Below are 249,279 nucleotides of genomic sequence, written 5' to 3'. Positions count from 1 at the left end.
ATATGTTCAGACATTGTAAATTAAATTCATTCGTTTATATCTGTAAAAAACACATTTCCTTAGCATATAAGAAAACGATTTATTGTCGAGATATTGCTGCTCCTTACAGTTTATTGTGCTGTACTTGTTGTCAGTTTTATGTTCACACTTGCAGTTTCATTTTGGTTATAATTTCCCTTTCCATGTTAGAGTACAAACATGATTTATATTGTAGGCTATTCCTTCAGCTTGTGCGGCACAGCATAATCGTATAAAACATATTTGTCCACTAATTGAATGCTGTCATGCATTTATCTTAAATTCTTCAACCTTCCAAAATGTGTATGGTGATTCGGTGTTTAAGCATCAAAGTTTAATTTTAGTATTTAATAAAAATAAAAAATACATAAAAAATCATGCTGCCTTAGTACTACCCAAACCACTTAGATACTGGTTGCGTGCCGATGCCAGTCCTAAAAAAAAGAAAAAGAAAAAAAAAAGTTATAGCCTAAGCCTATGTTTATATGAAGGAAGAGCCTGTTTCCTGGACCTAACAAAACCCAGGTCTGAGCACCATGACAGTGAGGCGGTCAGAAGAGGGAGGGAGAGGGCAATAGATCATCTTCATCTGGGCACTGACTGAGGTTAGATGCAGAGGTACCAGAAGTGGGTCAAGGGCCTGCGTCTTTTTGGACCATCAACTGCTCATTGACATCACTGTGCAAACTCAAATCCAGTGAATGCTGTGAACAGCAGGAGAGTGTTTAGGCTCACATCCAAAGTCTGTGAGAATAAAATGTGAATTCATGTTTATGAGTTCCGACTCGAGTGAGAATATGTTTTGATGAATATCTGCTTTGTAGGCTAAATATGAGCCGATCTCATGAAAGTGCGTATCAATACAACGAATGTTATTTCTCGTGCCATTTATACACCTAAAAGAGTTTTTGCGTGTATATGATACGCAGTTTGCGCGTGCATATGATACGCACTTTATGGCGTGTAAAAAATTCATCACTATTTTAGGTTTTGTCAAATTGGTGGGTAATTCGTATGAACATGTAGGCTAGTACTAGCACACAATCTCATTTGGACAAGCTGATGTTCATGCCATGTTGTAATTACCATATTCTGAACTGTAAAAAGCCGATCACGTGCTTGTAGAACTTGTAATTACAACGTGTAGTCTCAATTTTCTGAGAGCTACGACTTGTACTGAGCACTGTAGATTTAAAGTGTGTTTGACTTGAAGCGGCGCTGTGCAGACCGATCGGTGTATGACATCAAATACCGCGAGAGCGATTCGAAAGCATTCAGAGCTTTATTTATGGTAATTATGAACGCAGCATTACGCATCGAATGTTTAGAGCTGGGGTTAGGATGGACCTTCATGCTCACATTTTTTTCTAATAATTGTAATTTTTTTACGAAATCGCCAACTCGTATATGTTTTCCCATTAGATCAAGTTGAATTTACTGTAGGCTATAGACAATAAAAAAGGCAGCTGTGGTTGCCAGACATTTACCGTAAAAAGCAGGCTATGGCAGCAACATTTTAAATTTACGGATTACAGTAACATTAACAGTAAAGAAAACTGTATATTTCGTTAACCGATAGAATGTTAATAAACCAACTTACTGAAGTAGCTACTAAAATCTGTTTTGTGATACAGTGGCGACTGACAAAACAAATATGGTAATGAGAACACTAATGTAAAAAAAAATCAAAGCTCAACTTTTCCACAAGCTGGTTCACGGTGTCATCATGGTAACACACATCACATGACACTAAAATAAGGCATTGAACATTTAACAACATAAGAAGATAAAGCACTAATGTAGCCTATAGGCCTATAGGCTAACTGACAATAAAAAAACGAATGCCAAAGTACGTTTTTTCCACTGTAAATTATTTGATATGTTCTTTTTCACTTGCAAAACGGTAAATTGAGCTGTATTTTATGTTTTTATGTGATGCATTTTATTTGAATTGTCCCGTTTTACTAAAGTGTTCCACTATACCGTCAACCAATTATCAGGTTTTTCTTTAACCATTAATTATGATCATGTTTTTAGAGCGTACCCAGGTAAAGACTCGTTCGCAGTGGCCAACAGGAAGAAATTTCCTCACACGGCTCTCAGCAGGCCCAGAAAACCTTCCATATAAACACAACACGTATCTGAGGAGGTGCAGATCCTGTTGGGTCCCGGAAGGTGAGTCTTATCAGCTCCTGGTTGCAGTGCCGTGTGCTGCGCCAGGCCTTGAGACCTCGCCTGGAACCATTGTGCATCTGACCCAGCCGTATGACTGATAGCCTTCCCCGTTTCTGCCTCAGACGGGGGGAGGAAAGAAGGGAGGCGAGGCACTGCAGCACCAGACATTCCCTGTCACACCACAGCTCTGAGTTAGGGAGGTCTGGTCTGGAAGCCCGCTGACGGAAGTCAGGCCAGGAGAAATCCACAGAGCCCCTCTTGGGACTAATAAATTAGACAGCTGCATTTTCCCTCATGGCCTTAACCCCGCAGGTGTGTGTTTGTATACATGTGCGCAAATTACCGAGCGTTTAGCCCGTAATGTGTGTGACCTACGCCGGTAATGTGGTGAGAGAGGAAGGCCATAACCTAAATATTCGATTACGACAGACAGCGGTGATTAAGACGCAGCAAAGCCACCGTCTTCTGGTGGGATGTGAACGGCTAGATTTCCTCTTTTTTTTGTCTAAACATTCCCTGGGCCGTGCCAGAGAGGCTAAAATAAAAGGAAAGGTTGCTTCGAGTTCATCTGACCGCTGGTATGCGCACAGTTTACAAAGATTGTCATTCAAACAATAATACAATTAATTTTATTCAGATTTATATGTTGTTCATTTGGGGATGCACACCACATGACCTTCCACTGGATAAACATGTTGCGAGCGGGGAGCCTGTGTTACTCAGAGCAGCCAGTGTGGCGTCTCCCATCAAACTGACAATTTGTTTCTATTCGAGCATGAGATCCCATTCATTCGCCGTCGCAGCTGTAAATAAAAACCAAGCTCGTTTCTGCTCCTACATTTTCCATGGGTTTTTGGAAGGGCTCGTTTCTGTTGAGAAATATACAGTTTGTGACCAGGGGAGCGTTTCCCAGAAGCATCGTTGGCCAACTATGTTCGCAATTTCCATTTAACTCTATTGGTAACGACGAAACTTGCGACCAGTTGGCTTTGGGAAACGCACCCCAGCCTCTAAAATCGCAGTCCTGGGAATCCCTTGGTTTGTGTAAGCAGGCCTCCAAAAGGGAACGTTCTCAGAACAAGGTTTTCTCAAAGTTAGGCCTATGGGGAAAAAAAGCTATTCCAGTAACATTAACAGAACATTTTTATCAAAGTTATCTGCTCTTTAATAACGGTTTAGACCGGGTTTGGTTGTAACACTTTTTGTTTCAGCATCTGTAACTCACAACATTTTTGTGCAAGAGTACTCAAACTTTTATACAATGTGCCCACATTTTTTTTTTACTACTAAAGGCCCTGATTCAAACCTCTGTAAGAATATCACAGCCCTTATGAGTTGATTTAAAATACATGTTGTGGCTTTGTTACAATGTAACATGGAACACATGCTGGGGTAACTTGTAACAATTAGACAAAAGGAGCAAAAACAGAAGCTACAATATGCTTCAAAATCCAAAAGAACAATACAAAACACTGTCTCTGTTTCTGTGACTAAGCATATCTCAAATCCATACACTCTTAGCTTATCCCTGATTGGTGGAATTGGTTGTTACAACTCTCCCCATGTTACAACCATACCCCATCACTCATTGAACATTTTAAGAAACATTTTTAGTTGGACGTTACTCTAATGTTTTTTAACCTTTTTAGATGACATTCAAAAGTAAATAATAAATGATAAAATAGAGAAAACATTCTCTTAATGTTTCCCTTTTCCAAGAAAACATTTTCAGATATAGAATGTTTGCATATTAATGTCTCAACATATTAAAGTCGAAAAGACTTGTTGAGATCACATTTACCTCGAATGTCTATTGTTTGGCTGCTGAAAGAAATGGCATTATGACAGTGTGAAGGATGAAAAGAGAAGAAGGCATGTGGGAGGACGCCTCTTCCCAGTGTTCAGATTTGGTTGATTCTTCAATTGATGGTAATTTCTTCCAGGTTTATGTTTCAACTTCTTTTTATTTAATGAAGATCAATTACTCAACATGTTAAAGTCCAAAAGTATATATCAGATTTATTCCCTTGAACGTCTATATTTGCTTGGCTTCTTAAGGAAAAAAATGACAGCGTGAAGGACGACAATAGGAGATCTCAGAAGTATTCATAGCAGACATGTAGGAACTTGCAATCTTCCATGTTGTCAGGCGCTATGATTGCGATGGATCTCTTTCACTGCCGTGACTTTACTATTTATTGCTGAATAATCAGAAGTATTAGGGTGCTACATTTATAATCTCCGAGACCATAATAGATGTGGTTTCTTGTCAGATTTGCTTTGCAAATATTTGTGATTAAACATTTGTCTAATTCAAACCAGCATAATTGTGTGATTTCACAACCTCTAAGAATCATGGCAAAAGGACACAGTTTGATGGCGTTCTCTAAATCTGGTGACTGAAGTAAAGGAGAATTGTGGACAGCTGCATGTATCCGCTGGGTTTCTGCTGACATTATGACATGTTTGTGGTGGAGTATGAATTAAGACAATGTTTGTACGGTCCTTTCGTGTATGTTTATTTGTTCTTTTCAATAAGACGTAAACCAATTGGTGGCAGCAGACTTGTAGACATGAGGTTGCACTTCCTCCCATTGTTTAAAACGGTCAGATCGAAAAGTAGTCGAGGTCACAATTGGAAGAAAAGGAACATCTGTTCAGTGTGTGTGGACAAGCGTACACATATCTATGTTTTGCTACAATGAAAGTCATACAAGTAAATGTGTTCGGCCTTCAATAAATAGGGTGTGACTTGGTCTGTTTGTACAGAACTGTAATGGATTAGCCTTTCAATGAGTAATGCCACTCTAATCGCACTTAACAGCACTTATGCATCATACTTTTATTCATATTGACATACAGGGCCGTGACCAACATTGACACTGAGGAGGACACCTTTTCTCAGGGTTCAGATTAGTTCTGATTTGGTTGATTCTTCAGTTGATGGTTATGTCTTCCATATTTATGTCCCGAGGGTTGATTGTAGATTTTAACAACTTCTTTTTGTTTAATGAAGATCACATTTACCATGTCTAGATAATGATTTTCAAGTGGCTAGTATTTTTTACTCTTGTCCCAAACCAGAGTTTCAATGTAAACTGTAAAAACATTATAAAAGTATTAATTCAATTACATGTAAAGCTATGATGAGCTAAAGTGGGGGTAAAGCTAAATTAACTAAAACAAACAAATAATTTGTAATGTTATTTATTTTATATTTAATATTTACACAAATGTCCCACAGTTGTATTGTCGTTTCCACCGCATACAACAAATTTGCCCCAAGTAACAGTTTTTATATACTTTTTTATATATTTTGTATGAGTTAGTATATACTTGGTTACCAAATAGAGTGAGCAAGATATCTGAGCATATGAAAAGAAGAAAAATCAAGGTGAATATCACTTATAAACAGAATATGATATTATGCATAGTTTCGAATTGAGATTCAAAATATGCATAAGAAAAAGAAAATTGTATTTAATTGTGTGTATTTAGGAGACATGATCGTTAGGAAATTACCCTTAGAAAGAGTCTTTCTTTCTGTGTGTGTGTGTGTGCGCGCCCTAAAATAGCCATAGGGCCAAACATCCTATTACATTTGTTGCCTTGAATATGCATTTACATTGAGATAAAGAGTTTCAGTGCTGTCAGATGAAATATGTGTCGTTGGACATTTTAGTCCATTTCTCCAACACCGTATCTCTTACCAGCATGTATTTCGCAACATGCCCACTCTGGATCTCCTGCAACATTTTTTCTACCCCTCTTTCTTTCTTCTTTTCGCTCTCTCTTTTTAAAGAATGACTCATGATATTTAACCTGGCCTACTTACTGAGCTCCACCTATAGCTGCTCTCTTTCGCTCTTTTTTAATAGGAACGTCTCGGGTCCGCAAGCTCAGAATGCAGTGAAGGAAAAACATGGTGGTCTTTCCGTCAAGTCCATCAAACAGAATTGACGAAACCGGCAACAGAAAACAAAATAACCGACATGGAGTCTCGAAAAGGCCCTCACTCAGCGAGGTGCGCTGACCCTTAGCAGGGAGGCTAATGTAACACGTGAACAACACGAGAAGGTCCTGCACTGGAATGTCGCTCTGTGTACATGTTTGGTATGAGTTGCTGACTTCCCGTCATGGTCCATGCATGGTTTTGAAGTCAGGAAGACTTCTCAAATTCTACCTTTGAACGCTGTGTCGTGTATGTTTGGTGCTTCTTTTTTCCCCTCATCAGAATGAAGCTGATAGTGTGTTAATTCAGTATTTCAGATGTTTGATGTTATTCCAAACTTCTAATGTTGTAATGTTTTCATATTTGTCTGGTCTCTAATGCATGTTCTTTGATATGGTATTAGCTGACTGAAGCTGCAAACGATTGCCCAGAAGGCACTTGTGTCATTGCTTCTGTGCTCTCTCTCTCTCTCTCTCTCTTTCTCTGTCTGTCCCCAGGCCAGCAAACCTTGTGCTGGAAGCTTCAAATCCCATAATTACAAAGCTGACAGTTAACACACAGGTAAGATACTCTTACTGACCGGCAAAGAATGCAAACATTCTGCATGGGGTTGAGAGAGACAGTGAGATGGATGGAGGGCATTCTGCAGGTGTAGAAGTTACTCCTCCATATCTCCTAAGGGTTGTGGGGGCTTATAGGTCCATGACAGGTTGGTTTGCCCAACAGAAAACTGAGAGATATTGGTATCTTATCCTAAATCATTATTACCTCATATCTACAGTATTTGCCATGAGCATTATGCATGAATATTATATAATGCAGAAGCCCCTTTAAAATCGGATACTTCACTACTAGTCAGCAAAAAACAGTACGCCAAAAGAATGGTATGTCTGAATATATGCGGTGCGTCCGAAATCACGTAGCCTACTGTCTGAGTAGGTAGGCTACTACATTTGAATTTGAATTTATTCACGACCGTTAAAAAGTATGTTCTAGATGTATAGGTCATCTGGGTGCTTTTTGCCTACTCTTTTATAAGTAGCCTACTGTGAATTCGGACACTTCTTTTGTCACATAGGCTACTGGTTTCAGTGTTTTTTTATTTTTGTTTTACTGTTTAACACATAGTTCTGACTATCTATTCGGACTTTGCGTATACTTTTTTTTTTTAAATAGCTTAGCCTACAGTAGGGATTTTGGACGCAGCGATAGTAGGCTAGGCCTACTCGAAAAACACGAATGTGGTAGTAAAGTGTCCATCGAATAATACACACTTCAGAATCTCGGCGGAAGTAGGTCACCCGGGGAATTGTTTTTCGAATAGGCTACTATCGCTGCGTCCGAAATCGACTACTTCCCTATACTGTAGTATTCTTGATAGAACCATGCCAATACAGAACCTTTGGTGATAGTGGAATTTTTTTCCCCACTTTCCACATTTACAATAATGATTAATAAAATTCCTGTGATTTGGCAGGGTATTTAAATAATTCGCTAATTTCTCCCATGAAACAGTCTTGAAATACAGGTTTGGCTTGTGCAGATTATTTGAGGTTGATAAGTTATCTGATGGTGCTGCCAACTCTCTCTGAGAGGGAGATTGCAGTTTCAAATCTTGTTCAGGTTCATGTCTTTTGCTAATAACAGGTCAGGAAAATACAAGCACAATCTCTTAAGCTGACAAAAATGTAGATTTTTAAGATAGCCTATAGCCTACTAGCCTGTCTGGAGTGGCTTTCCAACATCTGAACACTGAATTTATTTTAAAAGCACATAATCAAAAACAAAAAGATAAACCTCCTTTAACATTTTAACTATTTTTTAACTCTTTTAACCCTAATGTTTAGCTAAATAAAAAAAAAACTATTATTATGATGGGCAATTAAAGAAAGGAATAATGAAAAAGTTGTAAGATAATGGACAATACACTATGTGTTGTCTGAACATACTTAAAGACCTTCATAATATAAATACCATGGCAGAGCAGCTCATGTTTCCCTTTCCCCTCTTTGGCCTTGAATTATGATTCCATTAGAGACCAACAGCTCATGTGTTTACTTAGGGAACAGTAGCAAAAGCTTAGACCACCACCTTGTGGTCTTTTAAAGACATGACATTTTTTTTCTTCCTCTAAAATATCTAACTTTATTTGTATTTGCACAAGTACAAAACAATAAATAAAAAACACGTATTGAATAAATACATAATATAAAGAGGTAATAAAATAAAATAATGCATTTGCAAAAATTTGAAAGCTTTAAACGTTTAAGGTTTAGATATGCATTTCTGGAAAAGTTTCAATGTAAATCTTTATTCAATATAAATAAATCTTGGCGCCAGTATATATATATATATATATATATATATATATATATATATATATATATATATATATATATATATATATATATATATATATATATATATAGGCCTATATTATTTTTTTCTAATGAACATTTCAGAAGCTCATCCAAACCGAACCAAGCCATAACAATTAACAAGCCTCTTGCAGAAGCTCAAATGTGCTGAGTAACACAAGAGAATGAACCTCATTGGTTCTTGCTGAAGCTCAAACCTGCTGTGTAACACGAGAATGAATGGAATGCAAAGAATGATTTAGTAGCTACACATAAAAATGTAAAATATAAACTAAAAATGCTAAAACTTTACCAAAAATATTTTATAATGTCTACATGCGTATCATACTGAAGAGAAACTGTCTTTAGGACCCAGGGGAAACAGCTAATTTGCTCCAAATAGTGCTATATGGGACATAGTGGCAAGATTAATGACAGAATTTTCATTTTTGGGTGAACTATCCAAAATGATCATGTTGTAATTTTATAGCATTTTTAATTCAATAATGTTTTTTGATTGGAAAACTACAGAGTACTAGGCTATCATCATTGAACTAAGCAGGAAGTTATGAAATCTTATATATATATATATATATATATATATATATATATATATATATATATATATATATATATAATCAGATAAAGTCATAAATTACGCAATTTAAAATATGATGAAGATAACTAAATGGAACTGATAGGCTAACTGTGTGGGTGTGAATGAAAAGAACGATGCCTATTGAAACTAACGTGTTCCGCCTTCTCTGCTTTACTATTGGTCGGAAGGCACGTCACTCCAGCATGCTTGAGTTCTCATTGGTCCCCGCAGTGTCATCGAGCGCGTTCTTTGATGACGTAAAGGCTTGACCTTCTTGTACTAGAAGTTGATTGGGTAATCTTCGAGTCAAACATGCGCTTCTGATTTCTATTGGTTAGTTTAGACACGCCTGGCCTCCATTGCCCAAATCCCACATCTGAAGGTTAAAGTCAGTCATTCTCCATCACTCCGCACTTCAATCCAGCGGTACTTTCGTATTACTCTCCCCCCTCTCGCTCTTAATTTACAGAAATATTAACACAATATCATGTCGATATTTGGTGAAGTCCCGCAGGCTGCTCCTGTCGCAGTGTTTAAACTGTCAGCAGATTTCCGAGAAGATCAAAACCCCAACAAGGTGAATCTGGGAGTCGGAGGTGAGAGATGCGCTTTTTTAATAAACACACACTTACATATCAGAGTTTACATGAATGTCAATGTGTGTATATTTTTGCATGCTCCGATTTCTGTGACAGCAATTGGCCTAATAAAAAAAAAAAAAGACCTGAACACATCTGTGCATGTACATCTGTCTCGTTCTGAATTAAAGATTAAATAATGCCTGTATATATATTTTTTGTCCTTTTGAATGATTATGATGGTGGTAGGTAGACGCAGCACGTGATCACAGATCAGCTGTTTTCTGGAGGCATCAGTAACGTGAGATTTTTCATGGACGATGATATGACATTAAAGGGATAACGTTAGTTCACCCAAAAATGAAAATTCTGTCATTAATTACTCACCCTCATGTTGTTCCAAACCGTAAGACTTTTGTTTCAGTCCAAATGAATTGAGCGGTTTAGTCCAAAATGTTCTCAAGAGACACAATCGCTTTATATGATGAACAGATTGAATTTAGGCTTTTATTCACATAAACATTCATCAGTTGTTATAAGGAAGCTCAAGCATGTTCGCTTGATGTGCGAGAACCAATGAGGTTCATTCTTGTGTGTTATGCATCACTTTTGAGCTTCTGCAAGAACCAATGAGGTTCATTCTTGAAGGTTTGAACTTGAGCAAGAGTTTTGTTCTCGCGCGTCAAGAAGGTTCGGTTGAGCTTCTGTTTATGTTCACTAAACAATGTTTATATGTGAATAAAAGCCTAAATTCAATCTGTTCATCATAAAGCGATCGAGTCCAAATTTTCTAAAGAGACTAAACCGCCCAATTCATATGGATTAGTTTTACTATGTCTTTATGAATGGTTTGAACCGTCAAAGTTGTAGTTGCATATCTGTCAATGGAGGGACAGAAATCTCTCAGATTTTTATCAAAAAGATCTTCATTTGTGTTTCGAAGATGAACGAAAGTCTTACTGGTTTAGAACAACATGAGGGTGTGTAGCCTAATTAATAACAGAATTTTCATTTTTGGTTGAATTACAAGAATATCATGTTATAGCTAAGATCTGATATCAAATTATATTAGCTAATTATGTATATTTTGAATTTTGAAATAGTTTTTTAATATTGAAATAGTCTTTTGTAGACTAGTATAAATGATTGAACATTTATGATCTAAAATATTGAAAAATGTCATTAAAAGTTTTGACGCATTAAACTAAAGGCATATCATGACATGTACAGTGATCTATCATTAAACCAAAATCTTTGCATGCAGGTCCAGAGGCATCTAGGATTTCTAAATATATTAAGGGATAAAGTTACTCTTCCGGCATTGGTCGTTTTCATTGGAGATCAGTCACATGGTCAGTGCTGTTAACTGGGGGTGAAAAAGATTGTGTTGTGTCAACAGTATTATTGTGTAGAAGCAGTCGTCATGTGTCATCTGCTGTGTGGTTATTCCTGATCCCGGTTAGAGAGCTTGACCTCGGAGGATTCTGGGAGGATTATCTTTATCTTCTGCTTTTCCTGACGCCCTGCCGACACCACGACTCCTGAGGTTCTGGGACAGATTAGAGACGAGCATAGGATGAAAAGTCACCTTTTCATCCCTAAAAATCCCTGAGTCATGATTGTGTGGACTGTTTTTGTACAGCTTCCCCTGTCCAAGTCCTTGCTCAGACTGAAATGATTATCCCTCTTGAGCAACCCAGAACACTGATTTACAGTGTGTGACTACATCTTGTTATACTTCTGCAGACGGTGGAAAAAAGAAATGCAGTATCTTTCATCTTTTTTTAAGACTGCTACTAAACCTTGATATGTGGCACAAATTGCTCATTGATCTAATGTGTGCTACATCAGATATGCTACTTAAGTGAAATGAATGCTCTGCTTCACAGTCTTTTCATTCAAAAACGTACCCAGTATATGTACAGAACAGAATTTATTTGGATAAGTTTTGTTCTATATTTGTCAATCATGAATTGCATCAGGACATGAGCAGTACACGTTTATGTTGAATAAGCTCATTTTGCTCTTGGGTAAAAGTTCACAGATAAATCCTGATCAGGCACCCTGATAAAAAGGAACAATTACGCATGACAAATATTGATTAGAAAGCAATTCAGTGTAACTTAGGGTGCTGTAATGTACACTCTCGTTCAATTTGCCTTGGTAAGATTTTTAAAACTTTTTTTTTTTTTTTTTTGCATTTAGGTTTTATTTAAGGTTGCATTTAAAAAATCAAAGTAAAAACAGTAATATTGAGAAATAATATTACAACTTGAAATACCCATTCTATTTTAACATATTTTAAAATGTAGGCTAAATACATTTATGAATTTTACCATCATTATAAGTGTCTTTACTGTCACTTTTGATCAATTTAATGCATCATCGCTGAATAGAAGAACTAATTTCTTCCAAAAAAATGAAAACTTGCTGAGCTTTTTGAACCGTTGTGTACAAATCATAAGTTTGCCTCTGTGTTTGGAAGTGGTCTGGTTGAAATCGTCCTCTGCTTCTTCTTTAGCCTACAGGACCGATGAATGTCAGCCCTGGGTTCTCCCCGTGGTGAGAAAAGTGGAGAAGATGATCGCTGATGACCATAGTTTGAACCACGAGTACCTGCCCATTTTAGGCCTGCCAGAGTTTCGTTCCAGTGCGTCTAAGATCGCTCTGGGTGAAGACAGTCCTGCCATCAAGGACAACCGGGTCAGATGACATGCTAAAAATCCTGTATTAATAACTGTCAGCAGCCATTTTTCAGCATCATTACTCCAGTCTTCAGTGTCACACGATCCTTCAGAAGTCATTCTAATATGCTGATTTGCTGCTCAAGAAATATTTCTTATTAGCAATGTTGAAAACAGTCGTGCTGCTTAATATTTTTGTGGAAACCATGATACATTTTTTTCAGGACTCTCTGAAATGTAGAATGTTAAAAAGAACAGAATGTAGTTGAAATACAACATTACAAATTACGCTTCTGTAAATGTTCTGATCAATTTAGTGCAACCTTGCTAAAAAAATAAAAAATCAGTTCATAAAAAAAAAAAGTACAGTAGTGTTGTTGAGTAAATTGACATCTTCACCCTTTATTAAACTTATAAAAAATGTGTTAAAGATTTTGTAAGCATGTTGCGTAGTTGTGCTTGGAGGCAATTATGTTTTTTGCATAGTAAAATAAAACATGTAGCTGTAATTTACCCTTACCCATGTATGTGTAAAAAAAAAACTAAAGACATTTTTTCACCTATCTTTTTCAAGTTTGGCAAAAAGTGACACATTTCTCTTCTTGTTTGCACTAGCATCATTCTAATGTAGAGCTTCCTGTTGTTTTTGTGTTGCAGGTAGGAGCTGTGCAATGTTTGGGTGGTACTGGCGCTCTAAAGATCGGAGCAGAGTTTCTCCGCCGCTGGTACAATGGAACTGACAACACAAAAACTCCCATTTATGTGTCTGCACCCACATGGGGTGAGCACGAGACCTAATCACACGGAAAATACCATGATAAATGTCATTCTGATATTAAATTGGCTACAATGATGTACAAAATATATGTAAAAGTTTCGCCTCAAAAGAGCATAACTAATTTCTTTCTGGCCTTGAGTTCAATATTTAACTTTGTGTTTATATGTTGTTGTCTCAAATGCCAAAAATGTTTAACCGGCTTCCATGTTCAGTTCAGTTTGTGCTCTTCCGTTCTAGAGAACCACAATGCCGTTTTCTCTAACGCTGGATTTGAGGACATCCGTCCATACAAATATTGGGATGCAGGGAAGCGTGGACTTGATCTGACAGGTTTTCTGGGTGACCTGGAGGTGAGTAGTGATTTTGAAAACAAGCACTTTATAGTTACTTATTTATCAGTTATTGATAAGATATCTAAAAACCTTAGATTATGTACAAAAATAAGTGCCTTTTGTCATTTACCACTGTCATCACACTTGAGCGTGACAGATTTTTATTTTCTGCTGGGCTTATGAGACAGTAGTTCAGATATATATATATATATATAATTGCTGAGTAAAAATATAAATTTATTTATATATATATAAAGAAATTAATATTTTTATCCAGGATATGTTAAATTGATCAAAAGTGACAGTAAAGACTCTTACATTGTTACCAAATTCAGTTTGAAATGAATGGGGGTACTTGGAACTTTTTAATCATCAAAGAATCCTTTTATTAAAATATTTCCCAGCACAAAATATTGTTTTCAACTTTGCTAATAATAAGAAATCAGAATCAGAAAGAGCTTTATTGCCAAGTGTGCTTGCACACACAAGGAATTTGTTTTGGTGCTGAGGCTTCCAGTGGACATATAGAAATACAACAAGAAACATGAAACATAATACTACAAATTATAAGAATAAAGAATAAAAATATAAATATATGAGAATAAAACTATCACAGTTGGGTTTAGTCAGAATAGATATTTCCAGGTTTACAGATTATGAACATATTTACAGTGTTTTGAATATTATAAATAAATAAATCTACATATAAGTATCACCTGAGTTGTAGGATATTGCACTAAATAGTGGGAGTATTGCACTTAAAGGCATATGCCTTGGGAGGAGTGTTAACTGTTCAGGAGGGAAATGGCCTGTGGGAAGAAACTGTTGCTGTGCCGAGATGTTCTAGTGGCCAGTGATCTGAGTCGCCTTCTTGACGTTAACAGTTCAAACAGGTGGTGTCCAGGGTGAGTGGAGTCTGTGATGATTTTACCTGCTCTCTTCCTCACTCTGGAAGAGTACAGGTCCTGGAGGTTTGGCAGGGGGGCAGCACCAATGATCCTCTCCGCAGTCCGGACTGTCCGTTGTAGTCTCCTGATGTCTGATTTGGTAGCTGAACCAAACCAGACAGTGATGGATGTGCATAAGACAGACTCGATGACGGCTGAGTAGAACTGAATCAGCAGCTCCTGTGGCAAGTTGAACTTCCTCAGCTGGCGAAGGAAGTACAGTCTCTGCTGGGCTTTTTTACAATGGAGTCAATGTGATTGTCCCACTTCAGATCCTGAGAGATGGTAGTGCCCAGGAACCTGAATGACTCCACTGCTTCCACAGTGCTGTTCATGATGGTGAGTGGGGGGAGTGCTGAGCTGTTCCTCCTGTAGTCCACGATCATCTCCACTGTTTTGAGCGTGTTCAGCTCAAGGTTGTTATAACTGCACCAGGCAGCCAGCTGTTCAACCTCCAGTCTGTAAGCAGACTCGTCACCGTTCCGGATGAGACCGATGACAGTGGTGTCGTCGGCAAATTTCAGGAGCTTGACAGTGGGGTCTTTAGAAGTGCAGTCATTAGTGTACAGGGAGAAGAGCAGTGGGGAGAGAACGCACCCTTGAGGGGCGCCAGTGCTGGTGGTGAGAGTCCTGGATGTGTGTTTCCCCAGTCTCACTCGCTGCTGCCGGTCCGTCAGGAAGCTGGAGATCCACTGACAGATCGAGGATGGTATGGAGAGCTGGGTCAGTTTGGCTGTGAGAAGATCAGGCATGATGGTATTGAAGGCCGAACTGAAGTCCACAAAGAGGATCCTTGCATAAGTCCCAGGTCTGTCGAGATGTTGCAGGATATAATGCAGTCCCATGTTGACTGCATCATCCACAGACCTGTTTGCTCTGTAAGCAAACTGAAAGGGATCCAGCAGGGGTCCGGTGATGTCCTTCAGGTGGGCCAACACCAGTCTTTCAAACGACTTCATGACCACAGACGTGAGAGCGACAGGTCTGTAGTCATTAAGTCCAGTGATTTTGGGTTTTTTGGGGACAGGAATGATAGTGGAGCGTTTGAAGCAGCAGGGAACTTCACACTGCTCCAATGATCTATTGAAGATCTGTGTGAAGACCGGGGCCAGTTGGTCAGCACAGGCTTTTAAACAAGCAGAATGAATGCCGTCTGGGCCTGAGGCTTTCCTAGTCTTCTGTTTTTTGAAGACTCGGCTCACGTCCTCCACACAGACCTTAAGCTCAGGTTGGATGGCAGGAGGGGGGAGTAATGGGAGTGCAGAAGGTGATGGTGAATTTGTGAAGTGCAGGTCAGAGCCGGTGTGTGGTGTGAATGAGGGCTTTTCAAACCTGCAGTAAAATGAATTTAAATCGTCAGCCAGGTGTTGACACACATTCTGTGAGCTCATCCAGATCGGTGGTAGCAGCTTCAAAAACAGTCCAATCAGTGCAATCAAAGCAGGCCTGTAGATTCTGCTATGCTTCATTAGTCCATCTTTTAACAGTCCTTAACACGGGTTTAGCTGATTTCAGTTTCTGCCTGTAGGTCGGTATGAGATGAACCAAACAGTGATCAGAGAGCCCTAAAGCTGCCCGTGAGACGGAGTGATACGCATTCCTTATTGTGGTGTAACAGTGGTCCAGTATATTACTGTCTCTGGTGGGACATGTAACGTGCTGTCTGTATTTTGGTAGTTCACGTGAAAGATTTGCTTTGTTAAAATCCCCAATAATTATTAGAAGAGAGTCCGGGTGCCTTTGTTCCGTTTCAGATATTTGTTCAGCCAGCTGTTGTAGCGCCGCGCTCACGCACGCGTCTGGAGGGATGTAAACATTCACGAGAATGAAAGAGGAAAACTCCCGTGGCGAGTAGAAAGGTTTGCAATTAATGAAACGGGTCTCTAAGTTAGGAGAGCATATCTTGTTCAGTGTTGTTATATCTGAACACCAATTTTCGTTAATGTAGAAACACAATCCACCACCTCTCGTTTTCCCCGTTAGCTCCGCGATGCGATCCGCTCGGAACAGCTGGAAGCCCGGCAGATGTATTGCGTTGTCCGTTATGGCTTCACTCAGCCAGGTTTCAGTGAAGCACAGAGCAGCAGAGTTAGAAAAATCCTTGTTAATCCTTGTGAGGAGAAGTAGTTCGTCCATTTTGTTAGGAAGGGATCTGAGGTTCGCAAGATGAATGCTCGGGAGTGCAGTGCGCAGGCCGCGTTCGCGGAGTTTAACCAGCGCGCCGGCTCACTTCCCGCGTTTGCGTCTGACCGCGCGTTTGAACAACACCGCTGCCCCTCCGACAATGTCCAGCAAAACATTTTAATGATAAATGTATCTTAAATAAATGTTCTTGAGCAGAAAATTAGAATGATTTCTGAAGGATCATGTGACACTGAAGTCCAGTAAAATTCAGCTTTGCCATCACAGGAATAAATTACATTTTAAAATATATTCAAATAGAAAACAGTTATTTTAAATTGTATTAATATGTCACAGTTTTACTGTTTTTACTGTATATTTGATCAAATAAATGCATTCTTGATAAAAAAGTAATGTTCAAAAACATTACAAAAATCGTACAGAGCTCAAACTGTAGTGTATTATGATTTCTTTACAAGGAAAACAGTGATCAGTTTGAAAATAAATATTTGCTACAGTATATAACGTGTAAAATGAAAACATGTGTGTCCTGCCAGAGCGCTCCTGATCACTCCATCTTTGTGCTGCATGCCTGCGCTCACAACCCCACCGGTACAGACCCGACCCAGGACCAATGGAAGCAGATCGCTGATGTCATGAAGGTGAGACCATCACAATAACCCCACATCATCAGACTGTGACACCAGTGGCCAGTTGCATAAACTGCTTATACTAGTCTTAAAAGTTAGTCATCTAATTTTTTCTTCAAGACTGGTCCTACATTTTTAAAGTCAGTTACATAAAAAGGTAGAACGATCTAATTTGTGTTGGAAAAGTAAGATTGACTATGTAACTGTTAGTTGGTCAAACTAGTTCTTAAAGGGATATTTCACGGTAAAAAAAATTATTATATTTTATTATATTTTTTATTATATTATATATACACATTTTACCCAGAAGAAAAAAAACACACTAGTTGTGAGAAATCAGGATTAACAAAAATGTGACTTGAAATGCAATCCTTGTACCACCTTCTCTGAGGTGAATATTTCCGTTGTGTTCGTCGCAACAAGAAATAAATAAAGACAGTCAACTGTAAATTTGACTGTCATCAGACAAACAGAGTTCCGGTCCGATGATTTTGGACTCAGTGAAGAAAGTACACAGATTTTCATTAAATCATACACTAAAGTTCCATTTTTACAACAGAAGCTCATGCTCTATTACTTGCCTTGGTACATATTGAAAATGCAAGAGAATTGAATTTCATATTGTTTACTGATTCAAAATCCTGTCTACAAACTCTGGAGTCTTTGAAGACAAACCATTCAATAATCATTGATAAATTCATCAAAGCCAATCAGTTACGGAGACTCAAGTACAACATTGTTTTCTGCTGGATTCCAGGACATAATGGCATTAATGGAAATGAGCAAGCAGACTGGGTTGCAAAAAAATCAGTAAATGTCAAGTCCCACCCTTGGACATAAATCCCTTAATCAACCAATATATATTAAAGGGGTGGTAAAACGCATTTTTTCTAAGGCTTGATTGTGTTTGTGGGGTGCACTGTAACATGTTCATGCTTTGTTTTTTAAAATTTGCATTATTTTTCATATATTTTACCCTTATTACACTGCTCTGTCCATCCTTGTAAAAACAGTCTGATGGTTTCCTGGTTCTATGAAGCCAGTCCCTCAAAACTATGCAATGGGCTCAGATTGGTTAGCTGGCCCAGTGTGTTGTGATTCGCTAACCGTCTAGTGCACGTTTTCCGGAAACGTCACGCCCGTACCTTTACTGGTAGTTTTTTTTTACTGTCTATGTAAGTTTGTGCTTTGGTGTATTGTAAACGATGGTGTCAATAAAACCATACCAATTTGAGCCCGAATCAGACCCAGAGAATGTTAGTGAATATGATCGAGCAGAACCTGTTCAAGAACGGCTGTTAAACGACGTTTCAGAAAGGTTTGTTTTTTGTTGTCTCATTACCTTTTAGATACGCTGTTATTTAATTGTACTAATTATTATAGTATTACAAAAAATAAGCTTCATAAACAAGAATTTCATATAATCGGTCTAACAAATTATACTACAGTCCTCAAACCTCAAAGGATTTCTTTTAGTAAAGACTGCGGATCTATAGTGATCGTTACTGACTGTATGGCACGGTTACTTTTGTGTTTTTAGAACGATTGTAGACAAATGTCTGTCGACAGAACTATTAACCCAAAACGAACACTAAACATCGGCTGCCAAATCAAACACAGAACCATGTTTAGCATGCCTGTAGATAAACAAGCATGTAGATAAACATAAAAGCTCTAATCAAAGAATAATTTACACTAATTCCAAGTTCGCTGTTGAGATTTAAAAAAAAGTTTGTAATGTTAGGTGTTTGTCGGATAACGTTAAGTATGAATGAGCATTTAACAAACTAGCAGAGCCAAACAGCGTTGTCATTTGTTTACTTCCTTGTTACAACGTACAATTAACAATACAAACTATTACAGGAAAACACATTGACGAAAAATAAATCATACTTACAGGTTGTGGACCGAAAACAAAAGCTTCTGTTTTTTTAAGTTGGAACTGCTCCATCTTTCAGGACAAGCCGATGTGCGAATCATGCACTGAGCTTGCAAAGATTGTGGAAGCTTTCCTCCGTAACATGTGCAGCAGAGAGCGAGATTTGGGTAATAATTAACCATTGATCCCTAGGAAGGCTGAACAAAGTGGACCTGCAATCCGGATGAAAATAAGAGCAGCGTTTTGACGGCATTGCGACAACTCATCTCCGAAACAGCAATATAAAATGGCCTCGCCTCGCTTATTAAGTATTCTCGGAGGAGGGGTTTATGTAAATAATGGGATTTGCTGACGTCAGCAACTCCGGAGGAATGTCGTGTAGTCCAAAACCGGCCGTTTGCTGTAGTCCTTAGAAATAATTTTTAAAAAAAAGCAAATATCTCCCTTTGCTTTGAACTTTGAGCGCTGTAACTTTGCAGATGTTGTTTATGCTCAAATAGCAACATTACACACTAGCTATAGTTAGAAAAGTGAAATCATGTTTTACCACCCCTTTAAAGAAATGGTAAAATTATTATTATTATTATTGCATAATTTTGCATGTCAAAATAACAAATTATTTGAAATAAATTCTGTGGTATTTTCATGTGGCATTTATTAAAAGGTGAAGAAGCACCAAAATGTCAATACTGTAGTACCAACGAACTTGTCTATAAAACATACTTTTGGACTGCCCCATTTCTTTTTGTTATGAGACAGCGCTTTTTATCTGGATCCAGAAAAACTTCAGCAAAAAGCACATTTAAAGAATCTTTCATCGAATTGTACTCATTTTTGTTTGAATCGTTTTTCATTATATTGTATTTATGATATTATGTTGTTAAATGTTTAATATGTACTGTATCTGCAGTGTAATAGCCGGTGATACTAAACTCAAATATTACTACAACTACTACTCATTAAAGAAAACATTAAATGCCATATCGTAAACCCCCAGAACACTTGGAATATGCGACACGTTGCATAGGATCGTTCTGTGATACTTTTACATCTTTTTTTAAAAAGCTTGATGTTAGTTGCCATTCACTTCTATTACGAGCGCAATCTTTTTATTTTATTTAATTCCCCGTTTGTGGTCCATAAAAGAAAGAAAAGCATACTACATTAAAACAACACCAGGGTGAGTAAACTATGATTTAATTTAGGGTGAACTATCTCTTTAAGACACAGTCTTAACATAGAGGCTAAGTTTATGCAACAGGTTTAGAACATTGAAGCACATGATACAGAAATGGAACTTAATCGCATTTAATAAGCCATTTAGGCATAACCTGCAATTACAACCTACTGTTGTCCAAATTTAAACTCTTGATAGTTTGATAAATACTGAGTTAACTATCGCATAATTACCTAAACCCAAAATATCATATTGTAGAGTCAGACAGGATGAAGAATGTGAAACGTTGCATCATTGGAGCTGTAATTCCTGTTTGTTTTCTAACTTTTTTTCTTCTCTCTCCTCTCTCTTCAGCGAAAGAATCTGTTTGCCTTCTTTGATTCAGCCTATCAGGGTTTTGCGTCAGGAAATTTAGAGAAAGATGCCTGGGCTATCCGCTACTTTGTGTCACAGGGTTTTGAATTGTTCTGTGCCCAGTCGTTCTCAAAGAACTTCGGTCTGTACAGTAAGTGATTCCAACAGGTTGTGCATTCATCGCTACAGATTGCATTTTAATGCCAGAACCATTTGATTTAAAAGAATGACCTGCGTCCACAGATGAGAGAGTGGGAAACCTGACTGTTGTAGCTAAAGACCAAGACAATTTGAATCGTGTTCTGTCTCAAATGGAGAAGATCGTTCGGATAACCTGGTCCAATCCTCCGTCCCAGGGAGCTCGTCTGGTTGCCATCACCCTCAACACCCCTGAGCTTTTTGCTGAATGGTAAATGCAATTAAAATGAATCTAGTGTTGATATTTTAAAGAATGTATGTACAGTCCTAGTCAGTTTATCTGCCCCCTTGGTAAATATGATCAAAGATGGCTGTAAAAAATAAATCTGTATTTTTTATCCTTTTGATATTTTAAACAACATGCAAAAATCTAACCTTTTATTGAAGTAAAAGAATTGAAAATTTGGGGGACAATCACATTATGAAATAATTGTTTTTCTCCAAAACATGTTGGGAACAATTATTTGCCCCCTTTTATTAAATATTTTTTTGCAACCTCCTTTTTCCAAGATAACAGCTCTGAGTTTTCTCCTATAATGTCTGATGAGTTTGGAGAACACCTGACAAGAGATCAGAGACCATTCCTCCATACAGGATCTCTCCAGATCCTGTAGATTCCCAGATCCATGTTGGCGCTTCTTCTCTTCAGTTCACTCCACTCATCTTCTATAGGGTTCAGGTCTGGGACTGGGATGGCCATTGCAGATGCTTGGTTCTGTTGGTATTTTATTGAATACATGATGCCATGTATCTGAACAACATGTCCAGGACCTCTGGCAGAAAATTAGGCCCACAGCATTAAAGATCCAGCAGAGTATTTCATTTTACACATGGGGTACTTTTTAATCCCTGTATAAACCAATTTGATTTGAGATTTGATTCATCTGACCAACTGCAATGGCCATCCCAGTCCCAGACCTGAACCCTATAGAAGATGAGTGGGCTGAACTGAAGAGAAGAAGCATTGTAGGAGAAAACTCAGAGCGGTTATATTGGAAAAAGGAGGTTGCAAAAAATATTTAATAAAAGGGGGCAAATAATTGTTCCCAATATGTTTTGGAGAAAAACATTTATTTCATAATGTGATTTTTTTTCCCCCACTTTCAATTCTTTTACTTCAATGAAAGGTTAGATTTTTTAGAAAGGTTAGGCTAGAGGATTAACAATGCAGATTTAATTTTTACAGCCATCTTTGATCATATTTACCAAGGGGGCAAATAATTCTGGCCAGCACTGTATGTAAGACATGTATACAATACCGTTCAAAAGTTTGTTCTAAGATTTTATTGCTTTTGAAAGAAATTAATAATTGTAGTCTACAAGGATGCATTAAAATGATCAAAAGTCATATATATATATATATATATATGAGAGAGAGAGAGAGAGAGAGAGAGAATCTGAACTACTGTCTCATAAGCCCAGCAGAAAATAAAAATCTGTCATGCTCAAGTGTGATGACAGAGGTAAATATCAAGTCTAAAGACATTTATAATTTTACAAACGATTTTTATTTCAAATAAATACGTTCATTTTAATTTTTTTTCAATTAATCAAAGAATCCTGACGAGGCATCCTCAAGTTTCCACAAAAATATCAAGCAGCACAATTGTTTTCAACATTGATAATAATAAGAAATGTTTCTTGAGCGGACAAATCAGCATATTAGAATGATTTCTGAAGAAACTGTCATTTCTGTGACACTGAATCATGTGACACTGAAGACTGGAGTAATGATGCTGAAAATTCAGCTTTGCCATCACAGGAATAAATTTCATTTTAAAATAGAAAACAGTTCTGTTAAATTGTAATAATATTTTACAGTTTAACTCTTTTTACTGTATTTTTGATCAAATTAATGCAATCTTGGTGAGCATAAGACACTTTTTAAAAACATACCGACCCTAATCTTTTGAGTGGTAGTGTTTGTGAATTATGCATGTCACATTTAAAAGGATAGTTCACCCAAAAATGAAAATTACCCCATGATTTCCTCACCCAGAAGCCACCCTAGGTGTATACGACATTCTTCTTTCAGACGAATACAATCAGAGTTATATTAAAACATGTCCTGGCTCTTCCAGTTTTTATAATGGCAGTGAATGGCCGTTTCTGTTTTGAAGTCCATAAAAGTGCATCCATCCATCATAAAAGGGCTCCACACGGCTCCGGGGGGTTGATAAAGGCCTTCTGAAGCGAAGTGATGTGCTTGTGTAAGAAAAATATCCATATTTAAAACTTTATCAACTGAAATAAATAGTCTTAAAACGAGAATTTTTCAAAAGAAATGTCGGAAGAGCTTGAGTTTGTTCCCCAGCCCTGTTTGTTTGAACCGCGAGAGGCGTCAAAGCTTACGGAGTTATATTAATTTATTGATATGAATTTAAGGGTGTTGTATGATGTGATTATTCTTTTGGCATTTTCTATCTTCCAACAGGAAGGACAATGTAAAGACTATGGCAGACAGGGTCCTGTTGATGCGTGCTCAGCTGAAAGAAAAACTAAAAGCACTAGGAACTCCAGGAACCTGGGAGCACATCACTGAACAGATCGGCATGTTCAGCTTCACAGGACTCAATCGTAAGCACCTCCTTTACCTAAGATTTCTGTATTTGAATTTCATATAAAATTTTCATTCATTGGGATTACGCAGTTATTTTTAAAAAACATTTTTAACTGTCACTACTGAGAAAAGCCATCATTTGTTTGCATTTGCCACTTGATATTTTATCTAATTCATTGTATGCTTTTCAAATTCACATAGAGCGTCACTAAGCCATTTCAAAATTAATGTTCTGTTTTACAGCTAAGCAGGTGGAGTACATGATAAAAGAGAAGCACATTTATCTGATGGCGAGCGGTCGCATCAACATGTGTGGCCTCACCTCCAAGAACATCGACTATGTGGCCGAGTCCATTCATGAGGCCGTCACTACGGTCCAATAAGCACCGTTACCACACATCCTGTTTGTGTGTGTGTGTGTGTGTCCACATGAACATAGACGCACACAGACACACACACACACACATACTGATAAACACCTCAGCTTTTCCTGGTCTAATTTACTCATCAGCATTTCAAAATCCTGTTATAAGGTATTGAATCAGTCCCAGAAGATATATATTTCCTTCTCCTAAATATTCTCTGTCGTGAATATTTCAAATAATCTTGCTTGTATGAATAAGCACTTTGTGGTAGAGTTACTGTCAACTAAACGACTTTGGGTTTCATTGACCTGAAGTTCCATCTTGAATGATTTTGTGATCTTTCATGGTCCTTATTAAATTCACACAGTGTATTGCCACTGAATCAGTTATATAAAGTTGAAGGGGAAATATCTTAAGAACTAGCCCTATCTTAACCTGTTGAATTTTATTATCACATTTCTGAACGTTTCACGATATTGAGTGCTCAACTAAGGACAATGTGCATGTTTTAAGTTGTATATGTCTGTATACATTGAGAAACTTGCACAGTGATATTACTCTAGAACTTGAATGACTGGGGGCATTAGAGTGTTTCAATGTTAATCCCAGTGTGATTTGTTTGTCATCTGATGCTCTTACTTCAATTGAAATGGTTTGAAGCAACATTTTACCTTGAAATCAACTTTTTGTGATTCACTTTTAAATGTATTGTAACTGAATGGAGGGACAAACCTGGTATTGTGTTCTGTGTGAATAAGTGCATTCTGGCATATTGAGTCTCTGACAGCTGAGGGGGAGCGAATTAATACAGAAAAGGGATGTGGGGGTTGAATATTCTTTTAAGCTTTTTGTCTTTGATGATGCTTTTTCAGGAAATTCTGGGTTGTGAAGACTCCAGACATTGTTTTGCACTTTATTTTCTGATGTTTTTTAAATCTGCTGACTCTGATCCATCACTTTCACTGCTGTGTTTCAGGGTCATTTGTGCAAGGCAGTGCTGTTTATTGAATGAATGTGTCATTAGTCCAAGTACTCCCACCCAGCTTAGTCTTGTAAGATCAAACCTCTATGAGTATAAAAGCTCTCGAGCACAAATAGACTAATCAAAGTGCATTGAAATAAATGAAGATGATGAATGAACATGTTGTCTTGCATTCTTTATTAGCACAAGTGTGTGTGTGTGTGTATATATATATATATATATATATATATATATATATATATATACAGTTGTATTAGAAATTATTCAACTCCCATTGCAAATCGGGTTTATTGTCTGAATTTATAGACTTTCAGCAGTTTGCAATGAACAAATCAGACAAAAGTAACTGAAATAGTGGTTTCCCCAAATTCACCTGAAAATGCAACTTTTAATGACTTCTGTAGTCAAAAAAATTATCCATCCCCCGAGTAGAATTCCTCACAACAGCACAAATCTGCAAAAAAATTGTTGTCTCCAGCACACCAAACCTAAAACTTCATGTCGTCAGTGAGGAAGCTGAAACTTGGGTGCCATTGGACCTTCAAACAGGACAATGCATATATCAGGATTTTTGTGGATTATTTCGGATTTGTACGCACAGTAGAACTTCTCACAAAAAATCTCAGCCTATTTCACACTAGGTTCGTGAGCACTTAAACTTGTTCTTAACATCGTTCTGATGTTAGTGAATTTGGAGTATTATAAATGAATATATTTTATAATTATTAGCCATTTGCATAAAACATGCCCAAACTATCTCCATATAATGGCTTTCTGCACACACTTTCTTTACAGCCTTTGTCATTGTCGTCATGCTCGTTGTTTGCAGACGTGCCTCAGTCCGATCCTCGAGCAATTCCAAGGGTTCCATTCTCCCCAGTTCTCACAATAAAGACCTTTTATACAGACCCAGATTACAGACCTCTCATTAGCCAGTTGTACATAGGCTACACTATCTGCATTATTCGAGAAACCTCGCAGCTGAAGCAATAATGAGCTTTCCTTACTCTTTAACTGTAGTATATGATGGAATATTAAGATGAAATCAAATTGTATTATTTAATAATTGTACTATATAATTTTATATACGGATTGTATAGCTAAAATATAACTTCTTAACACGATTATAAGGCCATATACAAAGTGATTTTTGCGTACGTGTGGTTTCCCAAGAATATTACTGAACTGGAGGACATTGCTCATGCAAGGAATGAGCTGAGATTCCTCAGAAACGCTGCCAGAAGCTGGTGTCGGTTATACATGTTGTTTGCAGCAGGTCATAACAGCAAAAGGGAGTTCTACTAAGTACTAAAGATGCTTGCCATGAAGGGGTTGAATAATTTTGAGACTGCAGAAGTCGAAAAAGTTGCATTTTCAGTTGAATTTGGTGAAACCACTTAAAACGTTTGGTGTGTTTAGCTATTTCAATTGCTTTTGTGTGATTTGTTCATTGGAAACAACTGAAAGTGAATAATAAACCTGATTTGAAATGGGGGTTGACATTTCAATTACAACTGTATATATATAAGATTTAAGTATTTCTTTCAATCTTTTTCAGTATTTTAGTATACTTATTGGTCTTGTGTACTTTTTTATGATATTTGCTAAGGCTATTTTTGCACCTTCAGGGCTTTATAAACCCTGTAATGCTCAAACTTGTTAAGTTTTTAATATAACAGGGTTGTAAAATGTGTGATTTATAAACTGCACACAGACTAGTATTTATATATTATATAAGCAAGCCCACTTTAAACTTGCTGTGACAGGGTTGACTTAAGGAACTACAAGTTTTGGTCCTTTGCAAATCTGTAACCATATAAGTTTGGGGATCAAAAGTTTAGGAATCTGCCATTTCACAGGCACAAATCGCACTTCTGACAGTTGGGCCTTATGTAGTAGATTCTGAATGATCAAGTGGCATTAGCTCCATGATAAGCATATTCAAAGAATGTGTTCTGCCTCAAAATAACAACCAGCAAAGGTTATCCTGAAATAGCCCTGCAGTCAAACCCATAGAATGTCAAACCTCAACAAAGTTTCTTTACACTCACGTACAGTGTTTGGGGAAATGCATTACAATTAACACGAGTTATGTAATCAAATTTCCTTTTTTCAAGCAATCAGTAATGCATTACATTTAAATTTACAACAATTAAATCTGAGCTACTTTTTTCAAACAAGCAACGCACGTTACTTTGTTTTCCCATTTACTGACTGACACCTCTCCTGTCCCAATATTGAGAGAAATTGGAAATACAGAGGCGCTGTGTAAAGATGATGGTTATTGTAGTTCTATAGAAATGTGATAATGCATTTCTCAACATTTACTCAACAGATTCAGTATTCCTCAAAATGAATAAAAACAGTGAAATGAAAACTCAGACTATTACGAAAACCTGCAATATGTTAAACAACACAAGTATACGTTATGTATTTAATCTCACTTTATTAAAAAATGTCTTTGCTGCTGACCTTTGATGATCCTTTTCAACCATACTAATAAGCAACAATGACTTCAGCTAAAAATTACCTTTGTGTTTCATTAGGGCCGAGCACCAATGATGTAAGGACCCTCTTGGAATTGCTCTGTTTATTTTATTTTATTCATTTATTTTTATTGCTAAACTAAAAGTGTTAAACTTTCTTTCCCTGCGTCTTATTCTTCTGAAATCCAGAATGGCAGCACAGCTGAAAGGTTTATTTGAGCCCTCTACTGTACAGACGTGAATTTACATTTCCTTCAACCTGAGGCTTATTCATTTCACTTTTGGTGTGAAAGAGCCTTTACGTTTGCCAACAAAAAACAAGAAAACCCAGCCCATGTGAAAAAAAGTAACACAAAAGTAATGTAACACATTACTTTCCATAAAAAGTAACTAACACAATTAGTTACTTTTTTAGAGAGTAACACAATACACAGTGTGTACTGTGTATAATTATATATATATATATATATATATATATATATATATATATATACACACACACATGCATGTATTTAAGAAAAATGTTATTTACATATAAAATATTTATATTTCTATATAATATGAATTATATATGAATATATATACATTATATACAAGCAAATATTTCTTAAATATATACATCCATGTGTGTACTTATTTATACAAAGTAATTTTGCACAGTACACACACTTATATTATGTAAACACAAACTTTTATTTTGGAAGCGATTTATCGCGATTAATGGTTGCACAGCCCCATGTAGCAAGAAAAAAATGTATGATTTTAATCTTAAATGTTCTCATGAATGAAAAATGGATCTTCTGTGTATAAATACCATAAAATCCCTTTTGTAGTATTTGTTAAAATCAGCATGAAACGGAGGTTGCGATAGTCTCTTCTTCACTAGTGACGTACCCGAGTGAAACAGCCTTTCGAACAAGATATATTTTAGGGGGGTCTTGATTTTGTCCATCAGGAATTTATTAGAGGGATGTGGTTTGCTATTGGTCAATCTAATATGAGTGACAGGTTGTCCCGCCCTCACGCCAGTAAACACATCATCACAGGAGAGATGTCACTGTAGGAGGGAAGGGGTTCATTTTGATTAAAGATTACGAGGGCACGTGAATTTCAACAAAATTGTGTGCACGGATAATTAATTTATATCAAATACTGCAATAAAAATGTCAATCTCGATTTCATGGTGACTTTAACAGCGCTCACTGTACTGAATTTGAACAAAAATGTTGTTTCCCAAGACAAATTTGATTCAAATTTTAATTTATTGGGAAGCTAGTGGTACTTTTCATACTAAAAATACCACATCACGACTTAATAGAACATTTGATATTCTCTTTATATATATATATATATATATGTCCTTTTTTAATAAATTCATTCACAATTCATCAGGTGCTTTCAAATAGAAGTCTTTGTAAACTCTGTAGAAACATATATCTATCCTTCAGCCAACCCCACTGTACAGAGAGCGAGAGCTGGAGAGGACTTTCTCCACGTCTTTAGCAAATACCTACAGTTTAAGGCTTAAATATACACGTCATCTAATGTGTTCTTTCAGTGGATTTTGTGCACGTCTAGTCTTGTCAGTCAGTTGTGTTTGTTTGGATGGGATGATTCAGACATCAGCATGCGTCACTCAGTCCACCCTGCAATGCAGCACTGTGACGTAAAAAGGGCTGTTCCTCTTTCTTTCTCTCTCTCTCTCTCTCTATCAGCATGTGCTCTCCATACAGTGGCTTTAGCTCACAGTATTGCACAACACAAAGTGTCCATGTGGCCTGAAAGCGAGCAGGCACATTCAGTTCACTCCAGCTCAACAAGATGCAAAGCAACTTTATAAAAGGGGCTAGCCTGGTTATTGCTATTAGAAGTTACTAGGGATAAATATCATGGGAGAAGAAACAGACATTCAGTGTTTTCCAGTTTGAGTCTTTGTGCTTTCTTTGTTCGACTCCCTGGTGGTGCCATATAGGTCACTGTTAGCAAAGAGGTAAAAAGAGTCTCGCTTGTCGCTCAACAGTATATATCACCAGTGTCTGCTGCATGCATGCAGGAGAAAGGTATTAACTTAACATACTCGGTAAAGAACAGCCTTTCATGCAAAACACATCCAAGTCCCTATAATCCTATGGCATAATGTAATCATGTGAGCTGTTGTTGGCAGGGATGAGCTGATTGGTTAGTTTGTCATGATCATGGCATGCTGGGAAAAGTCATGGCAGTGAAGCAGTAATGGGTGCTCAGTTATTTTTATGATGTTTGGGTGATTGAACACTACCGTTTGAGGTCAGGATTTTTATTTATATATGATAGAAGGATGCTATTTTTTGTATTTGATCAAAAATACAGTAAAAACAGTACGATTGTGAAATATTATTACAATTTAAAATCACTATTTTCTATGTTAATATATTTTAGAGTTGAATTCATTCCTGTGATTGCAAAGCTGACTTTTCAGCGTAATCACTCCAGTCTTCAGAAATCATTCTAAAATGTTGATTTGATGCGCAAGAAACATTTCTTATTATTAATAATGTTGAAAACAGTTGTGATGCTTTTTCAAGATTCTTTGGTGAATAGAAAGGTTTTTTTTTTAAACAGCATTTATTATAGAAATAGAAATGATGTTACATTATAAATATCTTTACTGTCACTTTTGCTCAATTTATGCTTTATGAATAAAAGTATTAATGTAAATGTAATTTTTTTCAAAAAACACAAAATCTTACTGACCCCAAACTTTTGAACGGTGGTATAAATATGAATGCCACATAAAAAGGCTCTTAAAATGTACAGAAAATATGAAGTTTAGAGGTGAAATTCGCATAGAAGTATGTTAATGAAATGAAACGTGGGTGAGATTTTCAGCATGTTGCAGCAAATCACTAAGTTATAATTCTATAGTTTTCAGTTTTAAAAGGGTTGAAAAGCAAAAAAATAGGCATCTTGCATTATTTGGATATTGCTTATTATTTTATATATATGTATATATATAATTCTTATGTCAATGCTTCAAGTTTGTTCAAGTTATGGCTTGCGCATATTCTAACTATCTATATTTCATACGTTAAACACAATGCTAATCTAATAATAATTATACTGCTGTTTGAGAAAAGCATGCCAATATAATAAATGTTAATTTTAGACAAATAAATCTATTGTCAAATATATGTGATTGGATCATTAGCACTGGCATCTTGGACTATTTTTAAAAATATATTCAAATATGGCCTGAAATAGCTCAAAAAGAAAAAGAAAAGCCATATCACTTTGTACCCTGTGCTCTCGGCCGAACGGAAGTGCAGAAATAAAAGCAAAATGATAAGAAACCAACATTAAATATTCATTCTTTTGAAAACAGAAAATAGAAAAAAAAAAATTCTTACAGCACTTACCTAATATAGGTATTTTCCCTCTGTCAACCATTTAGCTATTCAACAGCTATTCAACAATATGAAATAAATGGGTCTGATCTATCTCAGAGTGCTTTGATATTAATAAATTCATCTTAATTGATTTCCAGGCACAGCCTGACAAATACTTCTGACTTAATATGATATAAAATCACACAATAAACACTTTGTTTCAAGATAATTCTACTGACAGATGACCACGTTACGAGACGTACTAAAGGTCCTGCCGTCTCATTGGTCAGATGGTTGGCTTCATGTATCCAGGCTTGTGCTTGCTGGCTTTGCCCGGGTCAGAGGTCAGACTGTCATAACCACAGTGACTGGAGATGACATCATCATAAACCGGCATCACAACTGTAGTATATCAATGGTTATGTAGCATTCCTTCAATTTAAAAAAAGCATGTCTTGCTGCATGTTGGAAATTTCGGGTTTGTTGAAACCAGTTTCGAGAGAGTCGTCCAGAGTCGTCCTGTTTCAATACTGAAGGAAAGGCTTTACGATGCTACATCCGGTTGTGGTGGTCTGTGTACACCGGGTTCTGCTTTCTCTCTCTCTCTCTCTCTCTCTCTCTCTCTCTCTCTCTCTCTCTCTCTCTCTCTTTCTCTCTCAAGATCCAGAGGAAGGCTGGAGAGGATTTCACATTTGTCGGAGAAGCAGGAGAGTGCGAGAGAGAGGCAAACCCATAAAATGAATGCTAGGTCTTCACCTGTGAATGTTCAGGATTGTCCTCCAAAGGTTTATCTCCATCACGAGACTTCTGTCTTTTTTTGTTGCCTGGAGAGTAGAAAGTGACATGTAAAATGCCTAGTTGTGAACTGACATGAAAATCTTAAATGAAAAGCTGGCAGTCGATGGATCATTTTATAGACTCTTTTTTTTATGCGCCTATAGACTGAGCCTGTAATACGCATGCGCATGACATCACGGTTTTCACGGAAATTCACATTTATAGCAAATACAGTACAAATGGATTTCTCATGGTTAGTTCATGTTAGTTAATACATTAACTAATGTTAACTAATGAACCTTATTGTTAAGTGTTACCATGAACGACTTGTCGGCTAGTCAAGAAATTTTGCTGAAGCACCAGCCTCCCACACAATCTTTTTTGCAGGGATCATTCTTGATAAAAAAAAAAAAAAGTTTTTTTCCAGGAGCAACAAAGGCTTCTGGCCCAGAAATATGCCCTACTTGCGCAAATAACATTGTTCTGAGTGACTTGTATTTTTTTATTAATCAGATATGTGGGCTGCAGTTTGTCTGGCTAGTTGCTAGGAAACAGATGGAGTTTGAAAATGCAGACTAATGCAGGTGTGTGTGTGTGTGTGTGTGTATGTGTGTTCAGCTGCAAACTCAGGTGTCGTGTCATTACGGAGCGGATTCCCAAATATAGAAACATTTTGCAGCAGAGTATAGGGACGGTTGTGTGTTTGATTCAGTCGAGTGATTGGCAGCTGATACACACTCAGTTTCCGGAGCAGTTTTTTCCCCAGGTTCTCATCCGAGCCGCCCGGAGAGTAAGAGCTGATGAGCTGGGATGTAGACAGGTCTGTCTCCATGGGTTTGGCCGAAGCTTCTGAAACAGACAGCAGGCCATGATCACATGACAAACTGAGCTGGCGAGTGATTGATTCAGTGACTGTTCTGTGATTCATTGATTCCTGATTCAGTAATTCCTGTTAACCTCCAGTCATAACAAGCGGAGCTGAAATGGACAGTTCTATAGCCTGATGTCAACATTCCTCTGCAGGTCATATAAACAGAGACTAGAGCGTATGCATTTCCTCTCCCTGCAGTCTGTCAAACATCCTTCTCGCTGTCAAACAGCTACTCCAATGTTTGAAAGTTTGGGTGCATTTACTCAGAGAGCAGACCACCACCCTTCTTAAAAAGACATTTCCCCCCAAAATGAATATTGTGTCATTATTTACAAACCCAGTCTCAAGTCATTTTCTAACCTGTATAAAGTTAAACGCAAGCAGGCAAAAGTGTTATGACAGTAGTCCATTCTAGCATCATTGTACAATGTACCAACTATGCATTATTAAAAACTATAGTCAAAATTCCTCTGAAATCATATAGTATTGTTTGTGAAACAGTTGTGAACCCCCCCCCCCCCCCCCCCCCCAGGAATATTCTTCGAAAATTCTAATTTTTTGTGTCTGTGGACAGCGTACAGTTAGAAATAAATAATGACATTTTGGGTGAACTATTCGTTTAGAATTTGACAATTATTTATGAAATAATGACAATGATTTATTTTCACCTGACCAGCAGTTTGTTCCAAATGCACTCATTTTTTAGTAGCTTTTATATTAATTTTTGGATTTAATGAGGTAATCACTGTATACTGGTGCATAATAATATTGTCATGGTTTTGCTTCAGAACTCATCCTTCTATTCACCCACCAGTAGTTCCTTCTTTTCTCTCCACACGATTCTCTCTAATATATGGGATGTCATCCATACGGAGGAACACAGAGTCACTGGGGCTCTTCTGTCCATCTGACTTACTTCCTACAGGGGGAGACAGAGAGACACAGTCAGCTGATCACACAGGAAATAAACAAGACATCACTAGGAAGTATGTACTATGTACTATAAGTGTATGAATAAAAAAAAAAGTATGAACAATCAAAGCTTTAAAGTCAATTTTAAGAACTGTCTTTTCACATGAAAATGAAATGGTTTTCCGGTGTTGACTGGAATAGCTTAGGTTACAATTTATGCAACATATGCAATGTTATCCAGCTAGCTAGCAAGCAATTCTGAGTTGAGTCACATTTCCTATTGAAACAGGAAGTTTCAAATTGTTTGCTGATAATGATTTATGATTACTGTTGTATAATTCGATTAGTGGCATGTGGTATGTATCATTCCGACTGAGGAGATATTTTCATTATAGAAAGCATTTATTGGACAAAAATATATATTCATCAATATTTTTGTTAAATTTTTTGATCCAGAGAAAGATTGTCCATTTTAAATGCATATAGGCCCATATCTGTATATTTTGTCTAGTTTGTTATGACAGATATTATGAATACACAACCTCGGACAACCTCAAGCCTTCAAACTTGGACGAAAAGCCAAACAATTTTGATTTCAATTAGGATTTTAAGTAAAACTCTGCAATGAATTTCGGCTGTGATGGTGGAACAACGTTGTAAAGTTTGCTATCCGTACTACATGCACAGTACATTAAATATTTACAGTGGCCTTTGATATAAAAGCAAACATTGATGTGATCTTGTTTAACAGTGTAATTTCATTACCCTGCATTTGATCCTGTGAACTCTTTAAGACAGATTTAATTTATAAGTGGAAACTGAACTTCGTCTCTGTTTTGACATTATAACTGATTTCTATCTTAAGAATCGGAGTTAAAATTTCTCACACAAAGTCTGATTAGTTTTACTGCAAAGAGGATTAGAGTTCGGCCTCGGCCATCTGTCTTGTTTTGCGCTTGGAAGCTGTAAGAAACGTCTTAATTCTATTACATGTATTATCATCAACATGTATTACCTGCATCCTCAGTTTCCACAAAAATTAAAGTGCCCCTATTATGCTTTTTCGAATATTAATATGTGTAATATAGCTGTTTGTGAGCGTCTACTTTGCCTCGACCTCGAACACTGTAGTTGTAGCTGAGACTGGAAGAATCCACTTTGCAAGCACTTCAAAAGGATGAGGACTCGTGCAGGAATTGATACGGAAAAACCAACAGCATCTTTCCTGTTCATATCACTATGTATCAAGTGCTGAGGAAGATCCAGAGCTGAAATCCAGATGTGGTAATAGGCGTTTTGTTTCCCTCATGCGTTGTAAACAGTAGACCAATCACAACAGACTGGGCTGAACATCTGGCCAATCAGAGCAGAGTAGGCTCGCGGAAAGGAGGGGTTTGAGAGACTGAGTCTTCAAACAAACCCGTTTCAGACTCTTTGAGAAATTAGGTGATGTGCAATGTATATTATGAGAAAATATAAGTGTTTTTTAACCTTTGATGCATATTGTAGGAGACCTCCAAACTGTATAAAACAACTTTCTTAGTGTTCCTCAAACAGTGGCTTTACACTGCGGTTGTTCAATCGCAGCCAACTTCATAAAAGATCAGAGCCTTTATAGATGAGCTCATATAATCCGTCTTATAAAGCTTTCGCTGACTGTTATCTAGCTCCGGACTAAAAATATATTTCAGTGTCAAATTGTTTCAATATTTATTTGCTGCCTGACAAACAACCAAACAGACGTGAGAAAGTCGGACTCTATGAACGAAAAGCGAATGCACTCACGGACTATGCGGTTTCTCTCATTGAGGGTGGTGGTGCTGTCCGGCTGTCTGTGCTGGTGGAATCGGGTCAGACAGGGCCGCGGGTCGGTCAGAGGAAGGGCGATGCTGTTGGAACGTGTCTCGGGGATTGTCATTCTCGCCCCAGGAGCTTGACTGTCTGCATCGGGTGTTTGCGGAGAGATGTCCATGCGTGTAGCTGTCAGGGCGTTCTGATAATGGTTACGAGTGATCTGGAAAAATGACAGAAAACATTGAGACAATTATATTAACCACGTTTCTATCGTAGTATTAGAATATTTACATAAGCATTATTTATTATTATTAAAGAGTATTTGTTTTTTAGAGCAAAGAGGACACTGAAATAAAAGTTTGATGCAAGTCCTTGGTTCATTCTTAACAAAGAAAGCTGGGTCTGGGTCATATTGCGCCTCAAAATAAATTATATTTTTAATAAAGAAATTTGTTTTCTTTTTCATTCAGCCTAAATTCCCATTATTGTAATTTCATCTAATACACCAATACAGTAAAAAACGTAATATTGTGAAATATTAAAATATAAAAAAAAAATATAAAAAAAAAATAAAAAAAATATTTCTATTGTAATATATTTTAAAAGGTAATTTATTGCTGTGATGGCAAAGCAGAATTTTCAGCATACTCCAGTCTTCAGTGTCACATGATCCTTCAGAAATCTTTCTAATAATATTAATATTTATATTAATAATAGTTCTTATTATTATCAATGTTAAAAAACAGTTTTAGCTGCTTAATATTTTTGTGGAAAATGTTTTATTTTTCAGTATTGTCCAATGAATAGAAAGTTCAAAAGAGCAGCATTTATTTGAAATAGGAATATTTTGGAGATGGTCCTCACTGCAGAACACGAAATCCAGGGGGAGGAGTTGGATCTTACATATACCTTAGATATACCTAAACCTACCCATCTCCGCCCCCTGATCCCTAAACCCACCCCTAATCCTACCCATCTCCGCCCCCTGATCCCTAAACCCACCCCTAATCCTACCCATCTCCACCCCCTGGTTCCTAAACCCGCCCCTAATCCTACCCATCTCCGCCCCCTGATCCCTAAACCCACCCCTAATCCTACCAATCTCCACCCCCTGGTTCCTAAACCCGCCCCTAATCCTACCCACCTCCACCCCATGATCCCTAAACCCGCCCCTAATCCTACCCATCTCCACCCCCTGGTCCCTAAACCCGCCCCTAATCCTACCCATCTCCACCCCTTAGATCTGGATCCAACTACGCCCCCTGGATCTCGTGTACTGCAATGAGGTGCTACTGATATTTTGTAACACTATAAATGTATTTAGTCACTTTGTATCAATTAAATGCGTCCTTGCTGAAGTCGGAAAAATATAAAATTGATTTATATTATTTAAATGGAAAGTACAATTGTAAGTATACATTATGATCATATTTTATGTACTGAAATTAATGCTAGTAAATATTTGTTTAAAAATTACAGTTTAATTAAAAAAAATTATTTATCATTTCATTTATGAAAATATTTTTTAGAAAGTTTAATTTAAAAATAAAATGTATAAGTGAATTATACAACAACGGACACATAACAGTAGTTAATATGACTAGCCTTTGGCTTGACTATCAAACGGCTAATAATGTGTTGCTAATGTTACACAAGCCATGTTCCCGTTCGCTACCTCAGAGTCTCAGCTGCCTCCTAAAAATCAGCATCATTAGAGATGTTCTGAACATCTTAGAAAGTCAGTGGAGAAAATCCCCATCCCGCAAGTTGACGTGATTTTATACATGTTTGTGACGGTATGAAACAGGGGCTGTTCTAAACCACATTTTTGAAACTGTCTTTGGTTCACTGCAGTTTTAAGGAAAAAATACTTTTGATTGGATGAATTTGCACATGGTTTGTCTTAAAGCATATTAAAAACACCACATAGCCACATAAACAACGATTAAACCTTGATTTTTCACCATAGGGGTTCTTTAAATTCTCTCAGCATGAAAATGTACCTTAATGATCTGTAGGTCTGTGAGCTGACGAACTGAATAGTCTGGTAAATACGGTCCTGCACTGATGCTCAGTTGACCCAGGCTGCCTCCATGGATCGTAGTGTCCGAATGATTGAGACCGCTGCTCCGCGATGGTGACCTGTGGACTGGATCACAGAGATTCAGTTGATTATTGCTTAAATTATTGCCACAGATTTAGACACTCCTTTCCTCTGCATATCGAGAGTCTATAATTACACAGTCTAGAAATTAGACAGCACAGTATACTGTATGTATTGTATATTTTTGGACACTTAGCTGTGGTGGAATCATTCAAAGGTAATAGTTTGACTTATTGATACTATTAATAGACATTATTTTAGATGCATTTTTCAAAGGTAATATTAGTTTTTAGAGGTATTTCAATAAAGATAAACACACCAAACTGTTGTTTTATAATGAATTAAACACTTTTGAGTGAAATATATGTTCATATTAATAGGCTATTTTAATTTGTTTTTGCATACAACAATTAAAACACTCTGCTTAAGACAAAATGTACTTCTAGTAAAGATACATTCTCTTGAAATAAGTCTTATATTACATATTCTAGTTTGAACACAAAAAAGTTGCTGCCTTCAATTCGGATGTCATTACACTGATTTAAAAATTGAGTTGAATCTTGTATAGCATTGAGTTAAAGCAATGTAAAAACGTTGTCATTTTGATCACATAATTTTTTACAGTGTATACAGTACTGCTTGTTTCAAGGATTTTTAGACAATTTAACTAACAATTTGGAGTGTGGATTTGGACTTGAAAATTTGGACTTGCAGTGTTGAAAAAATGGAAAAACTTTTTAGTGTTGACAGATTGTAAAAAAAAAAAAAAAAAAAAACCTTGTCCTGCACCACACACAGGATCTCTCGGGCTTCATTTTAGATGCCCATTTATATCTCATAAGCAAAGAATGAGGTCCTGGACGGAGAGTGTTGGAAAGTGTTTCTGCATCTGTGGTGTGGCTTTGTGTGTCTACATCACTGAGAGAGATGCAGAGAGACAGACTTTGACACAGACACTTAGTTTAACTTAGATTTAACGCACATTTGTTCTGAATTAACCTCTTCAACAAGCGCTAAAGGCTCCATCCTTGGAGTTATTTTTGCATTTTCGTGACGCTAAGCTTATGAGATTTTCATCCTTATATAATAACGTGCCAATTTTTGCCTGAGTGGGCAGACGAGAGTTTCTCTCCCGCTGTAATTACCCGACTCTACTCTCCAAAGATTTACATAGCCACTCTGTTTAGATTTTCTGCTTTAATTATCTCTGGAGAGCATTGCTAGAGGGGTCACGTATGCTCCGCGCGCTCAACGCCATCACAGTTTTTAATTGCTCATTAATATTTTTAATGCAGGAAAATCTTCTTCAAGATATTCTGGAAAATCAAGTTGATTTATCAAATGAGACTCTGTTCAGCTCCAGTGATGAATTCTGCTAGTTTGACAATGCTCCTATTATGCTTTTTCAGATTTTACCTTTCATCTAGTGTGTAATATAGCGTTTTGTGAATGTAAACGGGCTGCAAAGTTTAAAAGATCAAACTGCATGATAAATGTCTCAGACGACAAAGAACCGATTCTGACCTCTCTGAAATGAGTCAATCCGGCAATACTTCCTGCTCAAACCTAACACATTTGCATAATGCCATCCAAAGTTCTTCAGTGGATGTCCACGAACAATGACGCCATCATTACTGTTTGTATCACTATGTATAAAAGTGCTGAGGAAGCATCCGGAGCTGAAATTCAGAAATGGCAATGGCCGTTTCGTTTCCAACACGCGCTGTAAGCCGTAGACCAATCACAACAGACTGGGCCATCTGGCCAATCAGAGCAGAGTAGGCTTTCGGAAAGGAGGGATTTATAGAGACCAATCCTGTATCGCGCCGTTTCAGACACTGTGAGAAAACTGGTGACGCTGCATTGTATATTAGGAGAAAATTCAAGTGTTTTTTTGACCTTGGATGCATGTAAACCTGTTATAGGAGAGCTTTAAAATAGCACAATAGGAGCATTTTATATCAGTAAACAAACCTGAGGTTAGCATGGCCATGATAGCAGGTAAGCTGTAGTATGTGAACGGCCCATTTTCAAACTTTAGTCCCTCTTTACCGATCTCTACCTCGACTCGACCCTGCAGCCAGAGAGAGAGATGAATCACACATTTACACTGCTGAGACCATCTGAAATCAAGTTTGCATGAATGAAAACTGAGCAAAGTAAAACTTTTACTCCACTTACAGTGGGGTGCGAAAATGTTTTATTTTGCATACGTCTTTCAGTATAAAAAGACATTTCGGAATGTATTTAAAAGATTGTAGTGCTGCACCTGCAATATTAGGATGAAATAATCCACGGGTTTGTTGCGCAGGAAGAGGAAGTGCTTTGGTGATCGCTTGTTTTTCTCATCAAACTTGAGCTCCTGCAAAACGCTCGGGTGCTTGATCAGTCGCAGAAGGATCTTTTCTGAGAGATGCGTTGGCTTAAAAGGCTCTAATTCTACCGACAGGAAGGGAACAGAGAGAATCATTGACTGAAACACAACATTGTGAACTTTCACAATTCATTGATGATTTTCAATGCTGTGCCAAATGAGAATACTATTGTCAAATAATTGTGTGCACATACTTTTGGCTATGCATTGTATGTGCTTTAAACTTAAAACAACATTTTAAATTTCATAAAACTTGAAATCCTATTAAACTTAAATTGATTATTGGCAAAGTTGACACACACTTGACTCTCTCCCACATCTGTGAATTGAGATTACCTGTGGCTAGAAAGCGATGTGTTGCGAGCAGAAGCTGTGGTGAAACTTTGACCTTCATTTCACTCTCTGAGAGTTTAAATATGGAGAAATCTTGCTGTTTCCTCTCATGGTGAGACACTCTCCTCTTCGAACGGTTATCAGCTGCCAAGACACAACAGCAATGGATTATGCAGGCTTTACCGCAAACCAATAAGCAGTAAACGAGAGCATTGAGAATATGTTTAAGATGTATAGAAAATAAAGGGTTAAAAGAAAACTGTTCAATTGTTCTCCAGGTCATTTATACAATATTTAACTCCATATAATTGAATTAAATATAATGGAAGAACATTTTCAGGCCATTTGTGTATCAAACCTTGCCATACTTTGTTATTTTTATTTATTGATTAAATTTACTGTAAATGTTGTGCCAAAAAGATTTAGATGAACTTGATTGGAATTAACATGCTCAACAATTTTGTTAGGATTAAGGATTTTTTTTTAAAATATCTTCAAGAATAAGATATCAAATCTGGCATGGAGTATTTCAGTTTATTTTGTACTGAAGTTTTATTTGCCAACTTTTATTGCCATTTTAAATAACCGATATTAAATAATTTAAATTATTAATTATTTAATTTTAATAAAACATTTTTTAATGTAAATAAATTAATGTGGTGAGGGGGGCGTGGTTCTCGCGGCGTCTGTAGTGAGAGACGAGTCAATGAGCTGTGCGGTGAGTAAGTAGGTCAAGTGCAGATGATGAACACCTGTGTCTGATTGCAGTGATTGGCGTGGGGAGACCAATAAAAGCCACACAGTGGGAGAATGCTGGAGAGAGAGAAGGGACTGGAACTCGTGCGAGAGAGATGCACCTGAGAAGCTGAGACCTGACGGATATCGACGTGGAGAGAGTTTGTTTTGTGGACTGTGTTGTGCTGTAGCCACGCTACGGTGAATGCGCTGTGTGCGCGCCTTTTGTTTTGTATTATTATAAATACCGTAGTACCAGTAATAAATAGTAATAAAAGCCGTACGAGTTCCAGTTTCGCCGAGCCCGTCTTCTTCTTCCCACCACACTACTTTGAACCTTGTTACACTGGTGCCGAAACCCGGGAAGAAGGAGACTGCCGCCGCCATGCAGAACCCGTCAGCATCGCCATTTGCGGAGATCATCCAATCACTCGCGGCTCTTCAAAGGGAACAACATCAAGCCCTGCTGAGCGTTAAGGACGAGCATGAGCAGCGCTTCCGGATGCTGCTCCAAGGCCAGCAGGAAGACCACGAGTTGTTCCGGAGCTGTTTAGACCGGGAGATTCCAGCCACCCCCTCTCAAGAGTCGGCCTCGGCCCCGCCGCTCACCCTGGGGAAGATGGGTCCACAAGACGAACCGGAGGCGTTCCTGGACCTGTTTGAAAGATCGGCCGAGGCCCGGGGGTGGCCCAAAGGAGACTGGCCCCTGCGTCTCATCCCGCTGCTATCCGGTGAGTCGCAGATTGCAGCCCACCAACTGCCAGTCTCGAATCACCTGGTCTATCAAGATCTACGACGCGCCATTCTTCAGCGGGTCGGCCGGACCCCTGAACAGCACCGGCAACGCTTCCGGTCCTTGACCCTAGAGGAGTCCGGCCGGCCCTTCGTGATGGCACAACAGCTCCGGGACTCCTGCCGCAGATGGCTGATGGCCATGGGAAGCGACGTCGAGAAGATTATCGACCAGGTGGTACTGGAGCAGTTTATTGGAAAGCTGCCCAAGAAGACTGCACAATGGGTCCAGTGCCACCGCCCGACGTCGCTGGACCAGGCCATCCAACTGGCGGAAGATCACATGGTGGCGTGCTCTGGGGTCGAAGAGCCCCTACCGACTGTCTCTCTCTCTCCCTCTCTGTCTCCATCCTCTCTCTCTTCCCCCTCTGCCAAACCTGTTCCCCTTCCCAGGTCTCGAGGAGGTCTGGCGCCCAGACCAGCGCCAAGGTGGAGGTACGGATGGTCAGGGGATACCAGTTCCCCCGGGAGGTCCGCTCCGAGGGGGATGCCTGCTGATGATTTTTCCACCCTGGCTCCGGTGGCGCCGCTCTCCCCACATCAATCCCTTGGCCCACTTCCCGCCGCTGGGACAGCGGTAAAGCCTGGGCCGGCCTGTTGGCGCTGTGGGGACCCGGGACACTTTATTGACCGGTGTCCAGTGATGGAGGTGGGGACGCTGGTTCGGGTCCCCGACGCGCCACGGGCCGCCCCCGATCAAGCTGGCCTGTACCAGATACCTGTGAGTGTCAAGGGGGGTACTTATCAGGCTTTGGTGGATTCAGGGTGTAACCAAACCTCCATTCATCAAAGCCTGATTCAGTCTGGGGTATTGGATAAAAGCCGCATGGTTAAGGTTCGGTGTGTTCACGGGGTGGTGGTGAGTTATCCTTTAATGTCTGTGGCGATTCTATTTAGGGGACAAAAACATAGTGTAGAGGTGGCAGTTAACCCACACCTCCGGCATCCGATAATTCTGGGAACGGATTGGCCAGGCTTTGGGAAGTTATTGGGGGTTTTATGCGCGGATGCCTCTTGGGGAAAGAAGCAGAAGGGGAAGACAGCGGTGGTTCAGGTGGGAGATGCTGTACCGGGGCCTCTGGGTATTGGTGTAGGGGAAGAGAGCTCTCTAGAGAGATTTGTTCTCTCTGAGCGCGATGATTTTCCCCTAGAGCAGTCCCAGGATGAGACGCTAAAACATGCATTTGATAAGGTCCGCTCTATCGACGGTCAGGTACTCCAGCCGAATCAACCGCTCTCTTACCCCTATTTTTGCGTGATTAAAGACAGGTTGTATCGGGTGGCCCAAGACGCCCAGTCAAAAGAAGATACAACACAGTTGTTAGTTCCGAAGAGCCGCCGGGAAATGCTTTTTCAGGCGGCTCATTGTAATCCAATGTCCGGACATTTAGGGCAAACGGCGACACTAAACCGTCTCATGGCCCGATTCTTTTGGCCGGGCATTCACGAGAATGTGCGCAGGTGGTGTGCGTCTTGTCGTGAATGTCAGTTGGTTAATCCACCGGCCAACCCAAAAGCACCTTTGTGCCCCCTTCCTCTGATGCAGGTCCCCTTCGAACGAATTGGCATGGACCTCATCGGGCCATTAGAACGGTCGGCACGAGGGCATCGTTTTGCGTTAGTCTTAGTGGATTACGCAACACGATACCCGGAAGCAGTCCCGCTTCGCAATATCTCGGCTAAGAGTGTGGCGAGCGCGCTGTTTTCATTAATCTCCCGGGTGGGGATCCCTAAGGAGATCCTCACCGATCAAGGCACAGCGTTTATGTCACGAACGGTTCGCGTACTTTATGAGTTACTGAGCATTAAATCGATTCGCACCAGCGTCTATCACCCACAAACGGACGGGCTGGTGGAACGCTTTAATCGTACTTTAAAAGCCATGATTCGTAAGTTCGTTCACGAAGACGCCAAAAATTGGGATAAATGGCTAGAACCCCTGTTGTTTGCTGTACGCGAGGTCCCCCAAGCCTCCACGGGGTTTTCCCCTTCCGAGCTTCTCTTCGGTCGTCAGCCCCGCGGGGTGTTAGACGTTCTGAGGGAGACTTGGGAGGACGGACCGTCCGCTAGTAAAAATTAAATTCAGTATGTCCTGGACCTGAGAACAAAACTCCACACATTGGGGCGGCTATCCTTGGAGAATTTGTTACAGGCCCAGGACAGACAGAGACAGCAGTATAATAGGGGGGCTAGACTCCGTCAATTCTCACCGGGAGATAAGGTACTTGTATTACTCCCCACGTCCAGGTCGAAATTACTCGCAAAGTGGCAAGGGCCCTTTGAGGTCACACGGCGGGTTGGTGATCTCAACTATGAGGTAATTCGAACAGATAGGGCGGGGGACGTCAGATTTATCACCTCAACCTTCTTAAAAAATGGGTTGAGGCTGAAGCAGTGATGCTGGCGATGGTCGTGAGCGGAGAGGAGGATCTCGGGCCAGAAGCGAATATAAAACCTCAATCACTCGCTCTGGCTCCTGCTGGAGACCACCTCTCACCCTCCCAGCTCACTGACATTAAAAAGTTACAAGCAGAATTTGCAGATGTGTTCTCGCCCCTGCCTGGTCGAACGAATCTCATTCAGCACCACGTTGAGACAGATCCGGGGGTCGTTGTGCGTTGCCGCCCGTATCGTTTACCTGAACACAAAAAGAAAACGGTTCAGACCGAATTAGAGACAATGCTCGACATGGGGGTAATAGAAGAGTCCAACAGTGACTGGGCGAGCCCGATAGTTTTAGTTCCTAAACCTGACGGCTCGATTCGTTTCTGTGTGGACTATAGAAAGGTGAACGCGGTGTCTAAATTCGATGCTTATCCAATGCCGAGGATTGACGAATTGCTTGATCGGCTGGGTTCTGCTCGCTTTTACTCGACACTGGACTTAACGAAGGGGTATTGGCAGATCCCCTTATCTCCAATGTCCAAAGAAAAAACAGCTTTCACCACGCCGTTTGGATTACACCAGTTCGTCACGCTTCCTTTCGGTTTGTTCGGGGCACCTGCGACTTTTCAGCGTCTGATGGACAGAATTCTCCGACCGCATGCTGCATATGCGGCTGCCTATCTAGATGACATTATCATCTATAGCAATGATTGGCAGCGGCATATGCAGTATTTGTGTGCTGTCCTAAAAACGCTGAGAAGGGCAGGGCTCACGGCCAACCCGAAGAAGTGCGCAATTGGGCGGGTGGAGGTAAAGTATCTGGGCTTCCACTTAGGTCACGGACAGGTGCGTCCCCAAATTGATAAGATAGCAGCCGTTGCAACCTGTCCGAGTCCTAAGACCAAGAAGGGGGTTAGACAGTTCCTGGGGCTAGCGGGATATTATAGGAGGTTTGTGCCTAATTATTCGGACCTCGCTAGCCCGCTGACTGATCTAACTAAAAAGGGGGCTCCAGATACGGTCCAGTGGACAGAACAGTGCCAGCAGGCTTTTACCCAAATAAAGGCTGCTCTGTGCGGTGGACCGCTTTTACATGCTCCTGACTTTTCTCTCCCTTTCATCCTACAGACGGACGCTTCGGACAGAGGTTTGGGCGCGGTACTGTCCCAGGAGGTGGGGGGAGAGGAACGGCCGGTGCTGTACATCAGTCGGAAGCTTTCTAAGAGAGAGACGATGTACAGCACCATTGAAAAGGAGTGTTTGGCCATCCGATGGGCTGTCCTCACCCTTCGCTACTACCTCCTGGGCCGGGAGTTCACCCTGTGTTCGGACCACGCTCCCCTTCAATGGCTCCACCGCATGAAAGATACCAACGCGCGGATCACCCGTTGGTATCTCGCTTTACAACCTTTTAAGTTTCAGGTGGTCCACAGGCCAGGGGCGCAGATGGCGGTGGCCGACTTCCTCTCCGGGGGGGGGGGGGGATGGGGGGGGGGCTGCCCGGCCTGAGTCGGGCGGTGGGGGTATGTGGTGAGGGGGGCGTGGTTCTCGCGGCGTCTGTAGTGAGAGACGAGTCAATGAGCTGTGCGGTGAGTAAGTAGGTCAAGTGCAGATGATGAACACCTGTGTCTGATTGCAGTGATTGGCGTGGGGAGACCAATAAAAGCCACACAGTGGGAGAATGCTGGAGAGAGAGAAGGGACTGGAACTCGTGCGAGAGAGATGCACCTGAGAAGCTGAGACCTGACGGATATCGACGTGGAGAGAGTTTGTTTTGTGGACTGTGTTGTGCTGTAGCCACGCTACGGTGAATGCGCTGTGTGCTCGCCTTTTGTTTTGTATTATTATTCTGAGTAATAAAAGCCGTACGAGTTCCAGTTTCGCCGACCCCGTCTTCTTCTTCCCACCACACTACTTTGAACCTTGTTACAATTAAATACATATTTTTTTAAATAACTTAAACACAATAGTATTGTTTTACGTAGTAATATTCAGCATGTTAATGGTATTGTCCCAGTAGTAGGACACTTGACGTGCTTCTTTCCTGATCACGTATTTTAGAAATCATGGAAAAATACTTTTATGAAATCAACTTCAACTTTGGACACAACTTGGTTGGACAAATGGCTTTGATCAGTTTTAGAATCCAAATTATTTTATAAACTAAAACATGTGCTAAATACATGGTTACTGCAGCAGATATTAATAATATTTATAATGTTGTTATAACACAGAAGGATGCAACACAGATATTTATATTTTGTCAAATATTTATATTATATCAAACCAAATACATATATTTTGAAGGTTTGGCAGACAATCAAAGTAAGCAGGTGAGTAACTGAGAAATGGGTAGTTGTAGAAGGAATGGCAGTGGATAAGTCTTATCTGTTGCAGTGATTGGAGATACATGGCTGAAGCTGAAGGCAAACAACTGAAGACTGAATCGTACAGCTGAGTGAATCATACAGGTGAGTGATTCGTACAGGTGCATTAATCGTACAGGTGAGTGAATCGTACAGGTACGTGAATCGTGCAGGTGAGTGAACGTACAGGTGAGTGAATCGTATAACTGAGTGAATCGTACAGGTGAGTGAATTGTACAGGTGAGTGTATTGTACAGGTGCGTGAATCGTACAGGTGAGTGAATCGTACAGGTGCATAAATCGTACAGGTGAGTGAATCGTACAGCTGAGTGAATCGTACAGGTGAGTGAATCGTACATGTGCGTGAATCTTACAGGTGAGTGAATCGTACAGGTGAGTGAATCGTAAAGCTGAGTGGATCGTACAGGTGAGTGAATTGTACATGTGCGTGAATCATACAGGTGAGTGAATCGTACAGGTGAGTGAATCGTACATGAGTGAATCATACAGGTGCGTGAATCGTACAAGTGAGTGGTCAGGTAAGTGTGTACGTGGAGTGTCCTTATATCTGGTGCAGAGTTCATTAGGTGAATAGTGACTGAGCTGGTGATAATTGTGGAATGTGTGCAGGTAGTGGACTAGAAAGGATTCTGGGAGATGTAGTGCTGAAGGTGACATGGCTGGTGATTTATGATTGTGACAAATGTATAATCTGTTATGATGCACATAATTATGTGTTGGGAATGGCAGGTTCCCATTGTGACAACCTAACTCACTTTCTGGCTATTAGGATGCATTGTCACAAAAGTTCAAGATGGTATTAACAACTATAACATATTTCCTTGGCACTGGCTGTAACTGTAAAAATGTTCAAAATACTCAAAATACAAGTTTTAGACATTGCTTTGAGTAGCATAAGCTATTAAAGGAAAAAGAAAGGATATAATTTTTTTTTTTGATGAGGTTAAGTGCTCACAGAAGAGATGCGTTTTCAGCTGTCTTTTGAATGTTGTCAGGGATTCTGCATGCTGGATGAAGGTGAGGTGATCATTCCACCAGCAAGGAACTGTGAATGAAAATGTTCTGGAGAATGATTTTGTGCCTCTCTGTAATGGTACATCGAGCTATAATAGTCAAGACTTTAAGGTAAATTACCTTTCCAAACTAGCTTAAGAAATATTCACAGTAAAACATTTAACAACCAGTGCTGAGGGTAACGCATTACAAGTAACGTGAGTTACGTAATCAGATTACGTAATGTGAGTTATGTAATCAGATTACTTTTTTTCAAGTAACTAGTAAAGTAACACATTACTTTTAAATTTACAACAAAATATGTTAGTTACTTTTACAAATACGTAACACACGTTACTTTGTTTTCCTATTTATTGACCGACAGCTCTTCTATCAACATGTGAGAAATCACAAGTAGGCCTAAGTGCAGAGACGTTGTGGGCGTTGGATCATCGATGGATCATTTCACTTATGGTGTGAAGGGGACTTTACATTAGCCAAAAATAGCCCAGCCCAAGTGAAATAAAAGTAATGCTGTCAGGGTTTGGGTAGGTGAAAGGAGATAGGACTCAAGTGCAGGAAAATGGGTATTTATTAAGTAAAAAATTAAATCAAAAACAAACAAAACTAAACAAACAAGACAGGCAGCATGACTTTCCAACTGGACTTGGCAGGAACAAGAAACATGAGAGCCAGCACAGGACTGAAAACACAAGGAGAATACATAGGGAAGCAAACAAAAGAGGGTAACAAGGGAGGACAGGTGGGGCAAATAAATAAATCAGGTAACAAGATGGGAGGGGCTAGCCAATGAGAGGAGAGCACTAGGCCAGTAAAACAAAAATCACAAGCCATGTGCTAACTCAAAACGAGACATGAACTCGCAGCCACTGAGAACATGTCCCGGAATGCACACGAGAGAAGGTAAGATCCAAGTGCAGTTTTATTATAGGGTAATCCGTATTCTTAGTCAGCCAGGCAAGGGTCCAAATCCATACAAACAGTCCAATAAACAAGAAACCAAACAAACTGGAACAGGGAAGTGCAACACGACAGAAAACAAGGAATCCACAATAAACACAGAAACAGACAGGTTATTTATACACACAGAACTAACAGGATGATGGGATACAGCTGAGTGCAATGATCAGATGATGAGTGCAGACATAGGATTATGGGAATTGCAGTTCGTGATGAGTGGGTGACGATTTGGGGAAGAGACCTCTAGTGGACACCCAGAGAAACACACACCAGACACTGAGACCCCCCCCCCCCCCCCAGGGGGAGGGATGGGGGGCCAGGTCCATGGAGGGGAACAAGAGCAAGGGGTGACGGCTTAGCCGGCGGCCAGGGCAAAACAGACGACCCATCGGGCGGCCAAGGCGCAGCGGACAGTTCATCAGGTGGCCCGGACGAAACAGATGACCCATCGGGCGGCCAGGGCGAAGCAGATGACCCATCGGGCGGCCAGGACGAAGCAGACGAGCCATCGGGCGACCAGGGCGGTGAAGACCCTTCGAGCTGCCAGGGCGGTGAAGACCTTTCGGGCGGCCAGGGCGGTGAAGACCTTTCGGGCGGCCAGGGCGATGAAGATCCTTCGGGGCAGTGGAACAGGAACAGACCCTGGCTAGGAACAGGCACAGACACCGGTTCAGGCTCAAGAACAGACACCGGCTTAGGCTCAGGAACAGACACCGGCACAGGCTCAGGAACAGACACCGGCTCAGGCTCAGGAACAGACACCGGCTCAGGCTCAGGCTCAGGCTCAGGAACAGACACCGGCTCAGGCTCCGGAACAGACACCAACTCGTCTGCGGCCATCTTGTCCGGAGACACTGGCTCAGCAGGCGTGATGTGAAGGGTCTCTGGATTGACAAACGTGACGTGAGCGGTTTCTGGATCAGTAGACGTGAGGTGAACAGTCTCTGCATTGGCAGAAACCTTGTGCTTCCTCCATGTATCCATGACAGCCAATGCGTAAAAAGTGAAAACAGCCCTCTTGGCCATGGCGGGACTGAAGGTGGAAATGGTTGGCTTAGGAGAGGATGGAGCTGAGGTAGCCAACAGGGAGGCATGTGCGGCCCAGACACACATCACAGCGGCCACGTCACCAGCGGTGAGGGCTCTGGGCTGGACGGGACCAGCGGTGAAGGCTCTGGGCTGGACGGGACCAGCGGTGAAGGCTCTGGGCTGGACAGGACCAGTGGTGAAGGCTCTGGGCTGGACGGGACCAGCGGTGAAGGCTCTGGGCTGGACGGGACCAGCCCAGGGTCGAGGAGGGACCGAAACGGAGAGTGGTATCGGCGCTCACCTCTAGCACCTCCTCTCCTGCGCCCTCCACGGGTCCCAGAAAACCTAGCCAGACAGGTTCCCTCAAACGACGGTCCGTGTCCGATGGAAGGGGGCTCGGGAGAATTAACCGCCACAGTCTCCTCAGTCAGACGGGCCCACAACTCAAAACACTGAAAAATTTTCATACCGGGCCCCGCCTCTCTGGCTCGAGAACTCCCACTCAGTGGTACTCCTCTCCTTCCATTAATGGGGGAAGGATACGGAACCCCGTACTGCTGGATCTTGACATGGTGGATTCCTTCTGTCATGGAATGCACACGAGAGAAGGTAAGATCCAAATGCAGTTTTATTATAGGGTAATCCGTATTTGTAGTCAGCCAGGCAAGGGTCAAAATCCATACAAACAAGATACCAAACAAAGTGGAACAGGGAAGTGCAACACGACAGAAAACAAGGAATCCACAATGAACACAGAAACAGACAGGGTATTTATACACACAGAACTAACTGGATGATGGGAAACAGCTGAGTGCAATGATCAGATGATGAGTGCAGACAAAGGATTATGAGAATTGCAGTTCATGATGAGTGGGTGACGATATGGGGAAGAGACCTCTAGTGGACACCCAGGGAAACACACACCAGACACTGTGACAGAACACTCATAAGCCACGTGTTCACACAAAACATGACAACATGAAAGCATGCAGCCAGTGAAAAACACAAGCTGCATGCAACACAGCACAAGACAGAACAAGACATGGAAGCACATGATAACAAGGCACACAGACAAGACAAAATAGGAGTGTCAGGGCTCTGTCACAAACCAAGAAAAAGACTAGACAGAAGTGACAGAACCCTGACAAATGCAAAAGTAATGTAACTCTGCATTACTTTCTATCAAAAGTAACTAAGTAACGCAATTAGTTACTTATTACTTAGGGAGTAACGCAATAGTGTAACGCATTCCTTAACTTTCTCCAACACAGTAACCCCAGTCCCCCCCTATTTTTAGCAGTGTTAATATAATTAAAAGCAATCTGTTTATTGCAGAAAACAGGATTTGCCAGAAGACAAATAACACAGAGTTATGGAATCCAATAAGTGTGGTAATTATTTGTAGCAGGGTCACAGTATTATTGACTATCCATGAGGAAGCAGGTTTTCACTCAGTCAAATGCTCTGTAATGGTTGCATATAGAGGAATATTTGCATGAGAGCGCTGGAGAAAATTTAAAGAACAGAAATATTAAAAACACCTACTATAAAGGTCCGTTTCGTCCACAATCTCAGATTTGATGATTTCCTCAATGACGTCTTCCAGAGTGACGATGCCCATGACTTCATAGAAAGGATCTCCTTCTCCTTCATTATTGACCCTCTGCACGATAGCCAAATGAGATTTCCCTTTACAGTGCCAGAGAAAGAAATAGGAGCATCATGGCAGGTTATGCGATTGGCATTTCATTTTATGCTCATAATCCCCATCCTCGTTTAAAACACGCTAAAGCTAATTTCAAAAAAATTCCAGTGCTATTTCATCAATCCATTACATATTACATTCAGTCCAATAAATCCATAGTCACGTAACTTTAGTTAATGAAGCCCTGTCCTTTTGTTTTACCCTTTTGTACGTATGTGTGGTTTCAGGTGCATCTTTTGCATTGTTGCAGGAGTTGAACTTTGTCACATGCCATAAAGAGTGCTTGATATGAAGGTTCATGACAGTTCCGAAGATCCAGACCTGATCTTATGTAAACAGTTCTGAAGGATTATGCAATAGGGTTTGGGAATCCCTGCGGCTGTGATGATAAAGCTGACCAATCTAAAAACCTGGAATCTGCAATTTGCTATTTTAAGCTGCTCAGGCATTATTGGGCTTTCATTAGTTCATATTCCCCAATTTCATTAAATAATTATGATGCCTATCTATGTTTCATATTATGAAGAATCACGTTTCCTGTGTTAATATATTTTTTAATATGCCATTAAAAAAATTCCTTTTTATTCAGCAAGGATTCATTCAAGTCACAGTAAAGACATTTATAATGTTACAAAAACATTCTATTATTAAATAAATGCTGTTCTTTTGAACTTAATCAAGGTATCCTGAAAAAAAGTATATTGGATTCTACAAAAATATCAAGCATCAGACTTGTTTTCAATATTGATAATAGTAAGAAATATTTCTTGAGCAGCATAAGAATGATTTCTGAAGGATCATGTGACACTGAAGACTGGAGTAATGATGCTGAAAATTCAACTTTGTCATGACAGGAATAAATTACATTTTAAAATATATATTAAAATAGAAAACATTTTTATTATCACAATATTAGCTATTGTTTTTACTGTATTGGGCCAATTTAACAGAATTTACTTGTTCTGTACTTCCACAACATTGTGATGTCCAATGACTTCATTTGAATGCAATAACATTTTAACAATGGCTAATCAATGTTGACCAGATCCGTCTGAAGTCCCAACATTAAAAACTATAGTTGAAGTCTGGTCATTTCAGCAGATTGATATATCAATCTCATGTAATGTAAGGTATCTTTGCAAAGAGTCTGTTATTGAAATTTGGTACTGTTAAATCTATATTGGCACCAAGAGCAAACCAGCAGCTGGTTTCTGCAGTTAAGTGCAGTATTTCATTTGACATGCAAAGTGGGCTTTTACATTAGAATCTTAAAGGAACAGCAGCAGCAAAAAAATAAACAAACAAACCAAAAAAAAAAAAGTCACAAAAAGCTAAATTGTGTTTTCATCACAAAGTTCCTTATACAATATTGTTCATTGAATTCCCAGACCGAAGCAATGAAACAAAAAAATACATCCCAGCTAGGATTTCTGTTATTAATTCGATTTTGAATATCATTTCAGGCAAGTTTTTGTAAACGAAAACTGAATTTAAGACTAAAACTAATGGTCAAAAAACATTTTCGTAAAGTGTAAATAAAATAGAAAGTTCAACATGAATGAAAAACGAAAACGAAAAACAGCAACAGTTACTTAAAAAGTAACTGAAATAATAATTAGCAAAAATAAATAATTGTTTTCGTAATTAATAAGCTCTCATCCTGTACCGGTGAACTTTTCAATGTAAACGCGATAGATGGACAAGTTTGACCGTCGCGAACGTGTCTTTTGCAGCGTCTTGCGCATGACACTACGTTCTAAAATGCGGCACTCAAGTTAAAATACTGTAAGTTTAACCTTTCAAAGACGTGGCGGGAGATCTTGCGCTTTTTCCCCATTCCACTGCCCGTGTCTTGTGTTTTTCAAAGCAAAAACGCTTTCCATGTGAACCAGCCTTGAGAAGCCGAAATGGCCATGTAAGTAAGGCCATCATAAACCTTATGTAAATACAGGTAAGATAACCATCTCATTTGAAACTTAATAATAAACAAGATATCACACATATGAGACAGGATACCACACTGAGCAGAAAACGGAAAAAGCAATAAGCATATCTAGCCCACAAATAGTCAAATTATCAACAAATGTCTGGTAAACAAAAGTAAACAAAATGTCTGGTCTGACATTTACTATGAGTATATGAAATTAAAATATACAATAGACATAAAGCATAAATGTATCTGTGACAATCAGCGGCTGGAGTGCCCGCATGAGCCACTGGAGGGCACTCTCTTCCTGCGTTATGTTCCACCATGGACTCATTATGTTTGATTATGGTTTCATCAGTTTCACCTGTGCACCCTCAGCAACCCTTTATCTGGACTGTTCTGTTCTGTGCCCATTTGTGAAGTATTGTTTTACCCAAACTCTGTCTTAGTTTGTACCTCTTGTTTCTCCGTGCTTGGACTTGATCTTTTGTGTTTGAACTTGGACTCTCATATAGTTTTGTAAACCTTTGCTGCCTGCCTCTGACCATTGCGTGTTTGACTACGATTCTGGATTGCTCTTGACATCTTCTTAGTTTTTGTCTGCTTGTTCTCAGTTTATCATCTCCTTTAATAAATATCTGCGAATGGATCCGACCGCCTCAGCCTCTACGTGACAGAATACTTCACCACATCAGGATCCAGCAGATTACCGAACAACTCACCGCAAAATGGAACCAGCAGTTGCTCCAGCAGTCTCTCCCATAGTCGTCAGCAACCGGGCCCTGAGAGAATATCTCTCGGTAATGTTTCAAGTGAACCAGTCCGTCCAAAGCTATGCTAAGGACTTCCTCTCCATTTGCCATCTCGGAACGCTCGATGAAATCCAGCTCATAGGCCTGTTTCGGAACGGGCTGGATTACCGGATTGCTCGATGGATGCCGAGCAACATTACCGATTGGACTCTGGACCGGTACATTGCTGAGGCTTGCTTCGTGGACTGTTCCATAGCCACGTTCCCGTCCTATCCGGCCGAGCCAGCTCCTCACTGCAGTCTTACCAAACCCGCGACTCACGTATGCCCACTCGAGCCCGTATTCCGCACTGGTCCTGTTGGATTTGCCAATCCGGAGACCGCGGAGGTTCCGCCGGCCGAGCCAAGTGAGTCAAGTGCTGCCGAGTCAAGTGAGTCAAGTGCCGCCGAATCAAGTGCCGCCGAGTCAAGTGCCGCCGAGCCAGGTGCCGCCGAGCCAAGTGAGTCAAGTGCCACCGAGTCTACTGTGTCAAGTGAGTCTACCGAGTCTACTGTGTCAAGTGAGTCTACCGAGTCTAATGTGTCAAGTGAGTCTAACGAGTCTACTGTGTCAAGTGAGTCTACCGAGTCTACTGTGTCAAGTGAGTCTACCACGTCTACTGTGTCAAGTGAGTCTACCGAGTCTACTGTGTCAAGTGAGTCTACCGAGTCTACTGTGTCAAGTGAGTCTACCGAGTCTACTGTGTCAAGTGAGTCTACCGAGTCTACTGTGTCAAGTGAGTCTACCGAGTCTAATGAGTCAAGTACGTCCAGTAGTGAATCTAGCCCTGTGAAGCACCGTCGCAGGAGGAAGAGAGGGAGGACTCGTTTGGCTCGCCAGGCTCCGGAGGGCGTTCCCAGACTCCTCGCCCTGCCGGACCCGCCTCTGCGCCTCGCCCTTCCGGCCCCGCCTCTGCGCCTCGCCCTTCCGGCCCCGCCTCTGCGCCTCGCCCTTCCGGCCCCGCCTCTGCGCCTCGCCCTGCCGGCCCCGCCTCTGCGCCTCGCCCTTCCGGGCCCGCCTCTGCGCCTCGACCTGCCGGTCCCGCCTCTGCGCCTCGCCCTGCCGGTCCCGCCTCTGCGCCTCGCCCTGCCGGCCCCGCCTCTGCGCCTCGCCCTGCCGGCCCCGCCTCTGCGCCTCGCCCTGCCGGCTCCGCCTCTGCGCTTTGCCCTGCCGGCGCCCTTCAAGCACCTTCCTCCCGTGGATTTCCCCAAGTATTTTTTTTGGGGGGGGGGGGCAGGAGGTACCCTGTGAGGGCCTTGGGGGCTGCGTCTACATGGACCTTTGCTAGTAGGTACCCTGAGAGGGCCATGGGGGCGGCATCTACATGGACCTTTGCTCTACTGCCTACGTCTGAGTTTCCTGGATTACTGGTTCCGGCTAGCCCAGTTAGGTGTGATCTACTCCGTTCCCGTGTTCAGTGTGCTCCGCCCTGTTCTCCTGTCTGTTGTGCTCCGGCCTGGTTCCCTGCCAAGCTTGCCCCGCCTGGGCTGCCTGCGAATCTTGCTTCTCCGTGGTCCCGGGTCTTGCTCCTGTCTCCAGGTCCCCTGCCCCTCCACGGACCTGGCCCTCCATCCCATCCCCCGTTGACCTCCCCCCAGAGCTCTTAGGAGCGTCTGGAAGCCGCTCCATAGAGGGGGGGTTATGTGACAATCAGCGGCTGGAGTGCCCGCATGAGCCACTGGAGGGCACTCTCTTCCTGCGTTATGTTCCACCATGGACTCATTATGTTTGATTATGGTTTCATCAGTTTCACCTGTGCACCCTCAGCAACCCTTTATCTGGACTGTTCTGTTCTGTGCCCATTTGTGAAGTATTGTTTTACCCAAACTCTGTCTTAGTTTGTACCTCTTGTTTCTCCGTGCTTGGACTTGATCTTTTGTGTTTGAACTTGGACTCTCATATAGTTTTGTAAACCTTTGCTGCCTGCCTCTGACCATTGCGTGTTTGACTACGATTCTGGATTGCCCTTGACATCTTCTTAGTTTTTGTCTGCTTGTTCTCAGTTTGTCATCTCCTTTAATAAATATCTGCGAATGGATCCGACCGCCTCAGCCTCTACGTGACAGTATCAGTACAAGAATAATATTTTCAAATATGAATCATAGAAATAACTATAAAATAATAATCATACGCACATATTTTGTGCTTATACACGATATGTTTAACAATATTTCATCTTTAATATGAATGGGTATGAATTAATATTAATATTTACTTTTATACTTTTAAATTGCATTCGTTTGGTTCTTTGTGAAATCACAAACAATTATTTTATTTTTATTATTAAGAGGTTTGCACAAAAGTTAACTGTAAACTTTGAACATTAAACTTTGCTGGAATTAAATTACCTTACTTGGAAGTGTTTTGTTAACTATTATAATTATAAATGTGTTCACAAAATAAAAATCCAAACTAAAACTGAAACTGAAACTAACAAAACCGTTAACGAAACTAACTAAAACTAAACTGAAATGTATTGGAAGAAAAACTCATTTAAAAATGCAAATAATAACCTTGATTTCAGACAAGAGGATTAAATGATATAATCCTCAACCTTTTGAAAGAAAGAACCTAAAGCCTCTCTCTCTCTCACTGTGGTCTCCATGGTAGCGGTGCACACTGAGTGAAAGTGAAGAACTCTGCAGGAGTCAGGTGGAGAGCAAGGGCAATGCAGCATTCGGCACCATATACTCCTCAAAGCTGATGTGCAGGCAATCGCATTACATCACCACGCTATTATATAACACGCACGCGGAGCCGGGGGGTCTGAGCCCACACGGATGTCCCTGCGATTCCCTCAGCTGCTGTGCCAGCAAATGAACTCATTAAAGCTGGCACTATACTCTACTCATGTGATGCGTGGCAGAGCAGTATGGTGAGAAATGCTAAATAAAGCACAGCGTGTAGCTGAAAATAGAAAGAAAAATACTGGAGAACTGATGAAGGAAATGCCTGACTGTTTTCTAAGAACTGCAAGTAAATGGATTATTTCTGTTAAGCGATATGGAGATAGATATGTGCATGAATGAACACTGACGAGCTAAAACTTTATGACCACTCATAAGCAAATTTTGTTGATTGTCTCCTAACAAGGCCACATGTCAAAGTCTGGGTAGATTAGATGATAAGTGAACAATTATTTCTTGTAGAAAACATGTTGGATGCAGGAGTAAAGATCTGAACGTCTTTGACAAGGGCCAAATTGTTATGGCAAGGCAACTGGGTCAGAGTATCTCTGAAATGACAAGGCTTGTGGATTGCTCCCAGTCAGTAAATGTAAAGTCTGATTATTCGGCCAGAATACAGTAAGAAATAAGAACTATCAACCCAGTAATGTCATTGATTTTTGGGGACCAAGCACTAAAAGATAGGCACCTTTTATATTTGTCAGATTATTATTTTATGTTTTCTCCAATGGGGTCTATGACGCCTATAGTTCTCCAGCACCACCAATAGCTCAAAATTTCGCATATTTTCTGAACTTGTGAATGAAATAGATGCTAAATTCTTCCACTTCATTCCTTGGAGTTGTTTCAGTTTCTGCACAACTAGATATTTCGCCCCTTTGATTTATATAAATAGCCCTAAATAGTTTGCACAATTTTCACCAAACCAGATCCATTTCAGACAAAGCTTCAGCAACCTGAGCAGTAAGTTTTTTTTGGTTTTCAGCACCACTCTCAGCTCAGTGATTTTGCAGACTGACACAAAACTTTGTGGGAATGGTTGTCACAATGCCCTTTTCGAAAAACACCTAAATTTGGTGTCAGCGCCACCTACTGTTCAAACATTAAGTTAGAATTCTATTTTAGAATTTAAATTTTATGTTACATTTGTCCTAACATGACTCAACCTTAAAATGGGCACACCATTAATGTGTTTGGTCCTTTTAAAATACAAAGTTCTGTGCAACTGGCAGCTGATAGGTACTTAAAGTCCCCCTGAGGTGAAAATCAAGCTTTTAATGTTGTTTATATGTCTATGTGGTGTTTTTAATATGCTTTAAGACAAACCATGTGCAAATTCATAAGTCAACACCATTGCTGAGTATTTTCTCTTTAAAACTGCAGTGAACCAAAGATAGTCTCAAAATAGCTGTTTTAAATCGCTGGTGTTTCTGACGTCACCACCTTGTAGAGGTCTACACGGGTCCAGAAATTCGACCGACTCGGACCCGTCTATTATTTCAAAAGCTGGACCTGGACCCGGATCCGGACCCGGACCCGTGCAGATCCGACAAATGCCATAAATGTACTACCCGGACCCGACCTGTACCCGTCTATTTGAAAGCTGGACCCGAACCCGGTGGGAAGGCACAGACCCGACTGGACCCGATTGTCACATATTCCACACTAAATTGCTATTAACCAGTCAATAAACCAGTTGCCAAGCTTAATCCTATCATTATTTCAGCTTCAAAAGTCCATTTGATGTCACGGTGACGGATGACAAATGCGACCTTGCAGATTTGCATTATAACTTTGACTGTTTGCCCTTTTGAACTATAATAACGATTGGAATGGCTGCTGACGTTAGCATTATTCATTTGCTATCATCTCTTTTTTAAACCTTATTTCCCAGCTCACACTTTTCTTATCCTAATTTTACAAGTTGCAAGTTACAAAAAACACACAAGCACTGCTGATGGACTCTGATCACAGCCGGGTGTTCTCCGAGTCCGATCGAATCAGGTATTACACACAATGTTAAACAGACCCGGGACCCGAAGTAATAGATTGGGACCCGACCTGGACCCGGATGACCATTTAAAATATAGACCCGAACCCGTACGGGTCCAGGGGCGGATCCTGGGTCCTCGGTAGACCTCCACTACCTTGTAACCAATCAGGTCAACTTGTGATCGTCAAGGAGAGGATCTCTGAGCTGGTGAGTGGAGGTGGGGCTAATTTGCATATTCATAGAGCCACATATACTGAATTAGGCATGGGTATACAATTACATTTAAGCTATTTTAAGGCATGAATCCATTTTTTTTCCTTAAAAAAGAATTAAATTATTCTGCTAGCAATCACATCATTCTCTAAAGCCCCTTTCACACAGCGCATTGATCCCGGGAAATTGCCAGAACGCCTTCTGTGTGAACGCAAACACGACCTGGGATTGATACCAGGATGCCGGGTTGGGGACCAACATTGCCGGGATCAATCCCGGAACGCGCTCTGTTTGAACAAAAGCCGTAACCAATGCCGTCATAATGATGACGCTGAAGTGAAGTGAAAGCAGGCTAGTGAAACGGTACATAATGCGCTAGTTTATGATCAAATCAGAGAAAAAAATGCACAAGCGTGGTTTCTCGAGAGAGAAATCGCAGCTCAAAAGCAAACTAGACGCTGCTGAGACATTACATGTCACATCGATGTCACGTGTCTTTACGGGATTTTTACGGGTTGTGTGTGAACGCACTCTCTGATTCCGGAAAATCAATGGCAGTGTGAATGAACCAAAATCAAACGAACCCGGGTCAAATCCCGGGTCACTTTATCAGTGTATTTTCCGGAATCTCTGTGTGAAAGGGGCTTAAATGGCCCAGTTGATTAGTTCCTGCTGCTTGCCAAAGAGTCCGCTTCTCAACTTTCAAATACTTGGTCAGCATTTGCTGTAGCAGTTGCAGCGCACTTTCAAAAACCCTCCACCTTCCCCAGCTCCACCTGTATAGATCCCCCACTTGTAAATGAAATTGATACTAAATTCTTCCATTATATTCTTTGGAGTTGTTTCAGTTTCTGCACAACTAGACGTTTTACCACTTTGATATGTTTTTTCTCTTCCTAAATAGTTTGCCCAATTTTCACCAAACCAGATCCTTTTCAGACAAAGCCTCGGCAACCTGAGCCTTTTTTTGTTTTGGTTTTCAGCACCACTCTCAGCTTAAATCCCAATGGAATTGTTAGCAAAATGTCAAACAGAAGTGATTCTGCAGCTTATAGTGATTTATAGTGATTGGACAAGACCAAACATATTCACATCGTCATATCCATTATTATGCCAAATTATCCTAGAGTTGTCATAACAGATATGTGTTTCATGGGCTTTTTGTCTTTATAGAACAGACCAGCAGAGTTAGAACAGGAAACAATAGAGAGAGGATTGTGGAGGCTGACAACCAAGTTATGATCAATCAGATCCTATGTGATTTTTTGTGTCTAAATTAGGCTATGTCTTCATTACATTTCAAGGCGGCGTTTTCGTTTCAAAACGCTCTCAGTCCACACTTGCAGTTTCAAGCTTTTTCAAAAGTTTCTGAAGAGTGTACAAAGTAATCTATTTTATCAACTGTGTTAAGGTGAATAACGCATAACAGGCATAATACCGGTATAAACATGAATATCTACAGTATCAGTACAATATGTTTCACATGACTAAACTTGCTTCATCGTTTTCAAAAACCTCAGTTTTCACAGTCCACACTACAACGTGAAAACTGCGTTTTCAAATGTGTCCACTTTGGAGGGGGTTTTCAAAAAGCTTCGTTTTCATTCATAAAAACGCCATCTCATTGTGGGCAGAAGGCCAAAACAGTGTTAAAAAGATGCGTTTTCAAACGAAAAGGTATTAGTCTGTGCAAGGCCTTAATCACATAGTTTACATGGTGCCTATGTTTGAACATTTTTAATATTGTTTGACGTTTGAGTCAAAAACAATTTCATTTCATTTTGTGTTCCAGAGAACAAACAATGGTTAAGAATGACATGAAGGTGAACAGTTTCTTTTAAGAATCTTTTATATTGGCAAATTACCAATGTGTGTTTTAAGCATTTGTCACATGCTGAAAAGACGCATGGCTTTACTATTTTTAAAGAACAGCTACATTTTGACAGTTTTACCACTTTAGTAACAGTCTTCAGAAAAAGGTCATTATATTCAACTTCACCTTTACCTGCTGTTCAGCATCTGCCTTATTTCACTGAATGGAGAGGGAAAGGTTTAGCCTGCATATTTCATTATCCCTGCTGTAATATGTTCACTGGAGGCAGAGGCTTCAAAGCGTGACGGGCTGTGTGCTCACAGTGTGAGGAAGCAGATCCTCTTCTCTCTCGCTCTGCTCTGTTTGTCCATACGGTCCCAAGCTGAGACACTGATTGGACCAAAAGGTCACAACTGCAGATAATCTGCCCTGATGTTTCTGTACAGACAAGCACTCAGAGGAACTTTCATTTAAAGGGATAGTTCCCCCAAAAAATAACTACTCGATTTACTCATCTTTGTGTCTCTCCAAACCCGAATAATGTCTTTACAAAGCCAAAATGGTCTTGCACTGGCAAATTTGTGGTCATTTTTGAAGCTCATTGCTCATTTTATTTAGACCGCCACAGTGAACTATCATATGTAAAAAAAGAAATCCAAGAAAAAAACACACTATAACAACACACAAACGTGTACTGTGTGTATTTGAGATGACACACACAATGGGTGAGTAATAGAGTGCAAATAGCCAGTCGTGTTGGCAGAGGCTATTTACAACTACCTCCATTGTCTGATTGAGCCAACAAAAAATTACAAAAGAAATCCCGTTGATAACAGGATCAGTGGTGTGGAGAGCAAAGCGGGAGGCGTTCGCTTTTGATCGCCTTTTTCCGAACTCATCTGTCTCCCTTTTCCCATTGCATATCAGCTCTGAGAGGCAAAACATATTCAGAAAGTGGAAATAAAGTGCCTATTGGGAATTGAATAGTGTTAATAAAGTATTTAACAGGTACAGTTAGGAGTAGGTATTAGGGAGGCCTTTAGGGAGAATGTCCCAATAAGGCAGCATCCATTTATGATTTTAATAAATATAATAATATACACTGAATATGTTATTATTGCATTCTGTTTTATAATATACCAGAATACACTGAGGCACAAAATACTATCTAATGCTATGTGCACTAGCCGCTGCCTTTTTTGGGGGTGCACTATTCCTGGATAAGGCTGGATTTGTTTTCTAAAACTGATGTGTTTGTTATATCATTTAACAAACTCTTACAGAAAAGCAAAGAACACAGTCAATTCATTCTGTCATAATTTTTGCCAAATATTTGCTATGTTAGAACTTCTGAAAATAAAAAGCATGTACAATAGTTTGCATGTCTGGATATTTGCAGCAGGGATGGACAGTAATTAATTCATTATTAATTTGTCTGGGGCAGTAGTCTTATTGGGACATTATTCAAAACCAGTACCTTAAAGGGTTAGTTCACCCCAAAAACTATAATTCTGTCATTAATTACTCACCCTCGTGTTTTCTCCTAACCCGTAAGACTTTTGTTCATCTTTGGAACACAGATGAAGATCTTTTTAGTGAAATCTGAGCGATTTCTGTCCCTCCATTGACAGCTATGCAACTACAACATTGATGCTTCAAAAAGTTCATAAAGAGATCGTAAAACTAATCCATATGAATCGAGCGGGTTTTGTCAAAATTTTACGAAGAGACTCGATCGCTTTATATGATGAACAGATTTAATTTAGGCTTTTATTCACATTTAAACATTGATTAGTGAACATAAACAGAAGCTCAATCGAACCTGCTTGATGTGCGAGAAAAAAACTCATTGGTTCTTCTGAAGCTCAAACGTAGAGGTGGGTGATTTATTTTTTTTATAAAAAACTTGATTTACGATTCGATTTGATTTTCCCCCCAGAGAGGGCTGCGCCGCAGGGAGCGTGCTACAGAAACCCTGATGGAAGATTTGGCGAATGCAAAATGTATGTACGCTATACTGAAGAGGGGGAGAAAAAAAAATCAAAAAAATCGTTTGTTTTGAAAATATGAATCGATATGACCTACAAACTCAATTTTTAAATCAAATCGATTTTTTCCCAGCCCTACTCAAACGTAATGCGTAACACGAATCATTGGTTCTCGCACGTCAAGCGAACATGTTTGAACTTCCGTTTACCACAACTAATGTGTGAGTGTATGAATGTTTATATGTGAATAAAATCTTACATTCAATCTGTCCATAATATAAAGCGATTGTAGCCCCATTCGCACGGGATTAGTACTATCTGGGGACCTCGTGTGATTTAGAAATTACCCCCCACATCTGAATTTCATGTGGCGCATTCGCACGGGATAACCGAAACCTGTGATTTTACTCAAATTTATTGACTTATCTCCCAGATATGACTTCAATAGGCTATTGCTTGGAAATGTCTTTTCGTTATAGGTCTAGCTGTATGATTATGACATAAACAGAATAAAGTTCCTTACCGAATGCTGCTATAGGCCTACATGTCATTCATCTCCATCTAATCATGATCTTCAGCTTTCACTTTCTGCACATTGTGTAGTTGTGTATAGCGATATGACCCAGCACCCAAAATACTATGAAAACACTCCAACCCAGCCTCCATTCTCCGCGAAAGATGGATAAAAAGGCGCACATGAAACAAAAACCTTGAAAAAAAATGATATACGATCCGGCCAAATCACAGAGATGCCGATTCGCACGGGACTAATATTATCACAGAACCTCGGTGTTCGGCGAAATATAGTAGGTCATTTGCGGGGGAATTTTTACTTTACAAATTACAGACATGGCCGATTCGCACATGATTTAGATCTCAGACAAACTCCGCAATTATTACAAATGACTAGAGGTCACCAGGTAATACTTATCCCGTGCGAATAGGGCTTATGTCTCTTTTTTATTTTAACTAAACCGCTCAATTCATATGGATTAGTTTTACAATCTCTTTATGAACATTTTGAGGTGCCAAAGTGGTAGTTGTGTAGCTGTCAATGGAGGGACAGAAAGCTGTTATCTTCGAAAATGAACGAAAGTCTTACGGGTTTGGAACGACATGACGGTGAGTAATTAATGACAGAATTTTCATTTTTGGGTGAGAGTATTAAAATTCACCTTTTAGTGGTAAATAAGGTAAGTTGTCCGTTTAAAGGTACTGCCCCAGTGATAAGCTGTTGTACCCCTAAAGATACAAACTGACAGTGAACAACATCAACATCACTAATACTCCATATCCTTTAAAATTTCCCAGGAATGTTTATTTGAATGGAGCGATTACTGAAAAATGAGAGCGATCCACTAGACGAACTTTGACCTCAGTGTTAAATTTAATGAATTCTCTCAGACAGTTCTGCTGTGCGGTAGAAAATAAATTGAAGTCTTGCTCAAAGATTAAACTCAATCCGGGGTTAAAGTGCAGTGCGGTGTCAGTCTGTGATAAAAATCCTATTTTTGTTCTGGGACATTGCTTACACTGCCCTGGATTTTCTACAGCGGTTATGGAACTGACACTGCTGATGATCCCTTTATTATTTTACTGCGTGCGAACATTTGTGCCCCGCGGAGATGGTAAATCTGGTGAATCTTCTACCCATTGAGATTGGTAAATCTGACAGGTTACTGCATTATGCTGAATTCATGCATTCTGCACCCTGCTGCCGCTCTGTAGCATTGACTCCATCAATCTCAATAAGACATCATTACGTAATTGCCACTGTGATGCAGTAACGGACAAACTATGATTTCATACCAGGCGTCAGAACGCATACATCACTGTCTAGGATTTGTGCAAGGCAGGATCAAAAGAAAACTGTATTCATCCCTGCATTCCACAAATGTCAGTGCTTGGCATTAGTAATTTATGCAGTTTTAGAAAGAAAAAAAAAGTGTGTCAAAACATGCTTGTCTGCACGCAAACAATCCCTGCTGTCGTGGCGAACTGTGATGACAGAATTCAAGTAGTTGCCATAGGAACAAATTCAAATTATTCAAGTCCAGCCTCTAGCCATGCAGATGTCAGCTGAAGTTATAAAGATGAGGCTGATGCTAAATCCTTAATGATCAATGCATGTCAAAATAAAATAATGTAAAATATTATATATATATATATATATATATATATATATATATATATATATATATATATATATATATATATTATACACATATATTTATATAGACCACATAGCCAGAGGGCAATGACAAATGGAAGGGCAATGCATCACATTTAACCAGCATATTTTTATCTATTATTTCATGAAGTACAGTATGTTCTCCCATGCACTGACACTGTAATATATTCTTAAAGGGACAGTTCATCATATACTCCTGGACTCATTGTTTTGCAACCCTGGATATCTGAAATGTATGCATATTTATTTGTGTGTGTTTGTGTGTGTGTGTGTGTGTGTGTGTGTGTGTGTGTGTGTGTGTGTGTGTGTGTGTGTGTGTTGTTGTTGTTTTTGTTCATTCAATAAAAGTGGATGGGCTCCAATGTTGTTTAAAATATAATTTTGATCAACAGAAGAAAGAAATATATAAAGGTTTGGAATGAAATAAGGGTAAGTAAATGATGGCAGAGTTTTCATTTTTGTGTGAACTATCCATTTAAGAAAGTACACTGATTTTAAACGTTTTTCTTCTTCTCAGTCTGTCACTTGTTCGAATTTCACATAGCTTAACTATAGTAGGTAACAAACATCTTACCTTTCTTGAACTGTTCCAGCATTGCATCCAGTTTGGTGTCATTAAAGACACAGTGCAGCGGGTGCTTGTAGAACTGAGTGATGGTTTTTAACGGGGTGCAGTCATCTGGATCAACAAAGGCCAGATCTTTAACAAACATAATATCAACAATATTAGACCTTTCGTTCTCAAACACTGGAATGCGAGTGTATCCACTCTGCATCACATCTGACATGGTATAGAAGTCCAGGATGGCATCCGAGGCCAGCATGAAGCAGTCGTTGAGAGGGGTCAGCACATCTTCCACCGTTTTGCTCCTGAGTTCCAGAGCTCCCTGGATGATGTTCAGCTCCTCTTTCACCAGGTCATGATACGGGTCAGTAACTCTCAGCATAGCCAGTAACTTCTCCCGGGTGTAGAAGTTGCTGATTTCCTGGTGCAGCATATTGTCTAGGAGTTTGCTGATGGGATATGTGATGGGGAAAGTCAGCAGCATCAGCATCTTGGTCAGCCACACGGTCTTAGACGCGATAGCCAACCCGTGCCTGGACGCAACCGAGTGCGGAAAGATTTCTCCGATGAAGAAGATGAGAAAAGTGCACGCTGCAGTGGAGAAGGGCGTCCCTCCGAGGATCTGGCACATCCAGACCACCAGGAAAGTGTTGGTAAACACGTTGCAGAGCACTAAGGTGCACAGGACGTAGTTGCCGTGTTTGCGCACCGACTCGATCTTGTGCGCGTACTTTTGCTCCATGTCCGTGCCGCTGTTCTGCAGCACTCTGAGCTCCACCGGGTCCAGCGCGAGCATGCTGATCACCAGCCCGCTGAAGAGCGCGGACAGCGCGAGCAACAGCACCGACAGACCCGCCTGAAGCCACCCGTCCGCATGCGGCAGCCGCTCCACCACCGCCAGCCAGAAGTCGCGCGTCCGGTAATGCACCCACTTGTACCCGTCAAAGGCGCAGATTGAGTAATACTTGATTTTCTCTCCTCTCCGGAGGTCTTTGGCGAGCAGCTCCACCAGGATGGAGTTTTGACTAGAAGCTGACTTGAAAGAGCCGAGAAGCTCTATATCCGAGCTCCTCGTGCTTTCCTCCACGCACAAGTTGCGTTTGGGATGCACCTGCCCCTCTCTGCCCGGCTCCGGTTCCTCTATGAAGGCGATCCACGGCGCGGCTCTTCCACCGGAGCCGCTGACGGTCCGGTTGAGCCTCTGCGGTGATGCTGCATAGTACACGCGTAACATGAACCGCGTCCCTTCGGTGGCCTTCAGCAGCCCGTCCTGCACGGTCAGATCTCCCCCCGTGGCCTCCGGTCGGAAGCCCAACAGCCCGTGGATCGGTGTGAAGAGAGCCGAGGCGATCAGCAGGACCAGGGGAAGAAGGCATGGTCCAAGGATGCGATGCGGGAGGAGAGCATCCGCAGCATCCGCAGCCATGATGCTGAGTGGGTTGTAGAAGGACATTGGCGAGCTGAATCACGTGGCGAAGACACACACCCACGGACACACATATCGACTCTGTTTGCCGAGTCAGTGTTAACAGCTGGAGTCTCGTGTAAATAAAAATGACACCGCAGTGACGTCATGACGCGTCGCAGGGCTGCGCTAAGGAGCAAACATGAAATGTAGGCTATAATCCAGAAGAACTGCACTGGAAACAATTGTAACATTTAAATGAACTGGGTTAAGATGGTGCGAAACGATTTCTGTTTATTTTACCACTACAAACCCAGAAGGTCGGTAGACAGATGTATGGAAATTTCTTAAAAGTGCATAGGCCTAAGATATCTGCCTTTTATATTGTATATTAGCCTACAATATATTGCACTGTTGCATGTCCTGTTTTATATTGATTTGGACAGTGGCCTAAAACTAGCTATTTGAACATAAAATGAATTAATTTCACTGCATCACAAATATTGCATTTGCAAAATAATAAATAAATAAATATATTCTTAGTGAATGTACGCTGTAAAATGACATGATCAACAATAAGTCATGGCAACATATGTGTTTACATTACTTCAACTCATCAAAATAAGTTGAGCCATTTAAAAAAATTTTTTTTTTAAGTTTTACGAGATTCAACTGAATTTTAATCAGGATTAAATTCTTTCTATTTTAAAATGACATATTATCAGAAAGTGTACCACCTGTATTCACTCTATTTTTATGCCGAACATACAATTATTGAAATTATTGTGCAATAAGGGCATTAGATGAAAATTGTATTTGTATCCAACTCAATGCAAAACAAATTCAACTTTTATGTGGAATATAACGAGTCTTCACCACAAGGTGGCACTCTATCACAATTCGCCTGGACTCACAGAACCGAATGCCACTGAATGAGGACAATTCTAGACAAGTGATATTGTTCTATTTGATTAATGGAATAAAATGTAAAATTGTATTTTCGCAAAACAACTTCACAAATAGTGACATAAGAACAATATATTTGTAGGCCTATAGAAATTGTATTTTATAATTTTATAAAAGTTTATTTTTAATCAAATTGCTCTAAATATATTCAAACATGCATACACACACATAGACCTCAGTGTGTGTGTGTGTGTGTGTGTGTGTGTGTGTGTGTGTGTGTGTGTGTGTGTGTGTGTGTGTGTGTGTGTGTGTGTGTGTGATCTTGATAATAATACAATAAAAATAGGGACAAAATATCCGAAATCCTACTACTTTGTGGGGAAATGTTTTGGCCCCGATGAGGAAAACAGCTTATAAATTATAATAAGTGATGTTTTTTGAAAATGTGACACTGCTGAAAGTTTTGTGTGATGGGTAGGTTTAGGGGTTTGGGTTAGAGTAAGGGGATAGAACATACAGTTTGCACAGTATAAAAAACCATTGTGTCTATGGAAAATCCCCATAAAACATGAAAACACGACAAGAATCCAAGATTGTTATAGTGCAATCACATTTTATAACACAATCTTCATTGATTTGCATTCCATTTTTCGTTTCTCGAAGTAAGAAATTCGTTCAGTGGGATGTTTGTTATGTTATTTAAAAATTGAACAACAACAAAACAAAAAAACTCCCTTCGCCGATAGCAGGGTGAAACAATAAGTTGCGGTCTCATAAACACTTATTTTTATTCCCTGGGTGTTTGGAGCCAGGCCTAAAGCAGACAGCCAGTAAGACACCATCCAAACAGTTTATGAGTAAGATAAAACTATAAGAAAAAGAAGAAATTGGAGATGTTTGGCTGTGTGTGTGCTAACCACTTTCGTCTGCTCAGCATCACTCGCTTCCACCTCGTAAATCGGAGAAAATATGTGCAGGGTTTCTTCTTCATCTCCCTCTCTCTCTTATTGCCCATGACTCGTCAATATTCGTATGTAAAGCATTGACCTTGTCAGGAGGTCTGAGGCTCACAGGACAGATAGCAGGCTCAGGAAACTTTTAACTAATACAATATTGATGGTCCATTTAGTGTAAATGTTGCACGTCCTTCAGGAGCCTGTTTGGAAACAGTGGGAGTGCGGTGCTCGGATGGCTTCACTATTTAAGACTCTATATTTTCTATTCATGTTTGTGAAGAGGGAAAATCACAGCACGAATAATATACACACATATATTAAAAAAGAATATCGAAAATGGAAAATAATGCAATCTTTAGTGCATATTATTTAGTTGTTTAACCCAATGCATTTTAATAGCCTATTAGGAGATTACTCATACTATTATTGCGTTGCGTTTCATATAATTCTGTTTTATTTCTCCTGCAAATAAAATGTATATTTTAGATTTGGGCAGGACCATATTGTTCATGAACTTTAAACAAGGTGAATGGACATTTACCTATATTATTATATTAATAACTGAAAATCTCGACGTGTTATTTTTTATTTATTTAGCCTATGAACTGCGACAAATTACCCGACCAAAATAGTGCAAACATAGGCTATTTGTAATGGCATTTTAACGCATGACTCATAACCTTCTGCAAAATCTTATTAGCATACTCTTGCTATTTTAATAATCAATAATGTGCGCAAATATGATCTATTTATATATGAACTAACTTAAATATGAACTTAAACAGAAATTACATGTAAGTGAAGTTGAAACGCCCCCCCCCCCCCCCCCCCCCCACCTATATTTATCCATTCAGAATAAATATAAAGTCTATTTTGTAGCAAGAACTAAACAACTTGAATTCATTTTTAGGATATTTGTTTTAAAAAAGTGGAAGCATATAGGCTAAAGTTTTGTTTATTTTCTTATAGACTTTTCAAAATGTTTTTTTAGAAATGAAGAGGAGCAACAGATGTACAATTATCTGGACTCATTTATAGCTTATACTGTTTTGCTTTACATAAAACTAGAAGAATTCCTTACTGTTGAACGTATTTGATGTATTTAGGCTACACGAACCCAATCGAAAACGGTGAGTTCCAGTTTTATCAAGCTAAAATGCACTTCAAAAGATTTCTAATATAAAACTTGATAAATCTGGTCATAAATCTAAGGTTAAACAGAGGCACCCTGTCTGGTTCTCTGCCAAGAAATATAGCCTGTAAAAAACGCACAGAGTCTTATTTTCTTTCTGTTTTGTTTTATTCTCTGCAGAAAGCGGATGAGTGTCTCAAGACGCGCGGAATGTTAGGCCAAAGTCTCAGTCATACAAGAAAAAAAAATCAATTATTGAACAGCATCATGGGTCAGGTGACAGGGGTTATTATTGTCTATATTGACCTGTGCACAGAGCCCCACCCCTAATCCTAACCAAGGGGTTTTCAGTGCGTAGCATAAACCATTTTTGGCGTATACATGACACGAGAAATAACATTCGTGGTATAGATATACGCACTTTCATGAGATTGTGTTGGTCAGTCACCAGTTGAGATGATGGCATGCCAGGCAAAAATCACCCTACTAATAAAGTCAAAATATAAAGGCTAAACCAAATGTTAAGCATTTTAAATTCACATTCAATAAAAGCAATGTGAAAGGACAAAGATCAGCGTCAGATTTGTGTTGCTCCGGAATTATAGGCTGTTGAAAATCTTAAATATATATCAATAGTTTACTGTATACAATTACTTTATCGAAAAGATGGAAAACTATTTTCGAGTTGGTGACTAATGTAAACGAATATTTAAAAAAAATAAAGCAAGCAAATGTTTCTGACACATGGACCCGAGAACACGAGGTGAATAGCTCAATGTATGGATCACGAAATTATTGGTAGATTATTTTTGTTTCGTGATCTATAATTGCTATATTTTTCCTCCTTGCCCGAGTGAATGTGAATAATATGCCACCCCCCCCCCCCCCCCCGCATATTAAAAATAACCCGCACATTTAAAAAAGAAATAAAAAACTGATTATTAATATTTCATCAAGTGTTTTTTTCCCTCGGAGAAAATACATATCATCCCTATAAATGTGTAACGGTTATTATAGGTATATAATAGGTAGTATTTTATTCTTTAACTTATTTAAATTTCCCTTCCAGTAAGTAATTTAATAAGAAAAATATTATTTGGAAGTGAGTGATACTTATTATCAATACTGGAAACAGATACTTAAAAAAATAAGTTGAATCTTGTATAACTTATAAAAAAAACCCGTTGAAAATTGATTAACTTATTTTGATTAATTAAAGCAATGTAAAAACATGATGTCATAACTTATTTATATAATTTACAGTGTACACGTTGAATAGCTATAAGCTACCAATAACTGTTCGCATTAACATATCTCAGCGAAGACAAAAAAAAATCAAAACAAGATGTTTTGTCAAGTCTGCGCAATGTTCATCAGCCAAACCAGACATAGGCTACTCAACTTTTAATTAATTTTCCGTAAACGTATTACATAGAATACAAGTGGCAGTCATTCACTATTTGCAATCACTCACGCACAAATATATTCCATTGTTCGAAGATAACGCCAACAACAGGACTGGACTTTAAAATAACGTGAACAGTTGACTAGGCTACATGTGGTCATTTGAACCGTCACACTTTTTTAGACGATTAAGGTTCAATTAAATATTGTTTAGTATGCTATTGAAATTGATTTCGATTAAGTCTACATTCTTTAAAAAATTCCCATTAGAACCAGAAAAGGCTTCATTTAGCTTGATTCCATTGGATAACTTATTTATTATTATTATTTTTACATTTTTAATAGTTCTTCAGAAAACAGCCATAAGCTGGAGTTAAAAACAAACATCATGTGAAGAACCTATAATATAACTTTTTAACTCCTTTTTTTTGTGCTGAATCAAAGAACGTTTGCTTCTATTTATTTATTTCTTATTTTTGTGCAGACAGAGATATTATGCTCCAGACACCCCCACCAGAAGACGCTTCTGATAAATAAGAGTCATCTTACCTTTAAGAGCCGTTGCGTTACTACAGAGGGCGGTGCAGGGGCAGCAGTGTGATGGAGGCTGGCCCTCGGGCGTCAGTTTACTCCAAAACAGCTGAAGACAAGGGGGGGGGGGGGGGGGCTGAAAGAGACACCAGCGATCCTCGCTCAAGGAGGGGCATAATACACTTCAGGTGCTTTTCGATCGGGTTTTATAAGGAGATCTCTGCTGGATCTCCCTCACTGCGCTCCGCCCGGTGCTTGAGGACAGAAGATGCCCAGGCAGCTCCTCTGCCCAGTGTTCGGCTCGTCGCTGTGGTTGGCACTGATACTCCAGTCTCTCATTCCCTCCGCCGCTACATACAGGAGACCAGTGTCCGGAGGGAAGAGACAGAGCTTTCTGGAGAGAACCTTGATTTTACTGGACGTCAATACTCGAAGCCCGGTCAAAGTTTTGAATGACAACTTCCTCTCGTTGCAGTTAGACCCATCTATCGTAAAGGATGGCTGGCTGGACTTCTTAAGGTATTACAGTTTTTGCAATCGCATCCTGCGCCTGGTGATGCTGGTGTGTTTGTGTTGATTTGGGAAGATCGGACTTGCCTGCTGGAGTGGTCAGTATGTGTTTTGGAACAAGGTGGTTTATGGCTGGTTGTCGGACTACACTCTTAAAAATAAATGTTCCAAAAGTTTTTTTTCTCGCAACAATGCCATTAAAGAAACATTTTTGGTTACTCAAAGAACTATCCAGTCAACAGTTCTTAAAATAACCATTTTCTTCTTATCTAAAGAACCTTATTCTATTATAAAGAAACTTTTGTGGAATGGAAATGTTCCATGGATGGTAAAGGTGCTTCATGGAACCTTTTTAAGAGTGTAGCAACATACAATCTTTAAGTGTTTAAGCTTGACCGTGATAATGACCAGCTAGAATCCATCTTCGATGTTCCAAACACAACTACCCGGCTTAAACTGGATTTTCCAACAGGAAAACAACTAGACATCAATATTTTTTTTCAATAACTCATATAGGCAACCCAAACACCTAATAGGCTATTGGTATCTAATAGCAGAGGCTACTACTTTTTAATCTATCAACCGTTCCCTTGAGTAGGCTACAAAAACCAGTATTTTCTAAAAGTAGGTTTACCAGTCCCTTTTCCTCTTATGATGTTTAAACGTGTATGTTTGTTTGCACTTAGCTTTTCCGTACAGCTTAGCCTATAACGTTATCGCGTAAAACACCATGCGTTTTCGCACTTATGGACATTTATTTTACGCGTAAAGTAGAATTCATCATGTTTACTAGCAATGCTTAAAACAACATCTGTTTAATCCCAATGAAACCGTGTTGTGGGGTGATGTTAGTCCATGATATATCTCTTAAGAGATTGACTCGACGAACGAATGCCTTTATATTAGAGCGTGAAACCTGAAAATACGCGCAGATCTGAATGATTGTGTTAATTTGCACACCAGGGCTTGACCTGGAAGTGAATATGAGTGTCCCAGCCCCCAGAGGAGAAAACACACAAAACCATACGGAGAACCGAAATGTCTTTTATAGACCCTAACAGTTTTGAGTTTCGATATAGTGTTTACTCCCGATGTATTATCGAATATTTATTATTGTGATTTATCAGGATGAGGTGTTTGAACGAATAGATTCAATAGAATTTAAGAAGAGGCCCACATAAATATGAACCCCAATCTGCTGATGTGGCATTATTGTTCGTTCTCTGTTGTGTGAAGTGCAAGTTACAGCAGATTTACGCGGTAGGCTATAGCCTTTAAAGGGGTTTTACATTGTGCGTAGGCCTACTTCGTTTCATTCTATATATGGAATGAAAAAAGGACCAAATAAAAGCGGGATGTGACTTATCTACTAGGACACTAACCCACAACTTTAAGAATTATATATTTTTCCCCACATCTTATTTGGTTTGAAAATAACCTCGCAAACAGATTTAAAGTAATAGCCTACTAGTGATATTTGTAGCATATGTTTAGCTCATGTATATGTTAATGCAATAGGTAACAATACCATAATCAAATATAAATTATATCAAAATATATTGCCGTTATATCGCAATTATTCTGCAGTAAGTTTCACTAATATTATTTTTCTTTTAAACTTAAATCGTAGATGTAATTTTTCAAAAATAAAATGCTTATTCATGCTTCATGCTCGGTCTGATTAAATGTATTAATTCACATTATTGGACGTGACAGCAGATACTTGCTCCAGTTTTCTGTTTGTCTCCAAAATGTATTTTCTATAATTCAGTTTCGGCCCACCGACCACAACGCAGGCTTCACCGATTATAGTTTGTGGCAATTTAGCTTGTTTTGCTGTTTCACAAAATAATATATAACAATTAACTTAGTAGCTTTAATTTATTTTATTTCAATACAATTTTATTTTATCTGTTTATTTATTTTTTATTCTGGGTTCTCATAGGCGCACTATTTGCGCAATTTATAGGCCTTCTTTTATCTGCACCTTTTACGTCTTTTCTTTTTACGTCTGGTACCTTATTATGTCTCATTATTTAGTAAAGCTCTAAAAAAAGAAGCTGGTATTTATTTATTTCGAAAGAAACGAGCGTGTAGCACCACAGAATAATCTGCTGTTGATTTCAGCACTGCGGCCTGAAACACAATCATGTATTGTGAACTCGCAATCCTGCTGTGAGTTTCCGAAAGAAAGTTAAAGCACCAATCCAATGGCGACAACCAGGTCACTGCTGACAAAATAAATATCATATTTAATAAATAGAATAAAAAGAATTTTATAATTAATTATGAGTTTTAAAATAGGCTATTATTGCTAGGAACATTATCATTTTTCTCGTGCCGGCATTAGACTTTTACATCGTCAAAAGAATTAAGACAGTAGCACATAGCATAAAGTATAGGCTATATATTTGTTAATATGTTGTATAGGCTATATGTGTGTTAATATGTTGTATAATTTTTTTTGTGTGTCTTTATACAATTTAAAGGGATAAAAATCATATATGAACAAGCCTTAAAAAGAAATTAGTGATTTTATTCAGTTTATTCTCCATCTTCCCTCCAGTGGCCTAAAATCATGAAGAAAAGCTATCTTTGTGATTTTATGCACTATTCAATATTTAATCAGGTAATCGAAATAACTTTCTTCCTATGGTAATGACTACTATAGCCTACTTTAGATTGCACATGAAAGTGATTTTTAAGGGTTCTATCAGGCAGAAACAGCTCTTTAAGGTAAGCAATGCTCATTTGGACATTTTACAGTGTAGTTGTCTACACTGTGATTCTGTATAAGCCCTACGGGTTTCTCTGAGAATAGCTGGATCTGTGATCTACATCTTTCTGTATCCACAGCTCCAAGCGGTTAGTCACTCTGGCACGAGGACTCTCTCCAGCTTATTTGAGGTTTGGGGGCAAACGGACTGACTTTCTCCAGTTTCATAACCTGAAGAATCTTGCAAAGTTTAGAGGGCCTGGACCGGACTATTACCTGAAAAACTATGAAGATGGTGAGGTGTAATTTGGTCAAATTTCAATTAGGCAGGTATTTTGCTTATATTGTTGAGATGAAAAAAAAACAACAAAAAAACATTTGTACCTCAGAAAACTTGATGAGGAAACAACACTTAACTTGTTGAAAGTTCCAGAAATACTATTTGCAATCATAATTGCAATCTTAAACCTCTATGTGTCATTCCATATGTGGACAAATTTGCATGCATAAACCTAAAATATATTTGAATAAACATGGATGCTTTCAATTAGTCAGTGCATGCCTTTTGAAAAAGAAATGCCTTTTTAATTCTAAAGACTTTTTTTATCAATAAACACATAACAAAAATAAATATATTTTGAGTTTCTTGAAAACATGTCCACAATGCAAACCACACGCATACATTGCTCTTGTCCTCTTGATGGACAGGGTGGGCGGTATGACCAAAAGCTTATATCACGATTTGAGTACCTTTATTTCACAATTATACTGGTATATATCACACATTATTTTTTGCTTTAAATAATGTTTTTATGATATCAACATTTATGATACTATTGAAATTTCATAATTCTTGTCAGCAATTTCAATATGACAAAAAAAACTAATAGCCTAAGCCTAAGTAAAAAAAAAAAAAACTTTCAAGCTTACTAAAGAAGTAAAGTAAACAGTGATAAAGAAAGAATAAAGAAACTAATTAAAAGCATGTAGGAAAACAAACTAGAACTGAACAAAGACAAAAATTAAATAGACCTACCTAAAAAAAAGCACTAAATAAGAAATAGCTAGGCCTACTACGAAAATTGTATAAATAATCAAATGTATTTCTTCACTGTGTAAAGACTCTGTAACTTATTAAAGTTACAAAAGTTATTCAGTGAAGAGGAGTGAGAGATATTCTCTTTTTATGTTGTCGTTTATGTCGTTCAGCTGTAGCTTACATTTGGATGCTGTCACTTTAAGGGGGATTTCACGTATTCAGTAGGCTACGTGTGCACATTCTTCCTCAGATGTTTACCCTAACTTAAGATATAAATTTCTGTGTTTAGTTGAAAATACAAGGTAACTTTGACACATATGTGCATTTAAGCGTTCAAGTCTAATTATTCGACAAAAAACACTCGGTTCACAACGTGCGCACACCGTTTATCTGACATCACCTGCATTCAGCGAAAATACTTTGTCTTTCGCAGCTTACTGTGCTTCAACGGTTTTAAAATAACTTTTTTTAAATGTATTTTTAAACGCAATACTTAAAAACTTATGCTAACGATAAGCTTTCGTGACTGCGTAGCACACCAACGTCATGAGCGTTACCGTCCTAAATCTCTACAGGTTGACACATTACGGTCGGTTAATCGTGTCTACCGGTATATCGCCCACCCCTATCAAATACTCACAAAAATAACTCCAAAGTCATTATCGTGGTTTCCATGCAGACATAGTGCGCAGTGACTTCGACCTGGACAAACAGAAGGGCTGCAAGCTGGCCAGCCACCCGGAGATGATGCTGGAACTACAGCGGGAGAAAGCGGCTCAGATGCAACAGGTCTTGTTGAAAGAACAGCTCTCCAACATCTACAGCGATGTTACATTAACAGGTAGGAGATTACAGCAACATGCATACTGAGCTAATATAGTCTATATTGGGTTATACTTTGTTTTTTGCCTCAGAATTTCACAAAAGGGCTTTTATATTGAATGGTGCATATTGTTTGTGTTGATCAGTAGGAATCTTTAGTCCTGTATATGGTTTAATGTAGCCTAATATATCAGGTGTGTTCTGTGTTTATGTTGTTTGAGCTCTTCTGAACTATGTTGAGTTGTTTTCTGTCATTGGCGTCCAGAACCATTGGTACAGTGATGTAATTGTTGCTGCCTGTTCCATAAACGCATAGGTTTAAAATGATGAGAAGATCAGCCAAGCATATGGTTTTATTGATCACTTTCAACAGCTGTGCTTTGCCTGTTTGTAAATCCAGTTTCCAATTTCAGATTTCATAGTCACACACGCAGACAGTGTCCCAAATGTTCAGATCATTTTAGGGTGAATAATTGTTTGAAAGGCAGAAATCTCAGAGGAACTGTCAGAGACCTTTGTAGTACCGAAAATGTCAGATCAAGGATAGAATGAAGCTGGATGATGACATATACAAAAGGCCAGTGGAAACAACAGCTGACAATGATTTCAGAAAATGACACTTTGTACAAGCACCCGTAGTTCTGAGAGGAAGAGCAGTTTTTGCATGCGATTTAAGGTCAGTGGTGTCTTTTCTATTCATATTTATGAGGGTGATTCACAACAACAACAAAAAAATTGTTATAAAATAAAAAGCTGTTTTGGTTGGATCAGGTGTGATATTTTGTTTGGGTGCATTAGAACTTTGCGGTGATTTCATACGCTGTTGTTGACGAATTCTGATCCAACACTCCATGAAGGGAATTAAATGACATATTTTGGGGTTTTCCTTGACAGACTCGGTTTTCCCCCCATTGTTTTATTATTATAATCGTTGCAGTAATCTCAATGTAAACTCAAATCACTATCAGGTACAGTCAACCGGAGCGAGATTATTTGTTTAAAGCAGATTTACTGTGGAAAGATTGTACTAAATTTTATGTCAGGCACTGTGTGAGTTCCAGTGCAGGTCATGCTGCACATTTTCTTATTAAAATTGATATACAAGCTCAGATGAGAGTTTCTGAACTGTTCTTGGCGTCAAATAGACCCGAATGTTGTTCATTCATACCTAAACCATTATCGTCTTCATGCCAGGTTCAGCAAAAAAGCACTCTTCTGACTTTCACCTGTATTTTCCAAACATCTTTTTACACACATCTGGATTTGACAGGGTGGCTGTAAGAGGAGGTAGGACTAAACACACTTAGCAAAGGAATCTCTCTCGCTGTGGATCTCAGCATGTGTGCTACAGCAAAAGCCTGTCGTGTCCATGACTGATGGGTGAGAATGAAGACACCTGGGTGCATGGCACAGACGGGTCTGTTAGCAATCAGGACGTCCCATGCGCAGTCACTGGCAGGTGGCAGGGGAATTGCAGAGAGATGTCCTGCCTCATCCATTTCCACTCCGCACGGGTCGGCTTTTCTGACCCTTTCTCATTTAGAGCTATCAGTAATAGCCGAGAAAGCCCCCTGCCAGTTAAAATAAACCATGGTGAGACAAGCCCAAGGTCATTCTAGCTTTCACCTCTACACTCGCTACAGTTTAGTCAGTTAAGTTAAAGCAAACCATCTGAGACAATTCGAGGTCAGGGCGCTTGAGAAACTCTCAAGTTGCTACAGTTGCTGCTTGTTGTTTGAACTCATCTTTCACTGCATTCTCTGAATGAAGTCATTGTTAGTTTCTTACAATTGAATGTAGCTTTATAAATTTTGCATTTCCTGTGTTTATGCTTGTAAGGCAGGGAAAGAACAATGTCTAAGGTGAACTCAGTCATTTTAAATATTTCTAAAGAAATAAAAAATAAAATTAAACCAGTGTCTGTTAAAGCGATTGATTTTTTTTTAACCCTGTAAAGCTCTACTGTATCATATTTGATATGCACATTTCCAAAGCTTTTGATCATGATCAAAACTTTGCTGAAAAACCTGTTGTACACAATCTACTACAAGCCTGTCATCTGATTGATAGTTCATTGTTGTTTTAGCGAGTAAAAGGCATTATGAAAACACACCTTCAGGTTGTGGTACTCTTCTTTGTTTTTTTTGGCCATAAATGTTTACTTATAGGCTGGGCAACGATCGTATCCAAAATAGAAGTTTGTGTTTACATAATATATGTGTGTGTACCTTGTATAATTATTTTGTATACATAAATAGACACATATGCATGCATTAAGAGATATTTGCATGTACATACATACTGTATATATGTATACTTCATTTATATTATATATAAATAACACATATTTCTTAAATATACATACGCATGTGTGTGTATTATTTATATACAAAATAATTATACACAGTACACACACATATATTTTGTAAACACAAACTTTTATTTTGGATGCGATATATCGCGATTAATCATTGCCCATTACTACATAAAGTAAATGTAAAAATAACTTTGGTAGTTATATTTTAAGATGAACAAAGATGTATTTTAAGATGGATTTAACATTGAAACCTCTGATCATATAGATTAGATAATAATATATAAAATGAGGTTTTAATGTTAATAAAAACATTTAGCAAACAACAAAACTGAATTGGACACCCAAGGAAATGACAACACAAGATTGGAATATAGTCTATATGTAAGGGATGAATTGTTCGCAGAAATTGAATACTTAGAGTTGGGGATTTAAAACATCCGCAAACCAGAATGTTTGTGAAACATCAATCAAGTGCATTACTAAATTGACTAGTAATGGCCAGTGTATCATAACTTTCACCTTTAAAGACTTGTTGGACATTTCAACCGTACATTTCATCCGTGTGTTAGTTTGAAGTGCTGATATAGTCATGGATTCGTGAATATGCTTGCATTCATAACCCCATTCCTGGAAACCTCTCTCTTCCACATGCATTGAGTGAAGTGTCAAATGAGATGTTGTTAAATTTATTCAAATTCCATCAGGTCCACAGAGCTCGGCTGTAGAGGGCTCTATAGTTGTCATCGTGTGATTCTCAGCGTGTCTGAGGTCACGGTGCACTTTAGATCCACGTGCAGCACTACAGCCGGTTTCCCAGACTCTCAGGAGAGCGACATTCGTCATAACTGTCTCTTTAAATCACACAAATTTGCTTGCTTTCGCTCTCTTGTGTTCTTCGGCTCGAAACTGTTCTCCTACGTCCACTTAGAGACACGAGGGAGTCTCTCTGTGTGATGCTAGCATGTTGAAATGCAGCATAGCTAAATTCAAAGCTATTTCCTGCCTGTTTGCTCTGAGACAAATGACAGGAAGTTGTCCAGTGAGGGCAGTTTGGGTATTAGCTATAGCTGACGGTTAGCCTTTAGCCTCTCGTTTTCATTGAGTTTTTGGTCCTCAAATAGTCATTAAAAAGTAAGGAAATGTTATGAAAATGAGCTACGGGTGAGGAAACCTCTGTTTTTTTTTTTTTTGCATAAAATAAATGCTTATATCTGAGAAAATGAGGAGTGGTTTTGACCAGATGCTGTCTGGAGTGAGATTGTGCCATTTCACAACACTGCGTCATTTGTTTTCCTTTTACAAGTGTGGGTAACATGCCCATGTTGTTCGGAACAGTTTTTTTGGCTCGTGGAGCCCAAAGTTTTGCGCCAGATTTGGGCGGTTATTTTGTTGAAATGATTGCTGGAGTATTTTGATGAATACCGCATGGCGGAATTTGATTTGCCAGTCATCGAAAAGTCTTCATGTCCTCTTCTCTCTTCTTGTCTGACTGTGCTCAAAGTGACACAAAGAGTTTGGAGTCTTTTTCTCCTCCCCCAGCAGCCGTGAAAACACACATGTGTGTGCACTCAACACAAACACAGTGAGTGCACGTAGAATAGTGTGCTAATGATAGATCTGAGGCTCTGACAGATGTTTCTGCCTGTGAAAGAAAACATGAATTTTTTTTCTATATCTGAGACATTAAGCAGATACTCACACACATGCATAATATTCTCCAGAAGAGTTATAGGGATAGTTCACCCAAAAAATTAGGAAAAGTTATTTCATAATTTACTCTCTCATGTCGTTCCAAGCCCATAAGACCTTTGTTCATCTTCGAAAGAAAAATTAAGATTTTTGCATGAAATGTGAGAGATTTCTGTCCCCAAGCCTATTCACCCAAAACTCAGATGAATGTTCATTAACCCATGGTTTTACAAACAAGGCGTAAGCCCAGTCCTAGACTAGACCTACAGTACAATGTATGTTTGAGCTGTTTTAACTGAACACAACTTGCACTGGCATAATATGATATTATCTTTATGTCAGTGCCATTTTTTTTTGTCTCAAGATGCACACTAGTAATGTTTTTTTTCCCCCTAAGGCACGTTAAAGCTACTTAAATGTCCTAATTAAACTAAGGCCTAATCCTGGCTTAATCTAAGCCCTGTCTGTGAAACCTGGCCAAAGAGATTTGTAAAATAAATCCATATGAATCCAAGTCTTTTGAAGGGACAGGATCACTTCATTTGGTCAACAGATTTAATTTTGGCTACTACTATTCACTAGGGGTGTAACGATATACACAAAACTGACGGTTCGGTTCTTCCAACGGTTTTGACGTCTCGGTTTGGTGGGGTTTATAAAGCTAAAATTGCTTTTTTTGTGTTTTTTTTAAACAGTGGTTTAATGAAAAAAATATGTCTTTGTCTTTAAATTAATTCAATTACAATTAAACGTTTCGCAAGGATAAAAAAAAGAGCTGCTAATGCTGTAAACTATATAGGGAGCCGCACATTACTATAACATTAAAGGTTAACAACAGAGCCTAGACTTTTAGCCTAAATTCAGATGCTATTTTTTTTTAGATATAATCAACACCCAACACATTGTATGAAAACATGTAAACTGAACATAAGGCATTTTGCATTAATGTTTTTACTCTAATTCGTTAATTTACATATAGTAATTTACACAGTTGCTGTCATTTTCATGAAAGATATTTTAAACATACATTAAATAATCAAGATATCATTAACATGTTAAGTAAAATATAATATATAGGCTAATATAGTGCATTTTATTGGTGCAAGAGTTAATTTCTCTAGGAACCAACTAGCTGTGGACACTGTATGACTTGCCTGCTGAGGTAAATATAATGCTATGACAAACTAAGCTGTTTTATTGACGTCTTTCTGATGCTGAAACACTGATTGAGCGATTACACGTTAGTTATGATGCCTTTCAGTAAGTATACTGTATCTTTCAACATACCTGCAGGTGTCCATTCATGTTTATTCTGTAACTGAGGATGATCGCGTTTACTCGCGCTCCGCGCTTGAAATGAGGAGGGATACAGTGATCTGTCACGCCACATCAAAGAGCGCCATAACGGCATTTATTGTTTGAATTTCGTGATCAAATAGACAGAATTTGAAAGATTACACCTTGCTTATTATCGAAAGTAACAAAACACGGAGCTTGCTATTATATGGTGTTATGTTGGTTAGGCTACAAAACTGAATTCGTTGTGTACACATAATAAGACATGAGGTCCGATGAGCCAGGTCAGCAGGGGGCGGGGCGTGTTCGGTAAGCAATTATTAGACCATCGCGATAGTCAAGTCAAATCATCCTCATTTATATAGCGCTTTTAACAATGTAGATTATTTCAAAGCAGCTTTACAGAGATAAACATATAATTTAAGGTAACAGAGATTGGTTTGGTTTTATAGTGGTTCTTGAAAAATGTTTTTTCCAGCTAAAGTTAGTTTTGATTTATTCACTTCCGTCTAAATGATCATTTGTTATTAAATTAGGGGCCGCTAAGACGACACCGTTCCCTCTAAACAGACTTTAAACGTGAACCTGTGATAGACGCTGATGGCGTTCACATGCGCATTTAGAATTGATTCTATAGTTATACGATACGTATCGTGGGTTCTGTATTGCGGTTTTTCGGTTCGGTTTGAATATCGTTACACCCCTATTATTCACATATTAACACTGATCAGCAAACACACATAAAGCATTCAAATAGTGTAAAGAGAAACTCAACTGTAGGCCTAGGCTACTTGAGAATATAACTATGATGAATTAACCTGATTGGTTATCGTTCGTCAATCAAATGTGGTTGAGCTTCTGTTTACCATATTTGAGTGCTCTATGAAGTGCTCTATTGAGTGTTCTTTGATCAATTATGTGAATAAAAGTCTAAATTAAATCTACTTATATAAATATATCTTTTGGTGAAAAGACAGAAATCTCACATTTCATTAAATATCTTCATTCGTCTTACGTAGATTAACATCTTATGGGTTTGGAATGACAAGAGGGTGAGTAAATGATGACAGAACTATCCCTATTTGGGTGAACTATCCCTTTAAGAGCTGAATATTTATAGATCATACAAATAGTAAAGCTAATGAACTTGAACAATATTCTAATAAGCATAAAAATGAACCGCATGCAGCATAATTGCTGACTATTTTTAGAGCACTTTCACGTCTGTTTAATTGCTATAAAATGAAAGGATGTCACTATAATACAAATAAACAATATAAGGCAGAGCTCATTTTATTTTTCACTTATTAGGCATTATTGATATTTTACCACCATAGAGAGAGAGTTAGAGAGATGTTTGCAAACATGGTGTGAACATTTACAATCTCAGTGTGTGGCATGAGTGAACGGAACTGTAAATAAATGAGACACTAATACGTATAACAGACTCTTCAGAATATTTCCACGTTGCCCATTACTCAAGGCCTTGGTCTTCTAAACGACCATAAAACAACAACTGAACTGGAAAAATAAAACGTGCCACAACAGAAGGTTATGAAGACAGAGTGGACTCTAGATACATCTCGTAAATGTAACAAGGAGCTGTCAGACTCAGACTGCGCTATATATTGCAATTTGCCAAATGAAGTGATAAACTAGCCTTTAAATGAATTTGCAAGTAGAAACAGATAATAGCAGCATATTTACAATTTTCAAAATAAGGAAAATAAACTGTGACCAAATGTTAAGAGAAAACAGATGTTTACAATGCTAGGAAAGAGCCGAAATTCCCTGCTGGGTACACAAACGCAATCTAATAATGATGTTAGCGTCAAAATTATCGGATGTGTTTAAAATTGAGTTTCAGATCTTAAATGCCTTGAAAATGAATTACACTTTATGTTCCAGTGTGGATCATTTAATTGCAACCAAAAAGTGTTATTGAAATGAATGAAGATGGTTTTTGTAGGATTTAATAACTGGACTCGGGACTCGCATGCAATGCTAATGATTCTGTTATTGTTTGTCAATCTGTTGTAAGATCTTTGTAATACTGTGGTGATCAAAGTATGATAAAGTTGCTTGCTACGTTGCATTTGGAAACATAAGAATACCCTACTGTGAAATATGAGGTGGACCAGGAGATTTTGTTTCATTTTTGTTTCTGAGATAATATTTCTACAAATTCTGAGCCAGGAGTTTGTGGGATTTGGAAGGGCTACATTTTACACTTTTGCATCAGTTCCCTTTAGTATCAAAATCTAGGAAATGAATGATGACATGATACATTAATCTACATCTCTTTGGTGGTTTTACCAAGTCACACATATTGGAGTTATTTGCCTGGCCTTACCATGCAAAACAAAATACCAAATAATAATCCAAGATAATCCCAGCAAAGGAGTTCCCTTTCTTGTGATTGTTATAAAGCCATAAGCTTTCTGTCTTTGAAGTTTCCTTTTCATTTGATTCATTCATTTGATAGTGGTTTTTAAATGAGTCATTGGGCATGCATGAGAATGGACTGCACTGCAGCAGCTGCAGGTAGTTTAATACCACCCCTTCATAAACAAATATTAAACAGCTACAATTCCCAAAGACATCTGTGTTCTTAGCACATACGTTTCAAGTGCTGACATGACTTAAACCTTTATTAAAAATCAATAAAGAATGTAATTGCATAAAATGCTTTAACGAAATCACCGTAGCAATTGCAAAATCTCAATAGGCTTCGTTCGTGAAACGCGAGCAGAGCATATTTCTGTGCAAATCGTTTGCAAAACCATTGCGACACAAATTTAATTTAATTGGATTCATGAATGTTTTACAAAAAGATTCGTTCTGCTTGTGTTTCATGACCGAGGCCCAAAGGATTTCCCACCACACACTAAAATGCACGTATTTTCATTCTTGCACAGAGATTTATAAAAAAAATTATTATGTCAAGTATCAAATTGCCATATAAGTATAACACATCTTTATTTCAACAGCAAATTATACACATCCGGAACTTATAACTTGAAACGTGAACTAATGTAATCAAATAATATATAAGTCTCTGTGGAAGAACAAAATAAGTGTGCTTTCACTATGTTTTGAACGAGGAATTGAAGACAAATGAAGATTTGTTCATCCTTCTTCAAAACAAACCTCCTTCATTACTCACAGACTTCTAGCACTTCCCTAATTACGCTGTCAGTCGATATTCACAGGCTCGCCCCAGAGCACCATTATATTAAGTGTTTTTAAGGAATTAGAACTGTTGGGCATTTTGTTAATAGCCGACATCACAAAGACCGAAGGGAGTGATTGTTGTGGCAGCTTGGCGTTATGCGAGGTGAAGTCTGGTTATATATTGCCGTAGTGATTTCACCTGGCAGCTTCAGTACTCTCAGCCTGGTTGGACGTTGATTTAACTAGTTTTAATGTTCCAAGGACCATCTGGCTTCACCACAAGTTCACCCTGCACGTTGAACTTTCTCCAGGAGAATTACATATGCATTGAAGTCAGGGTTGTGTGCCATTTAGAATTGAGAATGAGAGTTCTACTTCAGGTACTGAATTTGAATTGAGAAAGAAAACAGAATGAAGAATTGAAGCATACAACAAACCTCCATATTTGCTAAGTGATTACACAACACCATTTGACACTTTTTCATCTGGCCAAACATCTACTGTAATGTTAATAAATATTTAATATAACAATAATTATTAATATTAATAACATTACAGTATGTATTTGTTCAATGCTTTGGCTTTTTTTGGGCTATTTATTGGCGAGCAAAAAGTATACAAACTAACTGACCAGGTATTTCTCTACAGTGCAGGTAAATCAACTTTAATATTTTGACAGTATATATATATATATATATATATATATATATTATATCTATTCTGTTAAGTGAATGTGCAATACAACAGCACTCTTGTTTGTATAATATTCCTAAGTTATAAAGAAATCTGAAAACAAATTGTGACTGTTTCATTGAACAGTATTGTATGTAGTTTTAAGTAGACGACTGCAGTTCATCGTCATAACCGACTTGAGTGGGCAAATGCTCACGCGATCGCGTCTGGCACTTGGGAGAGGTGTTCTCTTCACGGATGAATCCCGGTTTTCACTGTACAGGGCAGATGGCAGACAGCGTGTATGGCATCAGGTGGGTGAGCGGTTTGCTGTTGTCAACGTTGTGGATCGAGTGGCCCATGGTGGCGGTGGTGTTATGGTATGGGCAGGCGTATGTTATGGACAATGAACACAGGTGCATATTATTGAAGGCATTCTGAATGCACAGAGATGCCGTGACGAAATCCTGAGGCCCATTGTTGTGCCATTCATCCACGACCATCACCTCATGTTGCAGCATGATAATGCACGGCCCCATGTTGCGAGGATCTGTACACAATTCCTGGAAGTTGAAAACATCCCAGTTCTGCATGGCCAGCATACTCACCGGACATGTCACCCACTGAGCATGTTTGGGATGCTCTGGATCGGCGTATACAGCAGCGTGTTCCAGATCTTGCCAATATCCAGCAACTTCGCACAGCCATTGAAGAGGAGTGGACCAACATTCCACAGGCCACAAACAACAACCTGATCAATTCTATGCAAAGGAGATGTGTTGCACTGCGTGAGGCAAATGGTGGTCACACCAGATACTGACTGGTTTTCGGACCCCCCCAATACAGTAAAACTGCACATTTTAGAGTGGCCTTTTATTGTGGCCAGCCTAAGGCACACCGGTGTAATAATCATGCTGTCTAATCAGCATCTTGGATACCTGTGAGGTGGATGGATTATCTCGACAAAGGAGAAGTGCTCACTAACACAGATTTGTGAACCATATTTTAGAGAAATAGGCCTTTTGTGTACATCGAAACAAGTCTTAGATCTTTGAGTTCAGCTCATGAAAAATGGGGGCAAAAACAAAAGTGTTGCGTTTATAATTTTGTTCATTGTATAAATGCCTTAGACAAATGGCTAATGAATCTTTTAATTTGAATTTCTTGGAACTGAAATTCAGTAAATTATTCTTATTGTCATTCCAATTCAAATTCCAGTTCAATGTCCTGTGTGACATCAAATTACAACTCATTAATAGAAAGAGACATTTTGTATTCTGCCCAACCCTGATTGAAATTTATTGGTTGTTCAGCTCACTAAAAGGCCTATTTCAATGAGAGTATGTAATTGAATACAATGAAATTTCCCAACCAAGTAAACTTTAATTAGATGGTGCACTTTAGACATTCTACTAACTGTACAGTAAGTAATTTTTGCAACTACATGTAAAGTAACTCTTATTAAAGTATTAGTAGACTGTAGTAGACTGTTAGTTGACTATTAGGTTAGGGTAACAGTAGGTATAAGCAGAATATGTTGACATGTAGTTACTTCTAGTCAGTTGAATTTCTGTTGGGGGGAGCATCAAAATAAAGTGTTGGCAGATTAAGCAGACAGTCTAAGTTTACTGATACTCGAATGACTGCTAGTGGACATTTAGTTGAAATGTTACTTATAGTTAGTAGAATGTCAAAAGTGGCCCTTCGAAATAAAGTGTTACCCACAAGTTGTCAAAAAATGTATTCATTTTGTTGAATTTCATTATTTTGATATTGCATTTCAGAATATAATGTTGTCGATTGTATTCTGCTTGGAGATCTGATCCAATGCAGGTTACAGTAAAGGGGAAAGTAAGTGTATGTCAGTCTGCTATTTTCATATTCTGGCTGATCACAGGCTGCTGGCTCTGTTCTCCACGCTGTCATGCGCAGTTCTGTGATGTTTCAGAAGCAGGATAGATTTGTGGCTCATGAACGTCTCATCTGATTTGTGCTCTCACTCCTAAGTGTATCAGGTTACTCTTTTCTTCTGGAGTATTTTTTTTGATAGCACAGCTGCTGAACTCTTCTCTGGACTGTTCAGACTGAACAGAGACCCCAAGCTCAGTGGGTCTGCTGCAGAAATTTATTAAAACTGCCCAAAGATATGAGAATTATGTGAGGAGAAGTCGAGATCTAGATGTTACCACCTGTGGAGATGGTTTTATTCATTTTTATTTTCTTTGTCAGTAGTTGTTCTGCTCCTGCAGCACCTGTCAGGGATCATTAATCATCCGGATGCTTCCCACTGAGGTCATTTTTGATTATAATTCTCTTGTGTGATCTTTTGTCCCAAGATTAAATACTGAGGCCAGAACCACAACCATGGTTTGGCAGCCGGACATCACACATGAGCAAAATCACTAGCTGGACGCCTGACCAAATACTTGTTAGTGTAATGTAATCGCATTTGTACTGCACCAGACAGCTTCTCTTTAGTTTTCCACATACAGTATTTGAATAATAGTTATGTTTAAGTAATGCCCATTATTATCCGAATTGTTGGCTCAGAGACAAGATTCTAGCATTTAAAGCAATACTGTATGTAATTGAATGAGAACTAACATTTAAACACTAACATTTAAACTCAAATTGACATTAGCTGTTAGTTTTTATATTTTTTTTTACATGCCGTTTAGGGCAGGCTTCTCTAAAATAGGTACAATACCACAGTAATAGATTGTCATGAAAAGAAAAGATAAACAAAAACTATGATAGCTTCCATTAGATAACTTCTATATGATAACTTCCATATTGCAAAGATTGCAATTAGTTGCGTTGCCAGTTTCAGAAATCACAGAATTGTGTAATGAGAATTTCTGTCTGTCCAAAAGTAGTATCTCAATACAAAATAAGGAACGTATGCAGTTGCTTGCAGATATAGTTAACTTGTCATTAATTGCCGTTGACAAATCTCTGAGTAGATCTTATGTCTCCAACTTGGTAACTTTTGCAAAACCAGCGATTAATGTTCCTTTTAAAAAGTAGTACCTTTTAAAAGTAGTGTTTACAAATTGTTCCGCAGAAAAAGTGCAAAATGATGTTGTGCAGCTTCTGAAAGTTGTGTAAAGTCACCTATGCTCTTTCCATAATTTTTGTTTGCAGTATGGATTATTGAGTGGACTGTGGGTGTGGCGTCTGAGATCATGCTTGAACACTAGTGTGCCAAGGCCAAATGAGGTCATTGCACAATTCCTAGATATGACCATTGATAAGAACAACAGGAAGGTGTTCCTCTAAAAAACATTTCCAAAGTTTTGCTCTTTGACACTGTTTATAGTTTCTCAGAGAGTGTGATGCCAAGCGTGTGTTTGGAAATCTATGATGTACTGTGAGGAACAGCCAAAAATGCTTTCATTTCAATTGTTTTTTCGATGATAAGTCTTGTTTGTTAGATGACAAATAATGCTCTATACATTAGAAAAGTGGATTCTATTTTTAGTTAAAAGAACAAGAAATTAAATAAATTTGCTCTCTCCAATTTCTCTCATTCCTGCCCATCTATTTGTTTATTTGTAAATCTAGAGAATTTGCCAGAAGCCTGAATATTGACATGTCTAATGCAGAACTATTGCTGCTCAGACTAACCATACAAACAGAACTGTGCGTCTTGATGTGTGTGTGCTAAGGAGAGAGTTTTTGTGTCAGTATATAGGGTGTTCCCAAAATCACAAAATATTTGGAATGAAAGTTGTTCCTGAACTGTATGTACATTATTTAAATGTCATAATATGACTGAAGCATAAACAAATAAAAAAAACATTCCCCAGTATTGTGCTGTGAAGTTGTTTTGGTAAGGGAGTAATTTTTGAAAAAGAAATGGGGGGGGGGGGGGGGGGGATTCTAGGAAATTCTACTGAATATCTCCTATTGTGTTCCACAAAATAAAGAAAGTCAATATAGGGTTGGAATGACACAAAGGTGAGTAAGTTACAAAACAGAATTTTCACTTTTGGGTGACCTATATCACTTGAATATTGGAGCCAATGAAGCCCCTTCCACTAACCTTTGGGTTAGCAGCCCATATATTTCACCACATTTGTGAATGTTAGTCAGTTATCTGTTTCCTCTCAGGGAGTACTATTAGAAAGCTGAAATCTATCAGGACTTGAACTGAACTGGGTGAAACAAAAATATGTGGATAAATGTCAATACCGCCACAATGGTGCTAAGACCTCCCTGCACCTCAGATTCAGTAAGTTTTGAAAACCGCATGTGAAGAAATCTGTATTCTGCAAGGAATTTTATAAGTCCATAAACATGCAATGAAATTTGCTCTGGTCTAGGGAACATGGGCAGGAAAAGTAAAATTGAGTTTTCTGTGGTAGACTGGAGAGCTTTAAAACAGCCCTGTTAGGAGGGGCTAACCAAAACCCCTCTGCTTAGAGCTGTCAGGTCTTGTCACTCAAGTTTAAAGTGAACAAAGTAAAGCAAAGGCAGATGGATACTGCCATTGACTGGGCATGGCAATATAGCATTGTGATAGTGCCCCATTATGCTAAAGTTATTAGCACAATTAGCAGCAGCTTATAGTGCTAAACATTTTAATATCATTGTCACCAATGTGACCTTATTGCTGTTTGGAGGTATTCATTCGTACATAAAGTGTGATTCTGGCACGTGCAAAAAAAATGCTTGGATAGACACTGTTACATGCAATATTAACATATGGTCCACTTCTAAAATGGAAACGCTTTTGGATATGTTGAACTTCAGAGATATAATATTTGTATATGTAAAATATTTATAAATCATTTCAGGTTTGTAGATTATTGAATGCAGAGGAAGATTTTATTGTATTTATAATAAATGTACAGCTTGGCATTTATTTGGTGTATATTATCGCATAGCACAATCTGAGTATTATACTTGGGCCAACACATTCTCATGTCAATTCGTTACTGTTAAACACTTTTGCAAATTAGTAGCTAATTTTTCTCTCATTTCTACAGTTTTGTACCAACTGCCTATGTCCTACTAATGGTTAGGTTTAGAGATGAGGTTAGGAGAGGACCCTCATGTATACTTTTTTTTTAAATCTCACTTTTTTGTATGAATCACTATGAACAAATTCATACAAAATTGTCACCTTGCAAAACAGTTGTGTTTTCTAATGAGATCGGGTTAGGGGTTTACCTTCATGCATCTTTTTTCTTCTTCTGAAAATCGTATACAGGTAAGAATCACATCTTACAAAATCATCACCTTGTAAAATAGTTACTTTTGTCATAAGATTGGGTTACTTAAAAGAGTCTACTTTAAAGGGTCTGTGTTTTAGACAGTCAAAATATAGATATTGTACATTTCAGTATCTGTCTAAATGTGCAAAATGTATGTGTACACTGAATATGTATACAAATTTGAAGGAGATCACCTTTATATTGCATATTAAATAGAGGTAGATAAATAGAGTTGTTGAGGTCTTTGAGACCAAGTTGTTGTAAAACTGCTTAAGTTGTTTTTCAAGCTTCACAGAAGTTGTAACTGACTCAGGCTAGCTGATGTCTGTTTCAGGTTGCTGACATGTTTGACTAGAGTAAGCGTGATCAGTCCAATTGAGAATTTACAATGGGAATTCAAGACTAACGTTTTGATGTCTTGTATCTTTGAAAAGAACAGAGCATTTTTCCAATCATTTTACCTCAATAAATACCTTCCAGAGAGCATCTGGTGGAAACATGCAATGCAGTACTGAAGTCTATTCCAGTGCTGTCCGACACGGTTCCTACAGTTACTTACTGCTCTTTATGTCTGCACCTCTGATGTGGAACTGAGGCCAGCGACTGAACTATGTACTTATGGGACTTATCTCATGAGATGAGCCATTATGGTAACTCAATCTTTTAATGTGTCCCACATATATGGAGGAATAATCCTGGAAAACAAGTTCCATTGATAACTGGTGCAGGTGATTTGTCTGTTTTGCTCAGAGGTGAATTTGGTGTTTTGACTCATACACTGTGTAAACTTGTCACAATCATGTTTAGTGTTAGTTATAGTCTTTATTGTCTGTTTTGCCCTAGTTCTAATTCATTCATTAGTTGCTATACTCTCCGATTATTGTCACAACTGTTCCCTGTTCTGTTGATTATCTTTCCTCTGTGTATTTAAGCCACCAGTTCTCCTCTGTTCATTGTATTGTGTCAATGTTTCTGGATTGTGTTTGTAGACCTCTCTCTGTTTTTATTGTTCATTCTGCATAACGCCTCATCTTTTGGATTATGTTACAGCCAAATTGTGAAAGCACACAAGACCACAGAAAGGATTATTTTGAGCCAACATTTAAAATAGATCTACCAGCAGTCCGAATGCTCTGTTTGGAGCAGGAGCATCGATCCCTCGAGGACCACACAAGTACATTTTTAGATCTGGGGTGCCTGGCACATTTTCCCTTTGTGTGTTTTTTCTGGCCAGCCTTAAAGAATGAGCCCACAAAGGCACGTCTGCCCAGTGATGGTCCTCGAGGTACACTCGCTGAGTTTGTGGACTGGGTGCTGGTACAAAATGTCTCTCCCTTTACTGTTTCCATTGCGGATGAAGACATTGCTAGCCCCACTCCAGACCCAGAGCCCAGCAGCCATCAGCATGCCTGCCGTGGGATGCCAAAGCCCACCGCTGATTGGGTGCCCGAGCCCACCATAACAGCAGAGCCGGAGCAATTGCCTGAGGCAAATTTCATGACAGAGCCTGAGGCCAGTGTGTGTTCTGGTAACATCATTCGTCATTGAGGGCATATTGGTGAAGTACGTCTGACTGGATTGGATCCCTGCCAACACTTTCTCCACTGAGGTTTTGTGCAGTAAGCTAGGTTCTGAGGAATTGTTATGAGTTGGATGAGGAAGTTATCGCTGGTCTTCAGTCACCGCTTGTCTCCCATTTCCCAAGTCCTCAAAATCATTCCTGGATAAGCCTATTTCCATGTCATCCAATTTGAAGCTGTTCAGCCCAGCTCCAAGTCATCGTTGGTGAAAGCCCAGTACCAAGTCTCCTTCGTTGCAGATGGTCCTGCCCAGCCTCCCTCTCCCTCCTCCACTACCAAAACCATTCAGTTCCTCTGCCTTGTCTCTGCTGTCTCCCTTCAGCCCCTTAGCTCCTCCAGTAGTTCCACTCTGTTGCACAATCCACCATGGGCTTTTCAGTCATCAGCTCCGCCTTGGCTCGTGGATCCCAAAGCTCCACCTCAACCCTCCAAGCCTCGCACTCCACCTTGGCTCTCTGACCCATTGGCTCCACCTTGGCTCAAAGCTCCCTTGGTTCCACCCTGGACTCTTATCCCTCAGGATCTGCCGGGCTCCCTCGTCCCTCTGTCTCCACCTTGGTCCATCGTTGCTCTGTCTCCACTTCGGAATTCTGAGTCAGCTGCTGCTCCTCTGGGCTTCCCCTTCCCTCTGGTTCTGCCATAGTCCTCACTCCGACTGTCTTCGCCCCGGTCTGCCAAGCCAATAAGTTCAATAACAGTGTCGATGTTGCAAAATTCGTCAATTATGAAGCAAATTCAATTCAGCTTTAAAGAAGCTATGCAGAAGACAGCAGAATTCAGTTCAAGTTTTTGTTCTCATCCGATAGTGTCAGTGCAGTCAAATTAATAATGCAGTATTACTGAATAGTAAGTGGCTTTTAAACCCCAACTAAACAAGCAAAATGTGACAGGGACAAGGAGCCTAAACTCCACCAGCTAACCGAAATGGAGAAATGATAGCAAAGCTGAATTTTCTGCATCATTACTCCAGTCTTCAGTGTCACATGATCCTTCAGAATTTATTCTAAAATGCTGATTTGCGGCTCAAGGAACATTTATCATTATAATCACATTTGATAATACGTGTGCTGCTTTAATATTTACTGTATAGTGGTTGTGCTGCTTAATGATATAAAGAACAGCATTTATTTGAAATAGATTTTTTTTAATAAAAGTATCTACGGTCAATTTGATCAATTTAATGCATCCTTGCTGAATAAACTTTTTATTTATTTAAAGAAAAATATGTTTGAACTATAGTACATATTTCAGTATTTAATTGCTCTGAAATGTAATAAAATATAACATTTTAAATGTTTTACATTTCTACCAAACCAAGTAGATTCCAAATGTTAATGCAAGAATGCAGTAAAACAATATTAATAGATTATTTTTATATGCATTACTTTAACAATAGAAAGTGATAAACAGTTTTATTGTCACTGAATTTCTTTAAATGCCACAAATTCTGAATGATGTAAAGTTTTGAACCGATTCACTTGATATGGATTGTTTGATAATTCACAAAAAATAACTGAACACTCGAGCTTTTTTTTTTTAATCAAGATCGTGATTCTAAATAGACAACTTAACAAAATAGGTAATTTGCTCGAGGTTATTTTCACCTTTTTTGGCACTGAAGTTTTGATAGAAATTTCTTGAAAGGCGGCATATTAATCACAAAGAGCATTTTTTCCCCAAGACCAGAGTGCTGTTTGAATTATTTTTAGCCATCTAGGGAATTTTGTATAGTACGTTACGTTCCATTGTTCACGCTTCATGTCTCAGGTTAGCTCCGTCTGCTCGTCTTCTTTAGCCTCAGATAGTTTTATTTCGAGAGGACCAGACAGGCTACTGGACAGATGCCCCCCCAAATCTATACACTTCACATTATTACAAGCACTTACGTTCCCAGACGATGATTTACTGCCAAAAGACGATTCATGAAACATCCTGTCACTGAGAGCTGAAAAACACAAGCAAACATGTCACAGAGGTTCCTTTTGTGTGAGAGTGGCTTGCGTGTAGCCTAAATGAAACCATTCCTGTAGCTCTGACAGAGCTGAAAGACGAAAGCTGATGTGTATTTTGCGATCTGTACGTTTTCTGTGAAGGATGGGCCGCACTGATTCTGTTGTCTGAAGAAGGAAATCCTTTGAAGAGCAGCTGTAAGACAGCTCAAGGGCTTTTCAGTGCCTCACCCTTCTTATCTGTGCTGTCTCTTTAAAGAGATCATAGTGCAATTATGGCATTAGTTGGTAATTAGGATCATTTTGGCAGGTATGTGAAAGGAGCTGTACAGTCCTCTAATGAAATGAGTGTGGCCTGTGGAAATGTGTTTGCACACGATTGGCCAGATAAATATATTGTGCTGCTCCTGTGAACTGGATTAATGAACTATTTTTTTTTCTTTTGGTGTGATTAGTATTAGAGTTGCTACTGTGAAAACTACTAGGCTGTATTTCGTTTTTATCCAAAGAAATCTTTTTTTTTTTTTTTGCTTGGGAGTCAAACACATGACTTTGGTGTTGTTTCTGGTGTTGTTTCTGTTTTGGTGTTGTGCCATTCTGTACTTTTTAAGATGCATGAACTCTATTATGTACGCTTGCCAGCCATAAACATTCTGCAGGTAGGCTGATTACTTTATAAAAAATATAAAAATGTTATTGAGATATATAAAAAAAGTACAAAGCAAAGGGTTAGGTGTTTCCTTTTTAGGGGTAATGACATGGAATTTTTTGTCAATAAAGCTTTTCACACACACACACACACACACACACACACACACACACACACACACACACACACACACACACACACACACACACACACACACACAAACACACACAGACACACACACACACAAACACACACAGACACAGACACGACCATAAACAAATGCATATGTGTGAAAAAAACTATTATTTTTAATCCATTTTTAGGGGGCGGGTCCTTTAAGGCCTGTCAGTATACAGCCACTGTTATGATTGGCTAACTTCATTGCATACGAAACAGTATCAGCGCCCACCCGCTATTGCATGGTGGTAAGTGTTTTGAAAACATTATCCATATAAAACTGTAATTTACAGATAAAATCATTTACTTACAGTTTGTGAAGCAGCTGCTGTCAGATCCAATACAGCTGACTGCGTCATCTCTCAACAAATGTTTCTTTGCCAACTCTCCATCTCACCGTTTACAAGTCAAATTCTCCGCACATAATTATAATCCTACGACGTGATCCATGACGCCATTAAGAAATACACCATCCACTTGTTCTTGAAGCTGATATTCTTCTGAAGTTTCTACAGAAACGGAACAAATGAGCTGTTTGCACTCGACGCGTCAAAGCAAATGTTCTTCCACCTCCATGTGTCCTGTTGTCGACAGACTCAAGTCAAAAACTGAATGCGCATCTGTATACTGTATCCAGTGTAGACAGCACCTGCGATTATAATGGGTACCATTCGCTTTTCACATGACATGACGCTAATATAACATTTATATTAAATTGTAAATATTAATAATTAACTATTAATTAGGCTAAAGTCACTGAGAATGATCAACGTCTTTTAAGTCCTGTATTATGCCGTCCTTCACTGACAGATACTTTTCAGGGATCGCTGTTTGAGAAAAGTACTTTCGGTCAGGAAGAACATATTGGTTATCAAATGCCTGTAGCATGGCTTTGAATGCTGGCTTCTCAACGGTACAGAAATGTCTGAAACCTAAAATAAACATTATGTGGTTAAAAACACTGAATAGTAGTGATGTATACGGTATGGCCAGCGCTGAAAGTACGTCTTTAGCTCAGCGCCAGCCATAGCGCGAAAGCACAGTTTGAATTTGGCAGTGATGTCACGTCACTGTACATCCGCACCAGTGGTCAGCTGCTGCAGATCGCGCCAAAATCGAAATTGCTGATGAGATGTTGGCCCGAATCTTGCAGCAAAAATTGCAAATGTTGAGATCTATAATTGTGAGCTAATAGACACAAATTCCCAGTCATTGTTTCTTAATCCTGTTGAGGAAAATTAGATACTAGACTAGAAAACAATGTGTATCAATAGGAGATCATCAGTCGAGTTGTCAAGAAATTGTGTGTGGCTACCTCAAGGTTCCATTTTGGGTCCAAGATTGTTTAATATGTAGATAAACGATATTTGTAAAACATCATAAATACTGAGATTTATCTTGTTTGCAGACGATACAAATATTTTCGCATCGGGAGATGATATACAACAACTGTGTTAAATTGTTACGTCGGAACTCAAACGTGTTAAGTGGTTTAAACAAAATAAATTATCACTAAATCTGAGTAAAAGTAAAATGATGATATTTGGCAACAGTAACTCCAATGCTCAGGAAGCAATCCAGATAGAGGGTGTTGTTGTAGAGCGGGTGCATGAAATAACATTTCTTGGAGTTATTATAGATGACAGAATAACTTGGAACTCGCATATTAAATATACAATCACTAAAATATCAAGAAACATTTTTGTAATTGCAAATGTAAAGCATATTATAAACATTAAAGCTCTGCATACTCTGATCTTGCCCTATTTATATTATTGTTCTGTGATATGGGGTAGCACTTATAAAAGCACATTAAGACCAATAGTAATTTTGCAAAAAAGAGTTATCTGATTAATTTATAATTTTGGGTTTTTAGACCACACATCCTCATTATTTTTAAAATCAAAGATCATGAAGTTTTATGACATTGTTGAGTTCCAATCAGTACAGATGCAAATATAGTATAAACAGTAAAACAGATGCAAAAACAGTACAGATGCAGATACAAAGCAAGGCACAAAAGGTTACCAAGCCAAATACAAAGAAGGTTCCAAGAACGTACTGGTTGTTATGAATTACGTGATGATTTAAACTTCAGGACGCAGAAACATAGTACAACTTTGAAAAGTTTTAGCCCTACAGTTAATGGGGTACAATTGTGGAATAATTTGGAGATGGAGATGAAACGAAGTCCAAACATCAATCTTTTCAAATATAAACATAAACAAATTTTTTTTGAAAAGTATAGAGAAGAAGAAATGATTTGTCATTAGGGGTATTCTACCATGATCAGATACCTTGTTGTCTCTTGTTGTTGTTTTGTTGCTTTTGCACTATGTTCCCTAGTACTATTGTGAAATGAGAACTTTTTGTATTTTTATGTATTCAATTTTGAGGGTGGGCGCTTATAAGCTCTTTGCTTCGGCCCACACCTTTTGAGCAGAATGGTTACTGCTCAAATAAATAAATAAATAAAGATGTAGAGGAAAATATCTAGTGGAAAATGAGTATGTTATGTCATTATATGAAAGGCACTTAGGAGATTACCTATCAACACTAAATTTTCCCCGGCCTTAATTTAAGACCAGCCTTTATTTGTCTGTGTTGACCCCGCCCCCGGCCACTAGCAGAAGCCCGGCGTTTAATTGACTACCGGTTTTTATTTGAGGAATTACGGTATGTCAAAAGATTCAGATAAGTCATGATTTGATTCTTGTTTGATTTGATTCTTGTTTGATTCTCGTTGTTTTGATTCTGTCTAAAGATTGCAAAAAAATGTGATGCAGTTTTTCAGCAAAAGCAGTTGTTCCCAGTGGATCCTTATTTCTACACAGAGATTAAATGTTAGACAGATCTTCATATGTCTCTGTACTTATCGTGTCTCCCTGACACCTCAAACAACTGCAAATCTTTTCAAACCTTTCAGGTGATGACATATTAGGAATGCTGGGAGATGATGAACATTCTGTCTTTGTTGAAGATCTGTTATTTATTATGCCTATAAGTCATGTCAGGATGACACACACTAACAAATGTTGGGGATCAGTATTTTTATTACACCTGTTTTTGAATAGGATGCATTCACTTCATTAAAAGCGATAGTAAAGACATAATTTATAACGTTACAAAAGATTTGTATTTCAAATAAATACTGTGCTTTTGAACTTTCTATTCATCAAAGAATCTTGAAAAAAAAGCAGCACAACTGTTTTTAACACACTGATAATAATAAGAAATGTTTCTTGAGCACAAAATCAGCATATTAAAATGATTTCTGAAGAATCATGTGACCCTGAAGACTGGAGTAATGATGCTGAAAATTCAGCTTTGCATTACAGGAATAAGTTACATTTTAAAATATATTAAAATAGAAAACAGTTATGTTAAATTATAATAATATTTCATAATGTTACAGTTTTTGGTCAAATAAATGCAACTCAAACAAAAGCATTTTTTTAATTGATATAATTCCAAAATATTACTGTTTTTACTGTATTTTTGATCAAATAAATGCAGCTTTGGCGAGCATATAGACTTCTTTCAATAATATTCTCATAACTCGCAGAGCCAAGCTATGTATACAGGTGCTGGTCATATAATTAGAATATCATTAAAAAGTTTATTTCAGTAATTCCATTCAAAAAGTGAAATTTTGATATTATATTCATTCATTACACACAGACTGATATATTTCAAGTGTTCATTCCTTTTCATTTTGATGGTTATAACTGACAACTAATGAAAACCCCAAAATCCGTATCTCAAAAAATTAGAATATTGTGAAAAGGTTCAATATTGAAGACACCTGGTGCCACACTCTAATCAGATAATTAACTCAAAACACCTCTCAGTCTAGTTCTGTAGGCTACACAATCATGGGGAAGACTGCTGACTTGACAGCTGTCCAAAAGACAACCATTGACATCTTGCACAAGGAAAGCAAGACACAAAAGGTCATTGCTGAAGAGGCTGGCTGTTTACTGAGCTCTGTGTCCAAGCACATTAATAGAGAGGCGAAGGGAAGGAAAAGATATGGTAGAAAAAGTGTACAAGCAATAGGGATAACCGCACACTGGAGAGGATTGTGAAACAAAACCCATTCAAATATGTGGGGGAGATTCACAAAGAGTGGACTGCAGCTGGAGTCAGTGCTTCAAGAACCACCACCAGAGTATGTGAGCGGAGTGGAGTGGGAGCGGAGCGAGGAGTGGAGCGATGTGATTTTAAATGGAGCGCGGAGCGGATTTTTTAAAAGTCGGAGCGTCGTGGTTTTCACTCGCTCCGTGAGCGCTCCACTACCGCTGAATCACGAGTACAATTCATGCCAACGGCTCATTATAGAACTGCATTTTAAGTAAGGATTCAAACGTTAAACACATTACGCTATGATAGGCTACAGATGGATCACTCAAATCAGAAAAAAATTTGAAGGTTATGATTCCGTCGATGGACATAAGTGACTGCGGGAGGTTCTCAAGCCTACTGAAAATGATCGGAAAGTGCGTGTTTCTTATATCAGTGAGCGAGGAGTGGCGCGGGAGCGGTAAATGGTGAACCCGGAGCGGAGCTGGAGCGGAGTGATTATTGAATGCTTGGAGCGCGGAGGGAAAATTGTTGCCGCTCCACTCAGCTCACATACTCTGACCACCACGCACAGACGTATGCAAGACATGGGTTTCAGCTGTCGCATTCCTCGTGTCAAGCCACTCTTGAACAAGACACAGCGCCAGAAACGTCTCGCCTGGGCTAAAGACAAAAAGGACTGGGCTGCTGCTGAGTGGTCCAAAGTTATGTTCTGTGATTAAAGTAAATTTTGCATTTCCTTTGGAAATCAAAGGTCCCAGAGTCTGGAGGAAGAGAGGAGAGACACAGAATCCACGTTGCTTGAAGTCCAGTGTAAAGTTTCCACAGTCAGTGATGGTTTGGGGTGCCTTGTCATCTGCTGGTGTTGGTCCACTGTGTTTTCTGAGGTCCAAGGTCAATGTAGCCGTCTACCAGGAAGTTTTAGAGCACTTCATGCTTCCTGCTGCAGACCAACTTTATGGAGATGCAGATTTCATTTTCCAACAGGAGTTGGCACGTGCACACAGTGCCAAAGCTACCAGTACCTGGTTTAAGGACCATGGTATCCCAGACTGATTAAAAGCGATAGTAAAGACATAATTTATAACGTTACAAAAGATTTGTATTTGTACCATGCCACGCCGCATTGCTGCAGTAATTCAGGCAAAAGGAGCCCATAAGTATCGAGGGCTGTACATGCTCATACTTTTCATGTTCATGCTTTTCAGTTGGCCAACATTTCTAAAAATCTTTTTTTTGTATTGGTTTATATTCTATATATATATTGGTAATATATTTATATTGGTAATATTCTTATTTTCGGAGATACTGAATTTGGGATTTTCATTAGTTGTCAGTTTTAATCATCACAATTAAATGAAATAAACATTTGTAATATATCAGTCTGTGTGTAATGAATGAATATAATATCCAAATTTCACTTTTTGAATGGAATTACTGAAATAAATCAACTTTTTGATGATATTCCAATTATATGACCAGCACCTGTGTGTGTGTGTGTGTGTGTGTGTGTGTGTGTGTGTGTGTGTGTGTATATATATATGTATATATGTATATATATATATATATATATATATATATATATATATATATATATATGTATATATATGTACAAACTTCCTAGCAGGACTTGAAGGCAGTAGAAGTATTTCAGAGAAAAAAAAACTCATTGTGAAAGATTCAAATTGGAAGACAAGATATTTACATTTTTTAGGTTTCAGCTTATGATTCTTATCGCTGGTCTGATTTCACATCACAATAATGCATTTCAGCAGTAATACTTGAAGGACATGTTTAAAAACTCTTGGTTCACTCTCTTGGTCAACTTTGCCCCCACAAGTGGTTTTGGTTTGAATTTGGATCTTATATAAGACATTTTAAAGCGGTTGATGTAATTTGGCACACACGCTCGTCTTTGAATTCATCAAATGCAGCTCCAATCAGTCCTGCGCCCAGGACTGTTGACACTAGCAGGAAATCAAAGTCCAACGCGGCAGTCCTGCGCTGCCCAAACCATGTGCTGGTGCATGAGGCAGCCTCACGGGGAAGATTAATTAGTGTACACAAACGTGTGTGGATGTTTATACACCAGAGTGTGTTCTGAGATGTTAACATATCAGTCAGCTCTTGCTCTCCTTCACTGCCAACACATGGCCAGACACATGTACACATACACGTACAGACATGTATGTACTCACGCATGTACGCTCACAAACAGAGTCGCACAAAATAACGTGGCCTTCTGTGCGCAAGTTACATCGGTGCATACTGCAACTAACCTCCTGAAAATAAAGACATAAAGCACATGAATACACATGCAGTCCAAGTTAGCCATACTGAATTATAAACAGGTGTCTTCATAGTTTGCATTCTTCCCAAACACAAAAGTGGTTTGACCTGAGCGGTTTTGAGTGTGTATCGAGCCCTATCAAACCAGGGTCCCTGTGTAATTTCCTATATTTATAAACACGAGTGCACTTGGGTTTGTGTGACACGTACCGTGTGCTACAGACTACCACAGGCATAGCTGAAATATTGAAACCATATTTTCACCCCTTTTCCTGGCACTTATTTTTGAAGGGAAGCCTGTCGTACATCACGGGAACACTTTGACGGGGGTCTCTGAAATGCCTCAAACTGATCCCTCCTAAAACTGATGTGCGGCGGGATTGAGTTTTGCTCCTAAGTGCTGGAATAGCAGCAAGCTTGTGTGGTTGAAAAATGGAATGGAAAGCGAGTTCAGAAGCCATTCATTACGATTTAACAGGATATTACTTGTTGTTTAACGTTTTAGTTGCTTAGAAGGTCGCTCTTGTAATGGTTTAAAACTACTCGAACTATTGCACGTCAGGATGTGTTGTTTTCTTTTGCTAGAAATGAGTGTTGATGAAGGGTCAGGGATAGTATCCGTCCTCTTCAGAAACAGAGGATTTGTCCGGCATCCGTAGTCATTAGTCATAATTAGACCTGGTTATTTTTCCACTGCAATTGAACGATTAAACTTGAAATTGCTTTAAAGAGAGCTGGGAATTAAAATAGGCTAAATAATAGCATTAACTTCCAATGACTGGAAAGCTTTCTCACACAGTCTGTGCACAGTTTAGCAAGAAATGCCACGTGAAACTAATAATTTTTATTTTTTTAATGAAAAAACGTAAAGTTGTTGCCATGATGCTAGCATATTTTGTGTGGCTGCCAGGCTGTTGCTGTGCAGTTTTTAAGGTGTTCGTAGTGTTTTTTATTACCTTTACTGTAAAAAATTATATGATCAGTAAGTTATGACAACATATGTTTTTATATTGCTTTAAATCTTCAAAATAAGTTAGGCAATTTTAGGACATTTTTGTTGTATTTTTTATAGTTTGCTTTTTTGCGATCTGTAGAAAAAAGTGTATGATGTAAATATGATTTAAATGAGTCTCTATAGATTTAGACATAAATGTTATTAATAGTAAAATGATTAATAGGATGGACTTGCTGCAAGAAGAATGTTTTTATAAGACAAAATAATGCACTCACTTGTTGCCACCTATACTGATGTAACAATGTAATGTACTATGAAGTATAACTGTCTGAACGAATCAGTGAACTAATCTTGAACAAATTTTTGGGGTGGACGGATTCAAAGATTCTGTTCATTTCGATGAATACAAATCGCACTGGAAAGTCCAATTCATTCTTATGAATTCATTCTTATGAATGAACAGATTCAAAAGTGATTGATCAATTTGAGTTCCTGCACTTTTGTTTTATCTTTATTTTTTTCGGTTAAATCCTTAATTTTTTGGTAACACTTTAGTTTAGGTTTCCAGTTCTCACTACTAATTGGTTGCTTATTATCATGCATATTACTACACTGTAAACAAAAAAAAATGATTCAATTAATACGTTATCATGACAACATGTGTTTTTGCATTGCTTTAACTCAGCAATATGTTTATATACAAGATGCAACTAATTTAAGTCAGTTTAATGTAATTTAAGTTTAAATTACTTAACTTTTTAAGTACAATCAACTTTGTACTTGTGTTTAAGGCAGCAACTTTTTTTTAAAGTGTATGTTATTGGCTGTTTATTAGTATTTATAAAACGCATATTAATGCCTTATTCTGCATGACCATATTCTATATCCATAATCCTACCCAATACCTAATTCCTACCCTAATCTAAAGTGTGACCCGTTTTTTTATGCCAGCAAAGTAAGGCTTTCATTTATAATTTTATAATTGTAGTATTATATATATTATGAGTAGTGCTGTTGTTAAAACTCTATACAACTGTATATGTACATTGTCATTTGTTTCCGATTTTAGATTGATGTAACTAACTTTTATAGAAAATATAGGCCCCTACTCACTAAATGAATCTTTTAGTTAAGTTGTGCTGTCATTTGTACGGTTATCTGTATAATCAAAATCCACATTGCTAAATTAGTTTGCATCGCTTTTTTTGGTTCATCGCACTTAAAAACAGCTTCATCATTTGCTCTGAAGCGTTCAGCAGTGTACAAGTGTACATTTCCTTTGTTTAGGTGTAACATGAGCCCACATGACTTCTCCACTGTCCTTTTGATATGAACGCTGAAGAATGCATCCCATGTAATTAATGTAATTGCATCCCATGTAATGGGATTCTGTGAGGGGCTTGCGTGCAATTAGAATTGATTACATGGTGAGGAATGCGAACAGTATGTACATGTGGCGTATGATTATAAAAGCAATTTGGCCTTTTTTAAATTCATTTTAAGAAATAAATAATTTGGCTTTAATCATACAGAGGGGTCCAAGCGTCTTTATATCCAAAATATAATTTCAATAAGTAAAAATCAAAACGGATCTCGCTGTATAGCTTTTTCACACTTAATAAGAAAAAATGCAGTTTACTTTACTCTAAGTTGTTCACTCTTTTTTGAAAACAATGAATCATATAAGAGCCCATAAACATGGATTTAGAGATGTTTTCTTGGTATGGAAGTGCTTTGATCCATTTCTTTTTTTGGAATTTGGGTGTACATGTCCTGATAGTTGCTGTAGGTAATCGCGTGTCATAAATGGAAATAAGCTGGCTCAGAAATGAGCCGTAGCGCTCTGGTGCAGTCCAGCTTGTTATGGGAGTCTTATGTCTGTGATCAGATAGCTACCCTGACAAAATCCAGACCCCTTCTGTTTCCATTACATTGGGAGAGGGGGGATCCGGCACTTTAGTTCTACTCATTGGGTTCAGCGTTTGCTGAACTTGCTACAAAAGTTCAGACAGTCGACTCCAACTAGTTCAAAGGCACCAATTTTTTAAAAATACATCTGTGCGTTCATACAGTACTCATAGTTGTTCCACTACTTTAGCTAAAGTTATTGAAGAGCTTCTTGGCGCCTGTTGCACACTGCACATTAAAGCAGTGTATGTGGTGCATATTTATTTTGGCACCCATATTAACAAACAACAGTATCCACACAGTGCTGCTGCAGACAGGGTAGGTGTGAAGAGATTTTTTTATGCCGATGAAGTGCACTAGTCACTAACTTTCATAGATTTCACTAACATAAATAGCACATGAAATGGACCTTCCTGAAAACTCTCCTCTGGATTCACAACTGATTCATAAACCTCAGATTTGATACTTAAATGTGTTTATGTTAAAGCACCCCATTAAGCTTTTCCGAATATTACCTTTCATACAGTGTGTAGTAAAGCTGTTTGTGGATATAAAAGGTCTGCAAAGTTTTAAAGACCAAAGTGCATGATAAATGGAGTTATTGTCTCCTAAAGGAAGAATTGATTGTGAACTGCCTTAAACGAGTCGTCAAGAGTTTCAGTCTGACTTCCCGTTACACACCTAAGTAACAATGTAACAAATTTGCATAATGCCACCCTATGGTCCTCATTGGATGCCCACGAACAACTTCTACAACTTCTGCCCAGGAGCTACTTTGACCCATAGTAGTAGCTAAGACTGCTGAGTTTGGTTTGTGCTGTCAACATTTTGAGAATATGCTGTTTTCTGTGTTGCAGAAGCAAATTTTGCACTTCTAAAGGATGAGAACACGGGCTCTAATTGTACGGTAATACAGACGCCAATCGTTACTGTTCGTATCACTTTGTATCAAGTGCTGAGGAAGCTTCTGGAGCTGAAATTTAGAAAAGCGTTTCATTTTCCAACACGCGCTATAAGCAGTAGACCAATCACAACAGACTGGGCTGAACTTCTGGCAAATCAGAGCAGAGTAGTCTCGCGGAAAGGAGGGTTTAGAGAGACCGAATCTTTGAACTAACCATTTTCGGACTCTTTGAGAAATTAGTTGATGTGTTGTGCAATGTATATTATGAGAAAATTAAAGTGTTTTTGACCTTAGATGCATGTAAACCTTATAGGAGCTCTCGAAAACAAAATGATAAACCTTTAAAATAGCAAAACAGGGACACTTTAATGAATCATATTCCAATTATTTGTAAATAGGGTTCTCATGCATGCTTATATAAAATTAGCATAATTTTCGTCCATTAATTACAACTCTGTGAAATAACGTGTGTAGACTGCCTGTGTGACAGGTTAACATATTGTTAATTCTAACCAATTCTAATTCAAAAGCTGTCTATCAGATGTGGTCTTGCGTTTGGTATGAGTAAAATCATAAAAAACATGCAAACTTGTTATTCTATATTATTGATTTTTTCTGATTGTAATTTACTGATGAGCTGATAACCTGTGAGAGAAACTTCAATATTGCCCAAACTAAGTCAACATTATTTTCCAGACCTTCTAAGGAGGCCTTTTATTTTTCCTTTGGCTTTTGATATTTATCATTGTTTCATTTTACCACTGATAAGGAGAAAAACAGAGAGGATGAGAGAGCCAGAGAAAGTGAGGCATAAAGAAAGAGCAAAAGAGCTGATGTCTCTGGAAATACTTGAGTTCTCTGTTGTTCTTTGTCCGTCCAGAGCTCTAGGGAGTGTTTGGCTCAGGACGCTGCTTACACACTAATTACCTTATTACTGTTGCTGTGCAATATGGAACTGATCAAACGTGCTGCTTTTAGGAAAACTAGCTGTTCTATCAATGAGATTTACTCCTTACAGGAAAACAAAATGCAAACTACTGCACAGCAGTAACTGTGTGAGAACTGTAACCTGATCTATCTGTCTGTCTGTCTCTCTCTATCTGTCTGTCTGTCTATCTATCGTTCTGTTGATCGATCTATCTATCTATCTATCTATCTATCTATCTATCGTTCTATCTATATATCTATTGATTGTTCTAACGATCGTTCTATCTATATATCTATTGATTGTTCTAACGATCGTTCTATATATCTATTGATTGTTCTATCGGTCTTTATGTATCTATCTATCTATCGTTCTATCTGTCATTCTATCTATCTATCATTCTATCGAATGTTCTGTCGTTCTGTTGGTCTATCTGTCATTCTATTGCTGTCTATTTATCCATGTATCGTTCTAACTATTCATCGTTCTGTCTATTTAATTTACCTTATCTATTTATTGTATAAAGAACTGAATGACACATTATGTTGTGCCTATATTCAGAACAATGAAATTCTTGCTCATGTGATATTGCTTAATAATATTTTAAAAAATCCCAAACTAGGCATGCGTTTACTAATGATCAAAGTAGATTTAGCATGGTTCCTATGCTGTTTCTCTACCTGATCCAGGCTATTGTGGGTTACCTGAGGAACATCTGGATCTGTTTCCTCCTCTGCCCTAACAGCAGTCCTGCATGTTTTCCATCCACCTGTCTTTGATGATATACTGCGTCGTTTTAATAACCTTGCGGTGCTAAAGGCTGCACAACAAGTAGAACCCCCACAATACTCCATAGACATGGCAAGGTGGTCCAACGTAATATATATATATATATATATATATATATATATATATATATATATATATATATATATATATGCTTACTGTATAAAGGCATTTTAATTCTAGTAAACAAGTCCGTATAACTGCATTTGTTTGATGTCTGAACGCCTGCTAAGTAAGAGTGATAAAAGGTCTGTCATTGGTGTTTCACTGCATGTTTGAATTAAACATAATCTTGATCTCATTACGGTAATATTTTAACGAGTCTGTAATTGGAACACTTCCCTGCTGCTTTAAAGTGCTGATTTAAAAGACCGTTTTTTATAGTTTGGTACCCAGGGAAGCTGTGTGTTGGATCTTTTTACGAGACTTTGTACGTCCGTCCATGTGATTAGAATATTTATGTACGCTATTTAGGAAACGACACTTTGCCGTTAGTGGTGATGTTTCAAATTGTGATGAAAGCTATAAAGATAACTACACAATTAAATTGAAGTTCAGCAGTCACGCCAGTGTGCATTTCTTCCATTCCTATCCATGCCGGCTGATTTTCTGCCTGTTGGTTGCGTTCTTGTGATTCTGTTTTGCTTTTCTCTGAGGATTCACATCTACCCAAAAATGCTGATGAGAGGAACATTACTTCTGCCAATGTTGCAGTCAAAGAATTGAATAAATATAATCTCTGAACAGATGTAATAGCAACTGGGTGTTTTTAAGGCCAAGACTACCTCATGATGTTGGCTAGTCCCAGAAAAGAAGAATCTTCTTTGCACTTTCTGTGCTGATTTTGGTGGGAAATCTGTAGAAAGCTTTTAAACACAGTAAAACGTGTTCTTCGAAGCTGTGCTACACTTTTATTGGTAAATGAACGTATAATCAATATTTAATAAACAGACAGAAAGGGTGTGGGAACTTTGCGAATGATGGAATTGTTGTGAAGTCTTCTTAAAAAAAAGTTTATTCAACATTTGAAATTAACCAAAGACGTGGGTACCAACATGAAATAATGGACCCACTTCTTTTAAATGACACTTAGCACAAAATCTTTCATCACTGACAAGATGGGGCTCCCTGTTCGTCTCTCTTGTTTCATCTGCTTCTTTTTAAACGCAGGAAATGAAGTCAAAGGGCACTGAAATATTTGTGCTTATTTTTGCTGCTTTTAACAGATAGAATTTCCAAACATTAGCCAACGGCTGTCCTTTAGCAAAATCAGATTTATTATGTCTGTCTGTCGGGCAGATTTAGAATTTGAATACTTTATTTGATGCAGTCCTGGAATACTAAAAGAATATAATAAAGTATAATATACATAGGCTAATACAATAGACCAGTGGTTCTCAACTGGTTTGACCATGGTATCTGCATTTTCCCATGATCATTAAGCCGCACACAAGTACTGTCCCACTTTACTTCACTTACACATGAATTGTAAGAATCATAACACTGAATAGCCTAAATAGTATAAGGTAAGGCTATTAAATACAAGCCCCCATCTAGTTTTTGTTAATGAGCCGCTACAGTCACAAAAATATAGAAAATACCCCAAAGTGATATTTTGGGTAAAGGTTATGGAAACTACAGTTACCATGGTTAATATACAATACTAACATGAGCTCTTAATAAAACACATGGACACTGCTCCTGATAAATAGAATGAACATCATATCTTTCTGCAAATCCTTCCCTGCTAACACACCAGTTATGTACCAGTTAGCCTACTTAATTTATTGGTACTTTTTGGTAATTTCATGACTTACTAATTGACAACGTAAATATAACATTGCATATCTTTTGCTCTTTTTATGTAGTGAAGTGATATACAGTGCGTGCCTCCGCATTTGCGTCACCGTACACCGTATATCTGACTTGACATGAAATTTAGTTTTTCTGAGGTGAAAGTCTTTTTAATTTCGTCATGAAAATAATGTTAGAATAATGACACAACAGATACTGAAACGGTACAATGCTTTTTTCTGAGGCACTCTTTACTTAAACTGCGTCTGACAGAAGAGTCAACAGCTTTTATGTATGTCTTTCAAAATAAAAGTCTTGCATCAGTAAAACATTAAGAATTACCTTTTTTTTTTTTACTCCACACTCCGCAACACACTCAAAACGGTCTTGAGACCCAACGGGTGACAAACGTTGCAATAGTCTAACTAACTAAAATGTAAAATGGTTATGATAAAAAAAAAAAAAATGCAAGTATCAATGTTACAGCTTTGTTTGGCTTTTTCCCAGCCAGGTCTTTAGACAAACTCTACAACTTTGCCGACTGCGCAGGACTGCACCTGATCTTTGGGCTGAATGCCTTGCACAGAAACCCTGACAACTCATGGAACGCCTCCAGTGCTCTGAGTCTGCTCAAATACAGCGCAGGCAAAAAATACAACATCTCCTGGGAGCTCGGCAATGGTGAGTCCTCTCTGCTGTGACATCATTCATGCATTTTATGTCTATTAAAGAAAAAGAAAGCATCCATCTAGCAGTGATTATTGTGGGAGTGTGTAACTAAAAGGTTGCAGGTTTGAACCATGCAAGGTGGAATTCTTGAACAAGACGTACACTAAAGGAATAGTTCACTTCAAAATGAAAACCCTCAAGTTGTTCCAAACCTGCATGAATTTCTTTCCTCTGTTGAACACAAAGGAACATATTTTGAAGAATCTCGGTAACCAAACAGTTGATGTGCCCCATTGACTTACATAGTATTTTTTTTTCCTACAATGTAGGAAGTCAGTGGGGTCCATCAACTGTTTGGTTACCGACATTCTTCAAAATATGTTCCTTTGTGTTCAACAGAGGAAAGAAATTCATACAGGTTTGAAACAACTTGAGGGTGAATAAATGATGACAACATTTTAATTTTAAAGTGAACTATTCCTTTAAAGTCCCCCTGTGGTGAAAATCAAGTTTTTAATGCTCTTTGAATGTTTATGTTGTGTTTTTAATATGCTTTAAGGCAAACCATGTGCAAATTCATCAGTCAACACCATTGTTGAGTATTTTCTCCTTAAAACTGCAGTCTCAAAAATGTGGTTTAGATCCGCCCCTGTTTCCTACTGTCATTGATGTAACCAATAACCGTTAGTTTGTAGAAAATTATAAAATGGGTGTGTACAACATTTATACATTGCAGTCACAGTAACTGACCAATCATGATAAGCATTTTGCTTAGATAATTATATATGCTGGAAACATTAAACATGTTAGGATTAATAAGAGAAATTAAATCTGAATTTAATTGACTAAAACAAGCAAAAATAAAGTAGTGAGACTTCATTTGTCCTTGCCCTTACTCTCTCTCGAAGATGTCGCACAAAAAACGTGAAAAAAGCCCATCAATCCATACTCAACAAGCATCTTCTCATTTTCCACTGTCTCCTCATTGACCCACATCCACTTGAGACACTTGAAGTGCTTGATGCACAACAGCATAAAGGCTGGAAAAGTGTCAGCTGTATGAGCTGGGAATATTTATAAGCAGTCTTTACCGGTAAAATATTGTGCAGTCTGGAAAAATTACTGGCATGGCCAATTCAAGAAGATCTGGTCATTATTACATTACCCCACCTCTTCATATAAAACTAATCCCATTCCAATAGGGCTTATGTCAAGAGACAAATCACAAAGCAGAATCCAAAAGGACACCTGGTGACTTTGTAATCTGCTCTAAACACTCATACATCTTTTGTCCTGTTCCAGACATGCTGCAAATTGCCCTATTCATGATGCCCTTGTATCAAATGTCTCTCTATAAACATCAAAACAAACTTTTGACAAAAAATTATGATCATATGATGATAATGGGTTCCTATTATAAAATTATATACCATGAGTGTATATATATATATGTAAGTATATATGTATGTGTGTATATATACAGTATATATATATATATATATATATATATATATATATATATATAGCTGTTATTGACAGCATGTGCAGCCCGAGTTGCACACTTAGCATTTTCCATACTACACATTAAACCTATACAAATACCAGAGGCTGCTTATAGAATGTACATAAACCATATATTGTCTTAATCATTTGTTTATTGGCTACATTTTGTGGTTACTAGCTGCCGGCGTGCAGAACATTGCTGCTTTTGGTCTGAGATTGTCATATGAGACAGAAGGACGCTCAAAGTGAGCAATCTGTCTGCTCATACTGCATGTAAAATTCATACAAAAAATAATGATATATTATCATAATTAATATCTGTCATGTAATAGTGGATAAGAGTCTGGATTAGAGTTCAATCCTTCCATTTACCAAATTCTAATAAAGGCATGTTGTTACTGGAACAGCCATATTTGGATGTTTGTCTTTCTGTCTTCAACTGTAACAATAACCATGTCCGAAGAAAAGCTGTTAGGGATAACTTGCTAAATCAGATTTTGCGAAGCTGTTCATTCAAAACAAACTCTTTCAATCGAACGAGGAGGCCAAATGAAACAAAGAGAAAAATTTTCAGCTGTGGGTGGATGTTTATTGAGTGGGTCTTGCCAGCGTGACACAAAGTTTTCAGAGTGATGCACGGGCACTGGGATGATTTATTTCATGACTGTGTTATTTGTACTTTTTCTAAATGATAGGATCTGGATAATATTTTAATCGTTAATAATAATGTCTCATATTTTCCACTGGCCTCAGCCTGGCCCGGTACTGTATTGACACAACAGCTGAGCATTTCTGTGTTTCTCTCCCTACATAAACACACACTCACACAGGCTGTGATGTTTATAAAATTCACCACTTGACTTCTGTAACATCCTCACTGTGATTTCAAGTGTGCACCTCCCACAAGTGTTGCCTTGTTTAAATAGTTTACAAAGTGCTGACCACAATATAGGTCGTAATTCAAAGGCAGTTTGCTTGTTCGCTTGCGATTGGGTGTCAGCTTGCATCAAAAGTCTTAAAGGTATAGTTCACCCAAAAATTATTTTTTTTGCTTGCCACAATTGTCAAGCTCCAAAATAAAAATATATATATTAAACATAATGATTCAACAGTACCGTTCAAAAGTTTGGAATCATTACTATTTTTAATGTTTTTGAAAGAAATCTCTTCTGCTCATCAAGACTGCATTTATTTGATAAAAAAAAAGTAAAATTGTGAAATATTATTACAGTTTAAAATAATGATTTTCTAATTTAATATCCTTTCAAAAATAATTTATTTTTGTGATGCAAAGCTGAATTTTTAGCATTATTACTCCAGTCTTCTGTGTCACACGGTCCTTAAGAAATCATTTGAATTTGCTGATTTATTATCAATGTTGGAAACAGTTGTGCTGCTTAATATAAACTAACCTGTGATCATTTTTTCAGGATTCTTTGATGAATAAAAAGTTAAAATAGAACTCTTTTTAATCACAGGCTTGATAAGCATAAGAGACTTCTAGTAATGTTTCCAAACATTTGACCGGTACTGTGTCTATATAAACAAGGATGCATTAAATTGATAAAAAGGGCCATTTTACACATTTGTTACAAAAAAAATCAAGTAGTAATGATAATAATGAAAAGTAATGATGCTGAAAATTCAGCTTTGCATCACAGGAATAAATTACATTTTAAAATAGATTTAAATAGAAAACAGTTGTTTTAAAGGGGTGGTTCAGGATTTTGGACATCGGACCTCATCTCCAAGTTAGCCTGGGTGTTATTTATCAGTGGAGACAGTTTTCAAAAAATTTCATCCAGTCCGTCCAGTTGCATAGTTCGCCGGTGCTAGGCTAGCGCGAGTCAATGGTATCTGCTAGCCTGCCATTAAAAACAGTTTTTCCCACTCCACAGTACACCAAAAGCAACTAAATTATAACGCCAGGCTATCGATGTAAATGTCTGTTGAGAGAATAATGTTAGAAATCAAACTACTCTTGCATCTCAATGATCGATCGCATTACATTTACAGGAACTAGTTTCTCAGAAGAGGCGAAATTTTACTTTGCTCCGGTTAGTAGTATTGCGCCAAAAAGTAAACACAGAACAGAATCACACTACAGTCGGGACGTCTAGCTAGCTAGTAGTAGTAGTAGTAGTAAATTGTAATAATATTTCATAATATATAACAAAAAAATGCTGTATTTTTGATCCAATAATAAGTCTTGTTGAGCATAAGAGACTTTCAAAACCATAAAAAAAAATCCCAAACCACAAACTTTTGTACAAATTCCCTTTTAAATGAATTCATCCTTAATTAGTAAAGCAGAGTCTCATAATGCATATTTTTCTTTTATTTCCCCGCAGAGCCCAACAGTTACCGCACAATGGCTTCTCGTTCAGTCAACAGCTCTCGTCTGGCTCAGGATTACGCTCTTCTAAGGACGTTACTGCAGTCGGTGCGTTTCTACAGCCGAGCAAACCTTTATGGGCCCAACGTCGGCCATCCTCGTAAAAACGCAATCCTGTTACTAGACGGGTGAGTATCTCTGTCATTTGTTCAGAAATATTACAGTCTCCCTGCATGCACTTATTTGTATGTTTAACATACGTGAAGGTTAGGATTTTTTGGCTGTTTTTATAATGCTTAATGCTTTTCAATTGACACTGAAAACTGGAGTAATGATGCTAGCCATCACAGGAATAAATTACAGTTTAAAATCGAAAACATTTCATTTAGCAAATCATACTGTAACATATTTTTGTAGATGAGCAGCAGATTAACAGTGTGACTACTAATGGGAGTCTTAAATATGTTCTTATTGGATGTGATTGTCACATCATGTGGCGTTTTGCACTTTCAGTGTAGAAAGGCGTTGTGACAGTTCACACATGGTGTTGGCAGAAGGGCTTATCTGATGTGTGACTCGTTTTAATGGCTCGTATAAGAGATCACCAAAGCACATTGTTTAAGAGAGCGCTGTACCGTCCGCCTGCCTGGAGAAGCACATAGCTGAGCCGTGTTTATGTTGCTGCATGTGGATTGTTAGTCCAGGGGCCTGTAGCACCATTGAAACTCACCGTCAGATAAATAAAGTGTCACTCTATTAATGGCGTGACAGAGCAATGTTCCACCTGTGTGTTACTTGTTCCTCCCACTCTCTCCTGCAAGAGCGCAGAGGCTTCAGTACGGCAGCCCTCAATTTTGAGCATGTAGTGCAACATAGTAGCATATTTTAATTCCAGTGAGACATTATAAAAGAAATTGCAGTTCTTGAAGTCAGTAAATAAAGAACCAATCAGGGGCTGCGTTTCCCAAAAGCACAGTAAGCCTAAGTTGATCGTAGAACAATTGCCACCAATTATCTCTACGATCAACGTAGGCTTACGATGCTTTTGGGAAATGCAGCCCAGATTGATTCAGTTAGTGTCAATGGACTGAACCTTTCTGAATGATTTATAAGAGTCCCTTTATTTATTTATTTTTACAGTTCAGAAGAATAAGGCTATTCAAAAACTGTTGACAGAAATGAACATCATGAATATCCTTAGGGTCCAGTGTTTTGTTTTTATTTTTTAAAGGGGTCATATGATGGTTCTATGATGGTTCATTATTTTGTGTATTTGGTTTAATGCAATGTGTTTATGCAGTTTCAGGTTATACTGTACATTATGGTTGCTCCTTTATGCTCCGCCTTTCTGAAACACGTTGATTTTTACAAAGCTCATCGTTCTGAAAAGCGCGGTGTGCTCTCATTGGCCAGCAATCCAGTGCATTGTGATTGGCCCAAAAAACAAACCTTAATTGGAAATGTCACACCCCTTACCATATTTGGAACATCAGCTCCCAAAGCAATAACAGGTGACAATAATGTCGTACTACCTCATAAATTTCGAGCCCGGATCTGAACCGAAAAATGCAGATGACCTAGCTGATCGATCCAGTCCTCTGAAAAATGCGCGGCACACAGTCCGAATATTTTGGTTGCACTGTTCTGGAACAGTGTTGTAAATAAAGCTTAAGCACTGTTTTCTAATTGTGTCCTCTTTTGGAAGGCCAAACAAAGTAGTTTGGCTTTCGCAACGAAAAACACCGCGTCTCCACGACATGGTGGCGCCGGCGGCAACAATAATACAGCGAGAATAAAAGTTCTGCCTTCTTTCTTTGTGTATACGTTTGGGCGGTGTTATGAAGCTCTGCCCCCACACACTGACGTAGATCTGTGGTGGCGTGTTTGAACGAATCGTTTTAAGAAGGTGTGGTTGAGCCTTAACTTTTATAAAGAATATCTCTTTAGATTTGACACTTTGTGCTTTGTAAGTCTGCAGATATTATACTTGAACTAACAGCTACATAACACACTAAAGAAAAAGGAAAACAAGAAATCGCAGCATATGACCCCTTTAATATATTGTTTCTATAAAGGACAAATAACTAATGGAAATCCACATGACTAAATTCCCTTTAAAATGGGAATCATGTCTCAATCGTTCAGCCTGTGGTTTTTAAAGAGGATTTGAGCAATTTGGCCATGGTTCTAAACACATATATTTTTATGACAGAAGCTTATTAAGGCAGTGCCAGTGTTGATGTGCTTAGTATTAAGACCACATTTTCCTAATTCTATTCTTGTAATGACCTCTGAGATAAATACCTCTGGGTTTCATTTGTGAGTATTCATTGAACATTGTTTGTGCATTCGTGCTGTTCATCAAAAACTGGTTTCATAGAATAATGGCTTTTGTGAGTTGATACTAATTGGTTGTAATTCCTGTGTGACAGAGCCAGACATAAATCTATCAATGCCTGACCAGAGCTTCCTCATACTTGCAACCAGTTGGCCCTGTCTACACCTACACACACACACACACACACACACACACACACACACACACACACACACACACACACACACACACACACACACACACACACACACACACAGAGAGACAGAGGGATGAACAATGGGAGAGAACAAACTGTCAAAATTAAAGAAAAAAGAACAGGAATGTATTTATTTACTGCAGAAAGTAATTTTCGTAATCATTTCTAAACTATATAAAAGTCTTTGAAACATGATAAGTAACTTGAGATGCAAAATCTTTCTTTTCTTATCACATTGGCAATCATCTTGGATAATAATGTTTTTTGTTTGTTTGTTTTTCCCCGCAGTAAGAATTGGTAGTAATAGTAGTATATATATATATATATATATATATATATATATATATATATATATATATATATATATATACTTGGTCATCTGCATATATTATTTCTTTACTTTTTAAAGACATTTGAATTGAAAGACAATTTTCTCGTAATTGTGATTTTATTACATAAAATCTGACATTATTGCTTGCAATTAAAATGTATTACTGATTGTGTACTTGTCTTTAAGCTTGAGTTTGTTTTACTTATATTAGTTACAGTAGGCTAGTATTGTGTAGAATGTATGATTGCAAAATTTCTACATCATCTAAAACTATGGCATTGTAACAACAGTCATAAATCAGTCCTGATTTCCAGCAAAAAATGACTAATAAAATAATAAATAATACGTCAATTATCTTTTTGAGGAGGAAAACCTGCCACAAGGAGGCCTTTAATTCTCAGCAATTGAGCGATCTGGCGTAAGTTTTGCCTAAGTTTCTCTGCTCTGTGTGAGTTGTACTGTGCAGTGTAGGTGCGCCCCATTACTTTCTGCCACAAGCCGCCTTGTGTTTTCCTGAGGGGGCTTTTTGAGCAGTCATAACTTTGGCAGTCTGAAATGAAACTTGGTATTACGATCACAAGCGCTTTGTCGAAGCCGAAGGTCTTCCTCAGAACGAGACGCCACCCCTTGCTGCTACCAGTCTCGTTCAGATGGAAATAATAAATGCAGTTTTAACTCCGCAGACAGACAGAGAGAAAGAGAGGGAGATGAGAGGGGAATTATGGGACGGCGTGGAGTTTTGGAAGTGTGGTCGCTATTTTTCTGTTTGGAACTTTGCTTTTGCCGTCACACGAATAACTGTTTAGAAACTTTGCTCCTTATAAGGAGGTTTGCTCCCTCATTTGATTAAGATTACTCAGCTCCCTGGTAAACTATCCTCTCCACAGCATGAGAGATCAGTGTCACCAGTGAAATAAACAGACACCTCCTTATGGGTCTATCAGTTCTTTTTTGTGAGAGTCTTTTATGATGGTGGAGCTAACTAAAACTGCTGAAGAATCATTAGTTTTTCCAATGCAATAATAACCTTCCCTATTGACTTCAACAATACTGAATTTTTCTCTCTTTCACAGGTTTATGAAAAACGGCAGTTCTGTGGTCGACGCAGTAACGTGGCAACAGTAGGTATTTTACCTTTTTTAAATTACAACCTTTTATTATTCTCCATTGTTTATGGAAACTTTGAGATCATCTCTCTAAAGATGCAATGCAGCTTTGCAGTGGTATGAAACCAAAACAGAATGTGAATACAAAAGTTTTAGTTGTTCTCAACTGGTGGGTAAATTAGACGCAGGTCTGTCCCGATAATGCAGAAGAAAAACAGTGCAAAAATTGAAAAAAAGCACATTAAGTTGTGTGTGTGTGTAATTCCCAAAATTTGTATCCCAAATGACTCACTATACACTATGCACTTATACAGTATGTACTTATGCACTATGTACTCAATCGTGTAAGGTATACATTTTATATACTGGTCTTTTGCATCGGAGTCTATATATTTGTGTATAGTTAGAAGTGGACAAATAATAGACAAACTTATAGACCATTCCATCTTTAAAAAAAGGTTTGGTTTTACATAATTAGTCTAATTGTTGAGCAGTAATAGTACTATTCATACATTTGTAATGGTTTATTTTAGGGACCTTTTTATTATTACTTTTTAACAATAAACTATTTTGGTACTACTGATTCTGGGTTCTGAAGCAACCAGGTTAGTACCACTAGGTTCATCATCATTGTTAAAAAGATTGTATAAAGGTAATTTTATAATTTATTTATGCACATAATGCACAATAGTTTTTAGCAGGGATTAGCAGGGATGCACCGATACCACTTTTTCCAGAAATAATTCGTTATCGATAGTTTTATTTTCACTAGGCCTATTTTACCGATACGTGTATTTTCATTGCATATTTGTTTTTTAAAAATATTGGCCAGATAAACCAAAAGAATATGAATCAAATTAGTTGGCTTAGCAAATAGATGCCTAATTATGCCTGTTAAAATGTATTGTAGGAGCTACTGTTACTTTTACTATTTATATTATTGCTCTATCATATTTCTATCATATTACTGTACCGCCTTCCTGTAATAATGTAGGGAACCACTTGTTATACATAAATCATGTAACAGTTCATGTTTTTACTTGCACACACGATTTAGTTTTATTTCAATGTGTGCTGAGTGAAAGATCTGAAATCAAGAGCATGCAACAGAAGTCTCTCTCTCTCTCTCTCTCTCTCTCTCTCTCTCTCTCTCTCTCTTTCTTTCTTTCTCTCTCTTTACCGTCAGTTAACGTATGCAATATGTTCATCATTTTACTTTCTTTGCTTTTGCCAAATCCGACCGGTATATCGGCCAGGCCAATTAACTGATGATATTTGGACATTTTAAGGGTACGGGTTAATGTTACCCACTGGTCAATTAAAAGAGGTACTAGTTATTCAACTGCCATGTTTTCAGATATTCTGTAATGAGCATTTCACACAATATTCATTCAAATCATTCAGTATTCATTTTGAACAGTCATTATGCACATTGTGCATCTCATTTGCTTTTATTGAAATTGTACTGCATGTAATATATCTGCCATTGGCTACCTTGCTCTTTAGGCATCAGCATACAAAAAGTTTGTCCTCCTGCTCTGTTGTTAATCAAACATGAGTGCAGTTCCCCACCTCCGCCTTAATTTCTAACACCTGTGAGGTGGGATAATGTGCTGGAAGGTAAATTTACACTCCTAGCAAACACATGCAGGCCTCTAATTGAGGCTTTTTTCCTAATCTGGTTAAGTACCATTACTGAGAAGCATCATAAAAGACGTCAACGTTGGTGTATGTTCAAGTACTTCTCACTTTGGTTAAAACGAAAACATTCTATTCTGTAACTGTTCTATTCTAAGTCTACAAAGGCTGCATTTATTTGATAAAAAATACAGTAAAAGACAGTTTTCTAATTTAATATATATTTTTATATAGTATCAGCATCATTACTCCAGTCTTCAGTGACATTTTAATATGCTGATTTGCTGCTCAAGAAACATTTTTTTTATTATCAATATTGAAAACAGTTGTGCAAACCACACTGTAAAAAAAGTTGCTGCCTTAAATTTTTAACTACAATCAACTTGGATGATTGGAAGTCATTTCAACTTAAATTACACGAAGCTGACTCAAAATGAGAATCTTGTATGACAAAAAATTGCTTAACTTATTTTGATAAACATATGTTGTCATAACTTATTGATCATATCATTTTTTACAGTGCATGATACATTTTTTCAGGATTCTTCAATGAGTAAAAATGTGAAAGATTTAAATACATAAATAAATAAATAAATATAAATACTTCATACTTGTGCACTGTATATGAGTAATATGGTAGTTTTTAAGTGAGATCAATTGCGCTTCACCTGCGACAGAACAGTAAAGACTCTTTTAGGGATTAGAGCAGCTGTGTTCCTGAGGCTAAAGGATTATCACTTGTAGTGTATTCATCTATAAACAACCGCTTGTCAAACCCCTCTATCCTATTAACTTCTTATGGGGGCGAGGACTGTGTTTTCTACTTTGAGAGTAAATTCAGAGGGTGAAAATTAGAAGTGTTCTGATTGTGGAGCATAAGGGACTGACTTTTATTTTGAACCTCTTGTTTTATGCTGTCATGTCTTTGTTCTCTAATCCTGATTGAATCCAGGTGTGTCCTCATTAGTTGTAGAGTTAATAATGCTGCCGCCTTTAGTCAAATATGGGATTTTACATGATGGCTGCGTCCAAAAGAATAGGTTGCTGACTTGACTCACTGTTCTATCAGGCAATGACTTTGCAGGCAGCATTTGCTCACACTACTGATTTCAGACTTATGAGGCAGTAAAACAGTTTAATGATCTGCAACAAAATAGAACAAGCTTTGGCGATAACTCAGCGAATATTTAATTACTACAATTAGGGGTGGGCGATGTGACCAAAATCTTAATTCACGATATGAGTAATTTTATTTCACAATAACGATATTTATCACAATGTAGTTATTTTTGCATTAAATGAGGTTTTTATTTTGAAACATTTTATACCAATTTTTTTTATACAATCTACCTTCAGAAATCTTGTCACCAATTTCAATATCACAAAAATAAAAAAAACTAGCCTAAGTAAAAGCTTACAGAAGTAATTAGTCAGTGATAAAATAAGAACAAAGAAACTTATCACAAGCATATAGGAAAACAAACTACAACAGAACAAAGACACAAATTAAATCTAGTACTGAAATCTAGTACTGAACATCGAGTACTTCAAATGCTACATACTGTATTTTGAATAAAGTTATCAAATGTATAAAAATAAAACTGCATAGTTTTCACTGTGTAAATTAAAAATACATTTATTCTCATTAAAGTTACAAAAGTGTTTCAGTCAAGAACAGTGAGAGATTTTCTTGTTTTTAAGATCGACTGCACGAATCCAACATACTGTTACACATGCGTTTTCTTTCTCAACTGTTTACGTTCACTTAAGACATAAACGACTGTTTACGATGATACTTGCAAATATGGGAATTTTCACACATAAGTTTGTATATTTAACCGCTAAGCCAAATAAGGCAGCAAAAACAACTCAGTTTAGTACTCACTTTAGTACTTTCATGTGCGGGATTCTCTCAGACATACAGTATATACAGGTCCTTCTCAAAAAATTAGCATATTGTGATCAATTTCATTCTTTTCCATAATTTAATGATAAAAATTAAACTTTCACATATTTTAGATTCATTGCACACCAACTGAAATATTTCAGGTCTTTTATTGTTTTAATACTGATGATTTTGGCATACAGTTCATGAAAACCCAAAATTCCTATCTCAAAAAATTTGCATATTTCATCCGGCCAATAAAATAAGTGTTTTTAATACAAAAAAAGTCAACCTTCAAATAATTTTGTTCGTTATGCACTCAATACTTGGTCGGGAATCCTTTTGCAGAAATGACTGCTTCAATGCGGCGTGGCATGGAGGCAATCAGCCTGTGGCACTGCTGAGGTGTTATGGAGGCCCGGGATGCTTCGATAGCGGCCTTAAGCTCATCCAGAGTGTTGGGTCTTGCGTCTCTCATCTTTCTCTTCACAATATCCCACAGATTCTCTATGGGGTTCAGGTCAGGAGAGTTGGCAGCCCAATTGAGCACAGTAATACCATGGTCAATAAACCATTTACCAGTGGTTTTGGCACTGTGAGCGTGTGCCAGGTCATGCTGAAAAATTAAATCAGATGGAAGCATGAAGTGCTCCAAAATCTCCTGATAGCTAGCTGCATTGAACATGCCCTTGATAAAACACAGTGGACCAACACCAGCAGCTGACATGGCACCCCAGACCATCACTGACTGTGGGTACTTGACACTGGACTTCAGGCATTTTGGCATTTCCTTCTCCCCAGTCTTCCTCCAGACTCTGGCACCTTGATTTCCGAATGACATGCAAAATTTGCTTTCACCCGAAAAAAAGTACTTTGGACCACTGAGCAACAGTCCAGTGCTGCTTCTCTGTAGCCCAGGTCAGGCTCTTCTGCCGCTGTTTCTGGTTCAAAAGTGGCTTGACCTGGGGAATGTGGCACCTGTAGCCCATTTCCTGCACACGCCTGTGCACGGTGGCTCTGGATGTTTCTACTCCAGACTCAGTCCACTGCTTCCGCAGGTCCCCCAAGGTCTGGAATCGGTCCTTCTCCACAATCTTCCTCAGGGTCCGGTCACCTCTTCTCGTTGTGCAGCGTTTTTTGCCACACTTTTTCCTTCCCACAGACTTCCCACTGAGGTGCCTCGATACAGCACTCTGGGAACAGCCTATTTGTTCAGAAATTTCTTTCTGTGTCTTACATCTTGAGGGTGTCAATGATGGCCTTCTGGACAGCAGTCAGATCCGCAGTCTTACCCATGATTGCGGTTTTGAGTAATGAAACAGGTTGGGAGTTTTTAAAAGCCTCAGGAATCTTTTGCAGGTGTTTAGAGTTAATTAGTTGATTCAGATGATTAGGTTAATAGCTCGTTTAGAGACCCTTTTCATGATATGCTAATTTTTTGAGATAGGAATTTTGGGTTTTCATGAGCTGTATGCCAAAATCATTAGTATTAAAACAATAAAAGACCTGAAATATTTCAGTTTGTGTGCAATGAATCTAAAATATATGAAAGTTTAATTTTTATCATTACATTATGGAAAATAATGAACTTTATCACAACATGCTAATTTTTTGAGAAGGACCTGTATAGCGAAATTAGTTCTCTTTCGCTGCTTACTGCACTCCAACGGTTTAAAAATTACTTGTTTTTAAACCGCGATGCTTAAAAAACGTATTCAAATGATAAGCTTTCATGACGGCGCAACACAGCAACGTCACGTGAGCGAAATCTCTACCGGTTGACAAATTTCTACCGGTTAATCGTGTCTAACAGTATAACGCCCACCCCTAACTACCATTCTAATTTCTTGCTAGAAATGACATCAGAAGTGGAAAATGTTGGTCAAAAACTTACATTTACACACAAACTGACCACCAACTGCAACTTGCAGATGCCATCTTTATTTTTTATCTCAACTATCACCGAATGGAACGCACAGGATCGTGGGATATCAAAGGCAGCGAATGATACATCTATGCTGGCTTAAAAATCGATCAGATGAAGGTATTTCAGGAGACACAAAGTGAAGCTACAAAGGATTCAAACGTGGCTTTATGCCTTCCTACCTAGGAATGCATCCTCCAAAGCATTTTTAAGCTTTCAGACGCAGCCGATATCTCTGACTATAAAACCCGCGCAATGCTTGGAAGAGATGTGTAAAGAAACAAAATGGTTAGCTTGGCAGGTGTTCATTGACAACAAAGCGGTCTTCTGGCAACCACACTGAGGACGATAAATTATGTGGTGATGTAATGCTGAGATTTGATTTGTGTGATTATCAGTCACCTTCATGCACCTGTCAGCTTTCGCACCAAACAGGATTTTGAATCATGTGATGTCAGAGCTTTGACTGATTTATGTGTTGCATTTGCGTAAAAACAAATGTTTATCATGAACTATATGTTCCTCTTCCTGGGTTCTGTCAGGTTCGCATGAGGTCCTCTGCATCTTGACAAAATCCGAACAAAAAAAATGTCAATGTTCCAAGAAAATCCAAACAACAAATAAAACAAAGCCAAGAACATGAAAAAGACCTTCAAAATAAAAGCCAACCGGAATAGCAACTAAAAGACGGACAAGAACCAACATAAAAGATTTCCAAATCCTTAAAATAGAGATGTTTTTTTTACGTGGACAAATTGCACTTCTAATCTATCCATAATTTCCAGTTTACGCATTAGACAAGAAAATGATGTAATGCAAGATATCAGGTTATTCATTTTAGGAAAGGAAGTTGTTATCAGTGTTAACAGTGAATGATGTGTGTACTTCTGTGGAACTTCCACTAGTTTTATTTTTGCTGATTATCGCAGACACAGCTCTGGATGTTGTATGAAATTAGTTTTTTATTTTTATTTTTTTAAATGGAATTTGGCTGAAAGTCTGGACATCTGGTTATTTGTCTGCCTCCGATTGCTCGGTAACAGAGTTGATGATACTATTGGTTGCCCATGTTTTTCTGTCAAGTATTGTATTATGAATTCTGTTGATTAATGTTTCCAAAGTAAAGTTATCTAGTTGGCTGAGAAAGATAATGTTTTGTCTGAATTGCGAATGATCTGGTTATCTGGTTGATATCTGGTTATGATCTTCGAAGCATCCAATAGAATGGCTTTAACGGTAAATAAAGCAGTCTGGGCAAAGTGGGTTTTATGAATTTATAGCTGTCATTGACGTGAGATATAGCTTGATATTATTAACTTAAATACTTAATAATTCATTTGTTGTAACTTTTTTTGTAAAAAATCAAATAAAAAATCAAATAAGCTTAAGTTTAAGCAACAAATAAAAAGTATTTTCTTAAGAAAAAATATTTTTCATTAAATGTAAAATTGTATTTACAAAAGTAATGAACAGTGAACAGCTCTTGTAGTAATGAAATTATACATTTTTATTGGTTTACTGTATATTTACACAATATACTCCCGTTTGTTTTGCCCTGCCTTAACTATTTGATTTATTTTCATATTAAGTTTTAAAACTGCCTAAAATAAAGACAATTTACTGTATGTAAAATTAAAAAATATAGAACAAACTGTCTTGTTTGCTGTATATTTACACAATATACTCTAAAGTGTTTTGCCCTGGCTTATTTATTTATGTAACATTTTATTTTATTTTATTTTTAGAAAATTACTTCTGTAATTTTCTTTATAAAACTCCATACAAGAGTAAAGAAAATTTACTGTATTTTAATGAAAAAATATAGAATAAAAGTTAAGATGGCCACAGCTTATTAAAGTATTTAATATTAAAATAGAAACGACTATTGTTAGAAAATAGAACACTTATTTATTTATTTATTTATTTTTATTCATCTTTTTATTCATTTAATTATTTGTTTTCATTTATTGTTTTGGGACCCTAAGCTGAACTGGCCCGATTGGGCCATCAGAAGAAAAGAAAAAAAGAAGAAAACAAAACAAAATCTATTGTTGAACAAGCTTGTCTGGAGAGGAGTGCAGTGTCGAGCTCAAGTCTGACATGAGCAGTCACTGCCGACTGCTGGAGACAGATAAGGCCAGTTCCAGGTCAGCAAGAGTTTTTTTTTTTTCCTGTGTGATATCATGAGGAATCACAGATGCTGTGTTCAGAGAGCTTCAGTGAAATATGAAGGGCAGTTTTTTACATCTCATTCTTGAGTTTTCCTTCAGATGTGCTGTCGCTTTATAAGCTCTCACTCAGAAAGCGTTTGACTTGCTCAACACTGCATTGCAATATGGCACACAAGCTCATTAGCGAATGGCCGCTCTCTTTTATCTCCCAGAACAATGACGGCTGGATGTGCTTTCAATGACTTTAATTAGTTCCATGCTGAGTGTCTTTGAATTATCCAGTAATGAGAAACCCCAAGTGTTTTATCAAGTGCATGCAATAGCTGCGGTCATTAAAAGTTATAAGGGCATAAACAAGTTTGCATTTCTCCCTCAATTAGACAGCCCCCCTGCGTCTGCAGAGAGAGGGTGGGCTAAACAGACTCATTAATCTAGAGGTCAACCCTGATTAAAGGAAACGGAAGTTGGAAAGGGTGTCAGAGAGGAGAATTTTATTTTTTAAAAGCCCCACCTACTTAGTGCCATATGCGCACACACGTTCTGATGCGTAATTATCTTTTTACAGTAAAGGATGATTCCAGGTAGGTGTGGACGATATACTGTACCAGTAGACACAATTAACCGGTAGAAATGTTTCAACCAGTAGAGATTTTGGACTATCGCCTCTATTGCGGTTACGCTCGCATAACGTTGATGTGCTGCGCCATCACAAAACTTGCAAAAACACAAAAAGTGCAACTAGCAGCGAAAGAGAACGCGTTTCACTATATGCACATGCTGTCTGAGAGAATCGCGCACATGAACCCGCTTCTCAAAAAGCATATGAGTACTAAAATTTTATTTTTTTTGCCGCATAATTGGGCTTGAACGCAAGGGCGTAGGTTTAGGGGGGGCGCTAGGTACTAGTCCCAATCAATATTTTGAGATGACAAATTTGTCCCCACCAATATTTAGCAAGCTCCTTTGAACTGCTATTTTGATATTTGCGCTGCATTTGGATCGATTCCAACGGCCAGGACGACGACAGTACAAGATATGCCGTAATTTGATTGGCGGCGGGGTATCTGACAGGCAGGCTACACGCGCGGGCCGGGACTACTTTTTCTGCTTGCACTCACTGGCAACGAGCTGGTCGGGTGGTGTGTGCCTGTGTGTGTGCCTGTGTGTGTGTGTGTGTGTGTGTGTGTGTGTGTGTGTGTGTGTGTGTGTGTGTGTGTGTGCGCGTGACGACGCCGACGGTAAGTTACCAGGGCTGTCTCTCTGCCTACCATATACAAAGGCCAGAGTAAAACATTTTAAAATTCCATTTTTTTGCCCCTTTTTGTACTTTGTAGATCAGCTATGTCACCCAAGAAGAAGAAAGGGGACATACAAAGCTTTTTTCATAAAGCAGAGTGTAAGTAGGCAAAATAACTAGTCACACAAATAACTAGCAGTTAGTAGTAGTGACTGACCAGGCTTTCAAATGCAGATTCTACTGTGGAAAATAGTATTAACTGGTGATCCTGGTTACCCAGGATATTGTTACAGTTAAACCTAGCTTCTGCAATCTTTCAAGGTTAGGAGCATTAATTAGGGGTGTGCAGCACGGATAGACTCATAGAAGTCGCGCTATCATGATAGAATGCTAACTTACGTTAGTAAGTCACTGAATGTTAATTAGCCTACCTTAACTTAGAATCTTGCAGTCATAAACAGTGGATCATCTGAGACATTTTTCGTTTCTACATTCTGTTTATGTAATGTATTTGTGAGTGTAGCCTACTTGCTAGACACATGTGCTGGAAAAATATGTTGGCAATGTTAAAAAGGCAAAAGTTAACACTGTTGGTTATTCAAATATAATGAATCACTATTTGATTGATAATATCCAAATAACCATATCTGTGTAGGAGGGTTAAACTTGCTAGCCATACGATAGACTACAAAATTAATTTACCATTTTGTATGCAGGAAAAGACAGCATCAAACCACAACAGATTTTCATTTATTCATTTAGCAGACACTTTTTATCCAAAGCGACTTACAATTGAGAACAATAGAAGCAGTAAACCTAGGATAACAATATGCAAGTTTTATGACCCTTCCCAGTTTAATCTAATGCACTTTTTTTTTAAGAATAGGAAGGGGGGGAAGGGGGGGGGGGTGGGATGTCCCCACCAAACCTGAGACCAAACCTACGCCCATGCTTGAACGGTTAAATACAAACAAACACAGTCGTTTATGTCTTAAGTGAACGTATACAGTTGAGGAAAAAAATGCATGTGTAACAGTTTATTGGATCCGTGCAGTCAATCTTAAAGTGACGACAGCCTAATATACCAAACTGGAAGCTCCAGTAATAATGAAAACTACTAGCATGTATAAATCTTAATTAAACAATTAAATAATCATTTAAAAAGGAATTTATGATATTACGCTGCACCCACATTGGGCCAGTAGTTTGGAAAATGAATGGATGTATGATTCAGCTGCGGGCACCATCTTCTGGTGAGACACGGGAAGTCATTTAGCGCATTTAGTCACAATGCATTATTGGTATTCTCTACCATTGAGGGTACATCATTTGTACACTCATTGTTGCTGTGCATTATGGGATTAAATGAAGGCACTCAATAATGTTTCAGACACCACTACAAATGGCTTTCCCCTCAAATAGTGCCCTATTTAAGGGTATAGAGTGAGATTTCGGACACAACCCTAATGTCTCACTGCTCTTGACTGAATCACTTTTCTAATTTTGTGCAACACAGTGAAGACTATGCAGTGTTTTCAAACATTTGATTATATCATTTATGTAGTATTTCTAATTCCTAGAGCTTGTTTTTATTAGGTAGGTTTATTTTTCATTTGTGTCTTTGTTCTGTTTGTTTTCCTATGCTTGTAATAAGTTTGTTCTTATTTAGCACGGTTTACTTGTCTTCAGTAAGCGTGAGTGTTTTTTTAGGCTAGTATTATTTTTTTGTGATATTGAAATTGGTGACAAGAATTATGAAATTTCAATAGTATCAACAATTTTGATATTATAAAAATCAATTTAAAGCAAAAATATTGTGTGTATATATATATATATATCACAGCCCTTTTTTATAAAAAAAGCCCTTTATAAAGCCCTTTTTAAAAAAATGAATAAAAATCTTATTTTACATTTAATTTTATGATAACGATATATATCGTTATCATAAAATTAAATGTAAAATAAGATTTTGGTCATATCACCCACCCCTAATTCCCTAATTCCAGGAATAATAAACATCACAAGTTATGTGAACAGCTCTTGTAGCGGTGGAATTATCTTTTTTTAATAGTTTGCTTTATATTTACACAATATATTCCAATTTGTCCAATTAATTTATTTCTATTTTACTTTTTTATTCATTTTATTTATTATTGTTTTTTTGGAGAAACATCCGAAGCAAAGTTGATATGAAAAAAAACCCCATAAGAATTCAATTAAGTGTCCTGAGCTACGAAAGAAAAGCCTCTGAGCAATAAAACGTTCCTCTAATGTATTCTTTATCTGCTACATTAGGAGTTTCTGTTTTCCATTAGACAGATGCATTTTTCTTTAACTCATCTTTTAGACGTCTCCTCTACTTTGAATACTAAATTCAGAAGTCTTTTTGTTTAGAAGCGGCTAATACCTTACAAGTGGAATCTAAAACATCAAATGGAGACACATTCGCTAAATATGATACTAGGGAGGTTGAGAGTTGCTCGTTGCTGTTCGAGATCCAAAGATACTGAAGATTTGTGGCCTCTAGAGTTGTGCGGCTTTAATCCCTAGAGACTATAAATTTTGAAGGTCAGTGTCCACAGAGAACCACTATTCTTTCAGATACGTCAAGATCGTAGGACGTATTGCTTGACAAAGGTGCAGTTCATTGAGACCCTCTTTCCACACCTTTCTCCAGATGGCCGGCGCACAGCTACTTCATCCCGAACACCTCTCTCTCTCTCTCACTCACTCGCTCGCTCGCTGCAGCGGCTCTTTGACCAGAAAGAGCTCTGCATCTTGTTGTCGCTGTCTTTTACATCTTAATATAATTCATGGGCTAAATCTGTTAGCTATTTTGAGTGTAAATTTGAAGATTACTTGGCCTTTAATGCCTTTAATTCATATATGAACTTTGTTCACTGGAGTGGGAAAATGTGGATTGTGTTATTTCATATTGTACTGGAATCATCAAGATTGATAGCATTGCCATTTTGGTGTTTGATTGTTTTTATTTGATGTTATTCAAGTCTAAGGCTTTTTTTTATTTTCAAGGGAAAATATTTTGTTATTATTTTGACATTTAAATAATTGTTAGTTAGAAATGTAGGAATCAGTTGTTGAATCACAATATTGAGTGTGTGTATATACAGTACTGTGCAAAAGTCTTAGGCACGTAGTATTTTCACAAAAAAATGGGTTTAAGCTAATTATTTAGAACTGTGGCAACTGCTGAGCCCCTAAAGGGACATGGTGGTGGAAAAAATATGAGATGGCAGGGAAAAAAAAAGGTTAATGCTTTAAAAAACTTTGTGTTTGGTCGAGAAATCTTTGCGTTCCCCCAAGAAACTGAGTTTATCAGAGGAACGCAAACGTTTTTGCGATGGAATACAAAGTTTCTCAGGGGAACACAAAACATTTGTGAGAGAACGCAAAAGCATTCTTTTTTTCTTTTTTTTTCTTTTCTATTTTTCCTCCAATCTAATATTTTTTTCCACCACCATGTCCCTTTAGGGGCTCCGAAGGCAAGGTCACCAAGACGCTTGAAGAAACCTACCTCCAAAGCTAGCTGAAAATCTATGTGCAAGTGTACCTGGACATATAAGTTTGCATATAAATGTGTCTTTGCAGTGTGTGGACACAACCACTAAACATTGAAAAAAAAAACATTCTCTTGGATTTTGGATTTTCTGAGCAATATGATGTCATTTTGCTCATGTTCCGCCCACGACCACTGACGGACTGTCCCGTATTAGAATATTTCCACCCTCAGCCATTTGTAACCAAGGCAGGTTCCCAAGGCAGTCTTGTGTCGACACCCCCCGTGGAAGGGAGGGGTGGGGTGAGCAGTTGCTCATTATCATTTAAAGAGACATGCACTGAAACGGGTCGCTGTGAACAGAGCTGTTTTTGAGGAGGTAAAAACTGTGTTGTTTTACACAACCATTGAGGAATTATAACCAAAGTATGTTACAGACTTTACATGAAGACCCTAAAGAACCATACCAACTTGTGGAAAATGGGCATCCGATGACCTCTTTTTAAAATTAGGTAAATATACTAGTTAGTTATACATAACTTATTACACTGTGTCATTATTTATTTAACAAAAATACAGCCTAATTAGAGAAGCCATGTGTTTCACAAACTAAATCCAACCTGTACCAACTTGTACCTGGACCAGTCAAGCCCAGCTAAACAAACGCCTTTGATTTACTGATCATCAGCATGAGTGAGCAACTCTGTAGGCCTGTTTACACCTGGTCACTTCATGCATTTTCTGTGATCGGATAGCTATCTGACCGTGAAAAGATCAGGTGTAAATGCCCTCCGAAATGCATTCAAGACAGAATTAAATCCGATCGCTCAAACCACATTAGGAGGGGGTCTGGGCCACATTCCAGACGAAACTGGACATGTGTAAATGAATTTGGTTTCTGAAACCACATATGTAAATTTTACTCCTCCCGACAATGCTAAAAATAAACATGTGTTTTATAGGCTACAATATATGTTATAGACAGATATGCGGCAGGTGAGAGGAGTATCTCTTAATAAAGCCAACGTGCAAACTACCGCAAATAAAACTGAAAGTAAGTCGCAGACGCTTAAAGGGACAATGTGTAGTTTTTTAGGCATTTTAATATCTAAAATCAATATTTTTATTCATAAATATGTCCTCGATGGTGTACAAATACCTCTGCCAATTATCTGACTTATCCTCGTAAACGAAGAATTTATTATCTTTATATACATGTGACGGGTAAGTCCACGGAGGCTTTCATGTCGTTCCGCCATCTTGAAAAACTATAATAGCAGAGAGGGTCAAAAAGTACTAGACCAACGCGTTTCCACAACGCGTTTTCGTTCAGAGCCAGTAACTGAAAGCAGCAGAAAAGGAGGAGCAGAGCAGTGAGAGGCGCTTGTCACGGCCCTGGCAAGTTTAAAAGGCTGCATTGCACTGTTATTTTTAATGGCATACATATGCCGAGCCACAGGAGAAGAAATCCTCGTCGGCAAAAAAGTCCAAAATTTAACGTAAAAGGAAACATGACTGGAGATGTCAATGTCGGGATAGCTTTTTCCAGGTGGAAAGAGCTAATGCAGGAGAAAGATTTCAAAAGAGAAGCTGAAGTCCTGCTTTCTCCTCGACAGGTAGGCTAAGTCAATATTACAGTCTTAATGACATGCTTTTTTTCATAAAAGTTAAACAGGCTCTTTGATGAATAGCAGCTATTGAATAAAGTTGAGAAGGCACTAAAAAAAAGTTTTGTAAGTTTACTTTTTGTAACCTAGACATTCGATACGAATATATTTTAATAGAGCATATGATTGTTCTTGCATTGCTTGTCATAGCTTTTTGGTACATAACAGCTACCGTAGTTGCAACACCTATTTGAGAAAGCGACGCGCTGGAGAGCACAATTCGTTTGAATGCAAAATACAATTTCCCTGCTAGATGGGAGAAATTCCTACACAATGTCCCTTTAATACACAATCATCTTCATTAAAAGTAAAGAAACTAAATGATCTTACCAGTGCTGATGATGCTCTCTCTCCTATTGCGGTCTTTAATTTTTAAATCAATAAAATGCATCTCATATCTGTTGCTCTCTGTGACGTCAACTCCATTAAATCTGCATAAAGCGGGAATTGGAGATAAGATTTATATCCGTTTTGCGAAAACACATTTATGTGACCAAGTGTACATGGAATCGTTTTGATAAATCAGATAGCTATCCGATCAGTAAACAGGCCCTCTAAAAGCAGAAGTTTTGGCAGTTTGCTTGTCTGGAGCATGCAGGTGTGTTAACAATGCAAGGGAGGAAAGACCTCTGCAATGATCTTAGAGAAGCAATTGTTACTGCCTATCAATCTGAGAAGGGTTATACGGCCATTTCCAAACCATTTGAAGTCCATCATTCTACAGTGAGGAAGATTATTCACAAGTGTAAAATATTCAAGACAGTTGCCAGTCTTCCCAGAAGTGGATGTCCCAGCAAATTCAGACTGTGTAATGCTTAGATAAACTGCAAAAAACCTAAGAGCTACATTTCAGACTCTACAGGCCTCAGTTAACATGACAGTACAATTAGAAAAAGACTGAACAAGTATGTCTTGTTTGGAAGGGTTGACAGGAGAAAGCTTCTTCTCTCTAAAAAGAACATGGCAGCACAGCTTAAGTTTGCAAAGTTGAATCTGAACAAACCTCAAGACTTCTGGAACAATGTCCTCTGGATAGACGAGAGCAAAGTGGAGATGTTTGGCCATAATGCACTGCGCTAAGTTAGGTGAAAACCAAACACAGCATATTAGCACAAACACCTCATACCAGCTGTCAAGCGCGCTGATGGAGGGGTGATGATTTGGGCTTGTTTTGCAGCCACAGGATCTGAGCACCTTACAGTCATTGAGTCGACCATAAACTCTTCTGTATAACAAAGTATTCTAGAGTCAAATATGAGGCCACCTGTCCGACAGTTAAAGCTTGGTCGAAACTGTGTCATGCAACAGGACAATGATTCCAAGCACACCAGCAAATTTACAACAGAGTGGCTGAAAAAGGAAAATAATCATGGTGTTCCACTGGCCCAGTCAAAGCCCAGACCTAAACTCCACTGAAATGCTGTGGCAGGACTTCAGGAGAGCTGTGCATAAACAAATGCCCACAAACCTCAATGCACTGAAGCAACATTGCAAAGAAAAGTGGACCAAAATTCCTCCCCAGCGATGTGAGATACTTATAAAGTCATATAGAAAACGATACTTTAAGTTATGTCTGCTAAAGTTGGTTCTACAAGCAATTGAATCATAGGATGTACTTAGTTTGTCACACATGGCATTTCCATTTTAGCTTTATTTTTGTTAAATAAATAATGACACCGTGTAATATGTCATGTTTTGTTGTTCACCTGTTGTCTGATATGTAAAACCATAGAATTCAAAAGGGTGTACTTTCTTTTTCACATGACTGTTGTTGTAAACCTTTTTCTTCTTCTTAAGTGTAGGAGACTTAGAAGCGAAAGACCAGGAGACTTGGTAGTATCTTCAGCAGGATTCTTTATTGAGAACACGAGCTGTCGGTAGCTGCAGTCATCAAGTCTAACTCAATAGCTAAAACACAGTGTTTTATCCTTCCAAAGGGGGAGGGATTTACATAAAAGTGTACAAAGCATGTAAATGTGAAGTAAAGGAATCAACACTTTACCGGAAATTCCACAGCCCTGATCTCATTAGCATAACAGTGTAACTCAGATGTTTGAGATGCTAATCCAATCAGGCAGACTATTCAACGACTGGGACAGTGGCTCCGAGAGCCATTAGAACAAAGGGTGAGAGTTTCAGTAATCTGACTCATTTAACTTACAATAGAGAGAACAGGACTGGCAATGAATCTCTTGCTGATACTTCTGATATCTAAATTCAGTCTACTAAACTTTCTCAGTTTCTTTCTATACTGTTGTATTGGAACCTAAATTAAAACATTTAATAAATTTGTAACACTACACTGTATATATGCATGTATAAACAAAGAAATTATTAGTTTTTTTAAACTGTAGAAAATTTTCACAATATCATTGTTTTACTATTTTTATCAAATTAATGCAGCCTTTTTGAGCATATGAGACTTCTTTCAAAAAATATTAAAAGTCCCAACCTTTTAAACAACAGGATATTAATATATATATATATATATTTTTTTTTTTTTTTTTTTTTTTTTTTTTTTTTTTTGCAGTTACTACATTGACAGGCGGGTGACCAAAGTGGAAGACTTTATGAAGACGAGACTTCTGGACACCCTGTCTGAGCAGATTGCCAAGGTGTTAAAGGTAAAATTTACAGTAGTTTGTTTTAAAGACAGCCAGCCTAGATATCTTTTGTTTTTGAATGTGTAGGTCAGAGATGTACTAAAATACTGTATGTGTTGAGGTTGTTGTTGTTGTAAGTCCCTCCAGTGCTCATTAACTGTGTTTATCTCAAGGGCCCCGGGTTTATCCTCAGCTGCACCACCCAAACAAGCTGTCGTCGGTCTGATAGGTGGCCTAGTGTTAAGGGAGCGTGGGTCAGGGCACAGTAAGGAAGGAAAGCTTTTGATTGAGTTTACAATTTACAAGTTCCCCCTCAGACTCATGATGTCTCAGCTGCTCTGGGAACGGTCCCCTTTTGCTCTAATAAGCAGTACCAGGTTTCACAACATTTAAGACTTCCCTCAGGAGGCCCAATCTATAAATACATAGCTCTCCTGTTTTATGCATCGCAAACTGACACATCTGGTGCAGTGCTGAAAGTGAATGAGGGGAAAACTGACCCTCCTCACAGATATCAAACAAAAGACGCCAAAGTTTTGTTCACTCCCAAACCCAGTGGGACCGTGATTAGTGCCCATTACATGCGTGATGTCAGATGAACAAGTGCTTATTCCACTTTTAAACTTCAGGTCCAGCGGTCTGTTAACATAAAATAAGTAATAAAAGATGGAATTCACATCTTTCTTTAGTGGATCTGCAGGTGTTTGGCGGCATATGTACCCTCCTACTTTTTTTGACAGTTAACGGATTTATTTTGAAATATGATTTATGCTTTAGAGTCGATTCTCTGGCTGTCACTCGCTACAGCAGGTCCTGAGGTTCACAGTGTGTTTGAATCGCAAGTGGGGAGTTTGAGGAGAGCTTTTCTTTGGCTTATTATGGAATATGCCTAATACCCAACATGTGTTCTATTATAACCAGACTCTGACCCTGCAGCTGGACGGCAGTCGGTTGTGTATTATGCTGCAGAGTTGGGATCTGATCTCAAATCATGGCCAAGGACTGTTTATGGACAGTCTCATTCAAATTGAGCACAAAAACTGCAGTCAAGATGTTGGTCAGCTGCAAGGGGGAAAAACGACTTTCACAACATTTATTATTACATTTCAGTAGTGCATATAATTGTGTAAATTAAATAATTAATTTTTTAGCAATTAATACCATAGATTTTATATATATATATATATTTGTATTTTTGATAAATGTCTCTTTATGCACTGTCACTCTCTTATTACTGTAAAAACAGTAATATTGTGAAATATTAGTACTATTTTTATATATTTTATAACAAATTTTCAGCAGCCATTACTCGAGTCTTCAGAAATCATTTTAATATGCTGATTTGGTGCACAATAAACATATCTTATTAATATTGTTGTTGAAAATGTCACGGGTGGTTACAATAGGTAAACAGACGAAGAAGAAGGAGGTTCCAACAAGTTTAATATAAAATATCCACAAGGTTCACAGAAGGTCGCAACTCATAGTAAATGTGAACGTGACCGGACCGAGAATGAACATGAACGGTTGCAACTTTGGGTACGTTTACACAACAACGATATGCTTAAAAATTAAAAAGTTTTTCCTTTGAGTTTTCCGCGTACAAACTACACCATTGTCAAAACCATTCACAAGGATCCACAAAAACGACAAAAAACCCTATATTCGAATGCCAGGCCATTAGATGGCAATGAAACACTATAGACTGAACACGTAATACGCATGTGCAAGACGTCATCGTCTTGAGAGATTCGCGTTTTTGTCGTTTACATGGAGACCTGTTTCAAAAACTTTGAAATCTGTTTTCAAAAGTTTGCGTTTTCAGGCACCCAAAACGCCGTTGTTGTGTAAACAAACAGCCAAAACGCATAGCAAGTTTTACGTTTTTAGTTGAAAACAGTGTCATGTAAACAGCCCCTTAAATAGGAACTCAAACACGATGAATAATAGAACACAGCTGAACCAAACAAACTCATAATGTCGGTACCATGGTAACAAAGGAGTGGCGGGAAAGTCAAACAAAGGAACACATGAGAATGAATAAAAACAAACTAAAAGTCCATGATTACTCAGGGTAAGTTTACACGCAAACGATATGCTTAGAACGGAGAAGTTTTTCCCTTGAGATTTCCACATACAGACGACACTATTGTCAAAACGATCCCCATTCACACAGATACGTGAAAATGACTAAAAAACCCTGTATTCTGCTGCCAGGCCATTATATGACGATGAATCACTATAAATTGAACACATAATATGCATGTGAATGACGTCATCGTCTTCAGGAATTCAAGTTTTTTTTTTTACATGGAGACCGTTTTCAAACTCGCACTTTGAAACCTGTCAAAAGTTAGCGTTTTCAGGAACCCAAAATGCTGTTGTCGTGTAAATGAACAACCAAAACACATACAAACTTTAACGATTTTAGTTGAAAACAATGTCGATGTCGTGTAAACAGACCCTAAGACAAACTGAACATAACTGTCAGTTGCTGCTTAATTTTTTGTGGAAGCAATTCCTTCAGGATTCTTTGATGAATTGACAGTTTGATGAATTCTGCATTTATTTGAAATAGATATCTATTGTAGCATTATAAATGTCTTTACTGTCAAATTGATCAATTTATTGGATCCTTGCTGAATAAAAGTATTAATTAACTAAAAAGAAAACTTACTGACCACAAAATTTCAAACAGTAATGTATTTTGTATTTGGATATTTCGGATGTATTTTGGATTTTGCATTGCACATTTATGTTCTGTGGATGTTTTAATATCTCAGAATACATGTCTAACATTCATATACACACACATATATATATATACATACATATATATATATATATACTTAACTATTGATATTTTGTCTCATCTGATAAAGATTTGTCTATTTCTTTCAGATTGTTCAAACTCATGCTCCTGAGAAGCGTGTTTGGCTGGGTGGAGTTGGTCCAGCTTGGGCAGGGGGCACCAATAATTTGTCCGACACATTTGCTGCTGGTTTTCTGTAAGTACTGTAAAGCACATTGGTTATAGGGCTCTAAAGCCTAAAGTATACTTTGACTGTCTGCGTTCCATGCCGGTCCACACACTGTCCATGTGACACAATTTTCTTCATCAGGAGGGTCCGTGGACGTCCGCGCACAGCCCACTTTTTGTGTCCGTGTGGACAATGCGCTTACAACGGCGCATGTGCGTGAGTGAGTGTGTGAAAAATAAATAGTGCACATGCTCCAAATGCGCCTTTCTGCCCTCACAACCAAAAGAGTATACTTTGAAAGACAGAGCTGAACACGAATAATTAAGTATACCAGGGCCTTAACTTACAGCTATTTTGATTATCATTTAATCAGTTCATTTATTTCTCTGTTTAACCATTGTGATTTCCTTCAATTAATTTCCCAAAAATGTTTCCATATAATAATGTTGTTACTGGCATTACATATAGAATTTAAATTCATTATGATAGAGTTAACCTAAATTTAAGTCCAGAAACAAAGATCCACGATCTGTAACTGTCTGTAAAGTATTAATTGCATAATTGCTGTTAAAATACGCTGTATTTTAAAAATGCTCGTAAATAAGAATATAACAGTGACTTTAAGTTGCGACCAGGTGAAAAACCCCTTTCAACCGCATTTCTATCAAAACACTTATCCAAACCATATGAAACTCAGTCCAAACTGCACAAACTCTATATTATCATGGCCATTTTAAATAGTTTAACATAAAGTTCCCTTGAACAATTTGAATTGTTCACTTGTTTTTCGTTGCAGCTAACGCCATGTGTTTTGTGTCGTGTGACATGTGTTTGTTTGTTTTGTTTGTTTAGTTTGTTTGTTTGTATAGAAATTGGTTTTTAAATTAACTGAAAAGTGACAACTGTTTATGGTTGTTTGTGAAAAATGCACAAATCCAACAAACTGAAAATTCCTATTGGATTCCTAATGTTTAACAAAAAGAGTTGAAATTCAGAGTTTAAGATCCATTGCAAAGTAGTATTTTACTGAAGATTATCATATAAAGTGACAACAGAATACTAAAGTGCTCAAACAAAAAAGTGACTGTGCACAAAAAGAAAATTAGCAAGCGTTTCAGTTCATCTTTGAGTATCTTCAGTGCTAAATCATTATTTCATATTCGGGTCCTTAGCAACCCGGATCTGTATCTAACACGGATGGACTACAATATTATAAAACGTACTCGGTTACATACATAACCGCGGTTCTCTCTAGAAGAGGGAACGAGTATTGCGTTAGTTGCTTGCGCTACGGGTAAAGTCATCTTTTCTCAAGATATTGAAGCCAAAAATTATCCTTAATTTTGCATTTATTGTCAACGCAGTGCAGCAGCTAGCAGACCTAGAGCAGGCCATCTTGCGTGCTCATTGGCTGCCGTGTGGCAACTGCTGCAGCCTACCACTGAGCCTCGCGCGTTACGTCATGCCCTCTACGCATCATCACAGTAGTGAGCTCTTGGTCCAGCTGACCATGAGGCCCAAGCTTTCTAGATGACTGAGAAGCACTGTTCTGTGAGATAACAGTTCTGTCTCTGACTGTGCTAAAATCAGCCAATCACGTACCGAGTACGTTCTCCTACGAGAGGTTCTCTCGAATTGCGTAAGTTTCTTACGCTACGGGAACCCATTGTCAACCCATTGCCGTGTGCGCCCAGCCTCCACTTCATAAGTCCCAGGGATTCCGGGGGAACATAGATAAGTGGGAAACAGGTGGCCAGCAATGCAGGCCAGCACATGTTATAAGCACATACAGGGTATACAGAGTGGTGTTGCTGGTCCATATAAATATTCACCATACAGTGCAGCTCAACCAGGAGAGCTAACGTCACGTGAGAGTAGTCTGCGCATGATAAATCTGGGCAGGGCATACACACCGCTCACACTGACAGAAGTTTAGCCTGCAAGGCGGGAACTTCCAGGTTATAAATGTGGACGGAGAGGCCCAGCCTGCCGCCTCACAAATGTCTTGAATGGAAATTCCGCTGGACCAAGCCCACGACGAGGCCACGCCTCTGGTGGAATGCGCCCTGATGCCCAAGGGGCATTGCAGACCCTTAGACTTATAAGCGGATGCGATAGCTTTCACTATCCATCTGGACAGGCTCTGTTTCGAGGCAGCGAGAACCTTGGTGCGCCCACCAAACGAGACAAAGAGCTGTTCCGAACGCCTGAAAGAGGCGGAGCGCGTAATGTAAGCCCTCAGCGCCCTGACGGGGCAGAGGAGATTAACATCACCCTCACTATCGGATGCTGGCAGGGCTGAAAGAGAAATGACCTGTGCTCTGAAGGGTGTGCCCAACACTTTAGGGACATAACCATGTCTAGGCTTAAGGATGACTTTAGAGTCATTTGGCCCGAACTCAAGACTCACAGCGCTAACAGATAGCGCGTGTAAATCCCCCACACGTTTGACTGACGACAGAGCTGTCAGGAAAACGCTTTTGAGCGAGAGGTACTTTGGGTCCACGGAGTCTATCGGTTCAAAGGGGAAAGCTTTCAGGGCCTCCAAGACCAATGAAAGATCCCACATGGGAAACGACGGGGGTCGCGGGGGTTTCATCCGTCTGGAAGCGGATGACGAGCTTGTTTCTTCCTACTGACTGACCGCACGTCGACTCAGCGAGCGCTGCAACGGCCGCCACATAAACTTTAAGCGTGGACGGGGACCTGCCCTTATCCAACAGCTCTTGAAGGAAGCCAAGCAACCCTGGGACCCCACACGTTCTTGGGTCTAGATCTCTATCAGCACACCATTTGGAGAACACTGACCATTTAGACGTGTAAAGCCACCTCGTAGAGGGAGCTCTGGATTGCGTAGTCATGTTCATCACTCCTTCTGGCAGGACAACGGGTATCCGTTGATTAACCATACATGCAGAGACCAGCGCTCTGGATGGGGATGCCAGATTGAGCCGCGGGCTTGAGAGAGGAGATCTCTCCTCACCGGAATCGGCCAAGGGGCTGTGTGAGACAGCCGCATCAGCTCCGGGAACCAGGTTTGATTCTCCCAGCGCGGGGCTATAAGGAGCACCGAGTGGCGCGTTTCCCTGATCCTTTTGATTACCTGTGGTAACAGAGAGACCGGAGGGAAAGCATAAAGTGGGAGGCTGGGCCAGTTTTGGGCCAGCGCATCCTCGTTCTTTGAAAAGAACCTCAGGCAATTAGCGTTGTCTTTTGACGCAAACAGGTCGACTTTCGCCACAGTAACTGGACTGTCTGGGGGTGCAGGGACCATAGTTCATGGATATTTTGTCTGGACGGTCGTTCAAGTGGCCTGGCAAATGCGCAGCTCTCAGCGAGCGCAGGAGGTACTGAGACCATACAAGAAGGCGTTCTGTCAGATGGCAGAGGCTTCTGGATCTGACACCGCCCTGACGGTTTATGTAGGACACCACAGACATGTTTTCCGAGCGGACTAGCACATGGTGGTCCTTTATGAACGGGAGGAAGCGCTTGAGCGCGTTCTCGACCTCTATCATTTCCAGCGAGTTTATGTGGAAGCGTCTCTCTTGGTCTGACCACAGGCAAAAGACCGGTCTGCCCTCGAAGACGGCGCCCCAACCTAAGTTGGAGGAGTCCGTCGAGATGATCTTTCGGTGTGAGACAGCCCCCATTGTCACTCCCCGCTGGTACCAGTCGGCCGCTAATCAGGGCTGCAGAGCCAAAACGCAGCTCTGAGTCACTCTGATTCGTCTGTAGCCTGAAACACAAGCCTGGTGAGGCACTTGGGCATTCAGCCAGCGTTGTAGCGGGCGCATGCGCAGCACAGCCGCAGCTGATGCCATACAGCCTATCATCCTCTGGAATGTCTTTAGAGAGGTGATGCTGCCCTCCTGGAAAGACGCGGCCAGGTGTCGAACAGACGGGCCGTCATAGCCACAGAGTCCAGTTTTATTCCTAGAAAGGAAACTGACTGACTGGGCAGTAGTGAGCTCTTGGTCCAGTTGACCGTGAGGCCCAAGCTTTCCAGATGACTGAGAAGCACTGTTCTGTGAGATAACAGTTCTGTCTCTGACTGTGCTATAATCAGCCAATCATCCAAATAGTTCAGAATTCAAAGCCCTTTCACTCTCAAGGGGGCGAGAGCCGCATCCATGCACTTCGTAAATGTACGGGGTGACAAAGACAGGCCAAATGGGAGGACGGTGTATTGATATGCCCGGCCGTCGAAGGCAAATCTCAAGAATGACCTGTGACCGGGGACTATCAGAATCTGAAAGTATGCATCTTTAAGATCGAGAGAGATAAACCAGTCCCTCGGGCGAAATTGCGCGCGGATATGTCTGGTCGTGAGCATTTTGAACGTCCGTCTCATGAGAGCTTTGTTCAAATATCTCAGATCTAAGATAGGTCTTAGAGCTCCGTCCTTCTTGGGTACGAGAATCGCTCTCGGATCTAGGGAACTGCGGCTCGCTGACAGCGGTGACTGTCTGTATCACTTGAGATGATCCGATTACTGGGAATGGGGAACATTTTGTGACGATATTTAGTGCGAGCGGAGCCTGGGGCAAAGTGTTTGTCAGTAAGCGTGAGCGCTCGCGTGCGGGCATGTGACTTACATTCATAACTTGGCCGCTGTGAGGCTGTTGCCGTGTAACAGAGCGGGCAGCAAGTAGGTGTGAGCATAGATTTGTGGGCACATTCTCTACATCTAGCACTCAAGCGGCATTTGCCAGCTTTATGAGAGTGGGCTCTGTGAGCGTGTGAGACACATGGGGCATCGTGTTTGTGTAGGGGTGAGCACTGACTTGTGGGCACTTTTTCTACACTTAAAACACCATCGGCGTGAGCTAGATAACCAGAATTTACACTCTTTCTGAGATTTCTCTGGGTCGCCATAAAAACGGTGTTTGTGTGCAGGCGAGCGGGCTGTGTTGGCTGCTAAATGTACGTCTGCAGTAGCCTTCTCTGAGGGGACTGACAGGGCGAGATATTTTGACGGTGGTCCGGCCTCGGTGAGACCCAGCTGTCTTTTCCTCTCTGGTGCTGCTAGGAGGACTTTGCCTGCCCGGGCTTCAACGCAATCCTGGGCCGGGGTCCCCGAGGGGAGGGCGGCCTGCGTCCAGACGAGCGTGATCTAGGGCGGCCGCCCTGTCGACGCTGCGGAGGCTGGGGCTGAGCTGGGTGCTGACTAGCGTGTCGTGCAGGCGGCTCACGTGGGCGGCTTGCAGAGGAGCTAGAGCGTCGAGGCAGGAAAAGGTTTATGGCCTGCGAGGTCTTCTGTACTTCGCAGAAGCGGTCGACGATTCTGTTCACCGCTGGGCCAAAGAGACCAGTAGGGGAAAGCGGCGTGTCGAGAAACGCGAAGCACTCTGACTCCCTCATATCCGCAAGCGTCAGCCAGAGGTGCCTCTCTGTGACGGTGAGCCGTCACCGTCACAGAGAGCATGAGGCCATGAGAGCATGAGGGCAGATGCATGAGGCCATGCATCTGCCCATTGCCTGAGGCGTGGATTTCGTAGCACGAAGGGAGAGATTCGTCGCGCTCCTTAAATCCGTGATGGCGGCTGGGTCTTTGCTTTTCTCGTCCCATTCGTGGAGGAGATCAGCTTGGAGGATCTGCAGCACAGCCATCGAGTGCAGGGCGGAAGCAGCTTGTCTGGCGGCAGAGAACGCGCGGCCGACAAGGGCCATCTCGCAGAGGGCGGGCAAAGGTGTGCTCCGACCGCCTCTTCCACTGGGGGGATATCTCTGTACCCCTTCTCTGCGGCGCCGTCCAATTGGGAGAGCGGCGAGGAGAAATGTGAGTGGAGCCTAGCGGAGAATGGTGCGTTCGACGACTTAGAAAGCTCGGCATGAAGCTCTGGCAGAAATGGCGCAGATCTGGAAACGGGCGGGGGGGGCGGCAGCTGTGAAGGAAACAGCTGTCGAGCCTATCGGGCGCGGGCTCCTTAGGCGGTGACCAATCCAGGCTGAGTTGGTCGACGGCCTTCGAAAGGAGGCGCATGAGATCAGCGTCCACGCCAGCCCGAGTCCTGCTGGATTCCTGGATCGAGGAGGAGGCGGAGTGATGAGAACTCAGCCACTCCTCGCTGTCCGATGCCAGGATGGAACAGCTGTCACCTGGGTACGCTCCTTCAGCTTCGTCCCCTGAGGTGGCGGCAGTGAGGGCCGAAGCCGGCAGCTTCGGGAGGGGCGGAGAAGGAGAGAGTGACGCTGGCGGGATGCAATCCAGCGAGCACTTCACTGTGGCCTCAGGCTTCGGCATCGTCTGCGCACGGCGCTTCTTCTTGCGCGGTCCAGAGTCTGGGCCCAGGCAGAGAGCGCAAATCACATGGTGGTCTCCGGCGCTGAGCGGGGCTCTGCACGAGCCGCAGGAAAGGCGAGGCATTTTTAGAAAAATGCTCGCGCTCTTTCAGTTAGAGAGAATGTCGCGACGGCGAACACTCGCAGAAGGCAAAAGCACTTAAAAGGATACTCGACGCTGGATGGCGTAGCAGGCATGAAGGCTGAAGGTGGCAAAGACGGCCGGCTTCGACAGGCGCTTTCCTCTGCGTGCTGGTCACTAGTTTCGACGACGGATGGCTTCTTTCAGAGTCCAGCGATGCGGAGAGCTTCGCTGAAGATGATGAAATCAGCGATGCAGCTACCAAGCCTGTCTTTTATATGCTAAGCCACCCCCATTCTGGCGGGCTATGACGCGTAGAGGGCGCAACGTCACGCGCGAGGCCTAGTGATAGGCTGCAGCAGTTGCCGCACGGCAGCCAATGAGCACGCAAGATGGCCTGCTCTAGGTCCACTGGCTGCTGCACTGCGTTGACAATAAATTCAAAATTAAGGATAATTTTTGGCTTCAATATCTCGAGAAAAGATGACTTTACCCGTAGCGTAAGCAACTTACGCAGTACGAGAGAACCTCTCGTAAGAGAACTCTCCTTATATTTTAATATCAACTACAAAATAATGAAATAACCTGTTACCTTTTGGAGCTTAGAAGGATTCAGTTTGAGCAGATGTTTTATACCATCATCTCTGTCATCGTCAGAGCTCATTTCCCAGTACATTCAGCATCTGGCTCATATTCACAATCTCAAATATATTCCTTAATATCAATATAAGGAAAATGACATCACTGTTCACTGACCGCTTCTTCACCAGATCCACCAAGGTGGTAAGTGATAGGGACACTAATATTTTATTGTATATATACTTACATATATCGAGAGCGAACATATATGCACAGATTTTTTTTTTTTAAATAAAACAGACATACTTTTTTGTATATATTTTTCTTGTTAAATTACTTAGAATTAATAGATTGAGGAATACTAAGAAGGTTGATGTCTAACTTTAGAAAATTAATGAGGGTGAGGGTAGCGAATAATGTCCCAGGTCGATAAAGACTCGAGGAATGTATTTAAGGGTGAATTAACTAATACTCTGTCAATTGTGTCTCCAGTTAGTGCATTGAAATGTAAAAATGTCATTGACTAATGTTGACTAGTGTCAGTAAAACACTGCTTTTCAGTGGACCTTGACTCTGAATTTGTTTGGTGTGCTGATTCCACCCAAAAAATACCTTTTATGTTTAAAATTTCATGTATTTTGCCAGGTGCATTCCTAATGTTCTGATATTTAAACTGCAATTTTGCTTGAACTCTGTTTTTGCTTTAGATGGCTCAACACTCTTGGCATCGCTGCAACTCATGGGATTGATGTTGTACTCCGACATTCTTTTTTTGATTACGGATACAATCACCTCGTCGACCAGAACTTCAACCCTTTACCTGTAAGTTTTAACACATAAACAGAAACCAAATCAATATCAGGTGTTAGGTGTTACAGAAGGTCATATGTTGTGCTTGCGTACATCACGTATGGCATGTATGTCTCTTCATTTATTATTTGTTAATATAATTATTATCTATTATAAAAGCCCTATTCTTCACGAGTTTATAGCAGTGGCTATTTATAATAATCTGGAATAATAAACTCACTCTTACCTGTCACTGATATTAAAATGAGCAGTCTTCGCAGTTTATGCTATGTGGGTCTATTTATTGATTGTATATGTAATTTTTTTGTCGGATACCGTCCATATTGAAACTAAATAATAGTGTACTGAAGATTGGTGCGTAAACGGTAGCTCAGGTAGGTCAAAAAACATGTGGAGAAGCATTAGGATAATACAATATCAGACATCACAGACATTCGCATTCGGACAGGATTAGATTTCTCAGAGGACCGTTGAGTTTGCCGAAAAACAGTAGATAATTTGCCAATTTGGAATTTTTGCCTTGGAGGTTGTGTGAGAAAAACACTACCTTGGCAGATTCGGATGGGCTTAAAATCACAAAGTACGTCTGTGAAACATGAATTACTCTAACGTTCCCCTGGAAAACTAGTCCCGTCCGAATACGGCTAAAGTTGTTTAACAGTCAGACATAACTTGCAGACTGATTCAATTCATATACCACACGCACTAAAGGTTACTCAAATTAACACCATACGCAGTGATATTTGCGGTATGCTCGTTACCATATTGTAAAACAACCTAAAAAGCATACGTAAAAATGACCTGGGCGTAGTTTTTTCCACATGCAGTGTCGTAAAGTGGTCCTTAGACAGAGTCTGTCTTTAACATGTGGCCAAGGCACCTTACGGCTTTTCCCGTGGGACCTATTAGCCAAGATGAAAGGTGTTTAGTGGTGTTGAATACTAGGCAGCTGAGGTGAACTGCACTGAAATTCAAGCCCGAGACAGTGTCACCTGTCTCCCACCCCCTCTACATGTGTGGAACAGCCAGATGCTGACAGCACTGCAACCCAAGACGAGGGCACTCCTCAGGTACTGGAGCCCCACCCTCCAGACCGTTGCCAACTTCATCCTGAATTATGGAGACCTCACTCTTTCTATGTCCGCAGGTCAGACCCCTGGAGACGGGACGAACAGAATACTTCAGTTCAATTTAAGTTTGATTTGAGAACCTGTATGAAAGGCCATGACTGTAGGAGAGTGTTTAGGAGACATACTTAACATTCAGTTTTTGGTACGAACAGAGTTGGGTGTAATGCATTAGCTACTAAGTAATTAATTACTGTAATTTAAATACTTTTTCCCTTGAAAAAGTAAATGAAGGGATTACTATCAATTTTTCTGTAATTTAATTAAATACTTTATAGACTATAGAACAATTCTATACAATAGTGGGTTTAACAAAAAAATGTAACGTCTTGTTAAAATCTATCTTTTTAATGTAAACTTCTCCCTTTGGTCGGTTCAAGAATAATTTATGCAATTTTATATTTATTTGAATTAATTAAAAGAGCAGTTTCATGTCTATCCTTGTATTGTTAAATTGGTCGAGGTTGATATGAGATTTAGAAAGTAATTAGTACTAAGAAGTGGAATACTTTTTAGACAAGCAATCGAATTACACTGTTAGAGATGTAGCTAGTAATTAATTTCTTTTTTAGAGTAACTTACGCAACACTGGGTACGACTAATATTATGAAATCTGATTCAAAACTAAGTTTTTTTACAATTTTTTCATATTTTATTTTAAATTAACAAAAATATAAATCAACCGTATTTTACTATAACAGATAATGCATTATACAGGGTTAATATCGCTGACTAAAACTAAAGACAAAAAATCATTTTCATTAATTAAAATAAAATTTTACTACAACTTATTTTATTTCAGGCAACATTTCCCATTTGTGTTTAGTTTAAGCTGAAGTACTAAAATAACGAAAGCCAAATCTAAAACTTAATAAAAAACTATGTACACATAAATTTTCATGTACACATAAAAAAAATAATAATAATAAAACTAATAAAAATGACTAAATGAACACAACTAAATGACTTAAAACTCTAACTAAATGAAAACAGAAAATATAAAAATAAAATCTAAGTCAAAATAGGAACAAAAACTATAATAGTATATCAATCATACTAAATAAATAATATAAATTTGTAACAAAAATTAAAGTTAAATATTTTAACGCATTAAACTGGATGAAAAATAATCACATTCATTAACGTTGACAGCTCTGATATAATATATAAAACAACAGAGGTCACATTAACCAAAATCTTTCCATCAATGACAGACAGTCATTCAGCAGTGACAGAAAAATCTGAAAGCCATCCGTCATTTTGACAGATTAGATATTAAACCAATTAATAGGCTTTTATGTTAAAATGTAACATTCATTTTTGTATTCTTAAATAAATAAAATAAAACAATGAATAAATATATGAAAATATGTTTTAAATAAATGTGTTTCTTTTTCAGTATAATAAATCTTCCAGGTTTTGTTTGTGATAAGAATATATAAAAATCATTTAGAGCTAATCTAATAGGTTACTTTTTTACAAAATTGTCAACAAAATTATTATTTTCTTCTGGACACCACACACAAAGAATAATCAATCTCAACAGAACATCAAATGGAAATGTAACACTAATGCCTATGTGACTACAAATTCAATCTAAATAAAGAACCAGTATCCTCCTTTAACGATGTTTTCACATAGATAAAAATAACCAGCTTCAATCTGCTTCCAGGCTTAACGTTGATTTTTGCTTCACATGCAGCTTACCTACAGTTCCTACTGTTCCTGCAGTCCTCACTGACTCGGGCTCCAGATGCTGATAGATACATTATCTGCTCGTGGCCCTCAGTTCTTTTACAGCCCACCAGCGGTGGAGAACCATGACCTGTCGACCTGCTACATAACATATGTTCCCGTGCAAGTAGTAAAACCAAAAGAAGACATAATGAGGACATTTTTTGAAAAAATACAGCAATGGTACAAATACTTGATAATAAAACGCTTCACTGAAGGGCCTGAGGGATTGTGAGATTTCTCGTCCAGAATCTCACCACGAGTATGTTCTTCCAGGACAAGCCAGAATGAGCATCTTTCCATAAAATGCACTTTGAGCTGCGCTTTTGTCAAGCACTCTTCACAGCTTTCGAAACAGTCATCTTTTTTTTCCCGCTTCTAGTTCAATATCTCTAGTTATTCCAAGGACCAATCGCCCCCTGCTGGGATCGCAATGCTTTAAACATAGCTGGATGTCTGTGGGAACTGCCAGATGCCCCACAGCGAGAATTCGCAACAGCCGCAACCTGTCGGCCTGCGTGGAAAATTTACGGTCCAACCTTTTCTCTTTAATCCCTCACTGACTCATATCTCCCGTTTCTTTCCCTTTACACCTCAGCAGAAGATCTCATCCCCTCTTCTAGCTTTGCTGCTTTCCCCCCCTTCCCTCTCACTGTCTCTTGTGTTTCTTCACCCTGGTGAACCCTTTTTGATTGGATTCTAATTAGAACCATTTATCCAGCATTCCAGTGATTTCACAAGAAGAACAATAATGTCTTCAATCATTTATGCCCATATATATTTACTTCTTTTGAATATTAAAGGGATAGTTCACCCTAAAATTCATCATTTGTTTACCCCAGTGGTGTTCTAATGCAGTATGCTTTTCTTTCTTTTTAGGACCAAAAGAAGAAATGTAGAAAAATATCTTGAGGAAAATTTAGAAAAATCGCTCCCGTCTGTATAATGGTAGTGATTAGTGACCACAGAATGATTTATTAATGATCACAGAATATTAATAAAAACGCGACATGGAATACAATGGGTAGAAATCACAAAAAAAGGTTTCTGTCTATTAGTTATTCTATCGTTCTATCTATGGAGTGAAAGCAGGACCTTTCTTCAAAAATCTGCACAGTCATTTTTATTTATTTATTGGTTATGTATTTTTAGTTGTTTTAGTTTAGTTATTATTACTATTTAGTTTTTTCATCTGCTGGGTGAAACCAATAGGACACCTCTCTTCAATACTTTGTACAATAATATTATTAATAATATTCATATCAATATTAACTATGCTTTCAGTATTATTTGAATATCATTAATTATTGAAGAGAGGTTTACTATAGCTTTTTCCGGCAGATACATTTTTTCTATAAATAATAGAATGAAAGCGTAGTTAATACTGATATGGATGTGAATAATAATATTATTGTGCTGAGTATTGAATAAAAGTGTATTGCAACATCAGAACATTATAAATGCATTGGGGTGGGCTTGGCAAACTCCAGCATCCTGGCATAATGTTTTGCAATGGCAAGCACCATTCAGATTTGCTCCAGAAAATGTACCCGTACAGTTATTTTTGCATTTCAGTTCAGTGTCTGTGGTTAGTGGTGCAAAAATTGCATATTTCACCTTTAAGTATTATTGAAAGTGTAGGTTCATATGCTCCCTGTTGTTTATTATGTGGTTAAAATTGCTTAGTTTTTGTTGCACACTCTCACGTTAAGTTAATATGTGTCAGTCTGGCATCACAGAACATGGCATTTGCTTATATCCTCTTGGTATTATAGGCAAGTAGTTGGCATATCCTTTAATCTCTCAGGTCTTTAGTGGTTTGACTTTAATTTATTTATTATTAAAGTGTTTTTTTTATGTTATTCAGTCATTATAGCTGCTGCACTTTCTCAATTTTACTGGATAGGCTGAGAAATGCTGGTATTATCTAACACTCAGTAAGGGAATTGATGTAATGGGTTTGTGAGGTGGCCACTCTTGAGGTTTGCCATTATTATGGTGTTGACTGTAGTTCCCTAGTAGTGCACATGGGTAACCTTTTGATGGCCTAAAAATACTGGACCCTTGATTTAGCTTTTCTGGTTCAATGGGTCAGACGTCCGTGATTGAAAACATGAACACACTGGAGAACTGCTATATATTAGTAAATTAAGTTGTACTTCTGAGGAAATGAGGGACTGACACTGACACATTTTTAATGTGGTAAAGCTGCTTGGCTTTAAGCTATCTATTGTATAAAGTGATGTATAAATAATGGTGACATGACTTTAATCGAGTGCCGTAGAGCTTGTGCAAACCTATCCTCGTTTCTATGATCAGATGCTTTTCTAATGCTATATTAATGCTCTAATGCTTTAATGCTTTAGTTATTAAATTGCTTGCTGTTTTATCAGTTTCGTTGAGATTTTGTAACTGAGAGGAAAGCACACAGTACATACAGTGGTTACATATTTGTCGCTCTCAGCGGTGTGGGCGGAGTCAGATCTTCGTTAAAGGGTAACTAATTCCCTGGTCAGAGCCTGACTCCACCCACTGGCAATATTGGAAAAATGCTGGAAAAGTGGGCAGAGCCCAGAGGAGGGGGGCGTGCACCTGAGACGCAAAATAAATGGAAAATAAATGTCAAAAAATGTACCGGAATCAATGAACAGCATTTATGAAGCTCCATTCTTACAGATCATTAACTAAAAAAAGGTGTTTTAGTGTTTAGTTACCCTTTAACAGTAAATCGCTGCTCACATATTTCGAACTTCATTTTACTCCTATAACTTCGGCGTGAGTATATCTGGGCCTTAAGATGTTGACGTTTGCATTTTAAAGTCAAGTCACCTTTGTTTATACAGTGCTTTATACAATACAGATTGTTTTAAAGCAGTTTTACACTGAGGAACAGGAAACTAATGGTTCAATGACACTAAAAGAGTTTAAGTTTGCTGTAAAGCAGCTCTAAAATGACAATAGTAAACAATCATTATTCAGTTGAAATCAGTTCAGTGTTGATTCAGAGTCAGTGTCCATCAGTGATGGACAGTGGGGAAAAAAAAAACCCTAGGAGAAGCCAGGCTTAGTCGGAGGACCAGTTCTCCTCTGGGCAATGAATGAACACCCTGTGGTTTAATTCCATTCTGCATCACAAGTCAGATTTGGGATTGACATCATTCATTTAAAATCAGTATTTGGAATCGAATTGCATTTAAAAAAAATTTGATCTTTTTAAAAGTTTGACTGTATCATATTCAATTGCATTCATCCTTCTTTAACAGTACTTGAGATTTATGTTTTTAAGTTTCTAAAACCTATTTATTTTTTATTTTTTTAAATTGCAGTGGAAATAGGACCCACCCATCCCTGAGTCCTATTTTTCCCACTGCCTATAGCAGATGCTGCACAATGTACACTGCCGGAGCAAATTAAGTTAAAGTTTCCCTGGAAAAGAAGCCTTTAAATGTTGCCATATGCAGGATTGCATGGGAACTTCCTGATGCACACATGCTGCTTTGAACCAGTTCAATTAGGTGTTGAATCTAGGAACTGATGAGAGGTATTAGGAGAGACCAATTGTAGTCATGCATGTGAAATTCAGGTAGCCGTCACTTTTTTTCCATCCAATAAAAAGGTGTGTAATCACATAGAAAGCAGTTATCTGGTTACAGTTGCCCAGTTAATGTACTTTGTTCAATTTAGACTCTTCTTTGTACATTGTACTTCTTTGTCCGGTTTTAGCGGATAATAGGTTAAATGTGCTAATATTGTGTAAAATACTGGCTTTTAGACCATGATAACAGCATGATAACATTTTACATTAACTGATTTGCTGTTATGAGCACAATCCATGAACACACACACACACACACACACTTTTTTGTGTTTGGTTTGTGGGTAACACATTTAGTAATAATGTCTATAGTTGACAATTTATGAAAGATATAAAGCAGGTGTTCTAGGTTCCCACAGGTGGCTAAACATAAGAATGTAGTGTGTATCTCTCAATTTTATAAGCCATTTTATTCTTTATGATCTAGATTGTTATTTTTTTGCTTTTTGAGTTTTAACAGGAAAGGCTTGCAAAGGAAAACTATGCTTATATTTCTCCATTCGAGCATCCAAGAAAACGTCTCTCTCAATAAAAGACTGAAGCACATGTGCATATTTTTTTTTATCTCTCAAAAAAAAGTCATCGTTCTTGCTAAAGTGAAGGCAGATATGAGAAACTTGCGTTACGCCTAAAATTCCCTTTTTTTCACTTTTCAAATTCAGTTTTCTACAGCTTTCTCTTTAACAATTCTAAAATTAAATCTATTTTGAAAGATGGAAGGATGCTGGAATTCATTGGATGTCTGCTGGCGAAGTAATGCCTCATCTGTCCAGTGTATTTGAACCAGAATCATCTTGCATGAATCGTTTTCTTGTGCCAAGGTGCACCACGCTAACACGACTCTATGGCAGAACGGCTTGACCTAACATGCGTGTTGACATGGCCAAGTTCCAGTAAAAATGCCTCAGTGATGCTTTTTATTTTGTAACATGTGTTTTGTGTGTTGGTATTGTAGGATTACTGGTTATCTCTCCTCTTTAAACGTCTGGTGGGGCCCAGAGTGCTCGGGGTGCACGTCGCAGGACTCCAGAGGAAACCACGACCTGGACGGGTGATCCGAGACAAACTCCGCATCTATGCGCACTGCACCAGCTTTCACAAGTAGGTTCATTCTGTCTGTTGTAAAATCCATATCAATTCTATAACAAAACTTGGTACACTGTAAAAAACGATATGGTCAGTAAGTTATGACAACATGTTTTTACATTGCTTTAACTCATCTTCAAAATAAGTTAAGTTAGTTTTAATTTAAATTTTTAAGTTAGTTTAATGTCATTTAAGTTGAAATGACTTAAACATCCAAGTTGATTGTACTTAAAAATGTAAGGCAGCAATTGTTTACTGTGTAATCTGCCTTGATATCTTTAAAAAAAAGATTACACTAAATTTTAGGGCTGTCAAAATAAGCTGATTATATTATATTAATTTCTGTTGTTTTATTAAAAGTATTTGTATTTATTCACTGCCGTTAAAAAGTTAAGTAAGATTTTTTAATGTTTTTGAAAGAAGTCTCATGCTCACCACGGGTGGATTTATTTGATCAAAAATATGGTAAAAAGAATAATGTTGTGAAAATATTCAATTAAAACAACTGTTTTTCATTTGAATATATTTTTTAAATATAATTTATTCCTGTGATGTCAAAGCTGAATTTTCAGCATCATTACTCCAGTCTTCAGTGTCACGTGATCCTTCAGAAATCATTCTAATATGCTGATTTGATGATTGTGCTGCTTGTTATTTTGGTGGAAACCATGATCTTGCTGACTTTTTGAATGGTACGTGTGTCCTTGAGAACCAACAAAACAAAAAAAATATGACCCAGACCACATTTAATACAGATTCTATTCAATTAGAGATAAACATGGTTTGTGCCAACCGCAGTGTTTTATGTGATGTAATAATGGATGCAGAGAGCATGAAACCACTGTAATTCAATTTTATACAATCAACATTTTTAGCACTGTGATGCCACTAGATTGCCCAATGTAAAATTTGACTCAAGAACCAATGTTTTATAAGTCAGTGTAATGTTAATATTGACTTGGTGTCGGGAACATGCTTATGATGCCTCAGTCTAGTTAGGCTGCTTGATAGATTTTGGAACAGAACTGAAGCATATACAACGAAAGTTGAATACATTAACAAGAGTATGTGCGTAAATTGTCATATTTTTTGACCTGTAGCATTATCTCCACACAGACTCCCGTCATCTGAGTACATAGCCATAGTGAGGATTTTAAGGCTTATACCCGCTCATTCTCAAACACATAAATAACTGAGTCCAGACAGCCACTCTTTCAGAGTGAGAGCCCATAAAATTTAACAAGTATCAATTGTCAAGTGTGCGGAGTCTCTTTCTACAGTGCGAGAGGCGCTGAAAGACACCAGAGGCTCAGGCAGGTGAGGGGAGGAGAAGCGCGGGACAATAGGAAGGTCTGTACCCGGGCCAGATAAAAAGTGCCATCGTTCCCTTTGATGATTATCTATTACCCCAGAATGATGTGAGCGGGACCTGCCAGCTTTTCACCAGCAGTGTAGGTTTACGCTCTACAGATCACTGTGTCTCAGCTCAGTTACAGTGCTAGTACAGGCCCCTGGCTTCAGGATTCCTCCAGGACAGACACTGTTCCTGAAACGGTAGTGCACAGAAAACAGTGTTGGGGAAGCTGCTTTGAAATATTTTACTCATAATTTGAAGTGCAGTCAACAAAAAATTGGAGCTTTTTAATGGTAGTGTACCTTTTTAAATACCGTTCAAACGGGTGGGGGTCGGCAAGATATCTTACTGTTTTGAAAGAAGTCTCATGTGGTCACCAAAGTTGCATTTATTAGATCAAAAATACAATAAAAACTGAAAAGTTAAATTGCAATGATATTTCACAATATTACTATTTCAATATATTTTAAAATGCAGTTGATTTGGTGCACAAGAAGCATTTCTTATTATTATCAATGTTGAAAACAATTGTGATAGTTAATATTTTTTTGGAAACCATGCTACTTTTTTCCAGGACTCTTTGATGAACAGAACGCTCAAAAGAACAGCATTTATTTGAAATAGAAAACTTTTTATCTAACCTAAAAATTTCTTTACTGTAACTTTTGATTAATGTAATTGTTAAATGAATTCTTCATCTCTTTAAAAAGTATGGGTATATATATATATATATATATATATATATATATATATATTTATTTATGTATTTATTTATTATAGATAGATAGATAGATAGATAGATAGATAGATAGATAGATAGATAGATAGATAGATAGATAGATAGATAGATAGATAGATAGATAGATAGATAGATAGATAGATAGATAGATAGATGATTGTCTATGTGACAACATTAAACTGAACAGAAACATTTATGCTAAATGCAATTAATAAAACTAGAAATGTCATAATTTGTATGTCAAAAACATTTAGTGTAGAATCATGCAGCTAAATATTTTGCTACATAAAAAGACAACATTAGAAGCTTGAATTCATTTTTGAATCACTAAAATGAATCATTGAATCCCTGGAATTAATCATTAACTCACTAAAATGATTCATTGAATCACTAAAATGAGTTGAATCACTAAAGTGAGAGAGATTTTATGATCATTGCTTCTTTTTGCTTGGCAGTAAGTTGGCTCGGCTGTAGTAATTCCCCAACACTGCAGTTTAAGATTGATTTGTAATTGCATAATTAAATTAAAGCTCTGATATCAAATACTGTATGTATGTTTGAAATTGCACTTGGATGTTCTTCTCTTAATGTTAAGTTTAGAGGCTTTCAGGCTTTCAAGTCCGCAACCAAGAAATATTTGAAAAGTAGACTGATGTTATCTGGTTCCAAAACTCAGCCAATTCCTGACCCTCGTTGGCATGGAGATGACAGAGTTTTGGGCAACATTCAAAATTTTATCACATCGTGTCTTAGCCATCAAACCGAAACCACCACAAAATCGAACAAGTAATCTCTGTAAATGCCATGAAACCCAAAGCAGCTGGTCAACAGCTAAAACCTATTCGCTAAATGCATTGCGTTTGCTTTGCCTGTCCAGTGGCACGGTGATGTCCTTTGACTTTTTATCCTGATAGACAGGTGTTTTCATTAAATGAAAATGTTTTTTATTAAAATGACACTATTAAATGTCAACAATGTTATTATCTAATTCCGAGAATTTCCAATGGGTTAGTGCAAAAGCAAAAAAACATTCCAAAGTCAGACATTCGGGTCTCATTCCTCCGACCTCTTTCAAGTTTTTCGTTCTATTAGTGGTTAAAATGGCCGGTCAGACAAGTCATGGATATGCTTTCAGTATCTTCACTAATCCATCACAACACCCATATACAAAACAGGCCTGCTTTTCGGTGCTTTGAGTGGTTTCTCCAGTCCACATTTCCCCAGGACCAGTCGCTAACATCAAACAAAGGATTCCATGTTTACGTTCCCCATGCGAATGCTGGAGAGGAACATTGTTTCAAAGTCTTGGACAATGTTTATCATTTTTCGATCTGTTCGTCTGATCTAACGCGCCCTTCTGGAAAATATCTACCCAAGTTACCAAAGTCTATTAAAACTGAGACACCACACATGTATCACATGACATGAGAGATGTTTTCGTTACACTGTCTCGGGTTTGTCTCTTTCCTGAATTTTCCCCCTTGAACTCTATTCACTGTGCGCCAAGGTGTAAAGATGCACATGGCCCGGGTTGCTCGTGATTGGTGAGATTGCTAACAGGCTTGTCTGACTAAAGCCAAGCTGTGACCGGAGCACTCGGCCCTTTACAACATGTGGTATTCATGCACTACAGCTATGTTTTCCTTGCCTTTACGTTAGAATCTTTATTGAATTTTATCATGTTTGCCTAATCATGTTGCCAGATACTTATCTTCAGTTAATATTCCCTAAAGCCTGCTCTTCAGCGGTATTACCCCGAAAACAAGGACAAGTATGCTGGAATCTCTGTAACATAAGCATGACCGTCCAACACATATAAAGCTTTTGTTACCCCTGTGAATTTGGGAGGGGAGCTAATGCTTTTACAGTTGTTATATGAAAACAATCAGCTCTTTTACATGACGTAGCCCTGGCCTCCTTTGCTTATATACAGTACTTTATTATTTGGTTATTGTGTACTGAAATTAAATCACAGAAGGTTTTGGATTCGTATAATATATTACACATTGTCTCTTGTAAATGGAATTCTGGGAACAAGCTCAATGTTTCTGTCAGCATCAACCAGATTATAATGAACCAACAATGTATGTTGAATTACATATGTTAAATTAGGAGAGTCATATACATTTTAGTTACATTATCTGCCCATGTTTTTTTTTTGTGTGTGTGTGTGTGTGCGTGCGTGCGTGTGCGCGCACTATTATCAGTATTGCAGTTTTGTGGCTTTTAGTCTGTTTGTTTGTGCTGCTTAATATTTATTTGTAATAAGTTTTCATCAGGATTATTTGATTTAAAACGTTTAATTGTGGAAAAACATTGTTAGATACTTTATGACACCAATACAAATGGCCAAATACAGTAATAATACTCCAAAATGTTGGCGAAACTGTGTATGTAATGAAACAAACCATTACCATATATTTTGGCAATGTCTACATATTCAAGAATATTGGAAAGAAATACCGGATGCTCTTGAATATATATTTTTAGAGGAGACATACCTCTAGAATGCTAATTACTGTATTTTGGTTGTATATGCCCAGATATAGTAGCAGCAGATAATAAATACCTGATGGGTGTGCTTTTGGCAGCCAGTTAGAAGGCAATCACACACACGGTTAAAACAAGAGAGACCAACATTAGATGACTGGATAGATGTGACCATTGAGATTTATATGATAGAAAAGAAACTTTTTTTGTTAATTTGACGAAAGATGTTTTTCTGGGAAAATGGAGAAAATGGGTTGAATATGTATCAGAAAGAAAGTCAGATTTTGCTGCCATACTTAAATAGATGAAGATTAATATATAATGTATATGTATATATACAATGTATATAGTTGCATTTGTATTGTAATAATAATTCTTATAAGTCACTTGAGATTATAATAATAAGTCATTTGAGGTTGTTAAGGATGGAATCTATTAGGACACATGTTCTCTCCCTGGATGTATATATAGTTACCCCTATTCTATTTTTTTTTCTTTTCTTCCTTTCTGTGAACAAAACTGGAGTACATGTTATACTCAAAACACGTTAGGTAATTGTACATACCTGTGTTTGTAAAGACACTTTGTGCATTGATTAAACTGAAATATACAACAAAAACATAAAAAATAAATTGAAAACAAAAGTTTAATTGCAATATAAATCTTTTGTAACATTGTAAATGCATTTTACTGTCACTTTTGGACATTTTAATGCGTCCTTGCTAAATAAAAGTATTAATTTCTTTCAAATAAACAAATCCTAACTTTTGAACTGTAGTGTATATGCTAGTGTGCATCAGTGCAAGTGCAAGCATAGCTTAAAGTGTTTATTTTATCAATATTGACTTTTTAAAATATATTTGATGAAATGATATAATTTAACTGATCTTATGATCTAAGTTGAGTTGCTGTATCATACATTTTTAATGGATTTCTTCTATTTTCCTGCAGTCACGATTATGTCAGAGGGTCCATAACAATCTACATCATCAACCTGCATCGATCACGGAAGAAAATCAAGCTAGCCGGGACTTTACGAAATAAAACTGTTCACCAATACCTGCTACAGCCCTTCGGCACTGGTGGACTTCACTCCATGTAAGTCAGTTGTCACTGTGAGAGCAATTCACTGACACGCAAAATAACAACACAAAAACATGTTGTATATACTTCATGTAAACATCTCATATATATATATATATATATATTATATATATATATATAAATGTTCTGTTTATATTTTAGTGCTGTCAAATCAATTATTTGTGTGTGTGTGTGTATATATATATATATATATATATATATATATATATATATATATATATATGTATAAATAAAGTATATAAAGTGTGTGTATATATATATATTATATATATATATATATATATACACACACACACACACACATATATATATATATATATGTATAAATGTATGTGTGTTTATATATACATATATACGCACACATATCATGTAAACAAAAACGTATGTTCGATTTGACAGCACTAATATATAGTATATATAATTTTTGATTTGGGGAACTGACAAATAAATTTAGATTTTGTTCAATTATTTTGCCCTTTTGAAAGGTTCTATGTTGTTATATTTTAAATTAAGTATGATAATATAATAAAATATTATAAATACTAAAAAGTTATTTTTTATATTATATTTGTATACTATGGTTTGGTTAGTACCAGGTGAAATGGGATTTTCCATTAGTGAAAGAGTTTTTTTAAGTTATAATGTAAGTATTGTATTAATATTATATTATTACTAGTTATCGCAGATCTCTGATATCAGCTTATTTTAGAATGTGATGTATGTTTCTATTCTCGATTTACTATAATAATCAATATGGTGTTTTGTTTCTTTACTAAACTTATTATGGTTTGGTTAATACCAGTGAAACAGGATTCCCCATAAGCAAAATAGTAATTAATATAATATAATAATAAAGCTGTATCATATTATTTTGTATAATATTGTGTTATAGCCTATTATATATACTCAAGTACTATTTAGCGCAGATCTCTGACCTCAGCTTATTTAAGAATGTGGTGTATGCTTCTGTTCTCGGTTTACTATGATAATCATTGGTGAGTGTTGTTACTTTACTAAACATTAACTGAGATGGAACAGAGATAAATCTGGTGCTCTATAACGGTCCACACACACAGCTGAGACAACTGTTTTCTGACTAAATATTCAACTCTTCCACAAATGGGGATCCCGTTTCGCCGACACTAACCTAATCATATAAAGGGCAAAAGAGAGACCCGGGTCATGAAAACACGGTCTGTTCATCTCCTCAAACTCTTAAATGGGATATGAGGATCATCTTGTTCCCGCTCACTTCCCTGATGAAGCCAACGCACAGCTACATCTACATCTACATCCTATCCTGACCAGTTTTCTTTTGAATTCATCTGCTTGTCTGAATGTGTTTTCAGTTAATGTGTTCCTGTTTAATGTTTTCTGTCACATAAATGCTTCTTATGCAGTGTCGAGTAGATTGGCTCAGCAATTTACTTTTTGTTGGTAATGACATGTTAAATCTGTCTTGCGCAACCAACAAGACATTAGTCATGAGTGAGAAACTTCACAAATGCCCTCTCTGGTCACAAACACATTTCACTCTTATACGCTTCACTGATTTTTTTATTTTATTTTTACTGCTTCGGCTGTTAAGAAACGCATCGTATTTTTCACTCAAGCCGACGAAAACACCAGAGAGTGTTCTGTTCTGTTTTGAGTTTTCCACTAGAAATCATTTGAAGCCAAGAAGAAAACATCAAAACGTCCATTAAACATGGACAATCCAATTGAATTAGTGTAATAACATTGTCTTGGTTTATTGAGGCTCAATTTAAACTGAGAGTACAGTGAAATGCAACTTCCTTCAGGGCAGATGTTGGCAATAGTTTTGTCAGCAGCTTTCAGCTTGAATTTCAACCAGTTTTTCTACTCCTCTAGTTTTTTTTTTCTTTTTTTTCTTGTTTTCTTTTGAGGAATTGTGGGATCCAAAGGGCCAGCTAAACGTCTATTATTGGGAGTTAAGCATGATACTTTGAAAACATGATCATGGTGTTGATCAGTGAAACAGAACCTCTGTGAAATAAGTCTACTCTTAAATCCCTTCATCCCACAACAGGAGGAAAAGTTTAAATAAAGGACAGAAAGGAATATTCGGAAGAAGCAGAAAGTAATTACCAGTTATATCACAGTGAGCAATCTATTATAGACCAGTATAAAAAACAAAAGCCCATAACCATGTTTGTTTTGATTGACCCATTCCCACGGTTAATAATCATAAACCATCCTATTGCCATGTTTGATAATAGTTTTCATAATTTTAAGATTCTTTGGAATCAGAAAGAAGCTTTTTACTAAGGCATTTTTAAATCCACTTTGTTCATATTGCACTTTCTATACATTTTACTAATTTCAGCTGTTGTTGGATGGCAATAGGTTAATTAGTATATTTGTATAAAAAATTGTGTCTGAGCAGTGAGAAGTAGTAAAGCATGCGGAGTATTTGTGTCTTCAGAAATGCCCACAGCTCCATATGGGCTGAATCAGTGTGTTCCTGAGCAAATTCAGTGAGTAACATATACAGGCGGACTATAAAGTTACTCATGACACATTCCAATGCTTAAATCCTCTGTAACGCATATGCAGGGAAATTAACTGCTCATTTTGTGGGGTCACACTTAAACACTCTCAGACAGAGTTGCTCTTTTTCAAGGATAAAATTTTCCCTATGTGTTTGGTGGAACTGTCGTTGTCTGTTTTGCATCATATTCTGTAATTCAAAATGGAAACAAAGAGAGAAAGGGTGTTTGAAGAGCTGGGTAAATAAGAGACGGCAGCTCTCATTTCAAATATAAATGAGTCATTTTAACAATAACATTACTAACAGTACTAAAAACAATTTCAGCTATAATCTCTGTATCACTATATATATATATATATATATATATATATATATAAATTGGGGGGGGGGGGGGTTGATCAATTTGATTATGATTCAGGGGGCTGCGATGCATTTTTTTTCTATACAGGGTTTCATTTTTCTCACTGTGTGACTATAGGGGTAGGAATCTTTAGGCACCTCATGATTCGATTCCAAACAATTGATCTACGTTTTTTTTTTTTGTAATTAAGTTACTTTTCGCTTAAAAAATTAAAGTAAGGGATTTTTTATGTATTTAATAGTCGTATGTAGGCTACTGTAGAATATAAAACAATAATAGATTTAACATCAAAATGTAACATCTAATGTTAAAATGTAATGTAACCTTCTCACCTTGGTCAGTTCAAGCATTTACGCAATTTTATAATATTTATTTGAAAGAATCAAAAGAGCAGTTTCATTTCTATCCTTGAATTCAATTGGTCGAGGTTGATATTGGATTTAGAAAGTAATTAGTAATAAGTAGTGCAATACTTTTTAGTGAGAATAATAGGTAGAGTAATCTAATGAGCCTACACTGTTGAAGATGTAGATGATGAATTCGGCCTACTTTTTTAGAGTAACTTGCCCAACGCTGCATACAAGCAAATAGTAAAGAGGAACAAATGAATATATATTACAAGCAATAAACAAAGAGTGCTTTCAGTATCTGAACGTTTTGCAGTCAAGAGCAGTGAGTGATTTTTCTCTTTCTCAGCTTTGTTTCTTTCTGTTTTTTTGCTTTTCTCAGATCCGCGTTTACACTAATGCACAGCTCTGTTTTGACAAATCAGATGTTTGTCCTGTCTGTCTAATCCCTTAAGACTTAACTGACTGTGCTTACATGAAGTGTAACTATAGGCCTACATTTAATGCTTACACAGGGTCACACACAGAACGCATGTGAAAGTGAGTTTGTGTATTGAATACATTAGACCTACTGTATTCCAAAAGGCAAAAATGATGCATTCGTAGAGCATTTTGAGGGGAAAAAAACACTGAAATACTAAAAGGCTTGCTCTATAATTGTATTATCACAGAAAATCATTAGGAATATTTTGAATAGTAGGCCTAACACTTGCTCTAAATATTTAGAACCGGAGAGCAAGTTTTAATGTTTTAAATTCCTCTCCCAAAACATTTTTAAAGCCTTAAATGCTGTTAGGCTTATCTGAACGTTGATCTTTTGAGTCTGAGATACACCAGTTTTGGGAACTTAGACCTGGAGCTCTTCAAACCCGTAAACCCTACTGTGCAACCATGGCAGATATGTGTGTGTGATCTCTCTGTGCCTTGAAGGCTTTGTCATTTCTCAAACACATACCTACATCTGTAGCCAGAGGCCGTTAAAGCTCCAGAACTATCTGGAGACTTTCATATAATTTGCATCCTCTCCAAAAGGAAATGCGGACCTTCTTCTGCAGAAGCCCTGAGCAAAAACATCACTGAGTGTGTTCTTGCATACTTCTGTCTGCTTTGATCTCCTGAGCATACATTCTTCCCGGGGGAAAGTTGATTGTGAAGATCAACAATCCCTCCTCACCGTCGCGTCTGATGCTTGCCGTCACACTGCGCTTCAGAAGGGTTTCAGAATCAGGCCCAAAGCAAACTCAGCTTCCTGATCAGTTCAGTCTGTGGCGTTGTAAGATGAGGTGAAGGAATGGATCATCCAGATGTCTGCTGGTCAGGATGCCTCTTTTCTTGACTAATAAGTGAAGGGTCTTCCGGGTGTTTCTCCAAACCAACAATGAACGTAGAAAAATGCTTCATAAAAGCATTTAAACATTTTAAGCTTTAAACCTCCACCTGCTAGGAAACAATATTAATGTGATTAGACTCATGTTCAGTTCATAATTATCATGTAACATCTTTCATGCGAGATGTGCTTTTGTGGACCATAGAGACTGAGGACAATTGAATAGCCTATTATGTTTTCTTTCTCAGTTGTTGTATTTAGTTGATGTTAAGAAAGATGACTGAATCACTGGCTATGCTCAAAATAGTACTCTTATTATTTTGTAGTATATAGTGTGCACAGTAGGCTATCCATGTTGCACAGAATATGATATGCCACAATTCAATGCAACCTTTAATTCCCCATAATGAAGACACTGAAACAATGAATAATATAGGCCTAGGTCTAATAGTTAGTTATTTTGCATTAAGTTCAGTATTACATTTTTTTTTATTATTAAATTGTGTACGATTTCTTAACTTCAGTTGGTTTTAAGAAATGAATTGGCTACTTTTATTCAGTACACATTCAATTGCTCAAAAATGACAGTAAAGACATTTATAATCTTACAAAATCTATTTTCTTACAAAAAAACGTTCTATTAATCAAAGATTCTTGAAAAGTTTCGAGGTTTCCACTAAAATATTAAAGGTACACTAACTTTTGGGCCTCTAGCGGTTAAAAAACAAAACTCCATTCGTTTTGTGGAAGAACATTGTTTTGGTTGTGCTTCTTCTCTTCGTGACTGTGTGGATGAATTTGATACTTCACAATAGATAAAACTATACAACAAACTCTATTAGAGACTGTGAGACTATAGAGACTATCAGTATTCTACATTTTATTACGAGCTCTGTCATGTTCTCTTTTTGCCACCAGACTCCTCTGTCTTTTTATGATTCCCCGGAGGTTTGAGATTTATGAGCTCCATGTCTACCTTTCCCGTTTGTTGAAACAACTAACCTCTGCCACACCATACATGCGTTAAAGCACTTTTCTCTATAGTATTTACAGATATGAATAGACACACACGGGCAGAATTTCACGCAAAAACCTTCCCGGCAGGTCTAAAATATAAACAGTTATAATAGGCTTACCATAGTGAATCAGGGTGAGACAAAAAAAAAAACATTTTGGAAGAAGGATTGATGGTTTTGACTCATTATTTACGTTTGGTTGTATAGGCTACCTTTCAGCAACAATTATTTAACAATAATAACTATGATTTGAAGAAATGTGAGAATGATTTCTGAAGCATCATGTGACACTGAAGATTGGAGTAATGGCTGCTGAAAATTCTGTTTTATATCACAGGGATAAATTGCATTTAAAATATTAAAATAAAAACAGTTCAAAATGTAATAATATTTCACAATATTGATGCTGTACTGCATTTTTGTTCAAATAAACGTAATATATTTGGTTAACATTTACAATGCTAAACAACAGAAAAAAAAATGTACCGACCCCAAACTTTTGAACAGTAGTGAAAAGCATCCGGGAGTTCTGAGCACTCTCATACTGCTGATGTTGGTTTTTTACAAGGTTGATAATGCAGCTATAGCGCCCTCTAGTGCACCATCAGAGATATTACCGTTTTCTTAGACATCCTTTACCCTTGATGTAACTGGGTCCTAAAACCAGCTGTTTTGGTCTAAAATTAAACTTGGACTGAAGTTTGATTTAAAATGAATTCATTTATTTATCTGAAAGCCTGTTGCGATTATTTATAACCTCTGAGATTACGACTCCTCATTGAGTGTCTGCCGCTCTCACATTGATATATTGATATAAACAGGTTGTCAATCCTCCCATCTGCAGCATCCTAACACAGTTCCCTTTGCTCCGCAGGTCTGTGCAGCTGAACGGAGAGCACTTGCGTATGGTGGACAATGAGACGTTCCCTGAGCTGAAGCCACGGACGCTCAGGGCGGGAAGAACGATAGCTATGCCACCTGTTTCAATCGGCTTCTACGTCATCAAGAACATTAACGCTTACGCCTGCCGTAGATAACACACACTGACCGACCTCAGACGATCTTCTGCTCAATGCACCAGCTCCTCATGGCCTTCTCTTTTAGTAAGCCAAAAGAGACGTGGAAAAGACCCCTTCGTTCAAGCAAGGGCTGCACTGAATGCTTCCAACATTTTCTCCTCTTTTTTTCACCACAAGAGCAGCTTGACTTGTGGAAAGTGAATGTATATTGGCTGCCCTTTTGTGTTTTTGTTGCATTTGGTTGCAGGAGCATATAATGAAGTTTCTGGCCCTGTTTACACCTGGTGTTAAGATGAGTTTTGGTCGATCGGATCACAAATGCAGGTGTAAACGGGGTCTAAAACGTTTTGAACGTGTCCACTTTCAACCACTTCCAGAGGTATTTGAAAACGCATTCAACTGGATTGCTTTCGTACTGTAAACGCTCATGTGGTTGAATGACCACAAAAGACCGCCTACTCTCCTTCTACTGACCTAATGCGTAAACATGGGAAGCGCACTAGACAGATAGGATTGAAATTTTGTCGGATGAAGACCGAAGTTTGGTTTGAAGCCGAAAAATGTACCAAGCACAATGTTCTCTCACCATTTCTGATTTCTAACACACACTCACTTCGTTCGGCGTGAACTTACAGCTATCAGAGCAGAAACTAAAGCTGCTGCTCTCTTTGTGTTTCCCCATCATCTCTGGTCACGTTCATATGTCAATTGTGCAAGCTTATTTTGTCCATTTAGATAAAAAAATCTGAAAAAACATACATTTACTTGCCCATTGATCCTCCCCTCGAAGAAATCAGGACAGAAGTGGTTGAAAGTGGACAAAAGAGACTGATTAAAACAGCAGGTGTAAACGGGAATGTCTCTCCCTCGTCTACTTGTGATCCGATAGACCAAAACGCATCTTAACACCAGGTGTAAACACAGCCTCTGTCTCGCAGTTCTTCTCACCAGCATAGCAGTGTCACTGAGAGCTTTGTAATCTGATGTTGAAGACCATCATAAACTACAAACCCAGTGCTGATGTGCAGTTCAGATGTGGTAAAATCATTTGAAGTAGGCCCAGGCATAATCAAACTTCCTTTTTTTTTACATTTTCTGTTGTGATTTTGGGAGAAAACTACACTCTTAAAAATAAAGGTTCCATGAAGTGCTCCTATAATGTTAATTTTTTAAAGGTTCCTAATTTTGTTTTGGAGTTCTCCTACAATAGGTGAAACCTCATCCAACAAGGTCAAAAACACTTGAATTTTCTCATAATATACATTGCATCTTCACCTCATCTCTCACAGTGTCTGGTCTCTCTAAACCCCTTCTTTCCGTTAGCCTATTCTGCTCTGATTGTCTGTTGTGATTGGTCTACCGCGTACAGCGCGTGTCGGAAACGAAACGTCCATTACCATAGCTATTACGGCTTCCTCAGTGCTTGATACACAGTGATACGAATAGTAATGATGGCTTCTGTTTTACTGTATTATTCAAGCCTTGATTAGTCCTCATTTTTTAGATCTGCATATAAGTTTAGGAAACAGCGCTTTCTCAACATGTCGACAACATGGGCGGGTCAAAGCAGGCATTGTTTGCTTGCAGCCAATGCAGACCATAGGCAAATTTGTTACTAACCTATGTACTGTAGGTTCATGCAGGAAGTAGACTGGAATTATTGGTGACTCGTTTCAGGCAGTTCAGAATCTCTTTACTTTTTTTATTTATTGTGAACTTTGAACTTTGCAGACCTTTACACACAACTATATAAAACACTAAATGACAGATAATATCCGAAGAAAAAAATAGGGGCACTTTAAATGTGCTCTAAGTGATGTCGGGTGACGTCACTTCTTGTTACAAAACGGAGGCTAGCTAGACCCTCCCTCCTCCTTATCCGCGCACTAACCCCCCACACCCTTCTTGTTGGTTATTGGCTGGAACAGTTTGTTATGTTTTGTGGAGCGGGTAAGCCCAGTTTGTTTTTGTTGCCGTTTTTGGAGCCTGGGGTGTCTGCAGAGACCGCGTTTTTTTACAGTGTGTTCAGGGGACGGGCAGCTAGCGGATAGTGAGGAGATGTTTGCTGTATGTGACAAAAAATGTTTTGGCCTAAAAAACGCGTTACATCGCCTAGAGCACCTTTAACATCCATGGAATTTTTCCATTCCACACTGAAAGTTTCTTTGGGGAGCCAAAAAATGGGTCTCTTATGGCATCGCTGCAAAACCGCCTTTTGGAAACTTTACTTTTTAAGAGTGTGTGGAACGGATTTATACATGGTGAAATTTGTTAAACAGAACCAACAGTACAACGCTCTTATTGGACGCTGGAAATATTATCAGATTAGCCCAAATATTTGAATGATGAAAATGCACAGGGCGAAAGATGTAAATGCCAGCCGTTCCAATTCTCTGGAGTTCTGTGGGAGCAGATTCTGTGTGGGCCTGTCTGTCAGCTTAATGTGATTTAGCCGAGTAGGACGTGTTCCTGGATCAACATCCGTGTTGGTTGTTAAACAACATTCCAGTCTGTCAACCAATCAAATTTTAGGGATAGATTTAAGGGGCCTGAACAATGTTCTTTTCTACAAATCATTTCCCTTGAATGTTAAGAGTAGGGTTGCAAGTGTTAGGACTGTGATCGCTTGCTCGAAATGTTGTCCCAGGACCAACAACAGAGGATAATCCTGCAAAATCACATTGCACAAATATCAGTTTGATCTTACTGTCTTGTATACTCATTGATTCTAGGGTCTAAAGCCAAAAGGGCAAAACTCGATTTGTAATCTTAATTCTTCATCGCAGGACATTAAATATAAACTGTCCTTTACATCATCTTTATAACTTTGCCATAAAACATTGACCCATGGCCTGACTAATATATTTCAGTCTTGCCTTTTTTTTTCTTTTTTTCTTTTTGCTGCTGCTTTATAAGTTCAACCTGTACAACCGTTAAGGTATGATAAGAACATACAGATTTTTACTAAAACATCCTTATAGTTCATTGCTAAATTTAAAAGGAATCACATAATACACAAAGCTATCTTTATTCATTTCAATATTCATTGGTTCTCTGAGAAATACTGCTCTATATTTATAATGTTTACAAGACTTCCCATTGTAGCACAGACTCTTTTGAAGCCTGAAAGGAAAGAGTAAGGAGTTTTTGAAGTTTGCTGAGGAGCTCAGGAAATTGGCTCAATTGTTGTCCTTTATACGTGTATACTATAACAGTGTGAACCTGAGCTTACAGTTCTCCAGTTTTAATTTGCTATATTAAACACTACCTTATTCTGTGTTGATACAGGGGCCGTAAAACTGTTGGACAGTTAAGTCACGCTTAAAAATGTAATAACATTTATAAAATGCCACTTGGCTTGATATGTTGTAAGTTTAATTGTTGCTTAAGTGTCCAAATACTTTTAAGAGCAACTATAACTCCCATGTACAACGATTCCTTTGTGCTGCTAGCTGACTAAATAATAGTTATAAGCATGACGAGTGACAAATGTTTCTGTACAGGTTCAAACCTTTTTATATTAGTATAGTTATATTAGTAAATGTACATATAATTGTTTTTTTGATTTAAACAATGTGCTTCTTCACTCCATACATATTATTTATATTTGTGTGTGTGTGTGTGTGTGTGTGTGTGTGTGTGTGTGTGTGTGTGTGTGTGTGTGTGTGTGTGTGTGTGTGTGTGTGTGTGTGTGTGTGTGTGTGTGTGGTTGTGTGTGTTCATAGCGTTCATAGTTACATATTGTGTTGAGAAAAACATGACTTTATTTAAGTCACAAAATTGTGTCAGATAATATTGTACAATAATGACATACTTTTTTTGTAAAAATACAGCACAGACTGATGTTAATGTTGGACAATAAAAATAGACTTTTATTTTCAATATATTGAGTTGCTCACAGTATGCACACTTGTGTATCAATGTTTTGGATGTTCTTTGGTCATTCAATCACAAAGCCAAAATGGCAATTCTGCTTTCAAACTGATTATATGAATTCTGTGGAAATTGTTGGGAAAGTTTTAGTTGGTTATGATATAGTCAGAATTTTTCAAGGGTCAAAGATTATGATATTTTATTAGATTTCAGAAGATTATTTTGTGATTTAAGGATTTGAATGGTCTTTGATTTGTAAAATGACACTTTTAGAAGCTATTGTTTTTCCTTGGATGTGTTTATTGCAAATTTAGAGTTGTTAATATTTTTTTCTGTTAAAGAGCACTATTTTATTATGGAAATGTTTGTGTCTGAATATTATTTTTGTCAAAATATATAAATAAAATAGTAGATAAAAAAAGTAGAGTTTTGAACTCTTATTTACAACAATTAATGTAATTTCAATGTGTGTGTGTGTGTGTGTGTGTGTGTGTGTGTGTGTGTGTGTGTGTGTGTGTGTGTGTGTGTGTGTGTGTGTGTGTGTGTGTGTGTGTGTGTGTGTGTGTGTGTGTGTGTAAACTATAACCCTTGAAGAGAGGCTGTCCTATGACACAGATAGAGGCTGAATTGAATTCCAGCACATGATCAGGAGTGCAAGATAGGAAGATAAAAACTATGCAGGCTATGAACTCAGTGATTTATAAATGGGCCTGAACACAAAGTACAGAAATAAATTGTGACAGTACGCTGCGATGGGTAACCCAAGACCGAACGCTTTATGTTCCATCAGGTCAGGGGGAGAAGATTAACTCACAAGTCTTCAAAGGCCCGGCAGGGTCCTCAGCCCAGCGCTGGAGGGTTCACAAAGGGAAGGAGCCCGTTTGCAGCTTGCACAGCAGCAGATGTTCCCTTTCCAAGCAGCTGGGACAAGACTTTGTTGAGAAATGAGAGCGAACTGTGGTGTCAGAGCAATCGTGTGCAGTACTAAGGGATGAGAACCATTTGCACCTGAATGAGACTCAGATTTAGATAAAGGGAATTTTGACCTCTTCTCATCTAAATTGCTACAAAATTATAAATGACATGTTTTTTAAATTATCTAGTAAATGCATAATGTATTTGGAGCAAACCAAAATATGTTGCCTTGACATACTGCCTATATTAACTTTACTTAAGTGCATAAAACATTACATTATTTTCTAAAAGGAAACATGTCTGCAGTTCACATATGGTTCTTCTTAGACTTAACGTGGTTCACTCATAAACATAATCCAGGCTCGTTCACACTTGGTCAAGAGTCACAAAGTCTGACATGACCCAGCAGGCCTTTATGCACTTTTTTTTTTTTCGCTGCTTGTTCAAATTGCTTAGTTAAAATGAGCTAAAGCAACACAATTGCTATACATTTTGTCCTAACTTAATTTAATTGTGTTCAATCAACTTAAACATCTGTAAAATTAAAGTTTAATTAATCCGTTTGTGTTTAAAATTAAGTGTTATTTTATGTGTTTTTGAGCAAGATGCGATTAGGTGGAGACTTGATAGTGTGTAATAGTGTTTAAAGGAGCAGTATGTAAGAAATTTATTTCAATTAATCATAAAATGGCCCTGATATGTCACTAGACATTAAGAAATCATGTTCATTTCAAATACTTATATCACTGACAACAGTAGTCCAGCCAGGATATTGTCATTTAAAAAGTGAAGTTGCAGCCCTCAACTGATGTTGATGTTGTCATGTTGTGTTTTGGTCTGATCCGCCACCCTCCACCTATCTACCAATCACGAAGTCAGTAGTGTTGCGGCATCCGGGTTGCCAGCTCTGCTAGTTACCAGAGCTGCAGCTACAAAAGTGTTGGAATCGGATTAAAAAAAATGTCTAACGTTGTGAAACCAAAAAAAACTCGTTATGAATCCGAAATACTTCGTGACAAAGTCCGAAATAAAACAAGGATCTGTGTAGGAGATGCCTTTGAAAGATGGAGACGGCTGAAAACGGAGAAGAATTTGAAGACAGACGCCAACGTTGCTAATTTTCTCCTGGACAGGTAAGATTCATCTATGTTTGGCTAACTTGTACTTGATGTAAATGGACATTTCAAATATTCATGAGAGTCGAACAAAGTTATGCATGTTCGTGCAAAGTAACGTTACCTCATGTGGAGGAGGTGGGTCATCGAATTGAAAAAGTAAGGAATTGTTTGGGTAATAAAAACGGCGAGTCGTCATTACTAACATTAGCAATGCATTATCAGAGCCCGTTTCTCTATCATTATGATGAGACGCTGAAGAAAACAACATTAACACACCCATTATTGTTTATCATGCAAGTTCTACAGCCAAAAATAATAGAATGACATGTAATCTTTCACATCACATATTTTAGCGTTATCGACGTGTACTGCAGGGTAAGTTAAAAAATACAGCTGGTCGCTTTCACTTATAGCGTCAGCTAAATGAATAGCTGTATCTTTGATATCGGTTACACACAGTGACAGAGGCTTGTGCTTGTACTTACGTTAATGACAGATACCTACCGTTACAAGTTAGACTAACAGCTACTGTTCTAACAATGTACTGTCACATACGAGCATACATCTTTATGATTATATTTGGCTAATCACCATTAGTACATTTTTGCGATATATAATAATTTTGCAAAACATCTCTCATTTGAAGCATAAACATAATTAACAGAAAAAGCTTCTTGTAGCAGCCTACGTTCCTGCTGTATCCTGCAGCCTGTCTGGCAACCTCGAGTCAGGGAGGAGAGAGAGGGGATACACCGCTCTACAGTAATTTGAAAGTGATTGCAGTACCAGTTTTGGCCACATTCTTACATACATACTGACTTTAATGTTCAATTATGTTGTAATTTAAGAAGAGGAGAATAGTGGAGCACTGATTTGCTGATGGGGCTGCTTAACATTTAAGATGCTATTGTGTGCTATTGTTATAGCTAAAATTTTGTTAACTAACTAGTACAGTTGTGTGACAATAAATATGAAATTGAATTGGAAATTTCCAATTTCACTCTTCTGGAGTTGTGATAAGCTCGTCGCATTCAATTTTGACTTGAGAGGGCGTTCATGTCCAATTTTTTAACTAGAAAACTGTATTTTATAATAATTCCTATTGTACACGAAGGCAGCATAAATCAAGTAATCCTACACACTTTATTTCAGTGTGGGCATTAGCATTACAAATAACCTGAGTTACATATTCAGATTACTTTTTCAACTATAACGCATTACTTTTAAATTTACATCAAATAAGTAGCAGAAGTTATTTTGTTTTTCCATTGATTGACACCTCTTCTTGTTGAGATAAACCAGAAGTGCGGAGGCGTTGTGTGTGCTGTGTAAACATGATGGTTATAATAATTCTAGACTAAATGTGAGCAGGCATTTACTCATCTCACTTGCACAAAAACATATTCAGTATCCCTCAAAATTAATAAAAACAGTGAAATGCAAAAACGCAAACCTGCCTAATTAAATTGTAGGGAAAATTACATTAATATATTTGATGTAGGCTAGCCTACTTTATCTCACTTTTATTAACCAATGTATTTGCTGCTGACTTTCAATGATCTAATTCAGCCAGAGGCCCACTAATAACCAAAATTGAATGGCTAAACATCCCTATGTCTCAATGTCCATCCATCCTAAACAGTAAGTGAGATTAAAGTGTCCCAAAGCACAGTATGTTGAAAAGAGTAGCATATGCCAGAAGTCCCTGGATGGTCTACTATTTTTCGGTGGATTATGGAAGTGTGAATCCGTGCTCAGTATAACGGCTAATAATGCCCACAACCCATTGGTGGAGGAACTACAAAATACAAAAACGGGGTTAAAAAAACTACAAAACATGGCGGATATGCACGAGCCATGGTGAGATGTTTAGATAAAGGTTTGAGGGACAATCAAAGTTTAAAGGTGCTGTATGTAACTTTTTCACTCTACCCCGCTACTGGCGCATTTCCTTCAGCCAGAGGTTTATTGATGTCACTTTTGGGGTGAAAGGGCCATTACTTTTTCCAAAAATATATTTAATTTAAAAAAAAATTAAAAACAAAAAACTAGCAAGCTCAGTCCAGGTGAGGAAAAGTGATTAATTTCCATAAAAAGTAACACAATTACTTTTTTTCAGGGAGTAACATTGTATTGTAACACATTACTTTTAGAAGTAACTTTCCCCAACAGTGTTTATTATGAGTAACGCTATTTACTGAAATTTAGACTAAGAACCATCAAAGTAGTTACTAACTTACACTGCAAAAACATTTTTGTCTTAAATATCAACCCAAATAAAATATCAAACCAACATTAATTTATTTGAGTCAAAATTGCATAAGATTATTATTTTTAGAGAATTTGAGCAATGACAAGGAGAATTTTGCACTTAAAAATAAATATGTACTTCCAAACTTTGAAGTTTTGTTGTTTTCCAATGCAAAATGTCCTGACTGAACTGTAACCTTGATTTAATTATAAACAGCCTATGCATGATGGTTGTGAAACAAGCAGGTAGGTCTTTGTCATTTGATTGAAGCTGACAATCAACAGCATGTATTCATATACAGACATAATGAAGTGTGACGTTACTTTCTCTGTATATGCTGTGGAGTGGAGTTCTGCGAAGAGTCAAACTACCTCTGCGTGACTTCCCTTGCTTTGCCATGCACACTGTAACCAAACCCAGCGTGAAAATGTTTACCCTATTTGAAAGACTCAGAACCCATCCCCCTTGAGCCAAGATGGTGGATTTCATGATGTTTACACAATATATAAGCCAATTACATAGAGGGTTAAAGTTGGCAATGGTGAATTCTTACATGTGTGTGTCATTTACTGAACAGAGGAAAGGTCAAAGCTCCAAAACATTTATTTAGAATTTCATGCAATTTAAGAAATGTATTAATATCACTGTAAAAAAAATATTTTCATGATTGATCACAACTTTATTTCTTTTGTCAAATAATTTATCTTAGATAATTAATGTGGTTCAGATTTTGAGTTTCTGTTTATTAAACCAAAAAATGAAGGCAAACTTAACTTACTTTTTTAACTTTTTTAAGTTAACCAACCAATTTCATGTGTGTCTGTAGCATAGCAGGGCTACTAGTTTTGGAGTCACTAAAACAAAATTGGAAGATATAATTATAGGGTGGTACATATATATTGTTAAATGTAATTTTATTGATTGCAGCATCATTCAGTCATGAGTCAGTCATGTTTTTAATCACTTTAATTAATTCCAGATTATTTTATTATAACTAATGGTAGTATTTTAACAAAGAAAGAAAGAAAGAAAGAAAGAAAGAAAGAAAGAAAGAAAGAAAGAAAGTATGAATGAGTTCATTAAATGAATGACCAATAAAGAATCACGCGCTGCCTGCAGATCCGACGCACATGATCTGAATTTCAGACGTGACGCGCGCTCGCGCCGGTGATCATCAAATCACGTGACTCGAGCGCGCGCACACGCACACACATCACGGAAGCGCTACTGCAGTTTAGTTTAATCTGTCAAACTGTTTGTTGTGCTGTGATTATTGAACTGGCTCAGGATTTCGGCCGCAATGATACCCTTCTGTTCTAGATGCGAACAACTAAAATTGTAAGTTTACTCTGTTGATACGTAAACTGGTAAGAAGTTTAGTGGAAAAAGTTTTTACTTGAACTTTATATGTTTTTTTGTGTGTGAATTAAGCACCAGCTATCGTCAGTTTCATTCTGGAGGAACTGAGAGGTTTGGGCTTCTACTGCACGAGTATCATCCTATTGTGTAGTCGTTAACTGTGTAGTCGTTAACTTGTTTGTATTATATTGTATTGTATATTGTATTGTATTTACACAATTACTACTACTGAACTGTTTAAGGAAGCTGCATGGTGAGCATTATGCTTTTTTTAAATTATTATTATTTCTTAAAGATTGTCTTTGAGTTATTTTTGGTGTCTTACAGAAGCGTTTATCCCATTAGAAGTCATACTGGCCCTAGAGGAACTGTTTTCTAAAGTATTTGTTTTCTGTTTTGTTGGAATTACAAATGATTAGGACTGTAAATTATGATTTTCTTGACTAACTTCGTTGCATTAAGAGGTTTATGAAAGACTGAGATTTATACAAAGCCATGTTAGAGAGTTATGCACCGTGTGAATAATATGAACTATTCTTATAATAACTGCATTTGTGTTCAGGTAAAATGAAGTGTCTACTGGTGGCCAATGAGAGCGCAGAGGTTTTATTCTACTGGACTGACAACGAGTTCGAGCAGCGGATTCAGGATCAGTATGTTGTTTCCCAGGAGGAAGGAGAAGGAGTGAGAATTAATGCTGTTTGACATTTTATGTTCAAATAAATTTTAATATGCATGCATGAGACATTATTAATATGATTATTGTTTTTTTACGTGTTCTTAGCTGCCCGCTTTTGAAGACAGCATCAACACTCTCTTCGCACCCATCATCATCTCCTGTAGCACCATGGTGGACCGACTCGGGGACAATTACACCTCCTTCAACACCGAAAACAATCATATCTATGTTCTGCATCAGGTAAACCACAGCAGAATGAAGGTATCATCTGATCTAATCTGATCTATTCTTTAAATATGTTTTATATATTTTAATATAGATGTTTTGAGGGATGCACCTATGTATTGGCCAAAAATTAAAAGCCATTATTGTTTAAAAACAGCCGATGATCAGGACTGATTATATCCTGTCAGTCAAAAGGGCACAGAAAAACAAATCAGACTGCAACTCGTATTGTGTGTGATGAAAATCTCTTGTGTTGAATTTAGGTCTGTCAAAGTTAACGCTTTTTAACAGTAAAAAGTAGCGACATTAAAGCAGACTCTATTTGAGTTACTGTTGCCTTCCTATCAGCTCGAACCACTTTGACCATTCTCCTAGGCATTTTCGCCCACCAAACTACCTCTCACTGGATATTTTTTCTTTTTCTGATCATTCTCTGTTAACCCTAGTGATGGTTCTGTGTGAAAACCGGTAGCTCAGGAAGTTTCTGAAATACTCAAACCAGCCACGTTCAAAGTCACTTTAATCACCCTCGTTCAGTATCAGTATGAATTTAACATATAAACCCTCTTTCAAGAAATTCTATGTATTTTTCCAGTTCTCATGTCACATCTGCCACCAACATGACACTTGTGCTTTCTATCGTGCAGTTTGAGGAATGTCTATACATCGCTGTGAATGGAGATGGAGATGAGACCGAAGAGGATTTGAAGAGAAAGATCTATGTGATGAAGAAACTCACAGAAATCATGTTTGGGATGGTGACGCTTAGCGGGGCCCTCTTGAGGAAAGAGTGAGAACTGCACTTTGTTCAACATATGTCATATTGTAGATTAGTATAACTAGTCTCATTGCATTTCACTTCATGTTATTATTTTTTGACTTTGATCTTAAACCCGCACAAACAAAAGCATTTTTAACGGACTCTTTCATATATTCAAATTTATTTGTCAGATTGCGCCCTCAAGAGACTGAGCAAAGGAACCGGTTATGGAAGAAACTACAAAGCCTCCTGGAAACGTACAGCCGCTTACAACAGCACGACCAAAGCTTTTTAGTGGAGGTGTGTGCAAGTGCTGTTTTTATTAGTTGTATGCTAGGTTTAGTTTGTTCACACATGACTAGTTCTCTGCCTCTGTTCAGGCTGTGGAAAGGTTGATCCACCCGACCCTTTGTGAGCAGTGCATCGAGTTTCTGGAGCGTCGGCTGGTGCAGCAGATCAACAGTAACATGGACAGGGCAGGAGAGGAGGTGCTGCACGCCTTCATACTGGTGCACACCAAACTGCTGGCCTTCTACTCCAGGTACAGCAAACGCTGGTGGAGAAGATGATGTTTTGACCACAAAATAAATCAGAAGGAAGCTATAGAGAATTTTGAAACTCTTTGTGCAGTCGAAATGCCAGCAGTCTAAACCCCTCTGATCTCCTGGCTCTGATCATCCTCGTGCAGGATCTCTACCCCAGCAACATCGACCAAGATGACACTCCTGAGGTTTGATATGTCTTGTCTTTGATAGCGCTTGTTGATATCTCACAGTGTTTTATTTAGCATTGTGCCCTGACAGTATTTTCTGTATATTTAGGAGTTCGAGAGCAGTTCAGTTCCTGATGTATTCTACACACCAGAGCCCTCTCCTCCTGAACGGGAATCAGGTGATAGAAATCAGTAGACTTTGTGTGTAATGCGATGACATTCAGACATGTTCACTAAAACTTTGAAATGCAGCAAAAGTGGTAAGTGTTGTATAAATACAAGCTGCGTATTTGTGTTTTTAATGCGTAGTCCGACCGAGAGGTGACAGTCCTCCTGTCTTCCAGTTTGTAGATCCTGATGTTCAGGTGAGCTATTTGTTCCTGTCCATCTCTGCTGTCCTAAAAGTAATATGATCTAATGTAATATAATCTCATTTGTATATTCATGGATCTGCGTATAATAAATGAAGCATGGGTGTAGAGTTACATTCAAGCAATTTTAAGGCATGACTATTTTTTTAACATTTTTTAAATATGTCATTTTGGTGATCAAAGATGAGTTTTAAGGGATAAAAGTATTGACTACAGGGGGACTTTACATTATTTTTTGCACGAATTTGATACTTTAATTAATCAAGGATGCATTAAAATGACTATCAAAAATAAGAGTAAAGGCATTTATAATGTTAGAAAATATTTCTATTTTAAATAAATGCTGTTCTTTAAACGTTACACATTAAGCAGCACAAACCTTTTCAACAACTCCTACTACTACTACTACTAATAATAATAATAAAATGTTTCTTGAGCACCAAATCAGAATATTAGAATATCTAAAGGAAGTTTAAGAGAGAAAATGTTGTCAAAAACATTTTATAAAATATAAATTAAATATAATATAAACGTGTGTGTGTGTGTTCTTCAGCCATATACATTATATAATATTTTTACCCTTAACTTTCTTTTGAACTTTCTATTTATCAAAGAATCCTGAAAAGTTTCAACAAAAAAATTCAAAATATTAAACGATTGTTTTCAACTTTGATAATAATAAGAAATGTTTATTGAGTATCAAATCGGCATATTCAAATGATTTCTGAAGGATTGTATGTCACTGAAGACTGGAGTAATGATGCTGAAAAGTCAGCTTTGCATCACAGGAATAAATTACATTTTAAAATATATTCAATAGAAAACAGTTGTTTTAATTTGTAATATTTGCACACTGTTACTGTTTTTACTGTATTTTTGGTGAAGATAATGATCTTCTTTTAATAACATAAATCTTACTTACTCCAAACTTTTGAACGGTAGTGTATGATGTAAAATGTGTATTTATAGAGAGGTTTTTCACATATTCTTATGATTTTAGATGGCTGAGGACAGTCTGAAAACTCTTGAAGTTCCAACCCCTGACCCCTCAGCCCCATTCAGAGTATTCCTGGAAGCCAAAGAGTGTCCCATGATGCCTCACTCCATGTATTGCCTGTCTCTCTGGCCTGGAATCACACTAGTGTTGCTCACCAAGGTGAAGTCTTTCTGAATTTCATGCATTCTGTATATTATCAGACCACTAAAGCAAAGAAAAGTTACATTGCATCTTCCTCGATTAGTCATGTTTATACATTATTAGACATATTTATTCTACTTATAAATAAGCACATTTGTATAGGCTATGATTCCATTCCATTGAAGCACAAGATGATCATTCTCAAATCATACTGAATAACATGAGCATGTAGGTTTTAAACAAACATGTAAAGTTCCCAGCTAATTTGTCTTGCTTCTCAATAGATCCCCAACAGTCATGTGGCAATATCTGTTTACTACTTTCTGGAAGCCTTTGTGAAGCTGGAGAAGAGGTTGTGTGAGGGGCATGAAGGGTCCGCGGCCACACGGGGTCAGCCCTCTGTCCAGGAGCAGCGGGGCAGACTGGAGAAGTTAATCAAAGCCTGGGCCAGCATGGACATTCAGGTCAGTGTGGACATCTGAACCGAGCACACACTCTTTGCACACTGTCAGATCCACTTTACACTGTGTTTTCATTAGGACTCATGAGGGACTCAGTGATTCTGCATAGGATTTCAATTCTGAATAATTGCATTAATGGTTCATTTAGTGCTTTTTCATTCAGTTCATTTAGTAACAATCTTTTGCTAAAATGTTTTTTTTTATTATTATTAAAACACAAATCATGAAAATGAAAACTTGTTCTTTAACTACATTTGAAATTGCTTTATTATTATAATCATTAAAAAAAATTAAAAAATAAAAGGTGAATGTGGTGGTTTTTTGTGACACTACCATACAAAAGTTTTGGATTGACATGATGTTTTTTAAAAGAAGTCTCTTACGCTTACCAAGGCGGTATTTATTCGATCAAAAATACAGTCAAAACAGTAATATTGTGAAATAATATTACAAATATATTTGAATATATTTTAATATTTAATTTGTTCCTGTGATGGCAAAGCTGCATTTTCAGCATCATTACTCCAGTCTTCAGTGTCACATGATCCTTCAATCATTCTAATATGCTGATTTGGTACTCAAGAAACATTTCTTATTATTATGAATGTTGAAAACAGTTGTGCTGCTTAATATTTTTCTAGAAACTGTGATACTTGTTGATTCTATGAGTAGAAAGTTCAAAAGCACAGAATTTCTTTAAAATATAATTTTTATTTGTAACAGAGTAAAAGTATTTGCTGTCACGTTTAATCAACTTAATGCATTCTTCTTAAAATAAACTTTCTGACCCCAAACTTATGAATGGAAAGTTATGCTCTGCACTAAAATACTACATTAATGCAATTTATTCATTGGTGTGTCATATTCTAATCTAATTTCTTTTTTTGTCCTACTGGAGACATTTGCACACTAAAATATATATTTAAATTCATTTAAATCTATCAATTCCAAGAATTACCACCTCACAAATATAATATATATATATATATATATATATATATATATATATATATATATATATATATATATATATATATATATATATATATATATATATTATCAAATTATCCCCAGCAATCTCCATAATTAGTTTTTATCCAGTAATTGGATAATCCAGGAAAAGTCTTTGAATTGCATTGACCAGAAATAGTGGAATGTTGTCGCTATAATAGAATTTTTTTTTTTAATGTGTTCAGACTTCCCATCTCCAAAATGTGTGGACAGATTTTAAGGGCAAGGCCTTCACCAGATCTGGATCTGGATTCACAAGGGAGTGAGTGCTGTTTTTTTGTTATTGACAAAATGAAACAAAAACGGTCTTTTCTCTGTTGGATGTGGCTTAATTCACCCATTTGATGTTTTATGTATTGTTGCAGTTTGCTGCCCTCTTGTCGAAACATGAAGACTCAGTTGTGTAGTGTGTACAGGCAGTTTTTTGCAGCTGAATGCATGGGCAGCAGTCAGCGATTGGCTCCTCATCTGCAAGAACGAGCTCTGAACATGGTCCAGTATGTATGAACCGATACTTCTAAAGTACTCATTTTGAGTCACTTTTAACTGTCTTTCACATTTGTTGCAGAGAGAAGTTGATGGACTGGAAGGATTTTCTGCTGGTGAAAAGCAAACGAAATATCACAATGGTGTCATATCCTTTTTTCAACATTGAGTCTTTTGGATCAGTAGTTGCCAGGAAGGCATCTATCTAGAAATCAATCTTCTTCTGTTGTGACATTGTGATAGACTTTAACCATGGTCTCACATACCTGGACGAGTTTCCTGGTCTCATCCACTTTATCTACGTGGATCGTTCAAGTGGTCAAATGATAGCGCCTTCCCTAAATGTGACGGATCGCACCGTCTCTGAGCTCGGAAAGGGACCTCTTGCTGACTTCATAAAGAACAAGGTGTTTTTGTGTGTCTAGCCCATCATGCAGTGTATCAAATCATGAAATGTTTTTGTATAAGTAAATGTAGCTGTTTGTTTCTATGTATTGTTATATCAGTATAAATGAAATTGATTAAATATTCTTCAGTAGAGATACTGACTGTTGTCAAAAGCTGAAAAAGATTTCATAAAATCAAAATTAAATAAAGAATAATAACAAATGTTTATATATATAATATATACTCTCCCTAAATAAAAGTATATAGACTTTTAAGGACATTTTTCATTAGGTTTTAATGTACACTACCATTCAATTTTTTTGTTGAATTTATACTTTTATTTTACACATTAGATTGAACAGTGACAGTAAAGTCATTTATATATTTATACAGAATATTTCTATTTAAAATAAATGCTGTTCTTTTGAACTTTCTATTCATTAAAGAATCCATAAAATATTTTTTGTGGAAACCGTGCTACATTTTTAAGCTGCCGAACTGTTTTCAACGTTAATAATAATAATAATAATAATAATAATAATAATAGGTAATATTTCTTGAGCAGCAAATCAGCATATTAAAATGATTTCTGAAGGATCATGTGACTGAATACTGGAGTAATGATTCTGAAAATTCAACTTTGCCATCCATCGGAATAAATTACATTTTAAAATAGAAAAGTTATTTGTAAAAATATTTTTATAGTATTTCTGTTTTTTGCGGTATTTTTAATCAAATATTACAATCCTAAACTTTACTGTATATTATATAACAATACTGTATATTTTTCATTAGTAACTGGTGATATACTAATCTCATCATGAACCTGTGCAGGTTTGGAGTCTTGTGGCTACAACACGGCGATACCTACACAAGGGTTACGCCACCGTCACACTCCGAGATGGGGATTATTTCTACTGTTACTTTTTGTGGTTTGAAAATGAAACGGTAAATGGTAGCTTGCATCTTCTTTACATTTACTATAATACATATAATGAAAGTTATATGTGGTGATCAGGTTGAAATCTTGTTTTGACAGGGTTACAAACTGGAAGTGATAGATATACCCAGTTTCCCAGATGACACCGCTCCAATAGGAATGCTCACCTGTGATTATTATAAGTAAGACATAGAAACAAGGACATCACTTGCAGTTTGAAGCATATTTATCATTCAGAATGATTTGACAACACCTTGTCTAAGAGTTTAAAGTGCCCCTATTCAGCTCTTTCAGATATTACCTTTCATACAGTGTGTAGTAAAGCTGTTTGTGAATGTAAAAGGTCTGGAAAGTTACAAAGATCAAAGTGCACAATAAATGAAGTTATTGTCTCCTAAAAGAAAGAACTGATTCTTAACTGTCATCAGTAATTCAAGTCTCACTTCCTACAGTACATGAACCTATGTAGTTTTGTAACAGATTAGCATAATGCCACCCTATGGTCTTCATTGGCTGCCTAGAACGAGTCTAGTTTGACTCGTCCTCAAACACTGTAGTTGTATCTGAGGCCTGGAAGAGTTTGGTTCGTGTTGTGCTGAGGAAGATCTGCAGCTGAAATTCAGAATAGGCTTGCAGAAAAGAGGGGTTTTGAGTTTGGTCCTTTATTGAACCATTTCACCCACTTTGATCAAAGATGTGAAGCTGCAAATTTATACTATGATAAAATTCAAGTGTTTTTTCTACCTTGGATGCTTGTAAATCTATTGTAGGAGACCTAAAAAATAAAATTAGGAATCTTTAAAATAGTATAATTGGGGCTTTTTAAAAAGGGTCAGTTTGAGGGTTATTGTACATAATTATTCTATTTAAAAGTAGCCATGTAAGATTGAATGGAAGTGGACTCTGCTAGAAGTTGCTGTAGTGTTCTCAGTGGTTGTTAATAGGCAGATGCTACAGTGTTTTCAATGGTTTCTAGGTCATTGCCAGGTGATAAGAAGCTGAACTTTTTCTGTTCTGTTCTTACTGTGTCATAGGAAACTGCTGCGGTATTACAGCAAGAGACATCAGAATGAAGTGGTGAAGTGTTATGAACTGCTGACTGTGCATCTGGGTGTAATCCCCAATGAATATATTCTTCAGCACTGCAGTCAGCTGGCCCGCAAGCTGTGGGAGCCCACCCGTATCCCGCTCCTGTGACCAACACGGTCCTCAGAGTCAGAGGAATATGCTCCCTGCAGCCGTGCTCTCTTTCTTCTGTTGCTGCATGAGCTATAATCTATGTGGAGAGTTTTCTGTACTTTCTGCGCAAGTACAGTACTTCTTATTTCATTTCAGGTAACTGCAGAAAATATTGTGCCGGGAAACTAAACATTGCATTTCTTCTGCTTTTAATGAACTGAATGTAGGTTGCAAGTGTACAGTGAGAAACAGACATTCTTAAGGTGCTCGTAATACGAAAATGTGTCTGTTATTTAGCAAATATTTTTGTGAAACCAGGACCAAATACTATAGGAAACACTTTTTTTTAAAAGTCAAGTCAAGTCGCCTTTATTTATATAGTGCTTTATACAATACAGATTGTTTCAAAGCAGCTTTACAGTGATAACAGGAAAATGATTCAGTGAAACAGTTAATTTTGGCTGTACTGCAGCACTTAAAGAAAATAGTGTCATTGTTTAGCTGAAGTTCAGTGTTAATTCAGCTCCGTTGTAAAGATAATCAATTATTAATTTTGCTTTGGAGATACTTTGAAGGGAAGGTGGGATCTTATGTGTTTAAAGCCAGCTTGCTGTTGCTAACCTCTCTGAAATTGACAACCCTACCTTTATTAATCAACGAATTAGTAATTTAGTAAAAACGTTGTACATTACAAAAAATGGTTGTAAAGTTAAAGCTGAAATACACATCTAATTCTTAAAAAGGAAAATAACAATTTATTTATCCTGCCATCAAACATATCCATTGTATTGCTATAGCAGATGAATTCTCTCCTTCCATAATGTCAGCACTTTTTTTAACTGTAATTAATGATTGTGTTGCAACAAAATATTCACTATTTAAATTTTAGTTCAGAGATTACGTTAAAGACGAAGTACATTGATAAGGAAAGTGTGTTTGTTTTTAACCCACTGCTTTATGATTTAAAAATATAATGTGATATTTTACAGGACCGATTATCACACTCAAACACAAATCTGTAATTTATATTTGGATACAGTATTGTTTGGATATATGTAATGTTCTGTTAAAAAATGTTTTTACACTATGTAATCAGTTTTCCAAGATAAATAAATATTAAATAATAATTTATCTGAATAAATCTCTTGTCATCTTTAATGAAGCTATATTTAAATGTATATTATATTAGCTTTGGTTTTAATTTTAGTTGTCATTTTCACTTACTTAAATGCATTTGTTTGTATATTATGTTATTGGGTAATGCCTGTCGTATTTCACCCCAAAATTACACAATTTAGGACATTTTACCCTGAGATTAATAAGATCGATCCTGTTGTCTTCCAACAGGTCTGTGTTTTTGTCATTTCTTTTAACGTCTACATGTAGCCGTTTCAGAGTCTCTGCCGTCATCACAATGCCCCTGTGAGGTCTCGCACCGCTCCGGCTTTAACCAGCTCCCGCAGTAAGATGGTCTCAGCGCTGACATCGTGAACCACCTGTGCCCTCATGGAGTCCATGCGGAGAGACCCATAGTAATGCAGCAGAGCTCCAGGGTGCTGGAGGTTGTATCCAAATCCAGCTAAACTCACCTCATCACACATCTGCAGGGCCAGAACTATTGCAGTTATACCCAGGGTCGGCACCATCTAACAGACAACATATAAAACTGACTTCAGTTAACAATGCTAGCAGCAAAACATTTAGCAGGAGTCTCATGTGTCAAGGACACATTTAATTGAATTAGTAAAGAATTTATAATGTAACAAATAATGTTGTTCTTTTGAACATTCTATTCGACAAATAATACCGAAAAAAAAAAAGGTTGCTACAAAAATATTAAGCAGCACAACATAATAAGACGACATTTGCTCTGAGCACCAAATCAGCATATTAAGAATGATTTCTGAAGGGTCATGTGACACTGAAGACTGGAGTAATGATGCTGCTTTGCCATCACAGGAATAAATTACATTTGAAAATGTAATAAACAAAGAAATAAACAGTTATTTTGAATTGAAATACATTTCACAATATTACTGTTTTAATCTATGTTTGATCAAATAAATTCAGGTAAGCATAATTTCTTTCAAAAACTTTAAAAAAAAAATCTTACAGACCCCGAACTTTTGAACAGTGCTGTGTGTGTGTGTGTGCGCGTGAGTGCGTGCATGCATGTTTTAGGAGCAACAATCTATTTAGTAATCTTTTGAATTCAAAGTTTTGAGTTTGCACAATTGAAAAAGTATCTCAGTTCTGACCTTTTTCTGATGCTCTGCATAGGTTTGCAGCACTTGTCCTGTCCTGTACACGATTTCAGGATTCAGGATGCGAACATTTTCTGGTTGAAGAGGTATCGTGTCTATTACGTGCTTCCAGAACCACAATTTAGACCACCAACTCTTCAAAAAGACAGGGACAGACATTGACTCCTTGGACAACACTGTTCTTGTAAACAATTAGGCTATATTCCCATTTCAGTTTTTTTAGGCCATTTCTGTTAGGTGTGCTATAGCCTAAAAATAAGAGATGACAAAAACATTTAATATCCACAGTCCCTCTGTTTCACAAAAATTGATGACTCATCCTGCACTCAAAGGTGTATACAAATCTTTGTCCAACAAAATGCTCTCTAAAATGAGAATGTCCCTCCTGAAAACCTTCTAACATTACTCACCAAAGGTTCCTTGGTTACTACAGAGATGAGCCATGCTATATCCAAGCTCTTGAACGCAACCAAAGCCACCATTTCAGTATTATCGTATTCATGTGACAGGGAAGGAGCCCCTTCCGGATAAATAAGCCGAATGGTAGTTCTAGAGCCAGCGTCTCTCTCAAATCCAAATACTGGAGCATTGTTCACTCTGTAAGTATGAAGATTCAAATATTAATATCGATACAATTAGTTCAGGCAAGTTAATATGCATCATTGACACTGTAACACCTCACCCATATGTGTTTGTTAATGTACTAACCTAATGATAATGTTGTATTGGTCTATATGAGGTCCAAGATTTTTGCCACGTAAAATGCCACCGCTTCCGACCACCACGCATCTCCTGCAGGTCTCTGCGCCAGTAGGTAATCCAGTATAAGGCAAAGTTTTCAGGGCCTGTGCCACCATCTCCTCACTACCTTGAAGACCCAGAGGAGGAGGCAGTGCCCAGTCCTGTGTGCAATTCTCCAGGAACACGGGGATCTTCAGCAGCCCAGCAGGAGTAGGCAGCGTCATCACCCTCTCCACACTCCAGCCACTGCGACATGACCGAGACAGCAGAGCCGCTGACTGATTCAGCAGAGCCTGAGATGTGTACAAATGAGCCTTCAGACACCTTGCAGTAGCAAAGATACATATCGCTTTGTACTTTATTATACCTTATTCTAAATAATTATGGTATGTTATTTATTTGCAAATATATACTGTTTAAAAGTTTGTAAGAAATTAAGATTAAATTAAGAAATCATTTTATTTATTAAGAATAAATTGTATTATGGTTTGCACAGAAATGTTAAGCAGCTCAACTGTTTTCAACATTGAAAATAATACGAAATGTTTGTCGAGCAGCAACTCAGAATATTAGAATGAAGGATCTGATGATTCTAAAGGTTCAGTAATTATTTTTAAAGTGTTTTCAAAGTCTCTTATGCGCTCTCGTTTGATCAAAATGATTATAAAGTATGAACAGTAATATTGTGAATATTATTACAATTTAAATTAACTGTTTTCTGTGTGAACGTTTCGAAACATAAGGGGATTAGTTGATTAAAAACTGATAGTAAAGACTACTTTATGTTAGAAAAAAAAAGTCAGATAAATGCTGTTCTTCTGGCCTTTCTATTCATCAAATAATTTTTTCATGGAAACCATGACACATTTTTATTAAGCAGCACAATTCACAAACCAAATCAGAATTTTAGAATGAAGGGTCTGATGGATCATGTGACATGAAGACTGAAAATTCGGCATGTCATCAATATAATTAATTACATTTTAGAAGTATTTTAATATTGTCAGTTGCAGATGCTTTGAGTTAAAACAGCTCAAACATGCATTTTAGTCTGGGACTAGGCTTAAGGGACAGGTCAAGTCACAGATCCTACAAACTGGCGCACATCTCATTAGCTTCATACGGTGAAACAGTGAATTACAGTACCAGAGTTTCAGCAGAACTGTCATTAGTCCAGGTGGGCTCTGGAGTTGGCAGATACGCAGGAACCAGAAGTGCAGAGTAACAGCTCAACAACAGAACAATGCTTAAAATTAAGTTGTTCCTCCTGAAATCACAAAACAGCAGACTTATGGTGTTTTAAAAGCTCATGCTAGGTGTGCTTCATTGGTTTGAATGGAATGCGTCTCTAAATCTCCAGTGAAGCATGTGAATGGCAAGCATGTTTCCGTGGTGTCAGTGCTTATCTCGCTCAAACCCACCGGCTGAGGAACAGTTCCCTGGACTCTGCCCTGTGTTGCTGGCTGGTTGTGCTGTCCGAGCTTCTGGCTTCCGGTAACAGAGAAACGCTGTCTTCGTCATTATCATTAACACTCAAGTGTTTCAGAGTCACCATTTTTTCCTGCCAGTTCCCAAATACGCCTGGTAGTTATTAGTAATACTAATTACAACAGGAGTCATACTTTGCTTGCATGTTCTCAATGTTCTACAGCCTTCATTCACAGCACATTTGAATACTTTATGCCTTTGTAAATGTTGTTTCTTACCTCTTATGTCAGGTGCTGTCTTCTTCTTTCAGGTGTAAAGATAAAAACATGTCTTTGTTGTATTTAATTTGAGCTGCGCTTTTGTCCCTTTCATCCGCTGCTGTGTTGTGAGTGTGTTTTGTCTCAGTCTGATCCCTCCTCACAGTTAATCATTCACCTGTCTAGAGGCTTCGCATTGTATATCTACTGTTTAAACAGCCACACACTGCCATTTTTGAAAATGTTTGATACCATGCCTAACATCAGCAGTTCAAAAGTGCTTTAGACAGCATGTACAGCTGTTGCTGAAAGCAAAAAAAAATAAAAAAATCTTAATAACTAAACATAAGTACACAGACTTTATTGGCTTTTCTTTCTCAGTTATAGCATGACTTTTCTGCTCAATCAGGGTATTTATGTCAAATAAATCTGAATGAACTCGATTAAGTTTTGATGCCTAAAATGTTTGATGAAATGAGTTGTAAATGAAATTTATACCTCTGATGGCAAAGCTGAATATTTAACAGACATTATACTGTTTGACTCGTCCTCAAATACTGTAGTTGTATTCAGTGTCACATGATCCTTCAGAAATCATTCTAATACGCTGATTTGCTGCTCATGAAACATTTCTTATTATTATTATTATTATCAATGTTGAAAACAGTTGAGCTGCTTAATATTTTTGTGGAAACTGTGATGCATTTTTGGGGATTCTTTTTAAAATAGAAATATTTTGTAACAATGTAAAAGTATCTTTAAAGTCCCCATGAAATCAAAATTGAAGTTAACTTGGCTTTTAGCATCAATGTTTGCCTTACTGTTATCTATAAGCTGGTGTGCTTCAAACAATGAATTTTCAAAACAATTTTGCTTCAAAAATTCGCATTCAGAAGAAATAAGCATTCAAAACCTACAGTCTCTCACCTCCACCAATATGGATCAATGATTTTGCCCCCTTCATTATAAATAGATGCTGAAGCTGCAGCTAAAATTGGTCACATTTACTATTTTCTACATGGTGAATGGGGGACATCGACACATTGAATAATGCTGTGCGTTTCAAGGCACTTCAGTAGGCCTTTAATTTCACTTTTCATAAATTGAATGCAAAAAGAAAAACTAAAAATCTACTGCCCCCTAAAAAACAATATCTGGGACAAAAAAAACAAAACAATCAGGATCTCAGTAAAGCTGACAGCAGTAAACACCATTAAACATAAGTAAAGGAAAACATTATAAATGGCAGCATTTCTTAAAATGATTGTGTCATAACAAAAAAGACGAAAAAAAGTGCATGCATCAGCAGTAAATCTTTATTTGCTTTATAATATATATATATATATATATATATATATATATATATATATATATATATATATATATATATAAAACACTGTTACTGCTTAACGTCAGTTGAAGGACTTGAACAGCATGATTGCATTGTTATGAAATCAAACAAACCATTGGAAGTGTACATGATTATTTGCTGTTTCTCAACGTTTGGTTCAGTTGTTTTTTTTGTCAAATGATGATAGTTTTATTGAAAATTTCAACTTGATCTCACCTTTACAACCTTTTACATCTGTTCTTCCCTCAAACACAAACTGTATATCAAAAACACTTAATCATAGTAAGACATTTGTGTGCATTCGTGCAAATGTACAACCAACAGGATGTTCCAGAATGCCATACCGTGATTGGACATTGTGTGTTAACAGGCGTTCTTTGAAACTAGGAGGTATTTACGAGGTATCACTTGACACTAATGAACCACTTATAAATAACATAATCTACAAAACAGGGTATTTTTTGGGTCGTGATTCTTGTAAAACTGGACTCCCAGAGTGTGGCAGAGGGCAGGCCTCTTGAGGTGGATGGCACAGAACAAACGGTGAGCTCATGTTGTGTGTTTGTGTGTGATCCAGCTCCTGTCCACAGCTGTCACACCGGGCCTGACATGGCTTTACATTCCGCTGTGAGCTATAAGACCAGTTCAGATCTCAGTCCAGCAGGTATGCTCTTAACGGCGGGATTTTTACACGGTTATTTGTGAAAGTTTGCGACTTGAAAACACTCTGGGTGAAGTTCTTTTTATACTTTTTTTCCCTTATAATGGACGAGAGCATCCTATGGGCGACGGCCATAAACGGAAGAAGGTACAGTCTAATTAAAATAATTAATTTCTCATTTTGATCATTTTCTATATATTTTATTTGTATTAAGTCTGGGAAGTACCAGTCTGAGAAAGTTTGTTTTGTCTTCTATTGAAATTGTTTTGAAGCATCAAGCTCGGGCACGAAAGTTGGGGATTTTGGTCGTGGATGAACCTTGTTGGGGGCAGAACAGGGAAATGAATGTGTCAATCAAAGAGTTGTAAACATTCAGGTGAGTGGGGAACAAAATCGACAGCAGAGATCAGACTGTTAATGAATGGATGAAAATTGTACGAGTCTGAGATAAACTTGATACTTGAAGCATAATCGATATCTCCAATAAAGTCGGAATGAAGCGACATGAAAGTCTATAATAAAAAATTATTCCCTTTTGAGGTATATACGAGTGAAACAACTTCTTGAACAATAAAAAATGAAAGGCTGGACTTGATTTTGTCCATCAGGAATTGATTAGATGGTTGTGGTTTGCTATTGGTCGATCTCCTGTGAGTGACAGGTTGCCCCACCCTCACGCCAGTAAACACATCATCAGAGAAAAGATGGTGCTGCAAGAGGGAGGGAAAAGTTATTTTGATTAAAGATTACGAGGAAGATTTACTGCAATATTAAGAATTGAGAAATAAGAATTGTCAATTTTGATTTCACTGTGACATACAATTTTCCTAAGGAGTGTTGAACCAAATAAAAAAGATCAGAAAAAAAATGACTTTAGGGCATTAAACAAATGCTGAAAATTAAGAAGAAAAAAAAAACATTGATATGACTATCTGAAATGTGTAGATGCCTATTTTTTGAGAATCCACAATAACTTACAGTTTACAGTTTACCGGAAGAATGACTTTAATGATAACTATATTATCGTCTACACCTGCGGATGATCGATTTCTGTTTATTCAGCCGTGTTATTTGTGGTGCTTGCCAAAGGCAAGGCAAGGCATCACTATTGTTATTGTGCATACTTAAACTTTGGCACGCTACTCCTCCGGCACCGTTTCTCGTAGACCCATGAATGAGGTGTCATATAGAGCGGTTTATTGAGAAGAGGTGTGCTATGAAATTTATAAGCGATCGGGTATACAATGTTTGTCCGGCGGCTGACATAACAACTTCATAGCCATGCCGTAGCAACCAGTTACAGGACCCTAGCAACCAATTAAACAACATTAACAAGAAAAATCTCAGCACCAGAACATTGTAGAAACAGAGTTCACCTTTTTCGACCCAGACTGGAAAACAGTCTTTAAATATCAACCCCTTAAACTGTATGCAAACCCTAGCAACCATGAAGAGTACCCTAGCAAGCGTACAAACACATGAATAACCTATATCTCAGCACCAGAACAGCGTATAGACATAGAGGTGGGCTTATTTGTTTCGGTTGGGAAATCAAACTGTAAATATCACTATGGTAACTGTGTAACCACACCCTAGCAACCGTTTAGAGCCACCTAGCAATCATATTGCAACATATAGATGCCATATTTCAGCTCCACAATATCGTACAGAAATGGTTGTTGGCTTGTATGCAATCATGTACAACACCCTAGCAACCGAGTTCTGAGTTTTGCCACTGCAAGCACCACTCACATTTTCTACATTCTAGTTAGTGGTGCCTTGTAAAGGCAAGGCATCACTATTGTTATTGCTCATACTTAAACTTTGGCACACTACTCCTCCTGCACCCTTTGTCGTACACCCATGAATGAGATGTCAAATCGAGCGGTTTATTGAGGAGAGGTGTGCTATGTCTTTAATAAGCGATCGGGTGTACGATATTCAACCAACGGGTGATAAATCGGCCAAAAAAAGTTACATAGACTTAACATTGGCACAAAATTTGAAAGATCATATCTTTGGATCAGAAGAACATCGTATAGACATGGAGGTGGGCTTGTTTTTTTTGGTTGGGAAATCGGTCTGTAAATATCACCATGGTAAACTGTGTAACCACACCCTAGCAACCGAGTGCCGAGTTTTGCCACTGAAAGCACCACTCGCATTTTCAGGAAATGTACATTCTAGTTTATCCTTATTGTCTTCATGTGAAGCTCGAACAGTCAAACATGGCACTAACACCGGCAAGGTCATGGGATCGATTTCCAGGGAATGCATGAATTTAACTAAATGTATTGCTTGAATGCAATGAAAGTCGCTTCGGATAAAAGGGTTTGCCAAATGTGTAAATGTGAAGTTATGTTGGTTGAAAAAATTATCTAGACCTTGAGTTCTCAACTCTGGCCCTCGAAGTCCATTTTCCTTCAAAGTTTATCTCCAACCTTGATCAAACTCACCTGCCTCAAACTCAAAGCCACCATATTTGGCTTTGTCCTAATTCAGAGATTACATCCTTCGAAGGACATTTGTGTCACCATGGCGCAACGAAGGCTGTTGAAGGCTCTTTAAAATGCGCCCCCTAAATGCGGCCTTCGTTTCCCATGAAATGAAGGATACAACAAATTGATCCTTCGCGGCCTTGCCTACCCCAGAATTTATTGTGCGCCAGTGACGACAGGATACAAATTTTTTAAAAATAACAACAACCTTTAAAGCAGTTCAAATGTTCACACATCCTACTAAGATGCGATTTATATATAGTTTATACTTTTTTCTATACAGAAATGGAACACGGTGAACAATTAAAACGGTTTGTGAACCGTTTTGTTTTCAGACAGTTTAATATAACTTTGAAAAAAAGTCTAGTACAAACGCTACAGCCACTCTTTAATGGCAGCTGTCACAGTTTATAGCCGACAAGAACAATCTTCTGTAGGCTAGACCGTTCCATTTAACAATGCTCAGTCCGACCTTCGCGGCCTTCTCAAGGATGCAGCTTCTGAATTGGGACAACTAAGAAACAAAGTTTATTAGTATTTTTGAGAGATATTTCCCAGAACAAGATCGAACCTGCTGGTCAGGGTTTTGGCTGGTTGGCTTTAGCACCCTAGTGGTAGATGCCATAACTACACCATCATTCTGAATGAGTAAAACCTATTTATAACTTTTTTTGCTCTATAACTTGCTTTAAAAAAGAGGCATTGGTTGTATATGCTGTAAAAATAAAGTGCAAGCATGTTAATCATCCACAAGTGTACACTCGTATATCTTCACAGAAAGCTGTACTAATAATATCAAAATTTCAAAATCAGTGTGACAAGATTTTTACAATCCTGTGAATTAAAAACCGTATGAGCCAATTTTATTGTAAGAATGCCCCATGTGCTGTAATGACCAGGATCAGTCAGTGATGAAGAGAAGTGAATTTTTCATACAGGCAGAGGAACGTGTGAGGCGTGTTGTCGTTGATCTGGGGGGTGCAGAGAATATTATTGAGCTGCGTATGAAGAATAAGAAAATCAAGAACCATGGCCGGAGCTTCCAAAGGCCTAATGGATGTTCCTGTGGTGAGGGAAACCCATCTGTCTTTCTTGTCTTTATTATTACAGAATGTACATTTTGAGTATTGCATATAAGTATTATTTAATTAGCCTATGTCTTTTTGCTTTTTGCCTATGTCTTGAGTGTTTAACCATTGAAATTTCTCTCTGGTGTTTATCAGGGACTTGTTGAACCAGAGGAGTTTTTAAAAGCAGCAGCTCAGGGAAAGATGGAAGTAGTTGAAAAGTTTCTGGAAGATGGAGGAGATCCAAACACCTGGAATGAGGTGCCATATGTCTGAAATGACATGCTCTCTCCAGTGTTATATCAGTGAGATACTATTTAGTTTTTATCAGCTTTCATTTTAATTTAAGTCAAAGCTTTAGTACTAAAATAATACATAAAACGCATTCTGATACATCGACTTGTAGACGAGCCTGTATAACGCGTGGAGACGGAGCTCATTTGCATATTCATGGTTCCACATTCACTAAATGAAGCAAGGGTCTAGACTTACATTCAAGCTATTTTAAGGCATGATTCAAAATAAATTTACAGGAAAAAAAAAACATTTAAATATGTAATTTTGGTGATCAAAGATGAGTTTTAAGGGATACAATTATTGACTACAGCATTTCACTTTTAAGGGGCAGTTGTGGACTAATGGTTAGAGAGTCGGACTTGAGTTCGAGTCTCATTCGGCAGGAAATGTAGGGGGGAGTGAATGAACAGTGCTCTCTTCCACTCTCATTACCCACAACTGAGATGCCCTTAAGCAAGGCACCTAACCCTCAATCGCTCCCTGGGCACGGCAGCAAAAAGGGTTGCTTTGCTTTGCTTTGCTGTGTGTGTGTGTGTGTGTGTGTGTGTGTGTGTGTGTGTGTGTGTGTGTGTGTGTGTGTGTGTGTGTGTGTGTGTGTGTGTGTGTGTGTGTGTGTGTGTGTGTGTGTGTGTGTGTGTGTGTGTGTGTGTTAAAAAACTCACTGCTGTGTGTGCACTTGGATGGTTGAAATTCAGAGCACAAATTCCGAGTATGGGACACCATACTTGGCTACAAAGCGGGTGATTCCCCGGAGTTTGGAGATTTAGCGTGATCCATGCAAACCTTTCTCGCTCGTTGTGACAACCTACCTATTCCACTCCCACATCAAACACGTCAAAGTAGTCGGAGATTTTTTTTTTATCTTATTGTAAAGTTTTACCATCAAAATAAATTAAAATGAGATATTTTCTATTGGCAATATAGCTAAAAATGAAATATTTATATATTTTTTATATTTTATTAAACTTTATTTTAGTTAACATGTATTTTGATTCAAGTAACAGATTTATTTTATGATTTTAGTTTTCGTTAACTATGATAACTCTGGTTCTCTGACTATGATGACTCTGTTGCTCACACAACTGTTTGTCTTAGTTCAGAAAAACACCTCTCCATCGGGCTCCTCTGGAAAATCATGCTAAAATAGTGAAAACATTGCTGGACAAAGGAGCTGATATCAACTTTAAAGACAGGGTGAAATCATTATAAATGTTTATTAAGTCAATTCATTCTTACAATGGTGTTGTGATTGTGTTGATTTGCTTTTGTTGTCCATGGTTTAGCTGGATTGCAGGGCTGTACATTGGGCTTGCAGAGGTGGAAGTCTCTCAGCACTGAATGTTCTTCAGGACAGGGGAGCTGATATCAACGTCAGAGACAAAGTATAATATTTTTACTGGAAGACAAAAATACTGTACAGTTTATGTAAAAATAAACTGTCGCAAGTCTGCATAATATGGTCAAATCTTATTACTCCCTCCCCTACAGCTGCTTAGCTCACCTTTACATGTGGCCACACGGACCGGTCACAGCGAATTGGTCCAACATCTTCAAGCCAGTGGAATCAATATTAATGCCAAAGATTGGGTAACACATGAATGATTCATGAGGAAAGCAAAACAATTATATGGATCATGCAAGTTTAAACATTTTCTTTTAAAGGAAGGAGACACAGCTCTACATGATGCTGTCAGATTAAATCGATATAAAATTGTAAAACTCCTCATACTGGCTGGAGCCGATATGCAGATCAAGAATGCTGTAAGATCATGCTGGATAAGAAAAAACATTCTGATAAAATATAATGCAATTTATAGTCTAAACCGCTGGATATAAGCACTTAATTTGTTTGTTTCAGGAGGGCATTACAGCCACTGAACAGGTGAAGCAATGGCAGTTTGACACTAAGGAGACACTGGAGAAACTGGATCAGATGAGGGACGTTGGTCAGGCCTGACGGACACATGGAGATGCGTTGGATTCATTAGAGTCACTGTGAACAGGTGCACGGCTGAGAACAACACCACCTCTGCCTGAGTAACTATGTGCTTTCTGTGTTAAAGGGATAGTTCTCCCAAAAATGAAAATTCTGTCATTTTCTCACCCTCAAGTTGCTCCAAACCTGTATGATTTTCATTCTTCTGTTGAACACAAAAGATATTTTGAAGAATGTCGGTAACCAAACAGTTGTGGGTCACCATTGATTTCCATAGTATTTTTTCCTACTATGAAAGTCAATGTGGACCAGAAACTAAATGAATAAGGACTTATTATATTAATTTATATAAAGAAATGAGGCTTATGCATGTGAGTCTCTCTGTGTGTGTGTGTGTGTGTGTGTGTGTGTGTGTGTGTGTGTGTGTGTGTGTGTGTGTGTGTGTGTGTGTGTGTGTGTGTGTGTGTGTGTGTGTGTGTGTGTGTGTGTGTGTGTGTGTGTGTGTGTGTGTGTGTGTGTGTGTGTAGATGTGATTAATCTCGATCTGACAACACTATATATATATGCATTACTCAGGTGAACATGTAATTTAAGATTGTGTGGTTAAGAAATGGTTGATGATTACATTGTAAATGCCAGGATGGTCGGCACTATACATCATTTTTGTATTGACAATTTGAATAGTAGTTTCTGAAATGAGAAATGCATGCGCAGCATTTTATTTGACTTTTGCATAACTTAAGTATTTAACGTTCTAGTTTTGTTAATGGCTTATTGTGCCGGTACATGTTGATTGCTGTGCATAGTTTCCTGATTCATCAATGACACAGCTTTGGATGGAGGAAACTGATATGGCACATACGTCATCCGTGCTTTATTATATAATGACAATTCAACAGACAGAGCCTAAAAGCAAACATTTAATATATGATTAATATAGGATTGTTTATGAATCAACATCCAGCTCTTTTTGCTTTGTAGTTAGTTACTCGGTGTGTGTTTTGCTGCTGTATTAGAGATGTAATCCATGGCCTGGCTCATCCAGTTCCCAAACTGATCTCTTGGCCTGGTGTCACTGGCAGCCTCGCGAAACAACAGAGTGTGCCTGTGAATCATGTTTAAAACGCTCAGTTGTTCTATGATTAGAAAGCTTTTAGTCACACACTGCAGTGCTTTTAGTTAGTGCTTGAAGCACTGGATAAGTGCTCTGTGACATTCTGTGTCCTGTAAATACTGTTAACTTAATCTTGAGACACGGAATAACAGGCTACATGTTTAAATATAAAGGGATACGTATGCTTTCAAATCGCTCTCGCGGTTCTTTGATGTCATGCTTCGATTGGTCAGCGCAGCGCCACATGAAGTCGAACACACCTAATGAATTCTGAAGGATCATGTGACACTGAAGACCGGAGTAATGGCTGTTGAAAATTCATCTGTAATAAATTACAAATTTAAAATATATTAAAATGGAAAAAAGTTATTTTGGGTTTTAATAATATTTCCGAATATTACCATTTGTGTTTTGTACTGCATGAAATAAATGTAGCCTTGGTGAACATATTAAGAGACTTCTTTCATAAACTTTAGAACAGTAGTTTATGTAACAGTCTCATATAAATGATTGTCCTTTATAAGATTTGAATATATACTATGGCAGAATAAACATGACAAAAAATATGCAGCAGAATGTAGATTTGGTGACTCTTTTCTGACTTTTATTTCACTTTATTTTTCATGTCAGTCTTGATTCTCTGCTCAAATAAATAAATAACAGTGCAAAATTATTTTTGGTGTCAGTATATTTTAGATGATAGTGACTAAGGCTTCTGTCCGATGATGGGAACAGTGAAACATTAGCAGTCAGTTTAGGAAAATAAAGTGTAAACACCTAAATCAGTCATCAAACATTTTAAGTGAATCTGCCCAATACATTTTAAATAATTTCAAATAGTTTTCTGTGATGTACATGAGCAGTACAACTAAAACCATTATTTCACAATATACAATGTGTTAGTAAATCACATGTACTCATTTTAAATGAGTGAAATTAACAAATAATTAAAATTAGGACAAGTAGCTGAAACCTTTCCCTCACCACTGTTGCACATCGGTAACAAGAAAGATTTTAATCCAGCAATACTGATATTTAATGCAATAACTAAGGCAAATGTGCAATAAAGACAATATTGATTTTCAACACAAACAGCTACAATAGTAAAGATAAAGTCAAACATACTGTAAGTGATACAATCGCAGAAGCAGACTGACAAAGGCAAATTGAGTTCATTTACCACATTGACCACATTTCCGTACCAGCAGAGCCTCTGATGGTGACTTGAGTTTATTCGTGCCTCCATAACAAACGTCCATCATTTTGTGATGTTTAAGCCACAGAGGAAACCAAGGCAGAGCAACAATGTGAGTGAAATAGAGACGTGAGGAATGGAAACACTTTCATCCGTCCCTGAGGGTTTGATGGGTCTCACATTTTGTTTGAGCTCTGTTATGTGGTGAAGGCAGAGATCACCCCTGAACGCAGATCCACAATCAGATTTGCTCGTTTTACTAGTGACTGTACAGTCCGTAATGTACTCGGGGATGGCCTGAGTTAGGGGGGGTGCTCTCACTGAGGTCAGTTTGTCATACAGAGAGGCTGCGGGCAGTGGATGCTGAGTTCTTGGCTCTCTGCACCACAGCCTGACACTTTTCTCGTTTCAGAAGCTTGTTGTTCTCAAACACTCCCTCGTTCCGCGGAGCACCATGGGAGCCGTCTGGGAAAGTCAGCAGTCCTATGCGAAGGAAATAAGACCACATTTATCCATGCTAGAAAACTAAACAAACACAGGCACGTTCGAAAGCTGTAAAATGACTGTAAACCTACTAGGGGTGTAACGATACCCTCATGTCACGATACGATAAATATCACGATACTGAACTCACGATACGATATTATTGCGATACTCCAAGACATCTGGTAAAAGGTTAACAAAAAATGTACTGTTGATTCTCACATTTAGCTCCTAAACTCTGGAATAGCCTTCCTGATATTGTTCGAGGCTCAGACTCGCTGTCCCAGTTTAAAACTAGATTAAAGACGCATCTCTTTAGCCAAGCATTCACTTAATGCTTAACCTTTAATACTACTGCTGAATCAGTTCGAATGCATTAACATTATGAACATCAGCTATGCTAATTATTTCCCATCTGCCTTTATCTCGGGACGCTAAATAGCGTTCGTCAGCTCCAGTTTGTATCCAGCCTCTCACGGAGACTTCAGATGCCCCAACTAGAGGTCTGCACTCCCGCGGGACAAATTTTTAAAGGTCATTGCGGGAGCGGGCGGGATGATGAGGTGCACTTGCGGGTGCGGGCGGGAGGGATCATACGCTGCACTCCCGCAAATTAAATATGAGTATAAAGTAAAATATATAAATGATTAAAGTAGCGTACATAATTTGAAGTTGTGAGGGAGATTCTGATTGGCAGCAATAAAAACGTTTTAAGCAGCCTAAACTTGTGAATGTTGTCGGGTAGGGCGGGGCCTAATCTCACGCACACTTGTTTAGAGACAATTCCTTTCCCGCTGCTCCGAGTTCGAATTCGAAAGCTAGTTCAAGTTCAAAATAGACAGCATGGACGAGGAACAGAGCGCCTCTAGTGCTTCAGATAAAGTACTGTTGTGAATATTATGCTGTTCGTAATATGGGACCAATAAATATGTTACCAAGTATTGGTAAGGAATTTTGTGTGCACGCATTTTTTTCCCCAAGACCTTTCGTCAGACAGAAAGTGCGGGCGGGAGCGGGACATTATATCACAGATGCGGGCGGGAGCGGTACTAAAAATGACTAATCTTTGCGGGAGCGGGCGGGAGCGGGACTGAACACTGCGGGAGCGGGTCTGAAAATTGTGTCCCGCGCAGACCTCTAGCCCCAACGCCTGTGAAGAGACGACTCGACGCCTGTGAAGAGACGACTCAACGCCGGCGATATGTTATGCCATAAATTAATACTTGATTAACTGAGTGTATTTTTCTATGTACATTTCCGAAATGCACTTTCTGTAAAGCTGCTTTGAGACAATGTGTATTGTGAAAAGCGCTATACAAATAAATTTGAATTGAATTGAATTGAATTAAAATGCTAAATTTGGTATTACATTGTGGGTGTAAATGAATAGGATTGGACTTGGTGCTGGTAACCCAATGCTCAGGACAATGGTGACACCAGACTAAAAATATTCATGACTCTGTCACTGACTAGATATATTTAAAATAATGTAGGCCACTTTTTACTGGTAATATACAATATTTGGCTTTATTAGGACCCACAAATATTTGCCCATTGCATTATTATAGGGCTGGGAAAAGATCAATCGTGATTAATCGCATCCAAAATAAAAGTTTGTGTTTACATAATTTATGTGTGTGCACTGTGTATAATTATTTTGTATATAGAAATACACACACATGCATGTATATATTTAAGAAATATTCTTTTCACAGCCCTAATTATATATAGTAGTTTAATGTAGTAATGATACTAAACCTAAAAAATGCACACAGTAATTTTCATTTTGGATGAAATATACACAATACAGATTGTCACTATCCACGATACATATTGTTACATTTTTGTATTGCGATATATTGTGACACACTATATTGTTACACCCCTTAAAACCTGAACGCATCACTGCATTGCGCATGTGTGCAAGAAAATGTTGAATCCGATTGAGAAAGAAAGTCTGATTCAAGCATTTACATGCTTAATTTTTTCCTGTTGATTGGATTATTTGAGGTCTACGCCACTATCAATCCAATAGGAATTTCATTAGAATCGAGCTCAGCCTTCCTTTTGTAAAAGTAGCTATTGTAAAATTAAAGTGGAATATTTACCATGTCCTTCTACACGGCCACTTTTGAATTCCCCTTCAAATTTCATCCCGTCAAACCTGCTGAAAATTCCGACGCCTTGGAATTTTCCTTGGGCGAATTCACCCTCGTACCTGTTGTTAAGAAACAGTGTTGTTTTCCATGTAACTAGTCTTGCAGTATCACTGGCAATGTGTTCATCTCAGTTTAAGTAGGTACGCATCAAAATTAATCTGATCACACGGTCACTCACCTGGATCCATCGGGAAAGACTAACACCCCTGATCCGTGGAACAGGCCGTTCTCAAAGTGACCTTTATAACAGGTGCCATCGGCAAACTTCAGCTCGCCCTTACCGTGCCTCCGACCTGAATAGAAAACACATTCCTTCATTCCTTAACACTGAGTTTTCATCCAATATACTAATTCTATGGACCACCACCATTTCTACATGTTATGACAGAAATAAACCTTTTTTTAAATAAGGTTTCACATCTGTGTCCTTGGTCAGCACTGTCAGATATACAGTACAACTGAAATCAATCATGCTTACATTTTCTGTAGCAATTATAGTATGTCATCCAACACCTAAATTATATATAAAAAAGATAATTTCCATCATTTTAAGTCAGTCGGTAGCTGAAAATGAAATAATGTAAGAGTTGTCAAAACTGTTAAGTATAGAGTAGAATTTGTGTATAGATGTATAGAATCGTGTTCACATCTCACAGAGATGACCCACATAAGAATAATCCAAAATTATTCCATAATATATAACCTATTCATTTGGAATATAGCCTTTATTATTATGTAATTATGAAACGGCACAAATGGAACATACAAAAATGTTCTTTTGACAAATAGAAAATTAAGTAATGAATAAAAGTGCAGCATTTGAAACACGTGACGACCTACCCCATTTATGAAAAAAATTTCCTGAGAATTCAAAAGTAATGCAAAGTGTAAGAAAATGCTTGCCTTCCTTCCATTCTCCGGTATATTCTTCTCCACTGGAATAAGTGAAGGAGCCCCTGGTTAATGTCATACCTCCACCAAGCTGCAGACAAAACAAATGAATATTAAGAAGGCAAAATTAACATAATACAATCAAATGATGATGAACATAGATAGACCACCAAACCAATGATTTAATATATTTATGTATAATAAAATAATGAATAAGACATCACCTATGCCCACACACAAACCTATAGTAGCAATTCTGTGCGCTGTATAATGCTCGGTCTAATAAAGTAGAACCCATGCTACTTCACTTTCAACCAGCACTGTATCATTATTATTGTAATGTATCATTAACAGTAAAAACGTTAAAACATTTACGGACTGAAATAAAGCAGCGGCGGGGATGACGTCACCCGCCTCTTATTCGCAGCCCGTGTAAACCCCCGCGCTGTGTTCTAATTTCATTAGAGAGAGATTTAATTTACCTGTAATGTTTCTTTGCAGTCTCAAGAGCATGAAACCCTTCGCTTTGTTCAGCGGATTCGTGGAGAAAGAATCGGGTTCTGGCTCGCAGCAGTCGCCGGTCTTACGTTCCTCTCTCTGAATATCTCTCCCCTAGAAGATCTCGCGTTGTTTTACTGTGTGCTTTTCTCAGCGGTGGATGTGGAATGAGCGCTGATTGGCTGATCAATGGCAGGGAATGTGGTCTGTGAAGAGATATGGGCTCCTCAGTGTTGTCTAAGGCATGTAACGTTATCACTGTTACTAAGTTACTTCTCATATTATGGTTAGTTATTTTGAACAAACCACTCTTTTGACTCGAGGCAGTAATTAGCCATCCAGAACACCCTGGCAACCGCTTAGCAACAACCTGGCAACCGCTTAGCAACAACCTGTCAACCACCAGCAACAACCTGTTAGCCACAACATCGAGAAATACATAAATTGTAAATGTAGTTTATATTTTGATATTATACTTTGATGTAGTAGCAGTACATTCTGCTTAACAGTGCAAAAAAAGAAAAAAACGTTTGAGAAACAGGTTTGACAAATTAACTCAAATATGTCCAAGAGGTCAGTCAATTAATTTTAACTAGTCTTAAGTAAGTTTCAACTTCCTGAAAGTCTTCGTTTGTCATTGAGCGGAATATTCTGAGGCATATTCTGTATAAACATGTATTGTTGGCAGGTATTTACATTTCATGGTATTAGAATGTTTAATTTACCATTCTGTGACCTGTGTTTGTTACAGAGGTGGCTAAGACATTTCATTTATTAGATTAGTAAGCTATTTGAGCAAGAAATTGCCCTGGAAGTACCATTTGTTAGCAAGTGACACTTCTAAAAGATGAATTACAGTTACAGCAGCTTCCCCATACCTTTTTAACATTTTAATTTACACATTATTTGGTGCTTAATGAACCTCTTTTTATTGGTGAGGACTAGCACAGTTGTTTAATTATTTGTCTGAGGATGTTGGTCCTGGCAGTTAACATTTTCTCAGAGTGGATTCAATTTTTGCACAAGCACATACTGTGTAGGTTTAAATATTACACACTATATAGAACTGTACATTAGCGGGGCATGTTTGGTAAACTGTCACAGTGTGTGGTTTATTGACTGATTCAAGACTGATGTCTTTTATTGAAATATGACATTTTTTATTTTCAGTAAAACCACTGTATATTTTTGTTCAATCATATTTTTTTCTTTTTTATTATGTATTTTGAGACAATTTTATGTTAATAATTAATATAAATGCAATAATTTATATTTTTTCCCATTGAAAATAATAGGATATCTTTTTTCCAATTAAAGCTGTATTTCATGTTAAAATAGACAATGCCTTTAAAATCCAGTTTTTGAAGGCAGATTAGCATCATCTGGTTGGAGTAAAAAAGACAAACATCTGTAATGTTATGGTGTATGTTGGTGTATGATTCCTATACAATATATACACACAGTATCTCACAAAGGTGAGTACACCCCTCACATTTTAGCAAACATTTTAGATCTACTCAAGGGACAATACTATAGAAATTAAACTTGGATATATTTTAGAGTAGTCAATGTGCTGCTTGTATAGCAGTATGTATTTACTGTCCTCTGAAAATAACTCAACATACAGACATTTTTGTTAAAATAGCAATTGCAATTTGTGCAATTCTCTCATACTGACCACTGGATGTTCAACATGGCATCCTCATGGCAAAGAACTCTCTAAGGATTTGAGAATTAGAATTGTTGCTCTCCACAAAGTTTTCCTAGGCTTTAAGAAGATTGGTAACACCCTGAAACTGAGTTACAGTGGCCAGAGTCATACAGAGGTTTTCCAAGACGGGTTCCACTTGTAAGAGGCTTCGCAAGGGTCAATCAAAGAAGTTGAGTCCTCGTGCAGAAGCTGGCTTCAAAAACAGACGCATGATCGTGCCAGCATTGCTTTAGAGGTTGCAGAAGCGGAAGGTCAGCTTGTCAGCGCTCAGGCCATATGCCGCACACTGCAACAAGGCCATCGTCCCAGAAGGAAGCCTCTTCTGAAACTGGCTCACAAGAAAGCCTGCAAACAGTTTGCTGAGAGCAACCTGTTCAAGAGCATGAATTACTGGAATCATGTCCTGTAGCCTGATGAGATTAAGATAAACTTGTTTGGCTCAGATGGTGTCCAGAATGTGTGGCGATGCCCTGGTGAGGAGTACCAGTCGAGCATGGTGGTGGTAGCATCATGGTCTGGGGCTGCATGAGGGCTGCTGGTACTGGGGAGCTGCGCTTCATTGACGAAAACATGGATTCCAACATGTACTGTGACATTATGAAGCAGAACATGATGCCCTCCCTTCAGAAACTGGGCAAAACGGCATGATAACGACCCCAAACACACCGCCAAGATGACAACTGCCTTGCTAAGGAAGCTGAAGGTGAATGTGATGGAGTGACCAAGTATGTCTCCAGAACTGAACCCTATTGAGCACCTGTGGGGAATCCTCAAGCAGAAGGTGTAGAAGCGCCATGTGTCTAACATCCAGTAGCTCCATGATGTCTTTATGGAGGAGTTGAAGAGGATCCCAGCAACAACCTGTGCAGCTCTGGTGAACTCCATGCCCAGGAGGATTAAGGCAATGCTAGATAACAATGGTGCTCACACAAAATATTGACACTTTGGACATTTTTGACATTTTCACTTAGGCTGTACTGCTATTTTGACAATAATGGCTGTATGTGGAGTTATTTTCAGAGGACAGTATATATATAATGCTAGGCTATAAGCAGCACATTGACTACTCTAAAATATATCCAAGTTTCATTTCTATAGGATTGTCCCTTGAAAAGATATACTAAAATGTTTGCTGAAATGTTAGGGGTGCACTCACTTTTGTGAGATACTGTGTATATATACAGGTGAAACTTGAAAAATTAGAATATCGTGCAAAAGTTATAATTTTGATGATTATGGCTTACAGCTTATGAAAACCCCAAATCTCAGAAAATTAGAATATTACATGAAATCATAAAAAAAGGATTTTAAATACAGAAATGTCCGCCCTCTGAAAGGGATAATCATATGTATATAGCTATATATACTAAATATATTAGTTTCACCTTTTAATTTGAATTACTGAAAAACACAAACATTTGCACGATAATCAAATTTTTCGAGTTTCACCTGTATGTATGTATATATATATATGTATATATGTGGCTATATTTAGAGTCTTGTAAATTCTATATTTGTTTTTAGACATAAAACCTACTTTTATTAGGTTGCGGATTTGGATATTCATTTAGACAAGACTTTTGTCAAGGTTTAGATATTTTTGAGTTTGAAATGGTGATTTGAAGTGTCAGTTTTTCCATTACTTTTACTATAGTCAAGCCTGAACACGGATAGAGTTTGTTACATAGGATAATATCAAAATTCAATACAAATGTAACAAATTGAAAAGGATTATTTTTATCAGAGCTTAATCAATCTGGGTCTGATCTAATTTTAACAACTAATTTGAGTCTTCTGGCTCAATTTTGCCATATTGTTATACAGCCGTACCAGTTAATTTATGTGTGTATAATAGTGTGTTGTGTGTCTCTCTGTGAGTGTGTGTAAGTGAGTGTGTGTGTCTGTTTTGTACTCTTGCCCTTGGTTTCACAGACAAGGTTTAAGCCTAGTCCCAGACTAAAATGCATGTTGTTTTAAGTGAAAGCAATTTGCACTTACAAACCTCAAAATGTCAGTGCCATTGTTTTGTCCCAAGATTCACAATATATATATATATATATATATATATATATATATATATATATATATATATATATATAGATATAACACATGTGAAAACTTGCCCAACAATATTTTTTTTTTTAAATCCCCTTGTTCTGAGAACGCAACCTTTTGATTGAAACCTAACCACTTATTGCCCGTATTTGCATGGCTTTATCATCTTCACTTTATTTTTACCTCTTACATTTACTGAGATATAATCACTGTGAAAACTAGCCTCAGTTTCCCCTATAGTGAAGTACTCTCTCTCTCTTTTTTCCTCTCTCAGATCATTTAAACCTGACCTGTGTCATTGCATCCTGCAGAGATTTGAACGCATATGCCCTGACAGCCGATCTCTTCATAAAACACAGCACCACAGGGAGCCGTTTATGACCGACGCCATAAACACCAATAGGTTGGTAATGAGAAATGTCGATAAAAAACTCACCCTGGGGATCTATTACCTTTAATGTTAAAGATGAGTGGTTCTCGATTCCAAACAACAAGAATCCCATGTCTTAAATACGGTGCAATATATCAAACGCCGTGATAACTATGACCACGCATTGTGTTTGCATGTAGAACAATGTGTATATTTTTAAAGCAAGATAAAAAAATATGGAATAGCTGAATCCGTATACTAATTGTAAGGTAATTGATTGTCTATAGAAGTTTTCAAACTTCATTGCTTTAACCTAAAGACCGTGAACAAACACTCACACCGTATAATGGGGTATAATTTGGTCTCTGATGATTGTCCTTCACTGGCAGTAAATCAGCATGGCAATAATGCCCCAGGGAAATGGGCAGTTGAGTCCATATGCCCCAGAGTCACAGGATGGGCCCTGCAAGCATCACTACACATGAGTACCCATCCAGCACAACACGAGGACTGACCACACTACGAGCACACATCACTGCGATATAAAGTGTGCTCTCCTTGCAAGAAAAATCGCAAAGGTCAACTTCTAAAGCAGGAAGGATGGTGGAACAGAGGTTGTTGACGAGGGTCGTCTCACTGACCGAGCCTAAATTGACCTATAATTCTCTGCAAGCCATAACACATGAGTAAAGTTTGTCGTACGTGATCGGTGCATCCAACATCAAGGTTAGAGAAGTCACGCTATCACAGTCCGGTTCTAAATCTCCAGTCCCCGAGGCTTTTATTTCATAAGCAATTGCATTATCCATTAATCTGCCCTCTTTGTGATAAAAAAGATAGGATTATTAAAGGACATATTTTTTGCAGCAAATCAAAAAAATTCTTTCATCTGTCAAGGCCAATCAAATGCATTATATTTAACTAGGTGTCAGCCATTATTTATAGCTTAATTTTTCAACAATTAGGCTGTCTAGAAATTAGGATATCTTAATTTCATTAATTGGTTTAGATGATATTTTACCACAATGGATGTTCTTTTTTGATTTTATATCCTGCTGAGACCCAGAAAAAAAAGTTTTGTGAATTAAGTATTTCTTTGTCTCATTAGCATAAGAAAAAAAATTAAAATTATATTTTATTCATATGTTATGCTATGTCCTTTGTAGATGACACCATGACTATGTTTTTTAAATAAAAAGACATGAAGAGACAATACCAAACTTTGTATAAAGATGATTCTCAACTATGAAATGTATAACAGAATGATTTGATATACCATTTTGCTTTAAGCGGATTTACCATAAGCGGGTTTTCCCATTTTATACAATGTATCTATACATTGCATCTAATTTGCATATTAATGTGTTCTTGGGGCAACATGTAATGAAAAAAATAATAATGGGAGTAGTAATTGGCAAGATGTTCATAATAATATCTAATATTTCATGGGGATATTGAAAATTATTTCCCTATTCACTTGTTGTGTCTCCCAAAATGCCTGATAAACATGATTTAAGTCCTGGTGTCCTCTACAGTGTAAATGTAAGAAATCGATGTCTTGTTTCATAACAGTAAGTCATATTTTGATTTGAAACCCAATAACACTTTCCTGAAATTTTTATTTATGGCAAACCATTCAAATATTTAGATTTTAAGTGATAATTACAAAATATTCATATTTCCATAAGTGTGTTAAATTTGATCACAAAATTTATGTCAGTCATTTTTAAAGTCCAAGGAGAGTCAGTTGTGATTGTGAAACTCTGTAAAGCCCTGAATGTGATCTTTACAGGACATCCAGACTTAAAACTGTAACATGTATGATGTCAGAGAAATTCACTAAAATATAATGTCCACCACTACAGAGGACAAAAGTGTATTCCTGGGTCCCAGACTCATTTTTGGTAAACACCTAAACACACATAACTTTATACTGTTGCATGTACATAAAGGAGGTGTTAGTGCTATAATTAATATTTATTTTATTATGTCTTAGATGTATGTCTTGGATCTTAGAGTCATATTTGGGACATTTTATCAGAGAAATATCTCATCATAATTAGAGAGTCCTTTCAGTTATAGGAATTTGTATTTAAAATGTCTACCAAAATTTACAAAATGGATTAGCATATACTATTCTACATTACTTTGATTCTTGTAGACACGCACAGACCAAAAATATAAATGTTTGAAACATTTGAGCACAGGGTCAAGAGGAGAAGAAATGATCATCTGCAGTGTTGTTTTAAGGTTACATTTTAAAGGAAACAGGAAACATGCACACGTTCGCACACCTTTTGCTTGTGGCATAGCCGTAGACCTTCCTGGGTGAAAAAGAACAATTAGAGGAGAAATGAGAGCAGAATCACTGGGGGAAATGGCTGGTGAAGACTTTATTGATTAGTAAGGACTGCCTGATCTAGAGCTCAGTATAGCAATTATGCTGGTGTCAACAGAGAGCAAAGCTATGAAGGACCTTCACCTCAGCCGTCTAGTGTCTAAACACAGCATATTGTCATACATGCAATGGGTATTTAACGACTATTGATATTAAAGGTTGTATCAGTGATTTCAGGCCCAAAAATAAATGTCTAATCTTTCCTAACGATCCGCTAGCTGCCCGCCCCATAAGCATGCCGTCCAAAAACCGCGTCTCTGTAGGCAGCGTAGGCTCTGAGATCTGCACACAAAAACAAATGGGTACAACCACCACTCAAAACCAAAATAAACAGTGTTCCAACCAATCACTGACAGGGGCGGGTGTTGTGAGGTTTTGCGCTCGTGCACGGCTGGACGCGAAATCGGAGCAACACCCGCCCCTGTCAGTGATTGGTTGGAACACTGTTTATTTTGGTTTTGAGTGGTGGTTGTACCCATTTGTTTTTGTGTGCAGATCTCAGAGCCTACGCTGCCTACAGAGACGCGGTTTTTGGACGGCATGCTTATGGGGCGGGCAGCTAGCGGATCGTTAGGAAAGATTAGACATTTATTTTTGGGCCAGAAATCACTGATACAACCTTTAAATGATTCTTGAGTACCGGGACAAAACATGCTAAAAAACTAAAATATTAGGGAATTATTTTGGATTAAATCTATATTAATTTACGTTTTGATGCAACCTCCTTATATTGTAATTCATATCGGACCTTCTGGCTGAAGACGGAATTTGCAACAGATTTTATAAATATTTTCATAAAAGGAGTAGTAGGGGCAGCTGTGAAACCTTAAACATATGGACTTAGGACATAATTAACCTTTATTTAAACAGGATAACACTCTAAGTGTGACTTGGTCGAGAAAGCAACAAAATACATAAGTTAACATAATAATCAAACAAGGTAAAACGGAATACAAATAATATAAAGTCAATTAGGCTATCACAGCAGAAGAAATGTATAATATTCTATTTAAAGGCCCACTGAAGTGCCTTGGAATGCGCAGCTTTGTATGATGCGTTGACGTAATTTCCACTGAAAAAGAAAGCTAAGGCGGGACATATTGAATGACTCCTCCCCCTTTTCAAATAGCCAATAGCGTTTAGTTTACCTCACAGACTGCAAGTCGTACTTAACAGCACCATGAAAGCGAATCCCAGCGCTGATGATATGTTGGATTAAATAGTAGAAGTGTGAATCAATTCTAGCCATTTCATTCTTAACTAATGTACAGTTGGAAAATGGAATAAAACTCGAGCATTTGAGCAAACGAACACACATCTCCAACCCATATTGCTCCGTGACGTGTCAACGGTTGCTTTGGCCAGGTGGTATTTATATCATAGGGGCGGGACCTTTTAGTTTCTAGTGAGCATTTGATTGGACAGAAAATGTGATGAGAAGCTGAAGTCTGCGGTGATGTCATACAAATCCGTATCCATTTTAGCGGAAGTGAGAGACTGTAGCCTAAGTTTTGAATGCTTGTATCTCCTAAATGCATTTTTTTGTCATTGTTTGGAACACACCAGCTTATTCATAACCTTAAGGCTAACATATTCATACTAAACGCTAAAAAAAACGTACATTTTGTTTTCAGGAGGCCTTTAAAGTTGCTGATTTTTTTTTACCTTAACTCATATATTTGAATCTAAGTAGCTCTTTAGTTATGTTCGAGGACAGCTGGTTTTATGGATAATGAGTAATAATAATGACAAAAAAAAATGTTAAAAACAAAAAGCTATCACTTCTGATTAATATCAAAAAGAAAATATTACCTTTATTTTCCCATAATTGCAGATAAGATTGTGGGACGCGTTTTGTCCCATGTCTCGAGAAACAGTGCTTGCCCGTTTTTAAGCTGCAATGCAGGTATTTTTTAAATGCATTACCAACAAATCAATCTGAAGGTGAGGGAACCGTTGGATGATTCGGGTGTGTGTTGAAGGGACAAACACAATCTGTTTCCTCCACAAATAGAGATGAATTCAGTTCTGCCTCCTTCCACTCCATCAGCCATGCCTGACCAGGTCTGCCCAGTGTCTCTCGCTCTGAACAGCCATAACCATTAATCCCAGACACCCTATTTATACTGCCTAATTGTGATGAGTATGAATTATCAATTATAGTGAGTACCTAATTGCCCTTCATAAAGTCAGCCTCCCTGGCTTTAAAGAGGGCTATTTAAATGTTACTAATAGCTCTCTTCTTTACATGGAGAATGTATCTTCATTTTTGAGCTCGCTGAGCATGAGAGTCGCTCGTAATTTAAAGGGGCAATTGAGGAAAGGCGTGCAGGTGGTTCCAGGGGGACTCGTTAAGATTTAATGAATTATGATGCGACCTTCTGCGAACAATGAGCAATCAATGCAAGCGCTGAGTGACAGAACATCACATCGACTGCGGCCCATAACCTTAAACCGTGTGTAATTCTTTCTTTTACACTCTACATTAGCAGTGCGCTAACCCAAGTGTCCATTGACTGAAGACTCTGTGATTATACTGCAGTCCTGAAGGCACCCTGTCTCTCTGTGTAGCATCTGGGGTTATACTCGGTCTCAGCCAATGAAATCTGGCGTCTCCGCATACATTTAGTGTGTGCATCTCTAAACACCTGACACAAAACATAGATGTGTTTGCATTTCCACTGTGACAGCTGCCAATAGAAGTATACACTGCTCACAGAGTCCTGTCATTTCTACTGACATTGAAAGACCATGAAAGAGATTGCGGAAGGCAGAGGTGAATTCAGGTTTTCGGATAAGATTTTCTCTTACCCACCATCTCATAATTAGGGAATTGCGTTTTAAGGAAGATAATTTTATTTGATGGCCATTTTTTTTTTTTTTTTGCATTTTATATTGCAAATTATTTATCATTTTATATTTTTTTCCATCAGTCTCAGTGCAGTTCTTTGGCAATTAATTATTCTATTCTATTCTATTATATTATATTATATTATATTATATTATATTATATTATATTATATTATATTATATTATATTATATTATATTATATTCATCACCGGTGTCAAACTTCCATTCACCACTTTTTCCAAACACCAGTTGTGTTTTTATTGACACGTTTAAGAAAATTCTATTCTCCATTTGTTTCTTTCACAAACATATGCCAAACTAAATTCAGCTTGGGTTAGATGCAAGGTATTTTATTTGTTTTATTTATGTAAGGAATTTAATTTTCACATTTTATTTTTGAACAATACCATTTTATGTAATTTTCCACCAGGCTTGGTTTGGAAGTCAAATCTCTGTTCTGTTCTGTTCTGTTCCTTTCTGTTCAGCACCAGTGTCAAACTTTTTTCCATTCACCACTTGTGTTTTTATTGACAATTTTAAGAAAATAAATTTCTACGTTTGTTTCTTCCACAAACAGAGACCAATTCAATTCAGCTTAAGATTCAAGTTATTTTATTTGTTTTATTTATTTAAAGATTTAAAAAAAAAAATGTAATTTATTGTCATTTTCCACCAGGCCCGGTTTGGAAGTCAACTCTCTATTCTATTCTATTCTATTCTATTCTATTCTATTCTATTCTATTCTATTCTATTCTATTCTATTCTATTCTATTCTATTCTATTCTATTCAGAACCGGTGTCAAACTTTTTTCCATTCACCACTTTTCTTGACAATTTTAAGAATTTTATTTTGTTTCTTTCACAAACAGAGACCAATTCAATTCAGCTTAGGTTAAGATTCAAGGTGCCCGTTTTATTTATTCAAGGAATTTCATTTTTAACCATAATGTCATTGGATGTTCATTTCCACCAGCCCTGGTTTGGAAATCAAATCTCTATTCGATTCTATTCAGAACCAGTGTCAAACTTTTTCCATTCTCCACTTTTTTTTGGACAATTTTCAGAAAATTCTTATAATTTTATGGCTGGATTCTCTGTAGATGTCTCTTCTGTCTTTTGCCAGTTGTGTGATAGGTGTGTGTAATCTAAACATGTTTAAAGTCTGTAGATTGAACTGACCTTTACCTCAGGGAAAGAGTGTGTGTTTGTAAAAAGGGGGCCAATGTCCATGAGTGTGTGACAGTGTCCCCTGGTGTAATTGCCCTCTTTTGCTATGATCCAGGCCCTTAACAAATCACCCAGCCACTTTCCACATCTGCTGTATGTCAGCATCTGCCAGACGCGCTCACCCGTCCCGGACGCTGCCAGCGAGCCTTCATTACGCCTGCTGCTGAACAGGTAGAAGCGTTTGTGCAATTACCAAACAGTGCTACCGACCTTGTGTTTGCATAGACGTCCTAAAACATCGCTCTCACATAATGCCCAAAAGTTTTGGTCTAATGATTTCTGTCCATTGTGTTTTTGACACATATGCTGCATATGCACAGTAATTGGCTTCCAGTTCCTTTGTGTTCATGTGTTTTATAGGATTCAAAGGCTTTCTGAAAGATAATTGTGAGCACTGTTTAACAAGTATTGTGCAATTTATTTTTGAGACAAATTTTAACAAGTCTGCAAATTGAATGCTTTTACATTACATGCAATCAGTGCTCTTTTACTGTATTCTGAAAAATGATTTTTGTCGACTAGATTTGTATTTTCTGAAGGAAACAGTCAGCAGCATGAGGCAGCAAAATAATTCATAATGTTTTAGATTAGATCAAGTTTTAGGCTGTGGTTCACAATAACTGACTCCACAAGAATCAACACATAGTTAAAGAAATAAATATTTCAGTATATGCAACAATGATCAGAATAATCACAATTATTTATGCAAATATTAAGATGACTCCGTCACCGTCAGCTAATGTTTTTTAAATGAACTTTAATTTCCGATTTACTAAAAAATAATTTTACAAAACCAAAATAGCACATTGAAGGCTGAAATTATCTACAGAACAGATTTTTTTATGGAAAATCTGCAAGTGGTTCGGGATACATTAACTACAGTAGAAATTTACCTGGACAGAACGCTCTAGGAAAAATCAAAGCAATGCTACTTTAAAGCACTGTATCGAGCGTCACTTTTCAGAGACAGATTAAACTCTTTACACCCCTCGTAAGATTTTTAAAGTCTCTTTTCCCTATTTAAAGAGGTGAATCCACAGGACTTTAGTGCCTTGAAGTTGTAATCTTCAAAAGAGTGACATTTCAACAGTTTCCCATTCTATTGTCCGTCTGCACACTGGATAGGATAAAGAGACAAAGTCAAACAAAGAGTACATGCCCGTCCGTAAACAGAGCTCCACCTCGAGACGCGACTACATGAATGATTCGACATTTAGCAGACCTTCGTAGAGCACTGATGAGTTTATTGGACAGGAGGGTGGGACGCTGGAACAGTGGGGAGGTTTATCTGTAAGTGTGCTCCTCTCCCCAAACAGTGCACCCATAGTTTTCCTCTTGGCCCCAGCAGCTGCTGACTTTACCTCTTGTGTGTTCTTTATCTCCAGTACCTGAGTCTATGTTGTGCCCCCTGGGCCACACTTTTGTGCTTTGGTCATGTGTAAACAGATGTGCACAGTGTCAGGCCTACAGAGAGGAAGTTGTAAACTTGCAGGAAAGACTTCAGCCTCCTTTCTTATGGAGCTCAGTCAGTGCAAGCCACTGGGCTTAGACATGCTAATGCAAGCAAACAGTCCCTGTTCGGACAGTGATCGTCTGAAGTTTGACCATGTTACAACCACTAAATATACACTGCAGGCTGCCAGCAAACGAGCAGAAATGCACTGAATGACAGCAGGGGAGGTGGAGTCGCTCTGTTTCATAAAGGAGAGGAGAGGAATACACATCTGTGATCTGAGGTGTGGACAAGGTTTAGATATGGTGCATGTGTGTTTGTGGTTTTCTGCAAATGCTCTTTTCTTTTTGATCTACAGTGAGTGTTTGCACATTTAGTGCTGCTTAGATTTTTGTGAATATCTTATTTTGGAGATTGGCATTTTTGTTATTACCTTTTTTGGACGTATGAAGTTAGTTCACCTCAGATTAACACGGTGTATCTTCATCTTCCTTTGAAATAAATGAAACTTGGGTGTATATTTTGTTATCTAAAGCAATGACATAAGAAAGAGTTAGTTCAAACAAAATGGAAAATTCTGTCATTAACTCACCTTCATGTTTTTTTTTTTTTAATCTGTATGATTTTCTTGCTTCAGTGGAACACAAAAGAAATATTTTGAACAATGGTGTGGTCCAAACAACATTTAACTCCATTGACTTTAATTGTTTGAACAAGGAAAACACTAAGCCATTTTTCAAAATGTCTTCTTTTAATGGCATGTTTGTCATTTTTATGTTAATGATTCCATTAAGTGTGACTCCTACATATCGAACAGAATCAGTAGCTTTAGTTGTATGTATTTTAACCAAATAAGGGAAGTATAATCACTAGAAGTAACAGTAGCGCCTCATTTATCAGTGCCGGACACACATTTATTGATCTATCACAAGATTTGGCAGATTGATGCCACATAGTGAACGTGAAGATACTGAATGGCTTAAGCTATTGACTCCATGAAATTAGCCAACACACTGCACTGACCCCATATAATACATAATAATTTATTTGCCAGAAAAAAAAATATTTGACAGCAATATTGGCAGTTTTATTGAGGGATTCAATGATAATATTTCTCATTTGTTACTGAAATTGTTACTTTTTGAATAACTTTTGAAAGAAATCACAATGCAAATCTCTGATAAATAGGTATTATACAGCTCACCCAAGAACATTATACTGTGTAAAAAGGTTCTTGTATGTAAACATACAGTGCAATCGAACATTGAAGAGTGTAGGCAGTACGATTTAGATGCAACAGTTCCTTGAGTTATGCCACTTGTCATCCTGGGAACTTCTCATTGTATTGATTGAAATGAGCGCAGGTTTAAGTACTGAATGCTCTCAGCCAATCGAAAGGGATCCCGTTAAACGCTCGTGTCCACGCGTCTCCTCTAATGGACCTGTTAAAGAGCACGAGCACACCTTCATCCACTGACGTCCGATCCGAAGAGAAGCTGCGTGCTTAGTACGAGATCAGAAATACTACTGGAACTGCAACATGCTTGAATATCAGGAGTCCGGGATGAAAACAACATCAGGCCATCGGATTTCCTTTTCGATTATTGACATATTGGATCCCAAAAAGTTTACAAGTAAAAGGACAGCAGCTGTATCAGAGGAAGAGCGGACATCATCTTCAGAAAATACAGAATTTGGAAGTTTGGAGGAACAGCGCAATGGGAAAGGATCGCTTTCCATCTGCAATAGTAATATAGGTGAGAATGAAATAGCCTACGATTAATAATAAAATCAGAGTGAGAATTATTAGGTGACTGTAAGGCGGGTTAACTTTTGATTAGAGAAATCTTTGTTGGCCGCAATTGATTGAGCATCTCGCATTTTAAACAAAAAACTTATATGTGATGTGTAACTATAATGATGTAACAAATAAGTAGCCTATTACTTGATAAAGGCAGGGATCGAGCAGCTGTTACTTCTGGCGTTCGTGTGTTCGCGCACCCTGGCTAACTTAATCCAACTTTAACCAAAACATTGTTCTGAAACGTAACATATAGTCCATAGCTATTCTTACATGTTAAAAAGCCTAATACATTTTTTGAGACATACACAATTAATTGTCTTTGGGTGAACTTAGAGATGCCATATCCCATATAGGCTAATTGTGAATGAACAAACAAACACAAAATTCTTATTATTTTGTAAAATAGGCTTACGCCTATGATAATATGAAGTATTTTATCATAGGCTATATAGTAAAAAACGGTTAAATTTTCAACAAAAAAATTTTTTTTCACGGTAGATCTCCTCCAAATAGATCTTTTGTATAATGTAGCCTATCATGGTAGAATTTGACCTTCCCCTCATTTCCAAGACCGCGTTTTCTTTAAGCAGCCGCAGCTGAGTAAGTGATTGCCATTGGGACAGTCAGGGCAGATAATTGTTTAAATCGTCCCATTGAGGATGCCTGCGCTCACTTTGATCGATATCCCATTACTGGATGCTGCATATCTCCCTCCAGCAGCTTGCGGCTCCAAACTTCAAACCCCTGCCATGTCTGATCCCAAATATCGTTCGATTAAAACTTCCCTTTAAATAGATGACATTTATTGATCTGCCGACAAATATGAAACTCCATTAGCGCATCATGACTGGATGGCAGAGCTGGATTTAACTAGGGTTTCTTTCCGCAACATGACATTTGAGGCGATTTGTGATTTAGAAATTGTTGGGGGATTATGGTTCATTCCACGCCAGTCTTTCCTGGAAATCAACACACGGTTACAGCCCCCCCCCCCCCCCCCCCCACCCACCCCATCCCATTCCTCTACAGGACTTTTAGCTACAGCGCTCCACATTCATTCGTTAATAGTCAGCACATTTATAGCTGCCAGTTACCCAATACTTTCTTCATTTCGTTACATGCATAAGATCTATTTTGATAACCAATTTATTATCTGTTGTTATATATTTTTTTATTGTAAGGCGTATTGTAAACACTTTATTTTTGACCGCATTCAAAATATAGGCTAGGCTATAGGCTACATCAGTTGAATTCTAGGTTATCTGAATTCTATATTCTTGTGTGTAGCCTACTTAAAGGCCCTACATTAGCCTACTTGAAAAAATTGAGATTTTGATTATTATTAGACCAATTCAAAACAATAATTAATATAAAAAAGATTAATCATTTTATGCATAGCCTATGCATTTTCACCGATACAGGCGCTGTATAGAGCGCCTCAGATTTATAATTTTAAACAATATCTATTTAAATAATAATATAAGATTTACTCTTAAATAATATCTCATTAATGCCAACAAAAATACCAAACAGAAAGCCCTAGTAGCACTCTTTCTAACTTTAAAGAGTTAGTTCACCCAAAAAGTATCCCATAATTTACTAACTCCCAAGCCAAACTTAATCGTAGTTATATTAAAAAATATCCTGGCTCTTCCAAGCTTTATAATGGGAGTGAATAGTAACTGAGATTTTGAAGCCCAAAAAAAGTGCGTCCATCCATCATAAAAGTAACCCATACGGCCCCAGGGGTTAATAAAGGCCTTCTGAAGCGAAGCAATGCGTTTTGTAAGAAAAATATCCGTATTTATAACTTTATAACCTATAATCACTGGGTTCTGGTAATGGACGTATGTGAATCAAGCTCCGGCGGAAGAGTGACCTCTGACCTGACGCATGATGTTTTGACGAAGCACAAAGGATAGAACAAAACGAAACACTGGTCACGAATTACAAGTCCAAAGGGAGAATTGTTATTGAGAAATGTCAGAGGAGCTTGAGTTTGTTGACCTACTTGTTTGAACCGCAAGAGGGGCCTGTCTCACCTAAGCTTACAATAGAGGGAATGCACGTGACGTCACCGTTGGCCGGAGTTACTGCAGTTACGCCCACAAGTGGCAAAAGACTGAGCGGCAGCATTGGTTTTCAGTGTGAATGCTGCGGAAAAACACACAAAACGCGTCTAAAACGGGAAAGAGCTTTGAGACTGACTGTACAACTAGATTTGACAAGAAATATGAGGAATATTTTTACAGACTACCTAAAGCTACAGAACAGAGAAGCAAATAGATCGCTGCAATTCATAGAAACAACTGGACTCCAGGCAGCGAAAGGTGGATTTGCAGTTATCATTTTTGTGTCAATATGCTGAATTTAGTGGTAAAATAATTCTCTATATATTGTATTGTTATATATTGCAGTGACAACTTATCAATCAAATATTTACCACTGTATATTCTGTATAATTTGACATTTTTAAATAAACCCTGACAAAAAACTATACAAGTTTTAAGTCTCTAGACGATATGATGATATATATAACATTGATAAGTGATCACCTGGATTTAGACCTGCCTATTTTGTATTTATATAAAGCATTCACAGGCAAATTTGCTGTACGTATTTCCCTGTTGTCGAAATCAGGCACATATAAATGTCAGGAAACACGATTCCTGGCTGCATGTTAATATCCATGGATCACTGGATCTTTAGTAAGTTGTAAGGAACACTCTATTGAGTCCAATCTTTAGTTTAAACTGATAATCGTTTGTTTTACTTGCGTTTTCGCAGTTTCCCCTATTAAATCCAGTCACGCAGCAGCTCTTCTGCCACTCAGTCCGGCTGAGGGGGCGTGTTCCGGCGGGAAAGTGACGTTAATGCATTCCCTCTATACTCCCTAAATCCTATGTCGTACGTTGGGTCACTACGGCCGTTATCGGATTTTATAAACTAATAAATATGAATATTTTTCATATTTTTTAATATAGGCTAACTCTGTGTTTGGCTGTAAGAAGAAAGTCATACGGCTTGAGGGGGGCTTTACAATTTATCTGTAAATTATGGGATTTTCATTTTTCTGTGATCAATTTCAACCTTTTAAAACGTATTTAAACTTTCAGATAAGGCAAGGTCAAATGTGACAGTTTTTTTTTTAATTGATAATAGGCTACTAAAAATATATAAATTAATTTCTACTCTTGTCCGGGGTTCCTCTTCAGTTTTACTAAAATGTAATAAATTTACAAAAAACAACCTACTAGAAAGACATTTGACATATGGATTTTTACTGGCAGGAGATCAATCAGCTGATGACCATCAAAGCTGCGTCAGACTGCATCCTCCTGATCCCGATGTTGACTTGGACTCATCAGCCTCCCTCAGAAGCTTAAGATCCGGCTTTTCTCCTTGTGAAGATCCGGATAAAGCAGGTGAAGAGAGAATCACTCCACCGCCGGATGATGTGTCGCGTCAGCGGCGGCGCCGCTCAGATCACAACGTCACGAAGCCGCGGCGCGCCAGAACCGCGTTCACCTACGAACAGCTGGTGGCTTTGGAGAACAAATTCCGTGCCACGCGTTATTTATCCGTATGCGAGAGGCTAAATCTCGCGCTGTCCCTGAGCCTGACTGAAACCCAAGTCAAGATTTGGTTCCAGAACCGAAGAACCAAGTGGAAGAAGCAGAACCCTGGTGCCGAGAGTTCCCTGCAACCCGGCACGAACTCTCTGACCAACATCAGCTCGACCTGTGGGTCCACATCTGCCCTCCACCCTACATTTACCTCCGGGAACGTGATCTTTCATTCTGGCCCGGTGCACCTGGCATCTTCCAGTGGGCTCTTGCATCCGTTTTTGCCTGATGGCTTCCTTCAGCCAGCATTCTTTCCCCACTTATGAAGTCTGAAAGAAGGAATGATCATAGACTACGTGTAAATGTGAATTTATAAAGTGGATTACTTGTTCAATGATCCTCAGCAGTATGGGATTGTTCTTGGCTTGATGTAATAATTGATTAGGCCTAACATGAATTTAGATAAACTGTTTACACTGACAGCTGTGAGCAGAAATATAGATAAGATGGACCAAAACCTGGGCCTCAAGAATGATAAATCTGAAAGATACGCTCTTACAAATGCAATTGTAAGAACAGATGATCTGGTCCACCCTGGCAACCACCCACTTTAAATCTTAGAGCTGGATTGTATACATGTGTATCTTCTATTATTCATGTTAACAGTTTGATGCGTCACTGTAGATTATAGCATCAAATTATTTAAAGTGTAAGGCCGTCTAACTCGATCCAATGGCGGTATTCGAATTAGCGGTGAAGGTCTTTGCGTGTTACTGTCTTTTCTCGCGGCAAAGTATTTTTGGTTAAATGCAATACATTTTCTCATATGTATTTTCTCGTTATTTCACCTGACTCCATAAATGAAAAGGCTTTAATGATATCTGTACATCATTAAATGTGAGCGAATGTTTTACTATTCTTTTAAACCCTTGAATGAAAATAATGTCAAAGTCAATTAGAATAATCAAATGTCACAATTTAATATGTCAGGTAAATGTATCATTATAATTTCAGAATCAATTCAAGGATAATCAATGCAAGACATCAAATGCTCTAGAACAAAGAGGAAAAAGTTTACCCGACAAGAAATGCGTGAGGCAGAGAGTCTCGCAACTCTCAGCCTCACGGGCCGATCTCAAATATAGAAAAGGCCCCGAGCTTTCGCTGCGTTTCATTATATACCCAGATCTCATTTCAAATCTAAACATCAGCCACAGTGGTAAGTCACCATTTGCTAGCAGTGGAAAATTAGCATCCAGCAGAAGGTGTTAACTCAAAGACACACCCTCCATTGTGGAAGATGTTTCTAAACTTCCTAAGAACTTTATTACCTTTTGGTTTACTTCTTTGGGAATGAGACATTTGTACCAGTCGCACCGAGACGTTTCAAATAATATCAAACATGTACAAAATTCGATGATAATCATTCACATTAAACCATATAGATTCTTGTGTGAGTTTGGGAGATCTCTGCCAGGATGAAGAATGGGGGAGAGAAATGTAGATTAGGATGAGGGAGGTGAGACCTTCGTCTCAATAGTGCATGAGGGGGAGTTCAAATGTTAATTTCCTTTGTTTTCTCAGAGAGTGGCCCTCTCTTAAAGTCCTTCCAGTTTTTCCAGTCTTACAAAAGTCCCCCTGTGGGGAAACCCAAGCTTTTAATGCTGTTTATATGTCTATGTGGTATTTTTAATATGGTTTAAGACAAACCACGTACAAATTAATAAGTCAACACCATTTCTGAGTATTTTCTCCTTAAAACGTCATCGAATCAAAGACAGTCTCAAAAACGCGGTTTGAAATCGCTGGTGTTTCTGATATCACAAACTACCGTGGTACCAATCAGGGCTGCGTTCCGGTCCACTTTTAGACATGCACTTACCAACTTCCCTAAGCACTTCCCCTCGGGGGAATCCCTGCCGCCATTTTCATGAAGTGGACGAGGGAAGTTTATATGGACAGACCCTCGTTCCCTTGATTTTGACAGAGGGAGCGAGTCTACTTCATATATACACTTCAGGCAGTTCCATATACCACAATGCAACACGATAGTGACGTCAGAGCTCGTCTAATCACCACCACCAAAAACAACTCTATGATATATGAATTAGATTTATTAAATATAAAACAACCCAAACACACCTATATACATTTGGATGCTGCATTAAACACATTCTTAAAGGGAAAAAAAATTTAAATTATAAATCAACTCCATAGCTGATTCCAAGTGATCAAGGGCTTAGGACGTTCCAGTTCAGTCCATTGCAGTTTCTGCCAGTAGTGGGCACTCGTGCTACGTAAGCAATGACGCACATCCGAGTGAACGAGACTGAGGGAAGTTAGCGAGTGAAGGGCATGTCAGTTTTGGACTGGAACGCAGCCCAGGTCAACGAGTGGATCTCTGAGCTGGTGCGAGTGAGTGGAGGCGGGGCTAATTTGCATATTCATAGAACCACGTATACTAAATAAGGCATGGGTGTAAAGTTACATCAAGCAATATTTTCAAGGGAAATGTGTTTAAATATGTCATTTTGGTGATCAAAAATGAGTTTTAAGTGATACAAATATATTTACTACAGGGGGACTTTAAAGAACTTATTTTAAGACATTGATGTTTATTACAATGTAGAAACATGTTGATGATGTCATCAGTAACAATAAAATCTGAAGGTCATTTGTTTTTTGTATCAATCAGAAATAGACAAGGGGTAACAACAGTGTATTGATCACTATGAATGTATGTTATTATTTATTTTGTCTACACCAATACATAATTCCAGGTTACATTGTGTATTCCCTTCATAAACACTAGATGGCGTCACCTGAACAATTATAGAAGAGATTTAGTGCATTATTCGAGACATTTCTGAAATTGTTTGCTTAAATGATGGTGCATAAAATAAAAAGTAAAGAGCTATATGACTTAAATAAAATAGTAAAATATATAAAATATGTATAACCCCCTGGAGATCTACATTTGATAAGTATGCAATTTGAAGTATGCAAACAGCTCACTAGAATAGAATACTGTATGTATATTCTTACTTGCAGCAGTATTTTGTTTGTATTTGTGTTGAAATTCAGTTGTGTGTGTATATTGTGCACGGTTTGCATATTTTATGTCTAGATCAAAGGAGCAGCACGAATAACAGCTTTAAAGTGTATGATCAAGATCAAAAGGGCCTGGGAAATATTGATCTGAGTGGCACTGCAGGCAACTATAGCCTACATTACACAATACTATAACACAATATGACCACTAGAGGCCAGTGCTGAACCAGATCTCATTAGATTGACGTGACAGTTGATTTAGAATGAATTTTATTAGGACTGTGCTGAATAGTCTCACATTTAAACACTTACAATTACAAGTTTTGCTCATTTTTCGAAACAGTCTTCTCTAAACTATAAGTGCAATTGTCACAACTGTTTGCTGGAACATCAGAGCCCTATTGCATGTCTGCAACATGTAGTAACTCACCCAAAACATGAAATAACATAAAAAAAGCATATTTTTTTTTCATGCTTCAAAACCTAGTTAGTGTGTCAGTCATTGTGTTACCAACACTGTTAAAAATGTTTAATGTTTTTTCAACCTGGAAATATTAGTTATATACAAATTTCACAGTTGTTCCTACTTTTTTGTTGACACTGGCTGCTTTTTATACTATACAAGAATGTCTGTGTATCACACTGAGCTTACATATTTCAACAGTAGATTAACATTTAATGGGAATTCAGTACTGTAGTAGGCCTACACAAAAACAGCATTTTTGTTTGTATAGTACATCTATTTTTGTAGAAATGTGTTACGTCAACTAAAAATTCACAGTTGCTTTTTCATTTTTAGATACTCTCTTATGTCTTCCACTAACACCACCACGGATTCTTCCATATCTTCATATTGCTCATCCACAGCTGTATAACTGTTACTGTTAAGGGTTGTGTTCCTCGTCAAAAATAGAGGTTGTGGTGGGAAAACTCCATATGTTTCCAAACTTCAGATTGTGATTCCCATTTCGTTAGAATGGCATACCATTTGCCAACTTAGTAGACATTACAAACATCCCCTGTCACATATTTATGGAATACACATGAATGTCTGACAGATTTTGATCACCAACTGGACAATTTTGCATGTGATGGCTCACATGATGAATGAATGTTCAGAGGTTGTGAAGAGTTTTACAATTTTTCACTGAGAATCATCTCATCAGTTTTGATCAACAAGCCATGTGCATTTAGTTATTGTGCAGATAGTAGAAGTAGACAATTGTACTTACTCTTTTACACACATGCAATTTGCTTAAATCTATAAGAAATTCAAATCAGTTGTAAACAAGGAACTAATTGTTCAGAGATCTGAACTTATTGTTTTGCGTTTGAGAAAAATCTCATTCGAGAATTGAGCCAAAGCGTTTGAGAAAAAATAAGATAAAATTATTGGATGTTAAGTAATGTGAGTTGTACCAAACTTCCTTCATGTGTTTTCTCAGCAGAGATGAGATAAAACTGTGATCGGACATTGTAAGTGATTGTTGCACGCACTACAACTTGTTTTCCAAGTTTATGTTTTCTGAGTTTGATATCACATGCAGTGTGTGTGTGTGTGTGTGTGTGTGTGTGTGTGTGTGTGTGTGTGTGTGTGTGTGTGTGTGTGTGTGTGTGTGTGTGTATGTGTGTGTGTGTGTGTGTGTGTGTGTGTGTGTGTGTGTGCGTGTGCACGTACATTTGTGTGTGTGTGTGTGTGTGTGTGTGTGTGCGCGTGTTTATGTTTGTGTTGGAGCTGAATCCAGCCATTATGGCCTGTGTGTTTCTCTGGCTGAGTGTTATTCTGTATTGTGGCTCTTGTTTCATCCCAGTGGATTTTCACCACCTCCTGAGATTTCATGACAGTCCATCTCTTCAGTTACTTTACATTCTTTTACGTAATACATGGCTTACAAATTATTTTCAATGATTAACCAGAACAAAGTTTTTGGACACATTGTTGGATATTGTTTGGTTGATTTGTTAGTATTGTTTTACGTAAGAAGTTAAGACAAAATTGTCGTCAAGTGCTTTACAGATTGTTTCAAAGCAGCTTTACAGTGATCAGTGATTCAATGTAAAACAACTTTAAAAAGAATAAAAAGTGTCATTGTCAGTTCAGTGTTGATTCAGTTCCATTATAAAGATCATCAATTATTAAATTAGTTCAATTCGGCTATAAAGCAGCGCTGCAGAAAACAGTGATGTCATCGTCCAGCTCAGTCAGTTCTCATACAACAGCGTCAGATCAATAATATTGTTGAATATTAAGTCTCCCCAACTAAGCAAGCCTGAGGCGACAGCGGCAAGGAACCCAAACTCCATCAGGTGACAGAATGGAGAGAAAAACGTTTGAGTCGAACAAACAAATGAATGAACATTGTGTGATTTAATTCCAGGCTGCATCTAGTTAGAAAACAGATTGTGGATTGATATCATTCAAACTATTTCATCCAGTTCCTTCTGCCTGACGATCGGACTCGTCACGCCAGTATGGAGACAAAGCATGTTATAGGTCAGTGCAGAGGTCTTGTGTGGTTCTCATGGTCTTTGCTGAGGATCTGTGCCGATGGCTGTCGTGTCGATGTCGACGAGATAGTCTATAGTTGACACGGTCTCTGCTGACATTAGGGCTGTGTTGTGGTCGTGTCTAGGTGCAGGTCCTTCATCTGATCTGGATATGAACCGGATCCGGCTTACTACGGTAACCTCGAGATAAGGATGAGACAGACAGGCTAAAATAAGCATGGATGCCATTCTTCTTACAATGTAACTAGTACATCGGATGTTTGTGGGAAGTGCTCCTGGTTCCGGTTGACCTACTTTATGCAGCCTAACAATCATTTAGCAGATTTAAATTTATAGAAATGTGATAGTGTGTTATGTGTACACCAGTTTAAATAGATGTGTTTTCAGTCTAAATTTAAACTGAAAGAGTGTGAATGCCTCCCGAAAAACGCTAGGAAAACTATTGCAGAGTGTGGGTGCTGAATAGGAAAAGGATCTACCAGCTGCAGTCGATTTTGATTGTGATACTCCTAAAGTTTTCTCATAAAAGTGGTGAGATGCTCAACAAAACCTTCTAATGCAAATTGTAATGTTTATATTAATAATAAGTATTTATGGTCCTGAGTGTTGATTGGTCAGTAGGTGTTGTGGTCTATTGTGGAGATCAAGGTTTGGCTTGTTAGCTGGTAGATAACTGTAGAAAAGCTATATGTTTTTGAAAGAAGTCTCTGATGCTCAAAAATACAGTAAAAACAGTAATATTGTGAACTATTATTACAATTCATAATAGCTGTTTTTCATTTGAATGTATTTTAAAATGTAAATTATTCATGTGATGGCAAAGCTGAATGCTGTCATGTTCATAATATTTTACAGTATTACTGTTTTAATGTATTTTGACCAAATAAATGCATCCTTTTAAAACTGTAAAGTTTTAATTATTCCAAAAAATTGACAAGTCGATCAAATATAGTCAGACCGCATGAAAAATATCAGTCACATGACTGGCAGCTGAACTCTACTGAGATGAATGAGGATGCTAAAGGATAACACACACTCTCTCTCTCTCTCTCTCTCTCTCTCTCTCTCTCTCGCTCTCTCTCTCTCTCTCACTCTCTCCCTCCTCTCTCTCTCTCTCTCTCTGGGTATATTAATTGGATGCTATAATGAATGGGGAAAGTGTTAGAAAATGTTTGATAACAGTCATTACTTTTGCATTTTTGTTTATAGTGGTAACATATACTAGTGTGTATATAGTGAATACTGTGAGCAGTGTGTGAGAGAGATGGTGCGGTGGGAGATTTACAGTGTGCTCTATTTTGGGGCAGCTGGGAAAACAGTGAAGTGTTTTGGTCAAGGAATAGCTTGTGAGTTCATGCCAAGGGCTTCTCCAGTCACCCTGTTCCTCTCCCATTGTTTCCTGGAATGCTGGGATACATGTGGTCTAATGAGGGGCAGTTCAGTCATGCACAAAAATCTGAAGCAATGCCTTCCGATAGCTATTTCCCTAAAATGTGAGTTCTGAATGTGCAATTCATTCCATTTGTGGCCATCTTTAAACACAAGGAGGACTACTTTATGTGGAGGCTCTTACACAAACATGTGCAGACCGAGATGAGACCCAGACTCTTTTTGTTTTGTCTGAAGAGATCTTCGTACATTAAATCACCATTTTATTTTGGTCTTCTGTCCTGGGGCAATGTTTACTCTCGTGTCTGACTCGCACATCTAGTGTTCTTGGAACGACTACACAGTCTGCCACAACGGGGAACAGTAAGAGGACCATTAAACTCAAAATATGAAAGTCTCCCTCTACGTGTGTGTTTCTCTTCTGATTTTAGCTTCTGTCTTCCTTTTCATTTTGTTTTTACTCACCTCAATAAAAAATTAAGCTTAGTTTTTTTTATTGTTGCTTTTCGGATTATGATATGACCACAGTGGCATCTTAGGGTGCTTTCACACCTTTAGTTCGGTTCATTTGGTCCAGACTAAGGGTGAAAAATTATACTTTGTATCATTTTCAGGCGTTCTGGTTCCTTTTCACACCGCACTGATTGCTCTGGTACGAATCAGATGATGAGTTGATGAAACCAACCAAAATGCAGTCACGTGACAACATGCACATCACTTGTTGGCCAGAGGTAACTGCACTTCGACTGGTCAGAATTAACGTGTGGGAAAATTCCAGAGCTCCCGGAAGTTAACAAAGAGGAGGAAAATCCAGCAAACAGCTTTTTACTATGGAGAGACGACTGCATGGGCTGATTGTATCTCCGGTCATAGTGTATTTGTCTACACCACTTTAGGCAAACAATAACATTTAAGAATGAAGCGAGGATGCAGCTTGAAAATAATGTTACAATGCACTGGAGCATCGCAAGTCACTTCAAGAGGAGGCGTGCATTAATGTTGCTAAACAATGACATGCTCATCATCCATAATGCCATAATGCACAGCGCAGCTGACTACGGCAGCTGGTTTAGTCCAAAAATGCACAGTTCTTTGGCAGTTGGGTCTGTTCGAGATCAGATGACGTTCTCAACACAAACGAACCGCACCAGAGTTCGTTTGAAAGCTTGTTTGGTCCGTTTTTGGTGTGCAACCGAGTGCGATTGCTGCTTTCACACCTGCCCAAACGAACCGCACCAAAGGGGGGAAACGAACTCTAGTGCGATTCAAAAGCCAAGGCAGACTGTGCTACATCAACTGTCTTTTGTCAGAATTTGCGATTATTCATCTTAGTTAGACATTTAAAGTTCTGACATCCTAAAATACATCCAAAATTGAAATGATCCTGGACAAATGCAGTATACAGTAAGTCTATGGGGGGATTGCACTATAAATGTTGAATAGCCTAAAGATGTGATGTAACAATATATAAAGAACTGTACATGGAGCAAAATCTATGCTGGTAATGTATAACCAGTGTATGGGTTTATCCGGCCTTTAAGCGCTATTTTTTTTTTTTGTAATGAAGAATTTATAGATTTTTTAGATTATTAGCAAGGCCTAATGTTGAGAATATTATTCAGGCCAACAATTGCAATTCAGAGCTTATGAGGTCTATCATGGCTGGGCAAAAGAGGTTGCAGTCTCAGACTTCTCTTTCTTCAGAGCAAACTTGAGGTAATTTTGATTTGCTTGATCATAATGTAAAAGTAATGCTAAATAAGATAAACGTATACAAGGTTTACAGGTTATTGGCTTAAAAAAATTGGTTCACGTGAGCAAATATGGCATGTTATTAGATGTCTGTTGTAGGAGCAGCCCTTGACCCAAAATATCTGATGCTATCAGAGCTTTGTTGCAGCCTAAGATTCAACATATAAATGCAATTATTCGCCGTTGGTGAACATGGCACACTAAAGAGTGCTGATTCTGCCCCTACGATGAAAGAAACGCTCTAGGATCCTTCAAATTGATAAGGTCTATTGTCTTGAACTCTCATAAATTGCTTTTCCTTAAATTAACTTTTTATGAGATTAACTAATCCTGCACAAGATAATTTTGTAGTAAATTATTCTTCCTCATGTGCCCCGATGCTCTGCTGATGCTTCTCTGAACGAACCCTGATTGAAATTCTCTTACTTTTGGGAATCACACTGTGAGTCAGTGTGCTTGATTGGGCCCGTGTCTTGTTACGCAACACGACACTGTTTGATGTGGCAGCTGAGAGAGAATAGAAAAGGCAAAAGAACTGCACGTGTTTGTTTGAATAATGGTACGTACTGTATGATGTTCACCTCTTTTAATATTCAACCTTTCATTTGTAATTAACAGGAAAAGGGTAAATGAAAATATAACCTGTGCTTGTCCATGTAACACTGGGTGGTTGGTTACATATTACTTGAGTTCCCCAGTGCAAGTCAGAGAGATTTGAATGCCATTTTTAAAGAAAGAAAAGAAAAGAAAAGAAAATTCTGTCATCATTTACTCACCCGCAAGTTGTTCCAAACTAGGGGTGCGTTTCCCAAAGCCAACTATGGCCGCAAGTTCCGTCGTTACCAATAGAGTTCAATTGGAAATTGCGATCATAGTTGGCCAACGATGCTTTTGGGAAACGCACCTCAGTATGATTTTTTTTTCTGTATGAAGTCAATTGGGCCCCATCAACTGTTTGGTTACTGACATTCTTCAAAATATCTTCTTTTGCGTCCAACAGAAGAATGAAATTAATTCAGGTTTGGAACAACTTGAGGGTGAATAAATGATGACATCATTTTAATTTTTGGGTGAACTATTGTGAATATTGTTAGAAGTAATTGTAAGTCATAGCACAATTTGAAGCATCATGCATGACTGTAGCACAAATGATGTGAGACATGTTACTATATATAGTTTAGAAACTATACTAGTACCACCAACAAGGGTTTCACAGTGTTGCTAAGAAAGGCAGAATGTGGGAAGGAAAGATTTATGGAAATGTTTGGAAATTATTTTATCTGTGTTTATTTGATTGATAGAGCAATCTGTTAGGCAGTGCTTTGCATTATCTACAGGATTTCATTGAGATTGACATGTTTTCATGGACTGAATTGTGTATTACACTCCGGACGAACCACAACATTAACTATATCTTATCTTATAGTCAGGTATATTTTGCAGCACTTAAAGTCTGGTCCTTTTCTTGATTTTTATTATCATAGTCCTTCTGCCCTGCAAGTGTAACGGACGTGGGCCAGTAAGAGCTGTGTGTGTAAACCTCACTCCCCTGGCCTCAAGAGATGCATTAGCGACTGCGGTCTTTAGCGTCCTTCTCCACACCGGAGATCCCGGTTTGAATCTCGCTCGAAGCGATCGAGTGGGACCGGTTACACAAGCATTGGCTGTTATTGCAAAGTTCTGCAAGCAGGGTCTCCACTAAGTGTTTTTGATCCATTTCATACACTGTATGGATTTTTTTATTGTAGTGTCCTGCAGTGTGTCATGCTACACTTCATCCAGAACTTTTTTTATAAATAATCATGAATGCAGTTTCTGACCTTATATTAATTGAGAGGTCTTTTAAATAGACCATTCAAATTAACTGCAAAACAGCCAGAAGGATATTTAAAATTTATCGGTGCGTGTTATTCTACAGAAAATATTTTTTTTTGTTTTCTTCATTTCATCAATATATAGTAACTTGCTTGCTCTGAAACAACTTGACTGTCAACAAGCCCTCAGAGAATAAAATCAAGGTCATCCCATCCTAGAATACCCTGACAACTAAATACACTTTCATATACATAAAGTTCAAAACTCTATTATTAATCCATGGATTAATCCATTAATTTCAGTACCTCAACTTTTTGTCCTTCTTTAATGGTTTTCTGCATCATCTCTTTAATCCCTCCCTATTCATCTGTGTTTTCCCCTCTCTATTTCTCTCAGCATGTTCAACAGGTGTTGAGCGTCTGGAATGTGTTACCGGAAGCTGCAGTAGATCTTGAGGCTGTACTAGATCAAGCTCAGCAGTGGTCAGAGGTCAGAGGGCCCTCCTGAGCACTAAAACACCTAAGGCACAGCTCTTCTGCATTTACTCAGCAGTCAGCATTGACGTGACCAGTAGACCAGCAGGACTCAATTCCTTTGGAAATTCCACCATACCATTTCCTAAACATGACATAACATAGCTATACTGGGTATGTTGGAACTGTTTGCTATGTGGCCTTGCTATGTGGCCTTGATTTTCATAGTTGATGTTGTTTGTGAGTCAAAGTTTAAGCCTTGTTTTAACACGACAATGATTTATGGAAACCCTTATAGCAGTCTTCATCTATCTTTAGGAAGTTGGACATTTACAAGGACATTTTTGTATGAGGGAATCAGTATTTTGGTGGGACAGCTGACCACTGCTGACTTACTGCTCACACGCTTGCTCTCCATAACACCACAGTGTCATACCTGCCTGAGGTCTACACACACACACACACACACACACACACACACACACACACACACACACACACACACACACACACACACACACACACACACACACACACACACACACACACACACACACACACACACACACACACACACACACACACACACACGTTTACTTAGCTATTTAAATGAATATACCATTGACTTATATATATATATATATATATATATATATATATATATATATATATATATATATATATATATATATATATGGGGTAAATTCAGGTTGATTGTGACACTTCTCCAATTAATCTCAATGGCAAAAAGTGTCCAATCACCCTGAATTCACCCCTATTCACTCCTATCACAAAAAAAGAATAAATACTTATGCAAGAATTTCCAGAAAAACATGCAGGTACAAGTTGAGTCCAGCTGAAATGTACCCAAGAGCCCTATCCGTTTGAGAACTCACACTGTGGAGGGACACTGTTCAGAACATAAACGCTTAAGAAAATAACAAAACTTGAACTTGCCTCCTGTAGAAATATATGATTAAAAAAAATCTGCTTTGGATAAGTTTGCCCAGATCCCATTTGAGTTAAACAGAATGTTTTGACACTGCTGGCCTAAGCCTTTACATTGATTTACTGCAGATGATAATACCACAAAAAACAAAAAAAAAGAAGAATCAGCAAAGTTTATCTTTAGCTTCCTCACAAAACAACATTTTCTAGTTCTTTCACAGCTTTTGTAGTGGCTTGAATGAAATGTACAGTATTTTTATCATACCAGACATACTTTAAAACCCTTGTGCATCCTTATGGACATTTTTGTCCTTTTCAGTTTTGTTTTTTTGATAACTTTGTCTGTGTTAATGCTAACTGCATGAAATTTGCTACAGGTGTGTATTTTTATTGGAATTTTAATATTTCACCTTCATTTCCTTTAAAAAATCTATTTTGCACTAGGTACAAAAAATACTCCCACTCAGCGCCTTTTGGACAAAAATGTCCCCATTGAAACCCATTAAAACTGCGATTTTTAATCCCAGTGCCATTCAACTATAAAATGATGCAATCTTTCTTAACAGGCTTTCATTCTGTTGGCAAGGCTTCAAAATTTACATTTTTACTATTTTTTATCAGATTGTGCCATTTTTTCAGGTTTGGCATATAAAGCAAATGATCACTTTATTGTTGTTTTCTGCTGTTTTCGGCTTATGCATATTATAGAGCAAATTAGACAAATTATGAAGCTATAATTGTGTAGGTGTGTTGGTATGGATGTCAGAGTGTGGTTTGTATGTGTGTACTGAAAGTTTTAGGTGTGTGTGTGGGTTTTCTTTCTTTCAGTTTGAAAGAAAGAAATTATATTGTACTGGAAATCACAAATCCCACCACATGTAAATGAGTCATACCCTTGGCAGAGTCACAGATCCTGCCATGTGAAAACTGAAAAGGTCAAAAAGTTACTGAGCTTTGAGGATTTTTTTCATTCAAACACATTTCTTATTACTTGCTTGCACCTTTTCATTTGTTATTGTTTTTTTACAAAGATAAAAGGTGAGCTTGACTTTGATGTAGAAGTTTAGAAGCTCCACAACACATTGTTTTTGTTTTCACCTCGAGAAAATGGTGATTGTTTTGTCTGGAAGATTTTCGTTGACACAAGTGCTCTCACAGCCAAACCTATAACATATCCAAGGTTGTAATATTTAAAGAAAAAAAAATCTGCTTAGCATTTAGTATATGGAATATTTTTATTATTATTATAATTTTTATAAAAAAAACAAGTGGCATTATGTAAAGAAACCAGCGTTTAAAGGGTTAAAATTCTGAAAATTAATGACTGTTTGGTCATTATGATTAGAACTGATGCTAGTAAAAAATCTAAGTCAGTGAAAGTGGAAAAAAATATTTATCTATAATATTTTTATGACACTTTTTTGACATGGACATTTGTGTCCTTTATGGGCCTGAGTGGTAGTTTTGTTTTTTATCTGATACTGTATAAAAAATATGATTGCATCAAAATTAATATTGTTGTTAATTATTGACATATCCAAGGCTGTAATATTTAAAGAAAAAAAATCCTGCTTAGAATTTAGTATATAGAAAATTATTATTATTATTCTAATTTTTATAAACATCAACAGTGGCATTATGTAAAGAAGCCGACGTTTAAAGGGTTAAAATTCTGAAAATTAATGATTGTTTGGTAATTATGATTAGAACTGATGCTAGTAAAAAATCTAAGTCAGTGAAAGTGTAAAAAAATATTAATCTATAATATTTTTATGACACTTTTTTGACATGGACATTTTTGTCCTTTATGGGCCTGAGTGGTAGCTTTTTTTTAAATCTGATACTGCATAAAAAATATTAATGCATCAAAATTAATGTTGTTTTTAATGATTGACATATCCAAGGCTGTATTAATCAAAGAAAAAAAATTCTGCTTAGCATTTAGTAAATTGAAAATAATTACTATTTTTCTTTTTTTCATAAAAAAACAACAGTGGCATTATGTAAACAAACCCACATTTTAAGGGTTAAAATTCTGAAAATTAATGAATGTTTGGTCATTATGATTAAAGCTGATGCTGGTTAAAAAAATGATGTCAGTGAAAGTGGAAAAAAATATAAATGTATAATATTTTTATGACAGTTTTTGGATACGGACATTTTTGTCCTCTATGTACCTATGTGTAACTTTTTTTAATTGATGCACAAGGGTTAAAAAAAAACGTCCACTCAATTCTTGTTTGGTGACTGTTTAGACAACCAAAAATCATGTTTACTGTGTAAGTCTATGGCGCAATTGCCCTGAAATAAATAAAAGGGGCATGATGTAACTATCCTTAACTTTTTACATGAACCAAAATCCACTTACAGGACTTGTGCTGGTAATGCATATATGTTTATCTGCCCTTTAGGCTCTAAAAGGATAGCTTTAAAGTTCAAATAACAAATTTTTACAGAAAAATGTTTACAGCAAAGATATAACAAAAATACATGCTACACAGACATTTTATATTAGCCTCCTCTCACGCTGATTGGGTACATTATCTGAATGTGCTCCTCCTGAACTTTTTTAATAAAACATCATGAGTTCAAATAATTTTTTATGTTAATCATGTGTTGAATTAACAAAGTGTGTCTATCTCTCATCGCAGCACATCATGCTAATCTGAGCAACTACAGAAAACTGAACTGATACCTGCAACATCTACAACTTGAGATAGATGTACATGAACAAAAAAAGAAACATACAAAGGATAAAGAATATTATTAGCATTTTAGCAAATTAGCATATTATCCCAAACATTTGATTTCTAACAAGCCAAATGCTCTAAACATTTGAAAAATATGCATAAACTAGCATTAGTTATAATCTAGAGAGTGCTTCCTTTAATCTATACAAAAATGAGTAGAGTTTGTGATAAAAACCAGGCCTTATCCATTCCAGTGTGTCCTCGGTAAGTATTGAGCCTTTCTTAACTTCCACGTGTTTTTCCGCTCCTGAAAAATACACAGCAGCTTATGTTCTCTGACAGCTTCCCTGTCTCTGTCTGCTAGACATCTGCATGCTGACCTTTCTCCAACGATTCCTTCCCCACTTGAGTGATAGACCCCCCCCCCCCCCCCACACACACACGTCTGCTTTATTATCTTTGCGGGGAATATCCATAGACGTAATGGTTTTTATACTGTACAAACTGTGTATTCTATCCCCTTACACTAACCCGACCCCTAAACCTACCATCACAAAGAACCTATGCCATTTTTACATTATGAGAAAACTCATTCCGTTTGATTTATAAGCTTGTTTCCTCATGGGGACCTCCATTTAAGTCCCCACGGTGACACGAGTCCCCGTGAGTCAGTGTGCATTCAGGTTGAAGTTCCCACCGGGATAGAAAAACATGTACAAGTACACACACACACACACACACACATTCACCATCGTAAACACCGGAGCGCCCACACACAGGAAAGGGCAGCGATGTAGACAGATATTCTGTTTTTCCACTGCAGCTACAATTAGATCAGGTTATCTGAGGAAGGGTTGTGACTGTGTTCTTGCTGCTCTGTCGCTGAGGTAGGGGGATCTGTTTGCTGTCTTTATGTTCCTGCCAGGAAGAGGGTCCCACCACTGTGTTATAGTGCACAGCCGCACCATTTAAGGTCTGTTACGCTCCACTCACACACGTGTGTACACACACACACACACACACACACACACCATCACTCTGCACCACATACTTCATACACGGGCCCTTAGAGCACAAATAAAATGCCAATGTTAACACAGCCAAAGGGTATCTATCTATCGATCTATCTATCGACCATGTTTTGAAGGATCCGATAAAGTGACCCAGTCTGGTGAGAAGACAGTAAACCGGGCCTGACCTGAGATGACAAAGGAGCACCAGCATGGACTGTCTGGCTAGCATCCGAGAAGCTTTTTGCTCAACTCTTGAGGAACAGTTTAAGAATGAAAGGCCATGTTTGACACAGGGAAATAACTCCAAAGCTGAGACCCATAAATTCCACCAGATGTGGGCAGTCTGGAAGAGGAGCGCTGACGGTCCGACACAGCAGAAGATATTTTGGCAATGTCTCTGCATGCTGGTGACCATGAAAGCAACGTGAGCAAATTAATGAGTTAGATAGTGAGTGAGATACGGTGTACAAACTGTTTCCCTAAAAGGCCCAAAATAAAAGTGGGGGAATAGCTTGATATATACTTAAAGTTATAAACAGCCCTTTTAAATTGAAGTCCATGAAATGAAAGCATTACTGAGTTCTCAGACAGAGAAGAGATGATCTTTCATTTGAATTGTCCATTGGATGACGTCCTATCATCAACTATTTTTCTTAGAAGAATAAGGTCTAATAAGATGCCTCTACAAGACACCTGAGTAAGTGAAAATATACCCCCCCCCCCCCCCCCCCCTTTGAGAACGGTGTGTAACACTCTAAAAATATAACATGCCTAAGCTGAGGGGAGACAACAGCATTAGAAACAGAGAGAATAAGTCAACAGAGAGAGAGATGAAACCAGGAGTCAGTTCAGTTTATATCAACTTGAATCTCCTCATTTAGAGAATGTGAGCACAGACCGTGTGAACTGACAGTCGATAAAATATAAGCAGACAGAGAGACGGTAATTAGAATGAGCACAACTCTCGTTCTCGTGGGCTCTGAGCTGACTTCTACTTTGTGACATTTCTCAAGCCTTGTTTTGTAATGATGCATCTGGGAACTGCTGAGAAGGGCAACCCCTCTGAGCTTGGACAATTGACTCCTCACTTTAGAAACAGAAATGTTTACATATTTAAATCAGCACTGGAAACTGATATGACAGTCATAATCAAACTATTTTTACATTCTCTGAAGAAAATGTGAATATTGCTTAATTGCTTTCTTGATGCTGGATTGTTTGCTAATCCATTGCCATGTGTTCTAAATGGTTTTCATGGGGTTTTTAGTGTAGTTGCTGGGCTGTTGGCCAAGGTCTCATCTACATTCACACAGTTAGTGTCAATGAGTGACAACTGTATTTACTAACAGCTAACTCATAAATTGCCCTGCACATACTACAGCAGACAGGAATGCACTGGCCTGAATGGACAGATAACTGAAGTCAATCCGCTTTTATTGCCATGAATCTATCTTTGTCGTTCTATAGTATCTGTCTGCCTGCCAGTCAAACACTGTCCATCCATCCACTCGATTATGCCAAGTAAGACATGCTCATCGATCAACATATTTTGTTAACATAATTTTTAATTTTTCCTAACCCTATTCATATACCTCTAAACCCAACCCTACCCATAACTTATCTATAAAATCGGAGGGTAATGATAAGTGAATAACACCATGTAGAAGCACCTAACGTAAGTCTAAACTTGACAGAAACTTTAAACTTGCCCCTCAAATCTGATTGGTTGAATGGAAAGTTGTTCCACGATCAACAAAGATGTTGATCCAGGAACATGTTGTAGGCTACTTGGTGAAAATGTTCAGCCCATCCATCCATCCATCCATCATCCATCTGTTTGGTTCCATCCATCCATCCATCCATCCATCCATCCACCCATCCAGATTTGACTAAGCTGCATGAATCTAGTATCATTCAAGTCTGTAGCATGTATGTACCCATTATGAACAATAATTATAATAGTGTTGCATGACTTAGGAAGCATCACCAATAATAAATGATCACTGAACCCTTGATCAAGTCTGCCGTATTGACCATATCTCCTTACTGACTTCCTGTATCCCAGATATCAGGGCATAGCAGCAGAACTGATCAATGACTGACAGAACGTCCTCTGGTCCTGGAGCCCAGAGACATCCGATTGGGTTTCACTGAGCGAGTTGGAGAGAGAGACTGTAATACAGGAATGGGATGAGTAATGTCTGCGCCAGCACCACCCCACCCCAGCCTGTAACCCAATCAGTCCCTCAGGTGCACAGCAGTCCTGTGCTAATCACTGTGTCATCATTCACACAGCAGGACAGCCAGAGAATAAGCTCCTATCACATCCCTGTGATCACACCCAAGACAACGTATTTTGAATCCTGCTCACCTAATAATGATAAACTATCATAAAACAATAAAAATATATAACGGTGATGATGAATGGTGAGTTCACAGCTATAATTTTTTTTTATTATTATGATCCCACTTTGATGTTCTGTCTAACAGGCTATAAAAACAATAAGCCAATTTAGGCTCTGTTAAGGTTTTACCATGGATAAATAGTAAAACAGCATTAACCAAGAGGTAAAGCACTGTTATAGGGATAGTTCATCCAAAAATGTAAAATTTGCTATCATTTACTATACCCACTGAACACAAAAGAATGTATTTTGAAGAATGGGTATGGTAACCAAACAGTTTATTGGGCCCATTGACTTCCATAGTATAGCCTGTTTTCCATACTATGGAAGCTGATGTGGCCCATCAACTGTTTGGTTACCCATTCTTCAAAATATCTTCTTTTGTGCTCTTTAAAAGAAAGAAATTCATACCCTTTTGGAACAACTTGAGGGTGAGTAAATGATGACAGATTCTTTTGGGTGAACTATCCCTGTAACATTGTGTGGCTTATTGTTTTATTGGCTGTTAACATGACTTTATAGCATTAATAGTGTGCATTTTTCAGGGCTTGCATAACAAACTAAATCAAAATTTAGAGTCTGAACTGTTTTTTTTAATAATAGTTGTGTACTGTTCTGTTTGTCTATGATTAAAAAAATATTATTCAAATAAGTTTTCAGAGCAGTGGTTGCCTTTCAAAGGATATTTTTAGTCTCTCTTTTATGAATGTGAAGAGGGATGATGCTTTCATATCATGGCTGGATGGTCATGAATGCACAATAGTCTACTGTATGTCCGTCAAAGTGGTCAAAAAAATAAATAATGCTGCCATTGCCATAATACCAAATAACTAATTATTCAGCTAATGATTCATGCCAAACAGATTTAATCATTTTAGATCTTAGATGCCTAAATATTACAGCATGTAATTCAATTGTCAGGTTTCACGAGATTACATCACCCATGATTCATCACATGACGGGGATGATGAGCCGCATTGATTTTGGGGGCTGCCAGAGCCGAAATTGTTTTATCATTGTTTGCACGTGTGGATAAAACACAACATTAATTTCATTATTAGGGTTTTTTTTAAATAACTATTAGGCCTATAGTACAGGTAGGCTATAGGCTAATTATGTCGTTTATCTTAACTAATATGTGATAGTCTTAAAATACCGCATTAGGCTACATGTCTTCTTCACAAGGCATTAACAATGGGAAGTCTAGGCTAATTCACTTCAGCTATCGGTTCGTTTAGACTAAACTTTAGAGGTTCAATAAAAAACGATTCAGCATTACGGCATCCTGTGACATTCTGGTGTGGCATAAGGATTTGCTTTTTAAAAACAATTAAGATGTATTTTACTGTTATTTATTGTGTCCTAGTTCAGTTTGTTGCTGCCATGATTCACTTCATAAAATATTGGCTATAAAATAGACTATAAAAAGCCTTTGAATTTACATTTTTAATCTCCTGGCAGAAAATGTGTAATGCTATTTATTTAAAACAACTTTTTTTTGTATGTGTGTTGAATAGACTAACATATTCTGTAACATTTATTTTATTTATCAAAGTAGGCGTAACTAACTTTTCGCCCCGCCCTCGGTCAAATCCTTGGTAACCTACTATCCAAATCAGTTCACGTATCGGTTTTGGGTCCATAACGGCTTGTTAAAAGAAGTTTCGTTCCTCAGTTCAGTGAGTCGATTGCTGCTTGCCCCGATTAAACTATAATGAAAAAGTTTGTTCAACCGATTCATCCAAGAGATCCAAATCATGTTTAACCGTTTGATATGATCCAACTCTTTTGAAGAATGATTCATTCACAAATCGGACACGCAAGTTGTCAAACTTGTCATATCGATCTGTGCGCGTCTAGTGTCTGACCTTACAGTTCACATAGCATTTGGACTCCAGTGTAAGCGCATTTATACCGCCTTTGTGCTTTAAAATGTCCGTGTAATCGCACCTTCGTGGTTTATATAGAATACAGTTTCAAATGCAGCTTCTCTCTCCCCCACCTCACCCCACCCCACTTTAGCCCCCAAAGCAAAAAAGTGAAACTCCGCCTATGCCTATGAAGACCCAGTGGATGAGGAGACAGTCTGTAGGCTACCCGGTACTATGGTGTGTATTTTTGGACGGGGATGTTTGGGACACAAGTAACCGTTAGCGGGACCGACGCCGACTCCCGTTTCCGACAGTAAACACGTGGATAGATCAGCTGTTTTACACTGGAGCTTCACAACCAGAGCTTGACTGGGCGCGTGATACAGTTTGGGAGCGCGCCTGATTGACTTCAAGGGGATTAAAGTTTTTTTTTTACTACCTCAGAATGAGTGACCTAGAGGAAGACTTTGCCAAGATTTTAATGCTCAAGGAGGAGAGGATACGAGATCTGGAAAGGCGCCTGTTGGAGCGAGAAGACGAAATCCACGAGCTGAAGAGAAAGCTGCACAAATGTCAGTCTGTTTTACCGAGCGCGCAGATCGGACCACGAACGCACCGCGCGCAGGGAATATCAGCAGAACCGCAAACGCACCAGGATTTATCAAACCAAAGCTTTAGAAGAGTTGCCAAATCGGACAGGTGAGATATTTCACACATGCAACTAATGCTTGATGGTTTTACACATGGTTTGGGTCATGGCTTTTAATAGTTAATAACACTTTGTTGGCATTATTTGATGTGATTCTATCAGTGCATCATTACGAGTATTTGAGGTTGAGAATTCAGGACATGAATGAAGAAAGTCATGATGACAGAGCATCTTTGTGAAGCTTCAGAGAGAGAGAGCGGGGGGAGGTGGGGGAGATAGAGTGTATCATTGATCTAAACCATCATCATCATCATCAGATCCCAAAGGGCTCTGAGCACAGGAAGCTTCGTGCATTATCGGCTTTTAGGGTTTGAACGTGTAGCGCCCAAGAGCCTGTCTGAGGATATTTAATACGCCATTAGAAAGTGCTTTGTTTGACCATATGCTTCCCCTCCCATCAGCCATATCCATTTGATTCTTTGAGCATCTTTGTGTAAGATTTAGCCGAACTTTTTAAGGATGGCAACATATTATTCAGAAGTTTAGGACTTTGTGACTTAGTGATTTTGGCTTTTCATTATTTTATTTTATACTCATTATATATGTTGCTTAATAATTGCTTATACATACATATCTATATCTATATCTATATATATATATATTGCTTAATCTTGAATGCATAATAGCCTATTTGCATATAATTATCCAGCTAATTTGCATGAGTCAAATCCCACCCCAGATTTGGAAATCAGTAAGCTTTCCAAGTTACAAATACTTTGGGCTGAATCAGCTCAAAAGACCGTTTGGAAAACGTATCAGCATCATCACCTCACATTTGATTTGCATGCAGAGAAGCCCACAAGATGGCAGAATCTCTTCTATTGTTGTTTTCCCCCTTCACTTTAAGGGCCATCACATCACTAATAACCTATATGATTACTAACAAACCTAATAGTTTTATAATTGCATTTTTTGGGATTCTTAGACTAGAGCAGAGTATGTGCATTTATGTGTTTGTGACCGTGTGAAGTTACTATGAAGACAGATGTGCTGGCCTAATCACTCCTACCTTAATGATTTCATTATGGAAGAAGCAGAGGGATACAAGCTGTTTGTAGCTTAATGAGCACTGAGACCATATGCTAATAAACAAACTTTGCCTTATGATGCATCATCTGACCCTCAGTTTTTAATTAATGATGGAAATTACAATACTACTTTTAGCAACTTGTCAGTAATAGTGTATTACAGTACAGTATACACAATACTGTATGTTATCAATACTATAAATTGTTTTGCTGTTTTTCTTATAACACAGACAGTTAACAGTTACAGTTAATGACATTTCTATTAAGCTATTTTAAAGGTAGGGTAGGCAATTTTTTGCATAATCACTTTTTTGTATTACTGGTTAAAACTCTTCACATCCTGATAGCGATCAATAAAAGAAGTGGTCTAAATATTTAAACATGTACATATTTCTTCTGTGGACTCAGGACCAAAAACATTTTTGTCCAATCATTGCATTCGGCCTGATGTCCTACCTGCCTATCAACATATGTATTTCCATTCCTCCGCGCACCTGCTCACACAGACATCACACATCATCAGTGCGCTCCGTAAGGCTATGCAGAGTTGTAGACAGACAGTCACAGAGCAACACAAACATCAGCCGCCTTTTACAGTTCCTCCTGAACCAAAACAATGAGCTTATGCAGTGTTCACACCATGTCGTAACTTTAATTACAAGATGGCAACCTGTGACGTTCTACCCAGAGCTGTTCACGTCCTCAGACTCAGATTTATGCGTTTTTATGTCAACCTAATCAACGGCGAAATTAAACTGCAGCAGTCAGGTGGTACAAGAGCTCTGTAAGTTGTTTAGATTCATTATCATAGTAATGTTATGTGCTTTAAAACATGAGGTAATTTCACGCCGTCCATGTGTTTTGAATAAGGTTTGTCTTTGAAGAGCGCTCTGAAGGGAGGGTGGGATCTCGTGCTTTTCACAGCTAGCTCGCTATTGCTAGCCTACCTGAAATTGCCTACCCTACCTTTAAAAGTTCCTAATTTTTTTTAAAGGTCTCCTACAATAGGTTTATTTGCATCCAAGGTCAAAAACACTTACATTTTCTCATAACCATCTCATTTCTCATATACACATCACCTCATTTCTCAAGGAGTCTGAAAATGGCGATGGCCCTTTTCGAAGTGCATGCAAAGTGGATTTTCAGCTCTGAAAATAGCGTTTTCTTGACTAATGTCGACAACACAATCTCTTCCAGTCTCAGCTACAACTAGTGTTTGAGGACGGGGCAAAGTAGAAGTTGTTCGCAGGTAGCCAATGAAAACCATAGACTGGCATGATGCGAATTTGTTAAATTGTTACTTAGGTTTGTAACAGGAAGTCAGACTGGAATTGCTGACGACTCGTTTCAGCAGTTCAGAATCGATTCTTTCTTTTAGGAGACAATAACTTTAGGCTATTTGTCGTGGACTTTTATCTTTAAAACGTTACAACGTTATAACTTTTAAACAGCTACATTACACGAAAGGTAATATTTTAAAGTGATTGTTTTGAAATTGGACTTGATTTTACCATTTCACTTTTTATCTTGATATCAACTGAAAATTTTGACAAAACTTGGTTAGATATATTTTCTAGCAGATTTAGAGTCCATATAAATAAATAAATAAAATGATATTATAAATATATATATAAATAAATATATATAATGGATTTATTTTAACAACGTTTAATAAAACAATGTTTAGTTCTGTTTTACAGTAAACCTAATGAGTAGTAAAGAATTTGTCTCCTCAAGATTTGAGGTGGAATTATCAGTAGATCTTGGTGTCATCTAAAAAAAAATAGTGCACTTGTAAGGGTCCCAAAGAGACAAAATGGCGGCAGATGTGAGTCTGTGGCAGAAAAGAGCAGCCACACTAGTCATGTTACTACAGATCCTCTTTCCATCGATCCACAAAGCAAGAACCCTGCAGGAAGAGTTTATTAAGGTGAAATTTAAAGCCTGTTTTTCTGGGAGAGGTCCTTTCAAGGGCAGTGACAGTGAGAAAGAGATGAAGGGACAAAAATGAGCGGCAAAAAGAAGGAATAATCTTGTATTACTCATTTGTTATTTTTAGATATTCTTTAGATTTAATTGTTCTTTGTGTGTTATTTTTGACTAAAATAACTATCCAAAGAATGGTAGACATCTGTGTGCTGTTGTGGGCACTTGGGATCTTTTGTCAAGCGGTTTCAGATACCAAAGTTGAGGTTTTTTTTCACTCATATCTGTCTGCTCACACTGCCTTTGTGCCTCTAGTTCACCCAAAAATGAAAATTCTGTCAACATTTACTCACTCTCAAGTTTTTTCAATCCGGTATGAATTTCTTTCTTCTGCTGAACACAAAAGAAGATATTTTGAAGAAGTAATCAATCATTGACTTCCATACTATTTTTTTTCCCATACTATGGAAGTCAATGGGATCCATCAACTGTTTGGTTACCCATATTTTTCCAAATATATTATTTTGTGTTCAACACAAGAACGAAATTAGCATACAGGTTTGGAAACAACTTGAGAGTGAGTGAGTAAATTATGACAGAATTTTCATTTTTGGGTGAACTATCCCTTTAAGTTCTATCCGCAAATTTTTTTTTATGTACTTTCACAATAAGCATCACAACGACACCTCTCACAATAAGCATCATTTGCCATCACATCACTTCATTGTTCATGTGTGTCTTTAATAATCTGACACCAGAGGGCGCCTTATGTCCTTTATAAACTCAAACTTTATTCATCTCTTCTAGCTCTTCAAAGTTGAGGTAAGTCAAGCTATAGAGGTGACTGGGGCCATGTCCCACATTTTATTCCAGTGAATATTTATCAGGTTAAGTTTAAATGTGAAGGCACTGTCTGTTTAAACACATTCCACAAATCTTGGCAATTGATAATATTCAGTGAGTACTTTTCCAAGAATAAGACAGTTCATTTAACATATAAATGTACCAATAGCAGAGAATGTAAACACATTAGTTGGGGTTGTCACAACAGAAACTTGCAATTAAACAAGTAGGGGTGCAGCTCAGCCTCTGGAGGGCCACTGCAGTTTAGCTTCAATCCTAATGAAACACACCTGCTCCTGCTAACCAAGCCAGGCTCATATGCTAACTACAGGTGTGTGTTGGAACTAAATTCCGCTGAGCTGTTTACAGGGCCCTCCAAATATTTTGTAAATAGTAAAACTAGGGCTCTTCAACAAGGTGGGGTAACCATTCTTTGGCCAATAGAAATTTGTATCAATTCATTATATTAAATGAAAACATAAAACACGTGACAACTTGCCTGATCTTGTCCTGAGAATCAGATAAGGGTTTTCTCTCTCTCTTCATATACCTAAATGTGTTGATTTTTGCAATAATGTTTGCTGCTATGGGTTTTTATGTATCACTTTGTCAACCAACAGTCATAGTAAATATTATCCAAATAATATAAAATATATAATTTGGAATTTTAGTTTGGAATTTCTAGGACTTTTTGAGCTCATATCCTGCAGGGTTTCCAAAAGCGTAGGATCCACGATTCTAAAATAATTATATAAAAAAAATTCTGATTAAAAAAAAAAGGCTAAAATAGTTTTTTTTTTTAAACCAGGCAAAACCGTTGCCAGAAAAAAACATTAATTGAATTACAACTTCAGCTAACCCTGGTGTTCTCTGTGTTTGGTTCTTACTCATTTTAAAACTTATTTTTATATACTTTTCAGTATTTTTGTACACTGTAAAGTGTTTGTCGTACAGCTATCAGCTGTACAGAGCTGAACATCTTCTATCCCGCGCTCTTCTGACGCGCGCGAGCGTGCTGTGTGCACTCTCGTGCTCAACTCATTCATTACGTCACTGTCCAAGAGCGACGCGCGCTCACACGTATACGCTTCTGTCAGTACTGAGGATTTGTGCGGCTCTGTTGGTTTGAGCGCTGATTATTTCCTTTTTCTTTTCTTTTTCTTTGTACACGGAAACACTGAGATACTTTCCCCTCCACAGGTTCTTCTCGTTTTGTAGTTGTAGTCAAGAAGCTGGTTTAGTGCTCAATGTTTCTTTACTCTCAGTAAAGTTACTAAAAGTGCTGTTCTGTTCGGTTTTTTCGGTTCTGTTCGGTTCAGAAGGGATGATGATGGGGACTTTACGCGACCTCCAATACGCGCTTCAGGAGAAAATTGAAGAACTGAGACAGAGAGATGCTCTCATTGACGAACTGGAGCTCGAACTGGACCAGAAAGACGAACTGATTCAGAAACTGCAGAACGAACTGGATAAGTACCGCTCCGTAATTCGCCCGGCGACCCAACAGGTCCAGAGCCGCTCGGAGATCCAGGAGCATCAGCGCACCAAACGACAGGCGATCAGCGCCGAACCAGCCAACGTCCAGCAGCTGAGTCACGTGACTCTGCCCAACGTCCCCAAGAGTGCCAAGTAGGTTAACTCGATCATGCAAAAAAAAAAAAAAAAAAAAATTTCATTAGATATCAAAGCATTTATAAACATTTACCGTCGCACGTCAATAGGCTAACAACATCAAATACCTAATAAAAGTTTTATTGAAATCCAAGTTAAAATGTAACACGACTCTAGAGTCATCATAGCACATTGCTATGGACCCTTTTCACAGACTGTTACGAGGCGTTACATTTAACGGCCATCAGCATAGTAAATCCTGCAAAGTTTTTTATAGGCTATTTAATTTTGTTTTAAATGTATGTAGCCTAGGCATACATTTACAACACTATAGGCCTACTTTTTATAATATATTACCTTTACTTCAAATTACTTAAAACTAGTTATAACACTACTGTGAGTGTGTTTCTAACAATTAAAATTTACATCTTTCTGTCTTCTGATCAACATTATCAATCTCTCTATTTTTTACTCTTTTTGGAAGTTGTGAAAAATATATTTAGGAGTTTTTCATTATTTTTTTTCTGTTATTTATCTGTTTTTTGTTATTAGAGCAAATGGGAGCACTAAACATATATTTAGTCTCTCATTTACCACTATAGAAGTTTACCCAACTATGACAACTTCTGCTTCATAGAAACATGGACATATGAAAAGGGTCTGTTTACTTTAATGTGTCATTTGATGACTTTAATGTTGAATTTAGAGTTTAAATTCATTAAACACTACATAAAGCTCTACAGGTACAACATTAATCTAGGACCTATTGCATAACAACAACCACAAAGAAAAAAAAGCTGCAGTGTAACCACGAAGAACAACGTTCTTGGTTGCTATATTTACATTTTAATAAAAGCTGCCCAGCTCAAGGTTCTCTACGTTTATATGTATGAATCTGATCAGACATAGCTAGCTTTATATAGCTTAAACCTTGTAACATGCAGGATCCTTACAAGGAAACAAGAAGCTTCAGTTTCCATAAACCAAATATTTGCTTAGTGTGTCATACTGTATAAATTTAGACACCCTATACTGATTTGACTGATTTTTGCATATACATAGGGAAGTATGCATATACTTTTCACTGAACTCACCTGTTGATCTTTATTGCATTACCTAAATGTTAGCATGTCATTGCTAAAATAAAAGTAACCGCAGTTATTTTTACACAATCCTTCATCCGTGCCATTTTTTATGACAGTAAGTTATACCAAATTATCATAGTTTTACTGAAGCAGCAATAAATGGTGTTGATTGTTTTTTGGCTTTGGTTACCGTGGTAACTTGTTGAAATCATTCTGATATCTGGTGTTAATCCAAAAAAAAAAAAACTTATGTTCTGTTCAAAATGCCATTCATTGACATCTGCAGAAGCATCTTAATGATGACGCTTCAAGAAAGTTTGATTTTCCACAAGGAAAAATCTAAACCAGGAATATTGTGTCTGCACTGAGTAGTTATAAGAGCATGCACAGACCTCAAAGTCTGCCATTTAATAACTGCTTTGTTTTACGGACTGATAATTTGCTTATCAAAGCAGCATGATATCGTGCAGCAGGTGGATCACGGACACTATTTACATGATCATCTGTTATTATCCACACAGTAGTGTGTCATGTTTCAATTGAAATATTCACTGCCATGACCACAGGGCCTAACCAGAACTAAACAGTTCGCCTGAACGTGAAGGATCTTTGTGTTTCAACCTGCTGTCATGAACACACATACCCTTAATTCATTTGCATCCAGTGGTTTGTCAGCAGAGGAACATCATTCTTCTGTTTCTGAGCATTGTGGCTTCCTCCATCTTCTCTGCAACTGACATTTGACAGCTCAACACTACTAATTTACAATGTTACCTTGTTTTGTACAGAAAAGCCCTTTGAACCCCACCACAGCAGAGCTTGTTCTGCCTTTTCTTCTATTCTGCTTGTATCTTGAGCTGATGAGTACCTCGAGGAATTATTATGAAGGTTTAAAAGAAAAATCTTCCATATCGGCTTGGGTTGGGCTGCCAGATGGGAACGAACTGGCATCAATATTGCTTTAGTCGTTTAAATGCTCATAATGTTTTTGAAGAGGATTCTATATCTTTGTGTGTGGTCAGGGAGAAGACCTGTTTTTATTTCGCTTGTCCTTCGTTGCTAATGCATGCATCAAATGTCCTTCTGCTTCACGATACTGAGTGACGTACCCCTTTCTTTCCTTCGGTAGAATCAGTGTTTTTGCCATTTGAATGTCATTCGCAGTGTCTTTGTCTCATAATTGCATCTTCTTTCTTCCTGTTTCTGTTTCTTTTTTGCATTTTCCTCTGCAGTGGCACTTGATAGGCTTTAATGATGAAAGACCAGAAGTGTTTTTTGAAGTCTTGATTGAAATGTAATTTTCTGAACTGGTCTCTGACATCTGCACTGTCTGAGGTCTTTTGAAATATCAGAGATCTGAAGTCCTGTACCAATATAGGAATGTCTGAATTGAAGTCTTTGACCTCTCTATATCCACCTTTTTCCTAACTTGCCTGCATTTTAGATTATAGGAGGCACTTCCGGTTTGGGGAAGCTCCAGTCAAAAAGATTAAAACAAGTAATTTCAAATCATATAATTTCAAATCATAATGTTGTGCTACAAATAATCCTTACCAGTTTGACTGAATGAGCTGTACATGTCCTTCATGTTTTATTTTCAGATTTCAGGAGAATAACGTAACACTTGTTATTTTTAAAGGGATAGTTCTCCCAAAAAGGAAAATTTTGTCATTAATTACTCACCCTCATGTCGTTCCAAACCCGTAAGAGTTTCATTCGTCTTCGGAACACAAATGAAGATATTTTGATGACATCTGAGAGATTTCTGTCCCTTCATTGTCATCCCTACTCTACTACCACTTTGATGCTTCAAAAAGTTCATAAAGAGATCGTAACTATGCGATCTGACATTTCTGATTTTAATATTTTCAATAATATTCTATCCTTGACCAGTTATTCTTTTTTTCATAGTTTTGGCAATAGATAAATGAATGATCTAGCACCACGGTTGTCAAACTGGGGTACGCGTACCCCCAGGGGTACGTGGACTGATTTCAGGGGGTACGCGAAAGTTTTGAGATCTGTTGTCAAAAAAGACTTGACCCTCCCTTCGCCAGCAATAATTTTTTCTATGACCCTCCAAAATGATTGTGAAAAAAGGCATGACCCTCCCTGATAATGTATTGATTACTTCTGTACTGGTTTGCGCTTGACTAGTGATAGTACTCGAGTCAGGTCTCGAGACCGATTTCTGCTTTCTCGGACTCGTCTCGGACTTGTAGGCCTACCTTCAAAGACTCGGTCTTGACTCGGACTCGGCATTGGCGGTCTCGTCCCCATCACTAGTTAAGGCTGTAACGATAGACCAAACCTACAATTCGGTTCGTATCATGATTTTTTAATTTAGATTTAAAAAAGATAAATCATGTTTTCGGTGCTGATGCAGTGGTGACGCGTTCATGTAACAAGGGTGGCGCTCCCAATAAAGTAGCCTATCTTAAAGCTGCCACAAAGAACCGGCAAAAGTAATGATTATGAATATGTAAAATATAGCAAGGAGAGATTTTAATTGTTTATTAATAAACAAGGTTTATCAGTGTGTTGGCTTCAAGATGAAGTTGACGATGCTGACTCGCAATCTTCACAGTAACGCGCCAGAGAGAAATGCAGATTTCATACGGATTACATAAGCAGAGAGCAGTCTGTTTTTCGTTTTTAAATGTTCTGTTTAAAAGTAGACATCAAGCTTTCTATATATTTCACAAGTCTGTGAAGTACATTATACGCTGAGTTTCGGTTAATTTATGAGACGAGAGTCCAGTTCACGCGCCGGCGACTCCGTGTCATGATGATCTATTTTCTACTATATATTTACTTCTTATTTATTAAATCCAGGCAATTGGTTGATGAAACATTAATTAAAATTAAGATACAATTAATAAAAAACGAAATTTACTTTAAAGAAAGGCTTTGTGCTGTCTGAAGTCGCTTTCAGAGCGGTCATGTCCGTAACGGAGAACTGTCACGTCCGTAACATTGTTTTTTCCCTCATAAATGCGAACCCGAAAAATTAAATAAAAATAATATTTTATGTTCTGTGGAGGCCGACCCTCATCTGGTGGGTAGTATTACTTTTGTTTTGCGAAATGTAGTTCATAGAATTACTAAAACATATTTTGCCACCTAAAAGTTAAAGATTTTTTGTGTCATGTCTCGTGTATTTCCCTCATATTAAATATAAAACGCATGTGTAGACTGATATTTTTCTAATGTCTGGAGCTTTATTAAGGGAGTGTGGATATATAAATAGACGCTTCAGTATTAAATGCATTTTCTGAGAATTTATATTTCAAGTTCGGACCTGGCAAACCGAGCGATTAAGACGTTGATGCCGTTTATTTATGTTGATGATTTTTTATGTTGATGCCATTTATTTATGATGCCAATGTATTTATGTGAGACTGGATTCTCAGCTTTGGTCTGCCTTAAGACCAAGTATAGGTACAGACTGTTTGTGGAAAATGATCTAAGACTGAAACTGTCCCCAATTCGGCCTAACATCCAGGCACATCCCTCACATTGATTAAACTGGTGATGTGGATGGAGAGCTTTAATGAGATGTTGGATATGTGTTGTAGGCCTATTGTGTGTGAGATTGGGTGCATATCTGTTTAAAATCATTATATTCAGCACATTTGTATCATATGTTGACTTTTGATGAGATTTGTATC

General features: G+C 38.0%; 9 protein-coding genes across 14 annotated transcripts in view; 6 read left to right on the top strand and 3 right to left on the bottom strand.

The window, feature by feature from the left end:
• The first annotated feature begins 9,414 nt into the window (after positions 1-9,414).
• got1 (glutamic-oxaloacetic transaminase 1, soluble) lies at positions 9,415-24,863 on the top strand. Its single transcript, XM_077236412.1, has 9 exons — positions 9,415-9,696; positions 12,200-12,381; positions 13,020-13,143; positions 13,378-13,490; positions 17,098-17,202; positions 20,601-20,751; positions 20,844-21,009; positions 23,233-23,375; positions 23,602-24,863. Exons 1-9 carry the CDS (start codon positions 9,588-9,590, stop codon positions 23,739-23,741), a joined length of 1,233 nt encoding a protein of 410 aa, XP_077092527.1. The 5' UTR covers positions 9,415-9,587; the 3' UTR covers positions 23,742-24,863.
• A 6,289-nt stretch (positions 24,864-31,152) lies between these two features.
• cnnm1 (cyclin and CBS domain divalent metal cation transport mediator 1) lies at positions 31,153-66,349 on the bottom strand. Its single transcript, XM_077236400.1, has 10 exons — positions 64,906-66,349; positions 50,569-50,712; positions 39,725-39,865; positions 39,284-39,453; positions 38,989-39,088; positions 36,914-37,059; positions 34,902-35,130; positions 33,016-33,123; positions 32,072-32,179; positions 31,153-31,380 (listed from the first exon to the last, which is right to left on the bottom strand). Exons 1-10 carry the CDS (start codon positions 66,347-66,349, stop codon positions 31,301-31,303), a joined length of 2,670 nt encoding a protein of 889 aa, XP_077092515.1. The 3' UTR covers positions 31,153-31,300.
• Positions 66,350-71,385: 5,036 nt separating this feature from the next.
• On the top strand, positions 71,386-165,640 carry hpse2 (heparanase 2). The gene is made up of 12 exons (XM_077236401.1): positions 71,386-71,749; positions 74,597-74,751; positions 76,175-76,336; positions 109,191-109,364; positions 113,207-113,378; positions 117,129-117,176; positions 133,731-133,824; positions 136,705-136,811; positions 144,438-144,552; positions 151,952-152,097; positions 157,617-157,763; positions 164,207-165,640. The coding sequence occupies exons 1-12, from the start codon at positions 71,499-71,501 to the stop codon at positions 164,367-164,369; spliced, it is 1,734 nt and encodes a 577-aa protein (XP_077092516.1). The 5' UTR covers positions 71,386-71,498; the 3' UTR covers positions 164,370-165,640.
• Positions 165,641-173,677: 8,037 nt separating this feature from the next.
• On the top strand, positions 173,678-183,357 carry hps1 (HPS1 biogenesis of lysosomal organelles complex 3 subunit 1). 3 transcript variants are annotated; one of them, XM_077236397.1, is made up of 19 exons: positions 173,746-173,846; positions 173,946-173,978; positions 174,430-174,551; positions 174,652-174,786; positions 175,419-175,561; positions 175,723-175,831; positions 175,912-176,072; positions 176,162-176,261; positions 176,353-176,422; positions 176,553-176,608; positions 177,615-177,770; positions 178,037-178,216; positions 179,410-179,486; positions 179,590-179,721; positions 179,793-179,858; positions 179,973-180,117; positions 180,932-181,045; positions 181,137-181,219; positions 182,072-183,357. In XM_077236397.1, the coding sequence occupies exons 3-19, from the start codon at positions 174,435-174,437 to the stop codon at positions 182,232-182,234; spliced, it is 2,007 nt and encodes a 668-aa protein (XP_077092512.1). In that variant the 5' UTR covers positions 173,746-173,846; positions 173,946-173,978; positions 174,430-174,434; the 3' UTR covers positions 182,235-183,357. The 3 variants fall into 3 exon arrangements, with proteins under 3 accessions (XP_077092511.1, XP_077092513.1, XP_077092512.1); XM_077236396.1 differs by lacking the exon at positions 173,946-173,978 and having other exon boundaries at positions 173,678-173,846; XM_077236398.1 differs by lacking the exons at positions 173,946-173,978; positions 179,973-180,117; positions 180,932-181,045; positions 181,137-181,219; positions 182,072-183,357 and having other exon boundaries at positions 173,678-173,846; positions 179,793-179,934.
• Positions 182,557-187,045, bottom strand: st3gal7 (ST3 beta-galactoside alpha-2,3-sialyltransferase 7). The gene is made up of 7 exons (XM_077236399.1): positions 186,928-187,045; positions 186,643-186,802; positions 186,368-186,488; positions 185,189-185,514; positions 184,891-185,077; positions 184,475-184,615; positions 182,557-183,862 (listed from the first exon to the last, which is right to left on the bottom strand). Exons 2-7 carry the CDS (start codon positions 186,774-186,776, stop codon positions 183,626-183,628), a joined length of 1,146 nt encoding a protein of 381 aa, XP_077092514.1. The 5' UTR covers positions 186,777-186,802; positions 186,928-187,045; the 3' UTR covers positions 182,557-183,625.
• A 5,307-nt stretch (positions 187,046-192,352) lies between these two features.
• On the top strand, positions 192,353-195,068 carry ankrd2 (ankyrin repeat domain 2 (stretch responsive muscle)). 2 transcript variants are annotated; one of them, XM_077236395.1, is made up of 7 exons: positions 192,353-192,484; positions 192,640-192,744; positions 193,876-193,974; positions 194,064-194,162; positions 194,269-194,367; positions 194,443-194,541; positions 194,639-195,068. In XM_077236395.1, the coding sequence occupies exons 1-7, from the start codon at positions 192,446-192,448 to the stop codon at positions 194,735-194,737; spliced, it is 639 nt and encodes a 212-aa protein (XP_077092510.1). In that variant the 5' UTR covers positions 192,353-192,445; the 3' UTR covers positions 194,738-195,068. The 2 variants fall into 2 exon arrangements, with proteins under 2 accessions (XP_077092510.1, XP_077092509.1); XM_077236394.1 differs by lacking the exon at positions 193,876-193,974.
• Positions 195,069-196,412: 1,344 nt separating this feature from the next.
• morn4 (MORN repeat containing 4) lies at positions 196,413-201,195 on the bottom strand. The gene is made up of 5 exons (XM_077236393.1): positions 201,041-201,195; positions 200,571-200,649; positions 199,846-199,960; positions 199,617-199,726; positions 196,413-197,508 (listed from the first exon to the last, which is right to left on the bottom strand). Exons 2-5 carry the CDS (start codon positions 200,635-200,637, stop codon positions 197,360-197,362), a joined length of 441 nt encoding a protein of 146 aa, XP_077092508.1. The 5' UTR covers positions 200,638-200,649; positions 201,041-201,195; the 3' UTR covers positions 196,413-197,359.
• A 13,388-nt stretch (positions 201,196-214,583) lies between these two features.
• nkx1.2la (NK1 transcription factor related 2-like,a) lies at positions 214,584-222,116 on the top strand. Its single transcript, XM_077236391.1, has 2 exons — positions 214,584-214,878; positions 218,216-222,116. Exons 1-2 carry the CDS (start codon positions 214,662-214,664, stop codon positions 218,815-218,817), a joined length of 819 nt encoding a protein of 272 aa, XP_077092506.1. The 5' UTR covers positions 214,584-214,661; the 3' UTR covers positions 218,818-222,116.
• Positions 222,117-238,542: 16,426 nt separating this feature from the next.
• Positions 238,543-249,279, top strand: part of prkg1a (protein kinase cGMP-dependent 1a) — a 110,748-nt gene continuing 100,011 nt past the window's right edge. Inside the window, exon 1 of one of the 3 annotated variants that reach the window (XM_077236389.1) lies at positions 238,543-239,105. In XM_077236389.1, coding sequence (XP_077092504.1) covers positions 238,852-239,105 — 254 coding nt within the window. In that variant the 5' untranslated portion in view covers positions 238,543-238,851. Of the gene's footprint in view, positions 239,106-243,308; positions 243,330-243,972; positions 244,542-249,279 lie in introns of those variants that run through there. The other 2 variants (XM_077236390.1, XM_077236388.1) reach the window with 2 other exon arrangements.

The sequence above is a fragment of the Siphateles boraxobius genome, unplaced genomic scaffold (assembly GCF_051911475.1).
Source record: "Siphateles boraxobius isolate OS27281-9 unplaced genomic scaffold, OSU_SipBor_1 20, whole genome shotgun sequence".
Lineage (NCBI taxonomy): Eukaryota > Metazoa > Chordata > Actinopteri > Cypriniformes > Leuciscidae > Siphateles > Siphateles boraxobius.
The sequence above is the reverse complement of the archived record's forward strand: the minus strand, read 5'-3'. Positions and strand labels throughout refer to the sequence as shown.

Bases quoted from the DNA above. Each gene is read 5' to 3' on its own strand.
- st3gal7 (XM_077236399.1), bottom strand. From the start codon at position 186,776: ATGGTGACTCTGAAACACTTGAGTGTTAATGATAATGACGAAGACAGC. The intron at 184,616-184,890 runs GTGAGTAATGTT...GTCTTTTTGAAG, and splicing joins TAGTAACCAAGGAACCTTTG to AGTTGGTGGTCTAAATTGTG. The intron at 183,863-184,474 runs GTCAGAACTGAG...GTTGTCTGTTAG, and splicing joins ATGCAGAGCATCAGAAAAAG to ATGGTGCCGACCCTGGGTAT.
- morn4 (XM_077236393.1), bottom strand. From the start codon at position 200,637: ATGACATTAACCAGGGGCTCCTTCACTTATTCCAGTGGAGAAGAATAT. The intron at 199,727-199,845 runs GTGAGTGACCGT...TCTTAACAACAG, and splicing joins GTCTTTCCCGATGGATCCAG to GTACGAGGGTGAATTCGCCC. The intron at 197,509-199,616 runs GTAAATATTCCA...TCCTTCGCATAG, and splicing joins TGGCCGTGTAGAAGGACATG to GACTGCTGACTTTCCCAGAC.
- cnnm1 (XM_077236400.1), bottom strand. From the start codon at position 66,349: ATGTCCTTCTACAACCCACTCAGCATCATGGCTGCGGATGCTGCGGAT. The intron at 37,060-38,988 runs GTTTGTTTACTG...TCTGTGATCCAG, and splicing joins CATGGCCATGCTAACCTCAG to TCCACAGGTCACCATCGCGG. The intron at 35,131-36,913 runs GTACATTTTCAT...TCATTTTTCCAG, and splicing joins CAGACCTACAGATCATTAAG to ATCACTCGTAACCATTATCA.
- nkx1.2la (XM_077236391.1), top strand. From the start codon at position 214,662: ATGCTTGAATATCAGGAGTCCGGGATGAAAACAACATCAGGCCATCGG. The intron at 214,879-218,215 runs GTGAGAATGAAA...TTTTACTGGCAG, and splicing joins CATCTGCAATAGTAATATAG to GAGATCAATCAGCTGATGAC.
- got1 (XM_077236412.1), top strand. From the start codon at position 9,588: ATGTCGATATTTGGTGAAGTCCCGCAGGCTGCTCCTGTCGCAGTGTTT. The intron at 9,697-12,199 runs GTGAGAGATGCG...CTTCTTCTTTAG, and splicing joins GGTGAATCTGGGAGTCGGAG to CCTACAGGACCGATGAATGT. The intron at 20,752-20,843 runs GTAAGTGATTCC...CTGCGTCCACAG, and splicing joins AAAGAACTTCGGTCTGTACA to ATGAGAGAGTGGGAAACCTG.
- hpse2 (XM_077236401.1), top strand. From the start codon at position 71,499: ATGCCCAGGCAGCTCCTCTGCCCAGTGTTCGGCTCGTCGCTGTGGTTG. The intron at 113,379-117,128 runs GTGAGTATCTCT...TCTCTTTCACAG, and splicing joins GCAATCCTGTTACTAGACGG to GTTTATGAAAAACGGCAGTT. The intron at 117,177-133,730 runs GTAGGTATTTTA...TTTTTTTTGCAG, and splicing joins GACGCAGTAACGTGGCAACA to TTACTACATTGACAGGCGGG.
- ankrd2 (XM_077236395.1), top strand. From the start codon at position 192,446: ATGGCCGGAGCTTCCAAAGGCCTAATGGATGTTCCTGTG. The intron at 194,368-194,442 runs GTAACACATGAA...TTTCTTTTAAAG, and splicing joins ATATTAATGCCAAAGATTGG to GAAGGAGACACAGCTCTACA. The intron at 194,542-194,638 runs GTAAGATCATGC...TGTTTGTTTCAG, and splicing joins ATATGCAGATCAAGAATGCT to GAGGGCATTACAGCCACTGA.
- hps1 (XM_077236396.1), top strand. From the start codon at position 174,435: ATGAAGTGTCTACTGGTGGCCAATGAGAGCGCAGAGGTTTTATTCTAC. The intron at 176,423-176,552 runs GTGATAGAAATC...TTTAATGCGTAG, and splicing joins TCCTCCTGAACGGGAATCAG to TCCGACCGAGAGGTGACAGT. The intron at 181,046-181,136 runs GTAAATGGTAGC...TTGTTTTGACAG, and splicing joins TGTGGTTTGAAAATGAAACG to GGTTACAAACTGGAAGTGAT.